Raw genomic sequence first — 243,580 nt, forward strand, 5'->3', positions numbered from 1 at the left:
GGGGAAAACCGCAGTGGAGTGCGGATGGTGGTGTGCTGAATTGGGCGATTGGGATTGACATGTATACACTGATGTGTATAAAATTGATGACTGATTAAAAAATAAAATAAAATAAAAATTAAAAAGGGCACATGTAAAAGAATTTATTTTACTCATATAATATGAGAGAACCAGGCAAAATGGGACAGCACTGATTTTTCCATGGGTAGGATGGGACAAATAAAATCACTACCGGAAGGACAGGAGTTACATACTTATCAATTACCCATGACTTACAAAGAACAGCAAAATAGCTCAAAGACAATGAATAAGGCTAGAATCTAATAACCCAGAAGAATATGTTATAGACGTGCATAGTTTTTTTAATACCACCCCCCTTCAAAAATGAAAGAACATAGGGCCATCCCAACCAATTCCAGTGGAATAAGACAAGTAACCTGGAAAATATCAGATCACTGCCAGAGTGATCCCTTTAGAACACTGAATTTCCGTGACAAATTTAAAACACAAGTTATAATTCCCAAATGTCCTCAAATGTTTAAAAGATAAAAATGTCCAACCAAGAATATTAGAAAATGGAGTAAATATCAAAATTCACTAAAATATTCCATAATTATTCATACCAGCTTTATTTATAATAGCCAAAAACTGAAAATAACCTAAATGTCCTTCCCAGATGAATGGATAAACTGTGGCAACCACCAATTTTTTTACTGTCTCTATAGTTTTGCCAACTACAGTTTTTTTCCTCTCATTCTTTAAGGTAAGTGCTATGTACACAGAGCTTCAAGATAAATTTCTTATCTCTGTCGTCCAATCAGATTAGCTCCTCTAAGTCTTTCTTTTATGTAATTTACCTTTTCCCGAGGACCTCCTGTAAGGTGGAAGAGGACATCTGCCTACTACAGGCTGCAGCAGAGATAGCTATTCTCCCCCTGTATCTACTTTCCCCTTCTTCATTTTTATAAAACAATCCCACTTTGTCAAGGTTTGACTGAGCCCTTGGCTACCTAGCTAGAGAATGCCTTTCCTACTTTCCTTGTATCTTGGTATGGCCCAGAGGATATGAGCAGAAAGAATATGTATAAAAGTATTCATTGATTAAAGGAAAACACTAAATATAATACAGTTTGTATAACCTTATTTTGGATTCTTTTTTTTTTTTCTCCCACTTTACAGTGTCTCAGCAAAATAAAATAAATGAAAAGCCAGAAGTCTCAACTTCTACGAGGCCCTGTGGGAAACATGGACATTTAAAGTGGAATGGACAAACAGAAACTTGTGAGGGTGAAAAAAAGAATGGTCAGGGAGCTGGAAGGAGAATCAAGGGATTATGGTTTTATGGAAGCTAAGGGAAGCAAGACTTTTTTAAGAAGTGATCAACATGTCCAAATGAAACAGAGAAATCCAATAAAATAAGGAATGAAAATGATTAATGATTCATAGATCATTACCCTTAGTCTCAGTTTCATATCGATAAAATGGGTATCTCATGTGGTTATTATAAGATTAAACTAAACGTAATCTTCTGGTTTGTGGTAGGTGCTCAGTACATTTTATACCTTCCTTTCTCTCTTTTTGTGATTAACTCATTGTTTTATTCTAATGCTCATTACTAGTGAGGAGCCCTGCTTGAGGCTGGGTAGGCACTGATGACAGACTCTGCACTAAAGTACTCTGTAGTGTACGGACTGCCAGTACTATCCCTTGCCTGGAAGCTACCTGATTTACTTTTAGTTTCTTTGGTTTTGGCAGGTGAACTATGAAAATTAAAAACATCTCAAATGCAAAAAAAAATTTTGTTAACATGGTGTGTTGTTGTTAATGCATGAAAAATGTTTGTAAATTACTGAATACAATGTAAAGCAACACATTCTTATCTTTGTATTAAAGCTTTATGTTTTTACTTATTTTTATTGTTTGGCCCTGCCGCACAGCTTGCGGGATCTTATTTCCCTGAACCTGGGTCAGGGCAGTGAAAGCAGAGTCCTAACCACTGGACCACCAGGGAATTCCCATAAAGCTGTATATTTTAAAGATAACTGCTTAAAGTTGGAGACACCAACCCACTGAAATTCTCACTGCCCTGTGATTTTTAAAAAAGCAAGTGGATAATTTTAGTTGGCAGCTATCTGATTAATTTATATCTATAGTTGCTCAAACATGTTAGGACAGTTCATCTTTACTAGCAGAATCTTTTTTAAAATTGAGTTTTAAACTATTTTACATGCAGTAAAATCTATCCCTTTTATGAGTTTTGGCAAACAAAGATACAGAACATAGAACAGTTCCATTACCCCTCAAAATTTCCTCAAGCCCCTTTTTAGTCATTCCCTTCCCTTGGTCACTACTGATCAGTGTTGTCCCATTTTCAGACTCTTTTACTTTTAAATAATTATAGGCTCACAGGAAATTGCAAAAATAGTACATAGAGTCCTGAGTACCCAACACCTAGCTTTCTCCAGTGGTGACATCTTACATAACTGTCGTACAAGATCAAAACCATGCCCTGCATGTTTGAAGGCAGATTTTCCTTTCACTTCTTTGCCTGTGTTTACTCTTTTCTTTTGACACAAATTTAATTCTGTTGTGTTAAAAGGAGCAGATGCTAGTTTTCCCTTAGATGTCTACCGTTGCATTTTCAGTATTTCAGCTGGATCACCCCTGTTACTCCTACATCTTTTTCTAGTCTTTTTTTTTTTTTTTTTTTTTTTTTTTTTTAGTTAAGCTTACTGTTAGATTGAGAAGGGAAGTCTTTTTTTTTTTTTTTTTTTTTTTAATTTATCTATTTATTTATTTTTGGCTGTGTTGGGTCTTCGGTTCGCGCGAGGGCTTTCTCCGGTCACGGCAAGCGGGGGCCACTCTTCATCGCGGTGCGGGGACCGCTCTTCACCGCGGTGCGCGGGCCTCTCACCATCGCGGCCCCTCCCGCTGCGGGGCACAGGCTCCAGACGCGCAGGCTCAGCAGTTGTGGCTCACGGGCCCAGCCGCTCCGCGGCATGTGGGATCCTCCCAGACCAGGGCCCGAACCCGCGTCCCCCGCACCAGCAGGCAGACCCCCAACCACTGCGCCACCAGGGAAGCCCTTTCTAGTCTTTTCATTATCCCTTTTCCCAATTTAATTCTCCTGCTAGATTTTTTTTTTTCCTGAGCTTTGTGACACAGATGGTACTATTGCCAATTCCCGAATCCCTAACTTTTACCTCGGTCCTTAAGTTTCAAAGGGGATGGTGCTTGTGCTTAATTGTTGTGTTCACAGTAATTTTGCAGCTTGCGTTATGAGAGCCGGCACGGTTCTCCAACCCCCGAGAGACGTTCTAGGGGCACTAAACGGTTCAGCTCCGTTCTTGGCCTACCTTTCACCATTGGTCATCCTTTTATTTTCCAGATACTTGGCTGTTTGTTAGAGGAGAGTATGCAGTGACTCTCGAAACCGCTGGCAACCCCTCCTCTCCCTCAATGCGCCGCCTTTGTGATGCGCTGACGGAACAGCCGCTGTTCGGTTCTTTAGGCTGCTGAGGTGCGGGGCGGGGCCTCGGCGGCTGCCGTAGGAAACTGCAGGGAGGTCACGCCCTCCGGCCCCCGCCCCACGCATGAGGCCCACGACGTCAGCCGCCCGCGCGAGCCTACTCCTAGGGTGTGCGGGAGGTCCAGTGCGCATGCTCCGATTGGGTCGCCTCTGGCGAAGGAGGCTGAGGGATGGGTAGAGAGCGGTCTTACTAGTGGGCGTCCCTGCTGGCTGGCTCTGCTCCTCTGCCACCGCCCTCTTGGCCCCTGGGGGCCCGTTGCTCCCCTCCCCGCGACCGCTGGCTTGGCGGTAGCTCGCAGGTTGAAGGGTCCCTCTCCCCGGCTCCCCTCCTCCCACCCCGTCGCCCCGCCCACTCTGGGCTGGGCGGCAGGGTCAGGGGCCGAGCGGAGCGGGGTGAGTATTCCCACAACCTTTGCCGGCCGTCTTTTTCCGGCTCTGTTTCCCGCACGGTCCTCACCCCACTGCCGGGATAGAGAGGAAGGGCGGGCGAGGGTGGGCGGGAAACAGCCCAGCCCCGAACAAAAGGCCGGGGAAGCGGGGCTCCCGCCCGTGAAATGCAGGCCGGGCGCGCTGGAGCCGGTGCGCGGGGCGAGCCGCTGGCGGGTGTGGATCGCACTCCTGGGCCACCATGGAGACCTCACCCTCGATTTAGGTAGTTACAGACCTGTGTTTAAAGCCTGTACCGAGACAGAAATTCTTTGCCTCGTAACCTTGAAACAGAGGATATGAAGTTACTGGTGATTTCAGTGGTTAAGTGCCACTTAACTTGAAGGAGTTTCTAATCATTAAGAATTAGGAGTTTTTCTTCCAAATAACGTATCTACTCAGCATTTGAAATCACGAATGGGGGGGTGGGTGGGATAAAGGAATAGTTAACTGATTTGTAGAAACAAACTTTTATGATGGTAGAAATTATAAACATCTCTGAAGGCGAAAGGATAGCTACATGTCTTTTCAAAGTCAAAATAGAGCCGTGTCTAATAGGCCCACCTGAGAATCAATTAATTATCTAGGGGACTATACTTTTGCTTGACATAGTATCGATTAGGGCCCAGGCTTTGCAGTTACTTTTTTTTTCTTTTTGTCTAATGGAGCAAATTATTTCTGACTGGGAGAAAAAAATACTACTGATGATTATTGTGTTATTGCCCTATTTCCAAGATTTTTATAATTTTTACCATTGAGCTTGCTCCTTCATTATGAGTTCAGTAAATCTTTGCCACAGGCTCACTTTGTATGAATCATGTTTATAACGTTTCAAAAATTACATTTCGGCAATGGCCTCACTCTTAAGTGGCAAAAGCTTAGTTTATACTTTTTAGAAGTGGAAGGCATAGGCCCTATGTAATGTTCAATTACATTTTTAGAATCCTGCGTAGAATCCTCCTTGCTCTGAAGGGTCAAATATGGACAAGAGGAGACATTTACAAAATGAAAACTTGGCCAAAAAAAAAAGTTGAGTATTGAGAAAGTCAAATTAAAGTCTTGCAATTACAAGGTTTAAAAATTGATATTTTAATTGAAACTAGTGGAAACAGTCTTTTCACTGGTTCTAAACTGGATTCATTGGATATACAATAGAATGTTACAAGATTATGCTTTTAAGTTTCTGAGAATGATAAGCAACCCCTTAGGAAAAACAAGTAGGGTAAAGTTTATATAAGTAGTTTCCTTAAGACTGGGCTTGATTTGGTTATTAATATCTTTGAAGCCTAGAGACGTGTTTGGGACCCTAGAGGCAGTGTTTGAAACTGTTTTAAACATGCTCAGGGAACCATAACAACAACAAAATGGCCTCGAGATTATTTGGTGATTAACAAATGTCTTCAGGGGCCAAGTGCAGCTGGGTATAAAACAACTGGAAAGTAGGGAAACAGAGAAGAAACCCTACGTAAAAGCATCCAGGTTAGGGAGAGGCAGCTGAAAACGATGCAGAGCCAGAGGCTCCTCTAATGTACCTGGCACCCCAGGCCTTAAAGTGCTTGATCTTGTAGGTTTATGGGACCCAGAAAAAGTATTTACTAATATGAATTTAGCTTTGAAGTTAGGGTTATTTCATATCACTGTCATGTAATAGCTTTTCGAGAAAACTGCTCCACGCCCCCCCCTTCCCACCCCCAGTATTCTTATATTCCTTAATATTCCTAACACTCTCTAGTTAGGCCCTTTACCTGTCTACTCTGCCTCATTTCAACCTGTTCCTAGATTCACTGACTGCCCCCACTCCTCATCATTTTTCTGTAGCATCTCTGCCTTTCAGTATCCTTTTATACTTCTAGGATTATCTGAAATGTAACTCTTCTAGAGCAGAGGCTCTGGTTCCAGACCGACTGCCTTAGGTCAAACTGCCACATTTAACAGCTGTTACCTTGGACAAAATGCTTAACCTCTCTGTCCCAATTTCCTCATCTGTAAAATGGAGAAAATCACAGTGACTACCTCATAGGGTTGCTGTGAGGATTTAACAAGTTACTATAGTTTTGGTACATAGTAAGAGCTGAATACATGCTATTATAATGATTATTTAATCTGTAGTAATTCTTTAGACAGTGGTTGTACAATTTATCACTAATTTTTACTGTCTTTTATTCTCTAATGTTCTTTTCAGTTTGAATCTTTTCTTATAAATTTGATTGCAAACTGTTGAGGGCAAAGATCATGTATTACAATCTTTTAAAAAAGTCTCTTAAAGTGCTCCCAGGATGATTCTGGGGGCTGGATATATTTTTTTCCCTATCTTACTATCTAGTTTTCTATTTTCTGTTTTCCATTTTACTTCTGTTGCTTATATTTTAAAATTTATACCCTATTTTGTCCTAAAAGTATTTACAGTAGATTATAAACTATATATAATATAAAAACATACAAAATAAAGGTAAATCAGTCATGAAAATATGAAGCTTGAATAGAAAGGTGAGGTTGGGGTGCATTATACTCAAATACATACTGTGACCAGTTGTATAATTGTTAGTGGTGGGATACAGACTGAGTTCTGAGCTTCATGATGGTCAGAGGAAAGAAGGAAACATATCACTTGCTGAGGAAAAACAGCTTCCTTGGAAGTGTTTAGTGAGTGAAATGCACATTGTGATCACAGATTTCAAAGGTATGCATGCAGAGTCATACTAAGAAACCCTAGGGTTAAGTTCTCCAACCTTGTTAAGCCTACTTCTCATTTTTTCTCAAAGGGGGCTCAACTGCCATTTTTATGGAACTGTTCCATACATTGCAGGATGCTTATCATACTTGGTCCCTGAGCACTAAATGGCAATAGCAAACTACAACCTCCACTCCCCCTTTGTGACAACCCAGTTTGATCCTACTCATTTCCAAACAACCCCTTCAAGAGTGGTTCCTCCTGATGTTGGGAACCATTGGACCTTATCTGCCCATACTTTATACAACCTATGCTTCAACTACTGCCTTTTTTTTTTCCTTTTAACCTAGCATATTCTTTTCAGACCCTGTCTTGCTGGAGCCCTTCCATCTTTTTGACATGCTTTTGTCTCCACTTGTTAGGCCCTTATTCAAATTTCAAAATTCAGTTCTGCGTTTTCCAGACTCCCTGTTTTTTTGGAGTCTTCTCTGAGTTTCCCAGAAAAAGTTGGACACTTCTTCCTCTGAGGACACACACATAGCAAGTGCTAGGATATTGTAGGTGCTGAGTGAATGAATAAAAAGCTTGTGGAAATAAGAAGGCACATTAATTTAGCCTTTAATGAAGACTTTGCAAGAAGAAAAATTTAAAGGGACTGTCTCTTCCATTACAAAAAAAGTCCAACAGCTTTTTTTTCCAAAAAATAATGACACTTGGTAATATATTTTAAAAACACATTGCTCTATCATATATTCAGACTATTTAGACCAGCACTGAGTCCATAACCTCTGATACAGTGTTGATCTTTTTGTACCTTCTTATTTGTTGAATATCTTTGGCCAAGGTCATAAGCCTTTAGTTCCTGGTTCTGGTCTAATTAGTATATGTGCTGACTAGAGTTAGTTCTACAAGTCCCACTGTTCAAAGGCAGCAAAAGAGTTTGAGCTGGTGGATCAGGTCAAATCATCACTGTCAGAGGAACAATTTCTCTCATGTGCATGCAGAGAAGTCTTGGTTTATGTAAAAAAAAATGATAATCTTCTTATAAAAGTAATGACACCAGTATCAGAAAGGTTAGATGTCATATAAATCTGTTGTTTGAATGGGAAAAGATCCAACTGATGAATAGGCTTAAAAGTTTAGTTGAAGAAAGGTGCTATAAAGAGGTAGAGATATGTAAAATAAATTCATTTAAAATTTTGAATTTTTCTTTTGTTCCTTACAATTCTTACTTAATATTTGCTGTGTGCTTAACTCTGTTATAGGTGGTAAGACATAAAATTATAAGTCACAGGTCCTCAGCTGTTTAGACATTGCTCTATCATCTTCCAGTTTTCCTTGCTGTGGAAGAGATGGCTGAGGCTACACTGATTTTTGTTCCTTTGTAGGTAAACTTTTTTTCTGCCTGCATTTTTGTTTTCCTTTTTGTTCTTTAAATAAAGATGTTCCATAGACTACCTGTAGGCATAGGTTTCCTTCTAGCAGTTTTCTCAAACATAGTGAGTCCACTCAATTTATAGAAGTAAATCTCTTTAATCTTTCTTTTACCCAGATGAGGAAAAATTTTTCAATGATATGTTTGCTTATGATTTCAATTCAGAAATGCCAGTTATTTGTAGGTTAGATCTGTGTTCTTTGTCCTTTCTATCAATCAGTATGTATTGTTTTCATCTTGGTTCTTTTTCTTCCGTGTTTGGAGATCACCTCATGTGTATATGCTAAAATGTTAATGAGATTCTTTTCAAGCTTCTGTACTTCTCTCTTTTGCCTCTTTTATAGAGTTTGTCTAATATTGGGTTGGCCCAAGTTCATTCCAGTTTTTGCATAACATCTTATGGAAAAACCCAAACGAACCTTTTGGCCAACCCAATATTATATGTTTGAATTCCCTTCCAGTTTTTTCTTCTTCAGTTTCCTTTTTAATCTTAGCTGTTTTTTTCCTTCTCATCTCTTGCTTTCAGAGGCTGCGTTTTTATTTTTCCTTTTTCTTTTTCAATTGGTAAATTAGATAATTTCTAAGTTTTTCTCCTGATTCCGAGTATAAGCCCATTATAGGAGCAAGCTTTCTCTCTTCCTCTTTATGGCAGTGCTCCTCTTTCTTATGATGCACAAGCTTCATCTTGGCCCTGTGCTATTATTGAGGTTTTTGGTTTTCTTACCTTGACAGAAGAGGGACTTGTGTAGGGATGGTGTTGCTCATTCTTGTCAGAGTGAGTAAGCTACCTTCATCCTCCTCACTACACTTAGATGCTGGAGGACTCTTCTCAGTGTTAGGTTGGAGAGCATATTGATAGATATAACCCAATTTATGAAGGATAGATCTTTCTGTACTCAGGAGAGTCTTCTTTTCCTATTGTCTAATCTTTCAGTCCTATGTCTCTAATGAGGGGAGTATTTTTCTGTAATTTGAAGTGGTTTATAGTTTTTTTTTTATAAATTTATTTTATTTATTTATTTTTTTGGCTGTTTTGGGTCTTTGTTGCTGCACGTGGGCTTTCTCTAGTTGCAGCGAGCGGGGGCTACTCTTCGTTGCAGTGTGCGGGCTTCTCATTGCGGTGGCTTCTCTTGTTGCAGAGCATGGGCTCTAGGCGCGCAAGCTTCAGTAGTTGTGGCACGTGGGCTTCAGTAGTTGTGGCTCGTGGGCTCTAGAGCGCAGGCTCAGTAGTTGTGGTGCACAGGTAGTTGCTCCACGGCATGTAGGATATTCCTGGACCAGGGCTCGAACCTGTGTCCCCTGCGTTGGCAGGCGGATTCTTAACCACTGCACCACCAGGGAAGCCTGGTTTATAGTTTTTTGAGTGTAGTGGTGAGACTGTATTCTTCTGAGGGCTCATACTGCTCCCACAGCTACCTATTGCTGACACCTTCCACTCCTGGCCGTGAACATTATATCATTGGTAAAGAATGTTCTTGAAAGAGAATTACTAATGGGTATTAGAAGCCAGTTGTGGCATTTGCCGATTTCTGTGGTGTAAATATTCCCGCTGTGGTCAATTTCAGGCTGTCAACATGATGTCAGCTGGCTCCCCAAATTCCTGAAAACTTAACTATTGACTCTTTGATACAATCCAGCTCCAGCATGCCACTGCATAAAGTCCCACTGAAGGAGATGTTCCCTAAACTCTTGGAAGATGGTGGGGGTTGAGGAAAGGAAGCGGTCTCATGAACTCTGTCCTCAGCCCCAAGCTGCGGGGCCACTGCAGGCTCTTTTTTTCTGAAGGAAATATAGAATTGAGAGTGAGACGCCTTCTTACCCTCTTCCTAACTGGACCTTTTGCCACAGAGGCCAAAGCAAGCATCAGCTACCAATAAAGCTACCTCAAATCCCTCAATTTCAGTTTAGGTACAATGTTGTATCCCGTTTAAAGTTTGATTTCAGATATGTGTTTCAGTGGGAAGGCAAGGAGGGAGTGCTGAGCCTGCTGGCCAAATGCTGCCAAGCCTGAATCAGCTTCCTTTCTTTTGCTGCTTCCTGTGCTATTTATTGGATTACTGGGGTCACACCTGCTGTGCCCTGCCCAGGCTGCCAAATGCCTTGAAATCCAGGCCCATTAATACCCCTATTAAAATGATCTATCTTTTGTCTCAGTGTTGTAGCATGAATCCTCAAAAGTATCTCTGGTGCTAATTACAAATGCTTATTTTGGGGCCTTCAGAATCAGGTAATGTTTCTGGTCTGAGCCTAGGATTCCACATTTAAATTTGTACCCTGGGTGCTTCTTTACTCTCTAAAATTTGAGGACCACTGCCCGAGGATCCTGCTAGGTAAGTGATTAATCTAAATTAATTCAAGCCAAATTCTCATAAAGATAATAGGTTGAATTCACTTCCCTAGCTAGTAATTGCATGTTTTTTTAGGAAAGAGTCTAAATCTACAGTTAAAATGCAGAATTGCTGCAAGGAGGGACAAGTGCAGAGGAAGTTGCCTACTTTTATTAGTTAAAAATGATCTTTAATGTTTAAAGGGGTGCATAGTACAATATGTTCTGTGATAATCACATTTTTGTAAATGATCTTAAGTTCTGGAGAAATTTAGTTATGTCTTACAGTGTTTTAGTCTTGTTATGACTCTGATATATATTGATTTATAGATTCATCAAAAGAAATGTCTCTGACCAAAACCACAAAACAAACAAAAACAAAGAATCAGTTCCCCACACATTAGATTAAAAATCCTATAAAAAAATGTGGAGAGTTGTAGTGAAAAAAAATTGTTTTTAAAATTAAGAAAGATCATTTGAACAATGATTATATACACAGTGTTAGAATTCATTGGGGCCGCTTTTCTGAAAAGATATATTTAATACCAGCAGAATAAGCTTCTTCACACTGTCTACTTTAGGGCTAACCTATAGTTTAGAAAGACTTCTTTCACTTGGTGAGGAAAAAAAATTATTCTACCTTTCCAATCTTTAGCCTCTGTTGGAGCACTTAAAGTTTTGATTGTTTGAGCTTAAAAAAAACAAACAGCTGTTCAGCAAGCGTGAAACTCAAACAAAATAGATGTATTAACAACTTACACTTTATGACATGAAAGAGCTCTGACTCATTTCTGACTTTTCCTTATAATAAGAGATGAGAGGTTCATTGTTAAGGATAAGATGAGAATTGGAAGTAGTCTTTTACTGTGAGTTCATCTGTGTTCTGTTGTCACCTCTGATCTGAAGGTAGCTTAAGTCTGGAAACATAGGCAGTTCACATGTCTCAGGTTTTCCATGTGCAAAATAAGGATTATTCTTGCCATTATTGCTTAATAAGCTGCAGTTGTGGTTATTTCCATTTTTGACCGTAATTTCAGCCATCTCATAATAGAAAGTTCTTAAGATTCTAATTTCTGTCTCTACTAGTCTAGGAACTTGGTAAAGGACAAGAGTATTACAACTTGAAAAGTACCTATAAAAATGTTAATTGAATTATATTTTCATTTTTAATGAGTTGAAATATTCTAACTTGAGCAAAGAGGCAATAATTACTCAGTGATATTTCATTATACCATATTATGATGATTTGAATTGAGATGGATATCATTTTAATATAATATAATTCCTAATTTTGTAATCAAGCCATAAGTGTTTTTATTATTGTATGTAACATCCTTCAGCAAAGCCCGGTCCTTAGATAATTTTAAAAGTATTCAACCAAATATTAATTAGTGCTTTGATGTTCAGTCATCTTGCTAGTGGCACAGTGCTGTTAATTAGATAAACTATGGCTATTGAGTGAAATTTTATGTTTTGACTAACATTTTGAAGAGTTCAGTAAACCTCAAGTAACTGGAGGGCTTAGGGAATGGAGTGTTTTCACTTAGTTCAATTTTGTTATTAAGTGAAGGTTTGTTTGGAATTTATAGAATGTTCCAAAATGTATTAGTATTATTTATGAATTAAATTCAGTTTTTCTTTGATTTAGTATCTCTCAGTATATGTCACGGTCATCATATAGTTGGAAAAATTATTTCTCTAACCACTTTGTTTTGGTCTTTCTATTCTTGTTCTGTATCCTCTCCCTAAGTGATCAAATGTGTTCTGTTATCTATGAAATGCTGATTTAGAATCAATATTTCTAGCTCAGATTTCTCTTTCCTCTTGAGTTCCAGATCCATCTAAAAATTCCTGCTAGATCTCTTTGCTGGGTATTCCATAGGCATTTCAAACTCAAACTCCGTAGTGCTACATTAAACCCATCTCACTCCCCAGACCTGCTTTTCCTAGAGGGATCTGTTTCAGTTAGTAGACTACCACTTAAGGCAAAGAGCTAGGACTCTTTCTTGAACCTTTTCTCCCATCAATCCCTTACATATCAAGGTCAGCCAGTTGTTGTAATGAGTATACTACACTATCAAAATAACTTTTGAATCCGTCTCTCTTCTACCCTACTGCCAATCTTTGGCTCTGTTTAGCATTATTTTGTCTCTCCTAAATGATTGTAAGGACCTTTTAACTGGTCTTCAGTCTGGTTAGATCTGTAGTCCCCTTTGGAAACCAGAATGCAAATCTGATCAGTTTACTCCCGTTTCAAAACCCTTTTGAGCCCTCAGGCTACAAGGCTCTCTTGTCTTCATCAACTGTGATTTTCTCAGTACCCTTCCTCTACCTCTGTATTTCAGTCAAACAAGAGTTCTTCAATTACCAGACCTTCTCTTACATTCTTGGGCATTTGCACAGTCTGCTCCCTTTACCTCCTCCTTTTGCTAAGATAGCTTCTGTTCTTCCTTTTACAGACTTCTTAGATGTCACTTTCTCAACTTTTATCTGCACTGAAGCACCTTGTTAACGTGAATTCTTTGTGTAAACTGGAGATCTCACTTACACCCTTGAAACATTTGACTGCCTTTGTAGAAGCCCCTGGAGTTTATCAACTCTTCTGTACTTGGTTCCTGTACTTGGTGCTTTCTCTTCCCAAACTTGTTCTCCCACTGTTCCCCTATTCCTCTCCATTGTGATCTCAGGAGCACACATCCACAGTAAAAAAAAAAAAAACTTGTCTAAACCCTTAATTCATTATTTCCTTTACTACATTCTGTGGAGTAAGATGTTAAAAAGTGTTCCCAGGAAAAAGAATTTTGTGGTCAAAAGAGTTGGGAAACCCTGAGTTAATAGTTTCCCCATATAAATGTGCATTGTGAATCTCCAGGGTGAGAGTAGTGAGTGGATGTAGTGTGGATGTTTCCACACGTATCTTACATGATGTTAACATCTGCACAGGTTAGTGCTTCCACTAACTTGTTTTAAAGGAAACTTGACTTAAAAAACAAACAAACAAACAAAACCCAAAAACTCTTTGAATGGAGGCTTTTTCCTCCACTCTACAAAGCTCAGGGTGCTGAGATTGCTGGTAACCCCCACTTCTGAAGAGCCAGCTTTAGGTTACTGCTTCTCCAGCCTCATGTAAATATTCCTGCTCCTTTGAGGCTCATGAAATTCAGCTCTACCAGGTATGGCAAGGTAGACTTTTTTCTCACATGCTGTCCCTAATCACTGGTAGTTGCTGCCTTGAGCGCCATCTTGAGAAGGAATCCAAGGCTGTGTTTGGCTATCATGAACACAGGTATTGGTTTATTAGTGATTATTCTTGATGGACTTGGCATTATATACCACATATTACTTACCACCTCTGTGCTCTATTGTCTTCTACCATTTGCCCCTTGTCATTTCTAAATCTCCTAGTTTAACTTACATATTTTTTAAAGAGCTCTGCATTCCCAGTAGCTCTCAGAATAATCCTAAATGACTTCAGTGTCCATGTGGAAGACAGCAAACATTATACGTCTTATAGTTTTTTAAACTTTGTGAGCTCCAGTGACCTTCATCTCCAAGCTACCTTATAACTTATTTCCATGGCCACAGCTGAGACCTTCTCAATTTCTAAATCTCATAGCCTTCCCATCTTCCATTTCCCTCCTTTCACTGCAGTTGTCCTTTACCCTCTTTCATATGCAGTATTTCTTGATACTGCCATATTTTCCCAGCCCCTTTAACCTTCTCTTGGCATCTTTTCTTTTTCTACATAATCTGGACCTCTGAGCTGTTCTCACTAGCATATTCTGTTTCCTCTTTCACCCTTATCCTTACACTGACTCAACCCAGCAAAACCTCAACTTGCATGCATAGTCAATGCAGCCCTCTCTGCTTGTTCTGACACCTGGGGAGCTGAGCACTGCTGAAGGCAACCACAATACCTCACAGAGTGTTGCACTGCAAATTCAGGCTCCCAGCCTGTACTGGGCCTTCACTTGTATCTGCTCATCTTAAAATGCTGTCCTCTCTTCTTCTTCACCATCAATTCCTAATTTATACTCGCTTTCTCAAACACTCTCCTTTTATCATTATCCTCTACCCCTGCATCTGAAAATCTTGTGATCATCAGACTTTGTCTTCCTTAATTTGGGGTGCCATTTGAAAAACTTCTCTAATTTTTATGTTCATCCTCAAATGCCTTTCCTCTGCAAGGGACAAGGTGTTAATTGTGTTGTTCAAATCCATCCTCCTGTGCTGATGACCACATCTCCTCCCAGCCCCTTTAGGATATTGCTTCATCAGTCACTTTCTCTCTTTGGTATTTTCAACTTTTCCCTCTCTCCAACCCTCTTTGCTCAGCTTAAACATATATTCATATCTCCCTTTCTTAGGAAAAACAGTATCCTCCCTTAAGCCTGTGTGCTGCTTCTGTTACCAATTTGTATCTACTTTTCAATCAATTTTTTTCAAAAGTAGTCTACAAAGTTTTTACTTATTTCCTCACTTGTAGTTTTCTTCTCAGCCCACCACAACCTGGCTTCTGTCTCCAACATTGCTGAAACTGCTCACTAAGGCCTCAATGACTGCTTCATTTTCAAGCTCCATGGATGTTTTCAGTCCTTTTCTTAACGGACCTCTCTTTTCTTTTGACATTGTTGGTTCTTTGTTAGTTATTCTCTACTCCCTGGGCTCTGTGGCATTGCTCTTGCTAGGATCTCCTAATGCCTGACTCATTCTCTAGCTCTTTTGTTTGTTCCTCTTCCTCAGTAGGTCCCTTAAATGCTGCTGCTCTGAAGGTTTCTTTCTCAACCCACTGCTTTTCTCACTATGCATAGAGGTTCCTAACTTTCTGGTTAAGACCCCTCGAACAGTCTGTTGAAAATTATAGAATCTTTCCTTTCCAAAATATAGATAGGCATATACATACAAAATTTAGTGTAAAATTTCATGACCCAGCAGAAGGCTTATTAAGAATTTGCTATTGCATTCCAGCTGGGCAGTATTTACCCTCATGGTTTCATTTGTCTCTTTTAAACAGATGACTTCCAAATCTCTTAAGTTCATTTCAGCTTGTCTCCATAACTTAAGATATGTATTCTTTCTGCTGCATTTCATTGCCTGGCTTCAGATCCTCATGACCTCTCATCCAGCAACAGCTTCTAACTCTCCTCCCTGCCCTCAGGCTGTACCCTTCAGATCCATCCTCCACAGAACCACCAATGACTTACTATTCTGACCTTTTCAGCTCCAATGTCTGATTCTCTGTTTCCTATGGAGACAGTCCAAACTCTGGCATGGCACACAAATGACCTTTCAGGAAGTTCATCACTATTCTATCTGGTATCTTTGAGGCCCTTCCCATCCACTTCTCCTCCACTAGTGACGGCAGACAGATTTAACTTGCATGGGATTTGACTATCTCTATCTTACTATCGTCTCTTTATCATGTTGGTGACATCAAACTTGCGGTTCTCTACACCCTTACTTACCTTAGTTCACACTGTCCTCCCCGCTTGGACCACTGTTCTAACCCCTGTGCTTCACTCACTGACAATTTACCCTGCAAAAACTCCTACTTAACCTTAAAGATTCATCTCCACCCCCACCCCACACACTTTCCCACACCATCCCCTCTTTGTAAGGAACTCTTCTTGTGCCTACCATAATCTGTGCATCACTCCGTTTATATACTTTAACTCGAAGTCTTCTTTTCCATTGCTATCAGAATTAAGAGTTGAGCTGTTGATTGAGAAATTTGATTAAAGCTAGAGCTTAAAAGATACATATGTACTTAAAACATTTTATTTCAACTTAAAACATATAAACATTCATTTGCGAATTTTCTCGTGTATGACCAAGGCATTTTCTTTGAGTATGGGTACTTGATTGGAATTCATTGTTCATTCTTAATTATACTGAACCTGGAATGCATCCTGTATATTTCTAGTTTTGGTTTAAATGAAAGAACTCAAGCCACTTGTGCCACAATCTGAGTGCATAATCCTTGATTTGTAAGATTTTTTTCCCCTCAGCCAATCTTTTCAGTTGTATTGTCTATAACTAGTTCAATAGTAGTTTGTTTTTTCTTATGAAGACTTACCTTTATACTCTTTCCAAGTCTTTATGAAGTCTACATCATAGAAATAACAGTTGTGTTTCTTTTTTACTTACATTTTATTGGTTTGGTTTGTGTTGCATTTAATTAAAGTATGTATTTATGATACATGAATATGGTTTGTGAAAGTACACTCAACTGATAGGAGTAGAGATGCTTCATAAAAAGCATGCTGTAGACATTAGTCATTGTTTTACAGAGGGAATAGATGCTGTGTCAATTAATCTGGCAAGTTGAATGGAGGTTGGTCTTATAAGAGAGTTTCTGCTGTAATTATTGTTACTGGTTATCTCCCTTCATTGCAAGATAAGTTTTTTTTTTTTTTTTTTTACAGTTCATACTTCATTTACTTATTCATTCATCCAACAAATGTTTATCAGGTTCAGTCTAGAGCCAGGCACTAAGCTGGGTGCTGGGGATACCAAGATGAATTAGACTCGGATCTTGTCCTTGAGATGTTCATGGTCTAGTGGGGGAAACACAAGGTACATCTTGATGGAAGCATCCTGGAGGGACACCTGTAGAATGTGTATGAGTTTGCCAGGTGGGTAAACGCTTCTGCAACCACGAAAGACAGAGAAGTAAGCAGCTATAGAGTGACTGTCCCCCAGGGAACCTTTGGCAATGTCTGGTGACATTTTTGGTTGTCACAACTGGGGAAAAGGATGCTACTGGCATCCCAGTGCATAGAGACCAGGAATGCTGCTCAACATCCTACAATGCTTCATTCAAGATAAGTTCTTACAAGGCAAGGACTATACAGTTTTTCATTTTTGTGTGTCTAACCTTTACCTATGCACAGTGCCTACTACTTACATACAATATGTATTTGTTGGATGAGTGAACAAATTCTTATGTAGGTCATACTAAATTTGAATAATCAGAAAGAACACTGGACTGGGAATCAGCTAGTATAGACAGATCATTGGCCCTGGAGCCAAACTGGGGTTTGAACTTTTCCTCATTTGTATTCTTGAGCAGATTACTTACTCTTTTTCATTTGAGGAATGAGGGTAACAGCAGCCTTTGGGTTGTGTGAGGATTAAATGGAACTGTGAAGTGTCTAGCAAAGTACCTGACGTAGTAAGCAGTTAACAAGTGCTCGTTGTCCTGATGATGCTTATCACTAATGAGGAGAATGTGGGAATTCACTTGGTCCAACTTTTCTCATCAAGAGACTTGAACTATATAATCTGTGAGTTTCCTTCCAGCTGCTCTAAAATTTTCTTTCTATAAACAATGTTTCATGTTTTGGATAGATTTATATAACAAATATATGGGTAATCCTTGATTTTGGCACATTTGTAGACTCGGTAAAGTAGGTAATTAATTAGGTGATCATCACCTTACACCTTGCAAAACAAATACTTTCAGGCTTTAGAACATCTTTTGTTAGTGAGTTGAACTCTAATATAAGGTGTGAAGAACAGCCCAGCTCCACTAATCACTGTGATGCTGTCTATATAAGAGCTAAGGTAGGAGATAGAGAAGGAAGTGTGAGGAGGTTGTTTGGAAGCATTAGCTTAGAAGAAGTGAGATAATAAACACTTGAAAGTAAATTTATGGACAAACTAAACTTTTTGAACCATAGATACGTATTTGTTATCAATACAAAGCTAGGTTTTGGGTTTTCATTTTTTTTTAAAAATAAATTTATTTATTTATTTTTGGATGCATTGGGTCTTCGTTGCTGTGCACTGCACGGGCTTTCTCTAGTTGCGCGAGCAGGGGCTACTCTTCATTGCGTGCGTGGGCTTCTCATTGCGGTAGCTTCTCTTGTTGCGGAGCACAGGCTCTAGGTGCGTGGGCTTCAGTAGTTGTGGCTTCCGGGCTCTAGATCGCAGGCTCAGTAGTTGTGGTGCACGGGCTTAGTTGGTCTGCAGCATGTGGGATCCTCCCGGACCAGGGCTTGAACCCGTGTCCCCTGCATTGGCAGGCGGATTCCCAACCCCTGCGCCACCAGGGAAGTCCCTGGGTTTTCATGTTGATCACATTTTCTTCCTGATTAAAAAAGGGGGATAAGGTGAGAAAGATGGAAACAAAACACTTTTTTTTTTGGAGTGACTCTGAGGTTATTTTCCAATGTACATCCCAAATTTTTGTTTGTTTAAAGAAATAAGTGAATTAGCTGAATTCTTTTCAGTATTCATTCCACAGCTGATGCTAATAGTTTTTATATTTCAGTTGTTATTTAGTATGGAAGAAGATGAGTTCTTTGGAGAGGAAACGTTCCAGCATTATTGTGCAGAATTCATTAAACATTCACAGAAGATAGGCGATGGCTGGGAATGGAGAACTTCAAAGGTAAGAAAATTTTATTTTCTATTTCAATGGGGGTTTTTTTTTGTTTCCCCCCCCACAAAAACCTCAGTAATTGAAAGTAATGTATGAAAGCTAGTTTGATTTAGTAGAAGGCTTAAATTGAAGAATGTTTTAAAACAGATGTCCATTTTATTACTTCAGCTATATATACTCATTATAATTAGGCTAATGAAGTATTATCTACAAAAGTCCTTAGGTGAGCTGCTTTAATTTAATAATAAGAGTTGTGAGCATATTAATTATCTGAATGTAAACAGATGCTTCTGTGGTGCTTCAAACCATTTGCTTACACTATTAATTTTCTTAGGAAACTACTTTTGTCCAGAGAGTGGAAAGATAATCCAGAAACCAAACCATAGTCAAATAATCACAAATTCTGAAATATTGAGGACTGTATTCACTGGGAATTTCTTAATAATATAAATACTTCCAAAACATTTTTTCTTTTGATTCTATTCAGTAGTAATAATGTAAAAGGTTTATGTACTCATTTATTTCCACACAAACATTTAGTAAGGTTCTCTGCCAAAAGTTCTTTAAGAGTTCCTTGAAATCCTGTTCTTAGAGAATAAGTAAGTTTTCTCTACTTGACATTTTATCTGATCCATGAAAAAGTGGTGAATCCTGATTCTCTGCTGATTAGCTCTGTTTCCTATATGAAATCTGAGAAATGAGAACAGTTTTGAGCTTATTCCTATGATTCAGATCTAGAGGCTAGGGAAATGCAGGCCTTGATCAGATCTAGATTGTCACTGGGAGGAGAAGCCATGATTCCTCTTGGGTCGTATATCAGCTAAACTTTGACAGGGGAGCTCATGTGAGGGTTCAGAGGTATAGAGTCAATTTCTTGTGGTGGATTCTAGCCCCACTCTCTAAGCTAGTGATGGGACAGTTCATAACCTTTTAAGGCATCTCTTGCTCTAGGATAACATGACCTTACTAGCATCTTTTATTAATTTTGTTCCTGAGTATTTAATAATTTTGTTTGCTATTATGTTTGAATTTTTATTCATCTTATTTCTTCTATGATTATTATTGACATATAAAAGAACTGCTAATTTTTGTATATTAATTTTGTAACCATTCAGTCATCTTACTGAATTCTCCTGTTAATTTTCATAATTTTTCAGTGATTTCTCTTGTGTCTTCTAGGTAGAGTGAGGTTATCTGCAAATGAGGAGTTTTTTGTTGCCTTCTTTGTAATATTTCTCCCTACTATTTTATGAACTGAGTAGAAAAATGTTAATAGTAATAACAGCTCTCTTTGTCTTCTTCCTGACTTTAATATTAATGCTTCTGATATGTAATGATTAAAATGTTGGCTGTTTATTCATTGAATGAGAATAGGTTTCTGACCCCTTTTTTCCTGTAATAATTTATGTGATTATTCCTTGGGAACTTTCCCTTTTTACCAGGTTAAAAAAAAAAAGAAAGAAATTTTCTTTTATCTTAAGTTGGAGGCAGGATAATAGAGATTCCTGTTACCATTTCATGACCTAGCAGAGTTGGGGAGCAGAAAGGTAGGGAGGAAATTGGGTCTGTGTGTATGTGTGTGTGTGTGTGTGTGTGTGTATGTATGTGTGTTGGGGGACTCTGGGGAAGATCTCAAGGAGACAAATTATATGTCAGAAGTTTCTTCACTGAATTTGTTGAAACTAGTGCCATAAGAACCAGTTTCCAGGATTTGTTTTTATTCTGGCCTGGCCTCTACTTCACGGATGGGTATGGTTAAGTCTAGTTTCTTGTTTGCTGTCACTTTCTGCTGAGCTCCCTACCCTTTGGAGTAAGAATTGCACCTCTAATTAAGGACTGTTCTCTTTAATGTGGGGTTAAGCCTGTAGATAGTATCAAAACAAAACAAAACATTCATCAGAGAAAATCTTTATAGCCTTAGGGTAAGGACTGCAAACTCAAAAGTCTGTGAAGAGCTGGTTGGGTAATGTAAGTGGGTCAAGCTGCCAGGGACAAGACAGAATGGACACTGAGTCTTGGAGCCTGTGGCTGACCAGAGTGCTTGGCCTGAGGCCAGGTTGGAAACATGGGCCCAGGGGTTTACCAGATCTTCCAAGAAAAGTAAAAAAGATTTGGGGGTAAAATCTAAATTTTTAAAGGTTGGCAACTAATTAAAAAAGATATTTTTTAAACACAGTGAGGAGCAAACCCAACATGCCAGTGATGTATAATATGTGGGCTCTGTGTAGCCAGTGGGTGACTTCTGGGACTGGGTGTCTGCGTGGTGTTGACTGCGGTTTCTCGCCCAGCCCTGCCTCAGTGCATGCTGTTGATCTGAATTAGGAAAAGGGGCTCCAGCAAGGAGATCCCTCTCTTCTGTATTTTGGAATATTCGTATTTTTGCTACTTAATTTCTGCAGTCCTATACCCAGTTTAAGAAGGAAATTGTGAATCAGTCACTTGTTTATTTCCTTTAACCTTCCATTTGTATTACATCTCAGGCTTTGTGGGACTGTTTGGAGACAATACTTAGAATATTCTTTTACTTTTTAGGCTCCAGAAATTAATTTTTATATTAAAAATAGTTGTATTGATGTATAATTGACAAACAATAAACTGCACATATTTAAAGTGTATAATTTGATAAGTTTTGACATATGTACGGACCTTGAACCTTCACTACAATCATGAGAGTGAACATATCCACCATCCCCAAAAGTTTCCTAATACAACTTTTTAATGCCTCTCTCTGCCCCTTTTTGCCCCTTATTTTTAAAAAAACCTTTGTTTATCCCTGTATGTAGAGGCTCCTTTAAAGAGTACATATATTGTCACTCATACCTTCAGGTTTGTTCATAAATCACTTTGGTACCACCCATTTTATTTTATTTTTTTTAAAATTTATTTATTTATTTATTTATTATTTTTTTGGCTGTGTTGGGTCTTCGTTTCTGTGCTAGGGCTTTCTCTAGTTGCGGCAAGTGGGGGCCACTCCTCATTGCGGTGCGCGGGCCTCTCACTACCGCGGCCTCTCTTGTTGCGGAGCACAGGCTTCAGACGCGCAGGCTCAGTAGTTGTGGCTCATGGGCCTAATTGCTCCGCGGCATGTGCGATCCTCCCAGACCAGGGCTCGAACCCGTGTCCCCTGCATTGGCAGGCAGATTCTCAACCACTGCGCCACCAGGGAAGCCCATTTTATTTTTTAATTTTAAAATAATTGTGACAATGTTTAGAGAATTGGTATAATTCAACTTTTTATATAAGACAAAGCATCATTTTTCCTGCAGAGTTGATGAGAAAAGCAATGTGAATTAATGAAACATGTAAATAATTTCAAATTTTTAAAAGGAAGAAGTTTCTTAAAATAATCAAAATAGTCCTAATTTTTATATCTGGAGGTTTGCAGATTAAGGAGAATACTTCTAAATCAATATTTTTTCAGTGGGGCTTAATTCTGTTGGCATCTGGGCAGGACAGTTCTTCTTGTTCTCCTACCCCCATCATCTCCAAACCCTTCAGGAAGGCAGTACACTTTTGTTGAGAGCCATTGTTTAACATGATGGTCTGTCAAATATTAAAGATAGTGGTTAATAGCATGGGCTTCAGAGTTAGATAGACCTGAGTACAAATCCTGACTCTACCATTTACTAGCTGGATTTTAGACAAATTACTTAATGTCTCCAAACTTCATTTTCTTTATCTATAAAATAGGAATAATAATAATACTCACCTAACATGGCTATTGTATACATTAAATGAGATTTGCATTCAAAAAGTTTAGCACAGTTTCTGGCATGTGGACAGTTCTATTGTGGTTATAATTTTTAGTTGGTTGTTTGAAATTTTCAGCATCTTTTGTTATAGAAATAAAGCTATGAATGAAATTGTAGTTAGGTTTTCAGAAACCTTTATGAAAATCTATTAGCACCAAATATACCGTAATGGTCCGTAGTGTATTATTCTGAATTCTCTACAATAAGAAAGGGGAGCAGAAGATGGTAAATAACAATGAATACAATTGTTTGAAACACATTATAGGGTTATGTTGTTTTATTGCACTTTGCTTTATTGCACTTTATGGATATTGCATGTTTTACAAATTGAAGTTTTGTGGCAACCCTGCCTCGAGCAAGTCTATTGGTGCCACTTTTCCAACAACATTTGCTCACTCGTGTCTCTGTGTCACATTTTGATAATTCTCACAGTACTTCAAACTTTTTCATTATTATATTTGTTATGGTGATCTGTGACCAGTGATCTTTGATGTTAGTATTGTGATTGTTTTGGGGTGCCAGGAATCCTGCCCATTAAGACAGCGAACTTAATAAATGTGTGTGTTCTGACTGCTCCACTGACTGGCCATTGCCCCATCTCTGTCCCTCTCCTCGGGCCTCCCTATTTCCTGAGACACAACAATATTGAAATTAGGCCAATTAATAACCCTACAATGGCCTCTAAGTGCTCAAGTGAAAGTAGGCATTGCCTATCTTCACTTTGAATCAGAAACTGGAAATGATTAAGCTTAGTGAGGAAGGCATGTCAAAAGCTGAGATAGATCAAAACCTAGGCCTGTTGCACTAACCAGTTCGCCAAGCTGTGGATGCAAAGCAGAAGCTCTTGAAGGAAGTAAAGTGTGCTACTCCAGTAAATATGCAAACAATAAGAAAGTGAAACAGCCTTACTGCTGATAAGAAGAAAGTTTTAGTGGTTGGGATAGAAGATCAAACCAGGACAACTTCCCATAAACCAAAGCCTAATCCAGAGGAAGGCCCTATCTCTTCAATTCTATGACGGCTGAGAAAGGTGAGGGAGTTGCAGAAGAAAAGTTTGAAGCTAGCAGAGTTTGGCTCATGAGGTTTCAGGAAAGAAACTATCTCCATAACATAGAAGTGTGAGGTGAAGCAGCAAGGGCTGAATGTAGAAGCTGCAGCAAGTTATCCAGAAGATCTAGCTAAGATCATCAATTAAGGTGGCTACACTAAACAACAAATTTTCAGTGTAGACAAAATAGCCTTCTATTGGAAGAAGATGCCATCTAGGACTTTTCACAGCTAGAGGGGAGAAGTCAATGCCTGGCTTCAAAACTTCAAAGACATAAAGGCTGACTATCTTGTTAGGGGCTAATACAGCTGGTGACTTTAAGTTGAAGCCAATGCTCATTTATAATTCTGAAAATTTTAGGGCCCTTTAGGTTATGCTAAATCTACTCTGCCTGTGTTCTATAAATGGAGCAAAAAAGCCTGGATGATAGCACATCTATTTATGTGGTTTACTGAATATATTAAGCCCACTGTTGAGACATACTGTTCAGAAAAAAAGATTCATTTCAAAATAGTACTGGTCATTGACAATGTACCTAGTCACCCAAGAGCTCTGATGGAGATGTACAACAAGATTAGTATTGTTTTCATGCTTACTAACACAACATCTATTCTGCAGCCCATGGTTCGAGTAATTTCGACTTTCAAGTCACATTTTGTAAGAGATACATTTCATAAGGTTATAGCTGCCAAAGATAGTGATTCCTCAGTTGGATCTGGGCAAAGTCAATTGAAAGCCTCCTGGAAAGGACTCACCATTCTAGGTGCCATTAGGAACACTGTGATTCATGGGAAGAAGTCAAAATGTCAACATTAACAGGAGTTTGGAAGAAGTTGACCAATCCTCATGGATGACTTTGAGGGGTTCAAGACTTCAGTGGAGGAAGTCACTGCAGATGTAGTAGAAATAGCAAGAGAACTAGCATTAGAAGTGGAGCCTGAAGATGTGACTTACTTACTGCAATCTCATGATAAAACTTGAGCAGATGAGGAGTTGCGCCTTACGGATGAGCAAAGAAAGTGGTTTCATGAGATAGAATCTACTCCTGGTGAAGATTCTGTGATGAACTGACAACAAAGGATTCAGAATATGACATAAACTTAGTTGATAAAGCAGAAACAGGGTTTGAGAGGACTGACTCCAGCTTAGAAAGAAATTCAAAATGGGTAAAATGCTATCAAACAGCATTGCATGCTACAGAGACATCATTGGTGAAAGAAGTGGTCAGTCGATGTCTCAAACTTCATTGTTGTCTTATTTTAAGAAATTGCCACAGCCATCCCAACCTTCAGCGACCACCACCCTGATGAGTCAGCAGCCATCAACATCGAGACAAGACACTCCACCAGCAAAATGATTATGACTCACTGGAGGCTCAGATGATGGTTAACATTTTTTAGCAATAAAGTATTTTTTGTTCATACAATGTGTTTTTAGACCTAATGCTATTGCACACTTAATATTGTGTATACATAACTTTTATATGCATTGGGAAACATAACTTAGTATAGTGTAAACATAACTTTTATATGTATTGGGAAACCAAAAAATTCATGTGACTCGCTGTATTGTGATTTTGTTTTATTGTGGAGGTCTGAAACCTAGCTCTTTGTATCTCCAATATATGTCTGTATATATCTTAAAAACCCATGGGCTCATAATGTTAGAGAAGGAGGGAGGGATGGGGGGGGTGGGGACAAAGAGAGACAGAGAGAGAGAGACAGAGAGTGGAGCAGAAGAGACTCCAAACCTAACTCATTGAACACCATTGGGAGTATCTAGGACATGAACTCATCAACTCCTTGGTCTGAAAATTGTTAGTCAAAAGGAAAGAAATAAGCATTTATCCTGTCTTTCCTGTATGAATTATATCTCATAGTAACTAAATAGCCTAATTTGATAAGGAAAAATTTTTTTTGCCCTGAGAATTCCGTCTAATAAATATAGAAAGGATGATAGAAAGTTACCACTTTTCAATCCCTAATGAAATGAATTAGTCAACAATAATCAGTAGGTGAAAATATAAGGTGAAAAATTGATGTGAAATTTACAAAAGAGGGATTGATCTATCATTACCTGAACCTAGCAATCAATCTTATCATTACTAAAAATAGGATATCCAGATATTATATACTTTCTGAAGTTTTATAACCTGAATCACAGAGCACAGTCTATGGAATATTCTTGCCCCCAAAGATGAACCTGAATAGAACCAATTAAGGAAGACAAGTGATAGAGGACCAAGTTAATTGACACCACAGGAAGCAAATAGAAAAATCCAGAAATCTAAAGGACATTTGGGGGCTTCCCTGGTGGCGCAGTGGTTGAGAATCAGCCTGCCAATGCAGGGGACACGGGTTCGAGCCCTGGTCTGGGAAGATCCCACATGCCGTGGAGCAACTGGGCCCGTGAGCCACAATTACTGAGCCTGTGCATCTGGAGCCTGTGCTCCGCAACAAGAGAGGCCGCGATAGTGAGAGGCCCACGCACAGCGATGAAGAGTGGCCCCCACTTGCCACAACTAGAGAAAGCCCTCGCACAGAAACAAAGACCCAACACAGCCATAAATAAAATAAATTAAAAAAAAATAAAAAATAAAAATAAAGGACATTTGACCCAGTTTCCTTAAAAAGTTAATGGTAGGATAAAGAAGTGAGGAGGAGGACTACACTTCTAACTATTTAGAATTAAGGACCAGTTTTTTGTTTTGTTTTGTTTTTAATATATCCTTGGGGCAGCAACCAGTAAGCTGTCCTGGTGCGCAAAACTAGTGTGCAGCTCAGATCATGTGAGACTCAATCATGGGAGGGTGAGATTACCAGCCTGGTTCACTAGATGGGTCCACGGACCATGCACTTGGGTGTGTTGACAGTGTCAACTTGCTATGAAAGTTTCGAAGTCCTTACTCTCCTTTTCTGAATTTATCTTATTGACCCATAACAAAGAGTTTGCAGATTGAGAACAGTTTTGGGACCGGTAATTTACAATTAGTTCTTGAATTGGCACCAGTTCAGACCACGTTTTGAGTAGCACTACTCTAAATTAATAGAAATCAGGAGGCATAGCCTAATGTAATGTGTGAACCTTCTTTGGACCCTGACTCAAATCAACTGTAAAAGGACCTTTTTTGAGACAGTTGGGGATTTTTGATTATGGACTAAGGTGTAAAATGTTACTAATGAGGTTAGCAAAGAAAAAAACACACCAGGGATAGATGAAGCAAATGTGGCAAAATCATGACATATATTGAATATAAGTAATGTGTATATAGGTTTAATTTTGGTACTGTTCTCTCTACTTTTTTGTGTATTACATATATGCTTCCTTTTCTTCAGTGTCATCACAACTTATTCTTCACCCTAAACTTTATTCATCATTGCAAATATTCTTAACCTTGTCTTAGATTCAGAGCCCTTTTGGGAATTTGTGCAGTTTAAAACTTCAAAGCAACTTGCCTTCTAAAATTTTTTCTTTTGTTTTTGTGTTTTTACTCACTGGATATGAGTACATTAGTTCTGTGATTTCACCTTTTACAGGTTATTGATAAAATAATTTCCCATAGCTTTTCAACTATATTCTCTCACTTTTGTATAGCAGAAACAGGAAGAGAGACCATTCAGATACTGAAAACAAAATATTCTATTCTATTAATACTAATTTTGAGATTAAATTTTATACAATTAACACTAGATTATTTTGTATGTTATTCGTTTTTTAAAAAAAATTTAAATTGAAGTATAGTTGATTTACTTTGATTTACAATGATATGCAGAAGAATTGTTTATTTTATTTTATTTTATTTATTTTGGCCGCATTGCACGGCATGCAGGCGGCATGAGGGACCTTACGAGACCAGGGATCAAACCCATGCCCTCTGCAGTGGAAGCACAGAGTCTTAACCACTGGAATGCCATGGAAGTCCTGTTATTCTTAAAGAAGAATTAAAAGGCCTCTGCTCCCCACCCCCCATTAATCCCTGTCTCTTCAGTTAAACCTACTTGATTATATTTTGAAATTTCATAGCAGCACACTAGAAATATTTTGATTATTTCCCTGACAGCTTAGGAACCCTTATTGAAAGGGCTTATTTCCTAATTTATATAGAGTAAAAATTTTAAATTTTATTTTATTCTTAGAAATTAAAACAATTTAAATTTCTTTTTGATTCCTGATTTTTAATTCCATTTTAATTCCTCCCTTTCAGTAGTCTTTCTCTCTGATTAATTCACATTGATTTTCTTAGAACCCTTCACCATTATCCTAATTACATCAAATTCATATTTTTAAAATAGATTCTAAAATATTTCCATATCTTACTTTATTCCATCTTTTAACACTATCTTGTTAGAAAACCCACCCTACCCTTCCCATCAATCCTGCTGCCGTGCTGAATTTCACACCTTGTTTATTTGCACAGATATCTTTATTTTTAATGTCTTACTCTGAAAAAATTTAAGCATACAAAAGCAAAGAGAATAGTATAATGAATTCCCATGTACCTATCACTTAGCTCCCACAATTACCAACTCACAGCCAGGAATATACTGTTTTAAAGCATATATCATGAAGTGACGTAATATATCTCAATTCAATTAAGTTGGCTTTCTTTTTTCCCCTTCCCCCATATGTCTTAAAATTGTGGGTTTTTCAAGTGCACTCTAAATTTATTTATCATTAATATTAAAATTAATGATCTCAGAAAAAAGACTCTAGAGACATAAAATATTATTTCTACAAATTTTTATTTTAAAAATTATGGTAAAATACATATACATAACATAAAAGTTATCATCTTAACCATTTTTAAGTGTATAGTTCAGTAGCCTTAAGTACATTCACATTGTTGTGCAACCAAGTTCCAGAACTGTTTTCATCTTGCAAAATCGAAACTCTATACCCCTTAAACACTAACTCCTCATTCCTCCCTTCCCCAGCCCCTGGCAACTACCCTTCTACTTTCTATGAATTTGACTACTCTAGGTAGTTCATATAAGGGGAATCATACAGTATTTATCTTTTTGTGACTGGCTTATTTCACTTAGCATGACGTCTCCGAAGTTCACCCATTATTTCTACAAATTTTGACTTAGGGATTTATAAAGTAGAGAACTAAACAGAGAATTGGGGGTGAATTTCCGTTAGATGATGACATCTTGAATTACATAGCCTCATTCTGTTAAGAGATTTCATTTATTTTGAAGCACAACATTATTAAAGAGAGTTAAAAATGCTTTCTATGTGTGTCTGGTGAGACTAATTTTTCATCATGTCTCCAATTTGCTGATACTGTATAAATCCTACTGGCTAGTTCTATCAGAAACATAATCAAATTAGAGAGTAAATAATGGAATTAATATCTTAAATACAGTTATTTTACTTTGCCTATGCATTCATTTTTGTGGTATTTATACATTGAGTTGTTGGAAGTAAGGCTTTCTATTTTAAAGGTGAAATATTAACTATCCTTATACTTTATGATCTCTATGTACACAATATCCTTAGATAGATTCTTTGCTAAAATTCAGTGACAATTTTAAGGTTTACAAAAAGAACAGACATTTCCCACAGGTTTCTGAAGTATAATATTGCTTTATGTGAGTAACAAATAAATACATTTGTTGGTTTGAAATACTTAATTTTGCTTAACTTTTATTCTTCTTCCTCCAGCTTACTAAAAACATTTTTTTAAAATTAATTAATTAATTTATTTATTTATTTTTGCTGTGTTGGGTCTTCGTTTCTGTGCGAGGGCTTTCTCTAGTTGCGGTGAGCGGGGGCCACTCTTCATCGCAGTGCACGGGCCTCTCACTATCGTGGCCTCTCTTGTTGTGGAGCACAGGCTCCAGATGCACAGGCTCAGTAGTTGTGGCTCACGGGCCCAGTTGCTCCGTGGCATGTGGGATCTTCCCAGACCAGGGCTCGAACCCGTGTCCCCTGCATTGGCAGGCAGATTCTCAACCGCTGCGACACCAGGGAAGCCCCAAAAAACATTTTTTATATATCCCAGTATTAATCCTTTTTAGGGTGGCTGTGAGCATGTTATTGCTATTAGTTTTAGTGTAATGCTGTATTTGTTTAAGTCATCTACTGTGAGTTAATGAAATATCATTTCTGGCCCCAAATGTCACTAGATAAAGATTAAATATATTGCATTCACATAGTCTCTTGATTAGACTAAAGTAGAGTTTTTTTTAGTTTATCTTTGGAGATTAGGAGAAAAATGCACTTGGAGCAGCATGCTGTGTTTTTGTAACAAACACTGACTCATAGTTACACTAGGTTTTTCATTCATAATTTATTGTGTGTTATGATATGATCCGTCACTTAAGCATATGCAAATCTTAAGCAATCACTTCAAGAAGAACAAGTTGTATTACTTGTGAATTAAATATTTTTGAACACCATTTTTAAAGACTATCAAGAGTATCAGAAAGGAAAGCTGTAGTACTTTACAAATTTATCAATTGAACTTAAACAGTGATAGTAATTGTGCACATTTAACAATTAAAAGCACATTCTTGGCTAACAGTGATGTTTGGGTTCATTGGGCAGGCTGGCAGGCTCTATTTCCAAAAGCCTCCTAGGGAGTTAACACTGGTAAGTTTATCAAGCCCAGGATCTGACCCTCAGATTCAGATAGAATGGAATGGAGCTGTCTCTCAAAGAGGGATCCACATCGAGCAATGTCAAATTATATATATATATGTATACATATATCCTTTGACATTTGTATCCTGATATATATATATATATATATCAGAATCTAATTTATTAATTTATAATGAATAGAATTGTCAAATGAACTGGAATGCTCCTGTCATTGTGATGATTCATTTTGTTTTGTAAGTGGGCAAATCACAATTGCGTGAACACAGAATGAGTACAAATTCTCATGTGTAGTTGTATGAACGAAATATTTAGTGGCATAATCTAAGAGTGGCATCATACATCTGGCTCTGCAGTAGGGATAGTCTTACCATTTGAGGCCAAGTTGTTTAAAGTATTGATATGTAGGGTAAGAAATCTCTTTCTTGAATAGTGTAGTGGGCAATGCTAATGTTTCCTCCACTGATCTCATTTTTTTTTTTTTAAAGTTTTAATGACTGACCAGTCTCTTTTGGTTGCCATTTGATTATAGCCAAATCTTGCAGACTGGGGAGCTATTCTGTCTCTTCAGGGTAATTTGCCCATCTGCTCTGATCTATTATGAGTTAATTTCATGCTTGAACTCGAAAAATGCTTATTTCCAAAGCCTTGTATTGGGCCTCCAGTTACAGACAACATTACCCTGATCTTGAATGTTTGTAAAAATAGAAAAAAAAAATCATAAAAGAATCACATTACCCTAATACAATTGTGGTTGTTTTGGTGAATTTCCTTCATGTGTAGGCTTTCATTTTTAGGTCCTCTTAAACACGTGTTGCTAAATTTCCCAAATGGGATTTTAATGGTTGTTCTTTTAAATTTAAAATATTGGAGTGAAATTACATATCTAAAACATTATCTTCCCTCTTAGGAACAGAATAGGTGTTCACTTTAAAGATTGATTCTGCTGGGTATATTTTGTAACTGGTTACCTAAATGAACTGTCATACTACTTCTAGTGCTTTTAAAAATAATTGTTTGGTGCTTTCCATGTCATCTGACATAGCAAAAATATGGTTTCTTTTCCAATATATATGGTTTCATTTTGGTCATGTTGTTTTAGTGACAATTTCCAGAACTAATTGCATGCTATAGCAGCAATCACATGTATTCTTGCTTTACAGCATCCTTTTTTAGGCTCACAACACTTTGTAAGTATATGGGGCAGTCTTTTTTTCTTCATTTTGTGTCAAGATAACTTGAATAAACGAATAAACTTGGACACCGAGATAACAATTGACCTGCCCAAGTCTGAGCTACCACTGGAGCAAGGACCCAGGTCTTTGGACCACTACAGTCCCGAATTGCCATATACTACTTATCTTCTTCTAAATAATAGCCTTTGTACAAAGTTTAATCACATAAGTGATCTCACAGATTAGAGTTCGGTAACCTCAAGCTCTGAAAATTGAGCTCCTCATCTTTCAACCTCCTGTCAGTTGAATTCTTTGTTTTAGTAGATGGCTCTACCATTCTTCTGGCTCAGGCCGTAAACCTGAAGGCTTTTACATTCCTCTGTCTCCTCAATACCTAGACCTGATGGATCATTATATCAGTTTTTTCCACCTTTAAAAATCTCTCACATTGGCTTACCTCTGCCTCCTCTGCCCTCCTTTTCCATTGCCACTGTCTTGGCTCAGGCCATTGTTTCTGCTTTCTGTTTCTGATCTCGCCCTCTGCCAACCTGACTTCCACCCTGACAAAGTGATCTTATAAAACGCATTTCCAATCCGTTACTCCCTGGTTAAGATCCTTTAGTGATTCTCCGTTATTTCAGGATATAGTTTAGGGTCTTTAGCTAAGCATACACAGCTCATGCCTAAAACAGATGCACTATTTTGAGTCTGGCTTTGTTTACTCAACATTCATTTATGCATAATTTTATGGTCAGTGATTGGTCAGAGGTTATGCTTGGACACCTGAGCATGATGGATGGAGTAAGACTTCTACCCTTCTCAGAGGATCTATATGTGGGTTGGGGAGCACATTCAAAGTTCAGGCAGGTTTCTACTCTGCCCTGCCTTCTAGTTTCTCCCATGTCCTCTGTTCACGTGAGCAGCTCCACCATCAGCCCAGGACTTGAGGACAGTATGGTTTTCTTGAGGCATGTGGGTGGAGGCAGCCAGGGTTGTTTGCAGAGTTCAAGCCCCTCTATGGTCTCTCATTTCCAGGATCTACCTATTACCTTTATGGTTTTGTTGTCGGGAGGTTGCTTGTCCCAACTGGGATGGCTACCTCAGACTTGCTCCTGAGATTGCTACATTTGCTGGTGATGCTGCTGGACTGCATGTTTTCATCTTTGGCTCCAGATCAATTGAGCCCCTCTGGCCTTGAAGCTGCCCTAGCCTACGGTCCAGGGAGAACCCTATCCCTGACCACCTGACCACAGGGGAGGGATGGCAGCAGCCCCAGGCAGGAGTGTCACAGAGTCCCACTGTTCTTACCCTAATTTCAACAGTGTTTCATGAATAAGTACTTCTTACTAAGTTATTTGACTTTGGTTGATTACCAGAATCCTGAAATGGTTTTTTTTTTTTGTTTTTTTTTTTTAACAATTTTGAACAGTTTCCAAGTTGTTTTTTGGAGATTTGAAGTCCTGCCTCCTGACGCCACAGGGTGATTTTAATTTGCATTTGCCTAAAAACTAGTTCATTTGAGCACCTTTTCATATGTTTATTAGTTTATTGTACCTTCCTTTGTGATTTGTTTGGTTAAGTCTTTTGCCCATAATCACTACATATTTTTTTGAGATTAAATTTAAGCAGATAGGTAACCCCACCCTCAAGTCTGGCTTAGAAGCCTGCCCCTTCTCTGTAGTTTCATATAATTGACGCACAATTTTGTATGGTGCTTATCTGTATACTTGCCTGATTCCCCACAGTAGTCTGAAAGCTCCTTGACTGCAGGAATTTTGTTTCTGCATCCTCACTTCTATATCCTTGGTGCTTAGTGTAGTAAGCACTCTATATGCATTTCTTTTTTTAAAAAATTTAATTAATTAATTAATTAATTAATTTTTGGCTGCATTGGGTCTTTGTTGCTGCGCATGGGCTTTCTCTAGTTGAGGCGAGCGGGGACTACTCTTCAATGTGGTGCATGGACTTCTCATTGCAGTGGCTTCTCTTTGTTGTGGAACACAGGCAGTAGGCATGCGGGCTTCAGTAGTTGTGGCAGGCAGGCTCAGTAGTTGTGGCTCGCGGGCTCTGAGCACAGGCTCAGTAGTTGGGGTGTGTGGGCTTAGTTGCTCGGCGGCATGTGGGATCTTCCCGGACCAGGGCTCGAACCTGTGTCCCCTGCATTGGCAGGCGGATTCTTAACCACTGCCCCAACAGGGAAGCCCTCTGCCAGGTTTTTTATTTGTGTAAATGCATCTCATTGTATTTCATTTCATTGTATAATATATTGTTTGAAATAAATGGGTCATTGACTAGTATTTAAAAACCTATTTGTTTTATAAGAATTTTCATTAAATAGTAAAATTCCTTTTTAGTAGAATGAATCATTGTGTCCAATGTTATTATGTAATGTTATCGGAGACCTCTAAATTTATTGCTGCTAAGCTCACTGGTAAATTCTGTGATCCTTTAGTAGTATTTGACAAGGATTGATCATTCTTTTCTCGTTGAAATACTTTTTTCGTTTGGTGTCCTTACTCTCTTGGTTTACCGCCTATATTACTTTTCACTCCTTTTCAGTCCTCTTTGCTGTTTTTTCTTTTTTCCATAACCTCATAATATTAGGGCACCCAGGCACACTGACTTTCTTGCTGTTCCTCAAACGCACCAGACAGACACTGCCTCCTGGGGGCCTCTGAATTGGCTGGGCCCTCTGTTTTAACCCTCTTCTTCCAGATATGACTAACTGCCCCCATCCCTCTGTCCCATCCCATGTGTTTCCTCACATGTCACCTTCTTTCTGAGGCTTCCCTGACCACCCTATTCAATATTTCAAACTACTTGGTCCACCTACCTACAGCCTCACTCCTGATTTCCCTTATCCTCTTCTACATTTTCTTTTTCTCATACTATTATTCACCTTCTAACATGCTCGGTAATTTACTTATTTATTATATTTATTGTTTAATGTCTCTCTTTCCCTGCTCAGGCTATGAGGACAGAGATCTTTATTTTGTTTGCTGATATGCCCAAAGTAACTAGAATATCACTGGGTATAAAGTAGGTACACAAACAGATATTTGCTAAATGAATGATTGAATATCTGATTTTCTGGAAAAAAGAAAAATCTACACTTTGTCTGAAGAATTTTATTAGACAAAAAGTTTTATTTGAAAAAATATGAGAAATTTAAAAAAAATGCCAATGTTCTTTTAGCCCTTAATTGATGAATTAGGATCCATGAAAACACCATAAAATTTACATAAAAAGTTAATAAGTATCATTCAAATAACCTCTTCAGGGCAGTCTTTTTAATAAAACTGGCATTTCTGTAAAAATGGAATTTTTCTATAATGATATGCAGTATAGTAGAATTTAATGCATACTTTAGATTTTAAAATAACCGTATAACAGTGTGTTGAGTGGGACCTTTTTATCTTGCTCCTGCATTGCAGCTAAGGCCCCAAGCTGAGGACAAAAGACTTTTGAGTAACTGATTTTCTATATTTGGATTGCTATGAATAATCTAGTAGCCACTGGGGTCAGAAACCTGCCTGCAGAGACTGCTCAGAGGAACCATTCCTGAAGAACTGGGATCCCCCACCCCACCCCAATATGAGAACAGGACTCAGTGAGCAGAAGTGCAGAGTCATACTGAGAAACGATTCCCTCCCTCACAAACCTCTCTTCGTTCTCCAAAGAACCACTTGTAAAGTATGGGGTACTTTACAGTTGGGAGAGGGGACATTTCATTGCCTAGTTGAGCATTGGCTTATCCATGGGCTTGCTGATCTGCCCTTTTCTGCTGGAGCAAGGCTAAAGGGAGTTGAGAGTAAGAGTGGGAAGCAGAGGACACTGTTCAATCTGTTTAATACGGTCACTTCAGAGAATAACTGTGCTGGACCTATTTTTCCATTGTCCTGCTCAAGCCAGGAGGTGTAAAGGGACCTCAGCAGTGGTAGAGGGTGGATGGTTACTGTCTAGATCAGATAAATGTCCCTGCAGGATATTCTGAAGAGCCCGTTTAATCACTCACGAGGGAGCCAGCAGTTGCATGCCTGCCACGTGCAGGAGCAGTCAGTGTCAGCCAGAGAAGCAACAGCAAGCAACAAGGAGAGGACTGTGACTGCAACCCGTTAAGCAAGGGGATGATTCTCCTTCCTGCTTCCAGGTCTCAAGCCACGGGCTCTGGAAGAAGTAGTGAGGGGCAGAAGGTTTCTCTGAGCAAGACAATGCTTCATTTCTCCATTCTAAGCAGCAGAGAGTGTGGGTTGAACTACAGGGAAAAAAGAACTTCAAATTAATTTTGAGTCTGAAATCTTCAAAATAACAAAAATAATATAAGATTGAGTCTTAATTTTCTGACGGCTCAAGTTCTAAAAACTGAAAGCATCTAAAAAGTTATAGATTGGGACCAAGTTGTTTAAGGATCCCTAATATATCAGTTAGGAATTGCAGCATAATGAATCATTATAAAACTTGGTGGTTTAAAACAATAACCATTTATTATTTCTCAGAAACCTACAAATTGGCTGGACAGTTCTGCTGATCTGTGGCAGGCTCAGTTGATCTCCATAGGGCTTACTTGTATATCTACAATCCAGCCGAGTATTGGCTGGGAGCTGGCGAGTCTAAAAGGGCCTCATCTAAGAGGGGTGATTCAGCCTGCTTCCGTGTTCCAGCAGGCTAGCCTGAGCCTGTTCTCATAGCAGTGGTTAGGGTCCAAAGGAAGAAAGTAGAAACACTCAAGCACTCTTTCAGACCTTTACCTGAGCTTTTCTTGGGGGGCCAAGCTCAGAGTCAGTGTGGAAAGGTACTACCAAAGGACAGGATATAGGGAGGTATGAAAAATTGGGGTCACTAATGCAATCAATCTGCCACACCTATCAGGTAGGAAAGGAGATTCCACACAGGAAAGCTAAGAGCAGTTATTGGAAAAAATAAATCCATTTCATATTTCTGCTCTGAGGAGTAGACCCCTTAATCACGGGTTACAATTGATTTGGACTACATAGGCTCTTAAAACAGAGACGGTTTGTTCTATATATTCTTTCTAATATGAATTTACCCCAGAAGTCATTGTTTAAAGATCCTGGTGTTTTAATTTGGGGGTCACACTGAATTTGAATATATATAATCTACATAATATATCAATAGATAGTATCTAAATTTTATGTATCAGGAGAAAGCTATATACAGAAAACATATGGAATTTGGAGATGAATGGCAGAAGATATAGCAAGGGAAGTTACAAGAGGTTGCCTCTGGGTAGGCTGACCAAAGTATGGGGAGGGGTAAGGAAGGGGCTGCTGATTTTTGTTATAACTGCATTCTAGTGCAGTTTGACTTTTTAAATTATGTACTACATTACTTTGATTAAAATCAGTAAAAATTTTTTTCTATAGAGGAAAGTCTATTTTCAAAGCACCATCACTGTGCTGTTATTTACATATAATACCTCATTTAATTTAATCCTTACAAAGTCTCTGTGAGTTAGCTGTTGTTATATCTACTTCAGATGAAGCATGTGGGACTAGAGAAATTAAGTGACTTGTCCAAGGTTACGTGGTCTTTATGTAAGAGGCAGGGTCAAGATTGGAACCAACGTGTGTCTGCTTTCAAAGACTGTGGACTTAACCCCCAACCTGTAGTTTAATATTGAATTCATCTACTTAGTTAGAAGCTGAAGTTTAATCTGCTCTATACCAGAGACCCATGCTATTTTGTAGCCAACACAAAGGAACTGGAATATATGTATTTTTTTCCTGCTATCAAATTTTAGTTGCTTCTTAACAACAACTAGGCTTGAAATGGAAAAATAGCAATTGAGTAAATTCTTCCAGTGGGAATATGATGAATATCCAGCATGTATAAATTTTCTCTGAGGAAAAAACAGTTATTTAATAATTTGAGTATTATATTAGATGCTTAGATTTTAGATATTGGATTATAATAACACCTATATGTAGATTTTTCTTGAAAGGTGTATTTATAGTATAAGAAAAGCATTTATAATTAGGAGTTTAAGATGAACTGTTCTATTTTCATGAATTTTCCAAGTTATCAGTATCCAGCTGTATTATCTTTAGGTGTTAAATTTGGTACAAACTTCATATACTAATTGCCCTTAACAGTTGCTGTAGATATTTATTGCAAAATGTCATTGAAAAGACAGATTTAATGTATTAGTTTAGTGCACATGGTGATTTAAAGATTAGAATATGTTAAATAAACTGTGTCAGAAATTATAAATAAACTAAAATGAGTAAAATTATCCTTAAATTGCTAGACAAGTCTTCACATTTAATGTTACGTTAATGAGTTTTGTACAGAGACTGTTTAGAATAAAATCCCTTTTTCATCAGATGTTGCACATATGCCTTCACTGTTTGTTTTTCTTCAAAGTAAAACTTAATGAAACAGCTAATAAAACCCAATTTTACTCCTGATTCTCAAAAGAAGCAAGCCCTTGAAGTGCGCCCACTGTTTATTCTTTTGCACTGGTTTTTGCTACTTTTCAGCATGTAAATTTTCCAGTAATGGAAAACAGTCAAAGGCCATTAAACCGTTTCTTCCAAGTCTTATAAACCCAACGTTTATTTCTTATTTGTAAAGCAGTTGCACAATGGAAACATGCTTTGCACACATACAGAGAAATTTGGTCTCAGATCTTCATGTTCACCTCCTGCTGACTTCAGGAGGGTATAGTGCATGTGCATTTAAATGGATCTTTATTATGTAAATAATCAAGAACCAGAATAGGGATTTTAACTACCCTAAAAAAATGAGAGGTTTCAAAATGAAAGGTGTATATGAGACACCTAGACTGTGTTACTCTCATAAACCTGAAAGTGTATTCAATTGGTGAATGGCTTATGAAAAAGGATCATCTTGCATGAATTAGAAATCTATAGATGGCAGATGTGTGTATACCCCAAGTAGCTTTTTCACTAACCATAGCATATGGCATCCTCTATCTTCCTGCTTCTTTATGGAGAGGATTGTTTGGTGATAGGATGGAGGTAGATATTTGGGTTGGGATGAGAGAGCAGTGCTACTCAGTGTGGTCCTAGATTGGCAGCAATGCAAGGAGATAAGTAAAGAAATTGAAAACAAGTACTTAGAAACTTGTTAGTAATTTGACAGAGTAATTTTATGTCTGTCAAATGTAGATTAAAAAAAGATACTGACAATGGGGGAGGCTATGCATGTGTGGAGGCAGGGGATATATGGGATATCTCTGTACCTTCCTATCAAATTTGCTGTGAACCTAAAACTACTCTAAAAAAAGTTTTGTTTTTTTTTTTTAATTGGGGCTTGTATTTTGTATGTTTTGGATTTTTAAATGTAATTTTTATTTTTTTCTAGTAATCCATTTTTAGTGTTTTTCACAAAAGTATGTCTATGACAGATTGGAAATAAAAATCCTGATATTTCGCCACAGATGGCTTGAAAAGCATTTGGTCTAAGATGAGATTTTCAAATGTTGATTTATGTCCTTTTGCCCCATTACATAACATTAGATATTAAAATTTGAATAAAAAGGAAAGACCATCATTTATAATTCCCATACCCTAAGAGAACAGCTTGATGGTATTGAATGGTTAATGAGCTAAGGGCTGGATAGTAGAACCTGAAGTGGAGATGTTCTGATTCCCATTAAGTGCAGGTACATATGCTCTAGTGACCACTGAGTAAGAATTGGTGTTGACATTTTCATAAGAAAATCTCATAAGAAAAGCCTGACTAGGATCTTCTGTCCAAATGGAAGTGGGCCATTGCCAAATAGATATTTTTTAAAATGAGGGTAGGTTTTAGGTGGAGGAAAGGAAAGAACAGAGAAAGCTGAATTACGTACTTTGCGGCACTTTTGAAGGATCAGGAATTTTGGACCACCATGGGACATTATGTGGGCCTTGACAACAAAGGGGGAGTAGAAATGGGAGAGCATCAATTGACAAATTTCATTTACTTTTCAGTTTTACCTAGCGTATCTTAGTGCTACTAAAAATCATCATGAGGCATGCCTCTTTGGTGTGCATTTTATTCATTGCTGATACCTGGACAAGCAATCAGAGTATAAAGTTGAGATTTATGTGTTATATAACCTCGAGTCATAAAAATGTTCATAAGTCATAGAAATAGAGGTTTACAGTTAGGAGGTCATATAATTCACCTTGTTCCGAATACTGCTTCTACTAAGGCTGCTTATGATGCATTAGTTTTTTTGTAGCCACTCTATAGGTTCTGCCCTTGAGGGTAGGGTGTGCCGGAAGGGAGATATCCTGGACGTAGCATGCAAGAAGCACAGGTCTCAAGCCCTGGTTGAGCTGGAATGAGACTTACCCAGAAGATTGTCCAAGAATATGCTGAGCTTGGGAGAGAGATAAGCTGATCCAGGAGAAAGCTGAAAGTTGACTACTGGATCAGAGCTTCCTAATTGCCATGCCATGCACATTGCTGTGCCACACTGCTGTGCCGTGAACAGGCTACAAGGGGCCTCAGGATACTACGGTCATAATTCATTAACAGTGTTTTGTACCATCATTCAGAAATTGATAGTAGTTGAAATGATATTTGAGTATTATTTGAATGGCTCCCTATGTAAACTAAATTCAGTAATTATTTTGGACCAAAAAGCTTTAGGTGTGGTACTTGTGTCCTGGAGGTCCTCTGTAGTATCCACGTCACATTGCACCTACCCTTGACATTAGACCTTGAATCATTCCAGTATGTCTGATTACACACTTGTGATATACTTGTCATTAGTAAGCTTTTTTTTTATTCTTAAAATTGTGATAAAATGTATGCAACAAAAAATATATGTAAAACGTAAAGTGTACCATTTTAAGCATTTAAATTAAAATATTTTAAAATTATGGGAAAAATACATAAGATTTACCATCTTAACCCATTTTTAAGTGGTTCAGTTCAGTAGTACAGTTTAGTAGTATTCACTACATTCATATTGTTATACAGCCATTACTAGCATCCTTCTCCAGAACTTTTTCATCTTAGTAAACTGAAACTCTTTACTCACAAAACAACTCCTTCCGCCCAGCCCAGGCAACCACCATTGCACTTTCTGTTTCTATGAACTTGACTGCTACCTCATATAAATGGAATCATATATTTGTCCTTTTGCAACTGGTTTATTCTACTTAGCATAATGTCTTCAAGGTTCATTCATATTATAGAATGTGTCATAATTTCCTTCCTTCTTAAGGCTGAATAATATTCTATTGTATATATATTACATTTTATTTATTCATTCATCTTTTGATGGATATTTGGGTTGCTTTCATCTTTTAAAATTTTGGTTTTTTTTTTTTTTTTAAAGGATTTTCTTATTTATTTATTTATTTATTTATTTATTTATTTATTTATTTATTTTTGGCTGTGTTGGGTCTTCGGTTCGTGCGAGGGCTTTCTCCAGTTGCGGCAAGCGGGGGCCACTCTTCATCGCGGTGCGGGGACCGCTCTTCATCGCGGTGCGCGGGCCTTTCTCTATCGCGGCCCCTCCCGTCGCGGGGCACAGGCTCCAGACGCGCAGGCTCAGCAATTGTGGCTCACGGGCCCAGCTGCTCCGTGGCATGTGGGATCTTCCCAGACCAGGGCTCGAACCCGTGTCCCCTGCATTAGCAGGCAGATTCTCAACCACTGCGCCACCAGGGAAGCCCTAAAATTTTGGTTTTTAATGCATGTAAAATATTTGTATTTTAATTTCAATTTAATTTTGCTATCACCATCATCATTTTATAATTTTTCTGACAGAACTTATGTATGATTGTTTTTATTACTTTTATTATCATTTTCTGATACTAAGTGTTGCTAAATAAAACATTGAATTTTGTTGCTTTTTGACTTATTTACTTACTTATACTTAGTTTTTGCTTTTGGTGTTAACAATTAGCCAAAGTCACATTCTTGTTAGAATTTTGTAACGAATTATTGTTTTTGGAAATTATTTGTTTCTAAAAATCAAATAATCATTGAATGTAATTTAATTAACTTGATTAATTAAAAGGCTTTCTAGTTTCAGGAAATAAATTGTCAAAATATTTTAATCATGTATCTACCAGTTTATGCATTATATATATTCTGTGAATATTTCAAATTTTTAATTTTTGGAGTGATAAATGACTATTTGTTTGAATTTTCATGAAATTTGTTTTTAAAACATTTTAATGAACACAGATTTCTCATTCCTGTAAACAGGTTTTATGTGGTTGTAAAAGCCTATTGGCCCTATTCTTCGTATTTAACAAGTATTTTACAGATATTGTACTTACTTTTCAATCTTAATGGAAACTTTTTATTGGAGCTGGAAAGCCATCAGTTTCACAAAGAAACACAGTATCGAAAAAAGTTGAAGTCACTAGTTAGGTAATGAAATGAGAATCATCTCAAACTTTGATGTATGTGCCTGTGACTTTTTTCCCCTTAGTCTAAATGCCTTCCTGGCAGGAGAAGTTATCAGATGAAGACACAGTACCAAGCAAACTGCACTGACACCTCACCCCCAACTATTTCAGTTTATTTAGATTAAGCTAAATAAACCAGTTACATGGTCACATCATTAAAAACTGAAGCCAAACTGCCTCCCACAAGGATGGAAGCCCTCATTTTACCAGCCAGGCTAGAAACTTAGGCCAGTAAAGCAAAAGAGATGGAGAAGGTGGCACTCTCAAATAATACTTGTAAATGTATTGATGATGTGTCAGATGGCATAAAGACAAAATTAATCCAGATTATTATTAAATCAAACAAGCTTTTATTTCAGATTGGTGAATCTACACATGTTAGAAACTTGTGCCAAATTCCGGCACAGTTAGAATTCCTAAAGAGAAACGCTAGGAGGAATATTGGTTCTCTGTAAAGAAGTACGAAAACAAATTACCAGGGATGAAATATTGAAGGTGGTAAATTCATACTTTGAAATAAATAAGGTATTATGGAAACATGCTTGAATTTGTATTACTGGTAGAGTGACTGCAGTGACAGGATGGCATAACGGCTACACATCAAGAGTCGTGAAAACACTGAGATTCAAATAATACGATGTTTTATTCCCAGAGAAACTCTGTTGTGTAAAAGTTTGCCTGTATATGAGTTTCACATAGTCTCATATATCAAAATGGAGAATCTAATGTAACTGAAGCTGCTTCACTCACATTTGTTTTTGGCTTCACGTGAAGAAATGGGATTGGAATACAACTTTCCACTGAAGGGCAGAGGATGTCCAACAAAGAGTTTTGTCAAAAGTTTATGAAAGAATTAGAAGTTGTTTTGGTAAGCAATTCTTACTTTGAAGATTTGTTAAAAGGTAGTTACTTGGCTTTAAAAAATACCTTAGGGCTTCCCTGGTGGCGCAGTGGTTAAGAATCCGCCTGCCAATGCAAGGGACAAGGGTTCGAGCCCTGGGCTGGGAAGACCCCACATGCCGCGGAGCAACTAAGCCCATGCGCCACAACTACTGAGCCTGTGCTCTAGAGCCCTCGAGCCACAACTACTGAAGCCCGCACGCCTAGATCCCATGCTCCACAGCAAGGGAAGCCACCACAATGAGAAGCTTGCACACCACAATGAAGAGTAGCCCCAGCTCGCCACAACTAGAGAAAACCCACGAGCAGCAACGAAGACCCAACGCAGCCAAAATAAATAAATAAATAAATTTATTAAAAAAAAAAAAAAAGCTTAGAGAATTCCTTGATGGTCCAGTGGTTAGGACTCTGTACTCTCACTAGCCATGCGGCGTAGCAAAAAAAAAAAAAAAAAAAAAGCTTAATTAGCTGAATGAATGAACCTAATTAATAGAAAATTGCCAGGACCTCATGATACTGTATTCACATGTACTGACAAAATTTATGGATTCAAGTGAAAAATTCAGCCTTGGAAATAAGGAGTTAAAAAAGATTCACTTGTGGTATTCAGTCTGTGTCACCATTTGAATAGTAAAGAATGATTATTAAGACAAGTAGAGCAACATCTTGTATACTTAAGGAAAAACTGCTTCACTGGTTAAAGCAGCTTTTCAGTTGTATTTACAATTTATTCATACTATCATAAGAAATTTTCACATTTCATTTGTTGCTGAAAGTAAAGGAAGATCTATTTGTTTTACTGAATGATGGCACTTTTGAAGTACAGTTTAGATTTGAATTATCCAAGTTGTGGTTAGTGATGAGAAAGGAGTTTCCATCATTTAGAGAAAAATGATAAATACTCCTTGCTATAGAGACAGAAAGTAGATTAGCCTGGGGCTGGGAGTAGGAATGGGAATTGACTGTAATAATTGTATAAAGAAAGTATATTTAAGATTTTTTTCACCAGCTTTCATATAGACACCACCAAATACCCTGCAGTTTACTCCATTATACTGTTCAAATATGAATTTTTATGTGTCATGATGTGAAAAGGGTTAGGAAGCACTGGACTGAATCATATGACAATCTGGAAGGCTGAGGCAGGAATGCTAACTGTGATGGGTCCCAAATTCAATAACTAAGAGATATCGGAAAATGGAGTAAAAAGCAAGGACTGGGAGAGGGTAAAGTTTCAGAAAATATATTTACCAACTGGGCATGTGTGGTGTCTTATGTCTTACTGATATGGGGGATAAGGGCCAGCAGTAGTGGGATGCATAGATGGCAGGAGGGTGATGAACCAGACTAAGCTGGATTAAGCCAGATAGCTGTACAGATGGTTTCTGAACTCAGGCAGTGTGGTTTTCAAGTCTGTGTGGTTGACTCTATGCCATACTGCTTCTCAAGTCTGTAGTAATACTAACCACCAATCTCCTTCTAAACTCCCACCCCTGGTCTCAGGCAGATTGTTCTTATGGCGTGGGCCTTCTCCTGTAGAGAATGTGGCCTACAGTGGATGCTATAGTAGGGCCTCCTCCTAGACTGTGACTCGGATGTTGCTGGGTCCCACTTCAGTTGCTTGTTTGGGGGAAAGCTAAAGAATATAGTCTGATCTTAAAATGTTATCAGAACATTTACTCTGCAGCAGACCATCATTTATGTGCTGTGCCGTAGAATAAGGTGGCCACTAGCCACATGTGGCTATTCAAATTGAAATTTAAATTAAGTAAAGTTAAATAAAATGAAAAATGTGGTTTCCTAGTTGCACTTGCTGCATTTTAAGTGGCTACTGCCTACCATTTTGGACAAAACAAAAAACATTACCATCATCGCTGCTGGTTTTGTTGGACAATAGCATTCTCACTGGTCCCCTTCTTCAAGTCTGCTCCATCAGAAGTGAGAGCTCAATTCCTATTGGCTTCTAACTCCTCAGGTTGCCTTACTTCAGTGGCTGGCCCCACTATTTCTGTCTTTCCTCATATTGTGAAAGACAGTGATACCAGAAAATAATAGATTTCTGTGGTCATTAATTGCTGGTTCATACAAGATTTACTTTCTTAAAACAGTTCTGCAATACTGTTGACCTTGTTCTCCTTATTTTATCCTGCAAGTATAACAATTACAAACTGAGTTCTAAGAAATCCCTTCATGACAGCCTGTCACACTTTGGCTCCTATTGAACTTGAAGGCATCTATATCTTGTGGCTTAAAGGTGTGCTTTGCTGTTAAGCAAGAGCTCCTGTATTTGTGTAGCTGGATTTTTGAGCCTAGTTTTAGGATTTTGCTTTTATTCATGCCAAATATCATCTCATTTGCCTGACTCAGATTTTTTTTAAATTAAATCTTGATTTGATCATCTGATAAACCATTATTATTATTATTATTATACCTAGCTTTTATAAGCATACCTTTGTAGGCTGGCTAAAAAGAAGTCATGTCAAACTAATCTATTTCCTTTTGAGAAGTTTACCAGATTGGCAGGATGCTATAGAAGGAGTGAGTTTGGTCTCAACCAGATAATTTAGAATGTTTTCAGGGGTGGGCCGTTAGGTGAATAAGGACTGCAGAAAACATATCAAATTTGAAAAACCTGAGAATATTTAGTCTGGAGAAAAATAAACTATTTTAGATATTCAAAGGACTGTGTTGAGTGAGCACTGTTGATCAGAAGGAGAAGTTATTGTTATCAGAGGAAGTTTTCAAGGTTAGTTATGAGAAATATAAAGTGTTGTTAGTATGTTCAGGGGAACACAAAGGTTCCTAAGACCTTGGAGCAGCACCACATAAGAAGGAGTAACTGCAGGATATTTCCATTCTTGCGACCACAAAATTGAAGTGAGCCAAAAAACACAGTGGGAATTAAACGAAGTAGGGTTAAGTTTTCATTAAAGGCTGTGCTGTGCATTCACCACTCCTGGTTGCCCTGGCAACCAGGCTCCCTCACATGCTAATGACATTATAATGAGAAAAAACACATGCAAATGCAGTAAATAGTAATTAGAGGCACAGCCATACATGGAGTAGTGAGCTCTACCTTGGGAAGGTCTGGGAAGGAGCTGGTGAAGGGTTTGTACTGAAGACAAAGAAAGAAGTGATGAAAAACATTGAGTTATGTACAAAAGAGTTAAGTTAAGCCTGCATAGAGTATGCTTTAGTATTTGTCTCCTGCAAATACATGTTGTTTCTCCAAGCAGAATTTAGTCAAAGTCAGAAGTCATGCAGTTGTACATCCACATTGTCTTAACCATTCTACCTGTTGGCGTCATTAAATGGAAAGAATCTTAGCTGTATTTGCTTTAGATTTGGAGCAGCTGTAGCAGCCTGCTGCTTGGAATGCTCTCTCTGCCCACACTGGGCAGGGCTGGGCTCGCCCAGACAAGGTAGTGGAGCCAGAATATGTAGCCAAGAGTCAGTCTTGGTGAAGAGAGAGTCTTAAATGTGTTACTTCGGATGAGACAAGTAGGACCAGTGAGGGACTATATTTGGTTAATATAAGGTGACACATGCTGTCTATGTCACTGGAAATGTGTCAGGAGACACTGGGTGACTGCCTCTCTCAGGTGATAGGTAGGGCTTTTGTTTGCCTGAATGGTTAGACTCAGAGTCTGTGAATCTGTGCTTGATTTCACTCTCTTCCCTTTATTTCATTATTCAGGCTCTTCTTTTCCATCTTTTCTATTTTTATTACCACAAGTCTGTCTGTGTATCTTTCTTGGAAATGGCTAGAAAATGTTACATTACCTGCTTCACATTATCCCAGTTCTTTGATTTATCTTTTTTGGTGTCAGCTGAATAGAAATTGCAATAGCTTTTGAGGTCCATACATGTTTACTGTTCTTTTTTCTTCTCTAAATTAAAAAAGTTTAAAAATTTCATGAGAAATGCACATATACTTTTGTAAAAATCTGTACTAGTATATTATTAAAAATGAAAGTAATTTAGACATATATGTCAAAATGTTTTAAGTGCCTTTCAACTACCTCTAACCCTCCTGCCAACTCCCAGTCCCAAACTTCTCCTCGGAGAAAACCAGTGTTAACAGTTTGGAGAGTAAACTTCAAAATCTCTTCCTATGCGCTTATATATGGTTATTATATATTATAATGTACACTATTAAGACATTATTCATATCTAACACTTATTGAGGGATTGCTATATGCCACTGATCTTTTTTGTATATTAATTCATTTAATCCTTAGAACCGCCATTTGAGGGATTTTATAGGAGAGAGGAAGGTCAGAAAAGTTAAGAAATTTGTTCACGGTAACAAGCCAAATTTATATCTGAGGAAGTCTGATTTGGAGCTCATGCTTTCTCTCATCACACTATCCTGCCTGCCCTGCAGGTAACATATACGTATATGTTTTCTTTTTCCATATATGTGGAATCAATCATTTCATATGATTGTTCTTAAAGTAGTTTTTTAACTTAATATCCAGAGGTTATTCCATATCAATAACTTCCATCTGCCAGGTTTTTTTTTTTAATTGTTACATTTTGTTCTCTTGTTCAGATGCACTATAATTTAAGCTTTCCTCTATTGATGGGCATTTAATTTTCTATGGCAAATGATACTTTAATAAATGTCCATGCAAAACAATTTTTATGTGTACTTATTCTTATTTCTGTAGAATAGATAAATAGCATTACTGAATGAGAGGGTATGCTCACTTGACATTTTGACAGATGCTGCAAAATTGGCACAGCTATCACTCCCTTCTTGAACTACTCGGCGCCTGAGATGCTGACCTTGTGGTTTCCTTCTACCTCTCAACTGTTCTTAGTGGCTTCCTCTGCTGCTTCCTCCTCATCTCCCAATAGCTCAACTCTGGAGTGACCCAGGGCTCAGTCTTTGGACTTCTCCAATTAGACACTTTCTCTAGGAGATCTTACCCAGCTCCTTGGCTGTAAATACTATATATGCACTGATGACTCTTGAAATTGTATTTTTAACACCTATTATGTCCCTGAACTTCAGGCTTTTATATCCAACAACCTGACATTACATTTGAGTGTCTATGAGGCAGCACATTTAACTCACTTTTACTTAACCTTCCCCCTCTCCCTCACAACCTACTTTTTCCACATATTTCCCTATTTCAGTAAATATTAGCTTCTAGTTGCTAGGGACAAAAACCTGGCATTCCCCTTGACTTCTCTCTTTCTCTTACATCCCATGTTTAATCCATTAATAAATCCTACTAACTCTATCTTCAAAATATATCCATAATCAACCACTTCTCACCACCTCCACTGCACCACTGTAGCCCAGGCTGCCATTATTTCTTGCCTGGCCTATTGCAATAGCTTCCTAACTAATGCCCATTAGGAATCTGGTCTCTAAACAGCAGCTACAGTGATCTTTTAAAACTGTGAGTACAATCATACCAGTCTGTGCCTCAGAATCCTCCAATGACTTCCAGTCTTTGTCAGAGTAGAATCCAAAGCTCTGGCCATGACTTCCATGGCCTAAATTGTTCTCACCCCTTTCCTCTCTAGTCTTAAATTCCATCATTCTCGTGTTCCTTCACTCTGCTCCAGCCATATACTATCCCTGCTGTTTCCACTATGGAGTCTAAGTGCAGCTCATTCCCACTGTCTACTGTGTTCATAAAGGTAGCTTTATGACTTATTCCCTACTTCAGTGAGATCATCCCTCACCTTATCAGCAAGGTCCTCCTGTCTGTCCACCCTATGTAAAATAGCATCTTCCTAACCCTATCACTTCAGTCCCCCTCACTCTAATTTATTTATTTTTATTGCACTAAAACCATCTACTGTACATATTCAGTTGTTATCTTCTCTGCCCTGCATCTGTTCCTCCAGAGTGCAAGCTGCCTGAGGGCAAGAACTTCTGTCTGTTTGGTACACTGCTGTATTCCTAGGGCCTAGCACACCACGTTATATGAACTAAGTGCTAACATTTGTTGAATGAATAAATGAGTGAATGAGAAAGGCAAAATTTCTCTCCTGACTGGAGCAATTTATATTCTTAAATAGTATATGAGTATGCCCATTTTCTCATACTCTCTAGACTATGAGATATTACTGATCTTTAAAAATTTTTCATTCTAAAAGATGAAAAATGATATATTGTTTCAATTTGCATTTTCCTCATTACATTGGTGTTGAGCATATTTTTATATGCTTATTGGTCACTGATATTTCTTCTAGGAATTTCTTGTTTATGCCCTTTGTCTCTTTTACTGTAGTTGTTTATCTTTGTAATAGTGATTTGTAGGAGTAACTTATATATTATGACTATCAATCCTTCATTTCCTATATGTATTGCAAATATTTTTTCCCAGACTGTCACTTCTCTTTTAACTTTGTTAATAGTATCATTTGTCAAACAGGAGTTTTTTAATATTTAATAAATCTGCCAGTCTTTTGCTTTATGGCTTCTGGGTTGGTGTTTTGCTCAGGAAATCTTTCCTAACTTCAAATTAAGAAAATATTCTCTTATATTTTCCTCTAGACCTTTATTAGTTTATTTTTTATGTTTGGGGCTTTAATCCATCTGGAATTTATTTTAGAGATTGTGAGATGTGGTAATATAGTTTGTTTATTTTATTTAATGGTGAACCTCTTGACTTCATTTCATTATTGACTCATCCATTCTTCCATCTGTGATTCAAATTCTCTTTTTATCATATATTAAATTCCAACATATAAATGTGTCTATTTCTAGACTCCATACTCTAATCCCTGATCTATTTTTCTTTTCTGTCATAATAACATAGATTTTAATTATTACTAGTGCTCTTTAGTTGGTTTTGATATCTAATAATCCTATCATTCATTGTTTTTTTAAAATTAATTACCCCATGCATTTTCTTTTAAAAGTAATTTTAGAATCATTTTACAAGTTTCATAAAAAACTTGTTGGGATTATTTTCATGTCTTACAGTACAGTTATAGAGTTTTCTTGACATAATGATAGGTATTTTCCTGGATATTTGACAATTTGTGTTCATACCAGGAATAGTGTATTTTATCTTTATGATTTTAACTGATTATTGCTACAGTTGTAAAGTTACTGATTTTTATATGTTGATCTTTTTCCTGGCCACTCTCTGAAACTCTCTTATTTTATTACTTTTTCTGTTGATTCTCTTAGATTATTTAAACAAACAATGAAATCATTTGCCATTTTAATCTTTTTCTTTGAGAACTTTCTTCAGGCAGTGAGCTGGGACACTTGTAGAGCTTACCTTGTTTATTCCCTTTTCCTCAGAGATCACTGTCCTACACTGCCTGTGTCCAACATCTGCAAACCCCAATTTCATATATTTTTTGTTTGCTTTTCTAGTTGCTTAAGATGGGAGAGTAGATCTAGTCTCTGTTATTCTATCATGGCTAGAAGACCAAAGAAACACTTAGACGAATGCAAAAATTCTTGAAGGATACCAATCTATCGCCTTATTATATGAAATGTAAATTTAATGAATACCGATTTTAAGCTAAGATTCTGTTAGATACATGACCATCAGTTCAGCTGGTCTGTTTCTAAACCTATGGTTGGGAACACAGCAGAGGGAGAACGTGATTAATTCATGGAAATGAGGGAAGACTCTCTAAGATTTGTAGCATAAGTGTGGGGTGAGGTGGTGAGCTTCTGCTCCTTCTCTATTGCATTGTGTCCACCTGGCTTTCACACAACTCCTGCCTTGATGCAGAGGCAACCTGCTAATGTCAAGCTATGGGAAGCAGGAGTTCTGATGGAAGATACAGAAAGAGAGGGCATCAGTATAAGAGCTTTAAACACGCACAGGCTTGGAATGGAAATGACTATGAGAGCAGAGATTGTGACTCATTCTGGAAAATATGTCAGGAAACTTTTGTCACATCAATAAAAAAGGCTGAGTGGACAACATCCTCCCTCTCTCCTTCCTCCTCTTCACTCTTCTCTGCCAGCAGTGTGAGTTTGCCACGTTTCTGGTATTGATCCAAGTAGTGGATATTGAATGCTCTTTTTGGCACGTAGGATGACTCCAGTAAAGTCTTCAATCTCTCATTATCCAGGTCCCATGCATAAAAACAGTGAGTGTACTACTGTGCAGCCTTCTCTAAAAGCTGTCAGTACTTTCATCCCCATTATTGGTCAAAGCCCTTTTGTTTTCCTGCAACAGCCATGAGAATCTGGCCTAGTATCTTCAGGCTGGAACAGCTTCTGAAACACTGGCCTCCCTCAGCTGTTCTGGGCAAACTACCCCTGTGTTAGGTGCAGGAGCTGTGGGACTGCCTTCCTCCCACCTCTTCCTGCCTCTTCACCTGTACTGGGCTGAATAGTGTCCCCCCAAATTCATGTCCACCCAGAAACTGTGAATGTGACTTTATTTGAAAATAGGGTCTTTGCAGATGTAATCAAGTTAAGACGAGGCCATACTGGATTAGCGTGTGTCCTAAATGCAATCTGACTGATGTCCTTATAAGAAGAGGGAAATCTGGACACAAAGATACAGACACACAGGAAAGAAGGCATGTGAATACAGAGGCAGAAATGGGAATGATGTGTCTATAAGTAGGCAACAACCAGTACCCAGGAGGAGACAAGGAAAGATTCTCCCTTAGAGCCTGAAGAGAGAGCATGGCCCTGTCGATACCTTGATTTCAGACTTCTAGTTTCCAGATCTAGACCCGTGAGAGAATTAATCTTTGTTGTTTTAAGCCACCCATTTTGCGGTACTTTGTATGCACCCATGCCAGGAAGGCCTTTCTCACCTTCCTTTCCTTCTTCCCACCCGCACAGCAGGATCCTTCTCCCAGTAAAACTGCTTAAGCTCAGGCATCCTTCATTTCATGAAAAAATAGGAAACTTAATAAATTATTTGTATGGCTTTGCAAGGACAGTGCTTTGAAATGAAAGTGACAATTTGCTGCCCTGATAATTTGCTACTGTCTATAAAATTTCTTTCAATTTATTTTATTAAGTACAAAATTACTTAAATACTCTTAATTTTCTTGAATAATTCCCTTATAACAGGTAATTTTATAAAAATATTATTTATGAGAGGAATAAGATTTGAGTAACTTTAAATTTAGAAATCAAGATGGAGGTCAGAACTTGGGTCATCTTTGTTTTCTTATTTTATCTATGATATTAGAAAAGCAGTGATAAACCTTTGAGAACATTTCATCTAGAGCAAACAAAATATGGTAAGATCTCTACAAACTTAAATTGAAAGTAGAAACAAAGAGAGAAAAAAAATTTTTTCTACAACAGGCCCCCATCTCCCCTCCAATCAGTTATAGAATTTGTTGGCCAATCCTTGGGCACAAATAAGCAGGAATGCTTTGGAAGCAGAACCAAATTGTTTAATATAATAAAAAGTATGAGGGTACACATGGAGGTCCCACATTTATGAACTGAAAGTTGAAAAATCAAAATGGACAATTTGGAAAACCTGAAAAAAAATTATTAAAAGGTGAAAGAGGGGGGCTTCCCTGGTGGCGCAGTGGTTGAGAATCTGCCTGCCAATGCAGGGGACACGGGTTCGAGCCCTGGTCTGGGAAGATCCCACATGCCGCGGAGCAACTGGGCCCGTGAGCCACAACTACTGAGCCTGCGCGTCTGGAGCCTGTGCTCCGCAACAAGAGAGGCCACGATAGTGAGAGGCCCGCACACCGCGTTGAAGAGTGGTCCCCGCTCGCCGCAACTAGAGAAAGCCCTCGCACAGAAACGAAGACCCAACACAGCCAAAAATAAATAAATAAATTTATTAAAAAAAAAAAAAGGTGAAAGAGGGAAAAGAGAATGAAATTCCACAAAAATGCTTAATAGTGAAACAACAATGTAGAGATATCTGTTGAAAGTGTTAATAAAGAAAATGGAACCAATGTGATCTAAACTTACTTTTGATGCTTTGGCTCCAAGAAAGAGAAGGGATTTAGCATTATTTAAACTATAACCATTTTTTTAAAATTTGCATGAAATAAGCAGGCTGTGCAAGTACACATCAACAGATATGCGTGTGTGCTCATCCCGCCCCCTCTCCCCAGTAAGGTCATCAAATTGGTCCAGTAACCTCCTTTTCTGGGCTGACAAGTGGCTGATTTTCTTCTGCTCTTTATTCCCTGGGGTCACTGCACTTGCTGTGCTTTTTTTTTTTTTTTTGAATTTTTGAATTTTATTTTATTTATTTTTTTATACAGCAGGTACTTGCTGTGCTTTGACCTGTCTTTGGGGAGGGGGAGAGCAGTGTGTTCTACTGCTCATCTAGGAAGTCGGAAGGGGTTAGAGGTAAAAAGCAGAGGGACTTGGTAGGGTAGGTCTAAGAGTCCTGTCAGGGAAAGGGAGTAGGACTATTGTAGGAAAACTAACTAAAATGAGCACAGTGCTGGGGTTCTCAATATGTCTTTATTGAACGGAATTGAAAATTGAAGGCCCTAAGTGGTGTAAAACAATGTCCACTTGAGAAGCAAAGTGAAGGTATACCATAATTAGGTAGTGACCTAGGAAAGAAGTATTGGCCTTATTTTGGCTTAGCAACTAGAGGGTAAGTTTAAAAAGGAGAGAAAATAAAAGTTAATATTGTATGCAAGAACATTTTATGGTTCTTAGAGTATTATTGATTGCAGAGAGTGGAAGGAAAGCACAGTATTACATTTTTCTTTATGGATTGGATTTTTATATTTAATTAAATAACTTTTGCAAGGAAAAACAATACATGATCATTGTAAAAATTCTAATAATATATAGATATATAAAATACAGATGAAAATATTTCCTTCCCTCTCCTTTGACTCAATTCTGTAGTTTGTTTTCTATGCACATGTAAATATACGTACGTTTATAACATATTTACGGAAGTGGGATCATTGTTTTGTAACTTACTTTTTCCACCTAACAGTACATAATGGACATCTTTCTTTGTGAGCATATATAGAGCTATCTCATTATTACTGATAGCTACATAGTATTCCATCATATGGATGATTTAAATTTGTTTAAAGGAACCCCTATTGGTGAAGAATAACTCAGTTATTCTCACAGTGATCCCTGTAACCTTTAACACTATATCAATACTTTTAACTCCTGATTTTTCATTTTTGGATAGTAACTATTGATTCCTTCTGTGATAGATGAGGAATTTAGAGTACTTATACTATATCCCACATTCCTTTCTGTTCCTCCTTCTGATTTTTAAATTAATTATATTATTATTTTTACATCATCAAGATTTATAATATTTAGATTCTGTTCAGTAACTATAATTAGTCCTCTGTGCTTTGTTTATAGGTTGATTAGAACTTTAAACCTAATAAGAGTCTGTAATGAGTATGCTAATGTAAACAAGAGTAACTGCTGAACTAAGTATTGTAAGAGACGGCAGTGTAACCCTCTGACACATGGCTGCCTTGGAGAGAATATTTCAAGTTAAAATCCCACAGATTCTCTTTTAGTTTCATACCATGACCATGCTAAGAAAAAGCTCTTTTAAACTGGGCAGAGCCAGAGAACCTCCAATCAAGGACCAATGGTCACCATGTTTTGTGGTTTAATTCCCAGCTAGTGAACCAATGTGTTCAGTAGTCATTCACACCTTAGGTCACACAGATAAAGGCAATAATCATAACGGGTTATGTTGTGCAAATGGTGAAGCAAGGGGGTATGGGCCTTTATTGGATGTGACCACACATCCAGAAGAAGATTTAATTCTTTCCCAGAAGGACCACCTCAGCTCCCTCAGCTGGAATTTATTATTATCTGAGGTGTATCTCCAGCCCTCTCCGCCAGAAAGTATGGTGAAGGTATTGGTGGACTATTCAATAAATGGCTGTGTCATGTTTAATAAACTCCAAAATACTACAAGACCAAGGAGAAGACCAAGGTCTTTTTCAAAGGTGAAATATGTTATATACCTACTTTTACTTTTGGGTTTTTGGTTTCTTGAGTTTTTGGTCTTTTGAATTTTTGGTTTCTTGAGTTTTTGGTCTTTTGAATTTTTGCCTGAGTCAAAGGCCGGCAGTTACCCATGAATCACTTTGACTGGATCTGGTCACTCTTGATACTGACTCAGAGGCATCAGAGTCAGCCATGGTCAACATCCACACACATATTGGGAAGGCGTAGCAGTATCGGTTAGTGAGATTGGGTGGGGATTGGGGCATGAGGAGACATTTTAATATATTCAAAATTGTGTTCTGGAGGCTCTCTAAATCCTTAACAGTTACCTTCATACACCATCTAACTTTCAGGCTTTTAAAAAAATGAACAGATATTAGTTTAGTGTCTGACTTACCAAGTGTAAGCTTTGCTTTTCAGCAGCAGTTTTTCTTTTTTTCTTTAATTAGCTCTGGGCAGTTACTGGTAGTATTGGTTTGATCTCTTACAGAAGAAAAGAACAACCACTTGAGGTCTGTGGCTTAGGTTTGGCCTGTTCCTCAGGGTTCCATTGGCCTTGAAGGTCCTGTTGTTTGTTCAGTGCCAGCAGTGACCTAGAAACTTCCTCTTGTCTTAATTCCTCCCCAGTGGCCTTGACAAGCCCTTCCTGCAGCTGATCATTATGGGCAGTTAACTTGAGTTTACATCCTATATGCAATCCTTTATTCCAAAGCAGGGCTGAGGCTCTTAGGTAACCACCTAATTTTTTAGACAGCAGTGTTTTTCTAGAGTAGATTGTTAAAAGCTTATTAAAATTCAGCTACAAGAGCCCCATAGTTATTTGGGTAGCTGGATTCCAGCAGGCATAACATAACTATCTGGGTGGCATAACTTTTGACAGCTTGTAGGAAAGCAGACCTAAACATGTTCTGTCAGGAAATCCTTAGTATGCAGTCAGTACTACACTAGAAAACTTGGTTGTCTCTCTAGGGTTCTATAAGGCCTCCAGAACATTTTCTCCTGAGAAGTTCAAGTTGGAATCCATTGCAGCATTGCGCTGGCCTGGAGGCATATGTTCAAAAGGCAATCAATGAAGTATTTGCTTTACATGAAGTGTTTTTTATATATAGGCACAAAAGTGTTTGTACACTAAAAAGGTAAGTTTCCTTCCTAACCTTCCCACCCTCCTTACCCAAACCTCAGAGGTCATTACTCATACCAGTGTCTTGGGTGTCCTTTCAGATATCTTCAATGTACACAAGCATATGCGTTTATATTTAAGCAAATGGTAGGATAATATACATATATACATGCTGTTCTGCATATTTTTAACTTAATGATCTATTTTGGTTATTATTCCATATGAATACTTATAGTCACTTTTTTATGACTGCATAGCATTCTATTATTTGGATATACTATAATTTATTTAGCCAATCCTCACCTATGGGCATTTAGGTTATTTCCAATATTGTGCTATTAAAACAATACTTTAATACATATCATTGCATGAATTTTACTTTCTACATGTGCAATTGTATCTGTACGATAAATTCCTGGAAGTAGCATTTCTGGATGGAAGGTATGTGCATTTTAAGTTTAGATAGTTATTGTCAACTTGCTCTACAGGGAGGTTATACTAATTTAAACTACCCTGCCCTTGGCAGTGTATGAGAGCGCCTGCCTGTTTTATCCACATCTTTGTCTACAGAGTGTATTTCACGCTTTCTGATCTTTGCCAATCTGATAGGTAAAAAATGGTATCATATAGTTTTAATTTGCATTTTTCTTATGGGTAACATTGAACATATTTTTATATGATTAAAATCCACGTATACTTCCTGTTTAGTGAACTATCTGTTTATATCGTTTGCTTATTTTTCTATTGGGCTGTTCATCTTTTTCTTATTGGTTTGTGAGAACTATTAATGTACTGAGGAAATTAAAGCTATTTATATATTGACAAAATTAGTCCTTTTCTATGATTTGAGCTACAGACCTTTTTTTCACATTTTAATATTTGCCTTTTGACTTTATGGTGTTAAGAATTTTTTCCATGCAGTAGAATTTATCATTATTTTACATGACTTCAAGATTTTTACTTACTTTTTAAATATCCTTTAAAAGCTTTTAGGGAATTCCTTGGTAGTCCAGTGGTTAAGACTCTGTGCTTCCACTGCAGGGGGCACGGGTTTGATCCCTGGTCGGGGAAATAAGATGCTGCAAGCCTCGCAGCCAAAAATAAAAAAATAAAAATAAATAGATAAAAGAGTTTCTAATCTTCCAGTGTTTTCATTGAACACATTTATGGTATTGTTTTCCTCATTTAAATCTTTATTCCTTGTTTTGGCATAAGGTGAAGGGCATTCCATGTAGATGACCTGAGGAGTTTTGACTGTGAGGAAGTGTTCTCTTTTTATTAGTGGTGTCTGGGTTGCATACAGCACCTGCATTTCCTATTAGTTTCTCTTCTACAGTGACAATGTGGAGCAACCTGCTTTGTGGCAGTGGGCAGCAGGGAGTCCTGATGGCAGAAGTGTAGTTGGACATGGGAAGGTTTTAAGTTATGAGATTACTGGCTGTTACAGATGACCAAGTCAAGGGTGGGCAAGTTGCCAGAGAGTAGGGTTTGAGGTGTTAGTGAAGACCATATAAAAAGCAGTCTCAGCACAGTCGAAGCTCCAAGCTGAGCATCCACAGAGGCAAGTTTAGTACATGGAGTGCTCCGAGTGAGCCCTGGAATTTCTGAAAGTTGGGAGCTGTTTGTGGCCTTTTCTGCTGAGGCAGCTGCAGAGTCTGTGGTTGGCTCTGTTCTCAGAGTTCAGAAGGGGACTCCAGTGAATTTAGTGCAGTGGTTCTCTACCCTGGCTTTTCATTAGAGGCTGCTAGGAAGATTCTCACTTCACCAGTCTGAGGGTGGACCCTAGCAACAGCATTTTGAAAACTCCTCAGGTGATTCAGATATGCAGCTAGGGTTGAGAACCACTGTTTAATGCAGTCAGTTTGCTGTCCCGCAGGGATCGTAGTGCTCCCTGCCTCAGTGCTTCCAAATGTGCATACAAATCACCTGGGATCCTGTTAAATACAGATTCCAATTCAGAAGGTCTGAAGTGGGGCTTGGGATTCTGCATGTTTAACAAGCTCCCAGGTGACCCTGAGGCTGCTGGTCCCCAGACCACACTTTGAGTGGCTTGAGCTTGTTATTCCATGTGCAGAGCCTGACGTCTACCAGTCCGCGAGCATCAGTAAAGATCTTTCTGCCATGATCCTGCTCTCTGGCAGAACTTGCTTAGTGTAGTAGAAAGAACACAGGCCAAGAGGCTTGCCTTCTACTTCTAGCTCTGCCCCTAATTAGCAGTAAGACAAGTCTCTTAAGATTGCTTCAGTCCTTCACCTTCTTATTGCTAAATCAGGAGGGTTGAACTGGGTAAGCTGTAAGGTTCCTTTTGTTCCACCTCCTCCCATGCAGGTCTGGGGGGATGAGGTTTTTATGTGGAGGACAGTCTAGATTCTACAGTAAGGACCCTGGCTTCCCTTTGCAGCCTTTCTTTCTCCAGGGATGGGGCCTAGGCCCTGATCTTAGGATCAACCGGAGGAAGTAAAACTAATCAGTGTTAAAAAATTAAAGGAGGTTAATATTAAATTGTAAGTACAAAAAGAATGCAGGGAAGCTAGAGCAGAACGTCCACTGAAATTTTCAGGGGGAGGTTTGAGTTCAACTTTGTTTACTGGCCGTGATTGACTAGTGCCAGTTCAGAGGGCAATTTTCATACCTTTATGTTTGTTGTCTCTAAAAAAGCATCCTTCAACAGTGAAGAATAAAACATTTTCTGCCTTAAGTTAAAATGATGTGGGAGAAAGGCCTACCTCTGTGGAAGTAAATGTTTGAAATGCTATAAAACTCTCCTTTTTCTATATTTAATTTTTCAAGGCTAATCTTGACTATTAAGAGATTGATACTGAAAAGAAAATCACCATGACCAAATATAGGCTGAGTCAAAAACCCTTTTGCACCTCCCTATAGACACTAATAAATAGTATCAGAAATTGCCTAAAACAGAGATTTAAATTGCTTAAGTTATAAGTAATACTGAAAATAACGTCTCTATCTTAAAAGATACCAGATAATTTATTTAGATTTTATAACATAGGTGTACAGGAATTTCTGACTCACCTCTTTGATATCAAAGGAGGTGTATTTTGCATTGTAATTAGAGTTTTACTAAATTGTAGCTTCCCTTAGGAAGAGGTTGTATGACCAGCACTCAGGTATAGAAAATATGAAATAGAACATTTTTCCTCATTTGATGAATTATACTCAGTACACACAGTTTAGCTCTAAGTTTTCTCTGAATGTCCTATGATTTTTTTTCTCTGTTGTTAGATTATTTTTATTTTTTTAAATTTTTTTTTGGAAAAGAAGTGAAACCGTCTTTATTAATAGATGATACAGATATTATAATTATAAAATCAAAAATAGTCTATAAACAAACTTAGCAAAGTTGGTGACTACAAAGTCGCTAGATTATTTTTAAATTGCAGACTGTGAGTACTTTTTCTCAGAAACACATACTATTATGGTTTTATTGTATTTGGTAAATCTTTTATATAATCAGGTATTGATTATCATAATGAGAGTGATAATACAATACAGTAGAAAATCTCATTTTAAACTAGTAAATGCAATATAGGTCACTTTATAAAAAGATTATTTTGGTTACAAGTGACAGAAAATCCAACTTAAGTTGGGTGAAGCAAAGAAGGGACTTTTGGGGTCCATGTAATTGAAAAATTTGAGGGTAGAGCTAGCTTCAGGTATGGTTGGTATAAATAGTGTAATCAGGATCTGGTCTCTGCATATTATGGCCTTGCTTTCCTCTGCATTGGCTTTATTCTCAGGCTCAATTTAATCACACGATGGCTGCCGACACTGCCAGGGTTTTATCTTTCTGGTTCAAATCTAGTAGAAAAGAGAATAGCTTTCACTAGAATTTAAAACAATAATTCCATCTACAAAATGTAGAACCTTAGTGAAATAATAAAAGATGATAGTATTCGATGCCTAATAACTTACTTTACAGGCAGGGAGGATATTCAAAATATTTAACAACCTATGGTAGTGGCATCAACCAGTCTGAATGAGTTGGCTGCAGTCAATCAGAACTAGTGTTGATCATGACCAAACAGCAGGGCGGCCCCTGTGTGAGTCCTGGCGGGTTGACAGCCTAACTAACTGGGAGGTATTATAAAGGTGCCACCAGATATCTCTGAAAATATAGTTTCTGTATTAGTTTCCTAGGGCTGCCATAACAATGTACCACAAACTGGGTGGCTTAAAACACAGAAATTTATTCTCTCACAGTTCTGGAAGTTGGAAGTTGGAAATCAGGGTGTCACCAGGTCCATGCTCCCTCCAAAGTCTCTAGAGAAGAATCTTCCTGTGCCTTTTCTAGCTTCTGGGTAGTTGATGGCAATCCTTGGCATTCTTTGGCCTGTAGATGCACCACTCCAATCTTTGCCTCTTTCTTCCCATGACCTTCTCCCATGTGTCTGTCTCTGTAGCCAAATTTCCCTCTTCTTATAACTACACCAGTCATATTGGACTTAGGGTCTAGTCTATTCCAGTATGATCTCATCTTAACTTGATTACATCTGCACAGACCCTATTTCCAAATAAGGTCACAAACAAAGTTCCCGGTGGACATGAAATTTGGGAGGATACGATTCAACCCAGGATAGTTACCTAATATCAAATGCTCTTACATAGTTGTCATGACACAAATTTTTTAAAATACTCAATATTAGATAGCTCACAAACACTCTAAAATTGTCTTATTTTATAGTTAAAAACTGGATATTTGAATCTTAGTAAAAGTATTTAAGTGAATTATGAATTTTTTAGTTTGGATGCTATTTTGTATTTTTTTTTTACTACGTCAGATTAAGTAACCATGTTTTTCTTAATTATAATTATTTTAATTCTGTTAAAATATGAATGTTAGTGTGACATTTTGGTGGAGAATTAATAATATTCATTGATATGTGAGTATGTTTGTGCATGACGAGTTATTACATTTTTACACGACTTCATTAAGTTCAAACAAGTTTTGCCTTAAAAAAAATGCAACTGACCACAATTAGATGAACATCATCCATTAGTGTATTTAACAGCAAGTATAAAAAACAGGAGAGAAATACAACTGGTGAAGGGCTTGGAAATCATATCTTACAACAAACATTTGAAAATGGTGGTAATTGTCTTCAACTCTTTGAATAATGGCTCTGTGGAAAGGAGTTTAGACTCCAGAGGGCAGAACTAGAACCAGTGAATTAAGGTTAAAGGGAGATATTTTAGTGCAATGTAGAACTAAACTTTCTCAATGAACAATGTGTCATATGCCAAAATGGAGGTGGTAGTCATTTAAGGGAGTGAAGTGCAGGTTCCTGGAAGTGCTTAGGAAGGTGCTGAATGATTACCTCTTGGGACCTTTTAATGGAGATCTTCCCTTGAACAAGAAATTGAAATAGAGGGTCCCTTCTAGCTTCAAGATGCATGTCCTCCTAAAATTTCTATTTCTGTATATGCCATGGACATCAGTATTAATTATGTGACAAGATATTTCTATAAGTTTAGATATTTTTAAACAGCTGCCAACCCATTGTGTTCTATGAATTCTATGCTTTGAAATGCTTGGGGAATAAAAGGGATTTAATCTAAGAGAAGAGGAAACATCATTAATAGGTGTGAAAAGTAGGGGATTAAAATTTCTATTTATTGAGTACCTACTATGTACAGGGGTATTGGATGAGTTTCTTTATCCATATTATCTCATTTAATATACTTAGTTTTTCATTGCTCGGTTTGGAACTTATGAGATGCTGTAGATACTAGAATGATGAGTTCTTACAATAATTGGCATTTTCTTATGTATTGTTTGGTGATGGAACACAGGACTGTTCTGATGGCTACATGTGCAAAACACAGTTTCAAATTAAAAATAGGACTGCAGTGTCACATCGAGGAACATCTGCCCGTGTACAAACATGTCTTCCCATGGAGGTGAGTGATTTAACGTCATGTTTTCCTTTTCAGTCTTTATAAAGTATAAAGTAAAAATTTAAATCTGATAAATAATATATTTTAAAAATTAACTGCCATCAGATCCTGGACCTGCTGTAGGGGGAGAAGTGAACATCATTTGTAGGAGGTTATTTTCTATAATATTGAGAGCAGGAACTGTGGTAAAGTTAAGATTCACTCCGGGTCTATACAGATTGTAGTAAGCCTTCACTCTTTTGGTTTCTCTTGCATCTAAAGACCACAGATGCCTTCCATTGCCTGTTGATTTTTTCCCAGTGAAATCCCCCCAGGATAATACAGGCCTATACCTCAGCTGCTTAATACATGGATGGAGATATCTTTACCTAGTCTGCCTTTAATTTTTCTCCTATGTCCTTTAAAATATGCTAGATCTGGGTCTCATTGCTTAGGCAACTTTAACCTTGACTTGAAAATCTTGCTAAATTAAAATTTAATAAGGTGCTAATAATGGTTTAATGGTTTTCTGGGATATTTTCAATTTTCTTTTTATCAAATAGCAAATAGCCTTTATTGTTAATAAAATTTTTTATATATCTATCGTAAAAATAAACAATAGAGAAATATATTAAAAGAGTAAAAAACTCTCATATATCCTTCAACTGGAGGTAACCACTATTAATATTTTAGTAAGTATCCTTATACATATTTCTGTCATACACACACATACATACTTGTGTTCTGCAATGAACAAGCATAGCATGGACATCTTTCTATGTCAGTAGATGTAGATATCCATAGTTCTTTTTTAATAGCTCCACTGCATTCCATCCTATGGATGCACCATAATTATGTGGAACCCATATTGAAGTAAAATACTTGAATTTTAAAATTGAATCGGTGGGAATCTAATTGCTTCAACATAAAGAAAGAACTCTAATGCTTAGAGTTCTGAGTATCCTGGTAAAATGGGAAAGGAGACTTTTTTGTGAAGGGAGAGTCCTTTCTTAGGACCTGTTAAATCAGTCCCCTTGGGCAGTCCAGCACTAACCCCCTCTGCCTGTGTATGATGCTGGCCTGGAAGTAACTCTCGCCTGTACAATTTAGTTTGCAAGTTATTCATGAGGGTATTGTGCTTGGTAATAAGGTAAGTGCCCCTGAGTAGGTGTTCAAATCTTGATTACTGTTTCCTGGTTCAAATAACCAACATCCTATCTGAAGCCAAGCATGTTAGGAAGCTTTTCATTTCATTATATATTAGCTTTAAAAAATGCACATGGATATGATGATTTAAAAGATAAATTACTAGTTTTTGCCTAACAAGTTGTCAGACATTTGAAAAGCACTAAAAAGTGGTGTTGACAGTGTGTGAGGGAACTGACACTTTCTGGTTGATGTTTTAACTTTACAAAGTTTGAAGATGTGCACATACTATGAACAGTCTATTCCAATTCTAGGAATTTAGCTTCATAAAATATATTTTTCCAACATTTTTCATTTTCAGCATTTCCCAACAAATTGCAAACACATATGAAAAAGTTGAAAGAATTTTGCAGTGAACATCCATGTACTCATCACCTGGATTCTGCCATTAACATTTTGCTGTGCTTGCTGTATTACATATCCATCCCTGATTCATCTATCAATACATCTTCTTTTTTGATGCAGTACTTTTACATCAAAGTAAATTGCAGACAAATACTTATAAAATAATCAGAAATGTACACAAAGTTTTACATGCAAGTATATTCATTTTACCGTTATTTATAATAGGAAAAATAGAAACTAAAATGTTCAACGGTAGTGGATTAGTTACTTACAGCACATCTCTGTGATGGAGTTTGTGATTCAGTAGGTTTGGACTGGTGCCTGATAATTTGCAATTCTAACAAGTTCCCATGTTATGCTGATGCTGCTGGTACAGGGACCACCACACTATGAGAACCACTGCAGTACTTTATAATAGAATTCTTAGCATATTTGAGATGGTGTACAGCTGAGATGGTTAGCTAATATGGTGTATGGTAGAGTTGATATTGCAATAATCTTGATGAGATAAAAAATGTCTTAGGTTGAGCCTGATATGGAGAGTCCTGTTAAAATGACTTATTAGGGATGTGTTCTTAGGAGAAAAAGAGTACCAGAAGCAGGACAGAACAACGGATAAAAGCTAAGGAAGATTGTGGTCTCATTAGAGACTAACTTTAGTCTGATCTCCTTGAAGCTCTGGAGCACAGATACCCAGAATTAGTCCTACTTTGTGTCCTTGAGGCTGACCTTTTGTACTCTGTAAGTTATTGGTTTGTCAGTCAGTCATTGGCTGACGTAGAGATAGACATAGCTTCCCAAGCAAGATGGCTCCAGTATTACTGAGAAATTCTTCAGAGAAGGGGGCTGCCGTGTGTTATCAGCCAACAATTACACCAGCCTTAAGGAGACCTGGGTAGGGCACCAACAGCGTCTACTACCAAAGGGTAACCTGAAGCCAACAAAATGGCATCTGTAGGGAAATTTATGTATAAGGTCTGCATTGACATGACAGCAATTTGTTTGAGAAAGAGCGAGTGATTTTAGTTGACCATAAGCTCAAGATAAGTGAAAAGAATGCCATGGATGCTAGAGAAAATAACTGGAACCTAAGCTACACTAATGAAAGCATTTATAAATGGATTCCAAATATTGTCTGGGGACCCCTGGAGGGTCCCTGAAAGAGACCCTTTCAAGGGGTCCACAAAGTCAAAACTATTTAACAATATTAAAATATTATTTACATTTTTCACTTCCATTCTCCCCGAGTTTTCCAGAGGCTACCTATGTGTGATATTGCAACAGAATGAATGCAGAAATAGTTATAGGAATCCAGCTGTCTTTGAGTCAGACATTAAACATATTTGTAAAATGTAAAACAATACTGCTTTACTTACTCATTTATATTATTTTGGAAAACATTTATTTTTCATAGAAATTTGCTATTATATTACTATGTATTTTTAAAGTGAATTAACAAATTTTTTTAAAAATTCAATTTTAATTTCTAATATAGTAAATATCCATACACATAACTCTCGAACAAAAGTTCATTGGAATCCTCAATGAATTTTAAAAGTATAAAGGAGTATTGAGACGAGAAAGTTTAAAAATCACTGATCTAAAGGAAATATTACATTATTACATGTGAAGAGCAACATTGGTAGCTAGAATGCATAATGAATGAATCCATAAATAATAGTTGAAAATAAATCATAAGTAGGGTTTATCCATTCAAAGAAGCATGCCATGGGTGGGCTTGAAAATATATTATTATGAGGACTATTTGGGAGCTCTGAAGACCTAGGAAGGTTAGTTGTCTTAAGATATCTAGAAGGCTTTCCTGTGGAAGACAGAGTAGATTCATTTTGTTTCTGAGGATAGAATTAGTTTGTGTCTGGAAATTATTCTAGACAAGTCTCTCTACTGTTTAGAGTTGCCTACAGTGAAATTGGTCGACTTGCAAAGTTGTGAGTTCCCTTCCCTTTCATGGAGATGTTCAGCCACAGAGTAGATAACCCTTTCTCCAGAACAGTGGTCACTGATGGAGATGTTCAGATGCTTAAAGCACCAGGCAGATGATGAGTGAGTGAAGTGGGGTGATGGGAAGTGGTGGGAGCTGTGGAGAAGTGGAGAGGGAATGGCTCATCCAAAGGGGCAGTAGGAATGCAGCTACAGGTGGGTTTAATTGAAAAACAAACAAACTGTGCAGGCCAAATAGACTATGTTTATGGGCTTCAAATGGTCCTTAGGCCACCAGTTTATAACCTAGCCTCTAACATTATAGAAAGGAGTCCTGCATTGTGTAGAAGACTGAGCCAGGGGACCTCTGAATTCTCTTTAGAATTTGAAGCCTGATCCATATCTGTATATCACATTTCCTATTTATTTGAAAGAATGCCTCTACTAATAGTTGCTTTAAAAAGATTTTTAAAAAAATTGGCCGTGTATGAAGTGGGAAGTAACTCACTTCTTTGTTCTCACCAGAACCGGCAGTCTTGACTGTAGAAGGGTAGCTGGATTCATGATTTTTATGCCTGTGAGTTTAATCCTTTAATAAACAGGATTTTCAAAATCAAAGTGAAATATAATGGAATATATAAGTGAAGTAATTTGTGAAAATCATAAACTATGTCTTTTTTGAATTTTTAAAATATAATTTAAAATGATACTTAAAAGAGTGAGATGATATTCAGAAATCTACTGAATATATTGGGGTATCTTAGTTCTGGTTTTGGGGAACAGGAGCTCTTATAGGTTAATCATTAGATAAGACATTTATTGTTGAGAGTAGTTTATATGATTTGCTTGTGACATTTCTGAGTTTGTGAAATAACAAGACTGTGGCAATTTTTGAACAAGATCTTTTCTTTACCAGTGACCAAGAGAAATTCATTGCCTCAATTTAAAATTTTATAAACGCTAAGTGAATATTTTCAACAGGAGCCAACATAATCAACACTGGTTCTTGAATATCTTATTATATGTAACACTAATTTCTTTTTTTTTTAAATTTTTATTTATTTATTTATTTATTTATTTATTTACTTATGGCTGTGTTGGGTCTCCATTGCTGCACACGGGCTTTCTCTAGTTATGGCAATCAGGGGCTACTCTTTGTTGTGGTGCACGGGCTTCTCACTGCAATGGCTTCTCGTTGCGGAGTACAGGCTCTAGGCCCACGGGCTTCAGTAGTTGTGGCATGCAGGCTCAGTAGTTGTGGCTCGTGGGCTCTAGAGTGCAGGCTCAGTAGTTGTGGCACACGGGCTTCGTTGCTCCGTGGCATGTGGGATCTTCCCCGACCACGGCTCAAACCCGTGTCTCCTGCATTGGCAGGCGGATTCTTAATCACTGCGACACCAGGGAAGTCCGAAACACTAATTTCTGTAAATGGATGTTGGTGCTAATACTTCACTTTATCAACTTAGGACTTTTTGGATTTAACTGAAGACTTTTCTTAGAGAAATTAAGATATCATTTAACACTAGTGAAAAACGTGATTTAACATGTTAAATGCTTTAACAAATATGAGCTTATTGTGGAAAGTCTTATCAAAGCCTTACTTACATAAATAAAACAATAGTTTGAGAATGGAAGTGGGAGCAAAGGATCTATATTCATGTTAGACAATTTTTTGAGGAAAATTAGTCATTATTAACCTTTAAAACTCATGTGAATATTATTGCAAAATAACTACTAAACTTTAAAAATATTTTGTGGGCTTCCCTGGTGGCGCAGTGGTTGAGAACCCGCCTGCCAATGCAGGGGACACCGTTTCGAGCCCTGTTCCGGGAAGATCCCACACGCCACGTAGCAGCTAAGCCCGTGCACCACATCTACTGAGCCTGCGCTCTAGAGCCCACGAGCCACAACTACTGACCCCGCGCGCCTAGAGCCTGTGCTCCACAACAAGAGAAGCCACCGCAATGAGAAGCCTGTGTACCTCAATGAAGAGTAGCCCCCACTCACCACAACTGGAGAAAAGCCCCCATGCAGCAACAAAGGCCCAACGCAGCCAAAAATAAATAAATAAGTAAATAAAATATATTTTGGAAGGTTATAAATTAACTCACTGGCCAATAAAGACTACAATGACTAGAATGAAGAAACAAGGTGTAAAGTTTTTTTTATCATGTTTAACATTAAACCACTCTAAATAAAAGGAAACAATGAGATGAATATTCAACATGGATATTGATTGTTAGTAATGAGTAGTAAAAATTATTAATGAATGCTTAGAAGAGGGAAATGCCTGAAAGTCCTTCCTGTAGAACTAGCTTTTGTCTGACATTGCTTTGCATTTTATTTTTATCTCTAACTTCTTCATTTATGAAATTCTGAATCATTTTCATAGAATAGAGATGGCCCAGATTTTGCCCTTTGATTCATTCAATTTAGATACCCATAAATATTTATTTTAGGTTGGTCAGTGATTTTTTTATATTATTGAAGTTTGGATTCTTCTGTCTGAAGTTCCATTTCTTCCTTTTGATGAGGTATCAGAGATGGGTATTGAGAATATTTTATTTATTCATTTACTATCTTCATTACTTTAAAGCCTGAGGTTACACCTTCAGATTAAATTTTTTAAAACTATGAAAATGATAGATTCATAAAAATAGTAATAGTATGCTACTGGAAAAAGGGATTTTTGTCCTAGGGCCTTGTAGTCCACTAACTGGGACTTTCCTTAGTCCAGGGCAGGTAGAATATTATAGGGAGCCCTGAACAAAAAATAACCTATCATAAATTCCCTGAAGCGTAAAGCTGAGAATCAGTAACAGGAGATGATCTCAATTGCCAAAAGAACATATTCAGAGATTGATGATCTTCTGATGTAACCAGGTCTTCAAATATACACATTTGCCCTAAAGATTTTATTAAGTGGCTTCTAGGATGAATTCTATTTTGTATGTCTGAAATAGACTCATATGTCAGAATATTGTGGGGTTTTTTTTAATATATAATGGCTAAATGACAAGCTACTGTTCTCAGTGTTAACAATTTCTCTGTAAAGCAACTGCTATTTTTAGACTGAAGTATAGACATGTTGATAAATGTGAATGATGAGTAATAAGCATGATTACCACTAGTATTTGAAAATGTAATTATTAAAGCAATGCTAACATACCAGAAAGTCTGTTATATTTAATGTGTGTAGATGCAAATAAAGGTACCTGTAATAGTCAGTCAGTATTTATTTATTGATTTAATGAATCTAATGCTGATAGATAAGTGGATTTTTAAAGTAAATAACTATTAATACAGCAGACCCCAATCCCACAATACCATTTTTGTGTTTTTCTTGAGGTATTATGAAAATGTTCAAAGGCAAAGTAAATTTTAATTTTGTTTAATTTAGAGTGTAAATATATGCCACAGAGTACTGTGGTGTTTGAGAGGGGATAGTATAGGATATTCTGAAAACTAGTCAGGTCTGATTAGGATTTTCAGTTCTAATAAAATTTTGGGTTATTGCACTAGATATAGTATTTATTACACAAACTATATTTCTTTAACTACTGTATGACAGAAGTGTGTGTTTACTTACTCATAGAACTCATCAGAAACCACATATAGAGATGTGGCACTAAAATTATTTGAATTACCTAATAAAATCTTAGGGGGTCTTAAAGCAACTTAGCATTTGGCTGTGAAAACCAAGAAGTCTTATATAGAGGCAGGGACATGCTCCATATTCTCCCGAATCTTCTTTCTTCTCTAGGCTCTTGGTACCTGAGTAATATAACTTTGCAAAACTCAGAGAGGGTATTAGGTGTAGTGAGAACCTATAACCTAATCGGCTTCTTTTTTTTTTTTTAATTTTTGAATTTTATTTATTTGTCATACAGCAGGTTCTTATTAGTTATCTATTTTATACATATTAGTGTATATATGTCAATCCCAATCTCCCAATTCATCCCACGACCACCACCGCCCCCACCCCCACCACTTTCCCCCCTTGGTGTCCATATACATCTGTGTCTCCATTTCTGCCCTGCAAACCAGTTCATCTGTACCATTTTTCTAGGTTCCACATATAGGTATTAATATATGATATTTTTTTTCTCTTTCTGACTTACTTCACTCTGTATGACAGTCTCTAGATCCATCCACATCTCTACAAATGACCCAATTTCATTCCTTTTTATGGCTGAGTAATATTCCATTGTATATATGTACCACAACTTCTTTATCCATTCGTCTGTCGATGGGCATTTAGGTTGCTTCCATGACCTGGCTATTGTAAATAGTGCTGCAATGAACATTGGGGTGCATGTGTCTTTTTGAATCATGGTTTTCTCTGGGTATATGCCCAGTAGTGGGATTGCTGGGCCATATGGTAATTCTATTTTTAGTTTTTTTAAGGAACCTCCATACTGTTCTCCATAGTGGCTGTATCAATTTACATTCCCACGAACAGTGTAGGAGGGTTCCTTTTTCTCCACACCCTCTCCAGCATTTGTTGTTTGTAGATTTTCTGATGATGCCCATTCTAACTGGTGTGAGGTGATACCTCATTGTAGGTTTGATTTGCATTTCTCTAATAATTAATGATGTTGAGCAGCTTTTCCTGTGCTTCTTGGCCATCTGTATGTCTTCTTTGGGGAAATGTCTATTTAGGTCTTCTGCCCATTTTTTGATTGGGTTGTTTGTTTTTTTAATATTGAGCTGCATGAGCTGTTTATGTATTTTGGAGATTAATCCTTTGTCCGTTGTTTCGTTTGCAAATATTTTCTCCCATTCTGAGGGTTGTCTTTTTGTCTTCTTTGTTGTTTGCTTTGCAAAAGCTTTTAAGTTTCATTAGGTCCCATTTGTGTATTTTTGTGTTTATTTCCATTACTCTAAGAGGTGGATCAAAAAAGATCTTGCTGTGATTTATGTCAAGGAGTGTTTTTCCTATATTTTCCTCTAAGAATTTTATAGTGTCTGGCCTTACATTTAGGTCTCAAATCCATTTTGAGTTTATTTTTGTGTATGGTGTTAGGGAGTGTTCTAATTTCATTCTTTTACATGTAGCTGTCCAGTTTTCCAAGCACCACTTATTGAAGAGACTGTCTTTTCTCCATTGTGTATCCTTGCCTCCTTTGTCATAGATTAGTTGACCATAGGTGCGTGGGTTTATCTCTGGGCTTTCTAGCCTGTTCCATTGATCTATCTTTCTGTTTTTGTGACAGTACAATATTGTCTTGATTACTATAGCTTTGTATTATAGTCTGAAGTCAGGGAGTCTGATTCCTCCAGCTCCGTTTTTTTCCCTCAAGACTCCTCTGGCTATTCAGGGTCTTTTGTGTCTCCATGCAGATTTTAAGATTTTTTGTTCTAGTTCTGTAAAAAATGCCACTGGTAATTTGATAGGGATTGCATTGAATCTGTAGATTGCTTTGGGTAGTATAGTCATTTTCACAATATTGATTCTTCCAACCCAAGAACAGGGTATATCTCTCCATCTGTTTGTGTCATCTTTGATTTCTTTCATCAGTGTCTTATAGTTTTCTGAGTACAGGTCTTTTACCTCCTTAGGTAGGTTTATTTCTAGGTATTTTATTCTTTTTTGTTGCAATGGTGAATGGGATTGTTTCCTTAATTTCTCTTTCTGATTTTTCACCATTAGTGTATAGGAATGCAAGAGATTTCTGTGCATTAATTTTGTATCCTGCAACTTTACCAAATTCATTGATGAGCCCTAGTAGTTTTCTGGTGGCATCTTTAGGATTCTCTATGTATAGTATCATGTCATCTGCAAACAGTGACAGTTTTACTTCTTCTTTTCCAGTTTGTACTCCTTTTATTTCTTTTTCTTCTCTGATTCCCGTGGCTAGGACTTCCAAAACTATGTTGAATAATAGTGGGGAGAGTGGACATCCTTGTCTTGTTCCTGATCTTAGAGGAAATACTTTCAGTTTTTCACCATTGAGAATGATGTTTGCTGTGGGTTTGTTGTATATGACCTTTATTATGTTGAGGTAGGTTCCCTCTATGCCCACTTTCTGGAGAGTTTTTATCATAAATGGGTGTTGAATTTTGTCAAAAGCTTTTTCTGCATCTATTGAGATGATCATATGGTTTTTCTTCTTCAGTTTGTTCATATGGTGTATCACATTGATTGATTTGTGTATATTGAAGAATCCTTGCATCCCTGGGATAAATCCCACTTGGTCATGGTGTATGATCCTTTTAATGTGTTGTTGGATTCTGTTTGCTAGTATTTTGTTGAGGATTTTTGCATCTATATTCATCAGTGATATTGGTCTGTAATTTTCTTTTTTTGTAGTATCTTTGTCTGGTTTTGGTATCAGGGTCCTGGTGGTCTCATAGAATGAGTTTGGGAGTGTTCCTTCCTCTGCAATTTTTTGGAAGAGTTTGAGAAGGATGGGTGTTAGCTCTTCTGTAAATGTTTGATAGAATTCACCTGTGAAGCCATCTGATCTTGGACTTTCGTTTGTTGGAAGATTTTTAATCACAGTTTCAATTTCATTACTTGTGATTGGTCTGTTCATATTTTCTATTTCTTCCTGGTCCAGTCTTGGAAGATCATACCTTTCTAAGAATTTGTCCATTTCTTCCAGGTTGTCCATTTTATTGCATTGAGTTGCTTGTAGTAGTCTCCTAGGATGCTTTTTATTTCTGCGGTGTCCGTTGTAACTTCTCCTTTTTCATTTCTAATTTTATTGATTTAGTCCTCTCCCTCTTTTTCTTGATGAGTGTGGCTAAAGGTTTATCAATTTTGTTTATTTTCTCAAAGAACCGGCTTTTAGTTTTATTGATCTTTGCTATTGTTTTCTTTGTTTCTATTTCATTAATTTCTGCTCTGATCTTTATGATTTCTTTCCCTCTACTAACTTTGGGTGGTTTTGTTCTTCTTTCTCTAGTTCCTTTATTTGTAAGGTTAGATTGTTTATTTGAGATTTTTCTTGTTTCTTGAGGTAAGCTTGTATTGCTATAAACTTCCCTCTTAGAACTGCTTTTGCTGCATCCTATAGGTTTTGGATCGTCATGTTTTTGTTGTAATTTGTCTCTAGGTATTTTCTGATTTCTTCTTTGATTTCTTCAGTGATCTCTTGGTTGTTTAGTAGCATGTTGTTTAGCCTCCATGTGTTTGTGTTTTTTACGTGTATTTTCCCTGTAATTTATTTCTAATCTCATAGCATTGTGGTCAGAAAAGATACTTGATATGATTTCAATTTTCCTAAATTTACTGAAGCTTCATTTGTGACCCAAGATGTGATTTATCATGGAGAATGTTACATCTGCCCTTGAGAAGAAAGTGTAATCTGCTGTTTTGGGATGGAATGTCCTATAAATATCAATTAAATCTACCTGGCCTGTTCTGTCATTTAAAGGTTGTGTTTCCTTATTAATTTTCTGTCTGGATGATCTGTCCATTGGTGTAAGTGAGGTGTTATAAAAAAAAACCCCACTGTTATTGTGTCACTGTCAATTTCCTCTTTTATATTTGTTAGTAGTTGCCTTATGTATTGAGGTGCTCCTGTGTTGGGTGCAGATATGTTTATAATTGTTATATCTTCTTCTTGGATTGATCCCTTGATCATTATGTAGTGTCCTTTCTTGTCTCTTGTAACATTCTTTATTTTAAAGTCTATTTTATCTGATATGAGTATTACTACTCCAGCTTTCGTTTGATTCCCATTTGCACGGAATATCTTTTTCCATCTGCTCACTTTCAGTCTGTATGTGTCCCTAGGTCTGAAGTGGGTCTCTTGTAGACAGCATATATATGGGTCTTGTTTTTGTATCCATTCAGCAAGCGTCTCTCTTTTGGTTGGAGCATTTAATCCATTCACATTTAAGGTAATTATCGATATGTATGTTCCTCTGACCATTTTCTTAATCGTTTTGGGTTTGTTTTTGTAGGTCCTTTTCTTCTCTTGTGTTCCCCACTTAGACAAGTTCCTTTAGCATTTGTTGTAGAGCTGGTTTGGTGGTGCTGAATTCTCTTAGCTTTTGCTTGTCTAAAGCTTTTGATTTCTCCATTGAATCTGAATGAGATCCTTGCCGGGTAGAGTAATCTTGGTTGTAGGTTCTTCCCTTTCATCACTTTAAATATATCATGCCACTCCCTTCTGGCTTGTAGAGTTTCTGCTGAGAAATCAGCTGTTAACCTTATGGGAGTTCCCTTGTATGTTATTTGTTGTTTTTCCCTTGCTGCTTTCAATAATTTTTCTTTGTCTTTAATTTTTGCCACTTTGATTACTATGTGTCTCGGCGTGTTTCTCCTTGGGTTTATCCTGTATGGGACTTGCTGTGCTTCCTGGACTTGGGTGGCTATTTCCTTTCCCATGTTAGGGAAGTTTTCGACTATAATCTCTTCAAATATTTTCTCTGGTCCTTTCTCTCTCTCTTCTCCTTCTGGGACCCCTATAATGCGAATGTTGTTGCGTTTAATGTTGTCCCAGAGGCCTCTTAGGCTGTCTTCATTTCTTTTCATTCTTTTTTCTTTATTCTGTTCTGCAGCAGTGAATTCCACCATTCTGTCTTCCAGGTCACTTATCCGTTCTTCTGCCTCAGTTATTCTGCTATTGATTCCTTCTAGTGTAGTTTTCATTTCAGTTATTGTATTGTTCATCTCTCTTTGTTTGTTCTTTAATTCTTCTAGATCTTTGTTAAACATATCTTGCATCTTCTCGATCTTTGCCTCCATTCTTATTCTGAGGTCCTGTATCATCTTCACTATCATTATTCTGAATTCTTTTTCTGGAAGGTTGCCTATCTCTACTTCATTTAGTTGTTTTTCTGGGGTTTTATCTTGTTCCTTCATCTGGTATATAGTCCTCTGCCTTTTCATCTTGTCTATCTTTCTGTGAATGTGGTTTTTGTTCCACAGGCTGCAGGATTGTAGTTTTTCTAGCTTCTGCTGTCTGCCCTCTGGTGGATGAGGCTATCTAAGAGGCTTGATGGGAGGGGCTGGTGGTGGGTAGAGCTGACTTTTGCTCTGGTGGGCAGAGCTCAGTAAAACTTTAATCTGCTTGATGGTTGATGGGTGGGGCTGGGTTCCCTCCCTGTTTGTTGCTTAGCCTGAGGCAACCCAACACTGGAGCCTACTTGGGCTCTTTGGTGGGGCTAATGGCAGACTCTGGGAGGGCTCACGCCAAGGAGTACCTCCCAGAACTTCTGCTGCCAGTGTCCTTGTCCCCACAGTGAAACAGAGCCACCCCCTGCCTCTGCAGGAGACCCTCCCACAGTAGCAGGTAGGTCTGGTTCAGTCTCCCCCGGGGTCACTGCTCCTTCCCCTGGGTCCCGATGCTCACACTACTTTGTGTGTGCCCTCCAAGAGTGGAGTCTCTGTTTCCCGCAGTCCTGTCGAAGTCCTACAATCAATTCCCACTAGGCTCCAAAGTCTGATTCTCTAGGAATTCCTCCTCCCGTTGCCGGACCCCCAAGTTGGGAAGCCTGATGTGGGGCTCAGACCCTTCACTCCAGTGGGTGGACTTCTGTGGTATAAGTGTTCTCCAGTTTGTGAGGCACCCACCCAGCCGTTATGGGATTTGATTTTATTGTGATTGCGCCCCTCCTACCGTCTCATTTTGGCTTCTCCTTTGTCTTTGGATATGGGGTATCTTTTTTGGTAAGTTACAGTGTCTTCCTATCGATGATTGTTCAGCAGTTAGTTGTGATTCCAGTGCTCTTGCAAGAGGGAGTCTAAGTGGCTTCTTAAGTTTACTCCTACCTTTGAAATTCTCTGTGCTCTGTTTGCCTTAGCAGAGCAAAGAGAGAATCTATTTTTTGAGAGAAATCAAGTTGAATCAATCCAGATAGGTAACTAATTCTCTTTCTATTTTTCAAGCCAGTAGAAAAGCCTTTGTAAAGGCACCTGACATAGCCATTGTATTTTAACTCAGCAGTGAGTTATATCACAAAGCTTTCTTTATGTATAGTCCTAATATTGGGGTGGTTTTCTAAAAATCAAAAGTATGATCATTGGGCTTCCCTGGTGGCGCAGTGGTTGAGAATCTGCCTGCTAATGCAGGGGACACGGGTTCGTGCCCTGGTCTGGGAAGATCCCACATGCCGTGGAGCAACTAGGCCCGTGAGCCACAACAACTGAGCCTGCGCGTCTGGAGCCTGTGCTCCATAACAAGAGAGGCCGCGATAGTGAGAGGCCCACGCACCGCAATGAAGAGTGGCCCCCACTCGCCGCAACTAGAGAAAGCCCTCGCACAGAAACGAAGACCCAACATAGCAATCAATCAATCAATAAAAAAATGAATAAATCTTTAAAAAAAAAGTATCATTTCTAGCAGCAGATGTGTACTTGAGAGAATATTGAGCTGATATTTTCTGTATGAAAATCTGCCTTTCAATGTGGAATGCTTATGTCCAGTTGTAAATGTCTAACAGGAACCAGTTGTTTCTGAAGAAGAACACTTAGTGTATTATTTTAATTGCTCTAATTATTTCTCCCATTTACAAAAAACAATGAGTGTGAGATGTTTTCCATGATATAGCTTTAAAAAAGAAAGAATGGATTGATTGGAGCTTTCAGTCTTTATGTGGATCTTTTTAAATGGAAAATTTCTGAGCAGGGTATCTTGATTTTATAATCAAATCTAAAATAAATGAAAGTGAAACCACTATTTAGTACTTCTTCCTCTCCCTTTGTTTTGTTTGAAGTCAGTGGAAACTCCATGTATGGAGAGGGATACATTGTTTGGAATATATTCCAATGAGATTTGCCCTCACAAAAGATTAAATAGGATCTAAAATATTTGAGTCTTCAAGAGTATTTTATCAATTATATTTAAAATTCTTTTTCTTCCTTAGTTAATTTTGTTTGTTTGTTTGTTTTTGTTTTATTTCTTTTGGCTGCACCTCGCAGCATTTAGGATCTTGGTTCCCTGACCAGGGATTGAACCTGTGCCCCCTGCAGTGGAAGCGCAGAATATTTTTTTAAAAAATATTTATTCATTTATTTATTATTATTATTATTTTTGGCTGTGTCAGGTCTTAGTTGTGGCACATGGGATCTTTCGTTGCAGCTTGCAGGATCCTTATTGTGGTGTGCGGGCTTCTCTGTTGTGGCATCTGGGCTCCAGAGCATGTGGGCTCTGTAGTTGTGGCCTGTCAGCTCTCTAGTTGTGGCACGTGGGCTCTCTAGTTGTGGCATGGGGGCTTAGTTGCTCCGCAGCATGTGGGATCTTAGTTCACTCATTAGGGGTCCCCTGCATTGCAAGACAGATTCTCAACCACTGGACCACCAGGGAAGTCGTGGAAGCATGGAATCTTAACCACTGGACTGCCAGGGAAGTCCTCCTTAGTTAAATTGAAAAGGTTAATTTAAAAAATATTTTCTGGAGTGAAAGAAATGCCCATCAGCATAATATTCTATGCAGGGCTCAAAAAGTCTAAGGATATTGAATGTTGAAATGGAAATGTGAAATATCATGAAAAACTGCAATCTTTGGATGTTTAAAAGATTGTTTTTTTTTGTTTTTTAGCTTCAATGAAATTAGCTACTTGGCAGGATTTTTTTTAAGTGTCAGATAAAGACTATTATATAGAATATTGTTTTACTACAAAATTATTGCCTAGAACTAAGGGCAGTCATACATGTAGATTGCTACTTATATAATTGGACCAATATAGCTCCCAATATTTCTTCCACTAGTACCTGAAATGCTCCTATTAAAGAGGCTTTATTAAAAATGTGGATGGACTATTTTTACAGGGAGAGAACAAAACATTTTCAGACTGGAATAGTGGTTCTCAACCTTGCTCCTAGACTCTAAGCACTGACCTGGTTAGATCACTTCGATCCCCGCTGTGTCCTTAGCATCTAGCCCAGTGCCTGGCATATTAATGCCAGAAACTAATGTAGCCTGTATCTTGATTTTTCTGGATTGGAACTGTCTAAAATTCCCCTCTCTCTGAAATACTGTTAACTTACTAAAAGTCAGCAATGTTAGAATAAATATTTTGTCATTATCAATTTTTTTGTCTGTTTATTAAATGGTACTTATTAAATGAAGTGGCCAGTAATATTTGTTAAAGTTTATTTCTGTATTTACGTGCCTAAGGATGAAAAATAACTTTACATAAAATAAGTGGAAATATCCAAGTATTGTCTGAAATCTGTTGCTTGTAGAAGCGCCAAGGTATATTAAGATGAAATTTCAATCGCCAGTTATCCCAAAGGACCAAAAGTGGCATATTTGACAGAAGATCTTTTTCAAGAAAAGTTTGCCAGCTTCCACACTGGAGCTTTTACATATAAGATGATTGGTAGTTTAGCTTTCATTTTTAAAAATAATAAACAAATGAATATTTCAGGAAACCTCTGATAGACTGAATCAGGTGGAACTGATTTAATGTTATGGATAATTACATAATTAGTGCTGTAAAAAATAAACCATACCATCTACTTGATGGACTGGAGCTGCTGTGAAGGAGGTATGTAATTATACAATCAGCATCCTCCTCCTATGCTGATTCTAGGTAATCCTTTTTCTTCCTTGTCTGAGAAGGGGCTTCCTGTCTTGTGTTTCTTGATGTTAATTTTAAATGAACAGAGCTGAGCATTGAGTAGTTTCCAGTCCCTTGATAGGTCTTTCCATGCTCCAGGTCTGAGTGAGAGCATCCTCTGAGACCAGTGGCTTTCAGACTTTTTTGATGTACACCCACACTAAGAAATACATTTTATATCAGGACCCAGTACACTCCATACACACATACCTGAAACCAAGGTTCATGAGAAACAATTCTTATTCTTTTTGATCTACCTACTTTATTAATCTATTCTGCTCTATTTTGTTTGTTTAAAAAAAGTGCTGAAGTCCACCAGTTGATTTCAGAACCTCCTAACAGCTCATGACTCACAGTTAGAAAATGTTACTTAGATCCTTAATGATTGCTAATGTCAGTGGAAGGGATTCAGAGAGTAGCATAATGGGACTGCCTTGGGCTTTGGGTAGCAGGTGGTGTGGCGTGGTTGAAAGAGCAAGGGCTTTGGAGTTGGGCAAATTTGGTTTTAAATCCCTACTTTTCCTCACTTTAACTGTGTACTTTGAACATGTTACTGAACCTTTTTGAGCCTCACATCCCTCATCTGTAAACACAGATTCCAAATATTTGAGGGAGTCAGGAAGTAGGGAATTGGGGGCTCTATATTAAATGATGTCATGGAAGAAAGCACCTGACCATTGCTGAAAAAGTGGTAGGTGCTTCATAAAGTTTATGTTCCTTTCCCCACTTCAACAGCTTCATAAAGTTTATGTTCCTTTCCCCACTTCAACAGCTGTTTTTCAGCTTCAAACACCTCACCTGGGGAAGGGCGTGGTAGTAACCCCTGCCTCACAGGGTGGTTGTGAGGATCCCATAGGATAATGGAAGCCAAGGATTAACTAATGTTAATTTTTATCAGAGCATCCTTAAGGCAGCATCACTGTTTCAGAATAAATCTTTGTGCAAGTGGGATACAGAGTCCTGCAAAGGTTACGTGACAACACTAGAAAACAAAACTGGTTCTGAAATTCTGTATTATGACTTAGTAGCAAGGATTGTTTTGAGATGTAGTGGTATTGCATGTGGATATTGGAGAACTGCTACCAACACTGCCAAAGGATGATTTATAGTGCCTATTATAAATTACTATATACAAGTTGTTCCATTTTGCATTATATATAGAATTTAAAGAAACTTTAAAATTATTCAGCAGAGGATTTTGCTTCATCAAGACCTGGAAAATGAACATCAGAAGACAACTAATTACCTATTGTATAATATTTCTGTCGTTTTCTTTACCTTAACTGGAATGCAGTATAATAATTTAATTGTGAGACGTAGAAGAATGTAGCCTCCATCTCACAGCTTGAAATCTTGGGAGGAAGGAGAATTTTCATTGTATATTTGTATGTTTTTATAAAAGCACCTTCTTTACTTTAAAGGTGTTATAGTTTTTACTACTTCTAAGTTAGTTCATAACTTTGAAATGCTATTTCCTCACTAGTGTTAATTTTTTATTTTCTTGCCTGAAAGAAAACTCCTTGGTTTTGATACTGTCTTTGCTTCTCTCTTCCATTCATCTTTTCTCTAGAATTTTACTGATGTTGTGATTATTTAGTGGTAACCTGAGCTTTGCTGGTTGTGGGGAAGGGGCATAAATCAGACAAGGCAAGTATAAGGCCATGACAGATACAAAGCATCTTTTCTGTAGCTCTTATTCTCCATGGTATCCAGTCTCTGGTTGTTCTGAAATATTTCACTCTCATTTTAGGCCTGTGCTGGTTGATTGCACTTAATTTCTGTTTCATTTCTATGTTTCCAGTACCTTACATTGTGTTAGGAAATCACCTAACACTTTATGTTAAGTTCAAATCACACTTATATTCAGAAGAGGCGTGGCTCCTTTAAGACAGAAGTACCTTTTTCTCTGCCAGAAAGCTCATTTGGGCTTAACCAAAAAGGGTTTCAATGTAAATTGAATATTGATAGAGAAGAGAGGTTAATTGGCCTTAGTAACTTGGTTGCTAAGGAAGCATTTTCCTGATTGGGAGAAAACTCTCCTGGGTATTCTACAACTTCTTGTGGACCTAAGATGCTTTATTTTATCTTACTTTCTGTTTCTGAGTTGGAAGAGGAAAGAGCAGAAAGCTATCATAGGAATGAAAAGCTGTGGGAAGCAGATGGTTGCTCTCTCTTCGCTACAGAAAGAGAGAGCTAAATACTGACTAGCAACAAGCCAATGCCAGCAAGGACTCTTTGTGTAAGGCAGACAGTTGGAAAATACTATGAAGGCAAGATATAAAGAGCTTGCATAGGAGGACATAGAGAGGTTAGACTAGGGTTTTTTCAGTGCCTGGAAACATGTAGGTGAGAGAAATTAAAGGATATTTTTAATGGACATCCAACATCCATGTTAAATAGCAGGATTAAATGTTTTCTGTGTGGCTGAGGTTATTAAGAGGAGTTATTTAGTTTGTATTTAGTTATTTGCATTTTGAAGGTTTTGTACTATATTGTATATTAAATTTAATCTGTAATTATTTTAATAAAGAATGTTTAGTTACAAACATCTCTGTTATTGTGTAGTTTATTGCATAGTAGTACTAAAAGTAACTTTGGAGTAAACAAATTACACATTTTTCATTGAAATATTTTTTTTCTAAACAAAAATGCCTTTGAATATTGGTTATCCATATATGCTAAGCTTTAGGTAATACTTTAAGTAATTTGTGAAGTATTATTTCTGCATACTAAATTATGTCCACTAACCTCAGTAAGTTAGTGCCTATATTTTTTTTAATTTCATTTTTTTAGCTCACCACTTCATTCAACAAATATTTTTTAGTATGTACTGAGTGTTAGGCACTATGTTAAAGGATACCAAAAGGAATAAAACCCTCCTCGGAAGCAGTGACCTAAGTCTCAGGAGAGTTTAGAAAAGAATATTTTTTCTGGCATTTTATGGTTTGTGTTAAGTTTTTTAGGTTTTCTCCATAACTAGTATTGAATATTATTATTTGTACTGAACATTATTGTTTAGTTTTTTATGACACTTTTAAATTGTAAAATTCTTTTAAATAGTATTATTTGGATCATTTTTATGGACATACTTAAAGAGACAACCAGAATTTCTTGGCTTCTCCTATAACCCTGAAGTGCTATAAGAGGATACATAAGTCCTCCTTGGGAACCTCTCTGGAATTTATCTTTAGTTTTTGTGGCTGTGTAGTTCTTCTCCTGTGAGTGTGACTGGAAGATCTTAGAGAAAAAGCAAAATGTGATGATCCTTTTGAGGGCCTCTGATTATAATAATATTCTCAGAGAAACTAGTTTAACATGGATTACTTCAATATAACCAGAGGGCTAAATATATGGGTGGTCATCAGTGATGAATTTTACACTGAAAGGTCAGACAAGATGACCAAGTAACAGACCAAATTGGACTCCTTCAGAAGTATAGTATTAGAATAATATGAAGAGTACTCAGTGGTCCTCTTTCCTTTTTAATTTGGATGTATAAGTACATTCTGATAGTTAAAAAAAATTATATGCTAAGTCTACATTTTCAGATTTATCTGCTACCTAATTTTAATCTTGCTTCACAATTCATTGGTTTAGGCTTTTTATAACCTTTGTAAGTTGGATTGTCTTTCAAAGATTTGAGGTTTAGTAAATGAAAGGTGTCATTAGGGATAAAGGAGAGCAACAAATATGAGATTCAATGTTAAAAGGTAAATATTTTATAGATTTTTGAGCAGAATGATGAATAAATGATGAAAACTCGTGTTTGTAATAATAATAATACTTAGTGACTCTTTGGATGTCACATTTATTTTAACTTAGTATTCATTACTTTATAATAGGAGTGTTGTTTATTTTTTTATAGTTGTGAAAGAGACTGCACTGAGCTGAGATTTTAAAAAATTGTTTTCTTTTAAGAACTCAACTGCTTCTATTAAGATGAAGCTCAGCTAGTAAACTCATTAAGTAAGGACCCTAGGCAGTTCTCTAGCTGAGACTGAAAGCACAGTACTGCAGATATCTTTGCATTATCGCCATGAATGACCTTGAAGGAAGCCAGCACTTCATAAAGCAAAATCCTCTCTGTGCCACTTCATTCTGATTTGATTGATGCCTTAGAAAAAACTGCAAGATTTCCTTTCCTTTATAGTGTGGGGCATATACTCCTTATACTTCATAGATTTTGCACTTGTCTGGAGTATTTTGTTGGCAGGTTCTTATAGGTTCTGATCTTTCACTGACTGCAGTACAAGTAAGCAGTGAAATCTCTCTCCTTTGATCAATTATTACTAGGGAGTAAGGTCTTGGTGCATTGGGATCATGGTTTTTAAGAATGGAAATATACTGACTTTCTAACTTGAGTGTAATACAGTCATTTTTCTTCCATCATAATCTTTCCAAGCATTTCAGTAGGTCGAAGGGTTTTAATACTGAGGTTTTATGATTTATATTATTCAAAGGATATAGATTCCTGTCTAGCCACTATTCACTGTGCTTTCTTAGATTGATAGTTCCCCTTCCTTTTAGTTTTTTACTTTAATATGCAATGAAAGTTTTAGTATACATTTTTATACTCAAAGAAGAAGGCACCAGAAATCTTAGAAGATAAAGTGATTATTTTGTCTCTTTGGAGTTCCTTGGTCATTTACTACGTAAGAAATTATAAGTAAGGATCATACAAAAGTGCAGTCATTTATTTGTCCACTCTCACCTTGCTGTAGGAACACCAGGAGGAAACTTTTCAATATTTTGGCTCTGAAAAGTGTGTAAAATCTACATTAGGATCCTTGAAGCTAAGTATTTAAGGATTAACACATGCATTACATTGGGTGGGGGTGAAGCTAATACCAGCTTCAACCTGGTGTATTGCAGAGACCATTTAGAGTCTTTTCCTCTCTACCAGGGAGCCTGGTCAGCCAGTGACTCCAAACTGCAGTGCCTCACTTTCCCTCTCTGAGATCTGAAACTGGTACTCCTGACCTACCTCTGCTAACCTGACTGAATTTTGCACCTTGCTTTGCTCATCTTTCTGCTTTTCTTTGTACTTGGTCCTGTGTGAATCTCCATTTATTTCTGAACTCAACCTTGTAATTTGATTCACATCCCTGGTCTCTTCCTTTGTTTCACAGTTTGGTTTGACGCTCCATGGTTCTGTCTGGACTAAGCCAGTCATTCAGTTTTCTTGATAAACTTCAAGTCCTGACCCCTAAACTTCTGTTTTTTGAAGATAAAGGGGTACGATGAGACTGGCTTTTTTTCTAGACCTCTTGGCCACAATGATTTATAACAATCTATACATCCTGGAATTCAGTGAAGTGACTGTGTGAGAGTTTTTGAAGAAGGTAGTAAAAATATAAGAAATATAATTCAGAAATACCTAAACACCTATTCTTTTATATCTTCTCATTTGTTGAACCCAGAAATATCTCAGTAAATAGGAACTTAGTCATGCTGAGTTTTTTTTTTTTTCCTTCAATTACTTGATTAACATCATGTCTCAAGGGCAGCTTCATTCTGAAGACCCTCTTGAGAGTCTTTGAACATGCTTAATTTATTCTAAATTCCTTTTATAACATATTTTCTGACTGATGAACTTCTAGATTTTCTTTTAAAAGTGCATATGAGTGCATTGGGATTAAAATAAATTCTCAGCCTTTTATCCAACTGTTAGTACTTTTTCTTTCTTTCCTTCTTTTTTTTTTAACCAAGTTACTAAAATGGTTAGAAACTCATTCACTTTCATGAAATAGAAAGCAAATTAAGTTATGAAAGTCTTTAAGTCATTTTGAATTTATTTTTGTGTATGGTGAGAGGGTGTATTCTAACTTCATTGATTTACATGCGGCTGTCCAACCTTCCCAACACCACTTGCTGAAGAGACTGTGACACCATAAAACTCCTAGAAGAGATCATAGACAAAACATTCTCAGACATAAATCGTGCCAACGTTTTCTTAGGTCAGTCTCCCAAGGCAATGGAAATAAAAACAAAAGTAAACAAATGGGACCTAATCAAACTTACAAGCTTTTGCACAGCAAAGGAAACCATAAACAAAATGAAGAGACAACCTACAGAATGGAAGAAGGTATTTGTAAACAATGCAACTGACAAGGGCTTAATTTCCAAAATATACAAACAGCACATACAACTCAACAACAAAGAAACAAACAACCCAATCAAAAAATGGGTAGAAGACCTAAATAGATATTTCTCCAAAGAAGAAATACGAATAGCCAATAGGCACATGAAACGATGCTCAACAGCTCTAATTATTAGAGAAATGCAAATCAAAACTATCCTATGAGGTAGCACCTCACACCAGTCAGAATGGCCATCATTAAAAACTCTACAAATAAATTCTGGAGAGGATGTGGAAAAAAGGGAAACCTCCTATACTGTTGGAGGGAATGTAAGTTGGTACAGCCACTATGGAAAACTGTATGTATTGATAGGCTCCTCAGAAAACTAAAAATAGAATTACCATATGATCCAGCAATCCCACTCCTGGGCATATCCAGACAAAACTCTAATTTGAAAAGATATATGCACCCCTGTGTTCATAGCACAATATTCACAATAGCCAAGACATGGAAAGAACCTGAGTGTCCATCGAAAGATGAATGGATAAAGGAGATGTGGTACATATATATAATGGAATACTGCTCAGCCATAAAAAGAACCAAGTAATGACATTTGCAGCAACATAGATGCAACTAGAGATTATCATACTAAGTGAAGTAAGTCAGAAAGAGAAAGACAAATACCATGTGATATCACTTATATGTGGAATCTAAAATATGACACAAATGAATCCATTTACAAAACAGAAACAGACTCACGGACGTAGAGAACAGACTTGTGGTTGCCAAAGGAGAGGAGGTTGAGGGAGGGATGGGATGGGAGCTTGGGGTTAACATATGTAAGCTATTATATATGGAATGGATAAACAACAAGGTCCTACTGTATATCACAGAGAACTATATTCAATATCCTATGATAAACCATAATGGAAAAGAATATTTAAAAAATGAATGTATATATATGTATAACTGAATCACTTTGCTATACAGCAGAAATTAACACAACATTGTAAATCAATTATACTTTTTTTTTTCCCTCTATGGTATTTTAATAGACTTTTTTTAGAGCAGTTTTAAGTTCACCACAAAATTGAATGGAAGGTACAGAGATTTCCCATATAGCCCCTGCCCCTGCACAAGTTATGGCCCATTATCAACATCCCCCAGCGGAGTGGTACATTTGTTACAGTTGATGAACCTACATTGACACATCGTGATCACCCAAAGTCCATAGTTTACATTACAGTTCATTCTTGGTGCTGTACATTCTGTGGGTTTGAACAAATGTATAATGACATGTATCCATCATCAACTATACTTCAGTTAAAAAAAAAGTTATGGAAGACTGAGGTTTTACTAAGTAGAGATATATTCATAATTTTTACAGATAGTCACAATCAAGGTTTTTTTAGTAACCAATTTTGTAAACTAGGTATATAAAAAATTAGGGTAGAAAATTTAAAATTATTAATGATACATATAGAATATAGAATTGCAATAAATAGTCAATAAAGGTTTAAGAAATTGTTATTCCATTAAGCTAGCAAAAAAAAAAAAAAAAGGATAGTTGCAAAAACTCGGTAAGAAGTTTGAATAAGGTTTTTAAAAAAGGTTTTTCTGGGACTTCCCTGATGGTTCAATGGTAGAGAATCCGCATTCCAATGCAGGGGATGCGGGTTTGATCCCTGGTTGGAGAACTAAGATCCCACATACCGTGGGGCAACTAAGCCCGTGCGCCACAACTACTGAGCTTGCACGCCACAACTACTGAGCTTGTGTGCCTCAACTAGAGAGCCCGCGTGCCACAAACTACAGAGCCCACACACTCTGGAGCCTGTGCCACAACTAGAGAAGAGAAAAAAACCCCACACCACAACTAGAGAGAAACCCGCTGGTTGCAATGAAAGATCCCACATGCCGCAACAAAGATCCCGTGTGCTGCAACGAAGACCCGATGCAGCCAAAATAAAAATAAAATAAATAAAATATTAAAAAAAAAATAAAGGTTTTTCTAGTTTGTTCAAAAGCTATATTAAAGGACTATTGTATTTATTTCTAATTATTTTCTATTAGGCCCTCAAATACATTTAAAATGTTAAATTATTTTATTTTTATTTGTGAAGTGATTGTTGGTTAATCACAATATGAATTTTGGGGTAATAATGGATTAAAATGGATACTATGAGTTGGAATAAAAGCTTAAGACAGTAGATGCCGAACAGTTTTTAACTGGGTCAATGGTGGATTCAGTGCATGATGTTTATTGTATTTTTCACCAAACTATCATTTCCCATCACTCATCAATTAAATTTTCAATCTTTATTGAATAACTACTATGTACTATTTTGTATAGAGAAAAAATAATCAAGACATTATCTTGACTTTCAATAAATGTTTAAAAGCCACATATTTTAATAAATAATCTGAGTGGATTCTACAAAGGAAATATTTTCTGTTGTATTACTATTATTAATGCCAATTATAATTTATAATATGAAATAATGGAATAAAATTAAAAGTGGCAATAGAATTAACAAAAATAAAACCATGAAAACAACAACAATAGACAAATAAAACAGTAATAGCTTTAGAGATATGACTGAAATAACATATGTATATTATAATTTTGTTTTGCATGTGCCTGAGTGATTATGTTTTAAGTATGTGTTTTGGTTCTATTATATATTGCTGCCTAAAAAACCACTGCAAAATTTAGTGGCCTTAAGCAATAACTGAGGCTAGAGTCACTTGAAGGTTCAATTGAGCCGGATATCCAAGATGGTTTGAGGTGCCAAACACTCATGTGCAATTGGGATGACTGGAATAGTTGAGGCTGGCAGAGCATCTCTTTCTTTCTATGTGTTCTCTCCACGTGGCAGTCTTGGGCTTCCTCTAGCATGGCTGTTTCAGGGTAGTTGGATTTCTTAGCTGGTGACCTTCTCTCCCAGAGAACATAGTCCAAGAGACTCTGGGCAGTTGAAGGACTTCTTATAACCTAGCCTTGGAAAGCATGCAGCATCACTTCCTCCACATTCTCTTGGGCAAAAGTGAGTCTCAGGGCAAGCTCAGATTCAAAGGTAGAAAACCACATAAGGGCATGTGTACACTCAGAAGGCATGGTTTATTGTGGGGGGAGAAGGAGAGAAGGGAAGGAGGAGAGGTGTCTTTAGAGATTAGCTATCACAATGTGAAATATTCATTCATAAGTGGACAATAATCATTTCACCATATTTTTGATATAATTTGTATCAACATACTTCCAAAATTAAAATTCACATTAATTTTATACATAACAGTATTTTATAGCCAAAATATACTTTCACCTGAAGATTAGTAAGAGATTTAGTTGCAATGAGAAAAATAAATCTTTTAAAAATAATTGCCTTAATGCTTTCATTTCAGTTTATGTTGAGTATGTCCTGGATACAAGGTACTGCCCAAGTCATTAGGGGAAAGATACAGGGAATTATAAGACCCTGTCTTATAAGACCCAGCACTCAAGCAACATTAGTTTTTGAGACAAGTTTTACCCATCAGGGGTCAAATAGAACTCCATAAGCACTGACAGATTTTCACGGAAGGGAGAGATAAACATGGTCTGAAATTATTTAGGAAGCCTTTATAAAAGACGTTCATAGGCCTTGTATGCTGAAAACTACAAACCACTGATGAAATCAATCAAAGAAAATCTAAATAAATGGAAAGATACACTGTGTTCACAGATTGGAAGATTCAACATAGCAATGATATCAGTTCTTCCTAAATATATATATATATAAATTATATATTATTATATATTATAATGTATTATTATTATATATAAATATATATGTTTACATAGTTCCTCTTAAATTTCCAGCAAGATTTATTGGGATATAGAAAATATTGTCCTAAAATTTATAGGAAAAGGCAACGGAACTAGAATAGCTAGAAGCACTTTTAAAAACAAGAATAAAGTGAGAGGAATCAGTCTACCTGATTTTAAGACTTCTTATGTCGACACAGTAATCAGATTGTGTGGTATTTGTGGTGGGACAGACACATAGAGCAATGGAATAGAGCAGAGAATCCAGAAATAGATGCACATAAATATGTCCAGCTCATTTTTGACAAAACTGCATAAACAATTCAACTGAGGAGAGATAGCCATTTAAATAAATGGTGCTGGAGCAATTTGGACGTCCATAAGCAAAAAATGAACCCTTACCTAAGTCTCACATCTTAGACAAAAGTAACCCAAAATGGATCATGGACTTAAAGACAAAATATAAAACATACAAAGCTTTTAGGAAGAAAATAAGAGAATCTTTGGGATCTAGGACTGGGCAAAGAATTCAACTTGAGACCAAAATCACAATGCATAAAAAGAAAAATTGATAACTTGGACTTCCTTGAACTTTAAAACATTTGCTCTGCAAAAGACCCAGTTAAGAAGATGAAAAGAGAAGTCACAGAGTGGGAGAAGATATTCATAAACTACATATCCAACAAAGGACTACAATTGAGAATATATAAAGAACTCTCAAAATTTAACAAACAGTCCAATAGAAAATAGGCAAAAGACATGAAGAGTCACTGGAGAGGATATACAAATGACAAGCACATGAAAAGATACTTAACATTATTAGCCTTTAGAGAAATGCATTACACACCTATCAAAATGGCTAAAATAATAATAATTTAAAAAATGGTTATAATACCAAATGCTAGCAAGGATGCAGAGAAAACAGAATCACTCATATGTCATTGGTTGGAATGTAACATGCTATAACCACTCTGGAAAAAGTTTGGCAGTCTCTTAGAAAAATTAAACATGCAACTACCGTATGACACAACAATTATACTCCTAGGCATATCCCAGAGAAATGAAAATTTGTGCTCGTACAGAACCATACACAAATTTTTAATAATAGTTTTATTTGTAATAACCAAAACGTGAAACAACCCAGATGTCCTTTAATGGGTGAATGATTAAACAAACTGTGGTACGTCTATACTCTGGAATACTACTCAGCAATAAAAATCAACAAAGTATTGATACACACAGCAACCTGGATGAATCACCAGAGGACTATGCTGAATGAATAAAACCAATTTCAAAGGTTATATAATATATGATTCCTTTTATATAACATTCTTAAAGTGATAAAATTATAGATTGGAGAACAAAAAACTGATTGCCAGGGTTAAGGAGAAGATGGGGTAGGAGGGAGATGAGTGTCACAAGGGATCTTCGTTATGATGGAAATGCTCTGTATCTTGACTGTATCAATGTCAATATCCTTGTTTTAATTTTGCACAATAGTTTTGCAAGATGTAACCACTGGGGGGAATTGGGTAAAGGATCTATATTACTTCTTACAATACATGCTTATCTTACATGTGTGTTTATAATTACCTTGAGATTAAAAGTTTAATTAAAAATGATTTTAGATTTCAAAGCCAATAATGGGGAGAATGAAGGTACTTTTTAATATAATTAGAAAAATCCTACTTCTTCAATACAGGTGATTTCCATAATCTATTAGAAAAATCCAATGAAAGAACAAATTACACAAATGTGATAAGCTCTTAAACATCTTAGAGATTTTAGTATATTTTGGAAAGAGGATACTTATTGATTGACTGAGGTGTATTGATGTGATTTCAAGCAACAGGACCAAATCAACTGGAGCAATACTAGCAATGTGGGACATTTTTTGGAAAGGAGGTAAGGTGTAGGCAGGCTATCTTTTCTAGGGACCCCATTTAGAAATCAGCTTCTTTGCTATTTATACCTTTTTAAAGCTTTTTTCCTTCCTCCAATTCAGTGGCTTTCATGAAACTTGCAGGAGACCTGCATGTTGACAAAGTCCTACCTGGAATTTAACGAGATCTGGGTTTTTTTGCCATATTTTTGTAATGTGGAAAAAATTGACTTGAATTTTATCCCATATTTGCAGGTTGCAGTGAAGTCTTTTCAAGAAGCATTTTCTGTTGGATTAGAGCTGACTTAAGGTCATTTGGTTAATACATAGTCAGGGAGCTGTAGAAACCACATTACAAGACCAGGGTTAATTAGTACCAGCAAAATCATATTACAGTCAATATAATCTAAAAAGCTTTCTGAATAATAAGACTATTTCCATGACAAAATGTTGGAAAACATATGTTTCTGATTTTCTTCTTGAAATGTAGAAAAATAATATTTATAATAAAGTATGCATATACATACTTAAAATGGAAATATGAAATTTTCGTATTTATGAAACACTACCAATTTGGCTTAATAGCTTCTGTATTTGAGGGTGGGTTTGACATTTTTCTTTTGGATTTGTCTCATTATGGTGTCCTCAAAGTTTAATATACAGTAAAAGTAGCATTCAAATCAATGGAGGAAAATGGTTATTTATTAAATGTCAGGATAACCAGATACCTATTTGGAAAAACAAGATTGGATACCATCTTCCTATCATATGTCAAAACAAATTGAACTGCTAAATGTACAAATTCAAGTATTAAAGCCCTAGAGGAAAATATAGGTTTATATTTTTATAATATGAAGTGGCAAGGGCCTTCTAAACATGACAGTAATAACCAAAAAATGTGTGTTTCTGATATCTATTTTTCTACAATAAACCATCCCCAAACTTAACAGCTTAAACCAACAATGATTTATTATTTCTCAAGATTCTGTAGATTGGTTAAGTTATTCTTCCATGGGTCTCACCTCTCATTTATAAGGCTTCTTTTATCTGGTGGCTGTGACCTCTCCCTCCCTGTAGTGTCTTATTCAGTTGTCTAGCCCAAGCTTCTTTACATGGTGGCTGGGTCTTGAGAGAGTGAAAGCAGAAGCTATCAGGCTTGTTCTAGACTCTAGAACTCATATTCACTTCTGCCACATTTTCTTGGTCGAAACAAATTGCAAGGTCAGCCAGATAAAAGGGGGTGAATAAATAGACTCTACCTCTTGAGCAGCAATATCAGAATGCAAAGAGATGCAGACATAATGAAGCATAATTCATTGGGAACCATTATTATAATCACCTCCCTCAGAATCTCTTGCTATCTAAACACTCTGCCTAAAAACAGTAACAAGGTAGATCTGGATAAAGTTTTGGATAAATCTCTTACTCTTGTTCAGCTACTTGCTGTCTGAAACTTAAGATCTAAATAGATTTGGATAATGTGGTGACCTTGCTGTCTGGATTTGCCAACTATATATGCACTATCCTAACTTGGAAATGTCATAGCTTTATCACTGGCTTTAAGCAATTTGATTATGATGTGCCTTGGTATAGTCTTCTTCATGTTTCCTGCGCTTCAGTTTTATTGAGCTTGAATATGTGGGTTTATACCTGTATAAATATTTATATGCCGCCCCCTCCACCATTCCTTTCCTTCAGGGACTGAAATTACATCTATATTAGTCTACTTGAAGTTTCCCCACAGCTCACCAATGCTCTGTTTATTTTTTTAATTTAGTCTTCCCTCTGTTTCATTTTGGATAGACTTACTGCTCTGTCTTCAAGTTCACCAGTCATTTCTTCTGCAATGACTAGTCTTTCTTTAATTCTTTCTTAGACATTGTAGTTTTCATCTGTAGAAGTTTGGTTTGGATCTTTTTTTATATCTTCAGTGTTTCTACTTAACATGTTCAGTCTTCTAGCTCAGGGGATGACAAATAAGAGCTCATGAGCCAAATCTGGCCTAGCAGATTTGTTTTGTAAATGAAGTTTTATTGGAATACAGCCATGCCTATTTGTTAACCCATTGTTTATGGCTGCTTTTTGCATTACAATAGCTGAGTTGAGTAGTTTTAACAGATTCTGTGTAGCTTGCAAGGTCTACATTTCTTACTATTAGGCCCTTTATAGAATAAAAAATGCTGACTTCTGTGCTTCCTGAACATATGGGATACCATTATAATCACTGTTTTACTATGTTTATCTACTAATTCTACCACTGATTTCATTTCCGAGTCAGTTTCAATTGATTGATCTTTCCTTTCACTACAGTTTTGTATTTTTCTGCTTCTTTGCATGCCTGGTAATTTTTGATTAGATGCCAGATATTGGTGGATTGTTGAGTGCTGGATATTTTTGTATTCCTATAAATATTGTTCAGCTTTGTTTTGGGATACAGTTAGGTTTTCTGAAGGCAGTTTGATTCTTTTCAAGTCTGACTGTTAAGCTTTGTTTGTTAAGTGGGACCAGAGCAGCCTTTTGTCTAGGGCTAATTTTACCCCGTCACTGAGGCATTGCTCCTCTGAGGAATTTATCCAATGCCTCAAGAATTATGACTAGTAGGAGCCTGAATTATTTCCAGCTCTATGCAAATGTCAGCTATTTCCACCAATCCTTTTGGATGGTTGTTTTCTTGACCTGCGTTGTTTCCTCATACACATAAGCTAATCTGTACTTAGCTGAAGATGAGAGAGACTTCTTTTTCTGTGTAACTCTCTCCTCTCTGATTCTTTGCCCTGCAGACTTTTAATGTGCTTGGCCTCCCGGATTCCCAGTTCTATCTCCTTAACTTGAAACCTTGTGGGCTCTGCCTGGGTTATGGCTCTGTCCTGTGGCCTGAAAACTCTCTCTTGGCAATAAGCTGGGGCAATCTTAGAGCTTACTTTGTTTGTTTCCCATATTTCAGGGATCACTGTCTTTTGTTGCCTGATGTCCAATGTCTTGACAAATCATTCTTTCATATATTTTGTCCAGTTTTTTAGTTGTTTCAGGTGGCAAGATAAATCTCTTCCCTGTTACTTCCTCTTGGCTGAAATGGTCTTCAGAAACCTAGTAACTTTAGATGGCAAGTGACATTTGTATTTTACTATATTAAAAACAAATAACAATATTGTAGAGGATACTGTAAACTAAGTTGAAAGACAAGGTGACAAACTGGGAAAAGTATTTGCAATTATTGTGCCCTCCTAAGCATTGAGAGCTCCAATATAGAAGCAAGTCTCTTAAATCAATAAGAAAAAGATGAACATTCCCAATAGGAAAATGGAAAAGGGTATTTTTGTTTGTTTATTTACTTTTGTTAGTGGGCAGTTGATAAAAGAAGAAATGAAAATGACCAATAAATACATGAAAAAATTTCTGTCACAGTGCTAATCAAAGAGATATTAATTGAAATAACCAAGAGATACCATTTTTCACCTGTCATATTCTTAAGGAAGAAAACAAATGATGATACACATGGATAACAAAATAGATACTAATACACGTAGGTAAGAATGTAAATTGTCACAATTTTCTTGGAATGCAGTCTGATAATATGTATGAAAATTTAAAATAGTTACTTGATTTGGTGATTCCAAATCTAGATGCTTATCCTAAACAAATATTCCTGCAAGTTTGTAAAAAAAATTATTGTAGAATTATCGATAAAAACTAAAAATAACTTGAATGCAAATTATTAGTCAAATAGTTAATCTTTATATGTGCAATTATTTATTATTTTTTAATTCTACAATAATTATCTTTACTATTTTTTGCAATTATTTCTTCAGTGATTAAATATATGTATGTATATACATTCAGGATATCACTATTCTTTTATTGTAAACAATGAAGTAAATATATGTTTATTAACAAAAAAAGATGTCTTCAACATGTTAAGTGAAAAAGGCAGGTTATGAACTAGTACGTATAGATGATATCTGGGAAATATACACATACAAACACATACACATGTATATACACATACAATATTTCTTTGAAATGTAGAATTACAGGGAATTTTTATTTTTTATTTTCTCATTCTTATATATTTTAATTTTTCAAAATAATAAGCATGTGAATAATGAGCTTGTACACTCAGGAAAAAAAATGCTCTTTCTATATTTTAAAAAGGAAGATATCAGAAAGGAAACCTTCACAGAGAAGCCTTAGAAGGTTCCAAGAAACCAGGTTGTAAAATGGAAATGACACCTGTGATTTGTCAGTTGGTAGATCTGGTTAGTAGAAAAAGCAGGACCCAAGTTTGAGTCCTGGCTCTTTCCTTTATAGGTGGGGTGATTGTGGGCAAATTACTAAACATCTCTAATAGTTTTTAAAGTCTTTATTTTCAAATGTAATATATCATATAATTATTATATTTATGTCACAGGTAATAAAAAGTGCTCAGCAAAGAGTAGTTTATTAAATTTTTTTAATATAAAATAAGGGAATGAGAATAGTTTTTACCAGGCATAAAATCTATTCGGATGATGGGATGAGTTTATTATTATCATGCTGCAATTAACAAATACTAATTATCTCTGTATGAGAGCTGCTATCTTTAATTTCAATTAAGCTCAATTTTTGTCTAAAATATGATCTTCAATTATGAGAATCACGGAGTATTTTGTTTCATTTCATTTTTTAGCCAGGAGTGGTGTCTGTACTTACAGCTGGTAGTTCCTCTTGTCCTATCTTTCCTCAGTGTGCCGCAGCCCACCATGGGTCCTACTTCTGGCTGGGGAGAGATGGCTTTAGGCAGGAGGTGCAAAGACATATTACTGCTGAAGAAGTGGGCCAAGTGACTTGGTACCCTTCCTCCTGGGGATCTCTCTGCCTTCTCTCTGTTTCTAACCACTCCTTCACTCCCAGAGATAGGCTGGCTCTGAAGAACAAGAGGAACCTTGTGTTTCTTAAAATGAGGTGTTTTACTTTAGTAGGAAAATTAATAGACATTAATGATCTTGAACTCTTCAAATAAAAAACATTTCTTTACCCTCATGCACCCTTATGACAGCCCAGCTTTAGAGACTTTACAGAGGCAAGAAGTCTATCAGTTTCTTTCCTTTCACTTAAATATAGTTTCTTGCCACTAATATTGTGAAATAAGAATCAGTGTATTTCCAAAGACATTACTAATCTTTTAAATGAAAACACTGGCACATCAGTTATCACGTGGATGTTGTTTTATAGTCAAATAAAGACGCGTAAAGCCTCAGTTCTACAGTCTTTCTGGGTTTGAAATATTTTTATGCACTGCTGTGAGAAGAGCAGGTGCACTCACACATCTATTTCTAAGATTTGTCTATTTTATCAGGTGATTTGGGTTTAAAATTTCTGCAGATGTCAATTTCAGTCATTTTTGCTGTTAGTAGAGCAGCTTAGAAGTTAGCTCTTATAAGTCTAACTTCATATTTATTTTAGAACAACTTATACCTGTAACCTATTTTATCTCTCAGATATGTTTCCTATGGAGTGACTTAAATCCAAAGTTAGCTCAAAATGGAACCCTCCCCCTATTGGAATATTGCTGTTTCAATATTTTGCAGTCTTTTCTAGTCCGTGGTATCAACATTGCTTTGCAATTTCTTTTGCTGCCCTCTAGCCCTTTGGCTTTACCCTCCATTATTGTATTTCCTTGATGAGTGCCTGTGTCAGGCTCTGAGGTGTTAAGGGGAGGGTGCCACAGGTTGTGGGCTAACTATGCCAGCTTTATTATTAAAGTCTTGAGAGCTTATAATGGGGCCCATCTATCCAAAGTATTACCAAGTTTGTTTGCTGGTGTTAGTATCCTAGTGAGACGTGGGGGCAGGCCTGGTAACTTAGCGTTTCATCCTAAAGTCTCTATGAACACATTATGTAGACTAATGCCCTTACTTAACAAAAGAAATCACTGATTAGTAACTTCATATACTTTCTATACTGTGCTCTGCTACACCCCACTGCCCCAATTTTCTTGATAACATCATCTGATCAAATAATACCTTCTATCCCTGTCTTTCATGTTCATATTATTATATATATTTTTCTTAAACTACCTACAAAGAAATAATTACAAAGAGATACCTATGAATTACCTACAAAGAAATATCTTCTGAGTTACCTCAAGGTTAAGGTAAATTAGCTGCATTTACTTAGTAGTCGTGTATGCTTTTTGAAGCAATAACATAATCTATTTTTAACTTTAGCAAAAGTAAATCCTCTGCAAAATTATAGTTAGTTATATCTAAAATATCTTAAATTGTTATGTGTTTTGTAAAACAGAATTTTTGGTCAACCTTGATTTTTTTGGTTAAGGAAGGAATTTTCTTTCTTGAGGAAGAATACTAGGTAAATACTAAAGTATTATTGTTATATGGACGCTAATGACCTTTATCCCTATAAATATTAGCATTAAAATTTAAAAATACCTTTCTTTTTGCCAAACCCAGACATTCCCGAATAAAAGATCAAAGGTCACAGAGCTATGATGATTCAGTACTAAAATATCAAAGTATTTAGAAAGTCTGTTTCACAGTTGCTTAAATTATGTGAAAAGGTTTATCTAAAGGTCTAGGACCATCTTAAATTACAGCATAATATTTGCTCAAAGAAGTCTCAAGAGAGCTTACAATAGATCCATGCCACAAGAGTTTCAACCTGAGCAACAAAATAACCATGTTTAAACACTAAGTCAAACTAGAAACATGAATCATTTTCTTCATTTAATTTAAAAAGAAATGTCCAGTAATTTCCCATTATATTAGCTTCATTTTAATAATTGAAGATGCCAGACATAGAGAGTACAAAATAATGGGCATATTTCTACTGTAGCAGATTTTTTTTTAATATTATTCATATCTCTCACAAAACCAAAGCAATCTTGTAAAATTGAGGTGTTGTTTACCCTACCCCTGTGTTCACAGTGATGTGGGTCTGGGAGAGAATTGTTATATGGAGCTGGAGAACTAGAAGGAAGGGAATGGACATCTTAAAACTGGTTTAATAACATCAACAAAAAACAATAAAGATGCCATATGGAAAAGGATGAAGTATTGCTCTAAGGAAATCTTGTTTCCCACTGTGGCATTTAGTCTGGATTTTCTGTAGTCTTGATTGTCTCATTCAGCATGGTCAGGAAAGTTATCTTTCAGCCCAAGCTGTCAAAAGCTAAAGCTTTTGAATACTAAGGTGTTGAATACTTTTAATTTAGATTAATTAATCAGTTTGGAGACACAAGAATGAAATATTTAAGTCTTAAGTTTAGTATTTTAGTATCTAAAGAAATAGAATATATGGTAATAGTGAACTTAATTTTTTAAATTGAGCTCAGCTTTTTCTTTTAAATTATTTGCTCATGTTAGTTTTAACTAACACTGTGCAAATAAAGGGATCATTGTTTCTTGACTTCCATACTTGATTTGACCTAAAGACAAAGCTCTTAGTTAATGGGACCAGTGAAAAATTTTCAGGTCACTTAGAATTGAGTAAGATTTATTGAAACAGTCCTAGCCGCGGCAAGAACAATGTGACTTTGCAAGTGCTGTATAGTTCTCCTTTATATGGTCCCCAACAAGTCAGCCTGACCAAATTACAGGGACCTTTGCTCAGCTTACCCACAACCCAGAGACTTGTTGACAGCATTGAAGTAAAATAGAAAAATGAACCATATAAGAGCAATAAAACAGCATTACATCTTGAATTTAATTTAATTTAGATTTAAGTAGGGACTTGAACTGACGTGAACCGTGAACCAAAAAAACTAGACAAACCACACTAATTTGTAGATCTTTCTATCACCAAAAGGAAAAGAAAAAGCTATCTGAGTGATCAAACTGCAACTTCACCTAGATTTATATTTTCTCAGATTACTCATTGGAAAAAAACGAAAAACCAAACTAGAACAAATATAAATATTTGTCAGCCAAACCTAAATATATTATTTAATTGGGAAAAAAAAAAGTTTAGCTCCCCAAAGAAAAGAATGGTTGCAGTTTGTTCTCTATTTCATGGTAGTTAAGTGAATTTAAAAAGTACATTGATTAATAAAAATATTTAATAGTTAATTTTAAAGCAGCAATTGTTTATATATTGAATAATTTTAGTTAAGAGATAACTTATTTAAGGGATATTGGTATAATTACTAATTGACAAAGTACTATAATTTACTTTATATGATTATCTTTTTATATTTAAATATTATTTCTGTATACTTTTTTTATAAATGGAATGACATTTATAGATATAGAGAATTGTTAACTTACAGTGACTACATCAAATTAGCAGGGACAATGTAGTCAAATATCCAAATGCATTGTGTATGTTAGATTGTGCCTCTTGTTCAGAAAATAGTGATATAGCTCTTTTAAAGTCAATAATAGTAATCATAAACAAGATAATCCCATCAGCACAAGTCAGTCTTACTCTGCGTGTAGTAATTTAGCACAGTATTGCACTTAATAAATTATCATTAATCATAAATACATTTTCACATGTGCATATTTAAGTTCTTTAACATTTGCTATCTTGGTTTTTCTGTAGGGCTAAGGTACAAGACACTCATTTGAAATCTGAAAAGCAGCATAATCAGTCTTTTGAAGCCCACTGCAATCAATATCTATGCAAATGAGGTGGTTATGGAATTTACACAGCTTTGTCAATCAATCACTAGTCAAGTCTCCACCCTACACTCAAAATACTAATAGATTTTTTTCTTTTTAAAGAGACAATGACTTACTTCTTTCTAAGTATTTGTTATATAGGCTAGTGCTATTGCTTTGACTGCCTCCTCTCCCCTACCACCTTTTTCCTGCACACTTACCCCCTGCACAGTGAGGCAGCCCATGCTGCCCGTCTCTCTAGGTGGCAGGTGTCAAGATCAGGGGCTTCCTGAGTGCCACCCACGGGTGTCTTATGGCCCTGTCCTTGGCCCTGAGTTCTTGAAGGAGCACATCGTGGGACTCAGAGCTTGTTGGACCAGCATCCTTAGAGTATTGATCAGGTGTTACCTGCCCACTGAGAGAGAGGTCTTCAGTGGATCACTAAAGGGCTCTGTCTTTACCTTGATCATGTCAAATTCTTACCAAGGACTTGGTGGGAACACAGAACACTTGCTAACCAAAAAATCAAAAGATAGAAGCTAAGAAGGATAATTAATTAGGTAGGCTACTAAAATTGGGGTTCAAAGTTTATTTCTGTTATATGGAGTAATAGAATATCTAGATTTTTTTTGGCTGCCTATAACCACAGTAAGAATCTTTAGTCCTGAGGATAGCTGAAGAAGGTAATGCATAAGTCTGTCTCGGAATGGAAGCAAAAGGAAGTTAATAATCCCTCCGTTCTCTACTGGTTAGATCACATCTGGTGAATTGTAGAGTTCTATTCTAAAAATTTTAAGGACTCTGAAAAGCTTGAAACTGTATAGAAGAGGATAACTCAGATCATGAGGCAGCTGGAAATTTTAAGTTTAAAGTAGAGAGGATACAGGTAGAATGTGATGTTGCTCGTCAAATATTGAAAATGTATCTGCAAACTCAGTATGTGAGTTAGGAATTAAGTTCCTAAGTTATGGGTACCAAGAGTGCACACATATGGTTATTTTCTTGTGTAAATAAAGTCTGGGGACAGATAGTCCAGGGCTAGAGAAGCAGCTCCACAGAGTCATTGAGGACTCTCTGACTGGTATCTTCAATGAATGATTGTTTCTCTTTTCAAGATCACGTCATAGTAAGTTGCTGGAGCTCCTGCAATCACATCCCTATTCCAGACAGCAGGAAGAAGCATAGGTATGGTGTGGGGGAAGGGCATACCTTCTGCCTTTTAAGAAACCCTCCCAGAATTTCCAAAAACTCTTCCACTTACATCTTTTTGGCCATAACGTAGTCTCATGGCCACACCTGGCTGCTATCGAGGCAGAATAGAACCAGTAGGTAAAAGTTTCAAAAGGGCACCTTTTTAGAGGTACTGATGTTACTGTTGTTGAGCATTCAAAAGCAACTAGGAAATTGCCTATCAGAGAAGTTTTAGGGGAAGACCTGATAGGTACAGTTTCTTCCAATACTATGTGCCAAGACTATTTCAACATATGTGTGCATGGGCCATGCTGAGTTTTAGTTTGATTAACTTGTCTTATAAGAGATTTTGATAAAATCAGATTTCTACTTACTACATATCAATAATGACGTGTTCCTTAAAGTGAATACTTAGTACACAAGTCTTGTTATCGTGTTATTCAGAAACCAGCATATTCTTTAAATGGAAGGCACTCTAGTGAAGTAGGATTTTGTGGACACATAACTTCACGCATTTAGCAAACTTTCTGATACATGAAGTGTTTTGCCTTATGAATTTTGTTATTAATTAACTTGCCACAGGAAGTATTGATCAACTGATTGACCCAAATTTCACTCAGTATAGCTATAAGACAGATACATTTTAATATTTGTGGCATATGAAATGTGTAGGTTCAGTTTTATTTTGTGGTGGATTTTTATTTTCCCTTGGTGTCTGAATTACATGAGTTTCTTCAGAAAATATTAAGCTGTTGATGTGATGTGTATTTTGGACTTGTATTCACAGTTCTATAATTAAGAGATCTAAATATTAAAGTTATGAGTTTTGTAATTTTAGACTATAGTACCCTGCCTGAACCGTAAGTCTATAAGAAGTAGACTGAAAACACTCCAGTACTTCTAGGCCAGTGCTTATTCTATAGACGCAGGTAATATTAAAAAGTTATACACAATAGTTGTTGGATAGCTGCTCCATTAGAAACAGAAGAAGAAAATCTATTGCTTGCCAAACCAGAAAAATGTTATATAAAAATGAAACTTTCTTTTCAAGATTCCAAATAGGTAAACCAAATATCAGTAAGAATGCAATGGTAAACACTGTCAAATTGTGCTCTTTTAGAGACTTAAATGAATTTTCCAGTACATAAAAATACTGTTACGTGTACATAACTTGGCCTGTACACATTTTCAAGGTATAGTTTTGTTTTAGTTACTCACAGAGAACAGTTCTGGAAAACATTTTTGCTTCAACCTAGAGTTTTTATGGTGTAAAGCATAAAAGGACAGGGTTGGGGGGCGGATGCCCTGACCTGATATGTATTAGACCATGGACAGCTTAGCTCTGCTTTGTGGAAGCAACTGTGGGATCCCAGCTGTTTGGTCCTTCTTTTGCTTGGCATCTAGGCCTCATTTCACACCCAATTTGAATACTTTTAGTTTGAGGACCCTTAACTTGATCTTCAGGTGGAATCCTTAACTAATGTGATATGTACTGCATTGAACTGACTTGAGCCTAGCCTTCTAAAGACCACAATTTACTTTGCTGGGAGAAGGATTAAAGTGGAGGGATTGATTACCTTTGCCCCTTTCCTTCTTTCTTCCCAACTCTTCCCCGAGAAAAAAAGGACAAATCTTCTTCCGCCACTTGCTTTTTCTAAAACTTTGCACAAATAACTCAATAGGCCTTAGGTTCTTTATCTGCAGATAAGGATAATAATGCTTATTATGTAAGGATTATGGCAATTAAGTTCAATAAACATCTGAGTTCTTTCTGGGATCTTGGTCTAGTAAAATGTAAAATTATTTTGTTGTAAAGCTTTTAGCACAGTACATAATGATCAACAATTGTGATTCCCTTTGCATTCTAAAATGAGGTCCTCATATAACAGGGACCCCTATGATCCTGTAGTCTCAGCCGTTATTCCATAGGCCTCTCAGTTTAGCTGTGCTTGCTGGGTTGAGGTTCACTCTTACATAAACCTACCTGCCCCTTTCTCTTCTTTTTCTACTGCATGTCTATGGCTTGTTACTAGGTCTATTCCTCACCTTCCCTCCCTTGTCCTGCTTCCCATTTGTCTCCCTTCCCTGCCCCAGAAAAAGACTTATCTTTCTTTTAGAAATTCATGCTAAATTGCAGTATATGTATGTATGCCTGGGGTGGGCTTCAGTGGCTCTCCCATTTCTTCTGCCTACAGGTTTCTAGGTTGGTTGGTTTGTTTGATTTTTAAAGCTCAAGAAGTGTTCACAAGGTGATCACACCTATGTATCCAATACCCAGATAAAGAAGAACATTACCAGAACCACAGGACCCCCTCTAGGCACTTTCAGTTACTATCTACTCTCCAACGGTTACACTAATCTGACTTCTGATACTTCACATTCATTTGACCTCTTCTTCTTAACCTTATATAAATATATCATACACCACATATTCTTTTGTGTGTGTCTTCTTTTTTCAACATTTTGTTTGTAAAATTCATCCAAGTTGTATGTAGTTAGTTGTTTGTTCATTCTACTTGATGTATATGGTTGCATTGTGTGAATTTACCACATTTGTTTATACATTCTTTAGAATGATGGGGATTTGGGTTCTTTCCATTTTTTGACTATTACAAAGAATGCTGCTGTGAACAATCTTATACATCTGTTTTGCTGAGTATCTGGACATATTTCTGTTGGGTTATACTTGGGAGTGGAATGGATGGGCCAGAGGGTATGTATATGTCCATCTTGAGTAGATTATACCAACACAGTCTTCCTAGGTAATTGTAATAATTTACACTCCTACTTGCTTCATAGTTTCAAAAGAGCCTACTCTCTGTCCACAAGGTGGAGTAAATTAACTCTCTGTTGAAATTTTCTCATCTCCTCTCTTCAAAATTAACTATCAATTTTTAGATAATGCTAAAATGTTTCTATCAATTTGGGATCAAACTTTGAGCAATTATAAAATATCAGTATATTGGGTTGGCCCAAAATTCATTTGTTTTTTTCCGTAAGATGGCTGTAGTAGCACTTAGTTGTCTTTAACTTCATTCGAAACAGTTTTGTTAGACTGTATTGTGACAGCTGTCATTATCAGCATACATTTAAAAAAAGCATCAAAATTGGTGAATTTTTTGTAGCCATTTTAATATTGAAAATGGAAGAAAAACAACATTTTCGGCATATTATGCTTTATTATTTCAGAAAGGTAAAAACGCAACTGAAACACAAAAAAAGATTTGTGCAGTGTATGGAGAAGGTGCTGTGACTGATGGAACGTGTCAAAAGTGGTTTGCGAAGTTTCGTGCTGGAGATTTCTGGATGGTGCTCCACCATTGGGTAGACCAGTTGAAGTTGTTAGTGATCAAATCGAGGCGTTAATTGAGAACAATCAACGTTATACCACGTGGGAGATAGCTGGCATAGTCAAAATATCCAAGTCAAGCATTGAAAATCATTTGCACCAGCTTGGTTATGTTAATCGCTTTGATGTTTGGGTTCCACATAAATTAAGTGAAAAAAAACCTTCTTGACCGTATTTCTGCATGCGATTCTCTACTTAAATGTAATGAAAACATACGGTTTTTAAAACAAATTGTGATGGGCGATGAAAAGTGAATACTGTACAATAACGTGGAATGGCAGAGATCGTGGGGCAAGCGAAATGAACTACCACCAACCACACCAAACACCGGTCTTCATCCAAAGAAGGTGGTGTATCATGTATATGGTGGGATTGGAAAGGAGTCCTCTATTATGAGCTCCTTCCAGAAAACCAAACGATTAATTCCAATAATAATAAGTACTGCTCCCAATTAGACCAACTGAAAGCAGCACTCGACAAAAAGCGTCTGGAATTAGTCAACAGAAAACACATAATCTTCCGTCAGGATAATGCAAGACTGCATGTGAAAATGAAAAGTGTGTCTTTTATTTTTATGTAAAAACCAAAGGAACTTTTTGCCCAACCCAATAAAAAAATTAAGTACAGGTAATCTGCTTTTCTGTATAATATTCAAGGAACTGATTTAACATTTGATTTTTCAGCCGACTGAGTAGTAAGTTAACTGACCAGATTCTGTACTGGTTTTGGCTGCCATATTGGGATTAACTGAAGGCAATAGATAGAAAAGAGTTATAACAATTTAATAGTTTTTTCTTAAACACCATTGTCTTATTAATTTAACTTTTAAGCAAAGGTTCGTGAGCTTTCTTGGAACAGCTCACAGGATGAATAGCTGACCTTTATGAAGCACTTACTGTGCAAAACAGCTCTCATTTCATCCCATGGTAACCTTCCTAGGTAGGTGTTGTCATCACTCTTTGTTTTTAAAATGAGGAAATTAAGACTCAGACAGGCTAAGCTACCTGTTCCCCAGTGCTGTGTTGAGCCACTTGGACTCCATTCTCACCCATCACACCATCCTGCCCCCAGCCCTGCCACATGGCCAACATGGCTACCAGAGTGACATTTCTAAAACTCAAAGCTGAGCATGGCACTCCCCTTCATAGCAGTGTTTGACTTGCTATTAAATTAACTTTTAAGCAACTTTAGAGACCTGCTTATCTTAAAGGAGACAATTTAATCTTCATCGTTGAAGTTCTATGTGAGATTATATTGAATCATCATAGATAAGGCCTTTTGTTATTGTTATTTTCCATGGAAAAAACATCTGGAATATAAAGTTATATTCATCTATATGTATTCTTGTTTCAGAATGTCTAGTGTTTATTGATGTTGTAGGTATTTTGAAATGAATGTGACATACATGAGTTGATTTTGTTATCAGTTCATGCTGCATCATAGAGTCTAGAAAGGATTGAGTTATTATGATGAACACGTAATAATGTCAGTGTTTGATGTCACACACTTGTGCATAATGACATCAGCACAGCTGGAGCTTGATAAATGGACTTCCCTGATATTTTCTCTACAGAAAATGTTCAGTAATTTCAATCAGAAATGAAATTTTCTTTACAGAAATGTTCAGAAATTGTTCAGTAGTTTACTGCACTGGTATTGGCTAATAGGAATGCAAGAAACATAACTATCACTGGTTACTACTGTTTCCATTTTGCAACAAACCACATCATAAGTTTCTTGTGTTCATTCATCACTGGGTATATATTATGTTAAATGAAAAAGAATTACATATTCTGAATATTTTTCTCCCACACTTCAAAATGTCCTTTTCAGATATTGTCTAACTGCCAGCTAATTTACAGCTCTGAAACCTTGTTGTTGTAGCATTTCAGAATAGAGTATTCAATAATTTAAAGTGAAATGAATCACTGTGTGATGAAGAACTGCTGTTAAATCTTTTGTGATGTAAGTGTTTCTTTGCTACAGTCATATATGTAATCGTACATTTCAGTGAGCTGCCCTCTGAACATTAGAGGACATGTTCATGAGCTGAAATTCCAAAAACAAATCTAACGATTTGACAGCCCTGCTCAAAAGACAGCAGCTCAGCATTTTAGAGGTGTCCATGTATTAGATGACAGAGTTGGGATGAGCCTGGGAACATCCTCTGTTCTCTGACCTTCTGCCTACTCCTCTGTGTCGGGCTTCCATTGTCCTATGGTCCTGACAGGGAGGCACCCACTCACCAACCAGTCTCTCACTTCAGCGATCTCAGTGGCAGGGGGTGGGGGCAACAGTCACGAATCCCAGCACAAGAATGCCAGAAGTAGCTCACTGTAGTGGCTAAACCCTTGTTCTTGTTCTCATGGTGATTTTTTTAAGGGAAAATAATTTCCAGGCTCTGCAGAATGGATTTAACATACTATTTTGATGCTCTCACAGCTGATTTCAACAAAAATTCTTAGTGCCTAAGCGTTAAAAATGGAATAAATATTTTCATAAATTCTTTGAAAGTAACAATAAGCAGATCCAAATATATTGACTATTTTTCCTATTTGGCTTCTTCTGACTAGACTAGTGCTTTTAGTATTACTGCACTTCATTTTTATGGATAATCGAGAATGTGCATGAAACCTTAATTTCCAGCACAGAAGGATAATTGCTCAGTGATCATTTACTTTCTTTAAAACATAACTGAATATAAACTAAGACAGAAACTAAGGAAAAGAGCTATTTTTAAACATGCCCTTGAAATGGTATATGAAATCAAATGGCATATGAAAACTGTACTCACCTTGGTGTTTTTTTCTGACCTACACCTGTAACTTTAAGTGGACCTAGGATCTGGTTCACCTATTTAGTCATGGAACCATAGGAAGCAACTTGCTGATCACTAGTAGTCTGAATCCTTACTTGAGAAGTTGGGAAAGAGAGCCAATCCTGTTAAGAGATTAGCTCAATAACAGAGGTAGCTCCGGTATCCACGCCACTTACATGAATTCACTGCTCTTTCCACTTGGCTATGGTTTACTGTTGTTTTTGGTTTCAGCAGCAACATGTTTTAGATTAAAGAGATTTTACAGTACAGTTAAAAGCATAGAAAACATGAATTTAGTAGAAAAGACACTGATCTTTAATAGTGATGGCTCTGCTGGTCTCGAGATAACCTTTCTATGGTATCGGGTCATAATCATTTTTTAAAAATCTGACTGTCATTAAGTCATATCATAGCTCTTGTACAAATATATGCAAAAACAACTGAATTATAGTGTGTGAATAAACATTCCCTGACCCCAAGCTGATTTTCTTACCACTCTTTCTATGAGCAAGCAGAGAACCATTTAAAGTAAGAAAAGTGGAGGGAAATAGAGAAGTATAAAGGGCAATTTGAACAGTAAATGCACTGTGGTATCCGTGGGACCCTTCTCCAACTTTATGTGATAGCGTACAGTATAGAAAAGGTTCTTTCAGCAAGTGTTTAGGAAAATATGTTCCAAAAGATCTGCATAACATTAGTGTAACCAAGTGTTCCTCTCTGTGGCTTCCTGTTTTGGAATTAAATGCCTTCAGGGTACTCAGAATAACTCTGTTTAGAAACACGAGAAGAATTTAACCTCTTATGTTCCAAATCAGTTTTAAAAAACTATAGGTTAATTAGAAAACAAAAATATCTCATCCTACTTTGTTTCTCAATAGTTTCAGCTAAACTTAAAAAAATTTTATACATAAAGTAGGTGGTATAGTTAGAAATCAAAGTTACAAACAGGAGTTCTTACAGGAATTATTATCACCAAAATTGTAAGATCAGTTTTGTTTCCTTATAAACAATTTTCATAGACTAAACCTTTTTGCAGATAGGATTATTTCCAAATGAACTCAGTGAAAAATTTCTACTCTTGTTATTTGAAGGAGGTTCATACAGGGAACAGATAAGCTGAATCTGTGTTTACTTCTTTGTGGTGTTATTGTTCAGCATTCTTAAGTTGCTGCTGCAAAGCCAGCAGAGGGAGCACCAAACAATATTTTTGTTTAGCTTAAAGCTTAATAATGTATTTTTAAATTCTTTTCTCCATTTTCATTTAAAAATATATCTACAACTAATCATTTATTGATTATACGTTTTTTACTATATAGATTTAACTTTCTCTGTGTTTCTAATTCTTGTTTGAAATTAAAAGACTTAAAGGGTATTATTTATGCAATTCAATTCTGCGTATGTCCATTAAATGTCTAATGTATATAAGATAAATAATGGAGAGTCAAAGGTGAATACTCCACAGTCTCTGTCCTTTAGGTATTTATAGTCTAGTTGGATAGAGAATTATAAAGATCCTTCTATTTACAAGGTAGAATATGGGCCACTTACCTTGATAAAGAATCATTGGAGGTATTCTTGAGAGGGTGATATTTGAATTGGACCTTGAAGGAGAGGTTTCCTAAAATGAAAATTCTAGATTGGAGAGAACAGCATAAATGCAGGGTGTATTTGGGAAAAGGAAACTACAAGGGTGTGGCTTGACAGAACATGGGTGATAGAGGGGATGTACTGGGAAATGAAATCAGAAAGCTAAGGTAGAGTCAGATACAGAGCACCTTGAAATCCATGCTTAGGAGTTTTGGTTTATTCTTTTGGCAAAGGAGAATAAATTGCAGACCATTAAGAGGAAACAAATTATGTTTTTCACTCTGGGTAAAAGGTTGCCTGGAGAACTGAGAGATTAAAACTGGACTTTTCTGTACTAGTTCATGGGGGGAATATTCTATAATAATAATAATAATAATAATAATATCTTTATTTTGTATTTGTATGTATACATATCACGCATGTGTATATATATATACACTGATATATATGTGTTTGTGTATATATTTTCACACACATACAATTTATACAACAATACTGTTCCTAAATCATATATGCAAATATATATCCCTCAGAAGTATCCTGTGATTTAAAGATTTGTACTAAAAATGTAATGTGTACATTTAGGTAATGTGTACCAGGTCTCATAGAAGATTCAGAGCAAAGCTGGTACCCAAAAGAACGCCCAGGTTTTCAGTCTCTGTGACCAGGAAATTGAACAAGTTACCATTACTCCCATTGGAGATGTAAGGGATGACAGAGGCTGGAGTGGAGTTGGAGGGCAGGGATTATTCAACGCTGGTGTATCAGACTGGAGATGCTGGAGGGCATCCATCCTTGTAGAGATGTCTAGCACATACTTCCAGTTTTAGGTTTGGAGCTCAGAAGAGAAGCCAGAGCTAGAGTTTGGGAGTGGATGAGATTATTCAGGGCAATTAGACGGAGAAGAGGAGTGAAGTGAGAACCAAACCTTGGGGGATGCCTACATGTAGGAGGGTAAGGAAAGGAAGAAGTGTGGGAAGAAGCCTGCACAGACACTGATAGAGCTGAGTAGTCAGGAAAATGCCCCATTTGTCACTCAACAATGTGTGCTTCGCTGCTGTGTGCAAAGCACTGAAGCCTCTCTCCAGAGTGTAAAGGAGGGGGCCTGAGCAGAGTCAGCTGCTGCAAGGGACAGTTTAGGATGGGGACTGATGGGAGGGTCATCGGGTTTGTTTATTCAGGAGATCAGACTTCCTAAATAGTTCCTTTAGTTGTGTACTAAAATACAAAGTAGACTTCCACCTCACAGCTCTGTTTATGCAAAGTTAAAAGATCCAGAGGACCACCCCTTGGCTCAAAATTTGTGAACTGTAACTTTGATATCCAGGTGTGTTGTTTGTGGGTCAAACTCACTTGCATAGCTTTCAAAAGATGTACAATGCCCTTGTAGCCTTGATTACTTATCTTTATTTTATGACTATTTTGTATTTGATTTTTTATAACAGAGAAAAAAATCACCATTATCTTTGTGTAAGTTCATTGTAAAAAATTAAAATACAAAGAAGAAATTTAAAAAATCACCCCTTAAATAACCACCATAATACATTAGATAACCAGAAATAGAACTTCCTTCCCTTTCTACTTCCTCCTCCCTCCCTTCTTTCTTTTTTTCCTATTGCTTTGTTGATTATAGTATGCCTTTTATTTTAAATAAAAAGGATTAAATTTACTTTTACTTAAATTTATAAAAAGGAAAAGAAACTAAAGGTACCTAAGAGAATTGTAGAGCTTCCAAATAAGTACTTCGTGACTACAAGACGTAGTATATATTTCGGAAGATCTGTCGACAGTTCAGAAATGAGATTATGACAAACATAACGAGGTTAGAATTACTGTTTTATGATACACGTTTCTGTTGAGACCATATAGATTGATTGTTTTTGAAAGATTCACATGTATGCTCTACCTTCCTGTCTCCTCCCAATTTGTGTTTGTTACATTAGTTGCACTTGTTTAAGATTTATGACATTTACATCATTTTGTAATTAAGGCCTATACTTGTTTAAATCTAGTTCTATATTTAACTGGAGTTCAGTACTCACCATGATTTTTTTTTTTACCCTGGCGTTTCCATCCTTGAATTTTAATTTTGATTCATATTTTAGTTGTCTAGTTTCCATCAATAAGTGGAATTATTTAGGAAGGGCTATAGACAGCTCTTTCCTGTTGAGAACATATTTTGTTGTATTTATCCTATGCAGACATCTTGGTTAGGCAGACTGCTCTGGGGACATGGTTTCTTTCCTTCAGAACTATACAAACACTGGTCAGTTGTCCTCTGCTGTTGAAAATTGCTGTGGAAAAATCCAGTGCTGGCTTCATTGTTCTCAGATTTGTGCATGATTTCCTTTTTTTCTTTTCTTCTCTCTTCCTTTTCTTTCCTTTAAATTTTTTTCTTTTGGTATCCTCTGTTCAACTTTAATGTTATAATAAGCATGTGGAAAATGAATTAAATTGAACCTTTATTTCACAATATGCCCCAGAATAAAATCCCAGATGGGCTGAATAATTAATTTTTTTTAATAAGACCCATACAACTAGTAGCTGAAAACACTGGTGGCCCTCTACTCTCTCTAAGAATCTTCAAGATAGAAAACATGAAGAAATGATCTATAGGTTTTTCTGCATCAGAAAGAAAAAAAAACCTCAGAAAACAAAAACCAACAATAAATACGAATAATGTTAAAGGAAAAATTGCAGCAGGTAAAATATTCACAGTAAATGATGGATGATAGATGTTTGTTGTGTATGTGTTTTATATATGATAAAACCACTGCTGCAAAAGAAAAGTGGGTAAAAGGCACACAGAGACATTTCACAAGTGGAAAAATTCAAGAGACTAGAAGACTTCTAATCATTTAGTGTAGGCATAAAGGTGAACTTTTAAGAAAGCACAAAGGAATTCCCCTATTTTGAATACAGATACTCTCATATGTAGTTACCTATGTTGGATTAAATAAACTTAAATATCCCTTCAAACTGTGAAATTCCATGTTTCTGACATGTGTATATCAGATCCTTGCTATTAGTTTTTCTCCTTGATAAGTTCAGGAACGATGTCTTATGCATCTTTCTGCTCTTCGTTGGTGCATAGCTCAAACCGTATCGTGTACTTTGCATGTACTGGTCCTGAAATAAATATTTAAATATTGAATAACAATTGTAATGAATTTTTAAAAATTAATGTTTGTTAACTTATTTTAGAAAATATGAGGGGGTTTAGACTCTTTTGTATAGATACTTTAAAATTTATGGTGATTAGTCTTATGCTTAGAATTTTGATAAATACATTTTGTTACTTGAATAGAAAGATTTATTGTTTTATCGGGTAATTGTATACCTAAATCTCATTTTGCAGAATTCAACTGTTGTTAATTTCAGTGAATGATCGTATACAGAATTGTATTTTTAGACCCTGATTCCTGTGAGCTGCAAAGAATTTTGTTTGCTATGTACATGGTTTATTGGACATTAATGCTAAAATTATTTAAAAACCTTTGAAAATGATTTTAATGTGAAATTGTGGCATAAGATGCACGTTGCATGTATGATTAAAGGTTAGTGTTATTAATTGATCATTTTTGTTATATTGATTTAAATAGGGAAACTGAAGTTTTTCGCAAATAAAGGGGTATATTCAAAGTGATAGAATGATTTTATAGGCTATTTAACAGCAAACTTTCTTTGGAGAACCATATTGTGGTTAGTGATATTAAAATTGGTATCAGCCTTGGGATATCAAATATATATTTTTAACTTTTATGTAGATACAGTTATTTAAATGTACATTTCAAGTACATTTCAAGTGTCTTTCAAAGTAATTTTGAATGAATTCCATTTGAGAAGTGAGGAGCTAGGTTTGTTAGTTATTAAGCCAAATATAGTAATATAGCTTATTTTATTGATCGGTGATTTTTAAAATTAAGAGTGAGAAAAGTCACAGATGTAGTTTGTTGACATATTGCAATCCATATGTGTGCTTTTCTGATAAGGAAGGTATAGCATATACCATCTCTCCAGAATATTTAGCACCAGATTTATGATTTTTCTAATTTGGTTTGTAGCTTGCCAAAGAGCATGTGAGTGCATATTTGATCAGAAGCATATTTTGCCTTGAATCAGATGAAGAATACTTAATGAGTCAATGCCAAGAAGCAATGCAGAGATGATGCAGACAAGCAGACTAAAAAGGCTTTAAAATGCCTTAATGTGAAATATAATAGAGATAAAGTAATGTTACATAAAAAGTCCAGTTTTTCAGTTTTTCATGCCCATCCCCTTAATAAAATTCTTCACCATAACTATTAGGAGTGATATTTTATATTTATGTGATGCATTTTGCATTTCCAGTGGGGTGAAGACTTATTTCAAGTGTATTGTACTCATTCTCTCTTGAGGGCTGAGAAAGACAGGAAATGTACCTTTAGGTACCAGTAGCTCTGCTCTCTCTAGCAAGCCTCCCTCTAAGAGTGAGCACTAGAGATTACCAATTTAAATTAATTTTTTTCTTTTGCTCGTTTGATAGGAAAAAAATTATCTTTGTGTCGATTTGTATTTCTTGCCTTATCAGTGAAGTTAGAAAATTTGCCTGTTTATTCTGCCACTTGTATTTCTTCCTTTATAAATTGCTTATCCTTGTTCTTTGTCCATTTGTCTATTAAGGTACTCACTTCTTACTGGTTATGAAATTCTTTATTTGTTAAGGAATAAACAAATACACTTTGTTGTGTATGTTAGAAATATTTTACCTAGTATTTTCATATTTTAACTTTGTTTGCAGTGGTTTTTTGGCATATATAATTTAAAAAATGATTATAGCTAAATCTAGTAATCATTTAGTCTATGCTTTCTTTCTTTGTTAAGATTTGAAAGACCTATACAACCCTAAATTATGTAAATTTTTCTTTCTTTTGAAACTGTGATGTAAGAGGGAGTAATCAGACAAAGCCTTCATATTGCTTAGTTTAAATAACTTATAAGGAACTACCTTTGTTGGACTGTGTGAATTTTTATTTATAATGACTCATTTACAGATATCCCATAGATATGATTGGTTGTTTTATCTCAGGTTGTGGAGGGCCCTTACCAAGTGAAGTGTCCAGTGTTCTGTGATCTTAGTTGCTGCCGTAACACTTCTCCACTGCGGAAGAAGTGGAGAAAGGAGAGTGAGGGATTAGACCTTTCCAATGACACTCTCTTCTCTTCTTCTCTACTTGAAGAGCACTTTTACATACAGAAATTATAGAAATGCATAATTATTTGATTTCCAGGCTAGTCCACAATAGCAATAATAGTTTTTTCCCCCACTGTTCATTGTATAAAATGTCAGCCATGTTTTGAGTTAATTGTGGTTTTAAGGGTAGCCTGGGAACCTGAACAAAAAATGGTTTCAAGTTCAAAACAGGTTACAAATAAACTTTGGAAGCATAGCCCATTTGTAGCTTGTGGTCTGCCGGTCAGTCTTCTTGAGGAGCCATATCTAAGGACCCTGGACCAGGAATGGTCAGTTGATCTTGGATGACTCTAACGAGTCCTCAGTGATTCCGCACAGTAGATTTACAGTAAGACTTGTTTTGTAAGTTCTGTGAGGTGAGAGGCAGTCTGACTGGTGCATAGGTATGTCTTCTGTTTTGGATCTAGAGCAGAAATACCCAGTAGAATTTCCTGCAGTGATGTAAAATGCATACCATATTACTGTTCACTTCCTGATCAGAGAAATGTTCTGTATCTTTGCCATCCAATATGGTAGCCACTAGCCACATGTGGCTCCTGAGCACTTGAAATGTGGCTAGTGTGACTGAGAAACTGAATTGTTAGTTATTTAATTTCAATTAATTTAAATTTCAGTTTAAATAGCCACATGTGGCTAGTGGCTCATGGCTCTTATATTGAAAAGCATAGATCTAGAGGTTTATATTGAGTGGGGTACAGTCCTGAGTTTCACTAAATCACAGAATTGACAAGTCAATTTAATGCCTATTAGAGGCTTTCTCCCTTATTATCTGATAAAAAATGTCGTGGAATGTGTAGCTCTTACTTGGATCCTGTTTAGAAGAAACCAACTATGAAAAGTTTAAAAGACAGTTTTGAGACAATCTGGGAAATTTGAACCTGGATCAGGCATTAGGTGGTTTTATGGAATTAGTGTTAACGTTGTTAGGTGTGATAATAGCAATGGGCTTGTATTATTAAAACACAACAGTGAAGTTTTCAGATGAAATAATATGATACCTAGGGTTTGCTTTAGAGAAAAAAGTATTTGCCGGGGAGTGGCTGAGACAAGATTGGCCAGTGTTCACAGATCTTTAGCTAGCTGAACGGCATATGATGTTCATTATACTGTTTTTATGCTTTTATATGTGGTGGAATGTTTTCATAATAAACAGTATTGAATTGGGAGAGCTCCTTGTTTGTCATAAAGTTCAGCCGGTTTTCCAAGTTCATATACTCAGTCATTAAATGGCAGAGTTAGGATTCAGATCTGTCATTTGGCTCTAAGTTCTGTTCATTTTCTATGATATTGCACTGTATCATATTTTGGACATATGGTTTTTCATCCCACCTGCTCCATGACCCTTGATGAGTTGTCTTGCACATTTCCCTCTCATGTGGATACGGCTAAATTTGGTAGCAGAGCTGGCCACATAGGTCAGCAGAGGGTAGAGTTTTCCATAGCAAGTTGGATCAGGTTGGAATATTACAGAATCCAGATTTGAGGGCTGAATGTAAAAAGTAGCTTGGGAGCGAAACCAGAGGAGCAGTCCAGTAGCAGATTTGAGAGGACAGGAAGAAGCAAGGTCCAAAGAGATCTGGAATGGATAAGATGGGACCAGGTCAAAAGGCTAAGAGTATAATTTATGTAGAAAGTAAGGATGATGACTGCTAATTCTTACTGGGAGACAGCTGTATAACCTGCAAGGGCAGGTTAACTGACTTGGCATATAGCCATATTGACATTATTTATTATGAAATGTATATACCACTATACCTGATAATCTCTATTTATTTAATCTAAAATGATTGTAATAGTATAGAATTTTTATCTGGAAGGTGCTGTTGAGGTCATTTAATTCAACGCATTTATTTCTAAGTGTTACCAAATTCATATTGCATTTCCAACGGGTAGTTGGCGTTGAGTTATGTACCATAAAGATTACAAAATTACAGTTATGTATGCTCTCAAGATTTTGAGATGAGTAGATAATAGTTATGATTATTCAAGTAATGCAAATATTTGGTTAAATTGATTATTGATTAAAGTAGAGAAGAATAATTTTATTTATAAAATAAAATTTATTTTATTAATACAACTTATGAATTGTATTTACACTTATGTTTCTAGTCTCAGGGCTATTGTTGAGCAAGAATTTCTCACATCAATAAATGAACAGCCACATAGTGTACATTTTAACATTATTTCAAGTGTCCATGTTTTATATTTCATACCAGGAATGGGGACGGGGGGAGTTCAGCAAACAAACCATTAATGCAGGAATAAATTAGTGAGTGGAATGTTTGTTATACAGTTGCCTCACTAGGACATGACTATTTAAAAGCAAAGTAAAACAAGACATTATTGAATAGCATTGTATTGGCATTGTGATAATTTTCTAATTGTATTTATTTGCACCTTTTATGGACTATTTGAATATTTCTTTTTGAGTTCCATTTCAGAATTATTTAGTTAAAGCCAAGAAAAAATTGTTTCTCCTCCTGTACCCAAACTATTCTATAGTCAAAAGCAATAAGCTCACAAAATCAATTTCTAAGTTTAATGGCAGATATTTGAATATATTAGGTACTATTAAGTTAGGACTACTATACTCATTTGTTTATTCATTGATTATTTCTTTATATTTATTCATTAATTTTTTTTTTGGCCACACTGCGCAGCTTATGGGATTTTAGTTCCCGCCCAGGGATTGAACCCGGGCCATCAGCAGTGAGAGCGTGGAGTCCTAACCACTGGACCACCAGGGAATTCCCTTTATTCATTAATTTAACAAACTTAATATGTGTTCCCATTGAGGATGAAAGTATAAATAAGACATAGCCCCTACCCTCATGCTGCTCACATTTGAGCTGAATAAACAGTAAGTAATTGTGATTGAGTATGCCGATTGTTATAGTGGTGGTAAATGCAAAGGGCCATGGGAATATTATGGAGAAAAGGATTAGCTAGGAGATGGAATGGGGTTGAGGTACAGACATTTTTCATGGAAAAGAACCTTGAAGAATAAATTGAGGTTGATTATATTTCTTGTTACATTAATAATGGCAACTGTGAGAATCAGGTTTTTAAAGATCAATAGGTGTCATCTCTCCTTAGCTCTGAAGGTACTTCTGCTTCCATTTTTCCCTACTGTCTGCTTCAGATGCTTTTTTGTACTGCAGCCTTTGATCTCTGTCCTATCTGGTTTTATTCTTTGGATCCTGGTTGACATCTGGTCCATTTTAGATTACTGACCTGGCTTTCAGCTATCTATTCTTAGTCTGACCTGGCACTCTCAAAGTACTCTGCTTCTGGTAACTGCCCCTCTCCTTGACCTACTGCAGCTTCAAGCAAGAGGAGCTTTGTTCACATGATCTGGCCAGGCATTCAGAATCCTACTCCAGCCAAGGACTCCAGTGTCTTCCAGCCAATTTTATTTTTCTGAGATGGCGTATTAGAAAAGAAAGGTCAGAGAAAATGCAGGTGTGATGTGGCTCAAGACCAGGGTGCAAGAGGATTGAGAGGGATGTTTGGAAAGGCAAGTGAAGGTTGGACTGTAAGAACCATAAAAAACTTGGATTTGGTGCTTTATTTTTCATGCCAAATGGGACCCATAAATGGTTTTCAGGAGGACTGTGACACCATCACATCTATACTTTGGAAAGATAATGGTGTCATGACTGGACCATAAAGAGGAGAGATTGCAGTCAGGGAGACCAGTTAAAGGAAAGAGATGATGAAGCCCTGAATTGAGCAAGACAGTAGTGATGGAGAAGAAGAAATCAATCAGAAAAATGTCAGAGATGGGACTAGTAAGATTTGGAAACTAACTGGAAATTGAGCAGGGAAGGAAAGAAAAATATTCAAGATATTTTCCAAATTTTCTGGTATGTGTGATTAGATGGGTTATTTTTTCCTTTGTCATTATAATTATAATTAATGTAAAAAATTAATTACATTTGTAGCTATTTGTTTAATGGCTGTCTTTTCCATTGGACTGAACTCCATGAGGGCAGGGACTTTGTCTTTCTTGCTTATATCCATATTCCCTAGTACTAGACACAGTGTCTGGCTATACTGATACACTCAATAGTTATTGACCAACTGACTAGTTTATTTGTTCAATACAATTTATTGACTACCAGGCACTGTTAAAGATGAATTTTAATACCTTTAACTAGAACATGAAATACATGAGGATGAGGAAGATTAGTGAAAACATAAAGGATTATATTTTGGACACACTGAATTGAGATGCCATGAACATCTAGTTGGAGATTGAATCTATCTAAACTTCAAAAGAGCGATCTTGGTAGTAGGCAATTCAGATTTGGGATGAAAGTGAAACCTGAAGCCATGGAATATTTGAGATTAATAGAGTAAGAAAAGTGAGGCATAATAATGGCTGAAGACAGAATTCTGGGGAATACAAATATTTAAGAGATAAGTAGAGAAAGAAGAGTTAATTAGGGCAACTGAGAAGGGTGTCCAGGGTTTTAGGAGAAAAATCAGGGGACAGCGTTGTCACCAAAGGGAAATGAGGAAAATCTTTCAAGGAGGAGTATGTCTTGGGACATAGTATTTGTGAAATTTGAATCCCTAGAAGAGTTCTTGGAAGTCAGGGCTTCCTGAACTATTCTCTCTCTCTCTCTCTTTTTTTCTGTGCCTCAGAATTTATGTCTTAACTCTTTAATTTATGGTCAAATTACTTTAAACTGTGGATACTTTCTATTACCTTATAATTCCCTCTATATGAGTATTGTTCAGGCAATAGAGCCTTAAGATTTTTGCCTATGAACTGCAAGAGGAAAAGACAAAAATTTAGAAATAAATTTTCTGCTTTTAAATGAAGTGTATGTCCTAAACTAATTTTCTCTTCAAATTTTTATGGTCCATTGCTCCTTTCATTCGAATAAATTTTACTTTTCAGTTGTGATAACACTTTTAAAGCAATTAAAGACAAATGAATCATTATAAATAATTCTTAATGCAAAAGGTTATTATTGTAACATTCGTGAATACACTAATGTGTGAGGTAGAATGGGGAAGCTGTTATTCTTTGGTTTGTAAGGCTTTTTGAGTTACTATGAGTTTTATTTTAAACAACAATGAAAATCACAATCTCCCTTTTATTCTCCTGATTTTCTTTGGAAAAACAAATTATTTTAGCAATAGCCTGGGTTCTTTACCATTCAATCAGTCAGAGAGAACTAAAAGACAGACAATATAAAAACTTTCTTTGGAAATTAGAAACACTTAAGAATTATTTGGCTGCAGGAATCCACTGCTTATGATATACAAGTGTATGTGCCCATAAAGATCTGTTTTGTATCTCTAAATTTATAAATTGTATGGGATGTTACTCATTTAGTATGACACATTTCCTTATAAATAGACCCCATCAATACTGTACTGTGCTTCCACTAGATGATCAGTAAATTTGGGTTGAAAGATTAATTGTTGACAAGATTTAGAAGCTACCTAATGTTTAAAAAATGCTTGACTATGGGTGGGGGGGAAGGGTAAGCTGGGACGAAGTGAGAGAGTGGCATGGACATACATACACTACCAAATGTAAGACAGATAGCTAGTGGGAAGCAGCTGCATAGCACAGGGAGATCAGCTAGGTGCTTTGTGTCCACCTAGAGGGGTGGGATAGGGAGGGTGGGAGGGAGACGCAAGAGGGAGGAGATATGGGGATATATGTCTATGTATAGCTGATTCACTTTGTTATACAGCAGAAACTAACACACCATTGTAAAGCAATTATATTCCAATAAAGATGTTAAAAAAAAAAGCTTAATATAAAAAAAAAATGCTTGACTTGTTGAAATTATATATTGAGTTGGCCAAAAAGTTCTTTTGGGTTTTTCTGTACAATCTTACCAAAAACCCGGACCAACTTTTTGACCAGCCCAATACAAAATCGAGAGCCTTCTGGTTCTCCAACAATTGTTGCACTTAGTAGAAACTATCCTGGCCATTGGTAGTCAGGTTGAATCCACTGATGTTTTTTGGCCAGGTGCCAGGAAAGTCTTCAATAACGCCATATCTGCCCAGGTGCCATTAGTCCAGCAGGAAGTTTCAGAGCCTGTGGGATATACATGGGGAAAAAGTCACAAAATAAATGGATGGAATATGTATTTAGGTGTAGTCAGGCAGGCAGGGAAAAACTGTAGAAAGAACATTTGCATTTTTGCTTTAGGCAAATCTTACCCAAAGTAGGATGAAAGTAACTTAATTAAGGGGGATTATTCTAAACATTTTTTCGTTGGCTTCTTGATATAGAGATTGATTTTGGTAATGGATAAAAGAAGTGACACAAAAGAATCCCTGCATTTACTTTTTCTGTTTGTTTTGTTTTTATTCGCTTCATCCATTTCCTCTAACGAATCTCACTGTCTTTGTTGATACCATACTCTCTTTTCCAGGCAACATTTTAACCTCTCATGGCTGAGCAGAAAAGTAATTACTGGACCCCAAAGGAATGATTGTAATGCAGCCAAGATTTAAGCCAATAGGCAGTAAGGTGATTTAGAGGTCAAATGGCCTGGATCAGGCTGGAGAGTGGAAGTATTATCTACCCATTTAGGTTTAAAGGGTTCTAATATTTCTGGCAGGAAGATCCGTATTTATTACCCTGAATATATTTGAAATCTTAATAACTTGTGCTCATAAGCCTTCAAAGTATTCATTAAATGAGTGAAATGATAAAATTACATTCTGTAAGATGGGGTTCGGTAACCCTGGACCTAGGAGTAAAGGTTATACCATCCTAGAGCCTTTTTCCTTGAGAGGTCACATCACCATTTCTATAGTTAATTCTTCAGATTGGTGTAAAAAGAATTGTTAATTTGGGGGTATCATGGCCATAGATGGCTGAAGTCCTGTGATCTTGCTAGCAGGAGACACTGAGAAGGTGACATGGGACATAAATGCCCTCTTCAGGCATTTCCTAATTTGTGTGGGCCCTTTGCAAAGCTGTGAAATAGACTAAGTTTCTTTTGGAAGCTGGACATTTTTGCTTTATTTATGAAGACTGCTTTTTACAATTAGAAGTTGGAGACAGTGCCTGTACAGCCTAGTCTAACCCTAAACTACTTGTTAAAACAAAAGGAAATGGTTAGATTAAAAATAGATTATCTACTTTTTGTTTTAGTCCCCTGATATCTGTGGACCCTTTTTTAGTATATCCAGAAGATGAAATATTTTTGGCATGTTTGTAGAAAGTATATTATCAATAAAATATTACTCTTTAAATTTTGGGATACATTTTGGTAAGAACAGAATTTGAAGCCATCTACTGAGAATTACAATTAGAGTAGGATATAGGAATTAATAACCTGTAATTTAAATATTTTTGTTATTGAAGCCTATCATGCTTTAAAGGGTTTCTTTTTTTTTTTTTAAAGGGTTTCTTAAACTGATATACCCAATTTGAACACAATCATTACTAATTAAGCTAATTAAGAAAATTGCTTCTGAGGGTTCAACTATGGTGTGTCCTTTTCTTAAAGTATCTGTGGACAGTACAGAAAATGCCTGACACCCTCTTTTGCTCTCAAGTCATAATTCTAGTTTGGAAGGGGGCATAAAAGTGAAGAGATAATGCTAAATTATTATCTAAAAGTTATCAGTCACCATGTACCCAGAAAAGACTGAACAGATGAAAAAAAGATTAAGCTAAGTTGGGCGAAATGCCCAGAGATGCCAACAAATGTAGCTTACTTTAGACAAAAGAAGAAAGAAAGAAAGGAAGAAAGGGGGGGAGAGAGAGAGAGAGAGAGAGAGAGAGAGAGAGAGAAAGAAAAGAAAGAAAAGAAAAGAATAGGAAAGAAAGAAAGAAAAGAAAAAGAAGGAAGGGAAGAAAGAAAATAATAATGAATATATAAAAATGATGCTTAAGAGTCAGGAATTTCCTTTCTTTGATTAAGGTAGTTTCTTCTGTCTTAAGGATAATCTATTTTTATAACCCAAAATTCTAATTAAGGAGTGTAATTACACACACACACACACACACACACACACACACACACACGAGTAAAGCTATTAAAAAAAAATAGCATGAAAGGTCCCAATTGCCTACCAGATAGCCTCATGTTATAGTCTCAGCTCCGAGGTGGTACTGGTTCTACCTTCTTGCCCTGTCACTTTAGCCTAATTTTAAAAACCTTAAATTGCCCTTAAATTTTACAAAATGCAGTGTTTCGTCATTAAATATGTTACCTGAAGGATTTTTTATATGCATTTTATTGGATTGAGGAAGATCTCTCTCTTCCTAGTTTGGTGAGAGTTTTAATCATCAATGGGTGTTGAATTTTGCAAATGCTTTTTCTGCATCTATTGAAAAACTGTATGGTTTTTCTCCTTTATTCCGTCGTTGTGATGAATTAAATTGATTTTTGAATGTTGAACTAACTTTGCATTCTTGTGATAAACCCCACTTGGTCATGTCTTAACATTTTATATATTGCTAGAATCAGTTTGCTCAAATTTTGTTAAGGACTTTTGTGTTTATGTTCATGAGGGATATTGATTTATAGTTTTCTTGTATTTTCTTTTCTGGTTTTGTTATCAAGGTAATTCTGTCCTAATAAAATGAGTAGGCAAGTGTTTATACTACTTCTCTTTTTGTAAAGATTTTGAGTAGAATTGGTACTATTTCTTCCTTAAATATTTTATGGAGTTTACCAGTGAAGCTGTCTGGGCCTGGAGTTTTTTGTGAGAAGGTTTTAAACTGTAGCCAATTTCTTTAAAGGTAGAGAGCTACTTAGAGTATTTATTTATATGTTTTGTAGTGAGCTTCGATAACTTGTTCTTTCATGGAATTTATCTATTTCATATGAATTGTAAACTTTTTGGTGTACAGTTCAGAACATTTTCTTGTTATACTTTTAATGTCTGTAGGATCTTTAGTGATAGTACCTTTTCATTTCTGGTTTTGATGATTTTTGTTCTTTTTTTCTTGATCAGTTTCACTAGGGGTTCGTCGATTTTATTGATCTTTTCAAAGAATCAGTTTTTTGGTCTATATTTCCTCTGATTTGTCTATTTTCTCTTTTGTTGATTTTGCTCTTATCTTTGTTATTTCCTTTTATTTGCTTTGGGTTTACTTTGCTCTTCTAAAGGTTGAAACTTAGGTCATTAATTCTGGACTTTTCTTCTTTTTTAATATAAGCCCCTAAAGCTATAGTTTTCCTTCTAAACACTGATTTGGCTGAATCACACAGATTTTACTTTGTTGTATTTTCATAAAGAATGAGGTATTTTATAATAACCTTTGTGAGTTTTTAAATTTGACCCATGGATTATTTAGAAGTGTGTTGTTTAATTTCAGAATATTGAGAGTTTTCCTAGATATCTTATTGGCAGTGATTTCTGATTTAATCACATTGTGGTCAGAGATACTCTGTATGGTTTCAGTCCTTTTAAATTTATTGAGACTTGTATTGCCGAGCGTATAGCTTATCATGGTTAATGTACCATGTGTACTTAAAAAGAATCAATATTTTACAGTTTGGAGGGCATACTATTCTAAAAATATAAGTTAAATCATAAATCCTCTATGTCTTGACTAAAATTTAGTTTAGTTTTTCTATCAATTGCTGAGAAAGAAGTTCTAAAGTCTCTTACTATGGTTGTGGATTTGTCTGTTTCTTCTTTTAATTCTGTCAGTTTTAGGCTCTGTCATTAGGCACATATACACTTATGATTAAAAATGTATATATGCCTAATGACTTTGTTGAAAAATTGTCTCTTATCGTTACAAAGTATCCCTTTTTATCTTCAGTGATATTCTTTATCTTAGAGTTTACTTTCTCTGGTACTAATATATGTACCATATATCTACTCTAGCCTACATGTTTATTGTTTACATGATTTATCTTTTTCTACCTAATTATTTTTTCTCTTGTAGACAGAGACTGCTTTTTCTTTTAAAAATCCATTCTGATAATCTCCACCTTTTAATTGAAGTACTTAGTGCATTAACATGTAATGTAATAATTAATATGACTGATTTAAGTCTGACACTTCTTCTGTTATCCCACTTTTGGTTTTTGTTCTTCCATTTCCTCTTGCCTGCTTTCTTTTGGATGAATTTTTAGAATTTCATTTTAATTTCTCTATTAACTTTTGGGATAAACCTCTTTACACTATTTTATGACTTATTATGTATTACAGTATACATTCTTAACTTTCTGCAGTCTAATTAGAGTTAATGTTATGCCACTTCACAGAAAATGTAGAAACCTTGCAGTTATATACATCCATTTACCACATCCCTCATTTTATATGTTATCCTATATGTTATATCTACATACATTATAAACCTCACATGATAGTGTTATAATTTTTTGCTTTAAGCTCTCACAGGTAGTTTTTAAATATAAGATAAAATTATACTCCTTAATACTTACCCAAATATTTACCATTTCCAGTGCTTTTTATTCATTCCTCAAAACCTGAATTCCCTATGGTATCATTTCTCTTTACCTTGAAGAATTTCTTTGTCATTTCTGTAGTGTGATCTGGTGACAATGAATAGCCTTAGTTTTCCTTTATCAGGAAATATCTTTATTTCACCTATATTCTTAAAGGATATGTTCACAAGATACAGGTTTCTTTAAAGATATTGTCTTATTGCCTACAGTGTTTCTGATGAGAAATACATAATAATTCTAATTGTTGTTTTCCTGTATGTAGTGTGTTGTTTTTCTCTTGCTACTTTTAATATTTTCTCTTTATTTTTGGTTTTCATCAGTTGATTATAATGTGCCTAGGTGTGGATTTATTTGCATTTATTAGATTGTGATTTTCTAAACTTCTTGAATCAGTAAATTTATTTCTTTCACCAAATTTGGGACATTTTCTGCCACTGTTTCTTCAAATCTCATTTTTCTGCTCAATTCTCTCTCTCAACTATTCTTCTGGTAACCCAGTTTTATATATCTGATGGACAAGCCTCAGATTCTCTGTTCATGTTCTTTCAATTTTTTTCCTTTTTAAGATTGGCTGATTTCAATTTGTCTACTGTGTAGTTTAATAACTTTTTCCTCTGTTGTCTCTAGTTTGCTATTAACCTCATCCATTGATTTTTTTAAAAAAAATTTATTTATTTATTTATTTATGGCTGTGTTGGGTCTTCGTTTCTGTGCGAGGGCTTTCTCTAGTTGTGGCAAGCGGGGGCCAGTCTTCATCGTGGTGCACCGGCCTCTCACTATCGTGGCCTCTCTTGTTGCCGAGCACAGGCTCCAGACACACAGGCTCAGTAATTGTGGCTCATGGGCCCAGTTGCTCTGTGGCATGTGGGATCTTCCCAGACCAGGGCTCGAACCCGTGTACCCTGCATTGGCAGGCAGATTCTCAACCACTGCACCACCAGGGAAGCCCCCATTGAATTTTTAATCACAAATATTTTTACTTTTTTAGTTCTGATATTTCCATTTGGTGTTTTTTGTTTGTTTGGTTGGGGGTTTTTTTGTTTTGTTTTTTGCATTTCCTCTTTCTCTCATGAAATATCCTGTCTTTTTAACTAGTATGAGCATATTTTTCTTTACGTTACTGAGTATCTTATAATAGTTTCTTTAAAGTCCTTATTCAATATTGCTGACATCTGGTTCAACTTTTCTCAGCAGATTGAGTCACATATTCCCTGTTCATCCTATGTTGAATAATTCTTGAGTGTTTTGGATATTTTAACTGTTATGTTTTGGAGGCTCTGGATTTAGTTACATTCTTCCAAAGAGTGTTGATATTTCCTTTTAGCATTCAATTAACTTGGATTAAAACTGCAAACTGTCATGCCTATAGTAGGCAGTGGCTGAGATCTCAGTTCAGTTTTTTACAACTTAGCTCCCAGCTGCTTTCAGTTTGTTCCACACATTCATGGCTCAGGAGTCAGCCAGAGACTTAGACTGAGTTTGAACATGGAATTTAAGGTTCTTTTTCTTTATCTCCCTCATTTCTGGGGCTTCCTCCATATTCTCCAGCAGCTGTGGTTGCTCCAGGCTTTTTCTCCCTGTTTCTCTACTCAGAGAGGTGATAGGACTTTTAGCTGACTTCCTTCCCCCCATTCCTTTGCCACCACCACTTCCACTGCAGCTGCTTCTAGAGAAGAACAGCAAAAAACAAGTCACTTGCTCCAGATGTTGACTCCCCTCCAAAATCTGTCTTCCTTATTTGAGTCTCCAAAGCCTTCAAATAGGTTTTCCCCCCTGGAATGTATATCTGTTATTTAGAGGAGGATTGGTCTATTAGGCACTCTTCCATACTTTACCACTTGGGCATCCTCTGCTGTATCACTAAGTCTGAGTCTCTTAGCATCTTCAGTTCCTCCTTCTCAACTGACTCATTCCATTTAACTTCCAGATAAACCCAATTTCAGATTTGCATATATATTTTTTTAAAGCTCTCACTTTCACATTGGTATCACCTCAAGCTACCTATATGTTAACTTTTTGTTTTTCTGTGTCATTTCTTAATAGGGTTGTCTATTTTTAATACTTATAGTTCCTCACCACAAGTTTATACCACTCTTTATAGTTTTGCATTTTCTCTTAGTATGCTTTTGATATTTCCCTCTTAAAAGACATCAGTGATAACTGAGCCATCAATTCAAAATTTCTGCTCAGACTATCCTTCATTTTTCTGTAACATTCAAGGCTGTTGACCATGGTCAGCTGGAAGCTTTTCCTTCTGTGACTTACATGTCATTTTTCTTTCTTTTTTTTTTATTTTTAGAAATAGCAGTATAGGCATGTTATTTATTTTAAATTTTATTTATTTATTATATTTATTTTTTGGCTTCATTGGGTCTTCAATCCTGTGCATGAGCTTTCTCTTGTTGCATCGAGCGGGGGCTACTCTTCATTGCGGTGCGTGGGCTTCTCATTGTGGTGGCTTCTCTTGTTGCGGAACATGGGCTCTAGGCATGCTCAGTAGTTGTGGCTCACGGGCTGTAGAGCACAGGCTCAGTAGTTGTGGCACATGGGCTTAGTTGCTCTGTGGCATGTGGGATCTTCCCGGACCAGAGCTTGAACCCATGTTCCCTGCATTGGCAGGCAGATTCTTAACCACTGTGCCACCAGGGAAGCCCTCGTATCATTTTCAAATCTTTATTTTTCTTCTTTATCTGTGAAGTTCTCTTTGCCAGCTCCCCTTGTCCTCTATCTCTGAAATATGGTATTCCTCAAGATTTTTTCTTGGCCTTGTCTTATTTTTCAATTAGAAATCTCATCTACTACTACTGGAGTTGTTCCAGTTACTCCTTTTATGCTGATGACTCAAATCCAAAGTATATTCAAGCTTTAAAGTTATATACATGGGCAGAATTCTGGCTCTACATCTTACTAATTGTGACCTTAGGCAAGATGTGTAGCCAAGATCTTTAGGACCCACTTTGGGTAAAATACTAATACCTTATAGGGTTGCTTATCACATTAGCATACATAGTTTATAGTATACATATAACTTATGGTTAATGCTCAAATGTTGGTAACAATTATTAAAGCCATTTCTACAGTACCCGTCTCTCTTCAGATTTTTGCCCTACAAATTCAGTGGACTATAGAATCCAGATGTCTTAAATCAACATCTCCAAAATAGTACCTAGTACTGATGTCCCTTTTACAGTTAATGACACTATCATCTTCTCAGTTATTCAGGCTCAAAACATTGGTATTGTCTAATGGATGGGCTTCGTTTTGGCCCCTTACATTCAACAGTAATTTGGTTAGACAAATAAATACTCTCTTAGACCATCTCTCTTATTTGTTCCCTCTTTCCCAATACTATTTCTAACTATTTTTTAAAAACCTCTTATGATCTCTCTTGAGGATCATTCTATTTAGATAGGCTTCTAACTTATCTCACCCGGTCTTTTCTCTCTAATTTCCCATTCATCCTTCAGTTTGTTTCCAGATTATCCTTTTGAAGACAAAGCTCTAATCATATTACTCTACTACATGGATAATCACCATCATCATCGTCTAACATTATTTTCTTATGTGCTAAGCAGTACCCTAAATGTTTTACATGAACTGTTTCATTTAGCCCTCCCAGCAGCTCCATAAACCAAATATTATCATTATCATCTCTGTTGAACAAATGAGGAAGCTGAACCTTAGAGAGCTTGATTAACTTGTGATGTCACCCAGCTAATAAACGGTGCAATCAAGTTCTAAGCCCAGGCAGAACAACTCCAAAGTCTGCCCTCTTAATTTGTTAGACTGCACTGCTTCACAACTACTTCCTTATGATCACCAGTGCCTATCAAATATAGTTTAAGTTTGACACTACCTAACACCATACACAAAACTAAACTCCAAATGGATTAAAGACTTAAAGGTAAGACCAGACACTATAAAACTCTTAGAGGAAAACATAGGAAAAACACTCTTTGACATAAACCATAGCAAGATCTTTTTTGACCCACCTCCTAGAGTAACAGAAATAAAAACAAAAATAAACAAATGGGACTTAATTAAACTTAAAAGCTTTTGCACAGCAAAGGAAACCATACACAAGACAAAAAGACAACCCTCAGAATGGGAGAAAATATTTGCAAATGAAACAACAGACAAAGGATTAATCTCCAAAATATACAAACAGCTCATGGAGCTCAATATCAAAAAAACAAACAATCCAGTTAAAAAATGGGCAGAAGACCTAAATAGACATTTCACCAAGGAAGACATACAGATGGCCAAGAGGCACATGAAAAGATGCTCAACATCACTAATTATTAGAGAAATGCAAATCAAAACTATAATGAGGTATCACCTCACACCAGTCAGAATGGCCATTATCAAAAAACCTAGAAACAATAAATTCTGTAAAGGGTGTGGTGAAAAGGGAACCCTCCCGCACTGTTGGTGGGAATGTAAATTGATACAACCACTATGGAAAACAGTATGGAGGTTCCTTAAAAAACTAAAAATAGAACTACCATATGACCCAGCAATCCCACTACTGGGCATATACCCTGAGAAAACCATAATTCAAAAAGAGACATGTACCCCAATGTTCATTGCAGCACTATTTACAATAGCCAGGACATGGAAGCAACCTAAATGTCCATCAACAGATGAATGGATAAAGAAGATGTGGCACATATATACAATGGAATATTACTCAGCCATAAAAAGAAACAAAATTGAGTTATTTGTAGTGAGGTGGATGGACCTAGAGTCTGTCATACAGAGTGAAGTAAGTCAGAAAGACAAAAACAAATACCGTATGCTAATGCATATATATGGACTCTAAAAAAAAAAAAAAGAATGGTACTGATGAACCTAGTTGCAGGGCAGGAATAAAGAGGTAGACATAGAAAATGGACTTGAGGACATGGGGTGGGAGGGCGAAGCTGGGGTGAAGTGAGAGTAGCATCGACATATATACACTACCGAATGTGAAAAAGTTGGCTAGTGGGAAGCAGCAGCATAGCACAGGGAGATAGGCTCCATGCTTTGTGATGACCTGGAGGGGTGGGATAGGGAGGATGGGAGGGAGGCTCAAGAGGGAGGGCATGTGGGGACATGTGTATGCATATGGCTGATTCGCTTTGTTGTACAGCAGAAACTAACACAGTATTGTGAAGCAATTATATTCTAATAAAGATCTATTAAAAAATTAAAAATATATATATATACAGTTTAAGTTCTATACTTCAGTCCTCTACAATCTGACTTCAGACTAACAATTCTATCCTATATTAAATCTCTCATACAACTATGTTCCAAACAAACAGGGTGACTTGCTAAACTGGCCATGAGTTTCATTTTCTTGTACCTTAGATCTTGCCATTTTTTCTGCCTGGAATAACCTATGCCTCATTTCTACCAGTTGGAATCATTCATTATTCAAGCTAAATGACACCTTTTAGTCTGAGACTTCCTGCATCCTTGTAGGATCCAGTTAGGATTGAGGTCTTCATTTGTAATCCCATAAACACTGTTTACTTATTATACAGGCATTATAACAGTTTGATGTGTGTTGTAGTCACTTGTGGAAATGACTCGTGGGTTTATCTGTCATGTTTTTATTTGTGAATCTACTTAGTATTACTGTTTTAGGTATACTAGATGCTCAGTTAATGTTTATTGAATGAATAAAAGTTTGTGATTGTGGACCTCAATAATTAGGATTATTGCTTTGGATTTCTGAAGTATATGAGCTTGAGAGGCAGATATGGAAATTATAAATGTGTTAATTTAATGAGATCACCTTTTTAAAAGGACTGAGACCTTTCTCAATATTCATACTTTAAAATATTTGCCTCTGAGTTGGGTTTTGATGTTCCCGGGGGAGTTTTTGAAGATGTAAAGTTCTAATGTTTTAAATGGGAATTTTAAAACTGTTCCCCATGGGTGGACCATGGTAAAGAGAGAGCTCCAAGAATCCCAGTGAATAAAAATACTCACATAGCTAAAAAGTTTTCTAGGAACTATAGCTGCCATTCCAAAATAAGCCCAGTTCACAGAGACTTGAACATACAAATATAATAATTGCAAAATTTTATTGTTAAAGAGATTTGGTCAAACATTAGGCTGATATGGTTAATCACTGAAGATGTTCTAGGACAGAGGAATTTTAAGCCAAAATTTAATAAGTTAAATTTAATAACACCCTATGTTCTAATGGTGAAAGGAGACTATTCTTACACAGGGATGGATTAGACAAAGATTCAGATGTAAAATAGAGCTGATGAGTCAATGATGGTTATAGAACAGAGGGGTGATGTATTCCTTCTGGGTGTATGGGTTGTGATCTCCTTTTGAATATTGATAAGTGTCTCATCAGATCCCTCAGGCAGTTCTTAAATATTTCAGCCATGTGCATAGTCTCTGTTTTCTTTCTGTCTCTCTTTTATCTTTCTATATAAAAGTTTGGGGACTAGATTTTGGCAACAATATAATTGGAGAATAGAAGCATAAAGCTTGTTTGTGTTGTTATTTTGTTTAGTCTTACTCTAGCTTTCACTTTTTATTGATGCTATTGGCTTTTTATCATAATTTATCTTGTCTCTCTTCTCTCTTCCTCTGTCCCCCTTCCTCTTCCTATTTCTTTTCTTTCTTCCCCCCTTTACCCCTATTCTCTTTTTCTCCAATTTTTTAATCTAGTTTATGCTCAGGAATTTATTTAGTGCCTTTTGTTCAAGGAGGTCAGCACACTTCTATCTATATTATCTTGTTTATGCTCAAGACAAATCTAAAATCAAACAAAGGCAGAAGGTACCAAAAACCTACATTCCTACAGTTCTTGAGCTACAGTGTGTTTTGGAATTCAGATTTGGGGGATTTAAAATAGTAGTGTAATTTTGTAAAAGTAGATTCTGTATTATGTTACATTCCCAGCGTTGTGTGAATGAAGTCGATCTCCAATGGTGAATTCTCTGGCTGATCCATGAGGAGGTGGTAGAGTGGTCTGGTCTGGAGAAGCCTTTTCTGGACCCTCAGATTTCATCATGTTAGGTGTAAGGCTGGGTTTGACCCTTTGTTATTTATTGCTGTAAATGATTTTCTGTTCACTTTCTTGCAAGAATTGCTTGAGTTAAAAGTTGAAATTCGTGACACAACTTTAAATCCATTTTTTTAAAAAAAGTGAAGTTCATTTATCGAGGAACTGAAATCATTAATTACGTTGTAGCTCCTTATCTTTTTTATGATACACGTATTGCTGTGGGTATAGTGCTCTAAAACATCTGCTCAATAGTCCGTTATAGCGGTACAAGAATGCTTTTACATGAAGGCAATAAAGTAGCAGATGCTTCTTAATGACAACTTCCCAGTTCATTTAGGAAACAAGTCAGTTCTGGATTTGGTTTTTCCTCCACGTGTGGCACCTGTGCAGGCAAACGATTCTAAAGAGGTTAGAACTGACAAATCAAGTCCCTCTATATAATTATTTAGGGTGCTCCAAGTTAGTCTAAAAGCCTTATCTAACAGCACTTTAATGAAATTAGCATTTTCCTTACTATGCAAATAATTCTCTACCATTGTAAGTAACCAGGAAAATACATTAATTCAGTATTACCAGCTTACGCTTCTTTTATTTTATTGTTTGGAAACTTCTGTTGCATCTTGATTTATCATTAGCATTACAAATAGAAAAAGTGGTTGAATGCCTATGCTTGGTAACAGGGAAAATGGGGGTCCAGCATTTGGAAGTCACATTCCTTCCAGGAGCAATTTCTGTTACCTCAGAGACAGATCGTGAGGCTCTGGTCGTGTCCACATGCCGCTTTGCACCATCCTTGTCCTTGGCAGGTCTGGCCTTCTCCTCAGTACAGTAGGCAGTCAATCCCCTGGGTGTGTTCTGAAGGGTGCCAGGGAAGCCCCCGCTGCTGCCCCTCTCCCCCCATGTCTTGTTCTCCTTTACAGTAACTACATGGTCAGTGATTCATTAAGATTTTCCCGTTCAGGGAAACTTCTTTTCAAAGGAAAAGACTCTTGGTAAGATGCACATTTCTAGCCTATAACATTTACTGTAAATGAGTTTTTCAAGTCCCTTTCCTCTGAAAATCAGAAGGGCTGAATTTGGAAGTCTTGTGCTGAAAGAGGAAGACAAGGCCATGAAAAGCTGGATACAGGAGATGCTAAGGATCAATTTTGTCTTCTTCATAATTTTTTAACAATGGTCTGGGTCAACAGCATAGTCTTTAAAGTGGATACATGCACCCAGGGGGCTTGCAGAACAATCCATTGAGATGTGGGAAATAATATTAGAACTACTTTTATACTTTGTGTATTTTTTTAAATGAGGCTTTACTAATATTTAAACATGGACTCACACTGGGTCTTCATGCAGTTCATTTGTCAGAAGACCAGGAGTCCTATATGTTAGTCAAGGCATCCGAAAGGGAACGGGGAGCCAGATGCTAGGAAGGGGTCAACAGTGGTGGTTTACTCCTTCAGGCTTTTGTTATGTATCACAGCTTATTGTGCCCTGGATTTAGTGGGATGATCTCATCCAGTTTTAGTTAACACAACTCCTACTTGTCAGACTAGGGACTTTAAAGATCCCTGCCAAGAAACTTTAATGAACAACAACAACAACAAAATGGCAGTATGTATAAACAACAATATAATCCGATCTTTCAAAAAAATTGTCTCTCCAAATTTGAAGTTAAGATTTCTTGAGATAGGATTTATATTTACTGTTATTAGTGATGACCCTCAACCTGTGTGTATGTTGTGCCTAACGATCACATGAAGCTCTCTGTGTTGATTGGCAACTCACTGAAAAGCATCCAGAACATGAAGACAAACCTCTTAGGACTTGGGGAAATGACTGAAATGTGTGTGTCATGATTTACTAGGTGCAGCCAGTGATATATGTCTTCCATGTGGATCTGTGTATCTTTTTCAGCTGTTGCAACCATTAAAATCACCTACCAAAAAAATGGAGAAAAAACTGAAGCCAGACTTTTGAAATGCCATGTCATAATTAAGATTTAAAACAGAACAAACAAAAAAGTCTGTAGCATATTCAGTCAAATTGCTGTCATCAAAATATTACTGGCAAAAAAACGTGTCTGTACCATTAATAAATAAAATAACGGTTTTTCAATAACACTTTATTTACTGTGTTGATTTACACATTTGGAACCCAGGGCTCTTTGTCTATGTGCAAATTAGAACAAGATTCTTTATGAAGAGGAAGGAAGTCACGCCTGGTTCTTCAGAGTCCGTTTTGAATTAAGGCTGTGCCCCTGTGCTGGAGAGAGAGGCAGGACTGCCGGGCAGCCAGGATCTGGGCGTTTGGTGTCTGGGTGTCTGGCCATCCAGGACTGTGACCAGGGCTGGCTGCTCAGCAGCACGGGCTCTGAAACCAGGAGCCCAGTGAAACGCTGGCAACTCTGTGCTCATTTGCATGTGATTTACATGTGTGACCATTTAGGTGCTAACTTTTGCAATGGGTACTTTAAAATCAACATTTCTGCAACTTTATTCAGCCACAGCCACTGCCCCAGAAAGCTGAGGGCAAAATGGGCAAGATGCCCAAAGAGGAGATGAGGGCAAGGGGCCAGTGAAGGTCCTGTGGTGCTCAGAGCAAAGAGCAGGGTGGGACGCCTGCTTCTATCAGTGCCCAGATCATCACCTAACTAAAATAATCACTGGGAAAATATTTTTCCCTCATCTTTGTCTTATCCATGAAGGTTTTCAACTTTAATCTTTTAAAATGTACATAGTATATTACACAGAAATACATGTTCATAACTGATCAGAAGGTAAATATACACACATTAAAGATGAATGCTTAAATTTTTTGACTCCAGGAATCACAATCAAAAAAGTTGAGAGACCCCTGATTTATAGGATGGAAATGATAACAGAGAGTTTATGCTCATTCCATTCACTTATTTCACTTAACAAATATTGATTGAATGCCTACTATCTGCCAGGTACTGTTCAAGATGCTTGGGATACCTCAGTGAATAAGATAGGCAAAAACCATGCCCTCGGGGCACTCACGTCCCAAGGGATGTGTGTGTGCCATAGCATAGCCTTTCCCTGACCCCAGACCAGGTAAGGCCCCAAGATACATTCTTACATTTCTATAGCACTTGCAACACTATAACCAAATAATTGTTTATGGACTGATTTGGTTTTTCCTGCACTCTCCCTCCAGTTATAAGCTCTCTGAGAGCAAAGACTGTGTCTGTTCTGTTTCACCACTAACTCTCCAGTGGTGGCACCATGCCTAGCATATAGTAGACGCTCATTAATGGTTAGTGAAAGAATATTTGCTCTGTCTGCACACACTGTGTACATGTGTGCATATGTATGTGGGTTTGCTCAAAGCTGAGAAAGAAAGGCATGGGGCATTCTCAAGCAGAAACTGTTGCTGAGAGCAGGACATGTAGTGACAGAATGAAGTGTGCAAGGAGAATTTTTAGTGTCTGCAAGAAGAGTTTGTTAGGAAGAAGCTTGGGTGATTAGAGGTGTTCCTAAAAATCTATCTGGGTGGATGATATGGTCATTGGACTAAAAACTAAACCTTGGGGAATGGGGATTAGGATATTAAAAGGGTCAATCCTACCTAAAACTGGTTTATATTTGAAAGAGCTGAAACAAAAAAGGTAAAAACCACACACACAAAATTTATAGATGTAGTAAAATTATGTGTACTCTGGGACTCTGTGCATTTTCTCTAGTAGCACTTATTGTGATGATAATTTTAATGATTTGTGTGATTATTTGTTTATCATATCTCTTCCCTTTAGGGCACAGTGTCTGCTGTTGTTCTCCCCTCTGTTCCCAGATCCTAGGACAGAGTCTAGAACAAGGGTTGGCAAACTGTGGCCAGCTTCCTATTTTTGTACAGCTCAGAAGCTGAGAACGGTTTTTGCATTTTTATATGGTTGAGAAAGAATAGTGTTTCATGACACACTAAAATTATATGAAATTTAAATTTTAGTGTCCATAAATAACATTTTATTGGAACAAAGCCACAGTCATTAATTTACATATTGTCTAGGCTGCTTTTGTGCTACAGTGGCAAAGTTGAGTGGTTTTGACAGAGACACATGGTTCACAAAGCTTAAAAAATTTACTACCTGGCCCTTTAAGAAAATGTTTGCGGACCCTTGATGTAGAACATAGAAAATACCCTATAACATTTGATGAATGAATAAATAAACTAATCAGTATACCTACTATGTGTCAGATAGTTTTATAGTTTATCTTGTTTAATACACTTTAAACAAGGAGAAAGTGCCTTCATTTAACAAATAAGGAAACTCAGGCTCAGAGGGATTAAGTGGTCTGCTCATCCAGAGAGTGCAGTCAGGAACTGAACCCAGGTCTAACTACAAATTCCATGCCCTTTTCCACATTTAACTATACTCTGCTTCTCTAATATCTAGATGTTTTTATTTGAGATTTGAATATCACTTCCACTTCAGTAGAAAGGTGAGAATGTTCACTGTGCTCTCCTTGCTGCTGAAATAGTATTGTTTAACCACCCCTCAACCCCTATCTTTGTCCTGGCACAAGCACGTGGTATGCACTTGTGGAATTTTTTAAGGGGTTCTCTTAGTAAAAGAGCCAACAAGCAAACAAATAAAGCCTATTCACATCCACATAATCCAGAGACAGTTTTGAGGAAGGGGAAGGAATTCAGGCTCACTTGAAGGTCCTGTAGAGCAGTTCACAGCTGATTCCTAGACATGATGTTTCTTGTGCACATACCGAGACAGCCCCTCCTGAAATTACTAGTGCTTGCCTTTTGGTCTGTTTATCAAGACCTTATCAGTTTCACTCTTTGGCAATGAAATTTACTCATTTCTGGATTTGAGTGTAGACGTTTATTCATATGCTGAAGGAATTTGCAGTTTATTCATCAAGACAATTAAAAATCCCACTTGTTTAAATTAGTGTAGTGCCATCTCTTACCTTCGAAAATTACTTCAGCCAAACTTCAGCCTGTTGGATTCAATTATCATCATTCTTTGAAGGCTTAGAATTTATCATCCCTTCAGGAAATCTAATGTAACATTCTAAGATAGAAAAAAAAATAGGAAAGGGGGAAAGTTCACCAAATGGAGACACAGGTCCTTTAATAAGGTTCTGCTTACTACTTATAAAAATACAATAAAATGAAATTAAGGAAAGCCTTAAGACAGACTCGTAGGAGTGGGCACACCAAGGTCTATGGACCATAGCTTGTTTTTGTAAATAAAATTTCACTGGAGTATGGCCACCTCCATTTGCGTTTGTCCCAGAACTACTGAGTTCAAAAGCAGAAGTTTGGGAGTGGAGCCCGAGAGTCAAATGTTTAACATCCCCTACTCCCCCAAATCCCATCATCTGTGCAGAGTGAAGGAATCCTGGGCCTGGAGCCTGGGGGCTTAAATGTGTGCTCTGGCTCAGTTTCTTACTTGCTAGGTGACCTTGGGCCTTCCTCTAGAGAAGAGGAGCAAATGGCATAATGCACACAAATGTTCTTAGAAAAACTGTGAACTGTTGTAACTGAGGCTGGTCTTTCTTATGTAGCATGCAAAGGGTAACTCTGAATAGAAACACATTTGACTGATTCTGAAGCTCAGAATACTAGGTAAAAGTCTTTCCCTTTTCCTTGAGTCAGTCATGATTTCCATAAGGAATTTCTGGTTTTCATATCCCTTATCCTGCTAATTCTTTTGCATTTAACTTCTCAGAAATCTTAAAAAGTAGGGAGAAGAACCTGAGTTTTCTTTTAAAAAGTCCTTCTGAGTCCTTATTTTTTTCTAAGAAAATGATACTTTTTATATATTGTTCTGATGTAAGGACTAATCATCATTGACATATGTTAGGTACCTCTAACCATTATTACTATTCCCTTCTGCCAGGGAACCTGTGTTCTCTGGCACGGAATCTCAGAGTTAGCCTCTTCTGCAGTCCGCCTTGCACTCAGCCTAGGTGCTAGCTGCCCAACTCTGGGTTCAAACTGTCTTGCTGTCTCCTGCACAGTCCTAAAGGAAACATGGCCTTCGAAGCACAATGGAGCCAGCAGTAAACATCCAGAAAACTGCCAGATGTGCTTTGGCAGGTTTCTGTGTCCCCTCCTTACTGCCTTGCCCTTGAGCATGCCAGGCTGCATCGGATTTAATCCCACGTAGGAGACAGATTCTTTCTCTCAGTGAGAACCCACATTGGCCATGCGGATGCTAATTCGCTCCCCTCTGATGGAGCTTGGAGAGCAAAGAATGGCACCCCTTTCTTTCCAAAAAAAATCAGGAGTAGTGATAGTGTTCTGGGAAAGGGGGAGCCTCACTGAGATGCTATCCTTGGGATCATCTTGGTACCAGTGTCACCCCAGATGCTGTCAGACACACGCCTGCCTGGTGTTGAACTCTCTCTTATGTACTGGATGCAACATTTACAGTTGCTAAAAGAATGCCATCACTTGCAGAGTTCTTGTGACAATCACGCACACAAAAGCCACAGAGATCATGAAAAAAAGAGTCATTCTAGGAGTAAAAATAGTGAAAAAACCACCCCACTGTAAAATAATGAGCATGTGAAGCAAAACAAAACAAAACAAAAGGGCCTGCTTACTTAGAGTCCCACATAGGTTATTTTTATAATTCATTTAAAATGTTTTAATAATTAAAACTCTTTCTTTCTTAAGGAATTGATTTTTCAACGATTTGTCCAAAGGCTTTGTCAGTCTTTATCACTTCTGAAAATATTAAAAGGATGTTGGCTCAGGAAAATCAAGCAAAGTTTGTTACACAGTCCATCTTTCCATTGTGATTAGATGGTTATGTGTCCACTTGTGGATGCAGCTGAAGACTGTCCTGAACCAGTACTTTCCCTTTGTCACTCTTTGGCTTCTTGGCTACGGTTCTGGCCCGTAACTGTTAGGTTTGAATTAAGAACCTGATTGGTGGAAGATAAACAAATAGAATCTCTTTTCCTCAAGGGACATTATGAATAAATCTCGTTGCTTATGTTTGCTCAGTAATAGTAATAGAGATTTCTAGTGATAGAAAAGAAGTTTTTCTTCCTCCAGTTACTTTTCCCTGTAGGCTAAATAGAGATATGGATCTCATTTCCTAAGCACAGTACACTATTTGGGTTTGCTTTCAATAAAATATCTATGAAGTGTCTTTAGCATGATCACTATTTAATGAGATTTAGTTGTAAAGCTTAATTCATATCAGATTTTCTAAATGAGAGATCACTGTCAACTTATTGTTAATTGAATTCAATAAAATCAAGGTTTCTATAATTAATGTGAACTACTTAATCTTTTAGCTCTTTGAATGAATGTAATTTTCTAAACACAGGTATCTTCTCATTTAATGAAATAGCAACATTGTGAGGAAAATAAATGTACACATGACTCCTTTTTCTATTAACTCTTAATATCAAATTAAATATACCCAAATCCTCTTTAAAACATAATAAAAGAAAAGTAATAAAATATTAACAAATGTACTCAAAATGTTAACAGTAATCTGATGGTGTCTAGAACATCAGTCCAAATTAAGTATATAACAGTTAAGAAATGGCATTCTCCAGTACAAAGAGCAGTGGTTTCAGGATCAGTAGATATGGGTCATAGGCCTGCCTCTACCTCTAATTATCTGGGTGACATTGGGTAAACCACTAACCTTTTTGGGCCTTCTTGTTTGGATTAGCAAGGTGAGTGTTGGGCGAGATGGAATGATTGAAGTTCCTTTCACTATTAGAGTTCTGTGATTCTGTATCCTGTAACATGGTAGCAGAAACTTTTGTTACCTCAAAAAAATTTTTATGAGAATTAAAAATATTCAAAAAAGTAGACTGAAAGGTGTAAAGAACCTGCAGACCCATCACTCAACCCCAACAATCATCACTCTGTGGCCAACCATGCCCCTTCCACATCTCCATCCACTGACACCCCTCCTGTGTTATTGTAAGGCTAATTCCAGACGTCAGCCTCTCTTTATCAACGTAATCCCTCTGCCATCTGTACTGTTAGCCCTGAGGTCTTAGATATTGTATTTTGTTTTTAACGAATCTCAAATTGTCTAGCTATTTTTTTCCTTTTCATTTTTTAATTGACATTTTAAGATAAATACAGATTCACAGGCAGTAATAAGAAATAATCAGAAAGATCCCATGCACCCTTAACCCAGTTTACCCCAGTGGTAACATCTTGCAAAATTATAGTATAATATCACAACCAGGGTATCGGCATCGATATAATCCACTGATCTTATTCAGATTTCCCCATTTTATTTATACTGATCTCTGTGTGCGTGTGTGTGTGTGTGTGTGTGTTTGGCTGTATACAACTTTATCACATGTGTAGGTTCATGTATCTACCACCATGGTCAAGATATAGAACAATTCCATCATCACAAGGACTCCTCATGTTATTTTGTAACCATACCCACCTCCTTCTGCCCATCCCCTCAACACTAATCTGTTCTCTGTTCTTCATTTCTAAAATTTTGTCATTTCAAAAATGTTATATAAATGGAATCATACAGTCTGTAACCTTTTCAGATTGGCTTTTATCACTCCATAAGTACCGGGAGATTCACTCAGGTGATTGTGTGTGTCAACAATTTGCTCTTTTCATTGCCGAGCAGTGTGGGATGATGTACCACAATTTGTTTAACCATGACCTGCTGAGGGACATCTGAACTGTCTCAAGTTTTTGGCTATTCTGAATAAAACTACTATGAACATTCGTGTACAGGTTTTTCATTTCTCTGGGATAAATGCCCGAGAGTGTAATTGGTGGACTGTATGGTAATTACATGTTTAGTTTTATAAGAAACTGCCATATGGTTTTCCAGAGCAGCTGTACCCTTTTATACTCCAAGCAACAATGTATGAATGATCTAGTTTCTTTGCATCTTCACCAACATTTGAAGATGTCACTGTTTGTTATTTTAGCTATTCTGATAGATGTGTAGTGATATCTCATTGTAGTTTTAATTTGCATTTCCCTGATGGCTAATGATATCGAACATTTTTTTTATATGCCTGTTTGCCATTTGTATATCATCTTTGGTGATCTTTTGCATTTTTACTCCTCCATTTACTTCTTTTCAGAATTTAGGGTCGGGGTAGGCTTGCTGGTAAATCACCTATGATGTTTGTTATAGTATACTTAAATGGGAGGAACCAGGTCTGCAACTGCTACAGAAAATATTGCTTACCAGTGTTCTCAGCTCTGTGTTAGAGTCTCTGGGAATACAAAGATGAATAAGACAAGAACCTTGGTCTTAAAGTTCTAAAACCATCTGGCACTTTGGGAAAGGGAAGCAGAAAATATGTAGAAGTCCGAGATTTCCAAATTGCATGACTTCACAGGATGATATTTGCGTGGGCATCATAAAGGTGACCACGAATGATGGAAAGATCCTAGCAGAAACAGGCCAAGAATTCAGTTCATTTAATATGAGTTAAGGATGCAAAAATGTCTTTGCCTGTAGATGGCTGCTCAGAGCAAGGGGCTGGGTTGACATAACAGCACTTGTAATTAGAGGGCAGGTACTCCAGCCTTCAAATCCTACAAAGGTACTCAGCTGCCAGTGAGAACAGTGACTGGAGTGAAACTTCTAATAGCTCTTGAAGAAGCTTTTCCTGTCCCCTCTCTCTTATTCCAAGAATCTGAATCTATGTCTAATTGTTGCAAGAACCTGGTGTCAACCCCAACACATTACCTGAGTGCTTAATTTGAGTTTGGGTGAAGGACAGTCTTTCCAGGAATTTTATCCTCCCTAGCAGGACTGAGTCTCAGGCAGACTATTTCTGCAGTTTTGTGCAGAAATTAATGACCAAATTCAATATTTACTTACAAACTGTACAGTGATGGTCTAAGAAGAGAAATAGCTTAATAGAGAAGAATAGGGAATAAATACACACATACACACAAATCTAATTTATGGTAAAAGTGGCATTAAAAATCAATGGGAAAATGATGGACTATTAGAAATCATCTGGGAAAAATTCTTACCTCACATCATACACAAAAACAAAATTCAGATGGATTAATGATCTAAATGTCAATTTAAAAACATGTGTGTATGTGAGAGAGACAGAGTATGTGTGTGTAGAATAGAGGAGTTTAACATTTTTATAATTTTTAAGGATGAGGTGGGACATAGCAGGAGTCCTTCTAATGAAGACAGATAACTCAGAAGCTGCAAACAGAAAATGTACAGCTTTTGACTACATGAAAGTAAAAAAAAAAATTTATGATAACATGTACAAGAAACAAAGTCAAAAGAAAACTGAGTGAAAGTGTTTTATACACACATACATATCACACATACACTTGCACACCTTTGTTTTTCTATGGTGCAGAGATGTATATATTTCCAGTAATAAGTTATTATTTCTAATATACAAAGAGTTTGTATAATTCAATAAGAAAAAATGGAAATTAAATATCAGAAAAATAGGAAAGGAATAAGAACAGGCATATCACAGAAGAGTATAAATTACCAATAAATATATGAGTAGATGTTCACTTTCACTAGTAATTAAGAAACTAGAAGCTAAAACAAAAAACTGACATTTAAAAATTCATCAAATAGGCAAAAATTAAAAACAAATAATATTCAGTATTTATGGGAATTGGGAAAGGGCATTCTTTTACATTTTTGCTGGGAATATAAATTGATACAGCCTTTTTCTGAGGACAAATTGGCAGAATCTATTGAAATTTGAAATGTACGTACCCTCTCATACATTAATGTCACCTTTAGGAATCTGCACCATAGAAAAACAGAGGTGTATAAAATATATGTGCTAAGATATTCGCGGCAGCATTAGTTGTAGTAGCAGAAAATTATAATTAACCTAAAATATCTAGCAATATGGAAATGTTTAAAAACACACACACAAAACTATGGCATAGTCATATATTGGAACGTAGTGAAGTCATTAAAAGAAGGAACAAAATCTGCAGCACTGACATGGCAGCACGTGGTAGTATGTTCATGAGTGAATAAATCAAATCAAGGAACATGTATATATAGCATGATTTAATTGGGGACGCAGAGGTGGGAGGGTAGGTGGATGTATGTGTATAAACGTGTTTGTAGACCAAAAAATAAAAGTCTGGAAAAATACACAATGACCTTTTGAAAATGGTTACAAATCTGAGGTACTGAAGTGCTGGGATGAGGGGAATTTCACTTTTTTTTTTTTTTTTTTAATGTACTTGTGCAGTGTCTGCAGTTATTTTTAATCACAATGATTTTATAATGTTACAAAAGAAAAGAAATTATAAATGCTAAAGAACCCAATCTTTGACCAAAAAGAAAGAATTTTGGTTAGAAGAATTGCTTTAAAAGAAGACGTATTTATCTTTGCCTAATGAAAATTTAAATAAAAAAATAGACAAAACTCTTCCTTGCTATTGTATTAATTTTCTGTATCTGGAATATTTATTTTAGTGGTTTCTCTTTGGTTATTTAATTCATTGTGTTTAACTGATAGTGTTTACTGGAGTTTAGTGAAAAGCTATTTTGTAAATATCTTCAGTTGTGATTTACCTAGTGTAATATCTCCCCCAGTGAATTGACTGTGAGTGGGGAATTAGTAAAGCAGATAACAGATCTGGAGAGTAGTCTGTGGCTTTACTTATCTCCACAGGAAGCTGTATTTCATATTGGTAAAGTTGGAAATCTTTCCTGTAGCTCCTCCCGATTGTTCATTGTTGTTACCATTTTAATGAGAGGCAGAAATGAGCCAAACCAACCTGCTTCTTTCCTTCTACTAAATTAATGTCAAAGGAAATTCTTCAGCCCAAATAAATAAGTGAATGTGGATGGAATCAGATTCTGACTCAACATGTCCAATTAATTGCTTCCAAACGTTAAGATACATTCTTAAGAAACCCCACACATAATAAAAAATCAACCAGTGGAGAATGATTACGTGAGAAGTGAACTAGCTTAGAACCATCTTTGTTTACAAAACCCCATTTAAGTTGACATTAATATTTGCTATCTACTCTATTATAAATCAAGATTTATTGTAGAAATGTACCAAAGATAGCACAATAATAAAGAAAACAGATTCATCTCAGGTTTTGAAATGTACCTAACAAATTCAGCCTCTTGCAAAATAACTTTCTTATTCAAAATGGAACTGGGAATTGTTCAGCACACAGTGAATCACCTTTTGGCAAGTACAATAGAATCTTTAGGGACATTTTGCAGTATCTTGTTCAATTGTTAGGATGTTTTTAGCTTTCACAGGTAGGGAAGAAGGTAGCTTGTATAGCCATCATCTTGTTGCTAAAATTGTACAGTAAAGATTTTTCAGAGTTGCTGTTGCAATAGATCCTTTTGCTTTTTTTTTTTTCTTCCTGTTTCTTTACCCAGAGCTGCTTTGTCTCTCAAAAACAATCTGGAATTACTTAATGCTGTTTTCTGGTTTTACTATTTACCCAGGACTCAAATGTTAAACATTAATGTGGGAAACTCCCTTTTCCTTACCTCATAGTCCTATATTTATTTAACTGTTATTTTGCAAGAAGAAAACCTCATCTTTCTCTCTCTGTGTTAATGTACTTCTTTTTATTGACAGACACATTTTGTTTTTGTATTTGCTTTTTTTCAGGAGGCTTTAGAGCCACCCCTGGATGATTTTGAGGTGACGGAGACCACCACGGCAACCGAAGTGATTAAATATGAGTATCATGTCTTATATTCCTGCAGCTACCAAGTGCCTGTGCTTTACTTTAGGGCAAGCTTTTTAGGTAAGACCATGTTGGAAGCTAAATGTAAATTCATAGCATTTACATATAAGGCAGAAAGCAGATTTGGAAAATTATTCTTGAGAGAAAAAAATAGAGTTAAAAATAAGAAAACTGTGGGTGAGGTAAGGTTTTACCAGTAAATTTTCTCATGCTTTAGAAAGAGTATCAAGACTTCAGAGTGAATGATATCATCCCAGCCTTAAGTCTGATCTTCAGATTCTTGGCCTCCTGCCCAGCGTTGACTAAGCCCCCTGGCCCTTTTTCTTTTCTTTACTTTAAACAAGTAGGAACACCTTAAAGCTACAATGTTTATTTACTTCTAACTTTACAGTAAAAATTTCTTTCAATCTCAAGTGATCCCATTAACTCAAAAGTCCCCATGTCTCCTTCCCCAAGCACTAATTATTATTTCAGGAACTGTTCATCAATCCATTTAAGCTCTATTTAAAAATAGCACTAACATTTCCTTCGGCCATCTATACATCTCCAATACCTCAGCTTCCTGCGATGCTGTTACTCAACTCATCCCCCTTGCCAAGAAGGTGGAACACCCTGTCTCCTCTGAGGCCTTGGCTAATAAAGCTTATTTAATGAGCAGCCGCGTGGAGTCCTCACCCTGCAGCGCAGCCGGGACTCCCCCCCTCACGTCCTATGACTTAACCGGGTCAACATTTTGAGGCCCCTCCACCCTGGGCTCAGAGACAAGAGGAGCCACCTCCCCAGCCCACCCCTACCCTATTTCTCCTTTTCTGTCTGGACTTAGCAGCAGCATTTTGCATTTTGAACAGGCTTCTAACCTTTTCTGGATAGCTAAGACATCTGAATTTAGCCAGTGATATTTTATTTTTAATTAAAAAGTAGCTTAAGCTGCTTTGAATGTGTATTTGGTAGATTTAATCACTTGCTGCCTTATATTGTTAAATGGTCTCTAATTTTGCAGTGTTGGTGGTTTAACAAGCACTTAGGATTTAAAACACAAGAACAAATTCTCATAGACTCCCTGGTGAGAAGATTTTACTCTGAGGTGCAGCTCCTAAGAACTGACAATTTGGGGTAAATTTTCAACATGGAACATGGGGAGTTGAGGACACTGATAGTTCACCAATTCACAAACTCTTGCTGCAGATTTATCCGTATGATTATTACAGGCCTTTAAAACACTCACTTTATTGTAATTCTATTGGGTTTGGAGCCCAGGGGTTAAAGGAAGTTTCTTGTCAGTGAGCTGTGTTATACTAAAAAGTAGAAGGGGATACATTTATTTACCAGAGGGAAGAAAAATGTCCTTCTAGGTTTTGGTTTGCGAGGGCTCTACCCAGTACCTTCTGGATTCAAAGCCATGTCAAGGCTGCAGGTAGAGGAAATAGGACACTACTTCTTCAATACTGTACTTTCATATAATTAGTATTCACCATAAGCAGTTAATCACCAGAGAAGAGCTCCCAGAGACAAAACAAGTTGTTTAGCTTGTCAGCATTAGGGAATCGGAGGTGCTGAAACATGACTGCTTCTAGCTGGAAGTGGGTCTTGCCGAGGCCGGCGGATGAGCTCATACGTGTGCTTTGCTCTTATGTGCCAACAGCTCCCCTTACAGTACAGCACAGTAATTGTTCCTGCAAATCCATTTATATTTTAATGAAATTTGTATACTTCCTAAGATCTTTTCTTCATGACGGTTTTCTATTTCTTAAAAAAAAAAAAAAAAAAAAAACCCTAGCCTTTTTGGATCCTATTTGTATATTTTTAAGATGCTCTTTATTTATGTTTTTATAAAGGCAATCAAAATGAGTCATTTATTTTGTGTGGAAGCATTTCTTGTTCTCCACCCTCCCTACTCTGTGTTCTATAGAATGAGCATTAGGAATTTTTAAATTCCGGAATTCACTTAGTGGTTTTTCAGGTACATTAAAATACCACATTTAATTTTTTTAAAGCATACTGAATGTTTTCTTGTGGAGAAACATGAAAAATGGTTCTTTCCTTTATCATAGTCTAATAATTTCTTTTCTCTTTTCTACCTAACTTAACCTAATGAGTATTCTAAAAATGTATCGTCCTTTACTCTGGAGTCAGAATTTTTCCTTTTTTCCCCTCGGTCCATTCCCTCTTTATTTGTTACGTGATTACTCTGGCCCTTCATCTGTTAAACAAATCTCTGTCAGTGTGGTGAATGGATTCCTAACATCTTCCTCTTATTCCAGGTCCAGATTTTTCTTTGTCTCATTCTAAGAGAGTTCCGACCTAGAAAAAGGATGGCTATAAAATTTCTTGCTCAGGGGTCTTTTTTTGTTGCTTCAAAAATAGTTCACTTAGCCTTGTTTTTGACAGATATTTAGGATTTTTTTTTGCATTTGACTCAGTAAAAATTAGCTTCTCTGCTTTGCTCTAAATTTTATTTCAGTACCTCTTGTTTTAGGTAAAGCAAGTGGTAAGTAATTCCCATTTAAATTGACATTACCTTTTCTTTTATCGACTGGCTTAGGTGCCAGAGGAGATCTTTATTTTGTTTCTTGAAATGCAAATCATTGGACTGTGATTACCTCTTATTCCTTGATATGTCCAGTGTCCACCAGGCCAACTACTGCCTAAGACTCAGCTTACATACCACTTACTGTTGTCACCCCCTTGTCATATCATATCACATTATATTATATATCATGTTGCACAGTATCAGAAAAATATTTGTTTACTTGTCCCCTATAAAATGGTAAGCTAGAATATAGGGGTTTAAGGTAAAAAGAGGGAGGAAGGAAATTAATAGTGAGTACTTACAACCTACAAAGTGAACTTTATTCATAGCTCTGTGTGTGTGTGTGTAATACATATATGACATATGTATTCTTTGTCTTACTCATTTTTATACCCACAGTATCAACAAGTATTTATTGAATGAAACAGTGAGCAGGAATTTCTAACCATTTTTGCATATAGCTCAAAGATGGAAACCTTGTGATGGTGCCTTATTTGAACTTTTCTGATGAGTTATATGGAAGGGAGTAATGCTGTTGTCTCCAGGAAACTCAGAACCTAAACCATCTATATATCTTTACTCTTTAGCCTGGTGCTTCCTAGAGACAGCAGGAATGCTTGACTAAGGAAAATAGAAAGTCCTGAGGACTCAAAGGTGAGCATCTAAGCTAGGTGGGCAGCCCTGCCACTTCTTATAAACACATATTTTTATTTGATCCTTGAAGGCAGACAGCTAAGGTGAGACAGCATTCTGTTTCTGGGCATAACGCAGAAACATTTCTACTACTTGGCCATACGGGAACTCTGTTCCCTAGGGTCTAACATGAATTTAAGAGAAGAAATAAGTCCTTTTTTCCCTAACCACTCTTGCCATTTTAGGTTTGGGAGAGGTGGTGGGGCACGCTTAATACCATTTGCTACCCAGCAGTGGGTGAGAGGTAATTGCACTTCTCTCAAGTACTAATAAATAGCCTACATTCAGACAGTGCTTTGTAGTCTATGAAGTCCATTCTCACAAAGCACTTTTGTCTTCAAGTGCCCACCTGTTTTTCTCCCCCACTATTTTTTTTTAAAATAAATGTATTTATTTATTTATTTATTTATTTTTGGTTGTGTTGGGTCTTCCTTGCTACGTGCGGGCTTTCTCTAGTTGCGTCGAGTGGGGGCTACTCTTAGTTGCGGTGTGCGGGCTTCTCCTTGCGGTGGCTTCTCTTGTTGCGGAGCACAGGCTCTAGGCACGCGGGCTTCAGTAGTTGTGGCGCAGGGGCTCAGTAGTTGTGGCTCGCGGGCTCTAGAGCGCAGGCTCAGTAGTTGTGGCACATGGGCTTAGTTGCTCCACAGCATGTGGGATCTTCCCAGACCAGGGCTCAAACCCATGTCCCCTGCATTGGCAGGTGGATTCTTAACCACTGCGCCACCAGGGAACCCCTCCCCCAACTATTTTTGAAGCTCACCGCGTTAAGGAATTATTTGTACCGTGCTAAAGGCTTCTAACTGCTGCTCATCATTCCAGCACCTTTTTATGTCCCAGTGTTCCCTTTTGAGGGCTTGACTTGGTCAAAAGCTGATGGTAAGTGTTAGAAATGTGGTGTAAACCTTAGGCATATACATAATGGCTTTGGGCTTCACCAGACTCCTAAGTTTACCTAGTTTTACCTTACAACTAGAGATTTCTATATTTATTTCAGCTTGAATTCTGATTAATTTCTTCCCTGTCTCTCTTCCTTTCCTTTGTCCGTGATCTCTATTGAAAAATAGGCCAAGTGGTTCTTCTCATTTTCAAAATATTTAATTCTTTGGTGCTGACATATGGGTTCTTCTTGGGAACTGTTCTGACATATTTCTTTAATTAGTTAGAAGGGCTGCTTTTGAATAGGGAAGGAAACAACATTTCTTCCATTCAGCGACTGAATGTCTGTTTTTTCTGGAGATCCATTCTATTATTGGCCCAGGGAGTAAGAGTATAGAATTAAAAATGTAACCCAGATATTTCACGTAGAAGATTTATCCACTTGTTATATGCTTGAATGATGCTCATGGAGAAACAGGGCAAGAGAAATAGCCAGAGAATAATTTCTTCTTAAAGGCAGCGTAACCAAACCAAGATAAAGACCAGCTCAAAGGAAGAATAATGAAAAGGTTGGAATTAGAATAGTATATACATCATCAGGGAGGAGGAGGAAGAGGGTTGTCCCTGGTGTGGAACAAGAGGGAGTCTTTGGACCATATAGAAGAAAATGACAGGAAAACAGGAAAGATGGGGGTTGGAGGAAGTTGGAGAATAAAAGTAAAATATTCATAGCTCTGCCCAACAATTTTCGAGGGAACATAACAGGTTGGCTTTTCTGAATAGGCTGGGAAAAGCACTGGAGAAGGGGAGATGGGTGAGTGCCAAGCTGTAGGGCTGGAAAGCATGGCATATTTGGGGAACAATGAGAGGCTGGTTTGAGGAAAACCTCTATTCCAAATTGTAGAAGAAATGGTTGGAAAGATACGTTGAGGTAAAATTATGGAAGAGATAATGGATGGGATGGGGTTGGAGGATATAATGAAAGGGTGAAAGAGGTTGAGCAAAAGTGAATGGGATCAAAGGAGGGGTTTTCTAGAGCAGAAAGTATATGACTGAGTAGAGCAGAGAGAGAATTAATGAAGGATGAGAAGAAATTATGAAGAGTGAAATCTAGGAAAAGGAATTTGGCTTTTTTTAGTATAATTGTTAGAAATATTTAAAAAAATTTAATAGTCTCTTAGAATGAACTGGAAAGAACATATTTTCAGGGAAAATAGAGTGAGAGTTAAGGCTGCTTGTTGAACAGGAAAGAAAGGTGGATTAGAGGGGTACTTAAAGATTAAAGCAAAAATGATTCTAGTTAATTATTATAATGACCAGGAAATAGAAAATGACTTGGCAGACAATTTAGAGTCTTATTTGATAATAGAGAATCTTTAAGAAAGTTCATATTTGCCACTTATATTTACATAAACCATAGGTCTAGCCAAAGTCATAATAATGCAATGGCACATGAATTTTAGTGCATTAAAAAGAGATTCTAGGGGTTGAAATGAAATTTGAAGAGCAAATGGTAAAAGTTATTAAGAAAAATAATGAAAAATTATTTAACTAATATAAATATATTCAAACCGAAAAGTTTAAATAATAGAGGGAATTTAATGAGAATTATTTGTTGAACCAGGTAAATGTTTGAAACATTATGGGGAATTAGGGTACAAGTAGGATGCTGGGTTAGAACACATGATGGGAATAGAATCCCATTGAAAAGTCAAGCCCTAATTTTAAAATGTATTAAAGAAAAGGTGCAACAAAACTACAGGGACAACTAATTAGCTAAAAGGTTTATTCAAACCTGTGTTAGTACAAAGCATCACATACACAAAAAGCAACAGATTTTACATGGATTCAGAGGACAGGAAGAGAACATGAAAAGGCAGACAAATTTATTTTCTTACCAATAAGGGACTATACTTTAGCTTTCCTGGACAAATAAATGTGTTGTGGACCATAAAGAAGAAACATTTCTTTGCTTACTCTTGACAAAACAAGCCCTGTTTGAAACATCCATTAAAACGTACATGAGTGCCTACTGTGTGCACAGCACAAAAACTCATTAGCCTATTTAAAAAATATGCTGACGAAAATCACTGCCTAACTGGAAACTAGTATATTGGTTTTCTCCTCCTTTAAAGTCACCAAAGCAGAGTTTGTTAAGTCCATATATTAGGTGCTGTGCTGAGAAGGTGATCACGGGAAGGAGATCATGTTGGATGGATAGTCAAGGTGCTGCTGCAGGTGTTAACAGGTCCATGTTCTGTGGGGTACTGAGATTTGAAGAAAGCCAGGAGTCCAAAATGCTGAGTACTGGTGTGCCAGAGCAAGAGGTTGGAATCAAAACCTCAGAACACTTTGGATAGGATTGAAAGTAGAGTGCATTCTGCTTTAGAACCAGCAGACCTAATGTTGTAGATATTCATCTGGTGATGTGGTCTTCGGAGTTCTGATGAATAGCTGTATCTCAGAGTTGGTGTCTCAGGTACCTTGTAGGCCCAGTGTTGCTTCCCTTGGAAAATTTTCTGATTCAGAGATTCTTCAAGAAGGTCTTGTGTGTACTTCTACTAGGTTAAGTGTTTAATTTAAATGAGAGGTTATAGCATCACTTGCATTATTGTAAGTTCTTAACAGTGTGTGGACAGTTTAAGGTGACCCCCAAATTGCTCCTCTTTGTGCTGTTGGGCATATTTCTCATAAAGATGGATTGCAACGTACATAAACTTTCTCATGTAACTGAAAGATGTCTTACATTTATTTTCCACTCAAAATTACTAGACAAATATATGACATTTAAAACATCGGGGATGATAATTTTGAAAATTGATAAATATTAAGCAAGACTTATAAACCATTTATCTGGGGTGTATTAGTAGGTTAGCATATACTTAGTTGCAAATAATTGAACCTGCCCATGATAAGCAGAAAAGGATTTATTGGAAGGGTAGATTGTAGAGTCAACTGAAGGCAAAAGTGTTATGATGTCTACCTCTCTTTGGCTTTAGTGGTGCAGAATGGGGTTCTGCCTACCACTGATTTTGGAATTTATCTCCGAAGTAGGAACTATGTTTGGATGCTGAAAAATCAAATATTCACTATACCTTTATCTACTTAACACTATAGATTTATATGAGTGTTTTACATAAATGAAAAGCTTTTAATCAATGAATTTTTAATCATGATTGTTCAGTCTTTATTCTTAGTAATAATTGTGCTAATTGCTCTAGAAATAATATTGAACATCTATCTATCCAAGCACTGGAAAATATTTATGCACAAGACATGAAAATGTTTCTGGAGTGCATAGATGAATAAAGGAATCAGAGATGACTGATACCCGCAAGGAGCTTACAGTCTCCTGAGGGAAACAAGACAGGTTTGAAATTCACTGTAACAAGTAGAATACGTTAAGGGCCATAAGAGAGGTAAAAATTGTCACCGGCAGAGAATAGGTTAGTGGTTGACAGAGGCTGGGTGGGGGGGTGGGGGGTGTGGTAGAAATGAGAACATGTTGGTTAAAGGGTACAGATTTTCAGATATAAAATGAATAAGTTCTGGGAGTCTAATGTACAGCATGGTGACTACAGTTAACAATACTGTATTTATACTTGAGAGTTACTAAGAGTAGATTTTAAATGTTCTAACCACATTAACACATATACACACACACAAATGGTAAATATGTGAGGGGATGGATGCGTTAACTAACTTTATTGTGGTAACCATTTCCCAATATATACATATATCAAATCATCATATTGTACACCTTAAACTTACACAATGCTATGAATCCATTATATCTCAATAAAGCTGGGGGGAAAATTACCACCAGACCTCAGAGGGCAGAGATTACCTTGAGCTGGAGTGATCAAGAGAGGCCCTGGTTGGACTTGGGATTTGTCCATGCATTGATGAGGGAAGGGGCAGGCCTGGCCTACTAAGAAACCTAGGAAAGGCAAAATTCTAGATACTCCTAGGTTAGGCGATGCTGGTAGAGAGTACTAGTGACAACAAAGACAACACCACAACTAATATGTGTGTATCACTTTATAGTTTACAAAGAGCTCCTGGGTACTGGTCAGAATGCAGAGTCTGGAGCTGGAATGCCTTGGCTCTGATTCCTCACTCTGCTAATTACTAACTATGTGACCTTGTGGAAGTTACTGAACTTTTTGTTTCCTTTCTTTCATCATCTAAAAAAATGAGATAATAATAATAATACCTACTTTATAGAGTTTTAAAGTTTGTGAGCTAATACATAAAGTGGGGCTTGGCATGTAGTACCTTCCAGTAATGCTGGCTGAGTTCTGTGTCTTGGACCTCACAATAACACTGTAAGATAGGAACTGTTACTATCCTCAAGTGCAGTCATACAAACTGAATGCTCAGCAGGGTTAAATGGTTTATTTATTCAAGGGTACATAGAAAACTATGGAGTTAAGACAAACTCTTTAGCCTTTTTATTTTACTGCACGATGCAGTAACCAAAATTTAAGAAACATTAAAGAGAAGTTGCCATAATCTATACTTCTGGAATTTTCATTCAGATTTCTTGAGGTTAATAAAGACTCAAAATGCAAAAAATGTATGTAGGAATAAATAAAAATTATAGAATTAGCCAGCATAGTAGCTGATGTGAATGTACATGAACAATTAACACTCATTTCATATCACAGTATAATTTTCTCACTGAAGCAAAAATGAATTTTCCCCTTTGATGGAGCATCATCTCTGCCTTACTGTGGAGTGTGAGATGAATTTTTATAGACTTCAAAGCTCTCTTGAAGACAATATATTGAATAATGACATATTTCATTGTGAAAAATCCACCCTTTCCTTTTTATTTCTAGTGACCACATTCAGAACATTATTCTTACATTTACTCTAAATAATTTATCCTCTCTCATCTTCTTTTTAGGAGTTATGAAATTTTAGTGAAAGCATGCACCGCAGGTTAAAGGTGACTTCAGCATGCTTACACTAGAGTTAGGTAGTGCTAGTGAAATATCTCACGCTGTTATTTGATTCATGAAAACTAATAGCCCTGAGAAATTTAATTTAGAAAGCTGAACATTTTGAGTAATATATAGATTACTTGACATGTAGGTTATTATTCAATTGAGAGATTTTATATGAAAATGTTAAATTAAATGCTACTGGCAGTTGCTAAAGATTGTACTTTTTAATTATTCTATTTTTCATCCAATGTCTCTGCCTCTTTTGTCATTGACATTTTATTATAGGTTGCTGAGAGAATATTCCTTTAGCTCAAATGTGTGTTATCATTCCAGGTGATAGAAGCACATAGTAGGCACTCAATAAACACTTGTGAAACAAATGACCTTAATTTACCATGCTCACTTTGTAGGTTGCTGCTGAAATTATTTCAGCTTCTACTTCTGTTTTTCAAGTATGCAAGGGATTTTACTGAGCTTCTCAGCTTCAGTGTGATTAATGAGATTTCTAAGCATGTTGAAATTGGTGCTATCGAATATCTTGGGTCTGAAACTAGGGAGTTGTTGATTGAGTATGCTTATGTCTCCTCTGACTGAGGCCAGACGGAAAAAATAGACCCTATAAACAGGGCTTAAAGTTCTTGATTGAAGATAACTTCAACTGAACATGAAGGCACAAAATAATATGTTTCATGAGTTTAACCAAGTATTTGTTTATGTCCACATTTTAATTTATTTTATTTTTATTAATTTTTATTGGAGTATAGTTGCTTTACAATGTTGTGTTAGCTTCTACTGCACAGCAAAATGAATCAGCCATACATATACATATATACCCTGCCCTGTGGATTTCCCTCCCGTTTAGGACACCACAGTGCATTAAGTAGAGTTCCTGTGCTTTACAGTATGCTCCCATCAGTTGTATTTTATGTATTTTATACATAGTATCAATAGTGTATATCCACATTTTAATTTTAAGTTAAAGTTTTGGGTCTTCAGTTTTCATAAATAGATTCAAAATCACAAAATTCTTCATGTTTCTGCCATATTTAAGGTTTTATGATGTGATTTAAAAAATATATTTGACTATCTCATTTCAATGATTTCAGTGGGATATCTGAAGGCTCCATTTTGGTTTTGTAGTACAGTCATATTTGAATATGTTTTGCATGTCAATTGCATATGTCATGGTTTTGAAGATATTGCTGATCAGGTCAGCATTTTTTGTCTTTGAATAAAGGATCACAAAACTAACTTTTGTATGTTTTTGCTCTTGAAGGTGTGAGCTATGACTAGGCAAACCGGTGATGAGGGCTTAGGGAAAAGAATCCACATCATACTTCATTAAATCATTATTGTCATATCTGTATGTGAGAGACAAAGCTATATTACCCAGATCTTCTGTAGTGTAAATGGTTGGCAGAAACTGGAGAGATTGACACTCTTGTCAAAGTAACTTGCTCAAGCGCTCATTTGATCATCATTAATATGTATGTTTCTAAACAGTTTTCTAAATACATTAGAGAATCCAATCACATCCATTCACTTAAAAAACACTCTTCTCTTCGTAGCAAGCAGGTAGCACTCTTATAGACATACATAAAAGAGTATCATGCATCTTTCTATGTTTTGAACTTATTTTTTATTGCTTGTGATTGTCTCTTATTTTGAGCTAACCAGGTCATTTTTTAACTCTTATATTTAAGGTGTTAAATTTTTTTCTCTAAATTAGGTGTTGCCTGAAAACTTAAGACACATACCCTTAATTCTAGCATCAAATCTGATGAAAATATTCTATAACATTTGTTTTGGGTCTCTCCACATTGTTGCTAGGCTGCTGATTATTGCATTTTGTATGAATGTTTCCAGCAGAGTATGCAGGGTTTTGACAGTGGTAATAGCCAAACCATTTACTCCATCCTTAGATTTTTAGCTGAAATATTTTAAGGAATAAAATTGAGATCATTATTGATTACCAGATTTTAAACCCAGCATTCTTCTCTAGGTATGCAAAGCCTTTCCCTGTCTTAGAGGAAATAAAGTTAAGGAAAGCATCCTTTCACTTGTCATTTATTCAGTCAATATATAAAAAGCATTTGCAGTGTGTGAGTGAGGCTTAGAACTGCACAGCAGGGCTGCTGTGGTGAAAGGACAGATGCAGTCTTCACCCTCAGAGGCAGCACGGAATAGCAGGAGGAGCACTGAACTGTGAGTCCTGAGATTCCAGCTCCAGTGCAGTCATGAACTGGCTCCATAATTTTGGCAGATGTGTATTTCCCAAGACCTTGGTTGCCTTATCTATAAAATTAGTAATTATACCAGCTGTAATATTTTATTATCCTACAACTTGATTTCTTTTAACTTTGACATCTGAAAATTATTTTAAAAGCATGTCACCTTTTAATAATTTGATTATTTGGTTTGCTATCTGACACTGATGTACCGAAGATGCTATGCCCCTCTTCCAACATCAATACACACACACACACACACACACACACACACACAAACACGTATGTGCATATTTTGAAGATGTGTAGTGCTTGAAATTAAAGTTTGGCCCTATTCTGTAAATGTGTTCAGAAAATAATATAACACAGATATTGAAGGCAGCTTGTTTTAAACTTGTAGCTAAACATGACATTCAAATGTTAATTGGATGAATAAATCTTGTTCATTTTACAGACATGGAAATGTCAATGGAATAAAACAATTTATCACAAGATAATGGTTTCCTGCCACCAGATAAATGCCAAGATGAAGATACTTATTGAAAATGTATCAAAATATTCTATTGCTATTTATTGAAAATAAAGGTTGAGAAAAGTTCAACTTTTCAGGTCAAACATGAGAAATGCCCTGCTTATGGTATTAGTATATTACTGTATCAAACACAATGTGCAAGGTGTAGCAACATGAGAAAATTCTAAGAAATAATGGTCTATAAATGAACCTTTTATCTTTAAGGTATGAGAATTACTGGAATGGTGCAATGGGGGCTAGGAGGAGATACCTAATATATATTGAACTCTTGTTATGTGCGTGACACAGTCCTGGTGTGTTCACTGATGTAAACTGTTCACAAGAGCAGGATTTTTTTTTTTTTTTTTGGCTGCGTCGGGTCTCTCTTAGTTGCGGCATGCGGGCATAGTTGCCCCGTGGCATGTGGGATCTTACTTCCCCGACCAGGGATTGAACCCGCATCCCCTGCATTGGAAGGCGAATTCTTAACCCCTGGACCACTAGGGGAGTCCCAGGAACACGATTTGAAAAGTATTATTATCCTCATTTTTTCAGGTAAAGTTAAAAGCAAAATAGTAAATCAACTATATTTCAATTAAAAAAAAAAGAAGCAAAATAACTTGCAGTCACATACAGAGTAAGTGCCAATACTAGGATTCAAACTCAGCCCGGACTTCAAATTTCGTGCTCTTCTCCTACACCCCACATCTTTACTTGTACTCCGTAAGTCTGAATGCAATACCTTTTGGTTTGGGGGGCTTTTGAGTAGATTATTTCCCCAAGTTTTGTTGTACCTGATGACCAAATACTTCTTTGGATCTAATATGCTGATGAGTCTTCTTTAAATGATATTGTCTACTTGCCTAAAGAAAAGAGCACACCCATAGGTCTTGAGGACTTGGTTAGCTCTAAATGGGCCAAGTAGCACTAAATTCTAATGTTAAGACCACCTTCTTTTCAGCAGTGTGTGGTTTTAAAGTCCTTAGGTAATTCCCTCTTTCTGCTTTCTTTTCTGAACCTAGATGTCTATTTCTCCACTTTACTTATCTTGTGTCATAGTATTCTTCATAAAATGCATTATTTGGGTGATTACGAATATAGGCGAATAATTGAAGTTGCTTAAACAAAGAAAAGGAGGTTTATTGTTCACTAAAGCTCTTACTGATCTCTTCATGCCAAGCCCTTCTCAAGTCCCTCCACCCCTAAGATCTCTTCTCCACCTGCCACAAACAGTGGGTGTTAATGTCTCCCTCCTCTGGACTCTCGAGAACTGCAGCTTTCCTCTGGCAGTGACCATTCTACCTAGGATTTTAGTATCAATATTTACTGATATACTTGTCATAATTTCCCTAGTAGGGAAATACTCCTTACTAGGAGAAACTGTGTGCTTTCCTCCTCTCTATTCCCCATGATACCCAACAGAGTGATTTGAACATTACAGATAGTCAGCCAACAAAAGGGTGAAAGAAGCATATGTATGGTCTCTGATTTAAGGATTAGAGGAAGTATTAAGACTTCAGAGGTATCTATAGTACACCCTTGTGAATATGTGAGTCTACCTGGTCCTTTGCCGATGCTTCTGTTTATCAGTTCTCTCTAAAACACATTTATATCTTATTTATTTTGTAAAAATTCCTAGAGGCAATAAATGAGCAGATAATTTAACTGCTAGATGGTTACAAAGGGGACAAGTTTGAATGTTTACATTTCCCTCAGGAAGAAAATAGTAATTCATACAGCACTCTTTTGATATATAAATAGTGTGTGTACTAGTAAAGATTTTTTTAAAATCATAATATTCTTTCAGTAGTTTTAGATAGACATCAAGCATCATTGTGTCAAATGGATTACTAACTGGCAGTCTTTACCATGCGCTTTCACAGATGGAAGCCCTTTAGCTCTGAAGGACATATGGGAAGGAGTTCATGAGTGCTATAAGACTCGGCTGCTGCATGGACCGTGGGACACTATTACCCAACAGGTTAGAGAGTATTTTCATTGTATTATATGTGTTTCTTTCCCTCTGCTTGTCTTTTCTTCTAGTTCTCTTTCCTACTTTTTTTTTCCTGTTTCACTCCTCTACTTCCTTACAGATTTCAGTTCAAAGACAGTTTCCTTTAATATATCTTCCCAGATCCAGGCTTGGTTTAGCCTATCTGTTATAAGCCCTCATAGCACCCTGTAATTTTCCTTCATAGTGCATCTTACAGGTTTAAATTATCTATTTGGATTTTTTGAAAAAAATTTAATGTCTGTCTTTGCCATTATACTGTGTGCTCCCATGTGGGCAGACCCTGTTTTTTTTCCCTCTTCACTGTATACCCAGCACCAGCACAGTATTTATCATACAGTAGGTGTTCAATAAAAATGTATTAAGTAAATGAGAATAGAAACAAAGTTGGCATATACACCAAGAAACAGATGATTTAGCTTGTGTCACCTATAATGCTTCAGAGTTCTACTAATAGGTGCATTTGCAAAAAAAAAATTAACTTTTGGTTAATAATAAGTTTGCAGTAGTGATCTGAAAAAGTTGAGAAAATAGATCTACAAAAGTAGATATAAAAAATAGATTTGCAAAAGTAGAAAAAAATAGATTTGTCAATCATATAAGTCATTATTACTGTCCTGCTAAAATCAGTAATTATTTTAGAAATTTAAAAATACTCATCACCTTTCAACCAATCATGTTCTCTTTAAAAATAACTTTTACTTATATCAAAAATCTTATTTTTTCCCAGCCTCTGTTAAGCTTAATCAAAGCTTCCTTTAAAAATGACTTTATCAGCCATTAGAATTTTTATGCCCTCTTACGTGTTTGATCACAATAATGACAGTTTACCTCCCAATCAACTTAAGAATCCTTAGCATCTCATAAGTAGTTCTTTGGCAATGACTGCAAATGACCATTTTCTAGGTTTTAATTGAGGACAAAACTAGTTTTTAAGTATATGAATCACACTGCCCCTCAAATTAATCCTTTTCTTTCTCTTCCTACTGTCACCTTCCTAGTTCAAGCCCTGTTGCCTCATCTGGAACAATTAGTAAAACCTCCTACTTTGGTCTTCTGCTCCTTTCCTCCCTGCTCCTTCCCTCTAGTCAATTTTTCCTAACCATGCTGCTCTTATCTTACCCATGTGCAAACCTGCAATAGCTGTCCAAGGGGGCTATGGTATGTGGTCTAAATGCCTTGATGGGGTTCCAGTGGCTGCCGTTCCCTGGGTCCCACCAGCCCTTTCAAGCTTTTCTCCTACGCCTCCATGCTACACAGTTTCAGCTCCTGCCAAGCATGGCTGTTCACTTCCCCAAACCCATTTTGTGCAGTTTGTTCTTGGAATTCTTTCCAGGTTTCATGCTTTCCCTGTTGCCTTTGTTCTATCTTTATATATCCCCCTTTTTCTTTCATATGTTCCTTTCTCGGAAACCACTTCAGCTTACAAAAACGGCCCCCTCTGAAATGCCATTTCTGTAGACCAGGAATCAGTGGTTGCTCTGAAGAAGGATAATATAATGAGATATATAAGCAAATCCATCATAAAGATTTTTGGCAAGAGCATTTTATTTTATGCAAAGTGTTTTAGATTAACCTTTAAGTATGTCAAGGTAAGTGCTAAGCGTTTCAACTTCCAGTGTCTTGTAAGTGACCACAAACTGTCCAAAAATGTAGAGTCAGAATCCACAGGACCCAGAAAATGTTTGGTCGTGAGAGTCAAGGAAGACGGCAAAGGATAGAGGAAGGGAGCATCCAAAAATATATATGTATTTAACTTCAGGGCCTTTTTTCTCTGCTCCTTCTCAATCAAGTTTTACATTGTGCACCTGAGCCCGAATCTTATTTTTTTCTTTTTTCTGTCACTAGCATCCCTATTATTAATCTCCTCAGTGCAAACCTATAGCACAATTCCAGGTGGTCTATGTCATTTGGGTTTTAATTCCACATGTCTCCGTTCTGGCATGTGACATATGAATAAGATTTTGAAGTCAACCATATTTTCTTAGTTACCTAATATGATGTTGCCAATAGATTTCATTCCATTGATGGAATTCCTAAGTTGCTAAACAAACTACATGAACCAATTTGTATGTTGATAGTTTTTAATGAAATTGACTAGTATCTTTTAGTTTCCAGGCATTTAAGCATCATACAGACAGCCTGTTAGCAGACCATCTTTTTCCTACTTGTCAAAGTATGGTAGTAATGATCAAATCCTATCACAATAAGCATTACTATCTCAATACCAAGTATGATGCCCACTTATTGGGAGGGATATTTGATATAACCAAACTACAACATAACTATAACATTTAGATGTTCCTTTGGGATTTGTCTTATTGGGATTGATCTTGTGGACAGGTATCCCCACTTGTGATAACACACTTTGTTTAAACTTTAGAATTGCTCATCACAGTGTATGTCCAGGCATTGAAGACCTAGCAAGGGAAACTCATTTGTTGTCATTGTACTAACTTGGTATTTGAAAGTAATTATGAATATTTACTTTGGAGGTCTTAGCTTTTTTTTTTTTTTTTTTTTTGGAGGTTTTAGCTTTTAATCCCAGTTTAGTTAATGGGTTGCTATTTATGTGCTGTTCTTTGCTTGAGATCTTTGAGAGAGTGTGTCCTCAATTTTGTAAGGCTCTATGTGGAGAAAAAATAGGGTGTCCTCAGTGCTGTGAAGGGGAGGGTGTGATACAGCACTGGGGAGGAATGAGCTGATAGAATATTGGTGGCACCAAATAGTAGACACCATTTTGCAGGATTATACTAAAGAACCATTAGGTTGCAGACTGAACATGATAATAATATCCTGTCCTCCAGAGTGGCTTAAAAACAAAAGTAGCCTTTGCATAATATAACATGCATTTCACTTCATTTTCAGGCTTGACTGTGCTCATGTAGTTTATTGCTCTTCATCTTTAGTAATCACACTTCTGTTCTCTCAGCATTTGTCTTGATGATAAGGACCTATTCATGTCAGATATGAACTCTCTCTTTTGAAGACAAGCCACTCATGAATCTCATACATTTGATTATGGTGATTACTTACCTGCTTTTGTCCAACATTACGGACTACCTATTATTTCAACCCTGCAGCCTAATAAAGAACTTCCAGAAGAAGAAAGTGAACAGATGCCTAGATTGGATCTGCCTAAATTTGGTACAGTGAATGTTACAATAATAATCACTGGAAGGTGTGGGCTCTATGTTTTAGGTAAAGAACTCCTGTAATCTTGGCATGAGCTAAAATTAGATGATAAGAAATCATACTTTCAGTTTTACTCAGAGATATGTGTAAATACACATATCTTCAGATAAGTGTATCAGATAAGTAATTTTTTCTTACCGTCTCCTTTTTTTAACTTTATATGGAAAAATACAAACATAATACAAAAATAGAGGTAATAGTATAGTACACTTGCAAACTAATGACCAATCTTATTATTTTGGTATCTCACCCAATCTGGAATTTTTTGGTAGCAAATCCTAGACATCATATTATCTCATCCATTCTCATCCATGAGTATTTAAGTATGTATCTTTAAAAGATAAGGGCGGGCTTCCCTGGTGGCGCAGTGGTTGAGAATCTGCCTGCTAATGCAGGGGACACGGGTTCGAGCCCTGGTCTGGGAAGATCCCACATGCCACGGAGCGACTGGGCCCGTGAGCCACAATTGCTGAGCCTGCGCGTCTGGAGCCTGTGCCCCGCAGCGGGAGGGGCCGCGGTGGAGAGAGGCCCGCGCACCGCGATGAAGAGCGGTCCCCGCACCGCGATGAAGAGTGGCCCCCGCTTGCCGCAACTGGAGAAAGCCCTCGCATGAACCGAAGACCCAATACAGACAAAAATAATAAACAAATAAATAAATAAATAAATTAAAAAAAAAAAAAAAAAAAAAAAAAAAGATAAGGGCTCAATATCAAGAAAACAAACAACGCAATCAAAAAAATGGGTGGAAGACCTAAATAGACATTTCTCCAAAGAAGACTTACAGATGGCCAACATGAAAAGATGCTCAACATCACTGATTATTAGAGAAATGCAAATCAAAACTACAATGAGGTATCACCTCACACTGGTCATAATGGCCATCATCAAAAAATCTACAAACAATAAATGCTGGAGAGGGTGTGGAGAAAAGGGAACCCTCTTGCACTGTTGGTGGGAATGTGAATTGATACAGCCACTATGGAGAACAGTATGGGGGGTCCTTAAAAAACTAAAAACAGAACTACCATATGACCCAGCAATGCCACTACTGGGCATATACCCTGAGAAAACCATAATTCAAAATTACACATGTACCCCAGTGTTCATTACAGCACTATTTACAGTAGCCAGGACACGGAAGCAACCTAAATGTCCAATGGCAGGTGAATGGATAAAGAAGATGTGGTACATATATACAATGGAATATTACTCAGCCATAAAAAGGACTGAAATTGGGTCATTTGTAGAGATGTGGATGGACCTAGAGTCTGTCATACAGAGTGAAGTAAGTCAGAAAGAGAAAAACGTATAATATCATATAATAACGCATATATGTGGAATATAGAAAAATGGTACAGATGAACCTATTTCCAGGGCAGGAATAGAGACACAGACGTAGAGAATGGACATATGGACACAGAGGGGGAAGGGGAGGGTGGGACAAATTGGGAGATTACGTTTGACATATATATAGTTCCATGTGTAAAATAGATAGCTAGTGGGAACCTGCTGTATAGCACAGGGAGCTCAGCTTCGTGCTCTGTGATGACCTAGATGGGTGGCACTAGGGGCAGGGTAGTTGGGAGGGAGTTCCAAGAGGAAGGGGATATATGTATACATATAGCTGATTCACTTCGCTGTACAGCAGAAACTAACACAATATTGTAAAGCAATTATACTCCAGTAAAAAAATAAAAGTGATTAAAAGATAAGGGCTCTACAGAGATGTTTATAGCAGACTTATTCGTAATAGCCCAAATGGAAACAACTCTGAAGTCCTTTAGGAGGTGCATGGTTAAACAAAGGGTGGTACATCCTTAGCACGATACTACTCAGCAATACAAAGGAACCAACTATTGATACGCGTAACAACCCGGATGAATCTCCAGAGAATTATTGAGTGCAAAAAGTCAATCCCCAACGTTTGCCTAGTATATGATTCCATTTAGCTAACATTTTTGAAATGAGAAGATTATAGATTGGAGAATAGATTGCAGTTTTCAGAGGTTATGAGTAGGAGGAAAGTGGGTGTGGTTATAAAAGTCAACAAGGGAACCTTGTGGCAGTGGAAATGTTCTGTATCTGACTGTATCAATGTCAGTGTCTTGGTTGTGATAATATACTATAGTTTTGCAAGATGTTACCATTGGGGGAACTGAGTGAAGGGTATGAGTGATCTCTTTGTATCATTTGTTACAGCTGTATGTGAATCCACATTTATCTCAAAAAAGTTTATTTAAAAAAGGTAAGGATTCTTAAAAAACATAACCACAATTCTGTTATCACAACTAAAGTTGTTAATAATTTCTTAATATCATTAAATAAGCAAATGTTTGAATTTCCCCAATTGTTTCCTCTTCCCTCCCTTCCTTCCTCCCTCCCTCCCTCCCTCCCCTCCTCACCCTACCTCCCCTCCCCCGTCTCCCTCCCTCCCTCCTTCCTTCCTTCCTTCTTTCTTCTTTCCTCTCTCCCTTCCTCCCTCCCTTCCTTCCTCTTCTTTTTTAAAATAGTTTCTTTGAATCAGGATCCAAATAAGGTTTATACATTAAAATGGTTAACATCTCAAGACTTTTGAAACTAAAATTCTCATTCCTTCCTTTTTTTTTTCTTGTAGGTTTTGTTAAAGAAAAAAGGTTGTTTTTCCTGTAGTATTTGCAGTCTGGATTTTTTTTTTTTTTTTTGATTGTGTCTCTGTGGTGTGTTTACTATGTTCTTCGCTGTTTTTTATATACACTCCTAGTTAGATCTGGAAGCTTGATCAGATTCAGGTTTAGTATTTTAGGGCAAGAATACTTCATCGGTGATTCTGGGTACTTTTATAAGGAGGCACATAGTGTTTGGTTTTTGCTCTTTTTTGTGATGTTAGCAGCCATTGATGATTATTGCCTAGACCCATTAATTTATTAGAGGGGTTGCAAAATGGTAATGTTCTAATTCTATCATTCATTATTTATTAGCTGGACTACTTCTATAATGACAGAGTTTCCCTCACCAGCTTAGTTACTTGAGGTGTGCTTTGTATAGAAAAGGCAGGATAAATGCTTGATTCTCTCTCTTTATGTTCTAGCTTTCAAGATAATGAGTTGGTTCTCTAGCATCCTCCAAAGGTGACCAAGAAAGTTTTTTTTATGAAGTCATGGATATAAATGTTTTATGTATTTCAATTCATTGTAGTGATTACCTTTATTGATGCTTGGTTTGTCTCATCTTTGGCCAGTGTAAATCTCTCTCTTTTTTTTTTTTTTCCTTTTGGGCTACGCTGTGTGGCTCGCAGAATCTTAGTTCCCCGACCAGGGATTGAACCCAGGTCCACAGCAGTGAAAGTGCTGAGTCCTAACCACTGGACTGCCAGGGAATTTCCATGGCCAATGTAAGTCTCTAAGTTGACTCCTGAGTTATTTTGATACAACCCAAGTAGCTTTGATGGCTTCTTGCTTTTTGATATGACAAGTTGATGCCCAGACTTGGGCATTCTCCAAGGAGGCTTGCCCCCTTCCAGAGTCCTTATCTAGGTGCTGCACCAGACAGAGTGGATTTAACTTTGGGCACTACCACTTACTAGCTGTATGACCTTGGGCAAATTACAAAAACTCTCCATGTCTTATTTTTCCATTAAAATTAATGGCAGCATCTACATAGAGTTGGTGGGAAGAGTAAGAGAGAGGGTTGTATACAAAACTCAACCTGTGTCATCTCCTTTCAAATATATTCTTTCTAACACCTGAACTGTGTGCTTTAGATTTGGAAAACTAAGACTTTTGAGGTACTTTGTTTTCTGATTTTACATGTCTGGGGAAGGCTGTCCAAGTACAGGTAAATGAATGGGTTTGGGTGGATAGAAGTGGAAAGAAACTCAATGATTATTTTTCCATGTGATCCCACACAAGTACTGTGAGAGAACTGGATTAGGAGGAGCCTTGAATACACATTCTGCATGCCCCAAATACCACTAATTTCATTTTGAAGATTTTAGCATGTCTAAAACATGCAAAGGTATGATAATTAATTTCAGTGAGTTTTCATATTTCCATGATAAATCTCTCAGGGTAAAAAACCAAAACACACACACACACACACACACACACACACACACACACACAAACACACACACACACAACAAAAATCTAAAACTCCTTAGGTACCCTTTGGTAGATAGATTGCTTTTGACTCTCAGTGATGCAGGAAGTCACTGGTTAAGGATTCTTAAATAATGAAGCTTGATATGTTGCCTGGTGATTTATAATGATGGCTGATAAACTGATGATTTAATTGTGCTTCCTCTAGTAATAATCTTAAGTGCTCAAGTGAAGTTCCAGTGATTGGCTTTTTTCTGAGCTCAGTCTCCCTAGTGTCTCTAGGCATCTCTTTTACACAACATCCGATAACTGACTTTTAACTGTTCCTATTTTAAATAATACAAATCAATTAAAACACCCAGCTGTTTAACAGAACTTCTCAGTGTTGGTATAGGTCTCGGTGGGTATTTCCTGATGGCTCATAATGACATCAATTTAGTGCACCTGGTAGGATCAGTGTGAACTGGAAGTGGCTTAATTCTTAAATGACAAGAAAATTAAGAAGCCTTTATGGATTGCTGCTGCTGCTTCAGAATCACTGCCAGCTCCACTGCTGGCTCTTTCACGGTAGAGTTTTATTTAAATGGGACTGCAGACATCATGTGATTGTTTTCTCTGTAATTTGCTACTAATTTGTTGATTCTGAGTTTCTAGGTATTTATTCTGGACATTAATTTGTCACCTTAGCGGGTAGGTTTATAATCCTGTAGTAATTATATCTATCTTGCAGACTTTTTGTAGAAACCCTCCAATGTTTTAACAGTACTCAGTAATTCTACCACACTTCCCTGTTTTAGGAGAGTGAATGCTTCATTGTGTGTCACTTTGTTTGGTATCCTGGGGTAATGATGACAGTGCTATTTTCCTTTGTTGGTAATTATTTTTAGATTGTCGATCTGCACATGCGTTGTGACTTTTAATGTTTATTGAATGTTGATGCTATGGATTCCATACATCATCAGAGTACTTCACTCTCTATATTCATTTTTTTTTAATCAATTCAGAAATATCCTCTGTCACTCACAATCTATTGTGCTTTTCTTGTTTGGGGGTAAAAAACACATTTTTGTAAGTTTTATTTGTTCCTCAGACTTGCCTTACATTAAAAGGTACATGAAAGTTCTTTCTCATTATCTTTGACTAAATAATTAATTTTTCTCAAAATTTTTTTGACTTTACACCCTGGAGTGTTTTAGAAAATCTTAACTTCATACTAAATGCTATTTAGGCATTGATATAATATTACTTTCTCATCCAGCTTTTGATTACTAAGTTAATTTCTAAAATGTTTTGTTTTTTTCCATTTCAATGAGAGTTCAAGATACATAGTTAAACAAGGAATGTATTTCTTATAATAGCCAGCTTATTCATTTATATTTGGGTCTTATTTCTTTAAATTGAAATTTATTTCAGTAGACAATAAAAACAAGAGACTGGTTAGTTAATGTTTTTTGTTATATGTATATCTGGTTGAGCAGAATATTGCTTAGCTTTTTACCATCAAAGTTGCACTTTTGACTCAGCGTATGAATTGAATTTATATGAGGGCTTTCTTTAAAGAATTTTCCAGCATTTCATTGATCCTTAGAACTTTTATTCCTAAAAAAGGAGCAGCTTAAGAAATAGAGACATAGATGTAGAGAACAAACATATGGACACCAAGGAGGGAAAGCAGGGAAGGAGGTTGGTGGTGGTGGGATGAATTGGGAAATTGGGATTGACATATATACACTAATATGTATAAAATAGATTAACTAAGAATAAAAAAAGGAAGCAGCTTATAAATGTGAAAATAAAATACCATTTAAAATATTTAATAATTAATTTTAATATTACTCATCTTACATTTCATTTTGATAATTACCTACCATCAATTTTTAATTTTTAATAAACATCTTAGTTCCAAAACTTCAAGTTTGAGGAATATTTATATTCTCATTTCTAGTTTTTGAGAAAGAGGTTATTGATGGGTGGGCTGTAAAGCAGCAGCTAGAAGCAGGTAGACAAGCCTGGGAGAGTGGAAAGGCAGGCACAGGACCCAGAGGGGATGGAAGATGGACTCTGCAGACAGGCTTATCCAGATATCTGTAAGGGTATAAGCTTCCTAAGAAAGATGCTATTTGTTTTATCTTATTTTTGGCACAGTGGTTGCTGCACATTCATATTCTGTAATACAATATTCCACCTTTAAAGAAAATTCTACTTCCTACCCCTTTTGCCTTTTCTTTTCACCTGTTGTCTTCCTGGTTCTTTTCCATGTCAGCTGTTAAGTTCCCCATATTACATTTGCAGTCTATATTTCAAAGTTTAAAATTTGGCAAATAAATAGAGATACTACCAAAGTATATAAAGTGTGTTTGCAAGTCATTACAATTATTTTATTGCATGCTGATGTTATTTTTTCAGTACATTAACTCATTTCTACTTCCCTCTATCCAATCTGAATTTCAAAAATATTTAAAGTCGTGTATATACATACACTCAAATGTAAGATTAATACATATACTCTAAAGATCAAAGCAAGTGAGTAAGAACTAAGTGATAGAGGGGAAAAGACAGTTTTACAGAAAACCTAGACTAAGGGACATATCTGAGCTTTCTAGAACAAAATAGGGAAATAACAAAAAAGGGAAAGCCAATTAAATATGTTGCTTTCCTTCTGTTATGAAATGAAAGTTTATCAAGAGAGACAAACCTTTTTCTTATATTAAATTTTAGGGAGATAATTTTAACAAATATAAAAATATAATCTCCTTTATAGATACTACTTAAGCCACCTTTAGAAGATGGAGAGGGAGTGATGTTCAGTTGTAATTGTGTGGGAGAGTTATAGTAATGTTCTCCGTGTGTGTAGGTTTACACTGTAAAGGTCCTTATTAGCAGCTTGCCATTCAAATTCAGCCTGTAGATGTATTTTGAGTGCTTGGAAAGTTTTTTGAATTTGAAAGCCTTTGGACTGGTTATGTGCTCTGTAGTTAATCATGGTCACTTCCCCTTCCTATCACCTTATACCCTATTTCACTTACTTTGCCCACCTGTCTTCTAAAGGCATATCGGTTTGCCTATTCCAATATTGATACAAGATACAAAGAAAGTTTAGAGATTATGTATGATTATGAATATATGAATCTTAGTACATATCTTGGACTATTTTCAAATAAAAGTGCTATCACTTGAGCATAAAATTTTTTAATAACTTACTTTTTCTGATTAAAAAAGTAATACATATGGATCATTTTTAATAAAATACAGAATAGCATAAGGAAAAAATAAGAATTGCTCAATCTCAAGCATTATAAATTACCACTGTTAACCTTCCAGTGTATGGCTTTCTAGAAATATTATATATTTTTATATAATTATATATATATAATATATATTCATACATATGTATACATTATATATAAATATACACAAACACAAATGAGATCATACTATGCGTCTGGTTTTTTGAAATTTATGTCACAGCTATCTTTTCATGCCAATATTTAAATACATCTAAATTTTCCTTCTAATAACTGCTTAGAATTCCATTCTAAAGCTATATATACCATAATTGTTTTAACCAATTTTATGTTGTGAACATTGAGTTCTTTTACAATTGTTTGTATTATAAACAGTTCCTAAGTGAACATCTTTGTACATACAATTTATGCAGTTGTCAGATTATTTCTTTGGAATAAATTCTTAGAAGTTGAATTGGTGAGTCAGTAAGCATTCACTTTTAAAGATTTTGTTAGTTACTCCCATGTCAGTCTCAGAAAAGATGTACTAACTCCTCCTACCAGCAGATATTAAAGAACCCTTTCCCTAAGTGCTGGCTGACACTGGCCATAATTGTTCTCTTTAACATGTTTCAGTCTGATGTCAACCAGGCTTCTGATTGGAGACATGTATCAAACAATCGAACACCAAAGTTACTGATGAACGAAATGTAGGTTTTTCTCGCAGTTGATTGGCACATACATTTTAGACACCGAGGAAGTCGATGTATGGTCAGAATTAAAGGGTCTGCTTTGCATTCTTGCCAAGACATAGTCTTGTTTCTGCCGTCCAGAGAAGCCTGTAGGAGTACCTGCCAGCAGGGCTGAGGCTTTTCTTTGTAAGCTTTATTAGGTTTGCACAAATGATTGAGCAGAATCCATGGAAGCACGGAAGTCCTGCTCCTTTAAGCATGGAAGTTAAGCTCTTGGATGGCAAGATTTTTGCAAGCTGGAGGTGTCAGTCATCCACCTCACCCAGATAACAAGACAGGAGTGGAATATTTGATAGTAACATTGTATCGGAGCAGGCCTGCCAGGATGAGGTTACTATTAATACACCTCCCTCCAAACAATAAAAGGGTTCACATTTTGAATACTTTCAAAATACTATCCATTTGGGTCCTGAAGAACGTCTCCTAAAACTGACAAATTTGGTTTTGGCACAGTTGTGCTTGAGTTGTGCCTGGCAGTAATTGGCTGTGAGATTAATGTATTCTTTAAAGTAGAACCAGGTCATCACCATATAGACGGGTGCTTGTCTTTCTGTTTGCTGTCACAGGAAATCAAGTACTCACTTCTAAAAGCTCAATCAAATTGGAAATGAATTTAAAAGTGTGGGGCATGAATGCAACTCTATTATATAACCTTTTAAGATTAGAATTTATCTTGTCTAAAGGTTTTTCAGTCCAATAGCTAACACTTAGGGAGCATTTCCCAAGTGCCAGGTATTCTAAATATTTTACATTTATTATTTCACTTAATCTTCTGAACGCCCATATTAGGTTGATTCTATTCTCCACATTTTAGAGAAGGGGAGACCAAGGCATAAGGACATCAGATAACATGCTAAAGGTCTAATGTCTATTAAGTGACAGAACCAGGATTTGAACTCATGTTCATGAACTCATGAGTTTGAGAACTCCATCATTAACCACTATGCTTTAGCTCCTCCTGCAATGTTTATCTTATTCTCAAGATGTTATCATATAGATCTGATCCGTTTTTGTGTCATGGACCCCTTTGAGAATCTGATGAAAAATCCAGGACCTTTTCCTTGACACAAAATTTTGCAACCCTATTAAAGAAGAACATCCAAATCTTTGGAATTTGTAGTGGCTGTCGTGGATTAGAACTCAACATCCATTCCACCCTCCTTCTCTTGTTCCCTTCCTGTATTGCAGACATTGGAAAGTTAAAACACCATTCTCCATTTCCCTCTTTAAGAGGGGTCTGAATTTGATTTAGGTTCATCATATTGGTTGCATTCGTGCAGGATTTGGAAGGCAGAAGTGTTGGAGGCTGTACTTTGTTGGAAGCACTGTGGGTCATGAGGGTTGTCTGTGTGGCTCCAGTGTCCAGTCACTAGCTTTGGGTGTGTCAAGAGGCAGTGGATGGGGCGACCGTTTTGCTGGTGTGAATTGCAGCAGGTGTAGCATGGCCCTGGAGGTGGCCGCAGTAGAGGCAAGTTTCTGATCATGGGAGTTGGGAATATGATTCTGGAATGGCAGATTCCTGATCTGAAAAGAGGCATTATGTCCTATCGTCTCCAGGTCTCCAGTTCTCCAGGGAGGTTCTCCAGGGAGGCTCTGGGAATTGTTCCTGGAAAGTAATCTAGAATGTGTTTATTCAGCTCTCCCAATGAGGGCTTCAATTAGACAGAGGAGATTCCATTTTTTGCAACTGAATCTTGACTGATACAATATTATATAGCTTGACCTAAGGATAGTTTTTTCAACAGGTTGGGAGTTTGGCTCTGAATTCAGAAACATTTGGGTTCTTATTCAAGTTCTACTTATTAACAGTGTGACCAAGGACAAATTATTTGACATTTCACCTTTCTCCTTCACAAAATGGGAACTTATTTCTATAAGGGGACTATTATAAGGACTACTCCATTGGGGTGTCGTGAGAATTACCTGAGTTAATTTATGTGATGTGCCTAGCCTAATGCTTGATACATAGTGGGTGCTAAGAATGTGAGCTCTTATTGATCATTAATCCTTAAATACTGTGAAAAGAAAAAGCAGTGGGCACAATTTGTGTTTTGGATAAAATACAGCACTGCAGTGGTCAATAGAATAATTGTTGAGCTTCAAGTTTCCTACAACAATATATTCACAGGCTCAAACTGATAGTTTATTGAGGAGGAAGCTGTATAGAGTACTTAGGGGTCATATTCACTTAGTTAACTAGATAAAAAGTTTGGTAGTTCTCATTCAAATAGCATTCAAAACGTTCTGGCAGCTAATCTCCTTCCTCAGGAGAGACCTTCAGCTTTAGATGGCTATTTCAACATGCTGCTTTTTATGTGATGTGGTTGGCAAATCATGGGAGGGATGTCCCAAAGCTGTTAGAGCAGAAGTCGCCCATCTGGGCCTGTGAGAATCCATCCACAGTGCTGCTCTCCGAGCCATGCCATGAGCACTTGCACTCTAGAGACTGTAGTTGTTATTGGGCTTGTGGCTAAACCTACAGCTTCCCATAGAGATAAAGAAATGTCTTAACATATCCTACAACACATCTAGAATTGATTTTTAAAAAAATTGTTTTTTAAAAAGTAATGCTGGGGGCTTCCCTGGTGGCTCAGTGGTTAAGAATCTGCCGCCAATGCAGGGGACACGGGTTCGATCCCTGGTCCGGGAAGATCCCACATGCCACGGAGCAACTAAGCCTGTGCGCCACAACTACTGAGCCTGCGCTCTAGAGCCTGCAAGCCACAACGACTGAAGCCCACGTGCCTAGAGCCTGTGCTCCGCAACAAGAGAAGCCACCGCAATGAGAAGCCTGTGCACCACAACGAAGAATAGCCCCCGCTCACAACAACTAGAGAAAGCCCGCATGCAGCAATGAAGACCCAACGCAGCCCAAAATAAATACATAAATAGATTAAAAAAAATAGTAATGCTGGGAATAAATAGTTAAAAAAATTGCTACATGTAAGAAAGTGAAGTGGATATTAAGCCTTATTTTCCAGTAGCATTAAAGGGTAAGGAAACACAATCCAGGTACAGTTTGTTCAATTATACTGAATAGCTAACAAGGCTAACTAAATTAAAAAATAAAAGAAATGTTCTTCAGTTTAAGGGCAAAATGTCTCCAGAAATTTTGCACCCTTTGTGCAGTAGAAACTGTTTCATTAAATCGCTGCAATATCCCCAACATTGCACTAGTAGTTGTGGTGGAGCCAGAGGAAGTACAGGGTATTTTACCTGACTAGAAAAACTTGTGTTATATACTGAAGAGAAAAGGGTAGTATACATGGACACTGTGAGATAAACCACTTCCTGGTTAAAGGAGTTAAATGGAATAGGTGTCTAAGTAGCTTCCTCTAATCAATATGCTCCTTTCTGCCAGGCTTTCTCCCCATCCCCACCCCACCCCCACCCCCAGCCTTATTCAGATAGGCTTCAACAGCCAAGCACACCCTCACATGGCAGTTCAGGCAGGTTTTGAAAACTTAGACTTCTTGCTATACAGCCAGTGGGGAACTCCACAGCAGGGCAGCCAGACACTCAATGCTGTAGACCTCAGAAGGTTGCTTATGTAACCCGTTTAAAGGTCCTGAAAGCCTTCCTCCTCCACTGTGATTTGAAGGTGGTCGTAGAATCAAATTAATTGCAAACAGCTGTTAAAGGAGAAAATCTGTTTAATTAAGAGTCCTGTAAAATGATCACTTTGAATCCTCGGAAGTCCATCTCCTAGGTAGAAATAATCAGCAAATTGCAATTATTTTCCACATTTTATTTGAATTTCTTCAAAGGCATGTTTGACATGAGTGTCACCATCAGGAAAGGCTAAGTAATCAAAAGCGCTGTTCTCTTGAATATGTGAATGATATTTCCCCTTGGACTTTAATTTAGGAGATTTAAGTTATGACTTTAACACAAGTTTGGCTGTTGTTTTCCCCATTGATCAAAGTGGCTATCCCTAGAGGTGTGGACCATATGGAAACCGGCTTCTCAAAACAGGCCCTTCTACCGATGAAGCTTTAATCAAATCATTATCATTTCATACACTCCCATCTCCTAAAGTTATCGTGTCAGCTAACTTGGGTTTCATACTGGGTTCAGGGAAGTCCCATGTGTGAGTGGGGGTATCTTGGGGCTATTCTATGTGTATGTTAGGGTGTATATGAGGGTGTGAGGGGGATGAGGGGACATATTTGGAAGAGGCCAAGTAAGGTAGATGGGTCTTTGGAGCTCTGCACCTTACTTCAGTCAAAGCACCTCCACTTTCTTCTGTTTTTTAGTTCCTTGTAAGGTTTTATTTGCAAAAAGTGTTCTGCTGCTTTAAAATGTTTGAAAACGTCTGAGCTAGAGGACATATTGCCAAGATATAATTCAAAAGACCGTCAAGTTAAAGCTATACAACTAACAGTGCTTTGTTCCTTGACAAGGGGAATTTTAAACATGTCAAGTCTATCTTTTGAGAGAGTTGAATCAGGAATATATAAGTCCATATTATTTCCAGCAGGTTGCTCAGAAAAAGATCCTTTTGGTCTTAACTGAGATCATTGTGGCCAGACTTACCTTTGCATCTGCTGTAGTTATTTTTTGTGGAGCATTGAATAAAAATAGTTCTTAGAATCCACAGCCTTGGATATGACAGTTCATTCTGTCAAACTGAGGCAGATTCTAACAACTAACGATATGGCCCAGAAGGAAGGTGATCAGGGTATTTGAACTGAGCTCTCCATCCTGGCTCTTCATAGGAGACAAACTTTTGGCCCTCTGGGTATTTTCTGGAGCTCCTTTATAATCAGAAAATGTAGCCAGTTAACTTTGGAAACTAAGGATCTTAAGTTTCTACAGCTGCCAATAGTGTCTCCCTTGCTAACTCAACTTACCTGTACTTTAGATAAAGCTCGCCAATCTGTATACACACCAGTATAGTTCAGGGAGATCATCCAGGATGCCCCTTCTTCCTTGCTTGTGTGTAGTCTGCTTTCACCCTTGTCTCATTCGTGCCTGGTTTCAAGTACTTTGTTGTGTAACCCTAGTATCGACCTTTTGTCCTATGACCTTGGTACTTGAGAGATGTCTTCCTGATGCACAAACCTCAGCTCTCTCTTGTGAATATTGGCTTTGGTCTTGTTACCTGAAGAAGAATCCTCCTATCTTCTTCTGGCCCACAAACAACAAATTTGGCAGGACCTACCTAACCATCCCAAACTCTTCAGCCAAGATGGGAGGTTTTCCAAACCAGTCTAAGGACAGCGGAGGCTTTCCAGGTAATGGTTTGGAAATCTTAGGTGCCCCTTATTTTATGTCTATCTGTCTGTCTATATCTATTGATAAAATGATCCATATGCCCATATCAAGTTCACATTCAGGGGTTCAGGGGACTAACCTCAGCTGAATCGAGTGCCCTGAGCACTCTTGCCAAGGGCTGGTGTTTAGCAGGAAGTAAAATCCATTTCCTAATGTATGAATGTTCTCTCAAGGTCCTGGTTACTGCATGATGTTACATGCCCTATCCACGGAAGGAGAAGCCCTCACATATTTTGGAGTGAAAAATATGAGGAAAATTGGGAGAGAGGGAGGGACTGGGTCTGGGGAAGGTTGATTAAGGGGATTCAGCTGTTAATGTGGTATATTTCCCTCTAGGTTTTCATTTAATTCACCTGCTCAATTCTAGATTTAATTTGTAGACACTCTAAGTAATATTAGATCATATATAAGTGAGCAAAAAGAAACCAGATTTGCATTTAATAACCAATAAAGAAGGCTAGGATAAGGATGCATATTTTCTACAGGTTTTCTGTAGTTTTGATGTCAACTTTGGACTCACTCCCAAAAGCAAAGATTCCACAACCTGAATTCCTGGTCTAAGAGGTTATTCTTCTTTCATTTTGCAACATTCTAAGGACAGGCAGCTATTGTTGTTTTTTTTTTTTTAATTTTTATTGGAGTGTAGTTGCTTTACAATGCTGTGTTAATTTTTACTGCACAGCAAAGTGAATCAGCTATATGTATACATACATTCCCTCTTTTTTGGATTTCCTTCCCATTTAGGTCACCACGGAGCACTGAGTAGAGTTCCCTGTGCTATACAGTAGGTTCTCATTAGTTATCTATTTTATACATAGTATCAATAGTGTATATATGTCAATCACAATCTCCCAATTCATCCTACCCCTCCGCCCCTTTTCCCCCATGGTATTCATAGATTTGTTCTCTACGTCTCCAGAAGGGAACCGTACTAGAATAGTTTCTTGGGATTTGGGGACTTTTTGAAACTTTAATTGCTGTTTTGTTTGACTTTTCACATTGACTTTTCTGAAGACCGAACACCCTAATTTCATCAGTGGAAGTATTACTTAATGGTTTTTCTTTTTAAAAATATTTTATTATTTATTTATTCATTTAATTTATTTTTGGCTGCATCGGCTCTTAGTTGTGGCACACAGGATCTTCATTGAGGCATGCGGGATCTTTTGTTGCAGCGTGAGGGCTCTACGTCACCCCGAGCAGGCTTCTCTCTAGTTGTGGTGTGTGGGTTTTCTCTCTCTAGTTGTGGCATGCCAGTTCCAGAGCGCGCATGATCTCTGTAGTTGTGGCGCGAGGGTTCCAGAGCCCATGGGCTCAGTAGTTTGTGGCATTCAGTCAGCCTCTCTAGTTGAGGCACGTGAGCTCAGTAGTTGTGGTGCACGGGCTTAGTTGCCCCATGGCATGTGAGATCTTAGTTCCCCGACTAGGGATTGAACCGATGTCCCCCACATTGTAAGGCAGACTCTTCATCGTTGGACCACCAGGGAAGTCCCTACTTAATGGTTAATATGATTATTTTCCTTTAATGTCCTATAAGCAGCATGATATGCCTTAAATGTTTTCAGGTGCATGTGCACATTCAGCTCACACTGACATGTTATATAGCTAATTTTCCCCTAGTTTTTCCTGCACGTTTCAGTTCAAAGCAGGCAAGTTCCTCTGATCATTTATCTTAGCTGCAGAGATTCTTCAATTCTAAATGTTAATATTGATTTCTTTTTATAGGGAAATCTGGTAGAAATTTTGAAATTTAGGGTGGGATTAATGGATGACTTCTAGTATTATGAAAGAAAACAAGGAAAGTAATCTCCAAGTGAAACAAAAATTGTTTCACCAATATTAAACATTTTTTTTCTGAATATTTACTGACTTTTCTCAAAACATAAAAACTGCATTATTTCATGGTAGAATTTGTGTGCTTGTGAGAGATTGTCTCAAACTTTTCTTTTTTTATTAATAAATTTCCTACATGTTAATAACTAGAATGTGCATCATTAAGATATATTGAAAACAACATAGAATCTATAGCAAGAAAGAAGTGGATTAAAGGTTGAATCTGCCTCTTACGAGTTATATGCCTTGAGGCAAGTTACCTAAAAACCACGTTTCCTAGTATAATATAGCAACACCAACTTTCTTTTGGGTAGTATTTGTCTGATAAACTTTTCTCTGCCCTTTAATTATTCATCTTTCTCTGTTTGTTGTTCTTGATAAATAGAACATTAAAAAAATTATGTACAGTAAAATTCACTTTTTTTTTTTTTTTGCTGTATAGTTCTGTGGATTTTGACAAATGTATAGAGAAGTGTAACTCTCACTACAATCAAGATGCAGAGCTGCTCCTTCACACCTGCCCCATATTCCCTAGTGCAGCCACTTGTCCTCAATCCTTTCTCCTGCCGCCCCGACCTTTGTGCTCTGTACCTATGTTTTCCTTTTGCAGAATGTTGTATATGGATTTATACAGTATATAGTGTTTTAAGTCTGGCTTCCTTCACTTACCCCAATGCATTTGAGTTCATCCATGTTGCTATATATCAATAGTTTATAACTTTTTGTTGCTGAGTAGCATTCCATTGTATAAATGTACATTTTCTTTATTCCTTTACCACTTGAAGGACCTTTGAATTGTTTGTACTTTTCATTGATTAAAAATAACACCCCATTATAAAATTCCTTAATGTGGAAACACTGTAAAATTCATTAACATGGTTTTTGGTTGATTTAAGTTTTATTTCTCTTGGGTAAATACTTAGGACTAAGATTACTAGTCCATATGATTTTTATAAGAAAACACCAGACTGTTTTCCAAAGTGTTTGAACCACTTTGCATTTCCACCAGCAATTTCTGAGAGTTCCAGTTGCTCCACATCCTTACCAGCCCTTGGTATTGTCAATTTTTAAATTTATTTTAGCTATACCAATTAGTGTATTATAGTATCACAGTGTGGTTTTATTTTGCATTTGCTTAATGACCAATGGTGTTGAGTATCTTTAAATGTGCTTGTTTGGTGTTCCTATATTTTCTTTGGTGAAATGTCTTTTCAAATCTTTTGCCCTTTTTTTGATTGGATGCTTTATATTCTTATTGTTGGCTTTTGAGGGTTCGTTACATATTCTAGATACAAGTCCTTTACCAGAAGATATGTGATATACAATACATGCTCCCACTATGTGACTTCTCTTTTTATTCTTTTAACAGTATTTTTCACAGAGCAAAAGTTTTAAAATTATACAAAGTCCAGTTTATCAAAAAACATTTTTTTAATGTACTGTACTTTTAGTATTATATCAAATAACTCTTTGCCTAGCCCAAGATCACAAAGATTTTTTATAGACATTTTATAGTTTTACTTTTTATACTTATGTCTATGATACATTTTGAGTTACTTTTTTTTTTTTTTTAATAAATTTATTTATTTATTTTTGGCTGTGTTGGGTCCTCGTTTCTGTGTGAGGGCTTTCTCTAGTTGTGGCGAGCAGGGGCCACTCTTCATCGCTGTGTGCAGGCTTCTCACTGTCGCGGCCTCTCTTGTTGCGGAGCACAGGCTCCAGACGCTCAGGCTCAGTAGTTGTGGCTCGCGGGCCCAGTTGCTCCACGGCATGTGAGATCCTCCCAGACCAGGGCTGGAACCCGTGTCCCCTGCATTGGCAGGCAGACTCTCAACCACTGCACCACCAGGGGAGCCCCTTGAGTTACTTTTTGAGTAAGGTGTGAGGTCTGAGTTCTTATTTATTTTATTTTTTACATGTGGCTGTCCATTTGGTCCAGCAAATTTGTTGAAAAGACTAATCTTTCTTGATGGAGTTGCCTCATACCTTTGTCAAAAATTAACTGACCATATATGAGTGGCTCTGTTTTTGGACTTTCTTTTCTGTTCCATTGATCAATTTTCTATTCTTTCACTAATACCACACTGTCATGCTTATTGTAGCTTTATATTAAGTCTTGAAATCAGAGTGTAAGTCTCTTAACCTTGTTCTTTGACAAAATTGTGTCAGCTATACCTTTGCCTCACAGCCTTTCCTAGGCTGGTTTGGATCTATCCTGGACATGCACTGCTTGGGAGTGAGCTTGGGACTTCTGTTTGTGTGCAGAATTAGGGGATCCATTTCTCCAGCTCTCTACAGTTTCTCCCACACTCTCTGGATCTCAGAGGCTCCTTTTCCTGGTCTTCTGGCTAGAAAGAGAGGGTTTCTCTTGGAGTTTTAACTTCTTGCTCTGCGTGTAGTTTCATATTACTAGGACTACCCTTGAGACAAAGCAGCAGAAGAAAGAGAGAAGAAGAAGAAAAAAAAAAAACCCAGATATTCCCTCACATCTTCAGACTACCATGTCTCCTTTTCCCACAGAAATGTGTTTTTTTTGTTTTGTTTTGTTTTTTGTTGAAGTTTTAGGCTGCCACTGCAGTGCAGATAAATGACTGGGGCCATCCTTGGGGCAGGACTGTGAGAGAAGAAAGAGGGAAAAAAAAAATCACATAGATCTTCCCCACCCTCTTCATCTCACAGGGACCCCTTTTCCTGGCTGTCTGGCCAGTGTTTTTGTTGCCTGCACTCCTTGCGCAACCCCACACTGGGCAACCCCTGGGTCAAAGCCAGGAGATAAAAGAGGAAAAGCCAGGGAACTTACTCCCCTGGAAGTTTTTCTTCAAGTTTTGGCTTCTCTTTCCGATCTGCTACTACTGTTAACTTTTCAGAGTCCTAGAGTAGTTGCTTTTAAAAATTTTGTCTTTTTTTTTTAGCTTTAGTCAATCGTAGAGATAGGTTGTAGTGGGCTTACTCCATCTTGGCTGGCACCAGAAGTATAGAGTCCTTATGTTTAAGTGCTATTTATATATTTTTCTCATATTGCTGTACTGAAAAAATCCAGTCTATAATTTTTGTCTTTAAACCAGAGAGTTTAATCTGTTTACTTTTATTGTGATGTATTTCAGTTTTTTTCCTACATCTTATTTGTGCTTCTGTTTGTCTTCCTTTTTGGTTTCCTTGTATAGCATTCTTCTAATTTTAAAGAGTGATGTAACTTTTATGAGATTCCTAATTTTAATCTCGAAAATGGAGATAAAAGGATCTAACTAGAATGTTATTTTCAAGATTAATAAGGTAAAATATTTAACGTATCTAGCATGTCCCAGGTACAGTAAATATAATTTAATAAGATTAATTGAGCACCTATTATGTGTTCAATAACAGAACAAATATAAATTACTGCTCTTATGAGCTTACATCCTTGCAGGGGAGACACCAATAAACAAAATAAATAAGTAAACTACATAGTCTGATAGAGGACAAAAATTGCTATGGAAAAATTTAAAGCAGGGAAGGGGTTAGGGAGAACAGTGGGAAGGTAGAGTTGGCAGCTGTAAACTGGCAAGTTAGTTCCCTTCTGTATGAGAAATAGTACTGCTTTGTTCTTTGCACATTTCATTTGCATAGCATTTTATATGTCATTTTGCAGAGCAAGTTAATATCTCATATTTTGTTTTTATTCTTATTCATGGATTCAACAAATGTAGGCCTGATTTGTGCTAGACTCTGGGGTACAATGGAGAGCAAAACCAGACCTGGCATCCCTGTGAAGTCTTAAGGGATTTTGCTACATTATTTTCATACTAGATGAAGTGAACGATGCAAATGTATTTATCTCTTCCATAGTGTTTCTTGAATCTTACTATGTAATAGGACACTGTAGTAATTGATAGTTTAGCAAGATAGACATGGTCCATATTCTCATGAATCTTACAATCTAATGAGAGGACAAATCTTTGAACAAACAACTGAAGCGTACTCTGGCTATAGTATGGAGAAGATTGGAATGGAGCAGGACCAAAGGCAGGAGACCAGTTAGGAGAAAGAAGTAACCCAATAAAAATATGATGATGGCCTAGATTGGGGGTGGAGGTGTGTGGAGATAAAGAATGATTCTAGAGATAAAGAGAAAGTTTATTTTAGGAGGTGGAATTGACAGTGTTGGGGAAACTGGGTGATGGATGATGCCAGTCACAGAGGAGGGATGGGATGAATTCAGTTTTCAAGATCCTTAAAGTTTAAAGATCATGCAAGACATCCAAGTGTCATATCTCTGAACCTCATGAGAACATATCAGGAATATATATATGGATTTGGAAGCTATCAGTAATAAATAGTAATTGAAGCCATGGGAATAGAGGAGGTCACCCAGCCAAAAGTAAAATCAAAAGAGAAAATGGCCTAAGAGAGAATTCAGAAGCATACCATTATTTAAGCGAAGAGTAGAAGACTGCCTATGAAAGGCATTGAGAAAGGGTGGCCAAAAGTGTAGGAGGAAACTCAGGAGATTCTGAGACCCTGGAGCCTAGGGAGGAATGGGTTTCAGCACTGTGAGCTTGTATTCAGAGAAACCAGGTAAGAAAAGGCTGAAATGTGCCCACTGAGTTCAGTAACGACAAGGTCATTTGTGTACTTGTGATGAGTAAACAGATTATTGTGGTTTGATGCCTCACTGGGGAGATGAGGAAGTAGACAGAGTTAATAATTGTTTCATTAATTGGGAGAGAAAGATAGGATGATTCTTGGAGAAGAAAATGAAGGGGAGGGAGGGGTTTATTTTTCATTGTAGTTGATTCGTTTGTTTTTAAGATGGAAAGGACTTGAGTGTTTTAAAAACTCATAGGAAAGAGCCAACAGAGAGAGAGGATATAGAAGGAGAATTGAGAGAGCAAAGTTCCAGAAAAGGTGGGGGTGATGGAGGGACAAGAGATGGCTCTTCCTTTTTAACAGAAGTTATAGAGAACAAGATATGGTTATGGATTCAGATGTATTTTTAGTTTGGCAAGAAAAATATATTTTTTGGTTTCTAAATTTTCTGTAAAGTTGGAAGCAAACTCATCTGCTGACAGAGAGTGATTTCAGAGCTTTAGAGAAAATGGAGATTTGACTTCCTTCTATGGGGATGGAAAAGTAGACTAGAGAAATAGGACAAGGAGGAGGCATGGTGGGTCCACTTGAGGTGTGCCCAGTTACATGATCTTCTCAAGCAGTGCAACCTGGGTGGAAGTGCAAAATAGAGTCAGCCAGAATTGGGATTTTGCCAGGTGTTAAAATGGAGAGACAGTAGACAAGAAAATTGAGAATACTGATAAGAATGTGATTGAAGTGACAAAGGATAGAATTTAGGTTTAATAAGGAAAAGAGGAGGTGAGCTCATAGAAAATGTGGACTAGAGGTTCCCATGATATCAAAGAACTGAAATCTTGGGGATCTTCTAAGAGATCAGAAAAGATAGGATATTTTGATCTGGAAATGGTTTTAGAGGGGGAGTGACTCTTGGTGTTGATAAATTCCTCAGTGTGACTTTTGAAGTGCTTAGCTGAAGTGGAAGTCAAGAAAGAGAGGCCAGAGTGTTGCATGGATCATCCACATGGATATAAAGTCAACTTGGATGATGGCGGGACTTGAAGTAGAAGGAAAGACTATGAATCAAATGCTAAACTCTTAGAGGCTACACCAATAAATAATAGCAATGAGTATAACTGATTCACTTTGTTATAAAGCAGAAACTTACACACCATTGTAAAGCAATTATACTCCAATAAAGATGTTAAAAATAAATAAATAAATAAGATAAAATGGTGAACAGGAAAAAAAAATAGCAATGAGAAGGGGGAACAAATATAGGAAAAACGTTTAGGAACATACATAATATTTCGATGATATTTTATCACTATGTAATATTGTTCCAGGAGTTCTATATATGCTATAAAACAAAACAATGACATCTAACAATTAGAAGGAAAAAAAAATTGAGACAGTGGAGAAATTTTGAATTCTTGTGGATATTTGGTGATATTTAGAAATCAATGTTAATTTTTTTTAGATATGATAATATCATCATTAACTTTGAGAGATATATACTGAAATATTTATGGAAATATTTATGAAATGATGTCTGAGATTACCTACAAAATAATCCAGGTGTAGGGGATAGGGAGTGTAGAGTAGGTGAAGGTATAGATGAATCAAGATTGTACAAGGGTTTATAATTGTTGAATCTAAGTAATGGTTATTAGAGATTCCATACATGATACTGTCTACATCTTTGTGTGTTAGAATGTTTCCGTAAAAAATTCTTCCATAAAAAAAGTGAAATATACAAACAAGACCAAAGGCTTCCTAAAACAAAACAAACAAACCCAAACACTTTCCGTCACCCCCAGAATATTTAAAGAAACGAAGAAAACTCCAAGAGATATCTATATAAATTTTTAAAAATTAAAATGGCAAGAAATGTCCCTTACTTTTGTAGTCTTGATTTTGCTAATAAAATCAGTATTCTCCTTGTTTACACACTACAAGATTTCACAAAATTCATTTATATCCTCTTGAAACTTTCATTTCTGGCTGATTTCTTGCTATTTTTGTCTGTCCTTCTAAAAGTTCTTCTGACATGAATAACTCTGGTAGCTTGGACATTTAACTGGCTTGCTTTTTCTTCATTCAGCGACCCAATATGTATTTCTTAATGAATGTGTATCAGACAATAAACAAAGGAGAGCAAGGGGAAAAATAATAACAGAAATGGGGAGGAGGTAGAAGGTATGAGAACCCAAGGGCATGTGCATCAATGGAGCTGAATTTTTTTTTAATTTTTTATAGCTACTTTATTTATTTATTTATTTTATTTTTGGCTGTGTTGGGTCTTCGGTTCGTGCGAGGGCTTTCTCCGGTTACGGCAAGCGGGGGCCACTCCTCATCGCGGTGCGGGGACCGCTCTTCATCTCGGTGCGCGGGCCCCTCACTATCGCGGCCCCCCCCGCTGCGGGGCACAGGCTCCAGACGCGCAGGCTCAGTAGTTGTGGCCCACGGGCCCAGCCGCTCCGCGGCATGTGGGATCCTCCCAGACCAGGGCCCGAACCCGCGTCCCCTGCACTAGCAGGCAGACTCTCAACCACCGCGCCACCAGGGAAGCCCAATGGAGCTGATTTTTAAAAAATATTTTCTTATCGAGGCATAACATACATTCACAAACATACACAAATAAAATGTATACAGATCATTATCATGTAGTGATTCTACCTGTGTACCTACCATTCAACCAAGAAATACATTCTAAAATCTCAGAAGCTCCCACCTCATACCTGCTCTCAGTCACTTTCTTTCCCTTCCCTGTAAATGAAGCCGTTGTCTGACTTCTCAAACCTTCCATTCGTTTTGCCTGTTTCTGAATTTTATATAAATTGAATCGTATACCATGTATTGTACTCCTTTTTTTTTTTTTTTTTTTTTTTTGGCCGCGCCGGGTGGCTTGTGGGATTTTAGTTCCCTGACCAGGGATTAAACCCACGCCCTCGGCAGTGGGAGCACGGAGTCCTAACCACTGGACCGCCAGGGAGTTCCCAGTATTGTATTCTTTTTTTTTTTCTAACATCTTTATTGGAGTATAATTGCTTTACAGTGGTGTGTTACTTTCTGCTTTATAACAAAGTGAATCAGCTATACGTATACATATATCACCATATCTCCTCCCACTTGAGTCTCCCTCCCACCCTCCCTATCCCACCCCTCTAGGTGGTCACAAAGCACCAAGCTGATCTCCCTGTGCTATGCAGCTGCTTCCCACTAGCTATCTATTTTACATATGGTAGTGTATATATGTCCATGCCACTCTCTCACTTCGTCCCAGCTTACCCTTCCCCCTCCCCATGTCCTCAAGTCCATTCTCTATGTCTGCGTCTTTATTCCTGTCCTGCCCCTAGGTTCTTCAGAACCTTTTTTAAATTTTTATTTTAGGTTCCATATATATGTGTTAGCATACGGTATTTGTTTTTCCCTTTCTGACTTACTTCACTCTGTATGACAGACTCTAGGTCCATCCACCTCACTACAAATAACTCAATTTCATTGCTTTTTATGGCTGAGTAATATTCCACTGTATATATGTGCCACATCTTCTTTATCCATTCATCTGTCGTTGGACACTTAGCTTGCTTCCATGTCCTGGCTGTTGTAAATAGAGCTGCAATGAACATTGTGGTGCATGTGTCTTTTTGAATTATGGTTTTCTCAGGGTATATGCCCAGTAGTGGGATTGCTGGGTTGTATGATAGTTCCATTTTTAGTTTTTTAAGGAACCTCCATACTGTTCTCCATCGTGGCTGTATCAATTTACTTTCCCACCAACAGTGCAAGAGGGTTCCCTTTTCTCCATACCCTCTCCAGCATTTACTGTTTGTAGATTTTTTGACGATGGCCATTCTGACTGGTGTGAGGTGATACCTCATTGTAGTTTTGATTTGCATTTCTCTAATGCTTAGTGATGTTGAGCATCCTTTCATGTGTTTGTTGGCAATCTGTATATCTTCTTTGGAGAAATGTCTATTTAGGTCTTCTGCCCATTTTTGGATTGGATTGTTTGTTTTTTTGATATTGAGCTGCATGAGCTGCTTGTAAATCTTGGAGATTAATCCTCTGTCAGTTGCTTCATTTGCAAATATTTTCTCCCATTCTGAGGGTTGTCTTTTGGTCTTGTTTATGGTTTCCTTTGCTGTGCAAAAGCTTTTAAGTTTCCTTAGGTCCCATTTGTTTATTTGTGTTTTTATTTCCATTTCTCTAAGAGGTGGGTCAAAAACCATCTTGCTGTGATTTATGTCATAGAGTGTTCTGCCTATGTTTTCCTCTAAGAGTTTGATAGTGTCTGGCCTTATATTTAGGTCTTTAATCCACTTGGAGTTTATTTTTGTGTATGGTGTTAGGGAATGTTCTAGTTTCAGTCTTCTACATGTAGCTGTCCAGTTTTCCCAGCACCACTTATTGAAGAGGTTGTCTTTTCTCCATTGTATATTCTTGCCTCCTTTCTCAAAAATAAGGTGACCATATGTGCGTGGGTTTATCTCTGGGCTTTCTATCCTGTTCCGTCGATCTGTATTTCTGTTTTTGTGGCACTACCATACTGTCTTGATTACTGTAGCTTTGTGGTATAGTCTGAAGTCAGGGAGCCTGATTCCTCCAGCTCCGTTTTTCTTTCTGAAGATTGCTTTGGCTATTCTGAGTCTTTTGTGGTTCCATACAAATTGTGAAATTTTTTGTTCTAGTTCTGTGAAAAATGCCATTGGTAGTTTGATAGGGATTGCACTGAATCTGTAGATTGCTTTGGGTAGTATAGTCATTTTCACAATGTTGATTCCTCCAATCCAAGAACATGGTATATCTCTCCATCTGTTTGTATCATCTTTAATTTCTTTCATCAGTGTCTTATAGTTTTCTGCATACAGGTGTTTTGTCTTCTTTGGTAGGTTTATTCCTAGGCATTTTATTCTTTTTGTTGCAGTGGTAAATGGGAGTGTTTCCTTAATTTCTCTTTCAGATTTTTCATCATTCGTGTATAGGAATGCAAGAGATTTCTGTGCATTAATTTTGTATCCTGCTACTTTACCAGATTCATTGACTAGCTCTAGTAGTTTTCTGGTAGCATCTTTAGGATTCTCTCTGTATAGTATCATGTCATCTGCAAACAGTGACAGCTTTACTTCTTCTTATCCAAATTGGATTCCTTTTATTTCTTTTTCTTTTTCTTCTCTGAGTGCTGTGGCTAAAACTTCCAAAACTATGTTGAATAATAGTGGTGGAAGTGGGCAACCTTGTCTTGTTCATGATCTTAGTGGAAATGGTTTCAGTCTTTCACCATTGACAACGATGTTGGCTGTGGGTTTGTCATATATGGCCTTTATTATATTGAGGTAAGTTCCCTCTATGCCTACTTTCTGGAGGTTTTTTATCATCAATGTGTTTTGAATTTTGTCAAAAGCTGTTTTCTGCATCTATTGAGATGATCATATGGTTTTTATCCTTCAACTTGTTGATATGGTGTATCACATTGATTGATTTGCATATATTGAAGAATCCTTGCATTCCTGGGATAAACCCCACATGATCATGGTGTGTGATCCTTTTAATGTGCTGTTGGATTCTGTTTGCTAGTATTTTGTTGAGGATTTTTGCCTCTATGTTCATCAATGATATTGGCCTGTAGGTTTCTTTCTTTGTGACATCTTTGTCTAGTTTTGGTATCAGGGTGATGGTGGCCTTGTAGAATGAGTTTGGAAGTATTCTTCCCTCTGCTATATTTTGGAAGAGTTTGAGAAGGATAGGTGTTAGCTCTTCTCTAAATGTTTGATAGAATTTGCCTGTGAAGCCATCTGGTCCTGGGCTTTTGTTTGTTGGAAGAATTTTAATCACAGTTCCTATTTCAGTGCTTGTGACTGGTCTGTTTATATTTTCTATTTCTTCCTTGTTCAGTCTCGGAAGGTTGTTCTTTTCTAAGAATTTGTCTATTTCTTCCAGTTGTCCATTTTATTGGCATGTAGTTGCTTGTAGTATTCTCTTATTATCCTTTGTATTTCTGCAGTGTCAGTTGTTACTTCTCCTTTTTCATTTCTAATTCTGCTGATTTGAGTCTTCTCCCTTTTTTTCTTGATGAGTCTCGCTAATGGTTTATCAATTTTGTTTATCTTCTCAAAGAACCAGCTTTTAGTTTTATTGATCTTTGCTATTGTTTTCTTCATTTCTTTTTCATTTATTTCTGGTCTGATCTTTATGATTTCTTTCCTTCTGCTAACTTTGGGATATTTTTCTTCTTCTTTCTCTAATTGCTTTAGGTGTAAGGTTAGGTTGTTTATTTGAGATGTTTCTTGTTTCTTGAGGTAGGATTGTATTGCTATAAACTTCCCTCTTAGAACTGCTTTTGCTGCATCCCATAGGTTTTGGGTTGTCATGTTTTCATTGTCATTTGTTTGTAGGTATTTTTTGATTTCCTCTTTGATTTCTTCAGTGATCTCTTGGTTATTAAGTAGTGTATTGTTTAGCCTCCATCTGTTTTTAGATTTTACAGATTTTTTCTGTAATAGATATCTAGTCTCATAGCGTTGTGGTTGGAAAAGATACTTGATGAAATTTCAATTTTCTTAAATTTACCAAGGCTTGATTTGTGACCCAAGATATGTTGATCTATCCTGGAGAATGTTCCATGAGCACTTGAGAAGAAAGTGTATTCTGTCGTTTTGGGGTGGAATGTCCTATAAATATCAATTAAGTCCGTCTTGTTTAATGTATCATTTAAAGCTTGTGTTTCCTTATTTATTTTCATTTTGGATGATCTGTCCATTGGTGAAAGTGGGGTGTTAAAATCCCCTACTATGATTGTGTTACTGTCGATTTCCCCTTTTATGGCCGTTAGCATTTGCCTTATGTATTGAGGTGCTCCTATGTTGGGTGCATAAATATTTACAATTGTTATGTCTTCTTCTTGTATTGGTCCCTTGATCATTATGTCGTGTCCTTCTTTGTCTCTCATAATAATCTTTACTTTAAAGTCTATTTTGTCTGATATGAGAATTGCTAGTCCAGCTTTCTTTTGATTTCCATTTGCATGGAATATCTTTTTCCGTCCCCTCACTTTCAGTCTGTATGTGTCCCTAGGTCTGAAGTGGGTCTCTTGTAGACAACATATATCTGGGTCTTGTTTTTGTGTCCATTCAGCCAGTCTATGTCTTTTGGTTGGAGCATTTAATCCATTTACGTTTAAGGTAATTATGAATATGTATGTTCCTATTACCCTTTTCTTAATTGTTTTGGGTTTGTTATTGTAGGTCTTTTCCTTCTCTTGTGTTTCTTGCCTAGAGAAGTTCCTTTAGCATTCGTTGTAAAGCTGGTTTGGTTGTGCTGAATTCTCTTAGCTTTTGCTTGTCTGTAAAGGTTTTAATTTCTCTGTCGAATCTGAATGATATCCTTGCTGGATAGAGTAATCTTGGCTGTAGGTTTTTCCCTTTCATCACTTTAAATATGTCCTGCCATTCCCTTCTGGCTTGCAGAGTTTATTCTGAAAGATAAGCTGTTAACCTTATGGGGATTCCCTTGTATGTTATTTGTTGTTTTTCCCTTGCTGCTTTTAATATTTTTTCTTTGTATTTAATTTTTGCTAGTTTGATTAATATCTGTCTTGGCATGTTTCTCCTTGAATTTTTCCTGTATGGGACTCTCTGCGCTTCCTGGACTTGATTAACTATTTCCTTTCCCCTATTAAGGAAGTTTTCAACTATAATCTCTTCAAATATTTTCTCAGTCCCTTTCTTTTTCTTTTCTTCTTCTGGGACCCCTATAATTTGAATGTTGGTGCATTTAATATTGTCCCAAAGGTCTCTGAGACTGTCCTCAATTCTTTTCATTCTTTTTTCTTTATTGTGCTCTGCAGTAGTTATTTCCACTATTTTATCTTTCAGGTCACTTATCCATTCTTCTGCCTCAGTTATTCTGCTATTGATTCCTTCTAGAGAATTTTTAATTTTATTTATTGTATTGTTCATCATTGTTTGTTTGCTCTTTAGTTCTTCTAGTTCCTTGTTAAACGTTTCTCGTGTTTTCTCCATTCTATTTCCAAGATTTTGGATCATCTTTACAATCATTACTCTGAACTCTTTTTCAGGTAGACTGCCTATTTCCTTTTCATTTGTTTGGTTTGGTTGGTCTTTACCTTGCTCCTTCATCTGCTGTGTGTTTCTTTGTCTTCTCATTTTGCTTAACTTACTGTGTTTGGGGTCTCCTTTTCACAGGCTGCAGGTGGGTAGTTCCCGTTGCTTTTGGTGTCTGCCCCCAGTGGGTAAGGTTGGTTCAGTGCGTTGTAGGCTTCCTGGTGGAGGGGACTAGTGCCTGTGTTCTGGTGGATGAGGCTGAATCTTGTCTTTCTGGTGGGCAGGACCGCATCTGGCGGTGTGTTTCGGGGTGTCTGTGACCTTATTATGGTTTTAGGCAGCGTCTCTGCTAATGGGTGGGGTTGTGTTCCTCTCTTGCTAGTTGTTTGGCATAGTGCGCCCAGCACTGTAGCTTGCTGCTCATTGAGTGGAGCTGGGTCTTAGTGTTGAGATGGAGATCTCTGGGGGAGCTTTTGCCGTTTGATATTACATGGAGCTGGGACGTCTCTGGTGGACCAATGTCCTGAACTCGGCTCTCCCACCTCAGAGGCACAGGCGCGACACCTGGCCGGAGCACCTAGACCCTCTCAGCCACACGGCTTAGAAGAAAAGGGAGAAAAAAAGAAAGAAAGAAAGAAAGAAAGAAAGAAAGAAGATAAAATAAAGTTATTAAAATAAAAATAATTATAAAAATGAAAAAATTAAAAAGTAATAAAAAAGAAACAAAAAGAAAGAAAGAAGAGAGCAACGAAACCAACAAACAAATCCACGAATGATAACAAGAGCTAAAAACTATACTAAAAAACAAACAAACAAACAAAAAAACGGACAGAGAGAACCCTAGGACAAATGGTAAAAGCAAAGCTATACATACAAAATCACACAAAGAAGCATACACATACACACTCACAAAAAATGAAAAAGGAAGAAAAATATATATCGTTGCTCCCAAAGTCCACTGCCTCAATTTTGGAATGATTCGTTGTCTAGTCAGGTATACCACAGATGCAGTGTGCATCAAATTGTTTGTGAAGGTTAATCCACTGCTCCTGAGGCTGCTGGGAGAATTTTCTCCTTCTCTTCTTTGTTTGCTCCTGTGGTTCAGCTTTGGATTTGGCCCCTCCTCTGCATGTAGGTCGCCTGAGGGCATCCGTTCTTTGCTCATACAGGACAAGGTTAAAGGAGCAGCTGATTAGGGGGCTCTGGCTCACTCAGGCCTGGGGGAGGGAGGGGTACGGAATGTGGGGCGATCCTGAGGCGACAGAAGCTGGCGTGACATTGCACCAGCCTGAGGCGTGCCGTGTGTTCTCCCGGGGAAGTTGTCCCTGGATCACGGGACCCTGGCAGTGGCGGGCTGCACAGGCTCTAGGGAGGGGAGGTGTGGATAGTGACCTGTGCTTGCACACAGGCTTCTTGGTGGCTGCAGCAGCCGCCTTAGCGTCTCCTGCCCGTCTCTGGGGTCCGCTCTGATAGCTGCGGCTCGCGCCCATCTGTGGAGCTCATTTAGGCGGTGCTCTGAATCCCCTCTCCTCACGCACCCCAAAACAATGGTCTCCTGCCTCTTTGTCAGATCCAGACTTTTTCCTGGACTCCCTCCCAGCTAGCTGTGGCGCAGTAGCCTACTTCAGGCTGTGTTCACGCAGCCAACCCCAGTCCTCTCCCTGGGATGTGGCCTCTGAAGCCTGACCCTCAGCTCCCAGACCCCGCCCGCCCCGGCACGCCCTGGCGGGTTAGCAGACAAGCCTCTCGGTCTGGTGAGTGCTGGTCAGCATGGATCCTCTGTGCGGGAATCTGTCTGCTTTGCCCTCTGCACCCCTATTGCTGCGCTCTCCTCCGAGCCTCCAAAGCTTCCCCCCTGCCAACCCCTGTCCCCGCCAGTGAAGGGGCTTCATAGTGTTTGGAAAGTTTTCCTCCACGGCTCCCTCCCAGAGGTGCAGGTCCCGTCCCTATTCTTTTGTCTCTGTTTTTTCTGTTTCCTTTTGCCCTACCCAGGTACGTGGGGAGTTTCTTGCCTTTTGGGAAGTCTGAGGTCTTCTGCCAGCATTTAGTAGGTGTTTTGTAGGAGTTGTTCCACATGCAGATGTATTTCTGATGTGTTTGTGGGGAGGAAGGTGATCTCCACGTCTTACTCTTCTGCCAGCTTGAAGGTCTCTGGCCCAGTATTATATTCTTTTAATCCTGGTTACTTAAGCAAAATATTATGTTTGTGAGATTCATCCATGTTGTTGCATATAGCAGGGATTTATTAATTTTCATTGCTATGTAGTACAGTATTTCACTGTATGACTACACTACAATTTACAGTATTTATCTTTTACTATTGGTGGACATATGGGTGCCCCCCTCAAGTTTTAGCTGTCTTTTGATGCATATACATATGCATTTCTCTTGGGTATGTACCAAGAATAAAATTGCTGTACCATAAGGTATGAATATGTTCAACTTTAGTAGGTAAAGCCAAACAGTTTTCTAAAACTATTTTATCAGCATACACTCCCATCCGCAGCATAGGGATTTCAATTCTTCCATATTCTGACTACTGTTTGAAATTGTCAATCTTTTAAAATTTAACCATTCTGGTGGATGTGTTTTGGTATTTCACTGTGGTTTGAATTTGATTTCCCTGGTGATTAATGAGCTTGATACATTCTTTTATGAAGTGCCTGTTTAGGTCTTTGCCATTTTTTCTATTGGGTTACCTGTCTTTTTCTTACTGATTTGTAGGAGTTTGTAATATATTTTGAGTATGACTTCATTGGTGGATATATGTATAGCATATAGCTTCTCCTGCGTGGTAGCCTGACTTTGGATTTCCTTACTGGTATCTTCTAATAAACAGAAGTTTTTAGTTTTATTGTAAGCTAATTTATGAATCTTTTCCTCTATGATTTCTGCTTTTTGTAGCCTGTTTGAGATAATTGTCTACTACAAGGTCATGAAGATAGTCAATGTCCAGTGCTGTTCAATAGAACTTTTTGCAAAGATGTAAATGTTTTTTATCTGTACTGTCCAATGCAATAGTCACTAACCACATGTGGCTGTTGAGCCCTAGAGATGTGGCTGGTGTGACTGAGGAACTGGATTTTAAATTTTGTTTTAATTTTAATAAATTTAAATAGCTACATGTGGCTGTTAATTGTGCTACTGGGCAGCTTTGTTATTTAGATGGTTTATTATTTTACCTTTCAGATTATTTTGGTGAGCCACTGGGAACTGCTTTTTGTTTATGGTATGAGATATGGGTCAAATTTCATTTTTTTCCATGTGGATATTTGATTGGAGCAGGACCATTTATCAAAAGATTGTCCTTTCAACAGTGCTCTGTCACCTTGATTACATGTTAAGATTCCACATATGCATAGGTCTGTTTCTGGAATCTCTGTTCTATTCAGTTGTCTGCCTTTGTGCCAATACCACACTATCTTTATTACTGTAGGTTTATATTAAGTCTTGATATCTAGTAGAGAAAGCTGCCTAATTTCATTCTTCTTTTTCTTAGGTATTCTTAACTTTTATAAATTTAAACTTTATAAGCAGCTTGTCAATTTCCACAAAATCATGCTGGGATTTTGGTATTAAATTGGATCTAGAGGTCAATTTGAAGAGAGTGGAAATTTTTACAATATTGACTCCTCCTATTCATGAATATGGTATATCCCTCCATTAATTTAGTTTAAAATTTTTTCCTTTAATATTATTTTATAGTATTCTACTTATAGCTCTGACATATCTTTTGTTGAATTTTCTTAGCTTCTTGCTTTGTCTAGGGCCTCCAGTACCTCGTTGAATAGAAGTGGTGATATGGGTATTTCATTCTCCATTTCAGAGGAAAAACTTTCAATATTTTATTTTATTTATTTATCTTTACTGAAGTATAGTTGATTTACAATGTTGTACCAATCTCTGCTGTTTGCATTAGGTTTTATTTTAGGTATTCTTTATCTGATTAAGAAAGTTTCCTCCTATTCCTAGTTTACTCAGTGTTTTTGAGATGTTAATTTTTTTAATCAAATGCTTTATCTGCATCCTTTGAGATGATCATATGATTTTTCTCTTTTATTCTTTGATATGGTAAATTACATTGATTGATTTTCAAGTGTTAAATCAACCTTACATTCCTGGGAAAAAAATACAACTTGGTTTTAATACACTGTCCTTTTAATATATTGCTGGATTTAGTTTGTTAATATTTTGCCTAGGACATTTTCATCCATATTCATAAGAGAAATTGGCATTTTTCTTTCTTATAGTGTCTTGTCAGTTTTAGATATCAAGCATATGTTACCCTCATAAAACGGGTTGGAAAGGGATCTTATTTTTCTATTCTCTGGAGGAGTTTATGTTATGTTGGTGGTATTTTTTCTTTAAATGTTTGGGAGAATTAATCAGTAAAACGATCTGGGTCTGGAGTTTTTTTCATGGTAAGGTTTTTAATAAAAGATTTGATTTTTTTAATAGATATGATATTATGCAGCTGTCAGTCTCACTGTGGCTCCTTTGAAGGTAGTCTTTCTTTTTCTCTGGATGTTTTCAGGATGAACTTCTTGGTTTTTTAACTATTATATATCTATGCATTATAATCTTTATATATATCTTCCTTGAGATTTATGATTCCTTTTGTATCAGTGGCTTGATGTTTTTCATTGGTTTTTGAAGTTTCTTGGCCATTTTCTTTTTAAATATATTGCTCCTGCCCCAGGGTCTCTATCCCCTCTTGATGATTCCAATTACAGGTATTTAGACCTCCTTACCATATCTCGTATGTCTGTTAGACTCATCCTGCACCACACCCCCACCCTCCCACACACACTTTTGCTTCTCTGTGCTTCATTCTGGATTTTTTTTTCTGACCTGTCTTCCAGTTTCATCTATGTAAATCTGCTCTGAAAGCCTTTCATTGAATTCCAGATTTGAGTTATAGTATTTTCAGTCTAGCATTTTTATTTAATTAATTAAAAAATCCCAGTTCCCTACCAAAATGCTCAAGCTTGTCTTAAATGCATTAATTGAAGTCTGAAGTCAATGTCTGCTAACACTTTTATCTGGTTCATGTGGGTTGTTTCTATTGTCTGTTTTTTCTCTTGGGTTTTGGTCAAGTCTTTTCATTTATATATGTTTAATAGCTTCTTTTTATTAGGAGCCAGATGTTGTGCATATAAAAAGTTTACAGGGGTAATTTAAGGCTCTGTGACATGTTATTTTTCTCCAGAGAGGATTTATTTCTGCTTCAGGCAGACAGCTAGCTTAAGACACTAGTAATTTCCGCCTATGTTGATCCAGCTAAGGACTGAGATGTTTTGAAGCTGGGCTTCAGTTGCTATATGGGCTGGTCTGTTTTCAATACCCTTACTTTTGAAGTGTAGTCCTTCCAAATCTCGTTCAAAATCTTCATGTGCTTACCAGGGCCTCTCTTCCTTAGTAGACCCTGAACTTTCAGAATCAGCAGTTGCAAAGGAAAAGGCAGCTTCAAATGCCAGGCTCACTTTGCTGAGCTTCCTTCTTCTCCATATTCTTTGTCCTACAATCCCATGTTTTTGCAACTCTGATGCCTTCAAACAGATGTTGTTAAATTTTTTCCAGCTTGCCTAGTTCCTAGTGGGAACCATGCTAGATATAGAACTCATATGAGCTGGGGCATCTGAAGATAGTTGGGGGGAAACTGTTTGGAATTGGCAGTGGGGAAGGATCACTCCTGTCCTACCTCCAGGCACTGAGTTTCTGTTTGAGAGGGCTGCAAGGGAAAGAGACCTTAGGGGCTGTCAGATATTACTCAGGACAAGAGTTAAAGGATTCATGCTGAGAAGAAGCTAAGGAACTTGGAGAGCTTGGGGAGGGACGAGTTAATATAAAAGTGTTTTTTTGTTCTTTGTTTTTTTACTTTAGGATAGGTTGGTTGAACTAGATGACATCTAAGTTTCCATGTAATTTGAAATTCTAGGATTCTATTAAATAAGCTGGGCTTCCATTTAGGTTAATTAGAAGTTTAATTAGAACTTAAAATTTCTCCTGTAGAGATAAGGAGGCTTATCATCATAAAGAAAACTTCCGGGTTTTAATTTCAGCATAATAGCTCCCAGTTGTAAATTGCTGAACCAGCTTCTTTCTGTAATGCACAATGGGATTCTAAAATCTTAAGTCTAAAGGGAACCAGTTGCAATATCATCTGCTAGGAATTTACTGTTCTGTGGATCATTGTGTAGTATACATTTATGGAAACTGCCTCATTTCCTCATATCTTATACTGTATTTATGATTTTATTATTTCTTTTATACAATCTACAGGTTCTGGGTGTTTCTCTGCTCATGATGTAAGTGCCTCCACTCATCTAACCTCTCCTGGGTCTTCATGCTCATTATCTTCTGTCCTTTTCTCCCCTTTGTTGCCCGCTGCTCCCTCCATGCCATACTTTTCACTACGCTGTCTAGAATTCCTCTTCCATGGTAGAAAGAGCTTCCAACATTCTCAGCCTTTCTACTGAATGTTCCTTTCAGCTATTGTCCTCAACGGAATCCTGGCTCTCCCAAGAGGATCCTGCTGCTCCTGCAGCCTTCTCTTTCCTGCATATCTCAGACTGCCTTTTTGGCTCATGACTCCTTCACCCTTGTGTAAAATCTCCAGCTCCTTTCAGGTCAGGGCTGACCTACTGTCTACCCTCTTGACTGCTCTCATGTACAGCTTCCTAGGACTCCCCTTCGTTCACATACTCGTGGATTCCTACTCAAGCAGTCCCCCAACTTCACTGAGTCCTTCAGTCAATTCACCCCTCCACTTTTTCCTGTTACCACCTCTGCACCTCAGTGCCCTCACATCTCTCCAGACCCAGTGTAGGTTCCATGGCCTGGGTCAATAATCATGCTCTTTCAAACTTTTTATCATCTTGTATCTCTCTTATGTTGTGCCCATATCCAAGCAACTGAACATCCCTGTGGAAAAAATCACACAAATACATTGCCAAGGCTCACTTCAAATTGATGACCACAAATCTCAAAAGGACGTGTAGAACTACCAGGTCATTCAATGCCACTCCTCTAGTAAATTCACTTTCCCACTCCTCAAGGGCACTATTTCACACTGTTTCCTCTCACAGCTCAGCTTCTCTTCCCCACTCTTATCTCACAGTGAGAATAGATATAATCAGGGGAGAGCCCCTCATCTTCTCAGCACCAGTGCTTGAGCCTACTGACACCTGTACCCACACACTCTGCCTTAACTCCTGTTACCATGGGAAAAGTGGAACTGCCGCTTCCCAACACTAAGCCCTGCTATGCGCCCTGGGCCCTAAACCCTCTTCCTTCTCAAGGATGTGACTCTGGCAGTAACGCCCTATCCTCTAGCATCATCATGTCTCCCTGCCACCCTGCCACAGGATCCTTCTACTGCTTTACGAGCACCTTTATTTTCACCCATCTTGAGAAACTTTCTCTTCAAAGATTATGAATAGGCAGTTCACAAATAGGTACAAACAAGCATCTTAAATATTTGAAAAGATACTCAAGCCCACTCACAAAAAGAGTAAAGCAAATTAAAACTATGCTGAAAGGACATTTTTACCATACCATATCAGCAAAGATATAAAAGTTTGAAAATATAGTAATGAGAAGGGTATGGTGGAAAAGGTATTTTCACACAGAGAAGTGGGAGAAAATAGGTACAACCTCAGTGGAGGTCAATCTGACTATATCTAGAAAAATTACCCAATGCATATGCCCTTTGACCCAGCAGCCCCACTTTTGGAGTTCATCCTGTATTAGACCTACAAGCGTTAGAGTGCCTCCAGGGCTTTGTGGACCTTCTGTGTCTACATTCTCTTCCTAAGTGGTTCTGCCCACTTCCTTGTCTTTTAAGTACCTTTTATACACCAGTGACTCTAAAGTCAGACCTTCAACTGAGAGATTCCTGTGCACTCTGGACTAGCTCATCTCAACAGTCTACATGATAGTTTGATGGTATCTCAAACTTAAGGTGGCCCAAGTAGGATTGATTCTTTTTCCTCCTCCCTAAATCCACTCCTCCTCTCACCAAGCCTTTTTAATTTCATTAAATGACTCCACTACCCTCCCTGTTTCTCAGGCCAAGAAAACTAACAACATCTTTGATTTCACTTAATCCTGAACTTTTGGCATCTATTTATTCCTTGACTTTATTCTATTTTTAACTTCTTTTAACTTGAAGATTTGACTTTGCTTCTCACTCTCCCATTTCTGTTTTAAACTTCCTCTTTGGACTTGAGACAAGTTATAGTTTTCCAGGCTAAGAGTTTGATTCCTGTCCATGATACTGGCTTGTTATCTCTCCCTGCCTTGGCTGCTTCTAACTACCTCTCCCAGTCCTACCTGGTGACCTTCCTTCCTCTGGCCACCACCTTGCTTCAAGTTTATGGGGAAAGCTCAGAGAATGCCAACCAGAGTCTTAAGTGACTGATATGGAAAACTTAGAATGCCAGTGTATTAATTTATAATTATGTGTTGTAACTGCCATGTGAATGGGAAAGCTGGTGTCAGCTAATCAGCATTGAGGAAGATTATTGGAAGCCACTTTATAATCAGAATATTATATGATGAGTCTAGAAATCTCAGCAAAGAAGAGTTAGATAATTTGAAAGGTAACAAATAGCTTGGTGTGGCCAACTCCACCATGCATATTTCTGCCAATAGACTGGTCACTTTGTCATCTGGTCTAGTAGAATATAGAGTTCATGAGAGCAGAGTCCATGTCTTTCATGCTCACCATTAAATCCAATACTTAGCCTGTGGATGAGTATGCCCAGAGTTCCCTGTCCTGGATGGTGCTACATGAGCACTGCCAAATTCTGCTCTCTGTTTCCCATTTTCCCCTGATCTCTGCTAATTCTGTCTCTTCTGTTGACACATTCTTTCTGAATCATTCAAACCAGAATTGTGCTCTCTCCACTTTGAGCCTTAGATATTGTCTTTTAAGGTAACTTTTGTACAAATTTAATCCCAAACATTTAGGGTTGATTTCACCAGTTTAATTATGAGGTTCTGCCTCACTGTCACCTAAACTACTCATTGGCCTAATTGTGCATCAGAAGCTAGAAGCATAAGACATCTACTCATACCCATGGATTTCCACCTGGTAGTCTTTGAACACTGCTTCATAATCCATAGATATTAAATATGAATGCCTTAAGATCTTTCTAAAAATGTAACTAATCTTAAAGAATAGAGATTTACCACCAAAAGAATGTGCCACAAAATCTGAAGGCAACAAGAATATAGTCGACTTTTTTGATAGGTGAAACTAGAACAAAAAAGAAAAAATAGGTATGATAATGAGTTAAATGTATGATTTTTTGTAAGCTTGATGAGGATACTTTAGTAGAAGCAGATGAAGACTACTAATTTACAGAAGATTTGCAGTTGCATTGTTGTTGCAACAATATAATTGGGTTCCAATTATAATTATTATTATGATTAGACTAATGAGATACATTTTTTTAATATGAAAAAAATTCATTCAAGGGTTGTTCTTACCTTTCATGTGTAGAAGAATCTGAGTAATAAAGCATCACTATCTACATATGCCAGGACTTTTGTGGTACCTGAGAAGAAGATAATCAGCCCCTTGGAGCCAGGGATAATTGCTCAGACCAGGCTGTGGTTTACCAAAACCTTCTGCGGGAGAAGAGTGTATCTCTCAAGGTGGAGGGGCTCTCTCATCAGATGGCAGTTAACACTCATCAGAGTTCCCGTGGGGAACCAAATGCAAACTGGCAGCCAAGGAAGTGTACACAGGACCATCTTCCTCTGTTCCAGAGGACAAGGACCATGTGTGTTTCATTCTCCACAGCTAGCCAAGTGCCTGGCACATAAGAGGCTCTTGCTAAATATTTAGTATGAATGATGACATTATATATTTTACAGCTTTTATTTGTTGTTTATTGCAGTATAACAAATTACTCCAAAATATAGTGGCTTAAAACATTTGTTACCTTCCATTTTCTGTGGATCAGGAAAACAGGCATGGTCCTCTTGTCCTGGGTCTGTCACAGGGCTGCAGTGGTCCCAAGGCTCGACTAGGGAGGATCCACTTTCTAGCTCACTCACATGGTGGTTGGCAGGACTCAGTTCCTCACAGGCTGTTGGATGGAGGCCTCCCTCAGATCCTTGCCACGTGGGTCTCTCCATAGAGCATCTCACAATGTGGCAGCTTGCTCCATCAGAGTGAGGAGGTGAGAGGGCAAGAGAGAGAGAGAGAGAGAGAGCGAGAGAGAGCTACTACTGTAGAGGTCAGAGCCTTTTGTAGCCTAATCATGGAGGTGATATTCCCTCACTTTGGCCACCTTCTGTTCATTATAAGCAAGTCACTAGATCCAGCCCACATGCAGGGAGAAGGGATTGCACAAGGGAATAAATACCAGGAGATAAGGATTATTGAGCCATTTTAGAAAGCTGCCTACCAAACCTTGAGTTTCTTTAAATGATGATATTCTCAGAAAAAGAATATTAATTTTCATATGTCTTTAAAAAATTGAATTAAATATGCCATAGTTATTCAGAAACATCGGTTCATTTTTTTTCCCTGAAAAAAACCCCACAAAGGTCAATACCAATAAGTACAGCACCTGTATTGACCATATTTTAAAAAATATTTCCAGATTGTTACATTGTAATAAATACTGACCTTCTGAGAATTCAAAGACCCACATACAAGGGAGTGTATTGCAGCAGGCTTAATCAGTGTTTAGTGATGATGGAATGTAAAATCGAAAAGCCAAGGATAGAAATCAAATTGCGTTTCTGCAGAAAGATCCTCAACAATTGAAAAACTGCTCTATAAAACTAAAGAACAGCTTGATGATTTAGAAAATAGAAACTGCAGAAATATTCTGTAGATCCTAGTTATGTCCCCACTGCTTATTAGCTTGCCTGTTTGAGAGCAAAGAGGAAGGGCAACAAAAAGAGATTCAAATTAGTGAATTTTGCTCTGGCCCTGAGCCACACTGGCTTAGGACTATTAATGCTAAGTATATCCTGGACTAAAAATAAATCTTCTGCCCTTTTATTTTCAACTAACTTTCCTCCTTCATATCCAAACCAGAACACAGACACATATTATTAATTTATATCCAGACTTATTTGATGGATTCTTTAATGAATGGAGTTTGATGTTCTGATATGGTAAAAATTATTCATTATATCCACAGTAATGTTATTGTTTTAAAATAACATAATCAAATTAGTCACCTCAGCAACTTGTGTGATTTCAGGAATGCTAATTGGATATGTATAGAATAATAGATCAATGACAGACTGGCAACACTTTAGCAAAAGCCACTTCTAGATACTTAACCTATGACCAGGAAATGTCTTAGCCTAGCAATAGATTATTCTAATGTGTCTGGCCAATAAAACTCATACTATTAAGAGTTTTCATTAGATTTATTTGCATTTACAACTATAGGAGTGAAGATGGTACCAGCAGCTATATTCTCTTCTTATTTGAAACCCACCTCATAGAAGCAAAATGCTTAACCCCTCTATAAGAATGCTTAAATCTGTAGTGAAATTAGAAAGGTCATGGGCTTTGCAATTAGGCAGACATCAGTCTCTGCCTAGTTTCTTGATAGCTGTGTGACCTTGAGTAAGTTACCTAACTTCCCTGGAAGCTCAGTGTCCTCCTAAATAAAATGGGAGAAATGATGGTGATGATTACGGTGATGATGATGATGATCACAGCTAACGTGTTAAGTGCTTATTATGTACCAGGCACTGCGTTATTTTTATGTGCATTAGTTCATTCACTCCTCATAGTAACCCTATGAGGTATAAATGCAATTCTTATCCCACATATGTCCTATCACACACACACACACACGCACACGCACGAATTCTTTCAATCTGTCCATTACATGGTGGCTTTACCATTTTCAGCTTATCTATCCTTACCCCAGAACCATAATCACAGATTTTGGCTAGACTCTGACTCTCTTCTAGTAAAAGAGGCAAATTCCTTGTGGAAGCTTATAGCCCCACAGATTACTAGGGACTGTTTTTGCTTTCTGTACCGCGGTGGTTCTTTTCTGCTGTAGGTTCTCAATGCTTTTTTCTCTGTTCCTAATACTTTTTATCATACTGACTTCTTTGGTGTGAATAACTTTGAATTCATGTGTCTTATTTTCACCTTTGGGGCCTGTGTGTGTGTGTGTGTGTGTGTGTGTTTGTGTGTAGAAAATGACCATTGCTATTATAGCTTGCTTGTATTAAACAAGTTCAGTTGTTTTTGGTACAATATCCAGGAGGTAATGGTGGAGATAGACCTATCAATCACTGGAGTATGTCAGTTTCCTCCATCTCTTATTTACTATCCAGATCTGGGGGTTTTTTACATGAATCCAGAGTCTGTGCTTTTTCTAATATGTAGTTAACAATCTGAATGACATGTTCTTTATAGTACCACAATAATCCCGTCCATTACATCACTTAATTTATGGAAGTGCTAACACCAAAATCGATAAACATTATTTCTGACATGTCAAGAGTGTTAATGGTGTGATTAAAAAAGAGAAAGATTCGAAAATCTCTCTGCACAGAATCCTTTGATATACTGTTGTTGAGGCATACCTACCCAAAGCTGCGATATGGAAGACTTAAATCATTAAGACTCCGTCAACTTTAAAAATGTGTGTCAGAAGCTATTTTTAGCCACACGAATCTTTTATGCCATATTGTGGAATTCTGTTAGCAGATAGAGGGAGAGACTGTATGTCTCAGAGAAGATTGTCTCAGGTTGTTTTGAGACATATCAACAGTTGCTAAGGAACCGTCGCTAATGCTTCTGGGAAATTCTGTAATATTTCACTTAGAAATCGGGAGAAATTTTTATAGAGCAAAGCTTCTTAGACAAGGAAAGCATATGAAGGGTGATATTAGGGAACAGCTTCAAACTGGTAAAAAGTATTTTAAAGTTTCCTAGAAGATTGAGTTTAAATGGGGTTTCTCAGCACCATATAATCGCCTCTTACAGAATCCTGGAAGCTTTCATTTACATCTGATTTTAGAACAAGTAGCATTTTAAAATCTGGTCACATTTTAGTTTATTTTCCGTGATTGATGTCTTAAAATGGAGATTAGCACTTCTTTTCACACAGAGAATTAATTAGCATGCTAGGGTGGTGGTTCCACTGATTCTCTTCTCTTTTACTGAAACACTATATTAATAGTAAGCACTTAATAGGCACTGACTGTTTACTAGGTTCTACAAAGATATAGTCTTGGCATGTAATGGTTTTAAAACCCAAATAGTCCTCTCTGATTAGCTGCGGCATTGTCGATAGTGAAGAGACTTTCGCCAGCCACTTTCAGGCTAGCCTCAGCCACTTTCACTGAGGCTTATGTTGCTGGGGGAGTCAGGCGAGCAGCCTAGCAGCCAACTCAGTGCACCATCCCGGTGAGGACCTGCCGCATCTCAATGTCCTGTCACCTGTGTCTGCCTGGCCGCAGAGAGAAGGTTTGCTCCATACAGAAACATTACTTTTAGACAAGCTGATTTGGTCTGTTTGGTCTACATGCTTCATTACTTCCAGGCTTATTAGAGTCTGGGGAAAATGTAGCAATAATTCATTTTTTCTTTTTCTCTCTCGTTCACGAACATTAAGTGAACACCTGTCATAAGCAAGGAGCTGTGGTTAGTGCTGGGGTTACACAGTCCTTGTCCTCAAAGAACTTATATTCTGGTGAGGAGACAATTCTGCGAACAAGCAATTGCAAAACAGTAGGATAAGAGTCACCATGAAAGTGTGTAAGGAGCTGGGGAAGGAACAAGTGCAGTTATTCTGCCTGGGCAAAGGACTCATAGGTGGAGTTGAATAGTAGTATGTTAGTCATACACACGGGGAAGGGGGTGAGAGGGAGCAAGCAGTATACACAGGGTCCCACAGGCATGAGCAGAAAACAGGCTTCCGTCAGCCCTTGACGCTGGTGCCTGGGACCCCAAGAGAGGCTCAGAGATAGAGCAGGACAGTGCACAGAGGCCCTGCCATTGAAGGCTTATTCTTTCAACATATTAAACCCCCCCTCCCCTTTTTTGGTTAGAAGACCACTGCAGTGGGCCAATAATAACAGGGATGGAAGAGAATGTAGACTGTAGGAAGGAAATAACATTAGAAGGAAATATTAGGAGGGAAAATATGTATGACTTGATGAAGGCATGGAGGCGGGGGTGCCGGTTGGGGAAATACATGACCTGACCTTCCTCCAACACGCAGAACTTCTTCCTCTCATGTTCTGCATCTCTCTATGGCTCTCTCTGTGCTCCATGCTGCTTCGTGACTCCAGGCCTGTGCTTCTGTGGTTCTCTTTGTCTGGAACACTTTCCCAACTGGCCTAGTGATCTTCTCTGAGCTAGCATGGCTTGCCCTTTTGATGCCTCTGTATTTCTCTATTTAGGATACCAAGTGGAAACTGTTCAATGAGGTACCTCTCCTACTTATGTGGAACCTCTTCCACTGTAGGGGCTGTGTTTTGTTTTTATTTGTGTAACATGCATAAGCAGGGTGTTAACCTTTGTGTAAGTAAGAGCTAATAAATGTTCATTGATGTGAACTGGTCTGATAGAGTTTGGTTGTTTTTTTTTTTTTTGAACCACTATGTATGTTTTTTGCCTTCAGATTGCAGATGAGGTGCCAAGTGCAGTAATAAGAAAACACCCAGATGTCAGATAATCACAGGGACAGGGCAAGCCAGGCAACATGTCTTGGTGTTGCCACTTGTCTTGGTGTCTGTTCAATCTGAGATTTTTCCAACAGCCGGAGAAGCCAAGAGCCAAGGCAGCATCAGACCATTTGACTGGACTAAGAATCTACAATGTAGAGATGGTTCAAGGACCTGAGGCTGGCAGTGTAAGATGTAGACATGCAAAAATGTAGATACAAACAAATAAAGTGAATTCTAGCTGAGTATCAGATGAATCATTCAGACTGTTATGTGCTAGAGGACTATAGAGGAGATGCGGAAGGCCAGTAGCCCTTGGTATGTAGTCAGCAAATTCAGCATAATGCTGAGTCTGAAGCCCTGAGTTTGCATGCCAATCAGAATATTCACCAAAGAAACATTTTGCTAGTCTTTTAGTGAATGTTGACAGAGAAGCTTGTGTCAAAGTTGCATTAAATGTCATGCTTGAAGTAGGCCAAATTGCGAAACTGAATAGTGCATTTCTTTCTATGTTAGAGAAGCAGAAGCTATCAGAGAACACGTCTGTGATGGTTTGATTAGTACCCTCTCCCCAGGTTTACAGAAAGCACCACAATATTCTTGATGATTCTGTGCTTGTTTTAGCTGAAACCATCTAGTCAGACAAATCACTGGTCATCACAAAGTCCACAATACAAACAATGGCATGGAGCATGTTTTGTTGCGAAGGTAAATGTTCCTTGGATGTATGGAGGAGAACTCAGAATTATTAATACTAGACACCTGCCTAAGACCAGCCCATTGAACACCATATACAGTTGACCCTTGAACAACGCAGAGTTAATTCATGCATAACTTACAGTCGGCCCTCGGTGTCCACAGTCCCACCACAGCCATGGGTTTAACCAACCATGGACCATGTAACAGTATTTACTATCGAAAAGTATCTGCGTGTAACTGGACCCATGCAGTTCAAACCCACATTGTTCAACAGTCAACTGCATATGGAGTCATGATAAATATCTGATACTATTTTTCCTCTGACATGGCAAGACAGGATGTAGTTAGTGATGCATCAACTTCCCAATTTAAGAATGGAACTAAATAGAGTTCTTATCACAAGGAAAAAAATTGTTTTGTTTTTGTTTTTTTCGTATCTATATGAGATGATGGATGTTAACTAAACTTATTATGGTAATCATTTCACAATATATGGAAGTCAAATCATTATGTTGTACACCTTAAACTTATACAGTGCCATACATCACTTATATCTCATTAAAATTGGAAAAAAAAAAGAATGGAACAAAATAAATGAGAAGTAGTATAACACAGTGATTAAGAATATTTGATTTAGTGCCAAACTGCTTAGATTCAAATGCTGGCTTTTCAAAACCAGTCGTGAAGCCTGGAGCAAGGTAATAATTCTCTTTGTGCCTCAGTTTCCCCATCTGTAAAATGACAATAGTAGTACATACTTCATGGAGTTGTTACATGGATTAAATAAAATAATAAATATAAAATGTTTAGAATAGATTGTAGCACATAGTATGCAATCACACAATAAATATTAGCTATTATTGTTATTAATGATCTTATCTCAAGTTGATGATAAACATAGTCTCTATGAATTCATTCACCAAATTCAAAATTAACCTTACTACGTGGCTAGTATGAGACATAAGCTCAAATAACATATATCACTATACTTAAGTAGAAATAAATTCATATTATTTTGCCATCCAACAGTCATCATGGGGTGGATCATCTGGTAGTGATGATCACTTTATGGAACTCTGTCACTGGGGTAAATAGCAACCCACGTGGAGATTACCCCAGGCTCTGGGAGGTCGAAGATATTCTTCAGAATTTCAAAGCATATCAACTGCGAGGTTGCATAGGGATGAGTGGAAATGGACATGCCAGGATAACAATCAGGACACGTGGTTCTTTCAGGTTTCTAAGAAAACAAGTATCATGCTTAAGAAATTCTGTCACCCCATCTCTGATACAGTCCAAAGAATAGCCTTGTAATTGGTATGCCATCTACTTGGTTTTAACAAGGCATTTGAGTCTGGTGAGCATATTGGTAGGTTAGAAAATACTGCGAAGATAGTCTGTGTGTGGAAGTTTATAAGCATCATTTGTTTACTCTGCAAGGAAGTAATGGTGAGAGTTATAGATGCAGACAGATAGCAAATACGTTTACAGTGACTAATAGCACCAAACAAGCCGGCACATGTATACCATTATCGTCAGCTATTTTCTTTATTTGTTTGTTTGTTTGTTTTAAGATGCCCTTTGTTGCCTTCAAAGATTTCAATTCACGTATTAACATGAAGGTTAGGTCAGATAAGAATGCATCTAATCTCTGCCGTATGTAGATGGCAAAAGCAAATTATTATTTGGAATATAAACAACCTTATTACGTATTGTCCGCATGCCAATGACTGCACACAGGTGTCTCACAGTCAGAATGATGAATAACAGTGGTTGGGTTGGTTTGCTTAAGTTGTGCATCACTTTGGTCATATTATCAATCCCCAAGCAGAGAAAGATTCTCTGAAATTTCTCTGGACCACCCCTGAAAGTTAGAGATAAGTTTCATCATCTCAGTGGCATCATCTTTTGCAATCAATCAACAATAGCCACCAAATAGAGATTTAGTGGTGGTGTGTGTAAAAGGCACTGTGATAGACAGCACTGTTCGGGAAACGGAAATCTATAGCATGGTCTCCTTTTCCAAAGATGGGGCGATAATGCACAGATTACATAGCAGAATTAATTAATAATAAGTTATAAAGTGAGATAACTCTTAAGAGGTGCTTCAGGCAGTATATGAAAAAGCACCAGATCACTGATAGAGATATAAGAAGAAAGTTTGTTTATTGTAAGCTGAAATGGTTCTGGAAAGACTTCTTGAAAAGAGAGAGATAGAGATGGAAGTGGAGATGGAGATAGGGGGGGAGAGAGAGGGGGGGGGGGAGGGAGGGAGGGAGGGAGGGAGAGGGAGAGAGAAAGGATTATTCTAGGTAGGTGGGACCAGCACAGACATGAGGAAACACAAGGTATACTGAGAGTAGAGAGCAAACCCAATTAATGACAGTATAAACTACATGAAGAGCCAGGTTACTAGGAATTGCATACCTTTGAGGATATGCGATAGCAGGTTAGGGTGTGACAAGACACGGGATAACTGTGGGTCTCTAGAATATTAACAGCAGAAGAATGTTCATATGAACAATGAAGGCTTCACTCTTGTCTGTGATTAGGGTACCCTGATAGAAGATAAGCCTAGAAAAATATTAATAGTTTGATGCCAGTTTGCAGGGAAACTGAATAGAGAGAGGGCCGTGCAGTTCAAACTTTATAGGTTTGGATTTTTTACCTAAGGGTCACAAATCCCCAAGCTTCAGGATATATGTGAACCCCTTGAATCATAGGCAAAAACCTGTGCATTGTTCTAAGGTCCATAGTTCTTATTGGATATTGAAAGACATTCATGCCCCCTGCCTCCAAATTAAGCTTCGCTTAATAAGTAATGGATAATAAGGAATGATTTTGAGCAAGAGTGACATAAAATTGGTAATTGGGATGATGACTCCGGTATCTGCACAGGGTGAGGGACAGACTGGAGAGACTGGAGCAGAGGACACCAGGCGGGAGGCTGCAGCAGGCTGGAGGGACAGACGTGGCTGTGACAGCACCATGGGTGGGACTGACAGTCTTCAAGGAGGTAGAGGGAAAAGGAGGTGTTTAAAGGAAAGCTCTCCTTTGGGGGATAATGTCAAAACATTTGTGGAGAAGATGGGGAAATGGGAGGTAGTGAAGTTCAAATCAGTTTCTAAAGAAATCAATCAGTTAACATTTATTTATTCAAGCCTCTTGAGTCTTCACCATGTTGATGTAAAGCCTTTCATATAAGAACTCTATTCCTGTCGCAATGAGAGCTTAGACTTTCCTTGCAAGGCCTGATTGGAAAGATGTATTAAAAATAAGGACATTAGTGAATCGTGAACTGCCACCTCATATGAATGCTGAAATTAAGATAGTTTCTTTCAAAATTACCTGATTTCAAATTTCCAGTTAAATTTGTGGAAGTTGAAAATGTCTCTAAATATTTTGGATGCCTCAGTTGTTGCAGACATTTACCTGACCAGTTGGATAACTAAGCCCTTTTCACTCTCTCAATGTCACACACTCCCAAGTCAAGAGATTTCAAATTTTGTAGGTGTTTCAGAAATAGACGAGTCCCTCATTGTGCAAATTAGTTTGGGTTGACCATATTTAATGAGAGAATATTAGAATTCTGAAAAATAACATATTCTAGCTGACTATACAGTAAAACAAACAAACAAACCAACACCTTGTACCTTCCCCTGAGGTAATACAAAGATTTGGGGACCATCACATTAGGGGAAGATTCATATTTGCTCTTGATCACCTGAGTCAGTAAGGACAATAAACCTTCTGGGCTCTAAGTTAATCCCACCCAACTGTTTGTAGCTGAGCACATCTGGGAGGCAGAGGCCAAGTGGGAACTGTGGAAAGGAGACACTGTCTTCAAAGTTCAAAGCACTTTGCTTTCTAAGCCGATTTCAAGTCAGTCCAGCTGCCACAAGTGGTCTCAAAACCAAAATGGCCTTGGCCCCATTATCTGACACAAATATGGCTGTGGCAGAGCCACTCGTCAGGGTCTCTGCTGCCTTAGCATATGCCGAAGCCATTTTCCGACAGTCTGGTGCCTTCCCTTGACGCTTTCCACACAGCAGGTATATTGAGGAACATCTCCGTGCCTACCGGGTGATTGGATGGCTCTTTGGCGGTCTCTGGTGGTAGACATTAGATATGCTTTTAGAGGGAACAGCCGAATACATGACTCCATTTGAGCAAATGCAAAAACAAACATTTGAACGAATCTGCTAAAATTCCCTGGTGTGAACTTAAGTCTGATACTAACTTCTAGCTATAACTCAGAAGGATCACTATGTTGTTGATGTATTATATAGAGTGGCACCTTAGAGTGAATTATCTATATAGTATTTAAATATTCTCTCTCTCTCTCTCTTTTTCTCTCTCCACCAAAACCTCACATTTCTCCAGTGGTTCTTCTAACAGGAATTCCTAAGATGTGCCTGTGTACATGTCTGTGGGTATATATGTAATTGTGCTGGGTATAATTAATTTTTTGATTACCAGATCTTCATAGATATGAGCATTAAACCTCTTAATTATCACAGTTACAAATGTCCATTTGATAATTTGCTGTCTTGTGTCAGTAAGCGAATTGGACATACTGAGTTGTTATATCAAAGAGAGCTGGTATGTATGCCTCAACACATGTATTTCCACACTGTATGCCACTAAGTACATGAGGGTTCTTTTCACTTCTGTTCTTTTTAATTCTTGGTAGAGCGTGTATAATCAGTGACATAAACATCATCCATTAGTCAGTTCAGCCTTCCCTGAAGTATTAGTATTCTAAACAATCCTATTACCAAGGCATTATTTTGATACTTTATTAAAAGTCCTACAGCTCTAGCACTGCTATATTCAAACACAGCTTTATGCAATTAGGATTATAATGGAAGCTTTATTACAATGATATATAACTTGTATCATCCTAATAAAAGTTCCTGTACATAGCAATGCTTTAATAACGTTGTTTCTGTAACAGTGATTCCTTAGTAATGGAGCTTCTCTCATGGCAACTTCATTATTAGGAAATGATGTCAGTAATAGAAATGCAAATAAAGATTTTGAGAGGAGCATTTGATGCATGGCTCTATTACTGACCTGCTCTCTTTTCATGCATTACATCTAATCATTATAAACCTACCATGTAGATTATAGTTTTGCTTATTATTCTCCTGTAATATTTTAGCATTTGTGTCCTTCCAAATTATCAAAATTGACTGCCATTTTAAAATAAAATTCAAGGGTTAAAATAATTTAAATTTTAATTAAATTTTGTTTCTAAAGCATTCTGAATGTTTCACAAAACCTTCCCTAGTTTTTATTGTATCAAAGATTGAGTGGACCAATAGCATTCAAACTGGGGTATGCATACCCTTGAGTGGATATGAAGACATCCCAAAGGATATGTGGGTATAGAAAGGTTTAAAGGAATTAATATCCAGATCTTCTACTTCCATATGTACCGTCTCATAAAATCCATCTGCCTGAAAGGCCCTTACGGAGATTTTCCTACCACACCTCCCCCTTTTGCCTTTCTCCACTGAGAAAGGCATACATCACACCCACCCTATCCCTTACCATGGCATATTGCTCCACTCTCCAGGCCCCAATCCATATTTTTAAGAGTCAGGAAGTACAGGATTGTGGTTAAGTGCCCGGGCTCTGGAACCAGGGAGCATTGTGGATACAGGTTCTGTGACCTTGAGTAGTCTAAGCCTTCTCAACCTCCGTTTCTGCATCTACAAAATGGGGATAGTAATAATAGGGTGTTGTGAGGATTAAGTGAATTCAAACATGTGTGAAAGAAGTATGACCTGTAGTACAAACTAAATGATGCTATTAGCCCATGATTTCCAAAAATATTTCACTTTACATATTTATTTATCAAATTTTATAATATATTGTTTTGCTCAACCGAGTACTACTAATAATTATAATGACAACTCAATTACATATCTTAGTTAATACCTAGAGCAAAATGGTCACAGGAAATTTTAGAAAATAAACTCCTTTCTGTATATAAATTTTTTTTTACAAGAATGGGATCAGTAAAAAGCTTTTAACCATGAAATATACATTAGGATAAAGTTCTTTGAGAGAAGCAGAATGGAGATGAATTCAAGGAGAAAAATATAAAACATCCAATTGTTCATATATTTTTAAAATGAATGATGGTGGGGATCATAACACTGGGGCATTTATTTTTGATTGAGTGCGTTTAGGAGAGTGACAATAGTATTATTTAAAATTGTATGTTTAAGTAAAACAATGTTTTTAAAATTGTTCATATTTACAATACCCTGAAAATTACATCCTTTGCAACTATTTAATGAAAAATTTTAGAGGTCAACTATGTGCCTTGGGATTTTTTTTTTTTTTTTGCCTTGGGGTTTGTAGATACATATTTTTAAAATATAGGTATGTGCAAGCAAAAACATTCAGACATTGTAATAAAACACTATAAATCGGAGTAATGGTGTAAGTGAAAATAGAAATATAAAATTAACTTCATAATTTATGTTTTCTGAGTACTAGATACTAAGAATAATACCTTCCTTATCAAGTTTGGAAACTAAGTAAAATTCTAGAATTTTGAGACTCCTCTGGCAGAAAATCGATTTGACTCTGTGTAGACTAATTTGGCTGAGTATCTCTGGTGCTTCACAGTAGGTCAGTGTGAAGACTACATGTGTGCTCCCAAGTTGATTAGTAATGTCGGGAGAGAGCCTTACCTTTGAAGAGGGAGGTGGATTTGTCCTTTGATCTGCTTATGGAAGGTGCCCTCTCGGAGTGGATCCTGTTGAGGCAGAAATGGGGAGGCTGTACTGCTGGATGGAAGCTCTGAGAACTTTACTTCATGCTGGAAAAGGCACCTGTTACTGCTACTGGAGGAGCACCAGCTCGGACAGGAAAGAATGAATGGCCCCCTTAAGGGGGACTTGCTACAAATGGGCTATTTCCTATGTAAAAAAAATAAGTGTTGAAGAAAGTGTGTATGCCCTCAGGTGTGTTTACTGCCAATTATATTTGTATCAGTTTGATGTGCACGATTTTAGTTTTCATTCTTATTTCGGCCTTACCTCAAAATGAAAGTTTAGATGCCATTTTCTTCCTGGGCAAGTTTCAAGTCAGCATATCCATAGTTGTAACCATAATGAATATACAATTTTGTGAGCTGGTTTTCTCACTTAGCATTATTTTCCAGACCCTTGCCAAGGAAAGTAGAGCTTCTTAGACGAGTGATATGATAATACTGTAGCCATATTTATACCAAATGGCACAGAATCTGAGGAGAGCATAAGCTTTAGTTAATGTGATTTGTGCTGCCCTATTTTCCTGACCCTCCGAGACCCAAGTACCAGCTTGTTGGAGACTCAGGTCAGATAATGCAAGCCTGCTCTGAGAGCTTGGGCGTTGGCATACCATTCCTCAAAAGTTGCTGACCCTACCTCAGCCAATCTGGAAAAACAGCATCTAGGGACATGACGTGTTTACAGACTTTCAAGAGAGTTACTCAACCCCATCCTGAGCCCTAAGCCTTCTTCCATATGTTCTCCTGAATCGAGTCAGTAATTCCCAAGGGTTGCATCCTATGGCCAAGTCAAAAGTGGCATGAAGCCTAAGCTAGTTGCTTAGAGTCTTTGTAGAGTCTGTGTGATGTTTTTTTGAAATATTTCAAAGGATGTTTTAATTTGTAACATTGACAGTGCTACTTGAAGCAGTGAGGGAGTAGTCAAGCAGTTTGCATTGGTGGCAATATAAATTAGTTTAATCAATATGGAGGGAAAAGTGATAATATAGATTAACAGACATGTAAATATCCCCACTGTTTTTACTCATTCCTGAAACTTTATTATACACACACAGAATTTATAACAATATGAACTTGGAAAATAATCTAAATGTCTGACAGTGGAATATCTATTATGATATATTAGCCAGATGAAATGTTATGTAGCTAAAAAGAAAATTATGAGGATTATGCAAAATATAGGAAAGCATATATGAAATAATGTTGAGGTAAAAGGAAAATTGAATCATAAAATTATATATTCACTGTGTACATAACTATGAAAGATAGATAGGTGGGTAGGTAGATATCAATAAAATTGGGAAGAAATCAACCTTTAAGAGGAAGGAAAAAAAGAACTCAAGGGTGACCTAGTCTGAAGCAGTCATGAGATTTATTGACTTTGCTGATCTGAAGGGCGATGGGGAGAAAATAATGGTGAGCTCAGATGGCCTCATTCACCAGAGGGCAGACAGCAGAAGCAAGAAGAACTACAATCCTGCAGCCTGTGGAAAAAAACCACATTCACAGAAAGATAGACAAGATGAAAAGGCAGAGGGCTATGTAGCAGATGAAGGAACAAGATGAAATCACAGAAAGACAACTAAATGAAGTGGAGATAGGCAACCTTCCAGAAAAAGAATTCAGAATAATGATAGTGAAGATGATACAGGACCTCAGAAAAAGATTTGAGGCAAAGATCGAGAAGATGCAAGAAATGTTTAACAAAGACCTAGAAGAATTAAAGAACAAACACCTAGAAGAATTAAAGAACAAACAAACAGAGATGAACAATACAATAACTGAAATGAAAACTACACTAGAAGGACTCAATAGCAGAATAACTGAGGCAGAAGAACGGATAAGTGACCTGGAAGACAGAATGGTGGAATTCACTGCTATGGAACAGAATAAAGAAAAAAGAATGAAAAGAAATGAAGACAGCCTAAGAGACCTCTGGGACAACATTAAACGCAACAACATTCTCATTATAGGGGTCCCAGAAGGAGAAGAGAGAGAGAAACGACAGAAGAAAATATTTGAAGAGATTATAGTCGAAAACTTCCCCAACATGGGAAAGGAAATAGCCACCCAAGTCCAGGAAACGCAGAGAGTCCCAGGCAGGATAAACCCAAGGAGAAACATGCTGAGACACATAGTAATCAAATTGACAAAAATTAAAAACAAAGAAAAATTATTGAAAGCGACAAGGGAAAAACAACAAATAACATACAAGGGAACTCCCATAAGGTTAACAGCTGATTTCTCAGCAGAAACTCTACAAGCCAGAAGGGAGTGGCATGATATATTTAAAGTGATGAAAGGGAAGAACCTACAACCAAGATTATTCTACCTGGCAAAGATCTCATTCAGATTCGATGGAGAAAGCAAAAGCTTTACAGACAAGCAAAAGCTGAGAGAGTTCAGCACCACCAAACCAGCTTTAGAACAAATGCTAAAGGAACTACTCTAAGTGGGAAACACAAGAGAAGGAAAGGACCTACAAAAACAAACCCATAACAATTATGAAAATGATAATAAGAACATACATATCGATAATTACCTTAAACGTGAATGGATTAAATGCTCCAACCAAAAGACACAGGCTTGCTGAATGGATACACAAACAAGACCCATGTATATGCTGTCTACAAGAGACCCACTTCAGACCTAGGGACACATACAGACTGAAAGTGAGGGGATGGAAAAAGATATTCCATGCAAATGGAAATCAAAAGAAAGCTGGAGTAGCAATACTCATATCAGATAAAATACACTTTAAAATAAAGAATGTTACAAGAAACAAGGAAGGGCACTACATAGTGATCAAGGGATCAATCCAAGAAGAAGATGCAACAATTATAAATATATATGCACCCAACATAGGAGCACCTCAATACATAAGGCAACTGCTAACATCTATAAAAGATGAAATTGTGACACAATAATAGTGGGGGACTTTAACACCTCACTTACACCAATGGACAGATCATCCAAACAGAAAATAAATAAGGAAACACAAAGTTTAAATGACACAATAGACCAGGTAGACTTAATTGATATTTATAGGACATTCCAACCAAAAACAGCAGATTACACTTTCTTCTCAAGTGCACACGGAACATTCTCCAGGATAGATCACATCTTGGGTCACAAATCAAGCCTCAGTAAATTTAAGAAAATTGAAATCATATCAAGCATCTTTTCTGACCACAACGCTATGAGATTAGAAATCAATTACAGGGAAAAAAACGTAAAAAACAAAAACACATGGAGGCTAAACAATACGTAACTAAATAACCAAGAGATCACTGAAGAAATCAAAGAAGAAATCAAAAAATACCTAGAGACAAATGACAATGAAAACACGATGATCCAAAACCTATGGGATGCAGCAAAAGCAGTTCTAAGAGGGAAGTTTACAGCAATACAAGCCTACCTCAAGAAACAAGAAAAATCTCAAATAAACAATCTAACCTTACACCTAAGGGAACTAGAGAAAGAAGAACAAACAAAACCCAAAGTTAGTAAAAGGAAAGAAATCATAAAGATCAGAGCAGAAATAAATGAAATAGAAACAAAGAAAACAATAGCAAAGATCAATAAAACTAAAAGCCGGTTCTTTGAGAAAATAAACAAAAATGATAAACCTTTAGCCACACTCATCAAGAAAAAGAGGGAGAGGACTAAATCAATAAAATTAGAAATGAAAAAGGAGAAGTTACAACGGACACCGCAGAAATAAAAAGCATCCTAGGAGACTACTACAAACAACTCAATGCAATAAAATGGACAACCTGGAAGAAATGGACAAATTCTTAGAAAGGTATGATTTTCCAAGACTAGACCAGGAAGAAATAGAAAATATGAACAGACCAACCACAAGTAATGAAATTGAAACTGTGATTAAAAATCTTCCAACAAACAAAAGTCCAGGACCAGATGGCTTCACAGGTGAATTCTATCAAACATTTAGAGAAGAGCTAACACCCATCCTTCTCAAACTCTTCCAAAAAATTGCAGAGGAAGGAACACTCCCAAACTCATTCTATGAGGCCACCATGACCCTGATACCAAAACCAGACAAAGATACTGCAAAAAAAGAAAATTACAGGCCAATATCACTGATGAACATAGATGCAAAAGTCCTCAACAAAGTACTAGCAAACAGAATCCAACAGCACATTTAAAGGATCATACACCGTGATCAAGTGGGGTTTATCTCCAGAATGCAAGGATTCTTCAATATACGCAAATCAATCAATGTGATACACCATATTAACAAATTGAAGAATAAAAACCATATGATCATCTCAATAGATGCAGAAAAAGCTTCTGACAAAATTCAACACCCATTTATGATAAAAACTCTACATAACGTGGGCAGAGAGGGAACCTACCTCAACATAATAAAGGCCATATATGAAAAACCCACAGCAAACATCATTCTCAATGGTGAAAAACTGAAAGCATTTTCTCTAAGATCAGGAACAAGACAAAGATGTCCACTCTCACCACTATTATTCAACATAGTTTTGGAAGTCCTAGCCACGGCAATCAGAGAAGAAAAAGAAATAAAAGGAATACAAATTGGAAAAGAAGAAGTAAAACTGTCACTGTTTGCAGATGACATGATAGTATATATAGAGAATCCTAAAGATGCCACCAGAAAACTACTAGAGCTAACCAATGAATTTGGTAAGGTTGCAGGATACAAAATTAATGCATAGAAATCTCTTGCATTCCTATACACTAATGGTGAAAAATCTAAAAGAGAAATTAAGGAAACACTCCCATTTACCACTGCAACAAAAAGAATAAAATACCTAGAAATAAACCTACCTAGGGAGAAAAAAGACCTGTATGCAGAAAACTATAAGACACTGATGAAAGAAATTAAAGATGATACCAACAGATGGAGAGATATACCATGTTCTTGGATTGGAAGAATCAATATTGTGAAAATGACTATACTACCCAAAGCAATCTACAGATTCAATGCAATATCTATCAAATTACCAATGGCATTTTTTACAGAACTAGAACAAAAATATCTTAAAATTTGTATGGAGACACAGAAGTCCCCGAATAGCCAAAGCAGTCTTGAGGGATAACAACGGAGCTGGAGGAATCAGACTCCCTGACTTCAGACTATACTACAAAGCTACAGTACTCAAGACAGTATGGTACTGGCACAAAAACAGAAATATAGATCAATGGAACAGGATAGAAAGCCCAGAGATAAACCCACGCACCTATGGTCAACTAATCTATGACAAAGGAGGCAAGGATATACAATGGAGCAAAGACAGTCTCTTCAATAAAATTAGAAATGAAAACGGAAATGCTGGGAATATTGGACAGCTACATGTAAAAGAATGAAATTAGAACACTCCCTAACAGCATACACAAAAATAAACTCAAAATGTATTAGAGACCTAAATGTAAGACTGGACACTATAAAACTCTTAGCGGAAAATATAGGAAGAACACTCTTTGACGTAAATCACAGCAAGATCTTTTTTGATCCACCTACTAGAGTAATGGAAATAAAACCAAAAATAAACAAATGGGACCTAATGAAACTTAAAAGCTTTTGCACAGCAAAGGAAACTACAAACAAGACGAAAAGACAACCTTCAGAATGGGAGAAAATATTTGTAAATGAATCAACGGACAAAGGATTAATCTCCAAAATATATAAACAGCCCATGCAGCTCAGTATTAAAAAAACAAACAACCCAATCCAAAAATGGGCAGAAGACCTAAATAGACATTTCCCCAAAGAAGACATACAGATGGCCAAGAAGCACATGAAAAGCTGCTCAACATCACTAATTATTAGAGAAATGCAAATTAAAACTATGATGAGGTATCACCTCACACCAGTTAGAATGGGCATCATCAGAAAATCTACAAACAGCAAATGCTGGAGAGGGTGTGGAGAAAAGGGAACCCTGTTGCACTGTTCGTGGGAATGTAAATTGATACAGCCACTATGGAGAATAGTATGAAGGTTCCTTAGAAAACTAAAAACAGAATTACCATATGACCCAGCAATCCCACTCCTGGGCATATATTCCGAGAAAACCATGATTCAAAAAGACACATGCACCCCAATGTTCATTCCAGCACTGTTTACAATAGCCAGGTCATGGAAGCAACCTAAATGCCCATCGACAGACAAATGGAAAAAGAAGTTGTGGTACATATATATAATGGAATATTACTCAGCCATAAAAAGGAACGAAATTGGGTCATTTGTAGAGACGTGGATGAATCTAGAGACTGTCATACAGAGTGTAGTATGTCAGAAAGAGAAAAACAAATATCGTATATTAGTGCATATATGTGGAACCTAGAAAAATGCTACAGATGAACCAGTTTGCAGGGCAGAAATAGAGACACAGATGTAGAGAAGAAACGTATGGACACCAAGGGGGAAAAGTGGTGGGGGGGGTGGTGTGATGAACTGGGAGATTGAGATTGACATGTATACACTGATGTGTATAAAATTGATGACTAATAAGAACCTGCTGTATAAAAATAATATAAAGTAAAATTCAAAAATTATAAAAAAATAATGGTGAGCTCAGAGCTCAGCCTTTTAATCAGGGTTCACTCCTGAGTTCATGTGGAAAGCCTCTGTATTTGCTGCTACTGATTTTCTTTTTCGACTTTAGACTCTTTCTTGTGTCCTAGCCTTTGTTGTCTAGAAAATACAGGACTAGATCCAAAGTATAAAAATCAGTTTTTAAGATTCTGACAGAAGTTACTATGGAGAAATGTTTGGTCAGGAAATAGGATTAGAATGTACATTTTTTTAATCCTGACATTATTAAGTTGCTTATATTTTAATAAAATATCTTTAAATATAAGAAACTGCCATTCTTGCCCATATGTATCAGCTTATTCCTCTTTCTAACACTTGTTTGCAAAATACCAGGATATAATTATTGCCTGAAAAAAATCCATGATTATATTTTTATATAGAAGAATATGATTTCTTAATACTGTAGCCTATTAGTAGCATTCTTTTTTTTTTAAATTTTATTTATTTATTTATTTATTTTTGGCTGTGTTGGGTCTTCGTTTCTGTGCGAGGGCTTTCTCTAGTTGTGGCAAGTGGGGGCCACTCTTCATCGCGGTGCGCGGGCCTTTCATTATCGCGGCCTTTCTTGTTGCGGAGCACAGGCTCCAGACGCGCAGGCTCAGCAATTGTGGCTCACGGCCCTAGTTGCTCCGCGGCATGTGGGATCTTCCCAGACCAGGGCTCGAACCCGTGTCCCCTGCATTGGCAGGCAGATTCTCAACCACTGCGCCACCAGGGAAGCCCAGTAGTTTTGTTTTTGTTACCTGGTTTCAAATGAGTAGTAGTCTAAAAACTGGGGCAGTATCTCATTGTAGCTAAATTTTTACAGGTCCAATCTTTACCTAACATTTTTCATTATTAGATGAGTAACAGATTTTATAATGGGTTTATCACATCCTTAGGAATTTTCTTCATAGAGTCTCTTTCTAGAGCACTTCTAAAGAGAAAAACTGATTTTAACTTAAAGAAATCACTAGGAATCTGCTTCTGGGAATAAAAAGAATATTTTAATTATCAAAACTGGGTAAGAGTCAGGAAGGAAATACCTGTTAACTGTAAACTGGGGTGTTTTTTTAGAAATTTATATTGATTATATTTACATAAAGAGAAGCATTGTGGTATTTTAAAAAATCATCTTAAAGATTAATCTGTATGTTTTTCTGTTACTTTAAAATTCTATTTGGCATCATCCTAAAAAGTAATTGTACTAACAGACTGCTATTTTATTTTGTGTTTCTCATAAAACATCTTCCTATGTGATAGTTGCTAGACATTAATATCTGGTTATCAATAAATTAGGCTGTTTTGTGAGTTTGTTCTTGAAAATCCTTGACTTTTCTGATTGTGATTCACCACTTTATTATACCCCAACATAATCTAAAGTGGTGTCACTGTTTTAGTGAGATCCCAGAAATAAACTTAGCCAAAAATTGTCACCATTATGTAACGTAGTGGAAGGGAAAAAAAAAGAAGAATTAATGCTTGGAAAGCACAAGCTCCCTATTGTTTTCCTTTAAGACAAAAATAGAATAAATGTAATGCCTGCAAGTTGTTTCATGCTCAAGTGCCGCATTTAGTCTCAGTAGGCTTGGTGTTGGTAGAGAAAGACTAAGTTCTATTCTTGAATCTAGACATGAGGCTTGACTCCATAATTTCTGAGTGCCAGAGAGGTGGATAAGCCACCTCTCTGAGCAGATTTGTACAAAATGGGTGGAGGCTGAATTAAGGTTCTTTTGTGTGACCCTCCCACAACTCAGGGATTTGACCAGAGAGACAGGAAACTGAGTGTGTCCTCTACTGCCAACACCACCCATCAGGTATTTTTAAAAAATGGATGTTTCCACCCGAACAGAACATTTTAATAAAAACATTGATATGGACCATAACAAGGCTTTTTAACAGAGACTTAAAGTCCTTTTTGTCTTCCTTTAAAGCTGCTTTATTTTTCTTTCTGTGGTGCTGTATAAAATCTCATCAATATACAAAATCATTCTGAGCTCAGATTTTCTCATTTTCTCTGGATGAGAGCTTTGATTAGCTTTTTGCAAGTTCTTCATTAGTAATTGGCTTGTGTTTTTGTTTTTGTTTTTGGCTGTTGTCTCTAATAAGTTTATGTTCTATCAAAGAATTCTTTGAGGATGGTCTGAAATATGCTATTCCATGTTATGTTACAGAATATTACAATTTAATATTCTTTATAAAATGCAACCAACAAGTGCTATTAGCATTAAATGCTCATTTCTTCCTTTTGATGCTGATGGCTGGGGTGGGTTGTTCCATCTTATCATCATGCCTGACCTAGTTGTGCAGTCGTTCCTGTTTAATTAATAGGCATTTACATAAGCTCTTTTTTCCCCCAGCAAGCTTTATAATCGTCTTGTTGGTTATCTCCTTTCACCCTGTGAAGTATCAGCAGTGCTATTTCCATTTTGCATATCAAAATACAGAAAGATTAAATTATGTACAACAAATTGATAAGTGAATAAGTTTGAGAATGCAGAGTTCTGGCATATTAATGGTGTTGCTTAAAGCAACAACCCATATAGACTCTATAAATATATTAAAACTCTGCTCTCTAATCCAGGAGTTGCAGTTGGGACTGTCAGCAGCCCAAGGAGGGAGCCCTTTGTAGATTTATGCAGGGGTGGGAGAATTAGTCAGGATATCATGATACCTGGATACCATGAGTATCATTCCAGGGAACAAGCCTTCTTTCCATGTGTGGGGTCTCAGGCTTGGCCACCTCTGCATTGTGGTTTTCCTTTAGTTTACTGGTGAGCTCCTCTATGGCCTCAGGTACTTATATGTCTTCCTTAGGAAACCCTCCATCCTACAGTGGGGAGCAACTCATTCTATGCTAGTGCCACTGTGATCACCTACACAGTTTTCTGTGGAGTGTGAAGCCTCCCTATGCCTTCTTTCCAAATGATGAAAAAAAAAAATCCCTCCCACCGAGGGCGTCTCTCTTGCCAGCTTTTCTTGTTACTAGTCACAAGTCCTATTATTCATCTCCCATCATTAGACCAGGTGACACTGCTATTCTCCCTGGGGATCTGCTTTTCCATTCTCTTTAGGACTCCTAAGGGAAGGGAAGTGAGTAGTGACAAACTTACTTTACCTTTGGAACTCTCTGCCCTTGAGGTGCGATCTGGGACTTTGAGTCCTGGGCATGTAACTGACTGTAAACCTCAGGAGTTGAGATAACAGGATGTTGTTTTATATCTTTCTAGTACTTCAAACTAAAAGTAACCTCTATGAGGGCAGATTTTGCTTCTGTCTTGAGTGTACTTATATTTCCAGTGCCTAGAACAGTGCCTGGTACATAGAACAGGCTCCATAAATATTCGTTGAATAAATGAGCGGGGAGGTGGATGGCTAGATGGACGAATGTTTAGCATAGAGTCTTACCCACATTAGGTATTCAGTGCTGTTTATTGAATGCATGAGCAAAAATTGCATGAAGTAATAAAGGAGTGAGTTAAGTAGAAAGGCATGAGCTTATTACACATTTTAGTAGTATTTGATCTGCTTCTAAGTCTGAGTAACAAACCTTAGGGGAATATGGTGGCATGGCAGAGGGAAGGCTAATTCACAGAACTAAAATATGTATCTTGCATCAGTTTTTTAAAATGATAATGAAGGATATTATTTTTATGTAGAAACCAGTAGATTTTAGAATATATTGTATAGTTGACATAAGTTTTTTACGTAGAGAGTTATTCCTAACCATACCCTCAAACTCTCCTTTGTTCTTTTTTTTTTTTTCCATACAAATACAAATATAACATTTTTAGAAATTTCATGTAATGTCTGAAACATTTATATTAACATATTTCCATACAAATAACCCAATGAAAGTTTAGTATTAGTTGTTTTGTTTGTTTTTTTATACTGCAGGTTCTTATTAGGCATCAGTTTTATACACATCAGTGTATACATGTCAATCCCAATCGCCCAATTCAGCACACCACCATCCCCACCTCACCGCAGTTTTCCCCCCTTGGTGTCCATATGTCCATTCTCTACATCTGTGTCTCAACTTCTGCCCTGCAAACTGGCTCATCTGTACCATTTTTCTAGGTTCCACATACATGCATTAATATACGATATTTGTTTTTCTCTTTCTGACTTACTTCACTCTGTATGACAGTCTCTAGATCCATCCACGTCTCAACAAATGACTCAATTTCGTTCCTTTTTATGGCTGAGTAATATTCCATTGTATATATGTACCACAACTTCTTTATCCATTCGTCTGTTGATGGGCATTTAGGTTGCTTCCATGACCTGGCTATTGTAAATAGTGCTGCAATGAACATTCGGGTGCATGTGTCCTTTTGAATTATGGTTTTCTCTGGGTATATGCCCAGTAGTGGGATTGCTGGGTCATATGGTAATTCTATTTTTAGTTTTTTAAGGAACCTCCATATTGTTCTCCATAGTGGCTGTATCAATTTACATTCCCACCAACAGTGCCAGAGGGTTCCCTTTTCTCCACACCCTCTCCAGCATTTGTTGTTTGTAGATTTTCTGATGATGCCCATTCTAACAGGAGTGAGGTGATACCTCATTGTAGTTTTGATTTGCATTTCTCTAATAATTAGTGATGTTGAGCATCTTTTCATGTGCTTCGTGGCCGTCTGTATGTCTTCTTTGGAGAAATGTCTATTTAGGTCTTCTGCCCATTTTTGGATTGGGGTGTTTGTTTCTTTGATATTGAGCTGAATGAGCTGTTTATATATTTTGGAGATTAATCCTTTGTCAGTTGATTCATTTGCAAATATTTTCTCCCATTCTGAGTGTTGTCTTTTTGTCTTGTTTATGGTTTCCTTTGCTGTGCAAAAGCTTTGTAGTTTCATTAGGTCCCACTTGTTTATTTTTGTTTTTATTTCCATTACTCTAGGAGGTGGATCAAAAAAGATCTTGCTGTGATTTATGTCAAAGAGTGTTCTTCCTATGTTTTCCTCTAAGAGTTTTATAGTGTCCAGTCTTATATTTAGGTCTCTAATCCATTTTGAGTTTATTTTTGTGTATGGTGTTAGGGAGTATTCTAATTTCATTCTTTTACATGTAGCTGTCCAGTTTTCCCAGCACCACTTATTGAAGAGACTGTCTTTTCTCCATTGTATATCTTTGCCTCCTTTGTCATAGATTAGTTGACCATAGGTGCGTGGGTTAATCTCTGGGCTTTCTATCTTGTTCCATTGATCTATGTTTCTGTTTTTGTGCCAGTACCATATTGTCTTGATTACTGTAGCTTTGTAGTATAGTCTGAAGTCAGGGAGTCTGATTCCTCCAGCTCCATTTTTTTGCCTCAAGACTGCTTTGGCTATTCGGGGTCTTTTGTGTCTCCATACAAATTTTAAGATGATTTGTTCTAGCTCCGTAAAAAATGCCATTGGTAATTTGATAGGGATTGCATTGAATCTGTAGATTGCTTTGGGTAGTATACTCATTTTCACAATGTTGATTCTTCCAATCCAAGAACATGGTATATCTCTCCATCTATTTGTATCATCTTTAATTTCTTTCATCAGTGTCTTATAGTTTTCTGCATACAGGTCTTTTGTCTCCCTAGGTAGGTTTATTCCTAGGTATTTTATTTTTTTTGTTGCAGTGGTAAATGGGAGTGTTTCCATAATTTCTCTTTCAGATTTTTCATCATTAGTGTATAGGAATGCAAGAGATTTCTGTGCATTAATTTTGTAACCTGCAACTTTACCATATTCATTAATTAGCTCTAGCAGTTTTCTGGTGGCAGTTTTAGGATTCTCTATGTATAGTATCATGTCATCCGCAAACAGTGACAGTTTTACTTCTTCTTTTCCAATTTGTATTCCTTTTATTTCTTTTTCTTCTCTGATTGCCGTGGCTAGGACTTCCAGAACTATGTTGAATAATAGTGGTGAGAGTGGACATCCTTGTCTTGTTCCTGATCTTAGAGGAAATGCTTTCAGTTTTTCACCATTGAGAATGATGTTTGCTGTGGGTTTTTCATATATGGCCTTTATTATGTTGAGGTAGGTTCCCTCTATGCCCACTTTCTGGAGAGTTTTTATCAGAAATGGGTGTTGAATTTTGTCAAAAGCTTTTTCTGCATCTATTGAGATGATCATATGGTTTTTATTCTTCAATTTGTTAATATGGTGTATCACATTGATTGATTTGCATATATTGAAGAATCCTTGCATCCCTGGGATAAATCCCACTTGATCGTGGTGTATGATCCTTTTAATGTGTTGTTGGATTCTGTTTGCTAGTATTTTGTTGAGGATTTTTGCATCTATATTCATCAGTGATATTGGTCTGTAATTTTCTTTTTTTGTAGTGTCTTTGTCTGGTTTTGGTATCAGGGTGATGGTGGCCTCATAGAATGAGTTTGGGAGTGTTCCTTCTTCTGCAATTTTTTGGAAGAGTTTGAGAAGGATGGGTGTTAGCTCTTCTCTAAATGTTTGATAGAATTCACCTGTGAAGCCATCTAGTCCTGGACTTTTGTTTGTTGGAAGATTTTTAATCACAGTTTCAATTTCATTACTTGTGATTGGTCTGTTGATATTTTCTGTTTCTTCCTTATTCAGTCTTGGAAGTTTATACCTTTCTAAGAATTTGTCCATTTCTTCCAGGTTGTCCATTTTATTGGCCTAAAGTTGCTTGTAGTAGTCTCTTAGGATGTTTTGTATTTCTGCGGTGTCTGTTGTAACTTCTCCTTTTTCGTTTCTGATTTTATTGATTTGAGTCCTCTCCCTCTTTTTCTTGATGAGTCTGGCTAATGGCTTATCAATTTTGTTTATCTTCTCAAAGAACCAACTTTTAGTTTTATTGATCTTTGCTATTGTTTTCTTTGTTTCTATTTCATTTATTTCTGCTCTGATCTTTATGATTTCTTTCCTTCTGCTAACTTTGGGTTTTGTTTGTTCTTCTTTCTCTAGTTTCTTTAGGTGTAAGGTTAGATTGTTTACTTGAGATTTTTCTTGTTTCTTTAGGTAGGCTTGTATAGCTATAAACTTCCCTCTTAGAACCGCTTTTGCTGCATCCCATAGGTTTTGGGTCGTCGTGTTTTCATTGTCATTTGTCTCTAGGTATTTTTTTATTTCCTGTTTGATTTCTTCAGTGATCTCTTGGTTATTTAGTAACGTATTGTTTAGGCTCCATGTGTTTGTCTTTTTTACGTTTTTTTCCCTGTAATTCATTTCTAATCTCATAGCGTTGTGGTCAGAAAAGATGCTTGATATGATTTCAATTTTCTTAAATTTACTGAGGCTTGATTTGTGACCCAAGATGTGATCTATCCTGGAGAATGTTCCATGCGCACTTGAGAAGAACGTGTAATCTGCCGTTTTTGGATGGAATGTCCTATATATATCAATTAAATCTATCTGGTCTATTGTGTCATTTAAAGCTTGTGTTTCCTTATTTATTTTCTGTTTGGATGATCTGTCCATTGGTGTAAGTGAGGTGTTAAAGTCCTCCACTATTATTGTGTTACTGTCGATTTCCTCTTTTATAGCTGTTAGCAGTTGCCTTATGTATTGAGGTGCTCCTATGTTGGGTGCATATATATTTATAATTGTTATATCTTCTTCTTGGATTGATCCCTGGATCATTATGTAGTGTCCTTCCTTGTCTCTTGTAACATTCTTTATTTTAAAGTCTATTTTATCTGATATGAGTATAGCTACTCCAGCTTTCTTTTGATTTCCATTTGCATGGAATATCTTTTTCCATCCCCTCACTTTCAGTCTGTATGTGTCCCTAGGTCTGAAGTGGGTCTCTTGTAGACAGCATATATATGGGTCTTGTTTTTGTATCCATTCAGCCAGTCTATGTCTTTTGGTTGGGGCATTTAATCCATTCACATTTAAGGTAATTATCGATATGTATGTTCCTATGACCATTTTCTTAATTGTTTTGGGTTTGTTTTTGTAGGTCCTTTTCTTCTCTTGTGTTTCCCACTTAGAGAAGTTCCTTTAGCATTTGTTGTAGAGCTGGTTTGGTGGTGCTGAATTCTCTTAGCTTTTGCTTGTCTGTAAAGCTTTTGATTTCTCCATCGAATCTGAATGAGATCCTTGCCGGGTAGAGTAATCTTGGTTGTAGGTTCTTCCCTTTCATCACTTTAAGTATATCATGCCACTCCCTTCTGGCTTGCAGAGTTTCTGCTGAGAAATCAGCTGTTAACCTTATGGGAGTTCCCTTGTATGTTATTTGTCGTTTTTCCCTTGCTGCTTTCAGTAATTTTTCTTTGTCTTTAATTTTTGCCACTTTGATTACTATGTGTCTCGGCGTGTTTCTCCTTGGGTTTATTCTGTATGGGACTCTCTGCGCTTCCTGGACTTGGGTGGCTATTTCCTTTCCCATGTTAGGGAAGTTTTCGATTATAATCTCTTCAAATATTTTCTCTGGTCCTTTCTCTCTCTCTTCTCCTTCTGGGACCCCTATAATGCGAATGTTGTTGCGTTTAATGTTGTCCCAGAGGTCTCTTAGGCTGTCTTCATTTCTTTTCATTCTTTTTTCTTTAGTCTGTTCTGCAGCAGTGAATTCCACCATTCTGTCTTCCAGGTCACTTATCCGTTCTTCTGCCTCAGTTATTCTGCTATTGATTCCTTCTAGTGTAGTTTTCATTTCAGTTATTGTATTGGTCATCTCTGTTTGTTTGTTCTTTAATTCTTCTAGGTCTTTGTTAATCATTTCTTGCATCTTCTCAATCTTTGCCTCCATTCTTATTCCGAGGTCCTGGATCATCTTCACTATCATTATTCTGAATTCTTTTTCTGGAAGGTTGCCTATCTCCACTTCATTTAGTTGTTTTTCTGGGGTTTTTTCTTGTTCCTTCATCTGGTACATAGCCCTCTGCCTTTTCATCTTCTCTGTCTTTCTGTAACTGTGGTTTTTGGACCACAGGCTGCAGGATTGTAGTTTTTCTTGCTTCTGTTGTCTGCCCTCTGGTGGTTGAGGCTATCTAAGAGGCTTGATGGGAGGCTCTCTCCTTTGTTCTTAGGTACACTTTGGAGGAAATATTTCAGAAAACAGATATTGAATTTCTTATCTGGGGACTCTTATAAATGTACAGGAGGTGCTGCCCCTGGTTTTGTGCCAAGGAGAGAGGATGTTTTGGTCTCTTTCATGGAGGCCATTGGTGATTCCTGCACAAATATTCCCCTTTATGGAACAGGCTGCATGTGCCAGTAATAATTTACTTTGGCATAGTAGGATGTCTTTTTCTATGCAGTAATTCCACAAATTATTGTCGAGTGCCTACTAGATGAAAGGCACTGTCCTGGATGCTGAGATTAAAATAGTAATCAGAATATTTCTTCTGCCCTCAAGAAATTATAGTAGAGGAGGACTCCTGTAAACAGTCAATCTCCTATACAGAACAGTGAGGAATTAAGCAGTAGGCTTAAGCATGGGTGCAGTGGGAACACAGAGGGAGGGCACCTGATACACAGTTGGGGTAAAAGAAAGCTGAGATCTGTAGGGAAGAAAAGGACATTAGTAGGTGGTGGGGGGAGGGTGTTCCCGGCAGAGAGAACTGCATGTTCAAATGTCTGGAGGCAAGAAAAAGCATTGTGTTCAGGGAACAGCAAGAAGTGGCATGATAAACTGTACATAAATATAGGTAAATATCTGGTTTTCTAATTCTGAAGAGGATTTTTTTTTATTGGAGTATAGTTGCTTTTACAATGTTGTGTTAGTTTCTGCTGTACAGTGAAGTGAATCAGCTATATGTATACATTTATCCCCTCCTTCTTGGACCTCCCTCCCCCCCATCCCACCCATCTAGGTCATCACAGAGCACCAAGCTGAGCTCCCTGTGCTAGATAGCAGGCTCCCACTACCTATCTATTTTACACATGGTAGTATATTTATGTCAAACCTAATCTCCCAATTCAGCCCACCCTCCCCTTCCAACCCTGTATCCACACATCCATTCTTTATGTCTGCATTTCTACTCCTGCCCTGCAAATAGGTTCATCTGTACCATTTTTCTAGATTCCACATATATGTGTTAATATATATTTGTTTTTCTCTTTCTGACTTATGAAGAGGATTTTTTAAACATAAAAATGATAAAAGAAATAACAAAGGAGAAAAATTATTGATTTAATTATTTAATAATACATTTCATATCTAAATCATCATGAAAATAATTTAATGACAAATAATCTGGAAATAAAAAATGTTTTGACTGTTTCAGCAACTTTTATGAGAGCAAGGGTAATCTGTTTATGTACCATTGTATTACTAACATTTGACCCAGTGCATGGCTCACAATGGTGGTTGAATGAATGAAAAGAATCAATATCCTCAAAAGATACTAAAGAACTAATATAAATGAATAAGAAAACCAAACAAATTATATGAAAAGAAATAATAAAAATAAGTGCAGAAATTAGTAAAACAGAAGACAAAGATCTGATTGACAAAAGACACATATGATGGGACTGGCACATAGTAGGCACTCGATAAATATCTGTTCAGTGAATAAAAAGCAACAGAAAACTATAAACATGTGTATAAAAGATCTGAAAGGGAATTCACCAAACGGAATAAATCTGAGTTGGGCAGTTTTAGATAATTCTGTTTTTATTCATTGTTCTTTTCTGTATTTTCTGAACTCTCCATGTATTGCTCTTATAATTTTTATGAAAATACATTAATTTGAAATTTGAAAAAATAGATTTTTAAAGAAGTGGACTGGAGAGGATTAAAACCAGGGACGATCCTTGACACGAGCTCTGGTCAGTGGGATGAGGAGGTACGGTGTATGAGCATGCACTTTGGATGCTCACTTGGATGACTGTAAGGCATAATCTCTTGGAACTTGTTCTCCAAAGTGGCAATAATAAAGCCTATCTCAAAGAGTTATTGGGAAAGGGGACCCCTGCAAAGCTCTTAGTACAGTGCCTGATACTGTAGGTGCTCAGTGGCCATTTTCCTTTCCTAGCCTGAGGAGGCAGGATGAGGGAGATACCCTTCTCCATTTCTAAGGAATGTGCCCCGAGTGGAAGGCAAATTTGATCAGTCTGGAATGTGAAACTGGATGAAAGCTTAGCACGTGAAATTATATTTGTGCCGTCCTGGAGAGCCAAGAAAATTAAGAAATGAACCAAGTAACTCATCATATTTATTAGATGTAAGAATGAAGGTGCAGTATTATCATTTCCTTATGATAGTCATATCTAATAGTTCTGAAACCAATTCGCAGTATTCATGTCAGACTTATTTTATGAGACATTTAACCATTGCTAAATTAAATTTCATAAGAGAATGTGCTAAATTAAATTTCATAAGAGAATGTGCCACTATAACTCCTCTGGAGTTACAGAGATAGAAATCTGACCCATCATTTCTACTTTCACGGAAAACCATTTAGCAGAACTTTGTTCCAGTAGAAGTGTTTATTGAGTTGTAAGCCTAACACAGTTCATTGGCTGCCTGCATTTACACACTGACATTTTTCCCAGCGCAGATTTGCATCAGTTCATTAGTACTGACAGCAGATGGTAGCACTTTCACACAAATTTACCTTCTGAATTGATCTAAGAAATGTCACTAAAGAGATCCTGACAGTTTTGATGTTCTTCCATTTCTGAAAATGGTATGTTAAACAAATAAGGTGTAGGATTTTAGATTTTTTTAACTCCAACACATAATTCCTAAACCAAGTAAAGATGCTTTTATCTCTGATTCTGGCTGTCTGAAGGAGAAAGTAGAAAATGCAGATAATCCTTCCTGATAGTGTAAACCTTAAAAAATTTCCATTGCAGAAAAAAGGCTTTTGAAGAATATTATCCAGATTGTCTACACTGATCAAATGCCTCAAATTATTTGTAAATTCTCTACCTTACTTTGTCTGAATACAAATTGCTTGGCTTACAGGATAAGCTCATTGAATGTGGCTGAAAAAAATAGTATTGGCTCAAGTCACAAGGCTAACTTTGATTAATAACATACTTAAAGGATTTATTTAACAACAAGAAGGACGTTTTGAGTTCTAAATGCTCTCAAAAACAATACCTTTACTAACATTCTAATGGCAGGAAGACAAGTTAGTACTGACTTAATCTGGCTAAAATACAGTAACTTTGTTCCATATAGTTTTATTCCCTCCCTTCCTTTGTGCTATTATTGTCATGTATATTACATTTATGTATGTTATAAACCCAACACTACAGTATTATAATTTTTGCTTACATAATCCTATGTCTATTAAAGTAATTAAGAGAAGAAAATATACTTAACTCTTTTTTTATGTTTACCATTTATGATGCTTTTTATTTTTTCCTGTGGATTTGAGTTACCCTCTGGTATCTCAATAATACCCTCTGGTATTATTGCCTGAAGGACTTCCTTTAGTATATCTTATAGGCAAGTCAACTAGCAAGGAATTCTCTCAGTCTGTTCCTTGAGAATGTGTTTACATTACCTTCATTTTTGAAGGACAGTTTTGCTGGATATAGAATTCTTGATTGACAGTTCTAGGGGTTTTTTTCCCCAGGACTTGAATATGTCTTTCTGCTGCTATGAGAAGCCAGCCATTATTGTATTCTTATTCCTCTTTATGTGATGAGTTCTTGCTCTCTTGCTACTTTTAAGATTTTCTCCTGTCTTTGGCTTTTGGACATTTGACTATGATGTGTGTAGGTGTGGATTTTTGTGTTTCTACTTAGGGTTTGTTGAGCTGCTTGTATCTGTAGCTTAAATGTTTTTCATCAAAGTTTAGAACTTTTCAGCCAGTATTTCTTCAAACATTTTGCCTGCCCCTTTCTCTCTCCTTTCCTTCTCAGACTCCTACTATGGGTATGCTGGTATGCTTGGTATTGTCCCACCAGGTCTCTGAGGCTTTGTTCTTTTTTCTTCATTTTTTTTTTCCCCTTCAGATTGAATACTTTCTATTAACATATCTTCAAAATCATTAATTCTTTTTATTGCCATCTCATATCTACTGTTGAACCCATCTAGTGAATTTTTAATTTCTGTATTGTACTTTCCAACTCCAAATTTTTATTTGGTTCTTTTTATAGTTTGTGTTCTTTGATTGAGATTACCTATTTGCAGAGTCATTATCATAATTTTCCCCTTTTAACTCTTTAAATATAGTTTTCTTTAATTCTTCAAACATATTTATAATAGCTGCTTTGAATTCAATGTAAATCTGATAACCAGGCCCACTCAGAGTCAGTTTTTATTAATAGATTTTTTTCCCTTTGTATGTATCTTTTCTGTTTCTTTGCCTGTCTCATAAATTTTGTTGAAAACGAGACAATTTAGATAATATATTGTAGCAATTCTGGATTCCTATATTTTTCCCTGAGGGTTGTCTCTTTGTTATTGTTGCTGTTGTTTTTGTTTGTTTGTTTTAGTAGCTTTCCTAGGTTTTACCTGCAGAATTTGCCTACTCTGTGTGGCCATTCATGTCTCTATTTTGTCTTTCATGTTTTTGCCTGACTTCCACAGGGTCACCAGCTCTATCCGCATACCTTGCTGGTTAGCCAATGATTGGACAGAGGTTGTGCTTATATACCTCAGGCCTATAAGCCTTTCCTCATTTGTTCATGGATGTGTGTGTGGGTTGGGAGCACATCCAAATTTCAGTTAATGTTCAAGTTGTCATCAGCTTTTACTTTTCATCAGGCCTTCTTGTACCTCCCCTGAACATGTGCTTAGTTCCCATCAGCCCAGGATGCCTGGAGAACTTACCTAGCCCTTCTACAACTGTCTCACCTCCAAGATCTCCCTATTAGATTTTGTTGCTAATGCCACCAGGCAGTAGTTTTCTTTGACTGTTGGAAATCAAGTCAGCCCTGCTAGCAGCACAGCTACTGATTCTTGTGGCCAGCTCCACTCCCGTAAAACTTCCCTGTTGAGGAGCCAGGTGGAGGTGGGGGAGAGTATGAGAGTATTTCTAGGCAATAAGGCTGAAGACTCTCTCTGTGTCTGACTTGAGGTTCTAGCAGCTTTTCATGAGTTAAACACGTATCAAATTTTTTATTTGCCTTTGGTTGATTTCCACATCCCAGAAGTGGGTATTTTTTGACAATTTTGTTCAGTTTTATACTTGTTTTTCAAGGAAATTTGTTGACCTCTATATCATTCTGCTATAACTAGAAGTCTACTCCTATTGTTATTTATTTATAAAACTTTTCTCAAGAGATTACACAAATGTCCCTTATTATAATTCCTATTATAAGGAGATCAACATCTCATAGCTTGGCTTTTTTAAACCGAAGCATCTTACCAAAACAATATAATTTTTATGTTTAAAATACAATTTAAACATTTGTTTTTAAACGCAGTCGTTGATTTAAATATATTCTATCTAATTATATAAATATAAGTTCTTAACATAATAAAAGACAAAGAATTTTTTTTAATGTTGCCAAACCTGTATTAAAGAACTGTCCAAGCTGATCTAAAAGCTCTTCTAAGGCATGAAAGTCCCTATTATTTAAAAAAGTGTTTCACATAAGCATTACCTTGCATTTTATTAGAATATAACCTTAAATGCTACTATAACTTTTTATTTTGTTTGAGGAAAAATGAATATTAAAATGTTGTAGATTACTGAAGGGTTTTTGAAGTGCCTGAATTTGTATTTTAATTTAAATTCTTTAAATTATTTTCCATTAATTTGTCCTGAATACCAATATATTGATAATTCTAATTGCCATATATATTGTATATAGACTTTTTACTAATTTAGAGTTTTCTTGCCCTTGGTTATAATCAGTTGTCAAATGTTCGTAAACATTTAGACACTGGTCAGTGATATTTTTCCTGTGCTGCATAACTCTATAGGAGTTTTTTTGTTTTTACATATTGAAATTGGACTTTGTTATAGGGTATTATAAGACCATATTCTGGATGTCTGGGTGCTATTATCCTTGTCTGTTTAGATAACAATGGGTTTAATAATAATAGCCAACTAAGTGCTTATTATATATGTCAGGCACTATTTTGAACAGTTTTCTGGCATTTTTTCATTGAAATATCACAGTCAATCTATGAGGTAGATACTATCATTAGTCCCAGTTACCAGATGAAGAAACAGAGACATGAAATGATTAAGTGGTTTGCCTCAAAGCTCACAGCTACTAAGTAGTGGAGCAGAACTTAAGTCTTAACTATAGATCCCAAGTCTGCTCTTATCTACTTGCTATATGGAGTGAGCAAAAGATGACTTGTAGACATGAAGTCCAAGTCTTTACTAAGGAGCAACAAATAAGCAGAGCTACAATGTGACATGGGCCGACATCTGCTTAGAAAATGGACCCCTGAACTTTAAGTGTGTCTGTAACTCTCAGATGTATGTTATACTCTGATGTGGTTATTCTTGTGAGGTCTTGTAAATGTTAGGCCACAGACCTGTAAAGAAGAGGCAAGGTCTTGTCTATATGATGAAGCCATTCCTCATGAGAGTTACCATCTCCTCAAGGAGACTGAATTATTAGGGGTTAAGATTCTTGGAGGACACTCTTGCATAGTTGTGAGTGCTTCCATCCACCATGCAGGCCAGAAAGGGAAAGCCCAGCCAAGATCTCTTCCAGTGTCCCCCATGACTCAAATGGGCCTGGGAGCCCCAGTATTGCAACACTCTGGATCTTTTAGAGCCCTGTTGCTTAGTGTTCTGTTACCCTTTCAGTATTCCCAGGCTTTCAGTAGAGTCTTGTTTGACTAGTCCATTCCACCTCAGCTACAGGAAACTTGGGCTCAAGTGTTTAAAGTTGGAGGAGTTTCCCCATGAACATGAGAGTGGCCATGGGAAACAAGGGCTGCCAAGGGAAGGGTGAGTCCTGGAGGAGTGGAGGCATGGCTGAGCTGACTCTCCCCTTTATGAGTGTTCCATGTAATGCCGTCCTTGGAGGTCTAGGTTTCATTTTATTAAAGAAGGTAACATGTCTTCACAGATTTGGTTACTGCTCTTCATTCCTTCCAATATTTACTACACAAGTAATCCAAAAAGAATTTAGACTAAATTTAACCTTTTAAATCTCAGCTCTATAAACAATAATTATTTTAGTCCAGGATGATTCTAAAATTCTTTCGCATTTCCTGTGTACATTTCCCGTACTCATTTCCCTTTATGGTCTTCTGTATCCATCAAGTTTCTCTGCACAGTTGGGTTTTTCTTGCCATTCTGATCTCTGTTTAAAGATCACCTCTTCAGTAAGGCCTTCCCTTTCACCAAATCTAAATTATTACCACAGTCCCTCCAAAATCACATTACCCTGTTTTGTTTTATTCATAGCACTTACTATTATCTAGATTATCCTGTTTACTTATTTGTTCTGTGTGTTTATTGGCTGTCTCCTGCACTGGAATGTAAGTTCCATGGGATCAGGGACTTGGTTTATCTTAGAGATAGTGATCTCTGTAACTAGATCCAGAACTATTCCTGGAAGACACATAAGAGATGATCACTAGATATGTGATGAATTAATAAATATTAGTTTAAGGCAGGTAAGGGGAGCCAGAATCAAGTTGGACAGGAGGACTTACGATAAGCATAACACATCTGGGGCTGTGACCCCAGCATCTGGTTAGGGACAGAAATGAGGGGTAGGGAGAGAGCAGGAGATGGGAGCTCAAGCTCTGTGTGAGAATTAGGACCCTGGGCAGAGACATCTGGAGATGGCACTCAGGGAGACATATTCCAACCTACTCCCAGCGGATAGCTCAGCCCTTGCCACACACGCACACGTGCGCTCACAAACACATGCATCTCCACGCCCGATGTCACCCATACAAATGGAACTATTCCTCCCATTTCTTATGGTTGGGTGTGTTCACTTGTGTACAGCCATGAATGTTTTAGGGTTGGACAGTGGAGGCAGCAGGATATAATTCTTCCCATGGACAGCTCTGAGTTCAGCTTCTCCTTGGACTGGCTGAGAAGAGAAGAAGCCAGGAGAAGAAGCTAGTCAGCCCCTAGTCGAGATCCAGCCTACAGGCTTGTTTTATTTGGCCCGCACCATGTTTTTAAAAAATTGTGCCCATTTTTAAATTTAGGGGGTTTTGCATAAAAATCTGGATTTCTAGGTTATTTTGACAAATGGGGAGACCTGGCACACCAAGCCTGCACCCCATGTGGTGCAGCTGGCTGGAGCAGAGTGGCAAAAACAGCCTCGGCTGGGCTCTCCAGGTCCCCACAGTCCTCGTCACCTGCTGGTGTAGTTAATTGGCCTCACCCCTTCGGGTCACCTGCCTGGTCTTCATAGGTAGTTGTCTTGGTCTCTTTGGGCGGCTATAGCAAAATACCACAGATTGGGTAGTTGATATACAACAGAAAGTTATTTCTCACAGTTCTGGAGGCTGGAAGTCTGAGACCAGGTTTAGGTCTCCAGCCCTCTCTCGTGAGGGCCCTTTTCCAGGTTGCAGACTTCTCTCTGTGTCCTCACATGGCAGAAAGGGGCAAGCTAGCCCTCTGGAGCCTCTTTTATAAAGGCATTACTCTCATCATGAGGGCTCCACCCTCATGACCTAAGCTCTTCCCAAAGGCCCTACCTCCTAATACCATCACACTGGGCATTAGGATTTCAGTGTATGAATTTGTGGGAACACAAACATTCAGGTCATAGCAGTATTTGGGTTTGCAATCTCTGGCATAATGGCTAATGCACAATGTAAGCAATTGATAAATTTATCAACAATAATTGGTTTTGCATTGGTAGAATTTATGCATAGATCACTCACTATATAGAAACCTTCTAGGGCTCCCCAATGCTTGCCAAATGATGTCCACATCCCTAACTTGGCAGCAGTCTGACCTGTATCTTACATCCAGTCACTCTCTCATAAAGGCAGTGGAGTTCCGTCTTACGGACTTTGAACTTACGGAAACAGCCCCATAAGCTTGGGGGAGACAGAAGGAGAGACATAGATAAACAGAGAAACTCAGGGAGAGACAGACAGAAGCAGTGCAATTTAAATAGTGCCAGCCGTTCCCCTCGTCCACCCCACCCCCTATCCCATCTACTCACTGGACATGTGCCCACTGGCACTGGATGCAGTTAGGCCTGAAGCAATTAATATGTTGACAAAATTTATGTAAGAAAATATGTGAATGATTTTGGTCCCCTTACCATTGACAAAGAGATGAATGAAATGCATTGTTCAGATGGTCAGCCTCCTGGACTTCATGGATATCCTTGAGTTAAAAGTGAAGAATAATTATAGGCCAAAGGAAACACTAGCTAAAGAACAGTTAGAGGGAACTGATAAATGTATCTGCAGCTTGTATTGAGTGCCTGTCCTTTATCAATAAATAGTTTCTTCTCACCAACTTTTTCTCATGTTTGGGTTATGAATTATATTTCAAAATAGGAATCAATCTGTATCTTAATTTTATAACTTGAAATTTAAAACAAACCTTTATCTTAAAGGAGTAAACCAGATTATGGATTTTAACTTTTTCAAAGTAACTTAAGCTGGCAATCCTGGGCCAACTCTGATTCTTACAGGAGCATCCGATACTTGGACAACCCTTTTTTGTACTTCATCCCTGCAAGACGAATGAATTCATGACTCCTGTGTTAAAAAATTCTCAGAAATTCAATAGGTAAGAAACACCATCAAGCTACATTGGCTTTCACTCTTATTTTAAAAGTGTAAATCTTTTTATGTGATTCTAAAAGCTAAGCTAAAAAAGAAATATTCTTTGTAATAATAATAATGGCTAACATTTATTGATTTTTTTTTTTTTTTTACTGTGTGCTAGGCACAGTTCTAAGTATTTCGGATATAGTAAAGCCCTGGATTCCTGTAACACCCCTCCGAGCTAAGGACCATTATTTTGCCCAGTTTGCAGAGGAGGAAGCTAAAGCACAGAGGGGCTAAATGACTCCACTCAGGTCACACGTCGAGTTAAGCGGTGGAACTGGCATTTGAACCCAGGCACTTTTGCCTCCAAGCCATGCACTTAACTGCACTCTGCTACCTTAGCTAACGTTGTCAATTGCATCAACTTGGAATCATCGAGGGAAGTCAGGAGCCCCAGTGCCTTGACCTTCCCTTCAGCTGCTTTAGTGAGGGATGGATCCTCAGCCTCTTTGGCCCTCGAGTCCCTGTTAAGCAATGGGCTGGCATTTGGAAATGCTGAGATTCCAGGTGCTGAGCACACGTCTTTGAAGAAAGCCTCATTTCTATGATTGTTGGTAACTGATTTTCTACCACTCAAACAACTACAATGGAAACAGAGTTTTCTGTGTTTCACTTATTTCCCAGGAATGTCAACTACATCACGTCATGGCTGAGCATGGTAGGGCCAGCTGTCGGGCTGAATCTGCCTCTGAGTTACGCCAGAGCAGCCTTTCAGGATGAAGGAAATGTCGACAGACAAGGTAAAAAGAGAAGCCTGTGCTGCATGTTTCACTGTTGCAAAGATCCTGGTGTCTCTTTTGCACTTGGATGTGTCGTCCCTGCTGGCACCACCATGTGTTAAGTCTGCTTTCATCTTTAACGGACTGGGCACTGACTTGTTTGTTTTGTTTTCCAACCAATCAGCACCCACTCATTTAGGAAGCTTTTGACTTTGCTATAATAACACTCACCCAACCACAGAGCTGAGTGGTTTTATTTTAGAATTGATATTCTTGAAACAAGTCTTTACTGCTCAGTTAACCTTCTTTTATTTTCTTGGCTTTTGTTTTGTTCTTGTTCTTCAGATTCATTTATTGAGCCAAAGAGCTTAGAAGAACTCTGAGAGTTTATGTGGCCGGCCCTGGTTTTAACGGGACCAATATGGTGTGAGATTTCAGATCACCGAGATTTTGACGTGGATTTTTTTTCCCTTGGAAGCAAATGTCTGCAGCAACTGATGTACTCTATGTTTAGAAGAAACACTGCAAAGACACAAATCACTGTAAATAGCAAAAAAGGAATCTAACTCGGTAATAGAAATACTGACATCATCAGGGCACTTCCAGGTCGTTCTCTCATGTCTCTGAGACTCATTCTCTTCATCTTTAATTTGAGAATAACAAGCTACCTCACAGGGTTGCTGTGTGAAGCACATGAGAACCTTAGTGTATGAGAAAATATGGTAAAGTATTATGCAAATATTCATTAAATGGTCACCTTTCTTATATTTGACTGTCATTCACCTAGGCTGTCAATAAGTTTAATAGTCAGCAAGATATTAAGATGAACCATAGAATTTTCGGTGTGGGGTTGCCTGTTTTGTTTTTCATTTTAACTTGCTAGGGTCTTAAACTAGGAGAAAAATGTAATTGACTCTTTAGAGCATCTAGATTAGTGTCTGTCAGTGGGGGATGCACTTTAGAGTCACTTGAGGATCTTTTACAATTACAGACGCTGGGGCCACCTGCTGGAACAGCCCCTCTGGGGTGATTCTGATGCACATGCTCCTGAAGAAGTTCTGGTCTGGATGTACCTTTCGAGTGGCATTTATTTGTATTGCTTTGGTCTCCCAGTAGGTCTTTTCCAATTCTGTGCATAGCTCCTGCAAGATGGACTTACTTCCTAACATTGCCCGGGCCTTGCCCCGAGAATCTGGATAGCAAGGAAGTCTAGGAGGCATTTGGAGAGGCAGCCTACTTTGGGGAAGCAGTTAGGATGAAGGGATTATCTGCTGGCGAATAGCAGAGGACCGCAACAGCCCTGTGAGTCTCTAGGTTAAGGGCTGTACTCTCACGAAGGGAACAGAAGTAGAGAAAGGGTTAATTCAAACTGCTGGAAAAGCTAAAAGTAAATTTTAAAACGCTGAGCTGCACATATTCTTGCTGGGATGAGAGCCTGCTTACATGCTTGTTGGGCATTTTGGTATTTACCACTTAACATCTTTTCAACTTCTGCAAGGGATTTCCACCTCCCGCTCCCGACTCTCCCTAATGTAAACACAGATTTCTCAGCAAGTCATTTCTCAAGCCATGTCATTTCTAGGGTTAAAAAAAAAATTGTAATAATGTGTCATCTGGATGATGTACTCGTCTGGAAATACTAGTTATCCTTTTTGAACAGATTCTGAGATGATAGTAGTCTGTCAGTTTGGGGGCAGTGTGTAGTTTTTTTTTTTTTAATGAATTTATTCATTTTATTTATTTATTTTTGGCTGTGTTGGGTCTTCGTTGCTGCGCGTGGGCTTTCTCTAGTTGCAGCGAGCGGGAGCTACTCTTCATTGCGGTGTGCGGGTTTCTCATTGTGGTGGCTTTTCTTGTTGTGGAGCATGGGCTCTAGGTAGGCGGGCTTCAGTAGTTGCAGCATGTGGGCTCAGTAGTTGTGGCTTGCGGGCTCTAGAGTGCAGGCTCAGTAGTTGTGGCGCACGGGCTTAGTTACTCCACGGCATGTGGGATCTTCCCAGACCAGGGCTTGAACCCATGTCCCTTGCATTGGCAGGTGGATTCTCAGCCACTAGGGCACCACCAGGGAAGCCCTAGTTTCCTTTTTTTAAGTTAATTTTTTTTTAATTCCCTGATTGATGAAGACCTAAAAACTCACCAGTGGCAGCACAAAGTTCTGAAGAGCTCCTGTAGGTTGTAGAGACCACCCTCCCCAGATAGATGCTTCTCCTCGAGCAGCTCTATTTCTTTTCAGAATATTTTTCACTTAAACTTCTAATATTTGGTTGATAAAAATTTCCATTTTTTTAAGAATGCAGTTAAATAACAGACTGTTATCCCAACTGTCATAAAATTAGAAAATATTTTGTTTTGTCAAAGTAACAGTTCTTTCTCTGCAACATGAGGATTTTTTTTCTTCGGGGTTTCCTCTCCAGCCAATACAAGGCAAAGCCCCTTCAGTGAGGAACAAGACTGGTTAAAGCTGCTGCAAGTCCGTCTCCTAAACTCTACTGTTGTGTGATCTTCGAAAAGCTGTTTCACCTCTTTGGTCCTCAGAGTCTTCATCTGCACTATGAGGAAGCTCAGCCATGTGACTTGTGAGGCCCACCCGACGCTTGGGTCTGTGAAATTGGGAGAGGTCTAGGGAGCTGGACTGTGAGGTTGGTTTGCTACTAGCTGCGTGGCTTGAGCTAATTTTCTTAATCTCCTTTAGTCTGTTACCACTTCTGTTTTAAAAAGTCCATTACTATCAATCCCACTCACCTAACAAGGGCACAGAGATCGCAATGGTGAGTGAGTCTGAATGCGCTGCATAACTAACACAGTGCCGTGTGGAGTCAGCGGGAGAGGGTAATCGGCCCTGCTCCCGTCGAGGCACATGCCTGCTCCTTCCCACCTCAGTTCCGGCCTGACTTCTCCCCAGGCAAATGGGCTCCTGGTCGGGCGCCTTCTCTGCCCACAGCCTGACTGTCGCGCATGCTGGTTCTCACCTGGAAGTGTTTCCCTCCCCATCTCTCTGCCCCATTCTCAACCTGCTCTATGTGATCCACTCTTTACAAAGCCATCTCTGACCACCACAGCCCCCCGTGGTGGACCTCTCCCTTTGTTATCCCTGTACTTATTCATAGAAGCATTTAACTGTCTCCTTTTCACTCTGATTTGATGGATAGTAAGTAACTTACTGAGCCACTTTTTTGGGTATGTTGTAAGGTGGCATTCAGGAAGAGTTGCTGTCTGCCCCTCGTAAGTGATCCAGGGAAAGCTCTCAGTCTGGGAACCCGAGTGGGTGGGCTAGTTCTTTGAGTAACCATGGAAGGGTCAGAGGCTGTGCTGATCATCAGGTACTAGCCTACAAGCTGGAGGTTAAAAAAATGAAACTACCACCCCCCACCCAATATGTATAAGATAAGGAGGAAAAAAAAGTCAGAAGTGGGTTTTTGCATCCATTTTTCCCAAGGTGATGATAGGTTTTTCTTAATACTCTCAAGATATTAGGAAACGGAGATCTGCATTATCAAAACTAGTTCTTCACATATATATGGAATCTAAAAAAAAAAAAAAGTTCTGAAGAACCTAGGGGCAGGAGAGGAATAAAGACGCAGATGTAGAGAATGGACTTGGCATGGGGAGGGGGAAGGGTAAGCTGGGATGAAGTGAGAGAGTGGCATGGACATATATACACTACCAAATGTAAACTAGAGAGCTAGTGGGAAGCAGCTGCATAGCACAGGGAGATCAGCTCAGTGCTTTGTGATCACCTAGAGGGGTGGGATAGGGAGGGTGGGAGGGAGACGCAAGAGGGAGGAGATATATGTATATGTGTAGCTGATTCACTTTGTTATACAGCAGCAACTAACACACCATTGTAAAGCAATTATACTCCAATAAAGATGTTAAAAAAAAAACAAAGAAAAACTAGTTCTTACATAATTCAGAGAGCTGATATTTCAGTGAGTTGGAGTTTTGGGGGGATTAAAATCTGAGAGTAAGAATATGCAAAGATTCACTTCGGCAGATACTTACTGAATTCCTCTTGTGTGCTGAGCCCTAGGCTGGGTGGCAGGGGCAGCAGACCGAGAGCCCTGACCCGGCTCATACGAATGCCCCAGTCCAGTGGAGAAGACAGACAAGAAGATTAGGGGATGGCACGACGTGTGCTGTAGCGGAGGTGTGGAAAGCAAGCACCAGGGAAGAGTCACAGAAGAGCAATGTGAGTAGAGTTGTGAAAAACTTAGGATTTAGCCAGGCCAAGAATGGAGGAAGGAAAGACCTTGAAGTTGCATGTGGGGAAGTGGTAAAGAGTGAGGCTGGCTAGCAGGACTGGGGCCAGGTCTGGAGGAGCCTTTATTGCCACACTGATGATTTGTATTTGGCCTGAAAACCACAAAGAGCTGCTGTGGGAATTCAAGTAGAACAGTTAAAGTGATCATATTTGTATTTCAGAAAGAACTCGTATTTTTAAAATGACTAATCACACTTACACTTTGTTGGTTTTTTCACCAGCAGGCACTGGCCCACAAACTTTAGAAGAAACAGGAGTGCAGAAAGGGCTGGGAGTATGTCAAGGACAGTTTTTGAATTTTGCCTAGCACCTTTCAAAGAAAAACCTGCCAGTGTCCTGAAAAGTCTGAGTCCTGGTTTACTGTGTTACTTGGGGCAAGTCACTGCACCTCTCTGAACCTCTGTTTCCTAATGTATTAAATGGAAGGAAGGGTATTAGATCAGGTAAAATCAATTTATTGGATTATGACCAGTATTTTTTTATGAAATAGAACATGTCTAGGAAAAGCATTCCCTGTGTCTCCTTTACTGTCACAATACTATCATACGGCACATCTGACACTAGATGTTATGGGTTTTCCACACATCAGACAAGTCTGCAACACCAGCTAAGTGTTCTACAATTTAGTTCAGTTCTCACACCATCTACCTGAAGTTAGTATCAGATCCTCCAGGTTAAGTGTTCAGTCCCATAAGACTGCCCCACTTAAGATACCAGTTGCAAGTCCCAGATTGTCACCTGTATTTCTAACTGACCAGCTATAAATCTGGGTTCTAATGACCCCCTCCTTGGGTCCAGTAATTTGCTAGAATGACTCACAGTACTCAGGGAAACACTTACTTATGCTTATCAGTTTGTTATATAACAAAGGATATGATAAAGGATACAGAGGAAGAGCTGCACAGGTGAGGTCCAGAAGGGTCACAAGTGCAGGAACTTCTGTCCCCCTGTAGTTGGGGAGCACCACCCTCTTGGCATGTAGATGAGTTCACCACCCTGGAGGCTCTCTGAACCACGTACTTTTGGAATTTTTATGGAGGCTGCATCACATAGGCATGATCAATCATTAACTCCACTGCTAACCCTTCTCCCCTTTCCGGATGATGGGGGATGGGGCTGAAAGTTCCAAGCTTTTAATCAGGGCTTGGTCTTCCTGGCGACCAGCTCTCATCCTAAAGCTATTCAGGAGCCCACCAAGAGTCAACCCATTAGAACAAAAGCCACTCCTATCACCCAGGAAATTCCCAGGCATTTAGGAGCTCTGTGCCAGGAACTGGGGCAGAGACCAATATATGTTTTCTATTAGTTCACAAGTACACAGAAAAAAATGCATTGCACACAGTGAGGGTATCATTGTTTTGTGAAACTTTGATTTCAACTAGAAGTAGAAACACAGACATAGAAAATCTGTGTCTATGGTGTGTGTGTGTGTGTGTGTGTGCGCGCACTAGGTTGTGATGTAAACGTATCTCTAACTCCAGGGAGCAGAGATTTGAAAACTAATAGGCAAATAAACTCCCTTCCAATTCTAAGACCTTTGATTCCCTTCTTATGCTGCTGACCAGTAAGTTGCTAAAGGTTGTTCTAGAAGGTATAGGGAGTACTTAACTATTAGCATGCCCATGGAACTGGGCTACTTTGATATGCACATAGGTTCCAGAAGCACCCCTTCTGGGTTTTCATAGGGCTTGTCTGTAAAAGTGCTTTCACATTTTTATTAAATTTCTTAGTGTTCTTTAAAGCAGTTCTGTAATGTAAACCCCTTGCTTTTGTCTAACTTTTGTGTTGTCAATAGCGACACCTAGTGGTAAAAGAGCCCTATTGCAAATATCTTGTACAGACTTACAGCTGAAAAGTGATTTTAGAGATCACCAAGTCCCATTTTGTAAGTTATTAAAAACAAACTGGAAACTCACATGTATTCCTACATTCATATAAACTTTACATGAGAATAAATAAAACCTATGGCTAGGTGGTGATTTCTTGGGTTACTTTAAAGCTTTTCAAATACCCAGAGATCACTGTTAGTAATAACAGTGAAGCAGAAATTTAACAAAGCATGCCCTGATAGGCTAACAGGAAGTCATAGTTCAGTATATCTACAGCCTTTGGTGCATTGGTATTTACACGTGCATGCCAGATCTTCAGGGTTTAGTTTGGTGCCTGGCACTTGGTAGTACTCAATAGATCTCTGTGGATGTTTGTGTATGTGGGTGATCACTGAGCCCAGGGGAAGCCTCCCATGGTTTCCTTTCTGCAGACGCTAAGGACTGGACCTGTTTTGCTCCTGGGAACTGATACCCACTCCTCTATCCTTTGAGAAGATTCATATCCCCTGCCACCAGCAGCAGAGTGGGAGGAGGTTTCCATAGCTCCCTCCTTCAGTAGGTTCAGAGAGAGAATACCCAAGCCCTTTCCTGCGTAGTGAGAGCGAGATGGTTAAATAAAATATAGTAGCGTATAGTAGTTACGGGGAGTGAATTCATCTCCATGTATCAAAACAGGCAATTCTCGGGGCCTCCCTGGTGGCGCAGTGCTTAAGAATCTACCTGCCAATGCAGGGGACACAGGTTCGAGCCCTGGTCCAGGAGGATCCCACATGCCGCGGAGCAGCTAAGCCCGTGCGCCACAACTACTGAGCCCGCACACCTAGAGCCCATGCTCCTCAACAAGAGAAGCCACCGCAATGAGAGGCCCGCGCACCACAACAAAGAGTAGCCCCCGCTCACCACAACAGCAACAAAGCGTGTGTGTGTGTGTGTCGCACACAGCAACAAAGACCCAACGCAGCCAAAAATAAATAAAATGAAGTAAATTAAAAGAAAAAAAACAGGCAATTCTCATAGAATGTTGAGTTAAAACAGAAAACAAAAACTAGATGCTAACTATGCATGCCACTTAACACTATTTATATAAAAAATACACTAATACCACACATTTTCTGTAGTACATGTACAGTATATGTATCTAAAAACATTAAAGTGGTCTAGAAGGACACACAAAACTTGTAAGAGAGGTTACCTCAGAGGTGGAGAGTGGGAACTTGGACTGGAAGTGATCAAAGAAGACTTGGGCTCTTTTTTAATGCAGTGTACACGTATCCAGAGACTGATACACACACACAAAAAAGATTTTCATCCTTATAGATAATTTGGAAGTCGCAGAAAAATTTGAAGGAGAAAATTTAAAACTTACTTGTGTTTATAACTCAGGGATACTACAGATAAAATTTTGATATATTTTCTTGTTGTAGTTAAACATATTTAATTAGGATCATTCTGTATATGGTTTTACACCCCGATTTTTCCCACTTAACATTTTATGTGCAGCATTTTCCCATGTCATTTAACATTCTTTGAAAAAAACAACTTAAAATGACTAGTATTTCTTTTAAATCAAAATGTACCAAATAGCTTTAGGGCTTTTGGGGTTGTTTCTAATTCTTCACTGTTTATTTAACATGCATTCAACGAGCACTTATTTCCTGCATAGTTAGGAGGACCTGTGCTAGGGACATAGTGTTCCGTAGGGTCCCCCTCCCCCCAGAGTTTTCAAATGTAAGATATGTGTGCAGAAATAGTTGCTCACATTATGTTTCTCTGGGTTACACTGTTACTAAGGGAATGAAGGGATCAAAGGATATGGAATGTTTTAAGATTTTTGATTCATGTCGCTAAACTGTTTTAGGAGTAAGGCTATACCAATTTACATTCCCCAAAGCAGTCTGTGTTTTACCATTTCCTAAAATCAATGAAAATGATTTTAGCTTATTGTGCTTTTATTATTGAACTGATCATTTTTCTCATCTAGTCTTGCTAAAATTTGCATGGGTTCTCAGCTTTGTTTCTGCCTGCTGTGTTACATATGTCTCAGTGCTCCTAGGGTTCGTTTCCAGCTTCTTTATTGTCCACTTGATTGTTCCATATCTTCATTTTGCCCCTATCAGAGCTGACTGTACTGGTTCTAGTATGACCAGAGAGTATGGCAGTTAAGCAATTAGGACATGTATGTAATTTTAAAAAATTATTATGGGAAATTTCATACATACCGAAAAGTAAATAGTACAATGAACTTTAACATACCTATAAATCAGAATCAGCAATTACCAAGATTTTTGCCATATTTGCTTCATTTAACCCTTTTTTACAACTTTATAGTTGCTTAAATATTTTAAAGCAAACACAAACGTTGTGTCATTTGTTTTTACAGGCACACATTGCACATTTTTTATTTGATCTATTCTGTCAAGTTTTACTTCAGTCT

General features: G+C 37.3%; 1 protein-coding gene across 4 annotated transcripts; it reads left to right on the top strand.

Annotated features, from left to right (window-relative positions):
- The first annotated feature begins 3,829 nt into the window (after nucleotides 1-3,829).
- Nucleotides 3,830-238,799, top strand: ATG10 (autophagy related 10). 4 transcript variants are annotated; one of them, XM_007193050.2, is made up of 8 exons: nucleotides 3,832-3,922; nucleotides 18,663-18,782; nucleotides 61,479-61,586; nucleotides 142,157-142,295; nucleotides 155,909-156,006; nucleotides 234,199-234,296; nucleotides 234,962-235,077; nucleotides 235,402-238,799. In XM_007193050.2, the coding sequence occupies exons 2-8, from the start codon at nucleotides 18,675-18,677 to the stop codon at nucleotides 235,437-235,439; spliced, it is 705 nt and encodes a 234-aa protein (XP_007193112.2). In that variant the 5' UTR covers nucleotides 3,832-3,922; nucleotides 18,663-18,674; the 3' UTR covers nucleotides 235,440-238,799. The 4 variants fall into 4 exon arrangements, with proteins under 4 accessions (XP_007193114.2, XP_007193112.2, XP_057397440.1 ...); XM_007193051.2 differs by lacking the exon at nucleotides 3,832-3,922 and adding an exon at nucleotides 4,001-4,181; XM_007193052.2 differs by lacking the exon at nucleotides 61,479-61,586 and having other exon boundaries at nucleotides 3,830-3,922.
- The last annotated feature ends 4,781 nt before the right edge of the window (nucleotides 238,800-243,580 follow it).

The sequence above is a fragment of the Balaenoptera acutorostrata genome, chromosome 2 (genome assembly GCF_949987535.1).
Source record: "Balaenoptera acutorostrata chromosome 2, mBalAcu1.1, whole genome shotgun sequence".
Taxonomy (NCBI): Eukaryota; Metazoa; Chordata; class Mammalia; order Artiodactyla; family Balaenopteridae; genus Balaenoptera; species Balaenoptera acutorostrata.

Excerpts from the sequence above, each read along its gene's own strand:
- ATG10 (XM_007193050.2), top strand. The coding sequence starts at position 18,675 with ATGGAAGAAGATGAGTTCTTTGGAGAGGAAACGTTCCAGCATTATTGT. Across the intron at positions 18,783-61,478 it reads GGGAATGGAGAACTTCAAAG|GACTGTTCTGATGGCTACAT; the intron begins GTAAGAAAATTT and ends GATGGAACACAG. Across the intron at positions 61,587-142,156 it reads AAACATGTCTTCCCATGGAG|GAGGCTTTAGAGCCACCCCT; the intron begins GTGAGTGATTTA and ends GCTTTTTTTCAG.